The 236625-nt window shown below is 40.3% G+C and overlaps 3 protein-coding genes and 1 long non-coding RNA gene across 5 annotated transcripts in view; 1 reads left to right on the plus strand and 3 right to left on the minus strand.

Moving 5' to 3' along the window:
- LOC110168524 (cytochrome P450 1B1) overlaps positions 1 to 6531 on the plus strand; it is a 6669-nt gene extending 138 nt beyond the window's left edge. The window contains exons 1-2 of the mRNA XM_055162495.1: positions 1 to 1125; positions 4424 to 6531. The exon at positions 1 to 1125 is cut by the window's left edge and continues 138 nt beyond it. Coding sequence (XP_055018470.1) covers positions 65 to 1125; positions 4424 to 5048 — 1686 coding nt within the window. The 5' untranslated portion in view covers positions 1 to 64 and the 3' untranslated portion in view covers positions 5049 to 6531. The remainder of the gene's footprint in view (positions 1126 to 4423) is intronic.
- Positions 6532 to 41881: 35350 nt separating this feature from the next.
- Positions 41882 to 178935, minus strand: LOC110170133 (regulator of microtubule dynamics protein 2). The gene is made up of 11 exons (XM_055162587.1): positions 178761 to 178935; positions 174020 to 174474; positions 130275 to 130467; positions 129000 to 129102; positions 121266 to 121326; positions 63939 to 64014; positions 56526 to 56603; positions 49021 to 49119; positions 45822 to 45875; positions 43823 to 43903; positions 41882 to 42062 (listed from the first exon to the last, which is right to left on the minus strand). Exons 2-11 carry the CDS (start codon positions 174463 to 174465, stop codon positions 42009 to 42011), a joined length of 1245 nt encoding a protein of 414 aa, XP_055018562.1. The 5' UTR covers positions 174466 to 174474; positions 178761 to 178935; the 3' UTR covers positions 41882 to 42008.
- A 35382-nt stretch (positions 178936 to 214317) lies between these two features.
- LOC129411632 (uncharacterized) lies at positions 214318 to 224741 on the minus strand. Of its 2 annotated transcripts, XM_055163027.1 has the most exons (12): positions 224667 to 224741; positions 224042 to 224068; positions 223289 to 223588; positions 223157 to 223228; positions 222014 to 222124; positions 221687 to 221705; positions 220189 to 220208; positions 219430 to 219458; positions 217505 to 217559; positions 217339 to 217421; positions 215440 to 215520; positions 214318 to 215296 (listed from the first exon to the last, which is right to left on the minus strand). In XM_055163027.1, the coding sequence occupies exons 1-11, from the start codon at positions 224698 to 224700 to the stop codon at positions 215446 to 215448; spliced, it is 825 nt and encodes a 274-aa protein (XP_055019002.1). In that variant the 5' UTR covers positions 224701 to 224741; the 3' UTR covers positions 214318 to 215296; positions 215440 to 215445. The 2 variants fall into 2 exon arrangements, with proteins under 2 accessions (XP_055019002.1, XP_055019001.1); XM_055163026.1 differs by having other exon boundaries at positions 214318 to 215520.
- A 6018-nt stretch (positions 224742 to 230759) lies between these two features.
- Positions 230760 to 232816, minus strand: LOC129411633 (uncharacterized). The gene is made up of 4 exons (XR_008633396.1): positions 232693 to 232816; positions 232507 to 232561; positions 232351 to 232433; positions 230760 to 230904 (listed from the first exon to the last, which is right to left on the minus strand). It is a non-coding gene; the product is annotated as an uncharacterized LOC129411633 (long non-coding RNA).
- Positions 232817 to 236625: the final 3809 nt, after the last annotated feature.

The raw sequence follows: 236625 nt of genomic DNA on the forward strand, positions 1-236625 counted from the left end.
CATGAGACTCTGACGCACTGCACGCTCTCTTCAGCCTCTCCCGCGCCGCTCCTCTCATCTCCTCATGTGGTCTCTGCACATGCCCCGCGTGTCCATCATGGACCTGTCGGCCGAAAGCCTCCATCCCGCGACCCCCCGCGCGCTGCTGCTCTCGTGCGTCATGCTGCTGTTCACCGCGCACTTGTGGCGCTGGCTCCGGCTGCGCGCCTGGACCCCGAGGCTCTCGCTCCCGGGACCCACGCTCCCCTCGCTCCCGGGACCCTTCTCGTGGCCCATCATCGGGAACGCGGCTCAGATGGGCAGTGCGCCGCACGAGTACTTTGCGCGTCTGTCCCACAAATACGGAGACGTTTTCCAGATTAAACTGGGCTCCTGGCCCGTGGTGGTTCTGAACGGAAACTCCATCAGACAGGCGCTGGTCAAACAGGGGCAGGACTTTGCGGGGAGACCGAACTTTACCTCGTTCAGGTACGTCTCTGAGGGCAACGGGGTCGCGTTCAACACCGCCTCAGACTGGTGGAAGGTGCACCGTAAGATCTCCCACTCCACACTGCGCATGTTTTACCAGGGCAACCCCGAGACCAAGATAACGTTTGAGCGTCACGTTTTGTCTGAGTTCAGAGAACTTCTGCAGCTGTTCGTGGAAAAGACTCAGGAGAAGCGCTACTTTGTCCCTATGACGTATCTGGTGGTGTCCACGGCCAACATCATGAGCGCGCTGTGCTTCGGGAAGCGCTACTCCTACGAGGATGAGGAGTTCCAGCAGGTGGTGGGAAGAAACGACCAGTTCACTAAGACCGTGGGCGCGGGCAGCATCGTGGACGTGATGCCGTGGCTGCAGTACTTCCCAAACCCCATCAAGACCATCTTCGACGACTTCAAGAGCCTGAACCTGGAGTTCTGCACGTTCATCCGAGACAAAGTGATGGAGCACCGCAAGACCATGGAGCCCGGGACCATACGGGACATGACCGACGCGTACATCGTGGCGCTGGACAATCTGCGGGACCGCTCCGGCATCACGCTGGAGAAAGACTTTGTCACGCCGACTGTGGGAGACGTGTTCGGGGCGAGTCAGGACACGCTGTCCACGGCGCTGCAGTGGATCATCCTCATCCTCATCAGGTCAGTGTCTTAAAGAGCTCAAGTCACACGATTTATGATTTAAGCTCTGATGTTTCCTCATCACAAACAGAGCTGGAGTTGTGTTTTGTTTCATTCACTCATGTTTAACTCACAAACTCTGCAGATTTAGGCTGAGTTTTTCTCTCAAACACTCTGTTCCACCTTGTGATGTCATGTGGAAATGTGTTGTTTTTTTTTTGGGGGGTCATTTCAGCCCAAGAACTGCCCATTTCTGCTAAACAAAAGGTAAAAATAGGAGCTGTTAACTTGAAAACTAAAGCTTCAGAGCATTTATTTTGAGCTTTTTTGGGGGATGCAGACAGACTAAAAATAAATAAAATTACTCTAACATATAAGTATTTATGGCTTGAATATTCGTGAATGAAACAGAACACAACACGACATTCTAACACGACTCGAAGCTCACAAGATTATGCATAATTTTAAATGAACAAAAGTGCATTTTTAAGTGTTTTAATGGTGCATCTCACACACTTTGAGCACTTTTTTCTGTCTCACATCTCTCGTCTCATTTGGCATAAAAGTGTCCAAAATCAAACCACGATTTAAGCTCAAATAAAGCAACGTTCGCATCTGTTTCTTGACACTGACTGCAGATTGTGACACGCCTGCGTCCAGGGCCGTGCAGGTTTTTGTCAATGAATGGACTTTGAATCTGTTACGTCGCCGCATGAATGAGCGCGGTGAACACAGGAAAAATAAATAAACACAAGCTGCCAGAGTGTGACTGAAAACCGAAAGTGCACGACTCAAAATACACGTTTGGTGTGAGTTTTATTTCGAGAGGAAGTGTTGGGTTTTAAGAATGAAAAAAGAAAAGAAAATGAGACAGAGAATTAAAGAGTTAAAGAGTTAAAGAGTTAAAGAGTTAAAGAGGAGGGAGTGTGAGAGGATGAAGAGGTGAGGAGGAATATGCAGAGAGTTTAGACCTAAACCAGGACTAAACCAGGTCTAAACTAGGTCTAAAACCAGGACTAAACCAAGTCTAAACCAGGTCTAAAACCAGGTCTAAACTAGGTCTAAACCAGGACTAAACCAAGTCTAAACCAGGTCTAAAACCAGGTCTAAACTAGGTCTAAAACCAGGTCTAAACTAGGTCTAAAACCAGGACTAAACCAGGTCTAAACCAGGTTAAAACCAGGTCTCTAAACCAGGACTAAACCAGGACTAAACCAGGTCTAAACCAGGTCTAAACCAGGGTCTAAACCAGGACTAAACCAGGACTAAACCAGGTCTAAACCAGGTCTAAACCAGACTAAACCAGGTCTAAACCAAGTCTAAACCAGGTCTAAATCAGGGCTAAACCAGACTAAACAGGACTAAAACCAGGACTAAACCAGGACTAAACCAGGTAAACCAGGACTAAACCAGGTCTAAACCAGGACTAAACCAGGTCTAAACCAGGCTAAACCAGGACTAAACCAGGTCTAAACCAGGTCTAAACCAGGACTAAACCAGGAAAACCAGGTAAACAGGTCTAAACCAGGCAGGTAAACCACTAAACCAGGTCTAAACCAGGTCTAAACCAGGACTAAACCAGGGCTAAACCAGGACTAAACCAGGTCTAAACCAGGTCTAAACCAGGTCTAAACCAGGACTAAACCAGGTCTTAACCAGGACTAAACCAGGTCTAAACCAGGTCTAAACCAGGACTAAACCAGGACTAAACAGGTCTAAAACAGGTCTAAACCAGGACTAAACCAGGTCTAAACCAGGTCTAAACCAGGACTAAAACCAGGACCAGGTCTAAACCAGGTCTAAACCAGGACTAAACCAGGTCTAAACCAGGACTAAACCAGGTCTAAACCAGGACTAAACCAGGTCTAAACCAGGACTAAACCAGGTCTAAACCAGGTCTAAACAGGACTAAACAGGTCTTAAACCAGGACTAAACCAGGTCTAAACCAGGTTTAAACCAGGACTAAACCAGGTCTAAACCAGGTCTAAAACCAGGTCTAAACCAGGACTAATGCAGGACTAAACCAGGACTAAACCAGGACTAAACCAGGCCTAAACCAGGAGGGAGGGAGGTGTAGTTTTTGAGACAGGTGGAGCAGTCTGATCTGAGCCGAAGAGGAAGTGCTCTGTCAGCGTTTTCCCATAAACACTTCAGTCAGACTCAGGTGTGACGATCAGAGACACAGATACGCACGACAACGCACGACAACGCACGACAACGCACGGCAACGCACGACAACGCACGACAACGCACGACAACGCACGACAACGCACGACAACGCACGACAACGCACGACAACGCACGACAACGCAGAAACACAGAAACACGACTACAAACGGGTTTATGAATGAAACCAACGATCAACTATTCATTATATAAACCATGTCTAAACTGGGACTAAACTAGGACTAAACCAGGTCTAAACCAGGTCTAAACCAGGTCCAAACCAGGATTAAAACCCAGGTCTAAAACAGGATTTCAACAGGACTAAATCGTGCTGCATGGACCGTGTCTCCTCGTCTTCTATCAATAATATTTTTAATTTGGTTCAGTAAAGTCTGGTCTTTTTATTTTCTTTTATCAAACAAAACATCTTATGTGAAGATTTCCTCGTCTTTGTTTCTCTACAGCAAATCAAGTAATCCAAAGTATTCAGATTACGTTACTCACTTTAAGTAATTTAATGGATTATGTTACAAACTACATTTTGGGGTCTGTAATCTGTAATCTGTAGAGGAACACTGTTTGGTCAGCTCCCTTCAGGAAATGAAAATTACGGAGAGCAGTCGGAAGAAATTGAGTGTATAGAAGTTACACTATTGGTCAAAAGTTTTAAAACACCCTAATTTTTCCAGTTATTTATTGCGATTCAAGTCGAATGAAGAGTTTGAAATGGTTCAAAGGTCCAAAAAAGTCTTGTGTGAAGAATCCCTCAGTCGTCCTGGTAGAATCCACGGCGAGGAGAAAATTCAGTCTGTCAACTGGACGAAAGTTAGTTTGGTTGAAGACGTTTCGCCGCTCATCCAAACTGCTTCTTCAGTTCGAACTGAATTTATTACTTCTGTTTTATTCAGACCGAGGACCAGACCGAGACTGGTTTTGGAGACAGATAACAAAGATTAATTTTCTTATTTTTGGTTTTATATTGAAAAACAAATGAACGAATGATACACAGATTTTACTCTTCATCGCAGCACTTCCGGTCGTTGTGAAAAAGCTCTATTATTATGATTATGACTTAAAAAAGAAGTAGTAGAGACTGTTTTATCAGGGTTATCAGGGCAGGTGTTGATAACCACCTCTGTGTTTTACGAGCAGGTACCCAGAACATCAGCAGCGCCTTCAGCAGGAGGTGGACAAAGTCGTGGGCCGCGATCGCCTCCCTTCCCTCGAGGACCAGCCGCGCCTCCCTTACGTCATGGCGTTCATCTACGAGGTCATGCGCCTGGCCAGCTTCGTGCCGCTCACCATCCCCCACGCCACCACCGCGGACACCTCCATCAACGGATTCGCCGTGCCCAAGAACACCGTCGTCTTCATCAACCAATGGTCCATCAACCACGACCCGGAAACGTGGGACCAGCCCGAGACCTTCAAACCGGAGAGGTTCCTGACACCCGACGGCGCCCTGAACAAAGACCTGACCAGCAGCGTGCTCATCTTCTCTATGGGGAAGCGAAGGTGCATCGGCGAAGAGTTGTCCAAGCTGCAGCTGTTCCTCTTCACCACGCTCATAGCCCATCAGTGTGACATTACGTCCGACCCCTCCAGGCCGCCGTCCATGGACTACATATACGGGCTGACGCTGAAGCCCTACGCGTATCACATGGCGGTGACGCTAAGAGACGATGTGAAGCTGATGAAGGTGGAGGGAGGAAGAATGGGCGAGGGGACGGACTCATTTAAGAGCGCAGGACGTAAGGAGAACATGAAGGAGGGCTGAACGTCGACCTGTGGACACCAGCTCTGAGCGCAGTTTGGAGAGCAGCTGAAGTTGACAGGAAATTAGCTCCAAATTAGTTCCAAAAAAAGAGTCCAGAAACAAAAATTACAGTACACAAAGCAGTGCAATTGACTACATTTAATGGCGATCGCAAAAAACTTACCACAACTGAGTCCAAGCTGTTATTATTATTTGTACGACTGAACGAAATCAAATTGAAATTTTCCTGACAAACCTTGTGATTTGTTTTAGGATTTGGTTCAAAGAAAGTTGCACATAATCACAGTCCTTTTCGTCGGAGAGCAAATATTTGCAGACTCCACCAGACAAAAAGAAAATAAATTGAATAAAATGACAAAACTAAGAAAAAAAAATGGTATAAAATTATAATTAAAGGTGATAGCTGACTCCTAACACATTTTGAACTTAACTTAACTTGAAAAAATTCAATAAAATACACCGTTTACTAGGGATGTAACAATAACCGAAATATCGTGATATCGTATTGTCAAAGTTCTCACAATAACATCGTGGACCATCACAATATATCGAATTACAATCTTAAAAAACAGAGGGAACTACATAGACCATAATCCTTTGCTCCATTCCATTGCAGACTGCAAGAAGAATCAAAAACAAAACAACTAAGACCTAAAAGTTCTAAGCACTTTTAAGTCTTATTTCTTTGGATTCAGTCTTGCCAAGGCATTTTTAAGAGGAAAAAGTCACACATTAAGAGTTTTGTCCATAAAATATCGAAATAAATATCGTACCGTGAGATGTATATCGTGAAAATATCGATATTGTTACATCCCTGATCGTGAACTTTCCCACGATATCGCAATAAATATCGATTCGTGAGGTTCATACCGTGACGATATCGATTCGTGAGACTTGGATATCGTTACATCTCTACGTTTAGATTTAAATTATTTATGAAAAATGGTTTTAAATAGAAAAATAAAACCCAAATGATTTGCTTTGGATCAACATAAAACAATTAGTTGGGAAAAGAAAGGTCGACAAATCATCTTTTTAGACCAGACATCAACCTTTTAGTTACTGCTTTAACACTTCTGAAGAGTTTTATTGGAGCTAATTCTACGTTTCCTCGTCTTTTCCAGCTGTACCTCCAAACTCCGATCACTCATGAGATGTTTTATATAGATATATACATGTATTTATAAGCTCAAAACTCAGGCTAAATGTATTGAGGACTTTGTTTCGAGACTTTAAAGTATTACATGACCTATACTTACATGGCCTTTGTGACTTTTTGGGGGGAATCGAACCCACAACCCCGGTCTGTTATATCACTGGAGACAGGCTACTGGACGAATGCTGCTGCTGCTGCTTCACTAAACATGGACACACTTTTGCTGTGAAGTTATTGATTTGTGTTTTGCTGTGTTTATGTAAAATAACATATATTTTTATTATCCAGGGATCAAAAGCAGCGCTATTATAAAAACTTCTATATCGATTTCTACGTATTTAATACTATCTGTACTTCATGCTGTAACGTTAACAGTTAGAATAAGCTTTAGTTAATCTCTCGTCTGTTTGACCCATAGACTGTATTTATAAAAATGGGCATACCGTGATTCAAATAGGAAGTGAGCACGAGGACGCTTCCGGCTCCATTGGCTTTGGCTCCGATTGACGTTCCTTTAAAAAAAAAAAAAAGGTCACCCCTCTTTGAAACTACGGTGAGCCTTGTCATTTTAATCATAGGGCCTAAAAAAACTACAAAATCTTTGATCAGAAGTGCCTTTCGTTTAGACGGTGACGGCGTTTTTGGGGCTTTAAAACACAAAAATCTGAAACCGTGGAAAAGTTGAATACGCTCCGCCGTTGCGTTTTCTTCCACACTGCCCAAGACGCGCAAAACTCTAATCAGATCCGCTCATGTCGTGTACGCGTTTACGTCACATACATACAGAAACAAAACTTACAAAACTAAACTTACAGGAGGTTCCTAACAAATGTAAAGAATCTGCAGAGATACTTTTAGTGAACAGAGAAGGATCTGCAATCACCTCTGTCAAAGTTCGTCACAGTCGAGTCAGACGGATCTGGACGAGACCTTAAGAACCAGGTGATGGCGCGACAAATTTGTGAAAGCTGTAGTAGCTGATGAAAATGTTTGGCGTGAAAACTTCCCTATGTCCAAAGACGCCCTTGTTGCTTTAAGTACAAACAAACAAACCCCATCGAATTCCACACACTTTTGCGTCACCGTATGCGCACAGATTTACTCCCGAAAACGCTCGTCTAAACACGGAATAAAAAGCGAAGACGCGACGCCACTTTCGCGTCATCATATTAACACAGACTTAAATATTCGTATTAACCCAGTCTACGTGATCCTGGTGGTTTTCTTCAGTCATTTCGTCCATAAATAACAATAACAACAACAACAATCCTATTCCAAATTCACACCTATTATTGCTAAAATCGTGAGCTTAATTTGACTGGAGTTGATCGATCTGGGCGATGTCCATTTTTTTACACAGTCTATGGGTTTGCCTTTTAAAATATATGTCAAATAGCGGAGAGTTTGTGAACTGATAGAGGTTTGGAGCACTTGGATTCAGTATCTGATGCCGCATAAGGCCTTTATATACAGTAGTCACAGATTTATAATGTTGTATAGTCACCAAAAAGCAATTTCACGCTAACTTATTTCCTAGACTTTTATTAATTTAGCTTTATATTACAGAAAATAACAAGACTAAGATCAAATTATTTAAAAAAAGACAAAAAAAAAGCTAAGAGTATGCATATTATTGGGCTAAAGAGCTCATACTAGTTAGATAGATGAAGTTTCGGGGTGACACAGGACCCCCTTGTCGCTGCCCCCAGACATTATCGCATTGCCTGAAATGTTCCGCACTATGGCTTAAACACACTGTATCTATCTCCACGGAGACAATTAATCAAAATTACAGATCGGACAGCCCAGATCACACACGAGGCATGTTTTTTAAGAGATCGTTGAGGAATATAAAAGTCAAACGTGGAACATTCAAGGCAAACGAATAAGAAAAAACACCAGAAAAGTTACACATTGCTCTTTTAACGTTAGAAGCAGCTACAAAAATGAAATTAAAATGTCGTCGTTGTGTCTTTAGGGACAGAATAACGTGATTACTTACTAGAAATATTACTATAAATGTCAAGAATGGAGTGACAAAATTGCTGCAAAACCAATGTGCGGTTTGCGTCAAAACTTTTCCATCTAAAAAGCAAAAAAACAACTTTACGCCAATTATTTATTTGCAAATTGGACAATGTGAATTCATGCATTGGTGCTTGCTTACGTTATAAGTATAAAAGGGCTACGTACAGTCTATTTTCTAATATTTAAAATGTTCTTCTTACCTCTAAAGACTTTTGATTTTGCCTTAACATTCAGCATAGCATCTTTTACTGTGTAACACAATAGACAGTTCATCTCAGGAATATCATATTTTAGCCTCACGTAACCTTCTTATTGACACTGTTCGGACCAGATTACACAAACTCACTGTTGGACTTTCTCTGACTAACTTTAGGACAGTGTTGCTTACTGTAGCCGGAGTGTTTAAGTTTTATTTGTGATTTATTTTCACTGTTAGATGCTGCTTTCTTTTGATGCCAGTAACCAAAAAATCAGCAAAACACTTCACGGTTTTTAATGAATTCAGAATTTCTAGTAATTTTGACTAAATGTAGTTAGTTGGTCTTGATTTGTGTAATGTTTTATCATATTTTTGATTGGTTTATTTTAATATATATCCTTTTTTTTCTCTGCAAACAAAAAAAAAAAAATCTTACTTGATATAATTTAGCTCAAAGTAAAATGAAAAAAATGTTGAAATGCTTTGAAAATATCGTCATAGTTGAATCAAAAACCAAAAAAAAAAACAAAAACAAAAAAACACTTCTGAAACTAAAGCTATACCATGTCATTTTTTAACTACTTTGCCTGAAATGTCCCACAGCATGGCATTAATCATATTTATTTTACATGTGTTCAGTTACAGATGTTTTATCACCCAAAAAGTATCTCAAAAATGTACAATCCGGTTTGTAATCTGGCCTAGTCGCGTCAGTAGCTTGTCTCCATGGCGACGAACAAGTTTAATGTCATACTGTGGAATATGTCAAAGCAAAGGGTAGTTAAAGATCCTGTATTACGTAACGTTAAAATGTTGTTACCTCCTCAAAAACAGACATGGAGTTGAGTTTTGTTTCATTCGCAAAGCTCGAAACACTCATTTTGTGACATCATGAAGTGGTAGTTCTCAAGTTAACAGCTACTTTTAATATTTTGTTGAGTAGAAATTGGGAATTCCAGAGCTCTGTGAAGTTTAAAAACACTGTGGAGCACTTCCTGTAATACCACATTAATTCACAAGATGTTTTCTGTTTGAGAGAAGAACTCAGCTTCAAAATACCGTATTTTTTGGACTATAAAGTGCGTCAGATTATAAAGTGAAATATCAATAATGTTGAATTCTCTTGTCTATTTTTGTACATAAATTGCACCGGATTTTAAGTAGCATTAAGAGAAACAAAACAGTCAACTAAGTCAAAATTTATTCAACTCATTCACAATAACTCAGCCCAGGTTAGAGTGTGGATCGGGATGAATTTTTATGTCCGAGCCTGACAGAGCAGCGATCAAACCCGACCCGAGCTCGAACATAAGTCCTAAATATTTGTCCAAACCGGTTTCGTCAGACTTCGGTCGGGTTTCCACGCTCTAACCCAGGCAATCACGATCCATCGGCAAATCGTGGCGTAACTCGCCCGATGTCGCCTCTGTCTTGTTGAATGTGTGAATGTGACTACAGTCACCGTAATTCTCCGATAATCCATCAAACGGTGCGGCTTCGTAGTTTACCAAAGTCGTACTAAAACATTTTGACAGATTTTTGAGCGCCGTGCACCACATAAAATCGGTTCGAGGTCAGAAAGCGCAACCAGAATTAATACATAAGGGGCACCGTCGATTTTTAGAGAAAATGCAAGGATTTTAAGTGCGCCTTATAGTCCGAAAAATACGGTATGCAGTGAGTTAAACATTTGTGAACGAAACAAAACGCAACTCCAGGTCTGTTTGTGATGTGAAAACAAAAAGTAGTATAAGCCCTTTAATCCTTCACCGGAAAAGCTACACAGTGCATCTTTAAAGATAAATAAAGACAGATATTCAGTTTAGTTTCGTAACACTTTCTTACTTTCCTACAGACTGGGTTTCTTCTTCTCGCGTCGACATCCGCCGTGCGCCGACTGTAAACACAAATTTCAGGCATTTTTTGGCAACATATTTAGACTTAAATTCCTCCAGACTTTGGATAAATGTCAAAATAGATGATGTAATGTATTTGTGTGCCTTTGTAAATCCCTTTAATCCAAAAATGTAAAAGAAAACAAAACTGGATGAATCAGCTGCTTGTTCCAATAGCCCATTTTACACATGATGTCACCCAAAGACAAACCAGGAATTGTGTATTAAAAGAAAGTTAATATTTTTCAGAAGACGTACCGGCTTTGCTTCAGCGTTTGTGCGTCTGAGGGGGTATCCCATCATGCTTTGCGGTGTGATGTCACTGTTCGTTTTCAGCAGCCGTTGGAAAATTGTCAACAAATGCCCCAAATCGATGTTTCTTGCAGTTTCTTTTACCTCAAACTTTATGAAATCTTGTCTGAAAACTACTGTACACTGTAAAAAGTGCCTCCTCTCTGCTGCAGCTCTGAGTATTTTAACATGTCCAAAACCTGGAAAATGTCTTTTGTACAGTGTAGAGATATTATAAAACAAATAAACTAACATATTTTTACAGTTAAACCCTAACGCGTGTGTGGTGTCTTGGATTTCTTAGACTTATCGAGGTTTAATGATGATGAGTTTAATGTCATACAGTGTCAATACAGTTTTCCCTCGTTTATCACGGGGATTATGTTCTAAAAATAACTCGTAATAGATGAAATCAGTGAAGTAGTCAACTTTATATTTTACAATTATTATATCTGTTTTAAGTCTGTAAAACCTCTCAGCACAAACTTTATCAGTGCTGGGGAGTAACAGATTACATGTACCAGAGTTATGTAATCAGAGTACAAATTATGAGTAACTGTATCAGTTAATCAGGTAATTGGATTACAGTTACTTTGTTGAAATAAATGGATTACATGGCGGTATTTTCCTGTTTTCATTTCCGGACGCTAAATCAGATCTAAAACCAGGTCTAAACCAGGACTAAAACCAGAACTAAACCAGGACTAAACCAGGTCTAAAACCAGGACTGAACCAGGACTAAAACAGGACTAAACCAGGACTAAACCAGAAACCAGAACTAATCCAGAACTAAACCAGGTCTAAAACCAGAACTAGTCCAGAACTAAACCAGGTCTAAAACCAGGACTGAACCAGGACTAAAACCAGGACTAAAACAGGATTTAACAGGACTAAACCAGGACTAAACCAGATCTAAACCAGGACTAAACCAGATCTAAACCAGGTCTAAACCAGGTCTAAAACAGGATTTAACAGGACAGTACAAATGATGAGTAACTGTATTCAGTTACAGTTACTGTTTCAGTGAGTGGTAATTGGATTACAGTTACTTTGTTGAAATAAATTATAATGGATTACACAGCGGTATGTTCCTGCTTTCACATTTTGGGCTAAACCAGGACTAAAACCAGAACTAAACCAGGACTAAACTAAGACTAAAACCAGGACTAAACCAGGTCCTAAACCAGGTCTAAACCAGGCCTAAACCAGGACTAAACTAGGACTAAACCAGGCCTAAACCAGGACTAAACTAGGACTAAAACCAGGTCTAAACAATATGACACTAACAGTAGGTGGACATAATTTCAGGCAGCAGTGATCTCATATATAAATCATTTCTCTATCGATAATCTTTTTAATATGTTTAAGGAAAGTCTGGGCTTTTTATTGTCTTTCAGCAGATAAAACCTCTTATGTTCAGATTTCCTGCTCTTTGCTTCTCTACAGTTCATGGAGACTTGGGCTCAACAGACAATTTGAAGAAAACAAACAAGAATTTTCAGGATGTGGTTGGTTCATTCATGTCGTTTTAAAAAGCAAGACAATATCAAGTAATCCAAAGTATTCAGATTACGTTACTCATTTTAAGTAATTTAATGGATTACGTTACAAACTACATTTTGGGGTATGTAATCTGTAATCTGTAGGGGATTACATTTTAAAAGTCACCTTCCCAACACTGCATACCCATATACACATATTATAGTATATATGTTATATATACACATACACGTATATACACATTCACACACACACACAAAAAACACATCCAGGTTTATATTCCCTCCGTCAAAAGGCATCAGCAGAAATTGCGTTATACATACAGGACTTGTTATGTACCAGACATAGAAAGTTAACTGAAAGTATACATATTCTGTACATATACATATTCTGTACATATACATATTCTGTACATATACATATTCTGTACATTCTAAGAACATATATTATAATGAAAAATCTCCAGGTAACAACTGTACAATAGATTCAGATTTCAGTTTGATCAACAGGTTTGTCATCTTTGTCGGTGCAGAACGTTTCGTCGACATTGTGGGTTTTGTCGGGGAGAAAACTTTTTCAGAATCACACTGCTAGAGATCGAACATTTATGTAAATTTGTCAGCTGAACACATCTGTACTGGACACGAGACACGACAGAGAGGAGACTGATTGACAACGGTCTACAGCCAATCAGGACGCAGGGGGAGGAACATAATGCACGTTTATACACTGTAAAAAAAATCATGCAAAACTGCACAAAAAAATCTGCGGAACAGCGAGACCGCGAAAGATGAACCGTGATAAAGTGAGGGACGACTATTATAGGTAAAGCAATAACATCTATACATGACAGAAATATGACATAGTGCACCTTTAACTGAAAACAGTAGATTTGATTTAATCAGGTCTAAAAACATGATCACCAACTGAATATTAAAAAAAGCATCAGTAACATGATTTGCTGCAGTGCACTTCCATGTGTCGTGAGGACTCCGCTCTGAAACGTTCGGAAAATCCCATCATATTTCTATCAGATGCCATCAAGAACACGGTGTGCAGGACAGGGAAGTGAAAACACTTCCTGTGTCTGATTTGTTTTTGATACTGATGCAGATTAAACACAAAAATGTTGATCTCTTTGGACCTTTTTGTCAAAAGGAAGCAGAGCCGCTGATAATAAAGCAACATGTTCACTTACGGGACTCCACCAGGAGAGTCCTCGCTGTGTCTGGAATGTTCCTCAGGATGGAGCTAAAACGATCCACCTCCACGGAGAAAAGCCGGTCACCTCCCCGCAGGCCGATGCACGAAGCGGCTATTTCAGTCCCGATACCGATACTTTGACTTTAAATAGGCACAATTCATACATAAAGTAATTTAAAGTGTTTTACAAAATAAGAAATACATTAAAATCACAATAAAAACAAATCAAAACATAAATAATCATCATAAAATTAGAAGAGAGACAGAAATTAATGACATAAATTAGAGAGAATAAATATCTGCTGATACCCGATATTCACCGATACCAGAGACTGTAGAGACTGAAAATCTCACTTATTTCCTTAAAAACAATAAAGTTATAATAATTACACAAGAGCTGCAGTTGTGTTATGTAACTGTTCTTTACTCTTTACATAACTGCTGAACGGCTTCGTCCAAACATTATGAGACGTCCTCGGCCAAAATCAGACAGATATTTTTTCAGTATTTGCATCGATATTTGATACCAGTGTCAGTATCGGTGCATTTCTAAAACTTACAGGTCAGATCTGTGGAGTACATGTTTCTGTGATCAGGACTTGGAGTTTTAATAAGTAAGAGGTGAATATCTGACAGTGTGAAGTACTCAGCAGAACTTCATACTGCTGAGTACTTCATACTTCTTCATACTGTACTTGGTGTATACTTCTTCATACAGTACACGGTGTATACTTCATACTGTACATGGTGTGTACTTCTTCGTACTGTACTATGTCTATAGTTCTTCATAGAGTACTCTGTGTATACTTCGTCATACTGTATTTTGTGTATATTTCTTTGTACTGTACAGTGTGTATACTTCATCGTACTGTACTCTGACTATATTTTGTCTACTGTACTCTGGTGTATACTTCTTGGTAAAGTACATGGTGTATACTTTTTCGTACTGTACTTTGGTGTATACTTCTTCATACTGTACACAGTGTATTCTTCTATGTAGAATACACGGTGTATACTTCGTACAGTACAGTGTGTATACTTCGTCGTACTGTACACATTATATACTTCTTTGTAAAGTACACATTGTATACTTCTTCATAAAGTACACGGTGTATACTTCTTCGAACAGTACTCTGTGTATACTTCTTCGTACTGTACTCTGATGTATTCTTCTTTGCACAGTACTCACTGTATACTTCGTCGTACAGTACTCAGTGTGTATAATTTTTCGTACAGTACACTGTGTATACTTCGTACTGTGCAGTGTGTACTTCTTTATACAGTACTCAGTGTGTACTTCTTTGTACAGTACTCTGTGTATACTTCTTCGTACAGTACACAGTGTATACTTTGTACAGTACTCGGTGTGTACTTCTTTATACAGTACTTGGTGTGTACTTCTTTAGTACAGTACTCGGTGTGTACTTCTTTATACAGTACTCGGCGTGTACTTCTTTATACAGTACTCGGCGTGTACTTCTTTGTACAGTACTCGGTGTGTACTTCTTAGTACAGTACTTGGTGTGTACTTCTTTTATACAGTACTCTGTGTAGTACTTCTTCGTACAGTACACAGTGTATACTTTGTACAGTACTTTGGTGTGTACTTCTTTGTACAGTACTCGGTGTGTACTTCTTTATACAGTACTCGGTGTGTACTTCTTCGTACAGTACTCGGTGTGTACTTCTTTGTACAGTACTCCCGGTGTGTACTTCTTTCGTACAGTACTCGGTGTGTACTTTCTTCGTACAGTACTCGGCGTGTGTACTTCTTTGTACAGGTGTGTACTTCTTCGTACAGTACTCGGTGTGTACTTCTTCGTACAGTACAGTACTCGGTGTGTACTTCTTCGTACAGTACTCGGTGTGTACTTCTTTATACAGTACTCGGTGTGTACTTCTTCGTACAGTACTCGGTGTGTACTTCTTTGTACAGTACTCGTGTGTGTACTACAGTACTCGGCGTGTACTTCTTCGTACAGTACTCGGTGTGTACTTCTTCGTACAGTACTCGGCGTGTACTTCTTCGTACAGTACTCGGTGTGTACTTCTTTCGTACAGTACTCGGTGTGTACTTCTTTGTACAGTACTCGGTGTGTATCTTGTACAGTACGTGTTGTACTTCTTTCGTACAGTACTCGGTGTGTACTTCTTCGTACGTACAGTACTTCGTACAGTCGTGTACTTCTTCGTCAGTACTCGTACTTCTTGTACTTCTTCGTACAGTACTCGGCGTGTACTTCTTCGTACAGTACTCGGCGTGTACTTCTTCGTACAGTACTCGGTGTGTACTTCTTCGTACAGTACTCGGTGTGTACTTCTTTGTACAGTACAGTGTGTCTCTCCTGTTGCGCCCCCTGCTGTGAGGACGGGGACTCCAGCTCTGACCTTTGGGCCTGAGGCGGGGAACAGGAAGAGTCTGAGAGCTTCATGTTTTTATCTCACTCAACAGAACATCCTGCTCCAGAGGAACGGACGGAGAGACGGAGAGAAAGACAGAGAGAAAGACGGAGAGAAAGACGGAGAGACGGAGAGAAAGACGGAGAGAAAGACGGAGAGAGACGGAGAGAAAGGGAGAAAGTAGAAAAAGAGAAGGAGATGGGGGACAGAGAGAAGGAAGAGAGCGAGAGATCAGAGGGGGAAGAGAATTTGTGGAGGACAGAGAGGAAGACAGAAATGAGAGAGATAAATATAGGATACAGACAGAGAGAGAGAGAGAGAGAGAGAGAGTGCGTGGGAGGGTAGAAGGCAGAGAGTGGGAGAAAAAGAGATAGAGGACAGAGATAGAGAGAGAGAGAGAAAGAGTGTGTGGGGGCTAGAAGGAAGACTGCAGAGAAAGGGGAGGATAGAGACAGGGAGAGAGAGAGAGTAAGAAAAGAGACAGGGAGAGAGAGAGAGAGAGAGAGAGAGAGAGAGAGAGAGACAAGAGAGAGAGAGAGAGAGAGAGAGAGAGAGAGAGTAAGAAAGAGACAGGGAGAGAGAGAGAGAGTAAGAGAAAGAGACAGGGAGAGAGAGAGAGTAAGATAGAGAGAGAGAGAGAGAGAGAGAGAGAGAGAGTAAGGATAGAGACAGGGAGAGAGAGAGAGAGAGAGAGAGAGAGAAGAGACAGAGAGAGAGAGAGGGAGAGAAATAGACAGTGGGGATAGAAGGCAGACTGTAGAGTGGGAGAAAGAGAGAGAGAGAAAGAGTGGGGGTAAAAGGCAGAGACAGGGAGAAGAGAGAGAGAGAGAGTTAGGATAGAGACATGGAGGGAGTGAGAAAGAGACAGAGAGAGAGAGGGAGGGGTAAAAGAAAGACTGCAGAGAGTGAGAGAAAGGGATAGAGACAGGGAGGGAGGGAGAAAGAGACTGAAATAGAGAGATAGAGGATAGAGACGGAGAGAGAGAGAGAGAGAGAGTGAGTGGGGGTAGTAGGCAGACTGCAGAGAAGGAGAAAGAGAGAGAGAGGAAATATATATATATATAAAGTGAGAGAGAAAATGTTTGTGTGTGAGAGGAAGGGTAGACAGAAGAGAGTGGGAGAAAGAGAGAGAGAAAGACAGACAGAGAGAGAGTGGAGGTAGAGAGAGAGGGAAGTGGAGGTAGAGAGAGAGAGTGGAGTAGTGGAGGTAGAGAGAGAGGGAAGTGAGAGAGGAGGTGGAGGTAGAGAGAGGAAGTGGAGGTAAGTGGAGGTAGAGAGAGAGTGGAGGTAGAGAGAGGGAGAGGTGGAGGTAGAGAGAGAGGGAAGTGGAGTAGAGAGAGAGGGAAGTGGAGGTAGAGAGAGAGGGAAGTGGAGGTGAGAGAGAGAGAGTGGAGAGAGAGAGAGAGAAGTGGAGGTAGAGAGAGAGGGAAGTGGAGGTAGAGAGAGGAGGTAGAGAGAGAGGGAAGTGGAGGTAGAGAGAGGGAAGTGGAGTGGAGGTGGAGAGAGAGAGGGAAGTGGAGGTAGAGAGAGGGAGTGGAGGTGGAGAGTAGAGAGAGAGGGAAGTGGAGGTAGAGAGAGAGGGAGGAGAGAGAGAGAAGTGGAGGTAGAGAGAGAGGGAAGTGGAGGTAGAGAGAGGGAAGTGGAGGGAGAGAGAGGGAAGTGGAGGTAGAGAGAGAGAGAGGAGAGAGAGAGGGAAGTGGAGAAGTAGAGAGGGAAGTGGAGGAGAGAGAGAGGGAAGTGGAGGTAGAGAGAGGAGAAGTGGAGGTAGAGAGAGAGGAAGTGGAGTAGAGAGAGAGGGAAGTGGAGGAGAGAGAGGAGTGGAGTGGAGGTGGAGTGGAGGTAGAGAGAGAGGGAAGTGGAGGTGGAGAGAGAGAGAGGGAAGTGGAGGTAGAGAGAGAGGAAAGGTGGAGGTAGAGAGAGAGGGAAGTGGAGGTAGAGAGAGGGAAGTGGAGTAGAGAGAGGGAAGTGGAGGTAGAGAGAGAGAGTGGAGGTAGAGAGAGGGAAGTGGAGGTAGAGAGAGGGAAGTGGAGGTAGAGAGAGAGGGGAGTGGAGGTAGAGAGAGAGGGAAGTGGAGGTAGAGAGAGAGGGAAGTGGAGGTAGAGAGAGAGAGGAAGTGGAGTAGAGAGAGAGAAGTGGAGGTAGAGAGAGAGGGAAGTGGAGGTAGAGAGAGAGGGAAGTGGAGGTAGAGAGAGAGAGAGAGGGAGTGGAGGTAGAGGAGAGAGGGAAGTGGAGGTAGTGGAGAGAGAGAGGAAGTGGAGGTAGAGAGAGAGAGGGAAAGTGGAGGTAGAGAGAGAGGGAAGTGGAGGTAGAGAGAGAGGGAAGTGAGAGAGAGGTGGAGGAGAGAGAGAGAGGGAAGTGGAGGTAGAGAGAGAGGAGTGGAGTAGGAGGAGGTAGAGAGAGAGGGAAGTAGAGAGAGAGAGTGGAGTAGAGAGAGAGGGAGGAGGTGGAGTGGAGAGAGAGAGGGAAGTGGAGGTAGAGAGAGGGAGTGGAGGTGGAGGTAGAGAGAGAGAGAAGTGGAGGTAGAGAGAGAGAGAGGGAGAAGTGGAGGTAGAGAGAGAGAGGAGAGAGAGAGGAAGTGGAGGTAGAGAGAGAGGGAAGTGGAGGTAGAGAGAGAGGGAAGTGGAGAGTGGAAGTGGAGTAGGAAGTGGAGGTAGAGAGAGAGAGAGGGAAGTGGAGGAGAGAGAGGAAGTGGAGGTAAGAGAGAGGAGTGGAGGAGAGAGAGAGGGAAGTGGAGGTAGAGAGAGAGGGAAGTGGAGGTAGAGAGAGAGGGAAGTGGAGGTAGAGAGAGAGAGAGAGAGAGAGAGAGGGAGTGGAGGTAGAAGAGGTGAGGAAGTGGAGAGAGAGAGGGAAGTGGAGGTAGAGAGAGAGGGAAGTGGAGGTAGAGAGAGGGAAGTGGAGGTAGAGAGAGAGGGAAGTGGAGGTAGAGAGGAGGTAGGAGAGAGAGGGAAAGTAGAGAGGAGGTAGAGAGAGAGAGGGAAGTGGAGGTAGAGAGAGAGGGAAGTGGAGTGGAGGTAGAGAGAGAGGGAAGGTGGAGGTAGAGAGAGAGAGGGAGTGGAGGAGAGAGAGAGGGAGTGGAGTGGAGGTAGAGGAGGTAGAGAGGAGAGGGAAGTGGAGGTAGAGAGAGAGAGAGGAGAGAGAGAGGGAGGGAGTGGAGGTAGAGAGAGAGAGGGAAGTGGAGGTAGAGAGAGAGGGAAGTGGAGGTAGAGAGAGAGAGGGAAGTAGAGAGGGAGTGGAGGAGAGAGAGAGGGAAGTGGAGGTAGAGAGAGAGGGAAGTGGAGGTAGAGAGAGAGAGAGAGAGTGGAGGTAGAGGAGGTAGAGAGAGAGAGAGGAAGTGGAGGTAGAGAGAGAGAGAAGTGGAGGTAGAGAGAGAGAGAGAGAGAGGGAGTGGAGGTAGAGAGAGAGTGGAGAGAGAGAGGGAAGTGGAGGTAGAGAGAGAGGGAGTGGAGTGGAGGTGGAGAGAGAGAGAGAGGAGAGAGAGAGGGAAGGTGGAGGTAGAGAGAGAGGGAAGTGGAGGTAGAGAGAGAGAGAGAGAGAGAAGTGGAGGTAGAGAGAGAGAGAAGAGTAGAGAGAGAGGGAGTGAGAGGTGGAGGTGGAGGTAGAGAGAGAGGGAAGTGGAGGTAGAGAGAGAGGGAAGTGGAGGTAGAGAGAGAGAGGGAAGTGGAGGTAGAGAGAGAGGGAAGTGGAGGTAGAGAGAGAGAGAGGGAGAGTGGAGGTGGAGGAGAGAGAGAGGGAAGTGGAGGTGAAGTGGAGGAGAGAGGAGAAAGTGGAGGTAGAGAGAGAGGGAAGTGGAGGTAGAGAGAGAGGGAAGTGGAGGTGAGAGAGGGAGAGAGAGGGAAGTGGAGTAGAGAGAGAGGGGTAGAGAGAGAGGGAAGTGGAGGTAGAGAGAGAGGGAAGTGGAGGTAGAGAGAGGGAAGTGGAGGTAGAGAGAGAGAGGGAAGTGGAGGTAGAGAGAGAGGGAAGTGGAGGTAGAGAGAGAGGGAAGTGGAGGTAGAGAAGAGAGGGAAGTGGAGGTAGAGAGAGAGGGAAGTGGAGGTAGAGAGAGAGGGAAGTGGAGGTAGAGAGAGAGAGAGAAGTGGAGGTAGAGAGAGAGGGAAAGAGGTGCGTGACAAATTCTGAAAACAAGTGCAGATGATTCCTGATACTCGTTCTGTTCTAAGAATAACTCTCCACCTGCTCGTGCACTTCAACTCAGCTCAACCTAAAGGTGAATTATCTCTCTGTTTTTTTCACTCATCACTTTTTCCTCGGGGCGGAACGAGACACAGTTTTCACCAGACGAGACTGAGTCCACGAGAACGAGACAAGACCAGATTTTTGACATCATTTGTAATAAATAAATAAATAAATAGCGATCCAGTTCACAGTTCCCTAAGACTTTCTTTTGTCCAGGCCGAAGATGAATTCAGGAGGAAAAAAAATCACTTTTCTCACGTGTGCAGGATCTTGTGGCAATTTTGTCTCGTGAAATCGTTTCCCGTCCCGACTGTTTTCATGATTTGGTCTGGTTCACACTGTGTTGTGTTGAGGTCATGTCTGGGTCTTTTTCATTAGAGCAAATTTTTACTTTTTTGACAGAATCAGAATGTGGTAAAACGAAGATGCACCTGTCTACACCTGTCAGAAGTTTTGTTTATCATTCTTTATTTCCATGATTATGAATGTGTCAGCTTCTCCTGGAAGCAGCCTGAACAGAGGATGTTAAGAAAGACGCTTGGAGAGTTAGAACAGGTCTCACATGTCTCTTTATTAATTCAGGCAAAAACAGGTCTCAAGATTCAAGTTGATTCAGCATGATTTTGCCTACGCGGCGTCTCTCTGTGCGTCGGTCGTCCCTCGACAACGCGGTCGACGTTCCCCCACTGATGCACAGAAAAACTGGATGCCTTTTATACCAGCATAACTGTTGAGTTAACATCTTTATGGAAACATACACAGCACTTTGTCCCAACACGTGTCCCATAACAGACTGGCAGATGCTAAAGGTTGGAGATACACCCCTTATCTGTCCCATATACATTCACCATTGACACTCCAAAGTCCAAAAACATACACAACATGTCAAGGAACACAGATATTAATTACAGGGCGTATTAACATATGAATGAAACTTTAAAAACACAGGGTAGAAGCCCACAAATGAATGACACATATTTGCATTTGTGTTTACTTATTTATCGGTGGATCACAATGCATACTAAAAGACAAGATCATGCAAAAGGAAAAAAACAAAACAAAAAAAAACAAACATGTAAATTAGAGTTGTCTCGATCTGATCACATGATCGGAAATTGGCGCCGATCACATGACTGTGGGCTCGATCCGGACTCGGCCGTTAAGCTTTGATCAGGTATTGGATAAATAATATACGCATATATATACTATACACAGCACACAACATTTTTATTTTATTTTTAAACTGAGGTGCGAGATTTGCTCGGGGACGTCCAGTCAGTGCGACTGTCTGTCCCAGCGTCTGTTGTACTAGAGGTGCACTCGTGGTGGCACGTTTGGGCCGTGTCGTACTCGGGCGCTGTTACCTGAGGATCTGTGGACCGTGTTCACACCTGCGATGTCTCCGATGGCGATCGTCGCATGGTGCTGTTTGTTTGCATGTTGCGCAGCAGAGTTGGCGCTGTTGGCGGTGAGGGTCCGTTCAGCGGCATGAAGCGTCTGTTGAGCGGTGGGACTGATGTTGCGGTGGGACTGATGTTGCGGTGGGACTGATGTTGCGGTGGGACTGATGTTGCGGTGTTGCTCCTCTGTGGGTTTGTGGATGTGGTGTTGGTGCAGGGGACAGAGGCTGTGGAGCTTCTGTCATCTCGTTTTTATTTGGTGAGATTTTGTATTATTTAGATTTCATAGACGAGCCTAAATGTTTCAAATATAATGCACATGTTTTCATATAATATCAAAAATACAAACTGTACATTGTGCAGAGTCGAGTCTCAGGTCTGATCTGGTTCTGGTCTGGCCGTAGTTGATCCTAAAAAGGCCTTTACAGACCCAACTTTGACCCAAAAGTGCGATTTTTAACAAATATGCAGTAAAATGCCAAAATAAGGCCAGGGATAGAAATACACTTCCTATTTTAGACCCATTTACACAGATCATCAGTAGAAAAAAGTGATGATGGTGTTTAGTGGCCTTTTAAGTTCAGTTGTGTGGCCTGATCTGATCTGATTGTCCAATGTCCATGCAGTGTAGGCAGCTCACACAGGTTTGCAGATGACCGAAGATGAAGATAAAACCGTGGATTCTGCAAAGATTTCCATGGGCGACGGGAATCTAATCGTGTCTTCGGATGTCACTTACAGGCAGCTGGTTTGAACTGTTGATCTGCTGAACATAACTACACACTGCAATTACATCTTTTTTTTCTTTTTCTTGTTTCCATAGGCGTCTTGACACGACCTCGAATGGTCCAAAAGGTTCACCATATAAAAGGGAAAACCTACTGCGCTTGTGTAGCTCTGTATTTATAATCTGTGACACCTGTGGATCATTATGTCATCATTTGTACATTTTTAATTGTAACATAAAAGAAGTGTCCAATTATTTTTTCCACATGGCCACATGAAAAACATGCATGCATGAGGTAAAAATATAAAATGTTTATTCTGTAATTCCAACTGAGTTTAAACGGGACGGTCAAAGTCAACCAAAGGGCCGGGAGCTGCACAATGCTCAGGACTGATCTAAAATGTCTAAAGGTCACACATAATACAGAATCCTGCAGATCAAGCAAGTAGCAGAATTTTTTTCATTTGCACCAAAATGACTGCACAATGTAGAATCGTACGTGTATCACCGATTAAGAAAACAAAATTGGAGTAAAATGAAGAACCGTATTTTCTGCACTATTAGTGGCTCTGGATTATAAGACGCACTGTCATTAAATGGTCTATTTTCAAACTTTTTTCACAAATAAACCGCATGGGACTTTGTCAGAATAGTTTTATTATCCCATATTTGCTAAATACTTGTGTGATATTCTATGCCTATGAGTTAACCATTTATGTAACTACAATTCTTTGATTTATAATGTACCAATCACTTGTATGAAAATGAATAACCTCTGTGTGTTTGACAACTGTGTGCAGTGTCCTATCGCTCTAGTGAACCTCGAGATGATTCCTCACATGAAGCCAACTCCCACTGTCACACATGCAAGAGTTATGATGGTGTCTGTCCAAACCTAAGGCACCTCCTGATTGTTAATCATGTTTTATGTGTTTGTACTATGCATAGCTTCATCAGTTTCTTATTATGTCTTTGCTGTTTCCCCTTCCCCTTGAGAATTATCGTTCTGTAACTAGGGCCTCCTAATGAAATAAAAAGAGGAGAACGGCCTTGAGGCATCAGAACGTGTGGAGACTGTTGGTTTTGATGCCCACTCTCTGCCCGTTCTCCTCGCGAGTAAAAACTGAATTAATCTCTTGTCTTTCTTCTTGTTTACAATGTTTAGGCAGACCTAACAGACTTTAAAGGAAACCCAACAGTGTGATGGGTGAGTGGTTTTGTTTGTTTGTTCGTTCACGGTGACTCTGGGCTTTGTTCAGTTGTGGCGTGTAGGGAGGGTGTGTCTGGGACCAACGGATTGTCGGCGTGTTCGCAGTGACTCAGTTGTTCAGTCGTGTCTAGAAGCGGCACATTGCGCTCGCTATTTCGGTCCGTTCCTCCGTTCCGTTCCTCGTCGGCGTGGAGTGATGAGTGTGTCTGTGGGTGTTTGTCGCCGCGCGGTCGCTGTCTGCTCCGTGTGTGTTTGCGGCTTTGTAGTTTACTCAAGTCGTACTGTGACACCCGAGTGGATTCGTATGGGGCGCTCTGGATTGTGGGGCGCGCTGTCGTTTTTTGATGCAGTTGGAGGCTTAAGAACGAGTCTAATAGCCCGGAAAATACGGTACGTACAGAGCAGTGGGTGTGCACCTTTGGAGGTGATCGGCAAATTGACGTCTTGAAAACGGGCGATTTAAGACGACTGTACTCAAACATGCAGAAATCGCTCAAAAAATAAGTGCGAACGGTGACGGGAAACAGCCACAACACGGTTAAAGCTCTGGAAAGTCCATTTTACACAATCGGTCTGGTTTAAATCGGGCCACGGTTGCAATTTTCACTCTGAACCCATTGATCCAGTATTGTTTTGCAGCCGTGTTCGTCGTCTATCCCCCCGTCTGTCTCCGCCGTCTTCTCAGGTGCATACTTTCAGATCACCCGTGTTTGCTCAGCGGCTGCTCTTAATCCTCCTGCACATTTCTGAAGTATTGCATGAAGCTTGTGGTAAGACACGTCCCCTGTCGCAGCTTAGACCTGTCAGAGGCGCTTTAGCAGATTAGCATCACGCTCTAGCCCTAATCTGCGTCAGGCTAAATGAAGGCCCATAAAACAGGAGCAGATACGGCGGCGCGGATTGTGTAAGGAGCTCCGTGGAAGTGAGCGCAGGGGTCTGAGCGCACAGGAGAATGAATGCTGAACCTGATTGTACAGATTTACCGAGGCTGATAGGAACACGGATAATTTGTTTGTGCAGATTAGACTCAGCACTGGGTTTGACCTCGTTATCAAAAAGTGCCAACAAAACGAGGAATTCAGCTGTTTTGTAACGTCTTTGTGCCAGTCTCAAGTCAAACACAGAAGATTGAGTGAATCCGGATGAGTAATGGAGCCATAAATGTGAAGCAAAGACGTCATTTTATTAGAAAAATGCTCCTCAACTCAACTCTTCGACAGCACAAAAGATAAAATGTGTTTCTTAGTTTAAAAAAAGTTTTGTCCATGAAGGTATTTTTTTCTAACCTGGTCCAGGCCAGACTGATCCGTGTGTCAGTCTGAACTGAGTTCTAAACATTATTCATCTGGATCGGCGTTCACTGAAAGATCAGAAAACGCAGAATGTGATGACGACTCTTTGAATCTGATCGTTCGATGTGTCACAGCAGCGGAACAGTCAAACTTTGGTTAAATTCAGTTTAGAGAAAAGCACACACATCTTCACTGTTCAAAAATGCACAAAGCTCTTACCTTTTGCACATTTTTCACAAAAGAAACTTAGGCCCCGGTTACATGTATATGGGTATTTTTAAAAACAGAGATTTCCCTTTGTTTGTTCCATCTTTGACACACAAATGGCTAATTCCCCTCTGAAAACGAATCTTTCTAAAAATTCTGGCTAGAGTGGAAATTCTGGAAAAATACAGTTTGGTGTAAAGTGAGATACACAGAGTTTTAGGAGTTGATGCACAAAAAGTGCGACCGGTGTTTCCCTTTTGCTCTGATGATAATGAAGCATCAGAGCAGCAGTTACTTTTCTTCTGGTAAAACACTTTTCATGTGTTTCATTTGCACACAGCTGATGTTTCACATCCCTGACCAAAGACAAAGGAGGCTCAGAGTTCAGTCATTTTACCACTTCTTTAAAGTCGCATGCAAAATAACTCTTTTCACATTGTATCTTCTGCACATAAACAAGCACAATTTGGGTTCTGGAACATCCATTACACAATAGTTCTGAAATCTTACTGATTTCTTGGATCAGTCACAGACCAGGAACTATGAAAGACCGACTATTGCTCCTCCCCCTGCCCCTGTTTCGTCAAACGCGTCATAGGTGAATCTGCCGTGTCATCGTTGTAGCAGCTTTAGTTTGTTTTCACGTGGGAGGGTGGCAGAAATACGCTGCAATTTGTTAAAAAACGCCGAATCAATCTAAAAACCACTTCAGCGACAAATACCAGGCCCACACATCACTCTTAGAAGGTAGAAAGCTCTGAAAAGTTGATTTTGCATGAAATGGGCCCTATAACAGATCTGCGGAGAGGCGAGCCTGCACAGTAATGCATGTTTTTCAAGGTATTTTTGAGTAAATTTCTTACCTTGATAGTTGTGGATAAATTCTTACTGGACAGAATGTTTATCCTTTGTCGACCTTGTTGAATGAAGATGTGATGATGGGGCAGTTTTATGAGGGGTCAGACTTATCATCAGAAGAGCCTCTAGAAAATCCATGTTCAGGTCGTGTTACAAACTGTTACAAATGAAATTGTATTTCAAGTTTTAAATATTTAAAAGAGTGAATATTAAAAGTAATAAATATATTAAACCCTTAAAATACAGCAAAAATGTTTGAGGAAATAATGATTTTGGTGGAAATGTCTGTCTTAAGTGGAACAGAGTTAATAATTGTCAGATTTTCAGGCAACACCTTGTAAAATGTTCAGTAATTCGAGCTCTACAACCTTCATTCTCAATTTTATTTTAAATCTTTTTCTTTTAATATAGCATTGGTGGGTTTGTAAACCAACAAATTAAGTAATGTTGGCCTTAGCTAATGCTGTTGTGCATGATTATGATTATTTTCCTGTCAGTATCTCTAAAAAATTTTGATGTTGCAGCCATTTTTAATTGGTAAACATCCAAAAGTTTACTAATTCTTCCCTGATATCCAGGGATTATTCCCTGTTGCTTTCATCAAATATACATTCAGTTGTTCAAGAGAAATGTTGCTGACAAACCAATAGAAGAGGTCATGATTTTCTGACTAGTGGGCCTTCTGATGATAAGGGTGTAACCGTTTTATGAAGCTGGTGGGAAATACGACAGATATTTACACAGATATTTTACCACAGAAAAAAATTAATCAGGAGTTACGTTTACTCTACATCCCGACACTTCCAGCTGTTGTGGAAAACGTCTATTATTAGGAACTACGGACGGGACGAGACACAATTTCCACACGACGAGATACGAGATCGGGTCCACGAGAACGAGACAAGACGAGATTTTAACATCATTCCTAAAATATACAGTTCACGGTTCAGTTTCCAGTTTTGGTCTTGGCATATATTTGATTTGCTTTTTGGAAATGTAAGAAATGTAACTCACCGACACGTTAACGCTTTTGAGTCCAATCCAAATGTGAACACGTGGGAAAAAAATCTAACCATCATTTTTCTCATACGTGCACGAGATCTTGGCCGTCGTTTACAGTTTTTGAACACAAATGAATCGTCGTTACAGATCTGAACTTGGATTATAAGTAGGTCGTGTTTGTAAAATGTGAAACAAAAACAAATCTCACATACTGTTCCCTCCCTTTTTAAACGCGCGAGGTTAGATTTTTGGCCCAGTTTAATATTATTTTGACACAGACTGCAAACCGATACATTGATATCGAGAAGATAATTGGCCGCGCACAAAAGGCTGGGCTCACATGGCCTCAGACGCTTCCAGGGCATCAGGTGCAGACATCAACATCAGATAAACAAGAGTCTGCCTGCACCGCGAAGACGACACCAGGAGCTACAGTGACTCACAGTATTTATAGTATCTGCGGGAGTTTGGGCTTCTCCAAGGTCGTAAATTCAACTTTCAAACGCAATTTCAGTCCTAAAAACTAGACTCTTTATTTAGACTATTTTTATTTTCTATTGTTTAGATGTGAGCAGTGTTGGGAAGGTGACTTTTAAAATGTAATCCCCTACAGATTACAGATTACACACACCAAAATGTAGTTTGTAACGCAATCCATTAAATGACTTAAAGCGAGTAATGTAATCTGAGTACTTTGGATTACTCGATTTGCTGTAGAGAAACAAAGACGAGGAAATCGAAAACATCAGATGTTTTTTTTATTTATGATAAAATAAAATAAAAAGCCCAGACTTTACTGAACCAAATAAAAAAAATATTATTGATAGAAGACGAGGAGACACGTCCGCACAGCAGGATTTAGTCCTGGTTTAGACCTGGTTTAGTCCTGGTTTAGTCCTGGTTTAGACCTGGTTTAGTCCTGGTTTTAGACCTGGTTTAGACCTGGTTTAGTCCTGGTTTAGACCTGGTTTAGACCTGTTTAGACCTGGTTTAGACCTGGTTTAGTCCTGGTTTAGACCTGGTTTAGTTTAGACCTGGTTTAGTTTTAGTCCTGGTTTAGACCTGGTTTAGACCTGGTTTAGACCTGGTTTAGTCCTGGTTTTAGACCTGGTTTAGTCCTGGTTTAGACCTGGTTTAGTCCTGGTTTAGACCTGGTTTAGTCCTGGTTTTAGACCTATTTTAGACCTGGTTTAGTCCTGGTTTTAGACCTATTTTAGACCTGGTTTAGTCCTGGTTTTAGACCTATTTTAGACCTGGTTTAGTCCTGGTTTAGACCTGGTTTAGACCTGGTTTAGACCTGGTTTAGTCCTGGTTTAGACCTGGTTTAGTCCTGGTTTAGACCTGGTTTAGTCCTGGTTTTAGACCTATTTTAGACCTGGTTTAGTCCTGGTTTTAGACCTATTTTTAGACCTGGTTTAGCCTGGTTTAGACCTTTTTAGACCTGGTTTAGACCTGGTTTTAGACCTATTTTAGACCTGGTTTAGTCCTGGTTTAGACCTGGTTTAGACCTGGTTTAGATCTAGTTTAGACCTGTTTTAGACCTGGTTTAGATCTAGTTTAGACCTGGTTTAGATAAGTTTTAGACCTATTTTAGACCTGGTTTAGATCTAGTTTAGACCTGTTTTAGACCTGGTTTAGATCAGTTTTAGACCTGGTTTAGTCCTGGTTTAGACCTGGTTTAGACCTGGTTTAGTCCTGGTTTAGTCCTGGTTTAGACCTGGTTTAGACCTGGTTTAGACCTGGTTTAGTTTCCAGCAATGAGTGAAATTACCAAGAAAAAAAAAAAAAAAAAAGAGAGATATAGCCCAAAATGTAAAAACAGAAAAATCCCTCTGTGTAATCCATTTATTTCAACAAAGTAACTGTAATCCAATTACCACTCACTGAAACAGTAACTGTAACTGAATACAGTTACTCATAATTTGTACTCTGATTACATAACTCTGGTACATGTAATCTGTTACTCCCCAACACTGGATGTGAGTGTAGTAAAAATAATAGGGTAGAAAGTATTAAATATATGGAATTATAGTAAAGATTATAGTAAAAAAGTATCAGGCCCTGGGCACTTAAACAATAGAGGCACAGATTTACCACAACAGACAAGACCCACGGGTGTCAAACATACGGCCCGGGGGCCAGATCCGGCCCTCCAAGACCCGTAATCTGGCCCTCGGCTGATTTTCTACTAAAATATTTTGATGATATTTTCTATTAAAATCTTGCTAATTTTCTGTGGTGTTTATCACAGCAGCGTCTCCAGCGTCTCTGTACGTGGCCCCTCCCACCAGAGCAGCACAAATGAAGACTTGTCTCTTTCCAAACGCTCTTAAAGGACGATCGTTTTGACTGTTGACCGTGACACCCTCATCAGAAAAATGTCCAACATGAGAAAAGTGGAGCCGAGTGCAGGATTTTACAACAAAAATGGACTTATTCCTGTTTACATACAAGTTCATGTTAAAACATTGTGTTGAAATTACATTTTTCTTAAAGTTTCAGGTTGTTCATAATATTATAATATTTTGTAAAAGAAAGAGTTCATCAATTAAAAAAGATTTCTGTAATAGATTTGTGTTTCTCTGCACAAATATTTGAACTTATTGTTATTTTTGGGGTTTATATGACATGAGTTTTCTGATCCGGACACTTTGGGATCAAAGTCGGTTGGATTTGGCCCCCTGGAACAAAATGAGTTTGACACTCATTGTGCAAACTGTGCAAAGAGGCTCCTGACACAGTCCAGCACAGAACTGCAGGTGTAAGATGCTGCAGGGAAACAAACATGGAGCCACAGAACCAAGTGGAGTCATAATGTACAGAAACATGTGTGCAGAGTTCAGGCTGGAGACCCCAGGATCAAGGTGGGAAAACATCTCCAAAGGTCGTGGAGAACGACCGAGCCAAGATCCTGTGGGACTTCAGATACAGAAGGACAGGATGGAGATGGACCAACCAGACATAGTGACGGTGGAGAAGAAACAGAGCAGAGTCGTGGTGGTGGAACATCACAACACCAAGTGATGGTAAAATCAGGAAAAAGGAACATGAGAAACTAGAGAAACACCAGGAGCTCAAGGAGGAGCTGGAGAAGGTCTGGAAGTTGAAGACATCAGTGGAGCTTGTGGTGATCGAACACTCGGGGCTGTAACCCCCAAACTGGAAGAAACGACAACAGAAACCAGGAAAAACAACGGACATCTCAGTCCAGAAAAGTGCAAAAATACTGCACAGAACTCAGGCTCCCAGGCCACACACACACACACACACACACACACACACACACACACACACACACACACACACACACACACACACACACACACATATATGTGTACACACATAATGATAGTAAAAGGACAGTAAAAAGAGTATGAGGACTTTTATGTACATGTCAAAAGGCATGTTTTTGTTTTTTTTTTTTTGTTTTTTGCAGGTTCTCATTCTGGAAGAGCATCTGATGTTTTAACATCTTGTACAAGTTCTGACCAGTGAAGCTCTCATGTCCTTATCTGCCTGAATATTTTTTATATATTTTGATTTTTAAATTATTATTTATTACTATTATTCTCTTTGATATTATAATATATTGTGATGTCTACTGTGTCCAAATACTTTTCTCCAAACTTTTCATCACACACACACACTCACACACACACACACACACACACACACACACACACACACACACACACCACTTTCATACTAGGCAATGTGGGTGAAGTGTCTTGCCTAAGGACACAACAACAGTTTTTTTGTGACTGCTGCCTCCCGTGGCTCCTGATTTTCCCAGTGTCTCCATCCAAGTCCTGACCAGGCCCGGACCTGCTGAACGTCTGAGATGTGACAGGATCAGACTTTGGACAAGCCGGTGTTTCCACATATTCACACTAAGATTGTCAAAACCAAACGCTAAATATTAAATCTTGGCTTTATCAAGGTAGATTTTCAAAAAACTTGCAATAAAAAGTTAATTTTTCATTGATGCAAGGTCATGTGGACCAATTCTCCTGGAAGCCTGAGGCCAAGAAAAATGTGTCTGAGGGCCACATTTGGACATGTCTGGTCTAAGTCCAAGTTTAAGTCTATTTTTCCGTCATTTTGTTTTAAATTAAATTAAATTTCTGTTTATTTAAATTAACTACAAACCTCCACAGCCATTTTTTTAACCACAAAAGTTCTAAGAGAGCTGAGTCATGTTTGGTGCTCTTGTCTTGTTATATAAGTGTTAAATTAAAGCAGCAGGTCAGTCAAAACTAAATACTGGCCTGTGCTGGAGATTTAAGACCGATAATAATGCCAAAAGTGAAAAACCAAGGGTCAAAACAAAGAGCGGCTCTAAAAAAACAAATCATTTTGAGTCATTTTGAGTTTATTTTTTGTTTATTACATTCCACACGGGCCTTCGGCGAGAATCTACAACGTAAATAATAAAAAAAACAAATGGAAAAAGTGTGTCAGGCTTCTGGGCCGGCGCGCGCAAAAAGTCAACAACAGCTGATTCCGTGTTGGATTTACCTGCCGTCTTCCCCCGACACCGGGTCACGCCTCAGAATTCCCCCCCGTTCCCAACAGCTGGAGTGTGCAGCTGTTGCTCTCCCATAAACACGAGCGCACGAGGGAAAAGGTGAGCGCCGTGACTGTACAAACAAACAGCTGTGTATTTCCACCGCCGCGCTTTTCGCCCGGTGGGGGGAAAAAAAAAACAAAAAAAACGGAGCGAGACATGACCAGACCGGAGCTTTGAATCACGTCCATGTTTGAATTCTTGCTCGTCAGACGGCGACGCAAGAACGGACACTTACTCACCGATTGCACACACACAGACATGTACGTATTCAGATTCCTGAGAGTGGACTCAGCCTCCGAACGTTACATAAAGAGACTCTTAACTGTGCTGACCGCAGAGCAAACAGCCCAAAGAAAAGACAAGGCGGACGGTATTATGATTGCACAGGTTTAATGAGAGATTCCGCTCGTATTAATCATCGTTCACAAGCGATGGCGGCAGAGTCATGTGTTGTAGTAGCGCTCGTAATGCTTCACAAACATTTTTTTCCTTCTTTTTTACCTGGAACCCATTAATCTAGATTTGAGTGGATTTGATTACATAAAGGAACAGTGTGTAGTCTGTCCTCGGTTTGACTGGATCGGGGTTGCCAGTTCCTTAGCCTGCAGGTAAAGCACAAACAAGATTTAGTTTTTTTTTTTTTTTTTTTTTCAGTATATGGGAACGGGAAAAATCCGTGTGTCGTTCGTTCGTTTTTTAATATAAAACCAAAAATAAGAAAATGAAAAAAAATACAGTTTTCTTCATTATTTGTCTCCAAAACCAAAATTAAAAAACGGATAACGGATGTTTCCGTTTACGTGACTTCTGTGACTGCGATGCTGGACTTTTGCGCTGCATATGGACTGAACCAGGACTGATCCAGGTCCGGGACCAGACCGGGACTGAGACCCAGACCAAGACCAGGACCAGACTGAGACTGAGACCAGGACTGAGACCGAGACCAGGCCGGGACCAGACCGGCACTAGACCGGAGGCTCAGAGCCCACTGCAGGGCCGGAGCTCGAAGCTGAGGCTCGGACCCCGCGGAGGCTCGAAGTCAAAGCTCAGAGTCCACCCTGGTCCCGCCCTGGTCCCGGTCCTGGATCAGTCCTGGTTCAGTCCGTACGCGGTGCAAAAGTCCGGCATCGCAGTCATGAAAGTCACGTAAACGGGAAACGGTCGTTATCCGTTTTTACCATTTTTCATTTAAACACAAAATCGAAAACCGAAAAACCGAATCGTCTGTTTTTTTATTTTGGTTTTGGAGACAAATAATGAAGAAAACTGTTATTTTTTTGTTTTCTTATTTTTGGTTTTGGCTGTGAAATATAAGTTGCAGGAAACACCCAAACCATGAAAAAAAGTGCGACTTATAGTTTGAAAAATACGGTAAGTTTACATTTACTTAGTTCAAGCCCTGATGAAGCTGCTGGTCGTGAAACGTTGGCTTCAAAAAAACCAAGTACATCCAGTTGGTTTAGTTGAACTTGTTGATAATATCAGAGTCATTTGAGGTTTAAACAAACTGGATTTCAGCATCGAAACTGGCAACCCAAACGGGAGACTCATGTGAGGCTCATTCTGCTTTCTGATTGGAGAATTGTCTTGAGAAATAATTTTATTAATTTTTATAATTATAACATATTTTTGATTGATTAAGAATACATCAGCGTTACAGTTGTTAGCAGCAAAAGTTCTATTTGATTTGAACATGTTCATCTCGTATCTGGGCACAGACGGGTCGAGTTTCAAGTTCATGAAAATTAAAATCAAAATGTGACAAACAGTCGCTTTAAAGTAAATGTGACGACTCATTTAGATAGTAAAAAAAAAAAAAAAAAACAAGAAATAAAAAAACATTACACTTTAGTTTAGGGACCACATATTAATAGATGCATAATAAGTGTTTAATTACTTATTTGTTGGTATTTATAATCAGTGTTGGGGAGTAACAGATTACATGTACTGGAGTTATGTAATCAGAGTACAAATTATGAGTAACTGTATTCAGTTACAGTTACTGTTTCAGTGAGTGGTAATTGGATTACAGTTACTTTGTTGAAATAAATGGATTACACAGAGGGATTTTAACTGTTTTCACATTTTGGGCGAAACCAGGACTAAACCAGGTCTAAACCAGGTCTAAACCAGGACTAAACCAGGTCTAAACCAGGGTCTAAACCAGGACTAAACCAGGTCTAAACCAGGACTAAACCAGGTCTGAACCAGGACTAAACCAGGATTAAACCAGGTCTAAACCAGGTCTAAACCAGGACTAAACCAGGTCTAAACTAAACCAGGTCTAAACCAGGTAAACCAGGACTAAACCAGGTCTAAACCAGGTCTAAACCAGGTCTGAACCAGGACTAAAAACTAAACCAGGTCTAAACCAGGTAAACCAGGTCTAAACCAGGTCTAAACCAGGTAAACCAGGTAAACCAGGTCTAAACCAGGTCTGAACCAGGACTAAACCAGGTCTAAACCAGGACTAAACCAGGTCTAAACCAGGTCTAAACCAGGACTAAACCAGGTCTGAACCAGGACTAAACCAGGTCTAAACCAGGTCTAAACCAGGACTAAACCAGGTCTAAACCAGGTCTAAACCAGGACTAAAACCAGGACTAAACCAGGTCTAAAACCAGGACTAAACCAGGTCTAAACCAGGTCTAAACCAGGACTAAACCAGGTCTAAACCAGGACTAAACCAGGTCTAAACCAGGTCTAAACCAGGTCTAAACCAGGACTAAACCAGGACTAAACCAGGCTTTTCATTTTCTTTTATCAGAGAAAACATTTTAGGTGAAGATTTCCTCGTCTTTGTTTCTCTACAGCAAATCAAATAATCCAAAGTATTCAGATTACATTACTCACTTTAAGTAATTTAATGGATCACGTTACAGACTACATTTTGGTGTATGTAATCTGTAATCTGTAGGGGATTACATTTTAAAAGTCACCTTCCCAACACTGTTTATAAAATACTTTCAAGTGAGTTTTTGGCTGTATTTTGGAAATGTCTCCAAAAATTTGACATCATTTCGCAAGCCAGTAATTTGGAAATTCTTGTTGAAATAACCTCAAATTTTCACAGAATGTATAGAAACAGATCAAGTTTTTATATTTAGTGATTTTATTTTTGTTGTTTTCAGGTTGAGCCGTTCGCTTCCAGACAGAAGTCATTTTGCGTCTTGGAATCTGCTGCAGACACTCACCCAAGACTCTGCAACCTTCAATGCAACATTTGGAAAAAACTTCAGCAACTGGCAAAGAAATTTGGACTTGGTACCAAAAATTAGAAGGCTGCTTATGTTGGGCTAAAGGATCTGGTGGACAAACATCAACATCATCACTGAGCTAGACTTAGTAGTTTTCCAGATAACTGCTTATAAAATGATGTCAAATGTTTTGGGACACTGTGTTTTAAGACACGACGAACACTGGAAAAAAACAAAAACAAAACAATAACTAGGTAAATTAAAATGACTTAAATTAAGAACATTTGACTTTCTTTGAGTCGATTCAACTTGACAAGTCAAATTATCTGCCGATGGACAGTGTTGGGAAGGTGGTTTAAGACCTGGTTTAGTCCTGGTTTAGTCCTGGTTTAGTCCTGGTTTAGACCTGGTTTTTAGTCCTGGTTTAGTCCTGGTTTAGACCTGGTTTGGACCTGGTTTAGACCTGGTTTAGTCCTGGTTTTAGTCCTGGTTTTAGTCCTGGTTTTAGTCCTGGTTTAGTCCTGATTTAGACCTGGTTTTAGTCCTGGTTTAGTCCTGGTTTAGTCTTGGTTTGGACCTGGTTTGGACCTGGTTTAGACCTGGTTTTAGACCTGGTTTAGTCCTGGTTTAGTCCTGGTTTAGACCTGGTTTGGACCTGGTTTGGACCTGGTTTAGACCTGGTTTAGACCTGGTTTAGTCCTGGTTTTAGTCCTGGTTTTAGTCCTGGTTTTAGTCCTGGTTTAGTCCTGATTTAGACCTGGTTTTAGTCCTGGTTTAGTCCTGGTTTAGTCTTGGTTTACACCTGGTGTTAGACCTGGTTTTAGATCTGGTTTAGTCCTGGTTTAGACCTGATTTTAGTCCTGGTTTTGACCTAGTGTAGACCTGGTTTAGACCTGGTTTAGACCTGGTTTTGTGTCCAGCAATGAGTGGAATTACCGAAAAAAAAAAAAAAAAAAAAAAAAAAAAAAAAAAAAGGATATATCCCAAAATGTGAAAACAGAAAAATCCCTCTGTGTAATCCATTTATTTCAACAAAGTAACTGTAATCCAATTACCACTCACTGAAACAGTAACTGTAACTGAATACAGTTACTCATAATTTGTACTCTGATTACTTAACTCCAGTACATGTAATCTGTTACTCCCCAACACTGCCAATGGAATAAGAGTGTTTTTCTTTATTCAAGCAACATTCGATTTTGTTTCTTATTTTAAGTGCAAAAAGTTGTTGTTTTTTTATTTTTTTTATTTATTTTTAAATTTTATTTTTTATTTTCAGTGTGGCAAGATGTATTTTCATATTTTAAGTCAGGGGTCTCCACCTCCTTCCAAGTAACTCACCAGGGGATTTCTGAATTATACATATTGGGCTGAATAACTCAAATTTGATTGATTAAATTCCTATTTTCTTTGTAAATGTATAATATTAATGCCTAATTTTGTACACTGATAACTGGATAATGGATTATGTTTTATATCCGTCTAACTCTACCTCGTCTTCGGCGTATCATGGCTCTTATATTTAAAAAAAATTTGCAGAAAAATTAGCAGCTCTCTGGCATTTTCTACCTCACAGAAAAGAAAATTTTCGAAACTCCTGTTGTATGTAGAAAAACTCTTGTTCCACTAGCAGATCATTTTAATTGTCAAGTGAAATTGACTCAAATTATGATCAAATTTTCTTAATTCAAGTCAACTTAACTTGACTAGAATTTGTTTTTTGCAGTTTGTTTTCTTCCCATTACCTTTGTGGGGATTTTGTACAAACATTGAAATCTTAAAAAAGCATTAATAAGTGTTTGATAAATACCAACTAACAGCTAAATAACAGCTAATTATCACACAATTAGTCATCAAAATGTGGTCCCGAAACAAAAGTGTCACCAAAAAACATGTCTTTATTGCAATAAATTTTGGTTCACAACACGATCATGTTAAATAATTTGTATTTTTCAGCTTTAACTCTACCAGATCTTCATTCTTGTGTATAATTAATTAGCACAACATTCATCACACAAGTAGAAAAATATGCAAAGTGACAAGGTAATTCTTTTCTTCTGTTTTTCTTCGCATTAAATCTTCACGTCCTCATGCGTCGTGTCAAATAAAAACAAAATAATCAAGGAATGTTTACAGTTTTGTACCAGCGACATTAAAACAATAAAAATATATAGGCCCATCATGTTTAGTGTACCTCTTTTTTTTTTCTGTAAACTAAAAAACGATCAGGCAAGCAGCAGTTCACAGCATCTCAGTCCAATAAGGAAAAAGGCGTTTTCAAGAGGACGGATATAAAGCTCAAGCACCATGAAATTAAAGTTTGTATAAAAAATAAAACAAAAAAATGACAAAAATGTGACTCTAGAGCGTGTGAAGAAGGCATGCGGCGCAATAATCCGAGCATTGTTCCTGTTTGACATCTTAAAGGAGCACTACGGAACATTTACGGTGGTGCGTTTTTGTCCATAGATGTTTTCACTGACAAAATTTCAAAACTTTTCTGACTTTTTCACGACCTAAAGTGAATTTTCCATGACTTTACGGCACCTAAATGTGTAGAATTGATCAGATTTTTAGAGCTAAATCTGAAATGTGAACTCTTTCCACTCATTTTATGGTTTGGGATTATAGTTTTTAACATTCAAAATCGTCTCTTTTAAACAAAAAGCTCAGACGTTCGGAAATAATCAGAATAATCTAATGAGAACTTAACAGAACGCTGAAAGAGATACTAAATTTTCATGACTTTTCCAAAACTTTCCGTAACTTTTCCAGGATTTCCATGACCGTGGGAACCCTGGATGTTATAGTTTTGGCCTTGAATGTTTTTATGGCAGAGCATGAAACGCATCTGCTTATATTGATACTTTGTGTATCTCTGTCTAAAGATGTTACTCAAACTAGACGTCAATCTGAGCTTCATTTCACACAATCTGACCAGAAGAAAACTGACATACCGTATTTTTTGGACTATAAGGCGCAATATCAGTAATGTTGAATTCTCTCGTCTATTTTCATACATAAGTGGATTATAAGGAGCATTAAGCGAAACAAACGGACGACACTTGAGACTGATCCTTAGTCCAGGCGTCCAAGATCCATCGGCAAATCGTAGCGTAATTCGCCCGGCGTTTCCTCCCTGTCTTGGTGAATGTGGATTATGAATGTGAATGTGGGTGGATCATTTAAGTTTTTTTTTTTATTTCCTATGACGAGGACTCAAATATACATTGAGTAATAATGTGTTTAATTTGTTTATGCTTTACAGAAACAAAACTTAAAACCAGAAACTTTTTGAAACATTTGCAGAAACTACAAGCGCTGAAAAACGGCTCTTTCCTTGTGCGCTGATGCGGTTCAGCTTCTGTCGGACTAAAGGACGCGACTCAGTGGAATATGTTTGTTCTTTCTGTGACAGAGGACGTGCTGCTGATGGTGAGTCTGTTCTGTGCTTCTATCACGTTGGAGTCGACGCGGAACTATACTTTACTCTTTACTCCGTGAGGCTCCTGACTACAGTAGCCGTAATGCTCCGACAATCCATCAGTTTTCATAGTTTACCAAAGTCGTACTAAAACATTTTGACAGATTTTTGAGCTCCGTGTACCACATAAAATCAGTTCGAGGTCAGTAAACACAACCAGAATTAATACATAAAGCGCACTGTCGACTTCTAGATAAAATTAAATTATTTTAAGTGCGCCTTATAGTCCGAATAATACGGTAGTTGGAATTACAACAGGTGAGCTGATTTGTGCTTTTAAACAAGTCTTTCTGAATGCGTTACAGTCGCTCTTATCTAATGTCAAATGTCTAAAGATACACTATAATGTACTTAACTACTGAAACTCACGTAGATGAAATATTGTAAATTGTAGGGTAGAATTAAAATAAAATATGCTTCTTCGTACTCCTTTTTTGAACTCTGAATGTTTTTGAACAATTTTATTCTCTTTGTTTTGTTTTGTTGGTTCTTTCTTTGTTAAACGTACATGTTCTGAGAGCATGGAGACTATATGTTTTGTGTTTTTTTTTTAAGTTCAAATAAATTAACTCTTAACTTTTTTGTTGAAAGTTTTGAGTTTTCCGGCAATTTTAAAATGTTTTAGGCATTGTGTAAGCATCATAACTCCTGAAGATTCCACCATATACATAAACACTGCTCCCGCCCAGCTTTATGTCACTGCAAAGTATCCACAGACACAACAAGGCAAAGGTACGGGTCAGATCTGTGAAGAGGCAAGCCTGCGTCAGTAAGAACGCATGATATCAAACTGGACACCTATTAAAAAAAAGATAAACGCAATATTCGTATTGTGAAACGTACGGTGGAACATTCAGCTACAAAAAAAAAACATCAACGTGGGCAGAAGAAAATGACGAACCCTCCATCGGAAAAGTTACTTAGTGCTCCTTTAAAGGTTGTATAGAGGATTTTTTAAGGGAAAAGAAATACAGCGACAGTCCTTTTTCAAATGTCGTGCATGCGTGACACCACCTTCCTCCTCCACAGCTCCTCAGTAGAAACATCTCCTCCCGCCTCTTTACTCTAGAAATCACGTTTGTTTACAGTCAGTGCACGTTCAGAAATACTGTTGAAGTGACCTGTCTAGAAATAATTTAGCGACCGACGCATCAGTTTTTAGACCCTTCGTCTGCTTCGTTTGCGTAATCGCTGGAAGAGATCTCCGAGAATCACCTCAGTTTGTCTTTGCTCCTTTTCCCCTTCTCTTCTTCTTTCAGCGACCTCAAAAGCGGACTTTCTTTTGCGGCGAACTGGTCGTGGATTCTCATCCGCCATCGCTACAAACTTTGTGCGAACTGCGAGGAAGCGACAGTTTGAAAAACCCGCTAAGAACCGCCGCATAAACCACGAAATCCCTGCACGCCGACGAGTCAGTTACACTAGAAACATAAAAAGTTTGATTGATGATCTAACAGCCAATAGAAAATGAGGGAGCCTCGTTTTCTATTGGCTGATGTTTATCTGGCGTCACTACATCCACAGTTGATAGATTTTCATTCTTTTTTTTTTGGTCATCATAATTACAAAGCTGCTGCGTCTCTGTAATGGTGTTTTAAACTTTCACTGACAATTTGAAACAAAAAAATAATTCCTCCATACAACCTTTAAATGTCATATCAAAATGAAGCTTGTGTTTCGTATTAGAGTCTGGAATAGTTTTACACTGATACATATTGGATAATGGTCTCAAAAAGTAAATACACAGAAATATCGACAGAATTCATTAGAAATAGTCGATTTAAATTTTTCGTCAGTTCTTTTACTAATGCCTTTCAGGTGATGTGTTATTGCTTAGTATGAAATGTTCCACAGTACGGCATTAGACTTATCGAACTCCGTGGGAATAAGCAGGTGATGGCAGCAGACCAAGAGGCAGCTCAGTTTTGTTGAATAAAATGGAAAGTTTTTTTTTTTTTTAATACAATATACGCAAGATATACAGGTTTAATGCCACACTGTGAAACATTTCAGGCAAAACTATATTATCTCCACGGTAGAAGCTGAACGATTTTAAGAAAAAATTGAATTGCGATTTTTCTGGCAGCATTGCAATTTCGATTCGATCCGTGATTTTTTCTCAAATCAAGTTTCAGTGCACACGAACATTTACAAACATCACAAAAACTTACATCAGACCAGAGTCCTGCACCGACGATTTGACGCTGGACCTTAAAACCCGATTTACGCAGAAAATAAGAGCCGTGATTGGTCGTCTCTACCGCCGCATTTCCTGTAGTCCGCTTTCCTTTCTTTCGACATACACTGAGTACTAATGTGTTTAATGCAGCTTTGAGCACATTTGTTTACGTTTTACAGAAGCAAAAGTTAAAACCACATGACTCATTTGCATATCACTGTTTGGCAAGTGACTTTAAAACCGTAATGTGTTATTTATGACGTGTTACTGTCATTTCAAAGTCATTTGTTACATGACAATATTACTGAGTTTAAAATGTAAAATATTACACGATTATTGCAGCACTTTTAAGATACTCACCAGAAGAACTGCGAAGATGCTGAACTTTTGTGCCGACTAAAACCAAGACTAAACCAGGACTGAACCAGGACTGAACCAGGACTGAACCAGGACTGAACCAGGACTAAACCAGGTCTAAACGAGGACTGAACCAGGACTGAACCAGGACTGAACCAGGACTAAACTAGGTCTAAACCAGGACTGAACCGAGGACTAAACCAGGACTAAACTAGGTCTAAACCAGGACTAAACCAGGACTGAACTGAGGACTAAACCAGGACTAAACCAGGACTAAACCAGGTCTAAACCAGGACTAAACCAGGACTAAACCAGGTCTAAACCAGGTCTAAACCAGGACTAAACCAGGACTGAACCGAGGACTAAACTAGGACTAAACTAGGTCTAAATCAGGTCTAAACCAGGTCTAAACTAGGACTAAACCAGGACTAAATCAGGTCTAAACCAGGACTAAACCAGGACTGAACCGAGGACTAAACCAGGACTAAACTAGGACTAAACTAGGTCTAAACCAGGACTAAACTAGGTCTAAACCAGGACTAAACCAGGACTAAACTAGGTCTAAACCAGGACTAAACCAGGACTAAACCGAGGACTAAACCAGGACTGAACTGAGGACTAAACCAGGACTAAACTAGGTCTAAACTAGGACTAAACCAGGACCAAACCAGGACTAATAAGCGCTAAAAAAACAGCTCGCTCCTTGTGCGCTGATGCGGTTCAGCTTCTGTCGGACTAAAGGACACGACTCAGTGGAATATGTTTGTTCTTTCTGTGACAGAGGATGTGCTGCTGATGGTGAGTCTGTTCTGTGCTTTTATCTCCTTGGAAATGGTTCATGTTAAATTTTACACGAACAGCAGGTTTAAATCCTCGCCTCCTCGTGTTGTGGCGGTGAATTACTTCGCGGCGCATAGACCTCGACCATCGACCGTATATATGACTGGACATAGTTAATGTTCTAACCGTCGTGTGCCAAACGCGAAGTTCGTCAGGAGGCTCTTCCGGCTCCTTCTGACATTTTGGTCTTAAAATGTTCTTATTAACCCCTGACACATGCTCCTGAATTTTGTTTTCGCTATTTTGACGTCACACTAACTTAGTCCACTTCTTTTGTACCGTCTATGACCTCGACGCAGACCCATAAATCAAAAACGACGGCGACAGTGTGAGCCGAGTCGACGCGGAACTAAACTTTAGGAGCACTGCAAAAAAACGTGGCTTTGACGGTCCCAAAATCGTGTTGTCTGAGGTTGTGATTTTCGGTCCAAAACGATAGATCGATCAGCCCTGTTCCATGGAGACAAGAAGGTGGATCCACGGACAAGCTGCATAGTGCACTTACATTATTTCTGAGCAAATCCACACACAAAGGTCCACAACTGAGCACAACGAATACAAATAAAATCAAAATAAACACATTTGCAACAACCAGTTTGTGTGTCATTATTCAGGCCGGAAAAAACAAAAAAAAAACACAAAAAACAAAACTCAAGAGTCTCAGGACGGTTCAGAGCACTTTTACTTCTTCAAGTTAAACCCGCAGGCTCCTGAGTGGAACCGTTCCTTCAAACGACATTCACGTGGGTCCAGATACTCTAATGTAAGAACTGCACACCGCTCCGTCCTCTGTCAAACCCCCAGCGCCGGACACAGGACGTCCAGCTCCTTCTGCGCCTCGAGAGCCTGGAGGAAAACACAAAAACACACATCTGTCCATTTAATGTCATCTCCATTCAGTATTTGATCTAGAGATGTGGTTTATCCCAATTAAATGTGTCTGAAATGAGCTGATCGGCTCAAGCACGAGTCCTCGCAGGAGTTTTAATTACAGAAGATGTCATGGTGTTAATTTTCATTGAATTATTTTACTATTCTCGACTCGGTTTTATTTATTTTGTGTTTTGACTTCCTGTTGTATTGATTGTTTGCCCCGCCGTAATGTGTCTCATTTGTGTGCATATTTACCCTTTGCCCTTTGTTGGTTCATTTGTCATTATCAGTGTCACGTCTGTTTGGATTTTTGTGTTTAGTCATTCTTTGTTTCATTAAAACAAATTGCAGTCTTGCAATTTTGTCCCACTTCTGCTCTAAACGTGACAGAAGACGCGCTCAGGAAAACTTGCACAAATGCTTAGTCCAGGGGTGTCAAACTAATTTTGGTCCGGAGGCCGTATTCAACCTACTTTGATCCCAAAGGGGCCGGAAAAAAAAAAAAAAAGGCATATAAACCCCAAAAATAACAATAAGTTCAAATATTTGTGCAGAGAAACACAAATCTATTACAGAAATCTTTTTTAATTGATGAACTCTTTCTTTTACAAAATATTATAATATTATGAACAACCTGAAACTTTAAGGAAAATACAATTTCAACACAATGTTTTAACATGAACTTGTATGTAAATAGGAACAAGTCAATTGTTCTTGTAAAATCCTGCACTCGGCTCCACTTTTCTCATGTTGGACATTTTTCTGATGAGGGTGTCACGGTCAACAGTCAAAACGATCGTCCTTTAAGAGCGTTTGGAAAGAGACAAGTCTTCATTTGTGCTGCTCTGGTGGGAGGGGCCACGTACAGAGACGCTGGAGACGCTGCTGTGATAAACACCACAGAAAATTAACAATATTTTAATAGAAAATATAATTAAAATATTTTAGTAGAAAATCAGCTGAGGGCCAGATTAAAGGTCTTGGGGGGCCGGATCCAGCCCCCGGGCCGTATGTTTGACACCCCTGACTTAGTCTAATATTAAATGTAAATGTATGAGGTGTGAATATATTGCATCTGTCTTTCTTTTTAATTTATTCTTTATAGATTCTGCATGACCAGAGATGTGCAAACTGAATTACGCTTTGGGATAAATAAAGTTGTTGCCTGATTGATTGATTTATTCAATTATGAAATTAAATGATTACACCTGGATTCTTGTGTTCAGTATAAATTTGGTCCACCCCGATTCTTTCTGTCTCATTAAAACTTCTCTCTAAATCAAATCCCTTGTACAGATTTATTGTCTAAGCAGCTCTTGAGTGCACTGTGTACTGTCTGAATCTAATTATAAAGATTATTATTGTAACAGGAAGTGCACGGTTAGCATACTAGTGGTTTTTTGACTTTGACTCTACTCTGGCCTCCTGAGAGCTGTGAAAAGTGCTTCTAAACTCATCATGTTGAATAATTAGGACACTTTGAATGAATAAAGTGAGTGAGGAAGAACTTTGGGCGTCTGCGAACTGTTTCAAATGAACTCGTTCTGTTTTTCACATTTTGATGACAGTAAAAATCAGGTCGAGCGCCTTTAAACACGCCTCCCCTGTGCTGCCGTGTGACATGCGGTTCTCTCTGTTTGTAGTGATTACCTGTTAAAGATCAGGATTAATTACAGATTATTACATTAACCCGGGTCACGGCGGAAAAGCTGCTCTTGTGCCCGGAGCTGTACCTCTTTTAATTCGGCTTGTGCTGAGTTTGCAGCTTCACACATCCTCCGAGCCCGCTCGCTCTGCCCCAGGTCTCTGTAGCACTGCCAAGCACAACAGCAGCACGTGTCAGTGGGACATTACACAAAAGTCATTTTGTTAATTTTGTCAAAATGTTTGGATATGAATGTTTGGTTCTGACTTAGATTTGTTTTGTACTTCCGGGTCATCGTAACCCCAGAATGTTTTGTGTTGCAGTAAGAATGGCCTGATTAAGTTGTGTTTTGTTTCTTTCACACGTTTAACTTCACACAAGCCTGCATATTAAGAGTTCAGGAAGTGCTCCACTGTGTTTTTAAACTCCATACACCTTCACTTGAATCATTTGAATAATTTCAGCCCTGAAATCGACCATCTCTGAAGCAATAAGTGTGTTTACTTGCACATCAGTATCCCAGTTATTATCCATATCCCGGTTATGTCAGTGTTCGGAATAAGTGAGTAAATAAGTATATATATATATATATATATATATATATATATTATATATATATATATATATATATATATATATATATATATATATATATATATATATATATATATATATATATATATATATATATATAGCGAGGCTGCCATGCCAATCGACACCATTGGTCCCTCTGACCAACACCATCACTCACACACACCATTTTCAGACTAGGCAATGTGGGTGAAGTGTCTTGCCTAAGGACACAACAACAGTATTTTTTGTGACTGGCGCCTCCTGTGGCTCCTGATTTTCCCAGTGTCTCCCATCGAAGAACTAACCAGGCCCGACCCTGCTGAGCTTCTGAGATCGGACGGTATGGATACTGCGTTTACATGCACACTGAGAAACTGGGACACTCATATCCCTGTGCACATGATCAAATACAGTGTCCTGGTTTCTTGACATAATCTTACAAATGCACAAGCGCAAAAATTATATAATTAATAAAAAAGGAAGTTCGGGAGGCTCGGCAAGTTGCTCTGATCCACTACAGCAGATCAAACCGAACTTTCCAAACAAACTGCAACAGATTCTTAATTAAAATCTTAAATAAATAAACTCAACTTTACAACATATAAACATATCCACTGTAGAGCCACATCAGCCCGTTTCATCATATAATTCAGCTTTGCCACATTTGTTTACGTTTTACAGAAGCAAAACTTAAAACCACATGAATCATTTGCATAAACGTAAGAGCTAAAAAAACAACTTCCTCCTTGTGCGCTGATGTGGTTCAGCTTCTGTCGGACTAAAGGACATGACTCAGTGGAATATGAGTGTTCTTTTTGTGACAGAGGATGTGCTGCTGATGGTGAGTCTGTTCTGTGCGTATGTCGAGTTGGAGATGGTTCATGTTTAACTTTTCAGAGATTATACGAGCGCAGAATGTACGTGTGCAGGTTTAGAGCTGCTCTTTAGGTATTTCACTCATGTATGGTCACTTTATTTATGTCGGTCACTTTGTTTATGTTGGTCACTTTATTTATGTTGGTCACTTTATTTATTTTGGCTTCTGTTGTGATGAAAAGAATGAAAAGTGTTTCTCTTTTTGACATGCGCACTTAACTTTATGTTGCAGTAACCATGCACCATGACAAAACCGGGATACTCAAAAAAAAAAAAAAAAAAAGGTTCATAACCGGGATACTGATGTGCACGTAAACACACTCAATTACTGAAGAAAAGATTTAAAAAAAAAAAAAAAAAAAGATAGCAAACAACTTGAAAACTTCCGCTTTCTGACATCACAAGTTGGAACAGAGCAATTTGAGTTTTGGAGAAGTAGACAGACTAATACTAAATAATTACTCAGACATGTGTGAATGAAACAAAACACTAGTCCGGGTATGTCTTTGAGGAGGTAACAACATTAAAACACGGCTTAATGCGCAGAAGAATCCATTTTATGCAACCTTTTAAACGATCGGAATCCCTCAGGGCGGCGTACTTGCCCCTTTAAACTTCACCAATCATCTCCCACTGACCTTTGCGAGATACACGTAGTTGAGTTTGGAATATCCCGGCTGGATCTCTTCAACCTGAAAAACATTGCCAACAGGTTATTCGTAACAAGCGTTGGAGCCTCCGTGGAGTTTAAGACAGACAGCCGCTGCTTTGGGTCACGAGCGGCAAGTCTCAACACGGTCCACTTAAATCAACTGGGAAGACTATCCACACGAGACTAGAGCTGGGGAAATCTTGGCTGGAAGCAGTAGGGTTCACATTTGTGCTACATAAACAAATGAAATGTGGGAACGTGGAGATTAAGTTGTTTTAAATGCCGTGGGTTTGGCCTAAGAAAACTACTGCTTGGTACAGAAGCGACCCGAAGGCATGTTGCAATTGAAAAGCCCTAGACAAATATGACGCGAGTGAAGCGGAGCATGCCTCATAAACGAAAAATGTGTAACGATTAAAACAACACCTCCGTGAAGTTTCAAAAAAAAGGGGACGTAGTTTGGAAATTTCCCCCGAGTGTGGAGTACTTTTTAATCTCTCTCCCCTTTTATGTTATGTAAATGGTGACACTGCGCGGCTTTCATGTGGTTCTTTGAAACTGGCAAACGTGGGTTCAGATTTGCAGGTTGGTTTTCTGGATCGGAGCCACGGATCGTCAAAACTACACTTGGCAAATCGTTACCTTCAATCAGCGATAGCCACTAATGTGAGGTTATTATGCGTCAAATATTTGCTTCTTGCATAAACTGGAAAGATGACGCAGGAATGTAATGGTGATACTAAGCATTTTTATACACCCAGTACGCTTAAAAGTTTTAGAACACCAAACTTTATCGAGTTTTTGAAATGTATTTTAAACTTTTGATTCATGAAAGTGTCTGTCTTTGGCAGATATAACAGCTGAACACACTCGTGGCTCGTTCTTTTTACAATAGAAATCAAATATTCTTCAGAATGTTCTTCGCAAGTCTATTGCAGACGTATCCATAAATGTGTGGCACTTGTAGGTTGTTTGGTTTTCGTTCTTCTGTCCAGTTCATCCCAAACCAGCTCGACGGGGTTTAAATCTGGACACTGTGCTGCTGGACACTTCATGTTTTCAAGCTTTACCGTCTTGTTCTTTTTTCCTGAGGGAGTTTTGGCAGAGCTTGGACTTGTGTTTTGTTCTTTTATCTTTTTTTTTAACCTCTCTCTGTTCAGTTTTTGACCTCTGTACCATTTCAAGCTCTTCATTGGACCTTGAAATGCAATAAATAACTGGAAAACTTCTAAAACTTTTGACCGGTAGTGTATCAACTCCTATAATATTAGAATTTGCCTTTAATATTCTAGGGTTAGTAAGTAAATAAGTCACATGAACAGAAGAATTACATAGTCGACTAAAAGCTTGTCTAAAAAGCCGTGTTTTAAAAGAGTCTACAGAGTCTGCCTCACGGAGCGAGGGCCAGGGCAGGGCCTTTCATAATTTGGGGGCCACAGCCTGAAAACAAATATCCCAAATAGTTTTAAATCCGGTCTTTGGGATCATCAAGAAGCCCTGACCAGAGGATCAGAGGGTGCAGCCTGAGGTTTAGATGCACAGTAAGTCACTGATGTACTGGGGTGCCAGGGTAATAACTGGGTTAATTGTTGGTTTGTTAGGACAGCGTGGTAAAAAAGATTATTATTTGGTAATTGCTGCAAGTTTAATGGTATTTCTAATTATATTGCAATTAATATTTATGGACATTTGTGTTTGTGACAGTGTTTCCCAAACTTTTTTCTGAGGACACATATGTTAAAAGTCATGACCCAAGTTTGTAAATGACAAAATAGAGTTGGATGTGATCATCATTGAACATTAATGAGGATATTTTATTGTTGACTGAGAGATCGAGTTTCTGAACATTTAGTATTACTTAAGTTTTAAGCAATGAAAAATGGTAATTGAAGCAGTAATAAAAGGATCCAGAAGTGTCCTGAAGTGCACTGACCTTTGTATCACCTTCTTTTTGGACAACCAAGCAAGTATTTCTCAACTTTAGCTGCAGGAACTCTCGTTCAGGGCAGATAGGATTCACTGACTCACCCTCTTATGTGTCAGAACTGTAGACTGCAGACCTACATGCAGATCGTGACAAGGCGACCCCAGAAAAATCTCTTGTGACCCACCTGAGGGTCATGAGTCTTCGGGAAACAATGCTTTAAAGTAGCATGAAGCACAAAGGCGGAAGGAAAAGTAGTCGACATACACTGTATGTACTGATCTAACTACTGAAGCAGACCTATGGTCCTTGTCTCCACTTTATACATTAGATATAATCTATGACACCATTTCAAATTGGAAAATTGATCTAAAATGACGTGTTAAAAGAAACAAGTCTGCTGACTTCCAGGTTGGAAAATGACAGTGCCCAATGAGGAATTAGGGGCAGATTTCTGCCTGCTCCTTTACAGTACGTTGGTACAGTACGTAAACAATCACAGCAAAGTGCCACATGCTGCCGGCTCCTCATGTGGAGCCTCAGCCCTTATGTTCCTACAAGTCATTTTTATTTTTATACCACATTTAAAGGGACGACTCAGAGTCATTTCAACCTAGAATCCTTTGCACCGTGACCTCTACATGACATCTGTAGTCAACTGCTGCTGGAGAATAGTTGGGTGTGATGACAAAATTGGAAGAAATTGGGATAAAATCTGATGCAGACTGATGATAAAGGAAATGTGGGAACATAAAAAAAAGAACAAAAACTTAGCAATGAGGGAACATAGACATGCTCCCATGTGGAAAACTGCAGATCACAATAGTGAGCATTTTCATTTGTGCCAAAATGGGTGTGCGATGCTGCCAAATCCACCAAACTCATTCAATGTTTTTTTTTATATTTACTACTTTTGACATTTTATACACAAACAAAAATATATGAAGTAAGATATATGGAATTATGTAGCAAAGAAAATAATATATGCTTTATAATTCCATACATCTTCTTATATTTGATGTCTGAAATGTAGAAAGTCGTAAACAGAGAAAAAAAAAAAAAAAAACGCTGAATGAGAAGATGAATCCCAACTTTTGACTGGTGTATGTCTCCTTTAAAAAAAATGTATATGAGGAATGACAGCTAAAAAACTTGTCACTACAATCCAGTTTTCCAATAGGACCACCCTGTCCTTTCGGCTGTGCCTCCCTTTCATTCTACCGACTGACGCCGTAGAGTTTTAGGGTTAAACCTGATGTACCTTTAAGAAATTCCTGAGCGCGTCCTCCACCGTGGCGCTGGGGGGTTCTCCGAATAACGTGGCAGCGACTTTTCTCTCCAGCCACGACAACTGAGCCACCTGAACACAACACAACAAAACACAAAACAAATGTGTGAACAGTGTCAAGGCCGAGCTGCGGCGCGATCCGGTGTCAGACCAACAATCCTCCCTCCCTCACCGCAGCACTAGGTCATGTTTAGAAAAGAAATTACGCAGCAGAGTTTTCCCTTGAATCAATACACAGCCCAGCGCTCTGAAGGTATAGGTTACGGATCAGTTTTCCAGCGTGTCCCCAGTGGAAAATCACATCCAAGCTGCAAGGAGGGCTCTCTTTCTGTTCTCACATCATGGCAGAAATAGCTATTGGACATTTTATTTATTTTATTGAACCTAGTGTTGGATTGTATTATGTAGCTGGTGCTTTATTGTGATATTTTTGCCTGGGATCCCAAATACATCCCTGTCACGATAGTGACTATATCCACTTATCGGCGACAGGAGCTCAGTTGGTAAAAGCGTTTGTCGAATCCTGCTCTCGACGTAAACATCACTGGTTGAGCGCCCAGTCTGTGTCAGAGTCCTGCACGGGTCCATTTTTGGAGATCCGCACCTTATATCAAAGTTAAATCCGCGCCCACCTGGACCCGTTAACATTCCACCTGTTACCCGCCTGTGCCCGTGATAAATCGGGGTCAGCCCATTAGTCCGACAGCCCAATAGTCCACGACTAAACCAGGATTAAACCAGGACTAAACCAGGTCTGAAACTACACCGTGTCATTAATGGATTATAAATATATATACATATATACGCCGCAACTGCAGAGCTGATCACCAGGACTACACCAAAACTACGCCAGGACTGGACCAGGACTAAACCAGGTCTAAACCAGGACTGAGCCAGGACTGAGCCAGGACTGAGCCAGGACTAAACCAGGTCTAAACCAGGTCTAAACCAGGACTAAACCATGACTACACCTACGCCGTGTCATTAGCAGATTATAAATATATACATGCCGGAACGGCAGAGCTGATCGCCAGGACTACACCAGGACGGAACCAGGCCTAAACCAGGACTAAACCAGGACTAGACCAGGACTAAACCAGGACTGAACCAGGTCTAAACCAGGTCTAAACCAGGACTGAACCAGGACTGAACCAGGTCTAAACCAGGTCTAAACCAGGACTGAACCAGGACTGAACCAGGACTAGACCAGGACTAAACCAGGTCTAAACCAGGACTGAACCAGGACTAGACCAGGATTAGACCAGGACTAAACCAGGTCTAAACCAGGACTGAACCAGGTCTAAACCAGGACTAGACCAGGACTAGACCAGGACTGAACCAGGCCTAAACCAGGCCTAAACCAGGACTGAACCAGGACTGAACCAGGTCTAAACCAGGACTAAACCAAGAGTGCAGCTGTTGAGCCGATCTCCTCCGCTGATGATTTTTTGTAATAAAAACACTAAAGTCACTTTCTCAGCCTGGTCCATCGTTCCGGGGAAAGACCGGGAACTTGTTTCCAGGGCAACAGACGTCCTGGACATGCTCCAAGTATTTTTCTCCCGTTCGATGTTCATTTGATTCACCGGACCCTCCTGAGTGTAATCACTACATGCCCGTAAAATTCCAGAATGTTAAAACTCGCCCGTTTCAGCAGCTGTTTGCGGGTACCCGACCTGGTGCAGGACTCTGGTCTGCGTACACTGGTGTGAGTGAGTGGTCCCTCGATGTAAATCACTTTGAGTGCCTTGAACATGGAAAAGCGCTGTATAAAAATGACCAGGGAGGACTAGGAAGGAGGGAAGCAACAGAAAAAAAAATATGTATAAGGTTAACTAAAAACTGTAATTTATTCACTGACAAAAAAAAAAAAAAGTGGTACAGCAGTACGTCCTAGGGATGTAACGATATCCAAAACTCGCAATACGGTATTTCCACGATATTCTTCTCAGAGCATATGATATTTATTGCAGTATTTGTGAAGGTTAACAGAACTGTGATTATGCTACTTCTTTAAAAACACTGACACTGTTATAATGGTACTGAAAAGTTACATAATGTATCTTAAAAATATGGGATAAAGGCCAGGAGAAGCCCAGGTCAAGAACGTAAGGCACCACTCGGCCCCATTCATCAGACTGCTGCTTAATTGTAGGTGTAGCGTTGCTCTGGCGTCATCGCAGAGTCTTTCAAACAGAACCGCTGGCTCCTGCACAAAGTAGATCATTGTTAGCCACAGCGGGACAGCCCATAAAACCCAATACGTGAAAATATCAGGTGTTGAGACTAAACACAAAAATTGCACAGTCCCCTGATGCGTGTCCTATAAGTATTATATAATGTAATGAGAGTTTCCTTCCCTCTCAGGCTCTGACTGACAAACGGCACCAGGCGCACAGACAGACGACTACGAGAAAGTACAGGGTTCACTCTCCTCCTGTGCAGATTAACTTTCACAAAAACACCAGCGAGACGCTGCTCCAGACACAAGCAACAAGAAGTGACACAACCTGAAGTGGAGATCAAACTTTGGTACAGTTAAAGTCATAAATACTACTGCTACTAGTACTACCAATAATAATAATAATAATAATAAAAATAAAAATCTAGAGATCAGGTGCAAACGTAAGATATTATTATCTGCCATCTAACTTAAAGTTAAAATTTAGCAAACTTTTTTTTTTTTAAACTAAACAAAAGAGCCGTGGATCATCTCCTGCAGTTTGACCACAACATGTGATCAAACAGGGTCAAAATACAAGTTACTGAACATTAACTTCAAAAGTTTACATTTTAATAACCCCATGTTTTTTTCTGTTTATTAAACCAACTGTACAAGATAGAAAGCACAAGCACAACGTGGACCTCCATCCATCATTTTTTTTTCTGCTTATCCAGGATCTTCCTTCACCCTGGACACTTCCTCCAGCTCCTCCGGAGGGACCCCAAGACGCTCCCAGGCAAGCCCAGCATGTTCTCCTCTCCACGTGGAGGAGCAGCGGCTCTACTCCAAGCTCCTCCTGTGTGACTGAGCTCCTCACCCCTGTCTCTAAAGGAGCGCCCCTCCTTGAACTGCCACCTTAATGTGGTGGAGGGGTTTAGTGCCCGAATGATCCCAGGAGCTGTGTTGTCGGGGGCTTCATGCCACCCAAGGCAAACAGGTCCAGGGGGACGGATCAGACTAAGAGCGATTCAGAAGTTTTTGTGAAAATTATAAGAAACGAGGCCAGTTATGTCACAAAGCTGTGCCGTGCTTGCAAAGAAGACTGGTTTTAAATGAAGATGTTCTCATCCCAAAGTCTCACCAGTGGCCAGAACTACAAACAAAACTGAACACCAAGAGACGTGGTGAGCGGCACGCACACACAAAACGAGCTATTACAGCTGTGCAGAACTTTTTCTTACAAACAAAGGAGATTGCCAAAGAAGATAGAGTTTTGGCACAGATAAACATCCGTGTGTGTTTAAGTCAGCCTCAGGGCAGCTGTGGCTACAGATGTAATTTACCATCACAATCACGGGGGAGTGAATGAATGAGAGCCTTGTAGCATTTTGAGACGCTTGCCAAACCTAATAGAAATTTAATTATTATTTTTTTCATTCCTACAAAAATAACTCCTCTGACTCTACGTACTGACAAATTTCAAATAAGGTTTTGAGCTATAACCACTGAGCCTGTCATGAGAGAGATTACGATTTTGAAGTACAACACAACCCCCAAAAAACAACCTGAAAGTACAATTATCTTAGTAAAACCTTTTCTAAATGTCCAATATCAGTAAAAACAGGAAGTGCAAAAGATAAATAGAATGAAACACGTCAGTAATTAATTTATATTTATTCATCCCCCTAAGTTCAAAACTAATTGTAGGACAGGAAAATAACAAAAAGTAGCTGTTAGTGCAAAGTAGAGATGCACTGATCCAACTTTTTCAGTTACGGCCCTAAGCCTCCAGTTCTGGCTTGTTTTGTGTGTTTTAATTTCTTTTTCTGGCTCTGCTGATTCCTGCTGTGGGAGCCCTGGTCTGTGATTGGTGGGTTTTGTCTACGCCCACCTCACCTGCAGCCACCGCCCACTATTTAAGGAGACTGCCAGCACCTGTTTGGGGCTGCTTGTCTTCGTGCCCAGTGTCATTTAGTTCTGTGTCTCTTGTCTTCTGTCACTGTGTTTGTATTTCTGTCTGTTTGTATTTTTCGTCCCCTTCGTTAATGTGTCTCTGATTTTGTGTCACTTAGATTTTATGTGACTTTGTACGAGACACTCGGCATCATGCATGACTTTTGTATGTTGGTTCGTCTTGTGTTGCAGTCCTTTTGGTTCATTTCTGTACAGTTAGTTTGCTTTGATTTCATCCCTTTATGTACATATTTTAGCCTGTTTTGTTAAATTTACCTTTTACATCCCTGTTGATTAAACATTATTTAATTTATTCCATTCTCCATCTTGGTTCTTTTGTTACTTCCTCTGTCCCTAGCAGGGCTGGGTCGTAACAGATATTGATTCCGATAAAAATCTCTATGTATCTGCTGTTCCCAATATCAACAGATAACAGTGCTGAGACTGAAAACAGCATTTATTTGCTTTACAACCCAAATAAAATGAGGCAAAACTGATCCAAATGTGTTGCGTTGCAGTTTTATCTCTGAAGTTACTACAGGTCATCCATCCATCCATTTTCTTCCGCTTATCCAGGGCAGGGTCGCGGGGGCAGCGGTCTAAGCAGGGACTCCCAGACTTCCCTCACCCCAGACACGTCCTCCAGCTTCTCCGGGGGACCCTGAGGTGTTCACAGACCAGCCGAGAGACATAGTCCCTCCAGCGTGTCCTGAGTTTTCCCCGGGGCCTCCTCCCGGAACACCTCCTGAGGGAGGCATCCAGCAGACATCCGGAACAGATGCCCGAACCACCTCAACTGCTCCTCTCGACGTGGAGGAGCAGCGGCTCTACTCCGAGCTCCTCCCGTGTGACTGAGCTCCTCACTCTATCTCTAAGGGAGCACCCAGATGCCCTGCGGAGGGAACTCATTTCGAGCGCTTGTATCCACGATCTCGTCCTTTCGGTCACTACCCAGAGCTCATGACCAGAGGTGAGAGTAGGAACGAAGACTGACCGGTAAATCCAGAGCTTCGCCTTTCGACTCAGCTCCTCTTCACCACAATGGTCTGATACAGCGACCGCATCTCTGCCGACGTTGCACCGATCCACCTGTCAATCTCACGCTCCATCCTCCCCTCACTCGAGAACAAGACCCCGAGATACTTGAACTCCTCCACTTGAGACAGGGACTCTCCACCCACCCAGACAAGACAAGACACCTTTTTCCGGTCGAGAACCAAGGCCCCGAACTTGGAGGAGCTGATCCTCATCCCAGCTGCTTCACACTCGGCTGCAAACTGCCCCAGTGCACATTGCTACTACAGGTCAACTTTGAGTAAATAAAAGTTTAAAGATTATGAGACTTTCTGGGCCCACTAAGACCAGTAAATAGTCTTATTACCTCAGGATATCAAATGAAGCGATATTTGGAAATTGTTCAGTGTCAGAGCCAAGGAAAGGAAAGGAAAAGCACCTACGATAAATAAATATTGCCAGTAAAAAAGAATAGTTTCATAGGTCTGTATAGAAATGACTGTGACCGGTGTTCGTGATAGAGAAACATTGGGAACAAACTGTGCAGCCAAAATAGGAAGAACCCGTTTGATCCTTTGGTCCAATCTGATGTGGGTTTAACAATGGCCGCGCTCCCCTCCTATAGAGCGCCTGTGTGAAGAAAAACAAACCAGGGGCAAACTAAACACGGACAGAATGAGAGGAAGTATGGGTGGTGTTTGAAACAGCCATAAATTCACAGATAAGAGAAATGCACTGGACGTTTTACTGTGATGAATGAATTAGTTTGGGTTTTTGCTTCCAGACTCGCTGACATCGAGCTTGACAAATGTTTGCGATATAATACAGTGTTGTTGTTCAGTGCAGGTGTTACTCTACGTTAAAGCCACAATGTCCACGTTTAAATGATGTTTTTTTAAATTTAATGGACGCATCAAGAATCTTGGACTTCCTGTCATTGCGCAATTCATAGTGGGAAGGATTTTACGAAAAAGTGAGCATCAAACCGCATGTTTGATTTCCCAGTGGGATGCGTCTATTAACAAAGTCGATCTTTTCAAGTCTTTTGAACCATATCGCTTTTGTTTCTGGTTCTGATATAGGCGAGTTTCATTGTTGACAAAAGCGCGCGTTGCATGCTGGTAATTATTTTGGTCGGCGGCAAGAAACACTAATTCAACATGACGGACGGAGCGAGAAAACACGTAAAGGGTATTGATCCCGGTTATTTATCCACTCTAACGGCAGAGGACCCAAGACCATTTGACCAGAAATTGGTCATAAAGCATCGACGGACGACAAATCACCCTTTTCAACCCCGACAAAAGGTGGACCAAACCAAATTTCTGGTCAGAATCACCAACTACCTGGACAAATATTAACTTGGGCGATATCCACAATGACTTGGTGGAAACTCCTGGGCCATTCACAGCAGAAAAGATGAAAACCTCCAAGAGTCTCGATGTGTTGCTGAACTTGTTGGAGTCCACGGTTTGTTAGGATCTTCTACATTTGCTCTGCGAATGTCTGAAAGCCGCTTAATTCACCGTTAGCGGTTCTTTTCACTCGGAATACGAAAAAGACATTTTCCTTCTTCCGTGCTTCTATTTGTGCATCCGATAATGCAGCAGGAATTTACCATTATCGGGGAGAAATACGCAAGGTTACGCACTGTGTTTGACCACTATCGGGTTTCTTGCCTCCGACCAAAATATTTCCCAGCATGCAACGCGGGCTTTTAATAACAATGACGTCAGCTGAAACTCGCCTATTGTCATATTTTAGTTTTGGGATACGGACATCGTAATCGTGTGGTTGTTGGATCCTAACAGCGGAAAACGGCTCGAGAAATTTGTTTGCGAACACCATAAATGCAAAAGTGAATCAGATGTGTGTGACTGCAAACCTCCGTTCAAACTGTTTCCCTTCCCAACGGAATTGAAAAATAGTGAAAGGCGAAGGCGATGGGCAGGATTGATCCACAGGAAGGACCAAAAAGTAAACATTTGACTACTTAAATCATCCCGAGTTTGCAGCGAACATTTTGTATTTTTGTTTAAAGGATATAAAATCATATTCTCATTCTCGGCCATAGTATCGGTTGATATCGAGTAACGGCCGATACTTAAAGCCAAAGTATCGACATCGGTATTGGAATAGAAAAGCTGGACAGGTGCATCCCTAATAAACAGTATCGTGTGTAAACGACCAAATTAAAAACAACCTTGAGCCCCATGTCATGTACAGGAATAGATTGTCTTAATATTGCCTGAATAATAACAATAAATAAATAAGTTGAATTCATTAATATTGAGTTTCTCAGTTTAGTTCCTCTGAATGTGACTTTATATATTTGTGTGATACATACAGCGTAGCACCAGCGCCCCAGCAGGTAGTAGGACAGAGGGTCGTGTGGCTTCAGCTCAATGGCTTTATCCAGATGATCCTGAAAAACACACAGACAGTGAGTTGAGTATAACAGTATAAAACATTTCTTTTCACAATAAGGGTGAACAATTCAATCAATTTCAAAATAAAGTTAAGGTCGTGGTTCTCAGTCTTTTGTACCTAGTGTCACCTAACTTAATGTTTGGTTGCCCAAGTATCGCCAGATTGAAACTATCTGTCAGGTCTAAATTCTGAAATAAACTCTGCCGATATATTTGGCCCATTTGCAAAACAATAACCACAGATTTGAAATGACTACAGACTCATCCACAAACCTGTTTCACTACAAAGTCGATACAGGAGCTGTGGAAGTTATTTTAGCATTCAAGTTCAAATAAGGTCCTATGCATATTCTTCAGGCATCTGATTGGACAAGATATTGACTTCTGCAAGAGATTTAAAGCCAGTAGTTGATGCTAAAAAGTGCAAATATCAGCCTAATATAGTTTACGAGCTTAAAAATTAAACAATGTTAGTTTGAAAATAATGATTAAACCAAAGGAAGATAAACACACTGATAGATTTGTCTCTGAATAAAACAAATATTCAGTTCTGTATTTGTATTTGATCCATCCTTCAACTTGCACCTCCAGTTCGTGATCCAGTCTCGGTCAGAACTACGTGGATGAATCAATAAATCAATCAGTTCATCTTTATTCCGGACTCATGCTCGATTTTTAAAAGCAGACAAGGACAGTGACAAAACAAAACAATAAACATTTATGTTTTTTAAAAGACGGCCACACCAGTGTCTCCACATGTTGGACTGACATCGTATTGCATTGAAACCCACATTTCTGAGTGACATTATTATCTCATTGTCTGATTTGTTCAGTCTGCAGATAAAACTGTACAGTCGTCCCTCGCTATATCGTGGTTCACCTTTCGCGGTCTCGCTGTTTTGCAGATTTTTGATTTTTGATTTTTTACAGCGTATAAGCGTGTATTGTGTTCCTCTCCGTGTGTCCTGATTGGCTAAGAGATTGTAGACCGTTGTCAATCAATCTAGTCTGTGCCGTGTCTCCTGTTCAGTACAAAATGTGTTCAGCTGCCAAATTTATATAAATGTTCGATCGCTACAGTGTGATTCTGAAGTGCAGCGCGATCAGGCAACTGTCGCGCTTAACTCCGAGAGGTTCACAGCTCTCTGTCAGTCCTTTCTCCTGTGGTCACCTCCGAGCCCGTCCCGACAGTGAGTCCTGGTTCAGTTCTGGTTCAGTCCTGGTTTAGTCCTAGTTCAGTCCTCTTCACTCCTGAAATCAGCCCTAGTGTCATGGTTCATGTTTTGTAGTCGTTGTTTTTGCTTATTTTGATATCTTTTTCCTGTAGTGTAGTGTGCCTTTAGTGTTTCCACATTTGTCCTGTCAGCTTGTAGTTTTGAGTTTTACTTCCTGTCTTGATTGTTTGCCCCGCCCTAATGTGTTTCACCTGTGTCTGTGTGCATTTATACCCTGTGTTCTCGTCTGCCGTTTGTTGGTCCATTGTCTCTGTCAGAGTTTCTCCTTGTCTCGTGTCATGGCATTTTAGTCTTGAGTTTTGGATTTTTTTTTGTTTTGTCATTAAATACTTTGAAGCAGTCCTGCATTTTGGGTCCTCCCTCTGTTTCTTCGTGACACCTAGGTTAGTCCTGGTGTAGTCCTGGTTTAGTCCTGGTTTAGTCCTGGTTTAGTCCTGGTTTAGTCCTGGTTCAGTCCGTAGCGTAGGCAGCGCAAAAGTTTGATATAATCTCGGTTTAACGGGCGGGTGCGGGCCTGTCTTGTGTGAGTGCGGGTCTCCAAAAATGGACCCGTGCAGGACTCTGCGCTGTAGGACTCCATTACGGAATAAATGAATCTTCAGTTCGTTACATAAAGAAGGAGGAAAATAACAAAAGGACGACAGAAGCAATAAGTTTTAAGAAGGACGTAAAAAGTGTTGTAACTGTCCTGTGTGACAAAAGTGTATAAAGTTTGTGCTGAGGGGTTTTACAGCCTTAAAACAGACATAATAATTGTAAAATATAAAGTTGACGACTTCACAGATTTCACCTATCACGGGTTATTTTTGGAATGTAACCCCCGCGATAAACGAGGGACCACTGTACATTAAAGTTCGTAGCAGAGCTTGCAGAGAGTTACTAACAAACATCTGCGTCGCCTCCTCAGAAGAAACCCAAAAAGTGTTAATGTAGCCCACCTGTAGTCTTTGCAAACTGGATTTTTTGTAAATAGTCCAGACGTGGGCTGTGTAAAACGGTGTACAATATGATTTAATAACAACTTTATACTTACTTTATTTGTACAAGAGCCAAACTTAGGCATTTGCTTGAGCATAGAGCGTCTACACTGTCTATAAATATCAAAATATCATCATCATCTGGCTGAATGTAAATATTGTGCATGTTTTTGGATTGATGTCCGGAGGAAACCCACCAGACACGGAGAGAACGTAACAAAACCAGACCAGAAGTTAAACCCACAACCTTTTTGCGACTCAGCCACTATATGACACACGGACAAAGCAGATTTTACACAAAAAGAATCCAGAACATTCTTGTTGTGAGTCACGACCAGGTTGTTTTTTTGACGCTCTCTCTGCCCGGACCTGAGCTGTCCTGCTTCATCACCCCACAACAATCTCAAAACCTCAAACGCACCGGAGCTGAACGTCCCTCCCAAACTCACTTTCCTTTAACCCTCTCTCTCTCTCTCTCCTTTTCATCTCTTCTCTGCTCTCTCTCTTCTCTTTCTCTCTTCATCCCTCTCTCTTTTACACTTCCTGTCCGGTCTCTCTTCCCGCTCTCTCCCTCCTGATCTCCTATCGCTTTCAAACTCTCTCCTTTCCTCTAGACTCTCTCTCTCTCTCTCTCTCTCTACCCTCCTCTTTTGTCCCCCTCTCTCTCCCTCCATCTCCTCCCTCCCCTCTCTCTCTCTCTCTCTCCTTTCATCTCTTCTCTGCTCTCTCTCTTCTCTTTCTCTCTTCATCCCTCTCTCTTTTACACTTCCTGTCCGGTCTCTCTTCCCGCTCTCTCCCTCCTGATCTCCTATCGCTTTCAAACTTTCTCCTTTCCTCTAGACTCTCTCTCTCTCTCTCTCTCTCTCTACCCTCCTCTTTTGTCCCCCTCTCTCTCCCTCCATCATCTCCCTCCCCCTCCCTCCCTCTCTCCTCTCTCGCAGACCTTTTAACCTTTCTGTCTCTCTCCCCCTACCACCATCCTCTATCTCTCTCACACACTCCCTAGTCCTTCCTCCCTCCTCTCTCTCCTTCCTTGAATTCTCTCTCCATCTTTAAATTCTCTCTCTCTCTCCCCCTGCATTTTCTCTCTCTCTATCTCTCCTTCAATTTGTTCTCTCTCTAGTCCTTCAATCGCACTCTCTCACTCCGTCCTGAAACTCTGTCTCTTTCCCTGTCCTTCATTTCTCTCTCTATCTCTCCTTCAATTCATTCTCTCTCCTTCCTTCAGTTTTCTCTCTCTCAGTCCTTCAAATCTCTGTCTCTGTCCCTGCATTCTCTATCTCTATCTCTCCTTCAGTTCATTCTCTCTTTCCATCCTTCAATTCACGTTCACTCTCGCTCTCTCTCTCTGTCCTTCAATTCTGTCTCTTTCCCTGTCCTTCATTTCAGTCTTTCAAATTGCTCTCTCACTCTCTCTCTGTCCCTGCATTCTCTCTTTCTCCATCTCTCTTTCAATTCATTCTCTCTCTGTCCTTCAATTCACTCTCTCTTTCCTTCAGGTCTCTCTCTCAGACCTTCAAATCTCACTTTCTCTGTCCCTGCATTCTCTTTCTCTCTATCTCTTCTTCAGTTCTTTCTCTCTCTCTCCGTCCTTCTGTTCACATTTGCTCTGGCGCTCTCTCTGTCCTTCAGTTCTGTCTCTCTCCCTGTCCTTCAATTCTCTCTCTCTCTCCATCCTTCAATTCACGTTCACTCTCTCTCTCTCTGTGTCCTTCTCTCTCTCTCCTTCTCTGTCCCTGCATTCTTTCTCTCTCCTTCAATTCATTCTCTCTCTCTCCATCTTTCACTCCACGTTCGCTCTCCCTCCCCTCTCTGTCCTTCACTTCTGTCTCTTTCTCTGTCCTTCAAATCTCTCTCTCTCTCGCAGTCTTTCAACTCTCTCTCTCTGTCCCTGCATTCCCTCTCTCTATCTCTCCTTCAGTTCATTCTCTCTCTCCATCCTTCAATTTACTCTCTCTTTCACTCCTCCAGTTCTCTCTGTCTCTGTCTCTCTCCATCCTTCAATTCACATTCACTCTCTCTCAGTCCTTCAGATTGCTCTCTCTTTCTCTGTCCCTACATTCTTTCTTTCTCTCTCTCGCTATCTCTCCTTCAATTCGTTCTTTCTCTCTCTGTCCTTCAATTCTGTCTCTTTCCCTGTCCTTGAACTTCTCTCTCTCTCTCTCTCCATCCTTCAATTCACGTTCACTCTCTCTCTCTCAGTCCTTCAGATTGCTCTCTCTCTCTGTCCCTGCCTTCTTTCTCTCTCCTTCAGTTCATTCTCTCTCTCTCTCCATCTCTCACTTCACGTTCGCTCTCCCTCCCCTCTCTGTCCTTCACTTCTGTCTCTTTCCCTGTCCTTCAAATCTCTCTCTCTCTCTCGCAGTCTTTCAGATCTCTCTCTCTGTCCCTGCATTCCCTCTCTCTATCTCTCCTTCAGTTCATTCTCTCTCTCCATCCCTCAATTCACGTTCACTCTCTCTCTCTCTCAGTCCTTCAGATTGCTCTCTCTCTCTCTGTCAATACATTCTTTCTCTCTCCTTCAGTTCATTCTCTCTCTCTCTTTCCATCTCTCACTTCACGTTTGCTCTCTCTCTCTCTCCTCTCCTCCCCTCTCTGTCCTTCACTTCTGTCTCTTTCTCTGTCCTTCAAATCTCTCTCTCTCACAGTCTTTCAAATCTCTCTCTCTGTCCCTGCATTCCCTCTCTCTGTCTCTCCTTCAGTTCATTCTGTCTCTCTCCATCCTTCAATTTACTCTCTCCATCTCTCTTTCAGTTCTCTCTCTCTCTCTCTCCATCTTTCAATTCATGTTCACTCTCTCTCAGTCCTTCAGATTGGTCTCTCTTTCTCTCTCTCTGCCCCTGCATTCTTTCTTTCTCTCGCTATCTCTCCTTCAATTCGTTCTCTCTCTCTCTGTCCTTCAGTTCTGTCTCTTTCCCTGTCCTTCAGTTCTCTCTCTCTCTCTCTCAGACCTTCAAATCTCTCTCTCTGTCCCTGCATTCTCTCTGTCTCTGTCTCTTTTCAGTTCATTCTCTCTCTGTCCTTCTATTCACGTTTACTCTGGCTCTCTGTCCTTCAGTTCACACACTCTCTCTCTCTCTCTCTTCTTCAAATCTCTCTTTCTCTCTCTTTCTCTTTCCCCGTCTATCCCCCCCTCCCTCCGCTCCGTCTATCCTCTCTCTCATCGGGACACATACAGGTACGCTGCGTGTGGGAGAAGCCGTTGACAGGAGATAAGAAAGGTACGTGCCGCTGTCCCACGCTGTGATTATGCAACGAAAAGTGATTTCAAAAGCTTTAAGTGGGCATTTCATTCAGGGCTAAGAACATAGGACAGCTTTAAGTCCCGGGATTAAGGCAAATATTTAGAAATGGAGCTATAGTTTGTCTAGTAAAACCATCACCAATGCTTTTATTATCCCGATATGTCAGATTTACGTAAAGTGTGTTCAATGGTCTATATCCGATGTCTTCCCATGAATCTGAGCTCAGTGTGTCTTGCCCCAAAGCAGAGATATTGTAAAAGCAGCTCTTGGGGTCAAAATAAGTCAACCGGGTACTAAATAACATCTAAATATAAAGCGTTTTCTTGTCAGGAAGTGTGTCAGGAGTGGTTAGGATGCTAGTGGTTGTTATCGTGATGTTAAAGTTTTGAGAAGCGCCTGTAAACTCATCACCGTGAATAATTACGATGCTCAGAATGAATAAGGTAAGTGAAGATATAACTGTGGACCACTGCACGCCATTTAGAATTATCTAGCGCAGAGGTGCTCACACTTTTTCAGCATGTGAACTACTTACAAAATGACCAAGTCAAATGATCTACCTAATACAAAGCCAAGCAAACTGCACTGAAACACTCTGTGCCCCTTTTTTGGACCCTCACCCACAGTTTGAGAACCTCTTCTTTAAGAGAACTTCCTCTGGCACTTTACACAAAACTGTGAAAAAAGTGAAGGAAGTAGGTAAGATTTTTTAAACCAGTTTTTTAAAGTTCCAAACTGGAGTTTCATTCTTTTCTGGTTTTGCAGTGATATTTACCAGCCTCTGCACGTTTACCAAACCAAACGCACATCGTGACAAACACAGATGCATTTGTCACTTTTGTTAGACAAACTTCAGCCAAATGTGGCAGTAGGTCTGTTCTGTAGATCTGCTCTATGCTGTAGACCTGCTTTGTGCCAACACTGGAACACAAATTTAGACTGGTTTTTGCTTCACGTTTGGTCTTGCTCTTCTAATCAGCCGCACTGTGGGAGGGGCTTGTGTTGGCTGTACGCAGGAAGGAGCGAGAGCGTGAAAAGGCGAGGGGCGGCGTGCTGACGTGAGGCAGATGGACAGGTAGGATGTTTAGGAAGTTGAACTTGCCCTGTGATGCACGCTGGTACACGAGGGCACACGCTGTCGCAGACGAGCCGTGCATAGGGAGCGTGTGTGTTTGTGATGCGCCGTAGAGTCTCCGCGGGTTTCAAATGAGCGCACAGGCTGCACTGAGACGCCCCACACGCTCCTGCACCCGCTACAAGTTTATTACCAACAGCAGCGGCCGGAATGAAATATGATCACACTTGTTGAGTGTCAGACCTCGAGTGAGAGACAAGACAGAGTCCAAACGTGATCGAGTCCGAGATGAGACACGGCGATCTACCCACACGACCTTGGCGATCGACTGGTAGATCGGGATCGACGTATTGAGCAGCCCTGATCTAGCGTATTTTTGGGACTACAAAAGGGGGCGCTCTAGTCTTGTGTGTCAGTATCTGCTGCTCCTGTTCCTCCTGTACCACTGTCACTTGGCTCTACTGCACATGTCTCCTGCAGAAAGAGCCTCTGTCAAATCAGTCGGTCACACCATCACTTCTGTACCACTGAAAATTTTAAAATTATAAAGATGACTGAGAAGACTGAACACAAACGCCCCCAAAACGAAAATCTGATTTTCCACATTACAAGCTGCAAGTCGTGAAATCTGCAGCCGAAAATGGTAAACGAGCAGCAGAAAGAAAGTTTGGAGTGAGAGAGAAACTTGTGACACCGGGAGGATGCACCATGAAACTTTCCTGAAGTCACTACTCGATGCTTATTAAAATACATTTGATCACATTTCTCATACAGGGACAGTGGGTTCTATAAAACTCACCTTAAAGATGTAGCCGTTCTTGATTTTGTTCTGTATTGTGTCATGTTCAGCCATGATCCCACACAAAATGGCATACCTGCGGACAAAAACACAAGCACATTTAAACTCTGACTTTTCATCAAGTCATATAAAAAAAAAGTAAAAATACGACGAAACAATAATAGAAAATAGAACAGAAAGCCTTTATTGTCATTACACACAGTGTAATAAGAAACAGAGCAGCTCCTTCAAAGTGCACACAGCGCAGCATAATAAAATATAATAATATCCTAAAACTAACAACTACTATAATAGAGTGGCGGCAACAATTAATTGGAATAATTACATTAATCAGTGACTATTTTGATAATTGTTAATCGTTATCTGGATACACACAGATTCTATGGCAGAGTTTCAAATGATTTCACAACATTTGATAGACCAATAATACACTGCTCAAAAAAATTAAAGTTTAAACTTTGAAAGCTCATCAGATCTCAATGTGAAAAAAAAAAAAATGCTGGATATCTATACAAATATGGACAGAGCAATGTCTAATGTACAAAAAAATCCCACCTCTTAATGGAAATAAAATGTAGCCACACAGGGCTTAATTTTATAGACACCAGTAAAATCAAAGTGAATTAATGATGTCACAGGTCAGTCTGTTTTGCTAAAATTTAATTTCTGCATCTCAAAATACTTCTCATTCTCTTGTGTGGCCCCCACGTGCTTGTGTGCATGTTTGACAACATTGTGGCATTCTCCTAATAAGACGATTGATGGTGTCTTGTGGAATGTCCTCACAAATCTGTGTAAGGGCATCACTGAGCTCCTGTAGAGTGTGAGGAGCAACCAGGTGGCGTCTAATGGACCCAAACATAAAATTTGCCAGAGGTGTTCTATCAGGTTTAAATCAGGTGATCGTGAGGGCCATTCAGTTGTATCCTTCAGGTTCTGCCTGCAGACTCTTGCAGAACACAGGACCTACTGCACCAGCGTAGGGTCTGACAGTGTATTCAAGGAGTGTTGGGTGCAGGTCCCACAACAGGACGTAGCACCCTCAAGCCGCTCTCATGAAATCTGTTTCTGATCGTTTGGGCAGAGACATTCACACCAGTGTCCTACTGGATGTCATTCTGTAGGAAAGGGGCAGTGCTCAACTGGTTCCTCTTCGCACTCTCCTGGAGTAACTGTCTGTCTCCTGAAATCTCCATGTTCTGGAAATTGTGCTGGAGACACATTAAATCTTCTTGCAACAGCACGTCCAAATGTGCTATTCTGGAGAAGTTGGACAATGTCCTCAACTTCTGTAGGGTTAAAGAATAGCCTCATACTTGTAGTTGTAGTGATAATAAGTCTAATCAAAGCAGGACTAGTGGAAAACCATCCAAAAAGACCAAGAGAGAGAAACTTGAACTGGCCTCCTCGTGCAAAACCAGTCCTGTTTTAGGGTTTGTCTCATTGTTGCTGCTCTAGTGCATCTGTTGTTCATTTCCATTAACAGAGGTGCATCCTTTTGTTCCTAAGACACGTCCCTGTCCATATTTGTACAGATATTCAACATTCACATTGAGATCCGATGTGTTTTCAAAGTGTTCCTTTAATTTTGGTGAGCAGTTTAGAAATAATCAAGTCCAACATTTGTGAATTATTATATATATAAACAGAAAGTACAGAGTAATCAATAAGGAAAACTGCCTCTTGCCTCCCCCATCTGGGAGTACGACATAATTGCATTCAAGAATCTGGGTGTGTTCGCTCTAGTCTTGGTTTGGTCCTGGTCTGATCCCAAAGTAGTGATCTTGTTTTGTTGAAATCAGGAAGACATACAGCTCCAGATCCACGTCTTTGTACAGTTTTGTCAGAGCGTTTCATTCTGGCTGGCCAAAAGACGTTTCAGACCATCGTTTATTGAAATCTAAACGGTGAAAAACGATACACAACTTGATATTTTCCTGATTAATACACTTCAATCGCGAGGTTCTCCATCACGAAGCCTTCAGTCAGCATGTATATAACCGCGTCCTTCATTTACTAATAAAGTTGTCAATATGAAACGCGCAATTGACTTTTCTGATATGGCAGTTGTCAGTACAAGAAACAAACCAAAACAATAACCACCAACCGAAATGACACAGAAGCGTGTGGACTTCAAACACATTCAAGACACAGCCAGGAGCCATAAACCGATAAATCAATCAATGCGTGACTCATGGTTTAGACAGTTAGGATCAGGTAAATGCTGCAGGGCCACTGTGATCTTACTCCACCAAACTCACTGCACAACCTGAACCTTTGGCCCAGCAATAAACAGTCAACCATTTACATAACATTCATTAATTAACTGTTTGTTTACTGATACTTTGCAGCCGATGCCAACAACAGTCCCTGGGAGGTTCTGGTTCAATAATTGGCAAACTCCAAATGGATATCACTCAATCGAAGCGAAAGTGACTACGTGACGTGAAGGTTTTGCCAGATAATTTTTAATGAAGACCTGTTGTACTTGTGTCTGTTATTATATAATTAGAATCTACAACACCAAGGGATCATTATGTTATAATTTGGACCATTTAAAACAGGATATTAATCTAATCGAGTCTGCTGACGTCCGCGTTGGAAAACCGTGGTGCCCATCGGGAGCTGACGTCGCCGTGAACGTCATCGCAACGAAGAGTCCCGCCTAAGGACAGAAACAGCCTGACGAGTTTTCTTATTTTAATTTCTACCAAAAAGACTACGTGATGCTGCGAATCGTATGTGTATCGCCGAATAAGAAAGTAAAATTGGAGAAAAACAAAGTAAGTAGAAAGCAAGGGGTTAGGCAATATGGTGTCTTGAAAATAAAGATTTAAGTTACTCAAACACGCACAAATCACTCCAAATACAATTTCAAGAGGGTAAATGAGAAGAAAAACAACTATAACTATCAGGCAATTTCATACCAGGTTATATTAGGTTTTAAGGTTCGATACATGTATGGATTGTAAGAGAATTTAAGTAATTTATCTTCCAAGTGCATTTCAGTTTAACATTGACACAAAAGCTATATTTACACAATAATCTTCCCTTGGCAGACCATTGGCAGACCACTGTCTAAATTGTGGCTGTGGATGAATTTAACTAATTGTTTATAAAACAAGCCATTCTGCACTGGAGCTCTGTAACACTTTATTTTGTAATTGTGTTTTTATTCATGGTTCGTGGATGAATGAAATGTGAAATGTGGAACCTGCCTCTCAAATCTGCAAAGCAAATTTACCTACGGGTACGAATAAAGCGACCTAACCTAACTTAACCTAAGCGTACTGGCCTTTATAGTCTCACCACTCGCTTTATTAACCTCCTCCTCTGGAAGCAGAGTAAAGGGGCTTGAACACTCAAAAATCATACTATGTTGACTTTTCAAATCCCTCCGGGCCCGTATTATTGATGGTAAATAAACTTCTCCTGCGTAAGACGTCCAGTTGGTCTCCAGCCTTTTACTTCCATCCTTTCTTGGACAAGCTGAAAACTTCGACAACATGGATGATAAGACCTGATGTTGATGTTTTCGATGCTCCTCAAGAGTTTTCCATCGGATGTTGGAGCATAGATGTTACACTGCTTTTTCCTTAATGCCCGAAGATACAAAATGTGCTGCTCTTCTCTCCTTCTCTCTCTGCTTTTCAAGTTTACTCCTCTGAAGCGAACTAGAGGCACTGCTCTGTCTGAAGCTGTGTTACTAAAGTTCAGATACATCCAAGATTAAAGTCTAACGCAATCTGACCATAAAGAACTGACCTCGCTGGAACTACAACATGCGAGTTGATGTGTGCTGTTAAACAAGTCCCTTATTATGCTGTTTGCTAAAGTGTGCCTGATCCTGATGCGCAGATGCACGTCTAGACCTCTGCGCATCAGGATCAGCGAACACAGAAGGAACATCAGGTGTGGCGATGGAAGCAACCCCACGGCGGCACATTTCAAAAAGGCTGACCACAACCTCTGCTACTTTCAATACACTGGAATAGAAAAAGTAGACAAACCCCCCCAGAGGCGGTAATCGCAAATGTTTATTACTGCAGCGTGAAACTTACTACATACACACACTCAACACTATGGCTCCAGCAGGTTTAAACGAAGAGTTAGATATAAAACCATTTTTGTAGGTCAGTGTTTTTTGATATGGTCTTTCATACCAATGTCATGATTGTATATTGTTGTCATTGGACTCTCTTCAAGCTCATAATGTTTCCTTGTGATTTACAATCTTTACTGAACAAGTGTTTGATAGTTTTTCTGGTACATATTATATACTGTATACAATCGTCCCTCGCTATATCGTGGTTCACCTTCCACGGTCTCGCTGTTTCGCAGATTATTTGTGTGTGCAGTTTTGCATGCGTTTTTTACAGTGTTTGAATGCGTATTGTGTATTACAGGCGGGTAGTAATTACACACGGGTGGGTCAGGACTAAACCAAGTCTAAACCAGGGCTAATCTTGGACTTAAGAGAGAGAACCCTGAGCAGGGTGTCCGCAAAGCGCTCTTCATCGGTCCGTTCTCCTATGGTCATCTCCGAGCCCGTCCCGACAGTGAGTCCTGTTTCAGTTCTGGTTTAGTCCTAGTTCAGTCCTGGTTTAGTCCTCCTCTTCAGTCCTGGAATCAGTCCTAGGTTAGTCCTGGTTTAGTCTTGGTTCAGTCCGTGGCGTAGGCAGCACAAACGTTTGATATAATCTCGGGTTAATGGGCGGGTGTGGTCCTGTATTGCGCGGGTGCGGGTCTCCAAAAATGAACCTGTGTAGGACTCCATTTTGGAATAAATTAATCTTCGGTTTGTCACATAAAGAAGGCAGAAAATAACAAAAGGACGACAGCAGCAATAAGTTTTAAGAAGGATATAAAAAGTGTTGTAACTGTCCTGTGTGAGAAAAGTGTATAAAGTTTGTGCTGAGGGTTTTACAGACTTAAAACAGATAGAATAATTGAAAATATAAAGTTGACTACTTCGCGGATTTCACCTATCGTGAGTTATTTTTAGAACATAACCCCCGCGATAAACGAGGGAACACCATATACACTCTTGACGGAAAGTTTTTTTCTACTTCTGACTAATTTTTTGTAGATAATGTTGGGGTAAAGATGCCATCTTGTGCCCACTTGTATATATATCCCCCATTCATGTACCAACATTCCTCCACAGACGTACGTGTTGATTACTTGATTACACAATTTTTGTAACCGGTTACAGCAATAACCTTAAACTTCCGGTGCAATGTTACACTTTAGATCAGCAGATGAGTTTCGGACAAGAACCTCAGTAACTTAACTTAAGTTTCAAGCAACAAAATATTGAACGCAACTAGTATTCAACCAACTTTACTCCTGTAACAACCCATTCCTGAAAGTCTAAGGGGGTTTAACTTTTCCTCTCATGGTCCAATTCAAATGACTAGAAGCAGTGAAGCAGTGAAGCAGGTCAACACCAAACAAAACAAAACACATAAAATCAACCGGCTGATCCGAGTGTAGTCAAAATAGGCCTGCATGAGTGGTGAGGCAGAGTCTAAAGCCTTTCTTCTGTGAGGATGAGGTGTTCAGTGTCTGTGATATGCAGGTGATGACAGCAGATGCAGGTGTGAACGCCGAGACTATAAAACGCAGGCATTACCGACTCAACATGAAAAAGAAAGTGAGAATTTACGACTACGTGGGCAGCAACGGGCAGCCTGCGTTACTGTAAAATGCTTCGGCTAATTTTATCTCTTTGAACCTGTAGTAGTGTTGTCACGCTGCTAAAATTACAACTTGATTTCGGTACTAAGGAATAAACTTCATACTCAGTGATTCAGATACCACAGTGCTAATAAAAACACTGTTTATTTAGACAACAGAATGTCATTTTCAACATTAAATCCTAATACTTTGTTATATTTTACTATCTGACCGTATATCTGTGTGGTCCATGGGTGTAAACTAGTCTATGTGCTCTTATACTTGTTCTGACTTCTTTGATATTGATACTTGCTCAAATGAGTATCTAGTTTTGAGCCTCATCATTTTGGTCTTAAAATGTTCGTTTTAACTCTCTGCATCAAGTGTCTCCAACTTTTTTCCTCTGGTGAGCTACCTGTACAAAACAAAAATGCCAAAGAGCTACTTATTTAACAGTTGCAAGAAATGTAGCATGTATAAGAGCCACAGCCTTAGATTAGGGACAGTTAGATAGATAAAATCCATCCATTTTCTTTGGCCTTATCCGGGGCCGGGCCGTGGAGGCAGCAGTCCAAGCAGGGATTCCCAGACTTCCCTTTCCACGCACACGTCCTCCAGCTCCTCCGGAAGGACCCCAAGGCGTTCCCAGGCCAGCCCAGAGACATAGTCAATCCGGCGTGTCCTGAGTCTTCCTCGGGGCCTCCTTCCGGTGGGACGTGCCCGGAACACTTCTCCAGGGAGGCGTAAAGGAGGCATCTGAAGGAGATGCCCGAGCCACCTCAACTGGCTCCTCTCGACGTGAAGGAGCAGCGACTCTACTCCGAGCTACTCCCGTGTGACCAAGCCCTCACCCTATCTCTAAGAGAGCACCCAGCCACCCTGCAGAGGAAACTCATTTCGAGCGCTATCCGTGATCTCGTCCTTTCGGTCACTACCCAAAGCTCCTAACAATAGGTGAGGGGAGGAACGTAGATTGACCAATAAATCGAGAGCTTTGCCTTTCGCCTCAGCTCCCCCTCTTCATCACAACGGTCCAATACAGTGACCGCATCACTGCAGACGCTGCACCGATCCACCTGTCAATCTCACGCTCCGCCCTCCCCTCACTCATGAACAAGACCCAAAGATACTTGAACTCCTCCACTTGAGGCAAGGATAAGATAAGATGAAATATAAACCATTATTAATTTATTAGTGCACAAAACTGGGCATAGTAATTAATACAATTTTATGTATTCAGCATGTATAATTGAGAAATGCCTTGGCGAGCTACTTGGAATGGGGTGGAGAGCTGCTGGTAGCTCCCGAGCGACAGGTTGGAGACCCCAGCTCTACATGATCCTGTTTTTTTTTCCCCACTATCTTGCCCATTGCTGCGTTTCAGATGACGTCATGTCGATTCCACCAAAAGCAGATGGGGTCAAGAAGTAAAGACAGACGCCCAGAACCCTGTTTACCCCCTTTGACTCAGCGCCAAAATGCCTGCAACTGCTCTAATCAGAAGAAAGACAAATGTTTTTTTTTTTTTTTTTCGTGTACTGAAAATGGTGGGTCACAAGGGAGTTAGTTTTAAAAAAATGTGCAGAAAAAAAAGACGACAAAAGCGGATCGACAATCTCCGGCTAAAAACAGGAGGCACGAAAACAGACAATGCAGTGACCACTTTGGAACAAGTAAGGATTGTGTCATTTATGAATTTAAAATTTTCAGTGTTGTTTTTTTGGACAATCATAAGTGATCGTAAGGTAAACTGTTGCATTATAGCTCCTAACTTGTCATGCAAAAATCTTTATGTGGTGCTTATTTTATGATCTTACTGCTGTAATTTGGTGTTTTATACCTTTTTATATCATTAGTTTAGATGATCCTAGTGCAGCGGGTGATTTTGATTCCAAATAGTTGTACAGCTTTTCATTTGGCTCAGTGTTTACGAGTTCTGCAGCACTAGATAATTTATTATATTCATCGCCTCAACACCCAAAATCGTCCAAATTGTATGAAAAGTCCGACTTCTCCATATCGTACGGGTCATAATCTATATTTAGACTTATTTTTTCACGATAGCAGGTCTGCGCCGGCCCGTTCAAAGTTTGAGCGTACTCGCCGTCGCCCATTGTGCTGTTATGAAGCGGAGCAAAACTCTTCCTGTCCTCCGTATGAATTTCGTGCGTCATCAGGGTCACGTGAGCGAAACCCGGCAATTAAAAAAATCCTATTCATTACGCAGTGTCTGGCTTCATTCACCTCTGTAACCGTTCGCGTCTCAAGCTTCATTTGACGTCACACTCGCTCAGTCCACTTCTTTACACAGTCTATGGCCTCGGTAGCGTCTGATTTTTTGATTTTGACGACCTTTTGCCTCCAGTCGCTTTTGGCGTAGTGTATCAAAGGGTCTATAAACCATTTTAAAAGAAAAATAAAGACATGGTGCAGATCAGTGGTATGTTTCAGTGTGCCAGCCAACAAACAGAGCGTACAGTTCCAAGAATCTCTTTCCACTGAGGGTTGATGGTTTTTAGCTGCTGACACTCACAGAAAAAACGGGCGTGGACTCGATTCTCAGGTAGGGTGGGGTCTGTCAGAGTAGAGCTGTCAAAGGTATGGAAAATCTGATACTTATTGATGGTAAAACTAATATCAAAACTACGGTAGATATTCGTTTGAGCAAGAAATGATACTGGAAAATAAAAAAATTTAAAAAATCACATTGACAGTACAAAATTTGAGCTTTCCAGAACAGTTTTAGAAGAATTTGGAGCTTAATCAAAACAAATAGAGGACCTCATGCCAAGATAAAGGAAGTACTATTATTTGCGCATGAAAATGACTAATTCTAATACGTGGCGTCGTAATTCAAGTATTGAGTAAAATCCTGGATGCAGTTCTTCGAAGGTCTCAAAGAAAACACTCATGTCTGAAGAAATGTCACATTGTGGTGTCACTGAAATTAAAATTTAGGAGCTTTAAGGAACTGCAGTGTGGATCTCTTTCCTTTTTTTTTTTGTACTATTTTTGACTTTGGACCTAATACGCAGTCACAATTTTTGTTGGACGTGCATGTCAATATCTATAAATAAACTCCTTATCAGTATCAAAAAGTAAAAAAAACACTAGTCTGGATTTTGGATATCTTCCATGTGTCTGGGTATGTTTCTGATAGAAAAATGAATATAAATGAATATAAAAATACACCAAATCTTACTTTTAACATCTACTATAATGAAGAAACCTCACCATCTATGTTAATGATCCAATCCTGTTATACCAAGTTTAGTCGGTCAAATAACGGATTTTTCAGATTATAAGGTGCAATAATGTTGAATTCTCTCGTCTATTTTCATACATAAATTGCACCAGATTATAAGGCGCATTAAGTGAAACAAACGGACGACACTTGAGGCTGATCTCTTAGTCCAGGCGTCCACAATCCATCGACAGATCGTGGTGTAATTCACCCGGCGTTGCCTCCCAGTTTTGGTGAATGTGGATTATAAATGTGAATGTGGGTGGATCATTTAAGTTTGTTTTTTAAATTTCCTACAAGGATGACTCAAGTATACATTGAGTAATAATGTGTTTAATGCAACTTTGGCACATTTGTTTACGTTTTACAGAAACGAAACAAAACCAAATGGCTCATTTGCATAAACTATAAGCGCTGAAAAAAAACAGCTCGCTCCTTGTGCGCTGATGCGGTTCAGCTTCTGTCAGACTTTGCGAGGCTCCTGACTACGGTAGCCGTAATGCTCCGACAATCCATCAAGCGGCGCAGCTTCGTAGTTTACCAAAGTCATACTAAAACATTTTGACAGATTTTTAAGCGCCGTGTGCCACATAAAATCGGTTCGAGGTCAGTAAACACAACCAGAATTAATACATATGTCGCACTGGATTATAAGGCGCACTGTCGATTTTTGAGAAAATTAAAGAATTTTAAGTGCACCTTATAGTCCGAAAAATACGGTGCATGCTTAAGCCACCAAGGTCTTCAAGTTGTTTGAAATATAAAAAAAAAATTGAAAAGAAATTGCCAAAAGATAAAGGAAATGCAAGTGGCTTTTGGGAGAATGGGTAGTGTTCCGTTCAGTGAGAGTAAAACAGTGGATTAAGTGCTTTCCCAATGAACAAAGAGGTGTTTATTTTACCACATCGACCAGTCCACTTATCCATAGGTTTAAGAGTGATGATAAATTGGGACCGTTGCCATAACAAAAAACAATTAAAAACCAAATAATATCTTTACAATGGTTAAAAGTCCTCAAATAAAACAGGAAATCCATGAATAGTACTGGACTAGTCGCAACAGGAAGGTCATCTGGTATAAAAGCTCACCATCTCACCCCACATCGATCTTTTTATTGGATACTTAGACACTAAACTGTACAAAATATAATTTGAAAACAAGCCGCGGCAGGAAAGAAATCCACATTACATCAGTCCTTTTGGCAAGCTGTGTTTTTTGGCAGCACTTTTCAAACCAAGACAAAAACGCGTTGGCGGAAATTTAGTCACATCTCGCCACTCTATCTTCTGTCTCCTCCATCGGCGCTGATACTTGTTGAAAAGGAATTAGTGATAAGACATGTCTTAACCGCATGGTTCTCAAGATCCCTGAAAAGTTCTGCACAAAACCAACAAACGGGCTCCGAAAGGCGGCATGTGTTGTTTTAAGGTAGCGCAGGATGTAGCCCGAGGAGGTGAAGGGCTTTGTACCATCACCACAGCCTAAGATGATATCAGAGACAAGAGGAGATTCGAGGTGTGGTCCAACCAAAACAAACCAAGACAAACTCACCAGCGCTCGGAAGAAGTCGCTATGAGGAAACCATGGCCCAGAGGGAGGGAGGAGGGAGAACGAGCTACTGTTTTATATAATGTTTACAGGAGCGGCGGACTTCTGTATGACAAAATGTTACGAGTTACAGTTGTTGTTCCAATTCAATAAAGAAAAAACCCATGTCTAATCTACGTCACAAACCCGGTGTGGTATAGGATTTTGACCCCGCGGTGAGGTGACCCCGTATAATATTTTGACCCCAGAGTCAGAATCCTATAATCCCAATTTTTTACTTGTACTTGTCCATTGGAACGGCTAAATGTTGTTGTTTTGATGTATTTACTTTTTGGTAACACTTTATAATAACTAAACCTTACTTAGCCTTAATAAAGCATGAACAAAGACTTAATTAATAATGATTCACGCTTAGTAAATGCTTAATAAAATATAATTTGTCTTCACTTTGGAAAAGCTCTCAAAAAGACTTAACTAACAGATAACAGCTGCCTGAATTATCACTGCATTGCATTATTAAGTAAATCATTTTCTCATAGTTTACTAATGATTAATAAATGCTCAACTGTTAGTCCATGAGTAATTAAGTATGAAATATTATTATTATTTACAGCACAAGCAAATTCCAAAGTCCAATTGCGAATTAAGGTAGTAATTAAGTAGTTACTAAGCGTGAATCATTATTAATTAAGTCTTTGTTCATGCTTAATTAAGCCTTTGTTCATGCTTTATTAAGGCTAAATAAGGTGTAGTTATTATAAAGTGTTACCTACTTTTTTAATATTGCTTGTTTATTATTGTTTTCATCTCTTTCTGGATCACTGGGCCTCGGGGAGCACATTTCGTTTCTCTCGCTTGCTTGAATGACAAATAAAGAACCTTAGACCTTATTATGGTGTGTTGACCCCCCACAGAATATTGAGCCCCCTATGAAAATCTTTATTTTATTAATGAAGTAGTTGAAATATATATTCTATGTACCGTATTTTCCGGGTTATTAGGCTCGCTCTTAAGCCTCCAACCGCATCAAAAAATGACACAGCGATATGTTCACCCCGGGGTCAATATTGGAAACTTTCTTTGGGATCTTTCTTTTTCCTTTTCATAAATTGCCTATTAATTTGTGTTTTATTGTAGCGTTCTGTTATGTTCAGTCTGTGAGTGACATCGAAGCTGCGATTAGAGGCTCGTCCCTCGTGAAAAGCTTTGGCAGGTTGTGAAGAAGCTGCTGCTGCTGAATCCACGGTTTATCACAAGCCCAGAGTCGGGAAAACTGTTGGACAAGTGACTTTAAAACTGTAATGTGTTATTTATGACTTGTTACTGTCATTTCGAAGTAATTTGTAACATTACAACATTACTGCATTTAAAATGTAAGGCGTTACACGACTATTGCAGCACTTTTAAGTTACTCTCACCAAAATAACTGAGCGAAGATGCTGAACATTTGCACCGCATATGAACTAAACCAGGACTGAACCAGGACTGAATCAAGGACTGAATCAGGAGGACTGAACCAGGACTAAACCAGATCTAAACCAGGACTAAACTAAAACTGAATCAGAGCTGAACCCGGGACTGAACCAGGACTAAACTAGGACTAAACCAAAACTAAACCAGGTCTAAACCAGGACCAAACCAGGACTAATCTCGGACTAGAACTTGGAAGCACGGACAGGGTGTCTGCAAGGCGCGATCGGGCATCAGCTGTGATTCGCCCCGTGGAGAGCGGTGTTTTGTGCCGGTCCTTTCGCCGCAGTTACCACACAGTCCATGCGGGTGCGTCTCTGGCGTTTCATCGCTGCTGATATTCCGGTGATTTTAGCGAATTTGCATGAAGAAAAACGAAAACCCCACCACTTCAATCCAGGTTAAAAATGCATTGTGACGCACGTTACTCACATTTGTACTGAGTAAAATATTCTTATTATTTTCCCTGTAATGCCACATTACTGCAGTACAGCAAAAAGCAACACATTACAATAATTTATTACTTTTATAACATGTTACTCCCAACACTGGTCGGGAACTACACCGGATGTCGTTATCCGCATGTTTCCAATGTCTTCTGGTAAACGTGAATACAGCCAATAGACTTCTAAATCATGAATCACAAAGCATTCTTCATCTACAGGTAAATGTTTGACAGAAAATAATAATTAAAAGGTTTCCAACTTGCTGAACAAGCGGAAAGAAATTTAAATAAGTCTTAAAACTGCTTGCGTCTGTCTTTCAAGTTGCACTAGAATTCATCAACTAATAAAGTGTTTCAAATATTAAATGAGCATGATTTTTTTTCTTCATAATTTATTCCAATTATGCTGGTGGATTTACTTTACTTAGAAAAAAAGAGGTATAGCCTGTGTATAGAAACAACAGCACAGGAGGGTTAGCACTCACACTTTGCAGAAAGAAGGTCTTGGGTTCAACTCCCAGGCCTCCCTTTACAAAATGTGATCTTTGTGTTTGGGTGTTTTTCCTCTGCTCTGGTTCTTAGCTTGGTTTAGTTCTGGCAAAGTTTCATCCTTGCGGTGGCACGGTGGCTGATTGACAAGCACTCCCTGTGTTTGGATGAGTTTCCTCCAGGCGCTCTGGTTTCCCCGTCAACCCAAAACACGGTACAGGTCTCCAAGAAAAATCACTGATAGTTAAGGTCAAATACAATCAATTAATGAACCTGCCCAGGGACGACAGGTGGAAATGATCACTGGTGCTACAACCTGGAACAAACATCTCTCCTGTTAAGGTTAAAGTAGACTGTGCACTGTCCCTGTCTCATTAAATAAATAAACTAAACTTGTTGAGTCCTGGCTAAATCTTACATAAGCTTCCTTCACGTGGTGTGGGAAAGATGATCCTTTCCAAGTGGAAATTATGAATGTGTTGTGTTCAAGTGCTGTTGTTGTCGTAGCGAAGTGACACATGCTGGATCCTGAACTGTTACTCGGGCAGTTTTAATATTTTATTTTATTTTTTTAAATAATTATTTGGTAACACTATATAATAACTACACCTTATTTAACCTTAATAAAGCATGAACAAAGGCTTAATTAATAATGAACAAAGACTTAATTAATAATGATTCACACTTAGTAACTACTTAATTACTACCTGAATTAGCACTTGCACTTAATTTGCCTGTGCTGTAAATAGTTACTCATAATTATTTCATACTTAATTACTCATGAACTAACCATTTGAGCATTTATTAATGATTAGTAAACTATGAGAGAATGATTTACTAATAATACAATACAATTCGGGCAGCTGTTATTTGTTAGTTAAGTCTTTTTGAGAGCTTTTCTAAAGTGAAGATGAATTATGCTTTATTAAGCATTTACTAAGCATGAATCATTGTTAATTAAATCTTTGTTCATTATTAATTAAGTCTTTATTCATGCTTTATTAAGGCTAAATAAGGTGTAGTTATTATAAACTGTTACCAATTATTTTAAATATTTTTTCATTATTTTTGTTTATATTTTATTATACATTTTATTTACTTTAATAATAATTGTTCACCGTTGTACACAGCTCACCTCTGGACTAATTATAAAAAAGCCAGTTTGCAAAGACTGCAGGTGTTTACAATGACCACGATGGACGAGTGCGACTGAAATGTTTCTTACTGCACGAGTGAAATCTCTGCAAGCTGCACTAAGAATTTTAATGTACATTTTTATCTGCAGACTGAACAAATCAGACAATGAAATAATAATGTCACTCACAAATCTGAGATTCAGTGCAATAAGATCAGTCCAGTGTGTGGAGACACTGGTGTGGTCGTCTTTTAAAAACATAAATGTTTATTGTTTTGTATTGTCACTGTCCTTGTCTGTTTTTAAAATGGACCATGAGTCTGGAATAAAGATGATGATGAATAAGTGTAAATGTCGATGTTATTAAAATTCTATATGCTTTATCATTATGTAGGCCACAAATTAACCAACAGCAGCAGAGAACCTTTAACAGAGCGCAGTGCTTAGGGTTAGAGTTTAGAGTTTAGAGTTTAGGGCAGGGGTGTCAAACATTAGACCTTTAATGTGGCCCTCGGCAAATTTTCTACTAAAACATTTTAATTATATTTCCTATTAAAATATTGTGTATTGTCAATATGTGTCCTAACAACACATAAAAACAGATTTTATAATAAGGCAACTCGCGTACAGAAACAGTAAAGTTAGAGATTAAAAAACATAACGCGCTAAATATGACTGTAATTAATTAATCACAATTAGCGCGATAATTTGACACACCTAACTCTAACCCAGGGGTGTCAAACATACGGCCCGAGGGCTGGATCCGGTCCTCCAAGACCTTTAATCTGGCCCTCGGCTGATTTTCTACTGAAATATTTTAATTATATTTTCTATTAAAATCTTGTTAATTTTCTGTGGTGTTTATCACAGCAGCGTCTCCAGCGTCTCTGTACGTGGCCCCTCCCACCAGAGCAGCACAAATGAAGACTTGTCTCTTTCCAAACGCTCTTAAAGGACGATCGTTTTGACTGTTGACCGTGACACCCTCATCAGAAAAATGTCCAACATGAGAAAAGTGAACGAAAAATGCAGGATTTTACAACAAAAATTGATTTATTCCTGTTTGCAAACAAGTTCATGTTAAAACATTGTGTTGAAATTGCATTTTTCTTAAAGTTTCAGGTTGTTCATAATATTATAATATTTTGTAAAAGAAAGAGTTCATCAATAAAAAAGATTTCTGTAATAGATTTGCGTTTCTCTTCACAAATATTTGAACTTATTGTTATTTTTGGGGTTTATACGCCATGAGTTTTCTGATCCGGACCTTTTGGGATCAAAGTAGTTTGGATATGGCCCCTGGACCAAAATGAGTTTGACACTCCTGGTTTAGGGTTTAGGGTTAGTTGGTTTGTGTTTACTATTCACGACACTTTCGCTGCTCTGACGTGCTGAAAGATCAAAGTTTATCTCTTCTCAGCAGTTCGTGTATCTTAAAAATCTTCCAGCTTTCCAGTGGGAACAACAACGCGAGTGTGTGTTCACGTGCAGTTTTGATGTTGGTTTTTTGGTATTTACGATAATTACCACAGGACATGAAGGCACCGATTGGTTTAGTTCTGGTTCACCCTAAAACGTGATTAAGATTTATATACAACGTCGCTGCCAATATTTAGAACTGATCTGTCTATCCACAAATAACAGTGACGCGATCCGCTGGTTAAGAGCAATAAATCAACACTGCGGGCTGGATAACTTTCAGTCTTCACGTTGAAGTCTTGGCCGGGCTCAGGTCTGTGGCAGATTGCTCAACAGAAAGGGGTACCTCAGGACATATTTTGGCTGTCCTCGGATTGGGCAACACTAGTATTATTATTCGACTCGTAGCAGTTCTTCTTGGGCTGTTTGCGTAGAGGTATGTGCACCCAGGAGGCTTGCCGCTAGACTGCGATGTGATTGGACAAAACTTTGGACTTTCCCACTCCTTTGCAAACTGCACTCACAGGACAATAGAGCTGCCTCTTAAGGACAATTATGAGTCATTTGCTTAATTGGAGGAAAAGACGTTTAGATAGTTTCAAAATTTGAAACAGTTAACAGAACCAAGATATAATTTTATAACGATACACCCAACTTTATGTCCTCTTTCACCAGTTTGTTAAAGGCGCTGTACCTGATTTTTACTGTTTTAAGAACAAGAAAAAACAGAACGACTTCACTTTTGCATTTCTAGCATCCTAATTATTCACCGCAATAAGTTAAAAAGAACTTATCACAACTTTCAGAGGTCAGAGGAGGTGTTTTGTCATCACACTAATGCTCACAACAAGCCAACACGCTGGTTCGCGGGCGATAAAAATGCTTTATAATTAGTAATTTCGGCCTAAATCTTGCCGGTATGGGCCGATAGTCCACATGAGCATGTTATTCCACATTATAAAGCTTAGCCTCTCTATATTATGTCCATTTAATCCAATTTACAGACAGATAAATGTCCAAATATGTGATGCCACATCAGGATTTATCTGTGGAGTAATTTGTCTGTGTGTATGACGCCGTCCTGCCCCTAAATGCACCACCAGACTCACGTGATTCTCCTGCGCTTGTTTACACCCACAGCTGGATTATATTCTTTTTATGGAACATTTTTTTGAATCAGGATTGAAACGACACTCATTAGTGCAGACTTGTGATCTGAGAGGAGCCTGTGTGAGCGCTGAGTGTTGCAAAAGTGTCAGTTTTGAAGATGCTTTTGGTTCTTTGTTAAGCTGCTGTAGCTCCTACACATGAACAGCCTGTTTTCTCTTACATTGACCTGGTGTAAAGTGACTATATTGGCTGTATACATGTTTTCAGACCTGCACTGATATATAAATGGGCTGTGAATAGAGGTGTGAATGATCCGCATTTACACATATCATTAATTACTATTTTTCATTATTATTGTATATTATATCTTTAATAATAATATGTGTTTAAATGATTGAAATTATGTGTCGGAATTGTTCGGGGTTGAGTAGTTGTGACTAGAGGTGTGCAAAAATTTAAGAAATATCAATATATCGTATCGTTTAATGTGATCGTCAAATGTGTTTTTTGTTATATTTCACAAAATAATTTTGTTACAGCTACAGTTTTGTTGCTTGTTTAGAGGAAGGAAACTCATTTATGCAACACATTTGACATTTTCACTGTTTTGATGATTAAAATGGGCGTGTTGATGAACTTTGCACAAAAAGAGTCATGATTTATCCTATATTTCTTATCAAACTGCATCGAAATGAGTTGAAATATACCGTATCAAACTGCATCAAATCGAAAGCTCACTGAATCGAGATATGTATCGTATCGTGGCCTATGTATCGAGGTATGTATCGTATCGGCAACTTCTTAAAGATTCCCAGCTCTAGTTGTGACATATTTAGTTTTATTTTATGTTGTTAGGCCATTGAAAAGCTTTTCTGACTCTTTAACATCATGGAATGTAACTTTTTAGCCAAATAGGCACAAACCTGACTCATTTGGCCTGGAGGTTGAGCTCCTCCCGCTGATACTTTCCATGGAAATGTTGTTTCCCTGGCTATTCATGAGTGTCAAGCTGTGGCAACCGTCCTCTGTGGTAATAACAATTAAGCAACTCAAATCAAAATGTTGTATCTCTTAAATGGGGGAAAGGTCCACAAAGTCTGTCAAATCATCAAGGAATTGTTTGTCTGAAATCCATGAATAGCTTTTTAATATCCACATGCTTTATAAAGACGAGTGGATCTGGAGCTGTGTCCTGTCTCCCTGATTTCAGATGATTAGATTGATTAACAGATTGATTAATCAGAGAGACGCATAAGCAGCCTTCATCAGATGGTTTCACTTTGTGGAAACTGTCTGACCTCGCAGCATTAGGATTTGTTCGCTCGACAGTAGGCGGGTTCTTTTTTTTATTTAACAAATCGCTGCTATTTGGTCGTGACGTATGTAATGCGCCAAATCCCGTAGGAAGAAGGACAATAACGTCTTTCCCCTTGATAAAATTCACCAAACATTCTCTTTGTTCCAGCTTTAAATCCTCAATCTGGGGAATCGTTGACAACACAGAATGTCTGTCTTCGTCTACATCCATGTCGACCGCTTTCCTATTGTGCTGTTCCGCAAAAGGGACACAGACAGACGCGACGAGTTTGACGTCATGGCTTCACAACTCTTCGCTGATTGGTCGACAACTTCTTGGGTTTTTGCAAATCGTTTAGTGTATTCTGATTCCTGGCCTAGTCGCTGGAGAGAAATAAAACTGAGTGGAGGCACTAGGCGGTTTAAATGTAAGAGGAAAAAACAACATAAAGGACTGAAAAACATCACAGACTTTGACAGAATCAGTAATCAAAGCACCAAACGATTTATCTCAGGTACAAGAAGTTCTATATTTTGTTCTGAATCTTACAAGAATTTGGGAGGAGAAGTCTTCCACATTTGAGAAACATGTGATTAGACACAATTTGGCAGCTGTGGCTGGACCATCTCGAGTTTGGACAGAGGTTTTTCAAGCTCTTTGTTCTGGTTCTAGGTCCTTCTGGATTTGACCAGAATGTAGAAGGGTCAGGCAAAAATATACACACAAGCATATTTATAGAAACGAGACAAAGCCTGCACACTTAGACCCCGTCCACGCTAGTACGTATTCGAATAATTTTCATTGCGGATGCAGTGTTCCATCCATCCAGTTTCTTCAGCTTTGTCCGGGTCCTGGTCTCGGAGGCAGCAGTCTAAGCAGGGACTCCCAGACTTCCCTTTCCACTCACACTAACTCCAGCTCTTCCAGGGCCTGGGAACACCTCGGTGTCAGGCGACGAGTCAGAATAAGAGCAGTTCATAAACGTCTATGAATACAGTAATAACAACGACTGTGACGTCGCCCGGTATGGCTCAGCCGAGGTCCCCTGGTGCCAGGCCTGGGGTTGGGGCTTGAAAGTGAGCACCTGGTGATTCAGCCTGAAGGGACGACATGGGCTTGGCCTCCTGTGGGCTCAACATCCACAGAGGGTTTCATAGGGGTCGGGTGCGAAGTGAACTAGGCAGCAGGCCCTACACCTACCTACACTTCTTATAAATGAAGAAAGTTCTGAAGTACGGCTTTACATTTCTACTTCCATGGTATCTTGCAGGTGATGTGCCACCTTCAGAAAGTTACACTCTATCTAAATTTGTGGATTGTGCAAATAAAAATGAATATATGTGGACATTTTGGTAAACAAGGGATGCTTATTTTGACTTGTGTGAATTGGAAACCTCCTGATAGTGTCCAGGAGTTAAGGTTTGCGATGTGGAGGCGTTGTGTCTGCCTTGGGAACCTCTGCCGTTTATCTCCATGCGCTAAAAGTCTTTATCTGCAGCGCTGTCTACGCAGAACCAGGAAGCACACGGAGAGGGGGCGGGGTCTGACTGGGGTAAAATACAGTGTGAGGAGGAGAGCGTGTTATTGTGCAAGAAAAACACGTCTCACAGATTTGACATTTCCCCAAAAACAGGAGGATTGGGTGTCTGCGGCTGGAGGGGTAGAGTTACTATACTGTAAACAGACTGTTCATTCAGAGATTAGCACGATGACAAAGAGAAGGTATCACAAGTTATATACATATAGGTCAATGTCAAGTGTATGGAGTATTAAATTAAAATGCCATAACATGTCAAAGAAGAATGTCGTATATTTAACATGTGCCTGAATAAATATGAATAAGCAACTTTGACAGATTCACAGCTCATGTCTTGCTGCCAGTGGATAGTAAAATGTGAATATTATCCATAATTTTGTATTCAATAAGGGAAAATGCTCAACTAAGTAAGCAAATTTGTGTGCCCATGATTTAAAATGCTAATAAACACAACACAAAAAAGGCTCCACGTGGTTAGGGAATTGAACCACAGACCATCAGGTGCAAGTCCACTATGGCACATCTAAGGCTACGTTCAGACTGCAGGGCTTAACGCTCAATTTGGATTTTTTTTGTGTGAAATCCGATGTTTTTGCGAGGTCGTTCACAATAAACGGCCCAAAAGTGTCATGAACAACTTGTTTTAAGGAGAAGATTGAGAAGGAGAAGGACGAGGTTTTTGGTCGTGGTGTTTTGTTGGGCAGCAGCAGCGGCGTCCGTTGAAAGGAACGTGTGGATGTGGAGACGGAGCCAAGAGTGGTGAGTGGTGATGTGCTTCGCTTCAGTGACACGGAGTTCGTTAACAATTTTCGCCTACTTCAGTGCAGAATAGTGACGTTTGTCGCTTGTTGATAACGTGTAGGTGGATGAATGCGCTTTGGTCGTTCAGACTGAAGTCACATGTCAAAAGATCAGATATGTATCAGTTTCAGGAGCACATATCCAAGTGTCCTGGGTCACATTAGAAAAAATCGGATCTGTGTCGTTCAGACTGTCATTAAAAGATCAGACACAGGTCACACAGAAGCCAAAAAAATCTGATTTGGATCACTTCAGGCTGCAGTCTGAACGTAGCCTAATAGTGAGCTTTTGATTTTGACAGAATTGATTGTAAATAGTCACATTTATTTATTTAGCGCTTTGCTTTTCTACCTTCAAGATCTTCTCACCCATTCACGCACTCACACCAGCGTACACAAACACTGGAAGCATCGTGGGTTAAGTGTCTTGCACAAGGACACAATGGCAGTTTTCATCTGTGGGAGCTGAAATTCCAACGCCAACCTGTGGTACTGACTGCTCCGCCAATGATGTTTTATACTGAGAGCGGGATTCAAAACGCCAGCCTTTCTATAAAAGGATAAGCACGATATGGACTGAGCTACTGCTGCTGGTTTTAATCATGAGATAAATGCATTTGACCCATTCTTCAGTCAAGAGCAGTGGGCCCATCTCCTGACTTGAGCTTCACTCTGTCAGGAGTACAAACCTGAACTTTGCCCATTATGAATGTTTTAGGTTGATGGGGACCGCAGTGTTGCGTAGTATTTGTTCATATAGTATTATATATCGAGTGCTACACAGCACACCTGTTTCACACCTGTTTCACACCTGTTTCAGTGCAACATTTTGAGGACTAACGCTTGGAATGATGAAAGTTAAACATTGAATGTCTGTTCTATTATTAAGTCAGAAAAAACAATGACCAATATATTATAGTGAAGTAATAATACAACTAGAAAAGTGTTGTTTAAAAAAATTAGAACTTTTTACTTCAGCCTAAACCCTTTCGGTCCTGATCCATGGGGTTGTAGTCTATGTTTTCTTTTGTTTTGTAGTGCTGCAAAATGACCAAATAAAAACTACTACTACTACTACTACTACTGTTACTGCTACTACTACTACTACTACTACTACAGAAAAGTGCTCAAATCAGCCAAAATGAGAATCACATTAAGTTTATTTCATAACCTGAACATTATTTCTACATTAACCTTCAACAAAACAACATTTGAGAGTGAATTTGTGCTGACATTGGTGTCGTGTGCATGTATAACAGCACATTTATAACTGCAGAGGCTCAGAACAGGAGTGAGTAGACAGGAGCGAGCAACTAAAGGCAAAATAACACAAGTATAATCCATATTTTAAATGCCAAATAGGTTATGAAAAAGGTTATGAAATCAGAATTTCTACTGAAATTCACTGTGCCTTCCAGTTGTCATGTACAAGTCAGAACTCGGAAAATCCTTCCTCTGCAGATTGCTGGAACGCACTATTATTAATAACATTTAGTTTGAAATTGTTAAAGGAGCACTGGGTAATTCTGTGCACTTTTGTGGTTGGGGGTCCGTCACCTGCTTGTTTCTATGGAGATGTCATTGCTCTGCCTGGAACAATCCACAGTGTCATTAATTATTACATTACAGGTGGTTTTAGAGCTCAAAAATACCTAGAAAAACAGGCATTCTGACAGTGAGCGGGGCCGCCTCTCCACAGATCTGATCTATAACGTCTAGGGATGTAACAATAACCGAAATGTTGTGATATCATATCATTAAAAGTCTCACAATAATATCAAGAGCTGTCACAATATGTCAGATTATAAATTTCTTTGCTTAAATGCATGGTTCTTTAGTAGGAACAGCTAATAAACACGGGGAACTACGTGTCCCATGATTCATTTCAGTGCAGAAAACATTAAGAAATATGTTTTTTATGTGAATTTTTGGGATTCTGACAGTAATAATTCGCACCAAAATCTTGTCAAGGTATTTTAAAAGCAAAAAAGTGTCCTATCTGTCTATTATCATAATTTTTTTTTTAGGACAACAGAATATAATAAAAAAATACAACAATCAGCATTTAACAAATTACAATAATGAGCGTAAAACAAAACCCAAACACATAAAACAACACCCACAACACTCACAACAAATACAAAACAACAACAAAAAAGCCACCATTTCCCCGCGACCACACACCCCAAACACAAATTTGGCAAAATTAAACAAAATTAATGGTAGTGCAACATAAACACCTTACATTACATTGACAAATTACGGCCAATTTCTCTCTCTTTCTTCCTCATTTTTTGTTTTTCCTTCTCCCATTTTTAAATACATTTTTAGCCCCTGTACTTAAACTAATATTATTTTCACCATCATCATTTCCTTTCATAATTTTTTGTTATTTATTACAAACTCAAATCATAATTTTAAAGGTATTTATTTTTTTCTCTTCCCCATTTTTAAATACATTTTTAGTCCCTATACTTAAATTGATATTATTTTCCCCATCATCAAATTTCCCCATCCATCGCAATCTCAAAGCAGAACCCTAAAGGCATTTCTTTTTAATAATTATTCTAGAATTATATTTGCCACTCCAAAACATTAAAATAAATATCGCACTGAGAGATTTGGATAAAGTACTAACTTCTGATTTTGTTTCCATGAAGCCAGAAACTGCGAAACATTCCAGACAAAGCAACAACTCCACGAAGAAAAGCGTTTGACAGATCCTCTGACAGAAAGTTACACAATGCACCTTTAATCGCTATGGAAACACGACACCTTAAATCAGTCAAATCCAAAGCGTGAACTTGAACTCTTTTCTCCAAGGTCGCTGCGAGTCAACAACAGTCGAGCTCGCGAACAAAAAACTCCTGACAGGACGTAATTATCTTTGTGGGAGTCCATTGTTCCCGCGGCGACGACCCAAATCGGCCAGTCGAGTTTACATTTATACTGTCACCGCGGCGACCGGAGGCAGAACGCGGGCTGCCACGGAAACAGCCACCCAGCGAGCCAGAGCGACGGCGAGCGAAAGGTCAAATTAAAGTCAGGCTCGGCTCCTCTGGCTCCTGTTTAATCCCGGGCTCTTTGTGAAGCGAGGTGCGGAGATAAAGTTGGGGATTTGCAGTGACCGGGATTCACACGGAGGGATCATCCACAACACGGGGGGATTATGGGTAGTGCAGTCCCAAACAAAAGGTGGGGGGGGGCCCGCGTCGCCAGTGTGCAGCGGGACGGAGAGTCATGAAAACAACATGTGTGGCTGAATGTATGTGGGATTGAACACACGTGGACCGGAGTGGAACACAGGCGAGGGGCCGTGGCGAGGGATGGGCATTCGATTACATTTTTTTAATCAATCGTTGGGAGAATTAAGAATCGATTATTGCTTAATCATTAACGTTTTTATATTAAAATTAGGGATGGGCGTGATTAGTCGATTAATCGATAATTGATCATTAAGAATTTCATCGATTACGTTCATTTTAATTGACAAACCGAATGCAGGTTGCTGTGCGTAGCGTGACCAAACAGGGTCTGCACTTGTAGCTCTCTGCACTCAGAAGGAGCGAGACACAAACAGTGGGTCAGTCTGCAACGTACCGAAGCACAAATGTGGATTTAACGATGATTTGTACAAGAAATTCCACGCTTTCCGTTCCGGTCGGGACAAGTGTGAGTCCATGTGCACAGTGTATAAAGCAGCACATATGTTTCTGTGTCCAGTGGGAAAAAGTTTTTCCAGGTGAGAGTCGCTCAATGTGGATGACGAGGCCCCGCCCCCCTCCCCCCGTACGCTGTCCTGGTTTTGACAAACGCAAATCTGGTCACACTGACCTGTATTCACCTGAGTCATGTCTTTTAATCCGACAGAAATTGAACCACATCAGCGACACAAGAGCTGGAGTTTTATCTTCGCTGAGTTTATGCAAATTAGTGATGCGGTTTTAAGTTTCTTTTCTGTGAGAGTTGAACAAAACTGAATTAAACACATTATAATGTCAAACGGGCTGATGTGGCTCTAGAGTCGTTACGGTTTATATGTCGTAAAGTTGAATTTATTTATGCAGATTAGTGCAGATAGTAATAATAATGATGATCATTTTAATATAAAAACCTTAATGATTAATCGATAATCGATCGTTAATTCTTCCGACGATCGATGAAGAAAATTTTATCGAATGCCCGTCCCTAATTAAAATGATCATCATTATTATTACTATCTGCACTACTAATCTGCATAAATAAATTCAACTTCACGACATATAAACCGAGTTCAAGTATCTCGGGGTCTTGTTCTTGAGTGAGGGGAGGATGGAGCGTGAGATTGACAGGTGGATCGGTGCAGCGTTGGCAGTGATGCGGTCTGAGTCGAAAGGCGAAGCTCTCGATTTATCGTCAGTCTTCGTTCCTCCCCTCACCTCTGGTCATGAGCTCTGGGTAGTGACCGAAAGGACGAGATCGCGGATACAAGCGCTCGAAATGAGTTTCCTCCGCAGGGTGTCTCCCTTAGTGATCGGGTGAGGAGCTCAGTCACACGGGAGGAGCTCGGAGTAGAGCCGCTGCTCCTCCACGTCAAGAGAAAATGGATGGATGGATGGACATATAAACCGTAACCACTCTAGAGCCACATCAGCCCGTTTGACATTATAATGTGTTTAATTCAGCTTTGTGCAAGTCTCACAGAAATGAAACTTAAAACCGCATGGCTAATTTGCATAAATTAAGCAAAGGAAAAAAACCTGCTTGTGTTGCTGATGCGGTTCAACTTCTGTCGGACTAAAGAACATGACTCAGTGGAATACAGGTTAGTGTGAACATATTTGCGTTTGTCAAAACCAGGACACCGTACGGGGGGAGGGAGGTGGGGCCTCGTCATCGACATTGAGCGACTCTCACCTGGTAAAACTTTTTCATGTTTTTCGGGTCCCTGGCACCACTACTGGACACTGAAACATATGTGCTGCTTTATACACTGCGCACATGGCCTCCCACTTGTCCCGACCAGAACGGAAAGTGTGGAATTTCTTGTACAAGTCATCATTAAATACGCATTTGTGCTTCGGTACGTTGCAGACTGACCCACTGTTTGTGTCTCGCTCCTTCTGAGTGCAGAGAGCTACAAGTACAGACCCTGTTTGGTCACTCTACGCACAGCAACCTGCATTCGGTTTGTCAATCTAAATGAACGTAATCGTAATTCTTAATGATCAATTATCGGTTAATTGACTAATCATGCCCATCCCTAGTCGTGGCACTGGACTATCAACCCGAGAGAGCAAAAACTTTAGTCGGACCAAAGCTAAGGAACGCACCGATCCAGGTTTTTCAGTTCCCATATTAATACTATGGCTTTAAGGTTCTGCCGATGCCTGATATCAACTGATACCAGAGCAGAGACAAAAAACATAAAACAAAAATCAAATCAGAGGCGGCGCTACCATTAGGCAAAAGTAGGCGGCTGCTTAGGGCCCCCGAACCCGAAGGGGCCCCCCAACTGACTGCCCTCAATGCCACTAATGACCGAGGCCTCAGAGCAATTTGATTTTCTCTCAATATGACATTAAATAAGAGTAGAAACACCAACAAAATATTATCTATTTTAACTGTCAAAGCATTCACCCTTTTTCCGTTAGAATGGACTTATCAGCTTGACTCTGATTTGAAGAGAATCATAGTATAATCACAATGTAAAAAAAATGTAACTGTACTAGCAAAAAAAAAAGTTTTAAACTACTTTCAGCTCTGGTTATCTAGTAAGTGAACTAACTAATAAGGCAAGTTTCCAGTCCACCATAATTCAAAAAGATGTGCGTGTCTCAAGAACAATGGAAAAAAACAGACATAAATAAATAAATAAATAAAAAACATAAATATTTAAATAAATAAATACATAAATAAAACAAATAAATTAATAATAAATAATAATAATAATAATAATAATAATAATAAAAAAAGCATTATAGTGGGGAACTCCAATCTCAAGTTTGTTTTCTTAGGGCCCCCAAATTGCTAACTCCGCCCCTGAATAAAATAAAACAAAACTGATCCAAATATGTTATGGAGCTGTCATTTATCCTTCAACTACAACAACAACAATTCAAACACTACGAGACTTTCTGAACCTACTATGACCACTAAACGGCCTTATTACGTCATTTTTATATCGATCAATATTTGGACGCTGATGTCCGATTCAGAATTTTTTCAGTATTGGTGCCGATGGTGGTGCTTCCTTAATCACAAGAAACAGAAAACGCAAACCAAAACTTCCAGCAGAGGTGCAAATGCAAGGAGCAGCAAGACAAAAGTGAAAAAAATGCACAGCGCACTCAGATGGCCGACGTCCAAAACCTTCCCTATTCTTAAAATAACGTTTCGGTAAAAAAAAGCCTTCATCAGATATCTTTCTTTCCTTGCCCTGTGCTGTGGTCCAAGGCAACAAAGATATCTGATGAAGGCTTTTTTTGAAGCTTTTGGACGTCGGCCATCTGAGTGTGCTGTGCATTTTTTTCACTTTTTTCTCTAATCACAACCAATATTAGATTTAAAGTTGTGTAGCTTGTCTGGTGGGGAGTCTGCCACTTGCTTGTCTTCATGGATACGTTATCTCCAGCGCTCATTGGCTGCGTTCAGACTGCAGCCTGAAGTGACCCAAATCAGATTTTTTGGCCCCCATGTTCCTGTATTTGATCTTTTAATGACAGTCTGAACGACACAGATCCGATTTTTTCAAATGTGACCCAGGACACTTGGATATGTGCTCCTGAAACCGATACATATCTGATCTTTTGACATGTGACTTCAGTGTGAACGACCAAAGCGCATTCATCCACCTACACGTTATCAACAAGACACAAACGTCACTATTCTGCGCTGAAGTAGGTGAAAATTGTTAATGAACTCCATGTCACTGAAGTGAAGCACATCACCACTCACCACTCTTGGCTCCGTCTCCACATCCACACGTTCCTTTCAACGGACGTCGCTGCCGCTGTCCCACAAAACACCACGGCCAAAAACCTCGTCCTTCTCCTTCTCAATCTCCTCCTTAAAACAAGTAAGTTGTTCATATTCTGGCTCCGGTACGAGAGGAACTTTAAAATCTCTAGGTGCTCAATGCTCGTGTCCATGTTTCCATGTCGTCGCTGCGGTTGACGTCGTCGTGTCTCCAGTGTCACATGTGGGACACTTTCGGGCCGTTTAACGTTCACACTGGAGTCACATACAAGTCGCATTTAATTGGAAATGTGAACGACCTCGCAAAAACATTGGATTTCACAAAAAAATCGGAATTGAGCGTTAAGCCCTGCAGTCTGAACGTAGCCATTGTAGAGGAGCAGCGGATCTACCCTGAGCTTCTTCCATGTGACTGAGCTCTTCAGCACATTGCCAAAGCAGCGCCCAAACAGGTCTAAACTTGGGATCATGTTGTTGTGAGAGAAAAGTAAACAACTCAATATCTCTATAAATATTTTTTTACAAAGCAGAGGGCGTCTACTAGGGCTGGGTTATCATTCAGAAGTTGCCGATACAATAAATACCTCAATACACAGGCCACAATATGATACAGATAAGATAAGATTTGCCTGTATTAGTCCCACGGTGGGGAAATTCCAGTGTTGCAACGCACAATTCAAGAACAGCAGGAAAATGGTAACATGCAATAAAACAAGATAATAGATAATGGCTTAAAAATAATTTAAAAATAGACTTAAAAATTATTGTTATAATTACTATTACTATTTATTAATTTAATGTATATCAATATTATTTGTAATTAATCTTTTTATTTATGTATTAATTTATTATGTACGTATGTGTATCTATGTATATACATGTTTATATATTATTATTATTATGACTTCTACACATCCATATAATATCTTCTGAATAGTTTTGTTTGTTTGTTTGTTTGTTTCTTTCAGAACTGCCTGCTGTCTTGTTGTTGTTGTTTTTGTGTTATGTTTATGTATGTTTAAACATTTATAAAAGTCAATAAAAATCATTGAATAATAAAAATAGACTCTAATATCTCGATACGATATATTTCAATTCGATTCGATACAGTTCAGTAAAAACAAAGGCTAAATCATGACTCTGATACTAAAAGTCTTTGTTAAACCACTTCTTCTTGTGCAAAGTTCATATGAAACATAAACATTTGAATCATCAAAACTGTGAAAATGTCAAATGTGTTGCATAAATGAGTTTCCTTCCTCTGAAAAAGCAACAAAACTGCAGCTTTAACAAAATAATTTGGTGAAATAAACCAAAAAATATTATTGGCGATATATTGATACAGAAGTAATATCAATATCAATACAGTATCATCACATTAAACAATACGATATATCAACATTTCAATATTTTTGTACACCCCTAGTGGCTTCTTTGAGGATATGAAAGTTATAAGTGATTTAACTTTTTTTCTTGGCAACGTAATTCCATAAATCTTGCTTCATGGGTTAAGATTTTCTGACTAGTTGAGTCATGGAAGAAATATTTGTGACCATTTTTAACATTATACAACCAATAGGGATGTGACGATATCCAAATCTCTTGGTACGATATTTTCACGATATGCATCTCACGGTACGATATTTATTGCGATATTTTTGGAGAGGCTGATATAATTGTTGATAGGACACTTTTTACTTTGGGTTCAGTCAAGTGTAACGGAGGGAAACAGGGGCAGATTATTTACATTCAAATGTCTCTTATTCAGAAACTAGAGGAACTATTGAAATAAGTAAAGTATCAGAATGTAGGAAAGAGTTACACTCCAACAGGGTCAAGTTAAACCTGTGATATTCTTTCAAGTTGTTGACAAAAAATTTTAAAACTCATGTCGGTAACGGAGGGAATGAAATATGCAGCACTTTTTGGGTCAATAAATCCAAACAGTGATAACTCTTGGTTCTCACTTACATATCCTTAACAAACTGGTTTGAATATTTGCTTCATATAGTTTTCTACCATATGGTACAAGATTAGGTTGAAAAAACCTCTTACTTTTTGACTCATGAGATTTTTTATTAAGAAAGGTCATGGTAACGGAGGGAAAAGTAACGGAGGGAAAATTGTGCAAACAAGTAGAAGGTGCAGGATTTTACATAATTTGTCAACTTTTTTCTTCTGAATACTTTAATATTACTTCAAAAATGAAAGGAAACTTTTTCTATAAAATATGTCAGTCCTTCCAAGCACATTTTTATCATTTTAAATACTTTTTTTTTTTTAATCATTGATCGAATAACACAAGATATGATGACATACATCCATTTATTTACATCATGATTTGCAGGTCTTTGAAATTTGGGAAATAATTTTTTTGTTCATACATGGTCTGTTTAAAACATATGTAACTTTAGAACCAAAAATGGAACAGAAAAAAAGGTAAACAGTTTCATAAACTAGAGTACATATGTATCTGTTCAATACATTTTATATCAGATGCATTAACTTTTTGGCCTTGCTGTTTACTTCTGCTTGACTGGGCCCTACATGTGTCAAACATGTAGACAGTAGTAAACTCCTGTAGTGTGTGTACTTCCTTCTTTCATGGTTTTAAAATCCCTGTGTTCAGGGGCGTTTTTCCACTGTGGGCCGAGCACATGTCCAGAGGAAGACAGAGCAGTGGGTCTCGGGGGAAGTCATGGCTCCTAAAGACATGACTTATACTTTCATCACCTCTTCACTTCAAACACGAGGGTCAGAGCTGTGTGAGTTTAGTCTGAGTTCAGTTTGACTTTCCTCTGTCGTGTTGCAGCACATCAGCTCCGACTCTTTTAATATAATCCCACTGAGATAAGACTGGATCTGTCAGCAGCGGTGGAAGCATGAGGGCACGTTACATAAGGAAGAAGTCTTTTTTTTTGTCTGTGAGGCAAACTAAAACATACAGAAACATCTTTATTCTACAGTCTATGTGTGTCCATTGTACAACCTACATTTCATTGTAGGTTGACAAAAAATTTGAAGAAATTAAATGTCTAAAGTCTTGATGGGAGGTAAGACGGTGGCTCAGTAGTAAGGTTAGGCAATACAGGCTTTGCACCATCATGTGACCCCCATGGCAACGGTACCTACGCCGCCATGACACTGGGCAACACTATGTCATTGACTTCAGCAGCATCAGAGAAACATGGGCAGGTTTTGTTGTGTATTTGGTTGTTCTAGACGCTCTGAATGGGATAAAATGATTCATTTCTTCACTGTTCCTCTGGAAATGACTCATCAGGATCAAACAAGGGAATTATCGGGAAAAAAAACAGGAATTATGGCTAGAGAACATAAACCGTGAAGAGATTTCCAATGGTACCATCAAGACACACTCACGTCACTTTCATCACGGTATTTGCTATTTAAATTGTTTCATATCTTATTTAATGAGAGAAGCACATTTACTGAACTAAAATGTAAAAAGAAAACATTTGCAGTGTGAGTGGCAGTAGAAACTGTATCTTCCAGCGCACATATAAACATGTCACTCGTTGTAGGACCCATGTTTTCTTCATTGTCTTGTTTATCCACAACTGTCTTCTAGAATTAATCTCTTTTTGCGAGTGGATCTTTCTAACGTTCGCGAGGATCTTTTCATGGTCGATTCTTTCGAGGTTCGGCTCACAGACTCTTCGACTCGTGCGTCATGTTGATCACAGGAGCCCAGTGTGGGTTCGTTGAATCGTAAACTAGTGCGGGTTTTTCTGGATAAATTAATAAAATTTTAGTTCAGTAAATGTGCTTCTTTCATTAAATAAGCTATGAAACTATTTAAATAGCAAATACCTTGATGAAAGTGACGTGAGTGTGTCTTGATGGTGCCATTGGAAATCTCTTCGCGGTTTATGTTCTCTAGCCATAATCTGCATCTTTTTCCTGATAATTCCCTTGTTTGATCCTGATGAGTAATTTCCAGAGGAACAGTGAAGAAACGAATCAATTTATCCCTTTCAGAGCGTCTAGAACAACCAAATACACAACAAAACTTGCCCATGTTTCTCCGATGCTGCTGAAGTCAATGACATATCGTGCCCGGTGTCATGGCGGCGTAGGTACTGTTGCTATTGTGTCACGTGACGGTGCAAAGCCTCTATTGTGAGAAAAGAAAATCTCTATGTGTTTTGCATTAACAAAAAATATTCAGACAATACTAATCAAAAAAAAGACTAAAACTAAAGCATGTTTTTTCATTATGGACGTGTTTTGTGTGGATTGTACTGAAAAACATCTTGTCTCTCCACAACCATGACTCTTACTTATTTCCATATATAAATGATGTTCCTTTGAGTATAATATATCCTGAAGAATGCTCCAAAGTATGGTATTAACTTTACTGACTTTCCACCTCCAGAAAGTTACGTACTATGACTTTAACAGTGCATCTTGGTTGGGGTTAGAATGTTGCTCAAACTGTGAATGGACCATAAAAACCACAAAAGGGCACATTATAAACTTGTTTGGGAGATTACACTCGACGTTTCCGCTTGTTTTTAATTAGCGGTTTAATTACAGACTCAATATTCAAATCCTGTGTCATTGGGCAAGACACTTTTATGTAACCTCAGTATGAATGTGGCGTGTGTGAGTGACTGCTGCTGGCTGAAGGGACTTGCAGTTTACAAGTGTGGTGACTGAATTATGCACTTTCATACACAAACATTTGAACTGAACAATATTAATCCAAAACACTGAAAATAAATAATCAGATGCAGTAAGTGAGTAGTTGTAGAATTTAAAATGGAATGGGTAATATCTTATGTTAAACTCATTTATGTGCGCTTTTAGCTGTGTTAAAATGTTGTTACGTCATCAAAACATACCCAGAGTTGTGTTTTGTTTCATTCATGTTTGAGTAATCCTGGATTATTACACTGTCTGCATCACCTTCACCTTGTAATGTCCTTTAGTGGTACTTTAATGATTAACAACTATTTATTTATCTTCCATTGAACTGCTTTACTCTTCAATACTCTACAACAGGGGTCTCCAACCTGTAGCTCGAGAGTTACCAGTAGCTTTCCATCCTTTTCTAAGGCTACGTTCAGACTGCAGGGCATAACGCTTAATTCTGATTTTTTTGTGAAATCCGATGTTTTTGCGAGGTTGTTCACATTTCCAATTAAATGTGACTTGTATGTGAACAACAGTGTGGACATTAAACGGTCCTGAAAGTGTCCCACATGTGACACTGGAGACACGACGACGTCAACCTCAGCGAGCGTCTCTGTGTTTACAGAAGTTGTCCAAACATGGACGCAGCATCGAGCACCTGGAGATTTTAAAGTTCCTCTCGTACCGGAGCCACAACATGAACAACTTACTTCTTTTAAGGAGGAGATTGAGAAGGAGAAGGACGAGGTTTTTGGTCGTGGTGTTTTGTGGGGCAGCGGCAGCGACGTCCGTTGAAAGGAACGTGTGGATGTGGAGACGGAGCCAAGAGTGGTGAGTGGTGATGTGCTTCGCTTCAGTGACATGGAGTTCATTAACAATTTTCACCTACTTCAGCGCAGAATAGTGACGTTTGTGTCTTGTTGATAACGTGTAGGTGGATGAATGCACTTTGGCCGTTCAGACTGAAGTCACATGTCAAAAGATCAGATATGTATCGGTTTCAGGAGCACATATCCAAGTGTCCTGGGTCACATTTGAAAAAATCAGATCTGTGTCGTTCAGACTGTCATTAAAAGATCAGATACAGGAACATAGGGGCCAAAAAATATGATTTGGGTCACTTCAGGCTGCAGTCTGAACGCAGCCTAAGTTGCTCGCCAAAGGATTTCTGAATTATACATATTGTGCTGAATGGGTCAAATTTGATTAACTACCCTTGTAAATGTACAGCCAGACCGGCGCCACCTAGTGCCTCCGCTCAATTTAATTTCTCTCCAGCGACTAGGTCAGGAATCAAAATACAATAGACGGTTTGCAAGAACCCCAGAAGTGCGAGTTCAGGCACCAGCCAATCAGCAAAGAGCCATATATTCTGTGTTGTCAACGATTCCCGAGATCGAGGATTTAAAGCCGGAACAAAGAGAATGTTTGGTGAATTTTATCAAGGGGAAATACGTTATTGCCCTTCTTCCTACGAGATTTGGAAAAAGCTCACTGTATTTTCCGGGCTATTAGTCGCTCTGGATTATAAGATGCACTGTCATTAAATGGTCTATCTTCGAACTTTTTTCACAAATAAACCGCACCGGACTTTAAATGAAACCCAACAGTGTGATGGGTGAGTGGTTTTGTTTGTTTGTTCGTTCACGGTGACTCTGGGCTTTGTTCAGTTGTGGCGTGTAGGGAGGGTGCTGTCTGGAACCGCTGGATTGTCGGCGTGTTCGCAGTGACTCAGTTGTTCAGTCGTGTCTAGAAGCGGCACGTTGCACTCGCTTTTTCGGTTCGTTCCTCCGTTCCGTTCCTCGTCGGTGTGGAGTGATGAGTGTGTCTGTGGGTGTGTTTCGCTGTGCGGTCGCTGTCTGCTCCGTGTGTGTTTGTGGCTTTGTAGTTTACTGAAGTCGTGCTGGGACACCCGAGTGGATTCCTGTATAGGGCGCTCTGGATTGTGGGGCGCGCAATCATTTTCTGAAGGGGTTAGAGGCTTAAGAATGCGTCTAATAGCCTGGAAAATACAGTAATATACCAGTTTGCCTCGTTAACGTCACGACCAAATAGCAGCGATTGGTTAAATGATAAAAAGTACATGCCTATCGTCGAGCGAACGAAATCTAACACTGCAAGGTCAGACGGTTTGTACGAAGTGAACCGAAGTAAAACCGGCTGATGAATCAGGCTTGTAAATGTTTACTTTTGATGCCTAACTTTGTGCACTAATAAATTAAAAAAGTTTGTGTTATATAGGTATCTAAAAGTTCCTCATCTAAGGCTTTCCTATTCTTAATTTCTTGTGATCGCTTTGGCGCACTTTGGCATTTTCTTTTTGTAAAGGAAGTTCACCAGAAAAAAAAAAAAATGGTTGGAGACTTCTGCTCTATGATATAAAGTTGTTGCTTTTATTTTTGAATAGTTTTGTTTTACCTTTTGTTTAGTTGAGATGATTTGAAATTATCTAAATTATTCTCGTGTATTCTTAAATATGTGTGAATTAAACAAATAAAAAACAACAAAACATAGATCAGAAATTGTGCAATGAGTCCGTTTGAAATATATATGTAACAAAACTCATTCACAAAATGAGCTGGTGTGTAGGAAGTATATCACTGCAAAATCTTGAAGTGAAACTCAAAAGGCGTTTTACAAGTTTCCTCGAGAACACAAACCACCCAAACGAGGCCGCCCGGTCCCTCCCATGACTCCACGAACCGAGCTCCACACAAAGAATTATGCAACAAGGAACTGCTATTGTCCACGCTCCTCCCTTTGACAGTGTGATTACAAGGCACGAGGTTTTTACTGACTTCAGCAGTTTACACCATCAGCACTCAAGTACAGTTCATTGGCACCATCACAATGTTTTACTTATATTCAGAAAAACTCCAAAACAAAACAAACTAAAGACGTATTGATGCATCTTGTGGGTGGTTCTAGGACAAGTGGGAATGCAAATAACAGATCTGATATTCTACAAAGTCCAAACAAGTACAGGATAGATTTATTAACAATATTTATTTTAGCAAGAATTAGATGACTACATGCACGTTCTTCCTGCACCTGTAAGGGCCAAGTGTCTTGTCCTAAGACACAACCACAGTGGGATTATATATCGGTTCACTGGAATATCGGCCGGATATTTGCACTTTTGTTTTGGCTGTCCTAGAGCCTAAAGAATAATCATAAATCTTTATTTGAACAGTTTAATGTGGAGAGAGAGAAATGTACACAACATGACTACACGGCTCTCTTATAAGTTTGTGCAAATTTCTCTGATCTGGCCACGATTTAAAACTTATATCAGGTTATTCATTTTGTTTTCAGTTTTCTTACTAGTTCTGAATTAGTTGTATAATCTTAAAAAAATGTCACATATATTTCTTCCATGACTCAACTATTCAGAAAATCTTAAATTTAGGCAATAAATGTTTAAAAGGTGCTACAATCCATTTACCGAAGTTTTCCCCTGCAACAGTGAACTTGTTTTTAGATTCAGTGATACAGATTTGCTTGATACTCAAGTATGTTTATCTAAAACTGAACATCCATAAACTTATTTCCAGCCCATAAACAAATACATTTTCTTAATCGATCATTAGGAGAATTAATTAAATCTTCGATTCATCATGAATGTTTTTATAGTAAAATTATCATCATCATTATTACTACTATCACTAATTTGAATAAATAAACTCAACTTTACAACATATAAACCATAACCACTCTGGAGCCACATCAGCCTGTTTGACATTATAATGTGTTTAATGCAGCTTTGACACATTTGTTTATGTTTTACAGAAACTAAACTTCAAACCAAAAGACTCATTTGCATAAACTATAAGCGCTGAAAAAAGCTCTTTCCTTGTGGGCTGACGCGGTTCAGTTTCTGTCGGACTAAAGGACACGACACAGGATGTTGATGATGCTGATGGTGAGTCATTCTGTTTGTCGATTACAAATGAACGTGATCGACGAACTCCTTAATGATCAATTATCAATTAGTCGAGTAATCATGCCCGTCCCTACCGGAGGCTGCTTCATTCTAGTCCAGAGGTCGTTTATTTTAAGATAACTTGTCAAGTAAAATTATCTTGCAGCATGAACAGATAATTTCACTACTTTTAAGTCATTTCCTGATAGATTTGAGTGTTTATATCTTAAATTTTGCCCAAGCTTTTTTGCAGTGTGGTAAAAAAGACTGTGGATGAGTTTGTACTTCATTTTTATTACAAAATTGTCATAGATTTCCTCATCACAAACATTCCTGGAGTTATGTTTAGTTTCATTCACACATGTTTAACACGCAAACCCTGCATATTTAGCTTTCCCACAAACTGAATACACTTTGTTCCACCTTGTGATGTCATGTGGTGATACAGGAAGTGCCCCGCTGTGTTTTTAAAGTCCATACGCCTTCACGAGAATCACTTGGATGATTTCAGACTTGGAATTGCCGATCTCTACTGAACTAAAGGTAAAAAGTAGACGTTGACTTGAAAACTGAATGACATCACAAGGTGGAACAGAGCATTTTGAGCTTTGGAGACGTAGACAGACTAATAATAAATATAAAACGTAAATGTGATAAATGTTTTTGATGAGGTAACCATGTTCTAACACACCTTAAAGAGTCAATTTCATGTACTATAAGACTTCAACAATCGGAAAAAGCCATGAAAAAAACAAACAAAAAAAAAAAAAACATATCGGTCGATCTCCAGTTGCAAGCTTATAGAGGCTATGTGTCTTGCCCAAGGACACAACCACAGTGGGATAAAACCTCAAACTCAAAAGTAAGTGAAACCAGCGCCGCCACTGCAACCTCATGGTTATTCGATACATTTTACGATGGGACTTTTGCTCAAGGGAAAACAACACGACAATGACACGTTCAAAACTCACACTAAACTTCTATAGGGGCGGCTGCTTCTGTTTCAGCTCGACGCAGCTTCAGCGAATACTCAGCGTTTAGCCATGCAGGTAAAGATATACAAAAAGTTTCAGTTTCTGCAGCTCTTTCGAACATTTCTGCAGCTATTTCTCGCCTGCTTCTGTCATTTGTGAGTGACACGCAGAGACATCAATCACAGAGAAGTGTGACCTAGAAGAACTGCTGAAATGATTTAAAATGCAAAATAAAGATACTAGAATAGTGATATGAAATACTTGACTTGATCCAAATTAAAGCTTTTGTCATTTTGTCCAGGTATTGGCCGATTTTTCTTGGCCACTGTCAATTGTTGCCAGTTTGCGAAGACTGCAGGTGCTTACAATGAGGCTTTACGGGTGTTTTTGAGGAGGTCACGATAGACGAGAGCGACTGAAATGTTTGTTACTGCACGAGTGAACACTTTGCAAGCTGCACTAAGAATTTTAATGTACAGTTTTATCTGCAGACTGAACAAATCAGCCAATGAAATAATAATGTCACTCACAAATATGAGATTCAGTGCAATAAGATCAGTCCAGTGTGTGGAGACACTGGTGTGGTTGTCTTTTAAAAACATAAATGTTTATTATTTTGTATTGTCACTGTCTGTTTTTAAAATTGACCATGAGTCCGGAATAAAGATGATGATGAATTGTAATTAGCCTGATTCATCAGCCGGTTTCACTTTGTGGAAACTGTCTGACCTCGCAGCATTAGGATTCGTTTGCTTGATGGTAGGCGCGTACTTTTTTAAATTTAACCAATCGCTGCTATTTGGTCGTGACGTATTGTAATGTTGTAGCCAGGCTGGGGCCACCTAGTGCCTCTGCTCAATTTCATTTCTCTCCAGCGACTAGGTCAGGAATCAGAATACACTAGACGGTTCACAAAAACTCTGGAAGTGCGAGTTCGGGCACCAGCCAATCAGCGAAGAGACAGACATTCAGTGTTGGCAATGATTCCTGAGATCGAGGATTTAACGCCGGAACAAAGAGAATGTTTGGTGAATTTCATCAAGGGGAAATACGTTATTGTCCTTCTTCCTAAGAGATTTGGGAAAAGCTTAATATACCAATTAGCTCCGTTAGTGGCGCATTACATATGTCACGACCAAATAGCAGAGATTGGTTAAATGATTAAAAATACCTGCCTACCGTCGAGCGAACGAATCCTAATGTTGTGAGGTCAGACGGTTTCTACGAAGAGAAACAGGCTGATGAATCAGGCTAGTAATGCGCCAAATTCCGTAGGAAGAAGGACAATAACGTCTTTCCCCTTGATAAAATTCAACAAACATTCTCTTTGCTCCGGCGTTAAATCCTTGAGCTCGAGAATCGTTGCCAACACAGAATGTCTGACTCTGCGCTGACTGGCTGGTGCCCGAACTTGCACTTCCGGGGTTTTTGTGAACCATCTAGTGCATTTTGACCAGACAGACAGGCGCTTGAGTTTGACGTCATGGCTTCACATCTCTTCGCTGATCGGTCGGGGCACCGTCTCCAACTTCCGGGGTTCTTGCAAACGTCTAGTGAGTTCTGATTCCTGATCTAGTCGCTGGAGAGAAATGAAATTGAGCAGAGGCACTAGACACCAGCCTGGGTAGATTGTAATTGTATTGTAATCATAATTGTATAAATCACTCCTAAAAACACACAATTTTTCACTGGCATCAAAATAATTAAAACGTAAAATGAATGTTTTATATGTCATATGTGGACATATAAATATAAAAATATTATAAAATATATAATTCTTTGTTTTTGCACGCATCAGGTCCCAATCAGTCCAAATAACAAAGAACAATCAGTAAAGCCAGGCAAGAGTTCGAGACATAGGAGGTTAATCATTTAACACAAAATTAGCCACATTCTGTCTGCTCCAAACCAGAATCTTTTACTGATATTAAAGAGCTCATATTGTGCTGATTTCTGACATGTTATAATATTGTTTCCTCATCACAAACAGACCTGGAGTCGTGTTTTGTTTCATTCACACAAACCCTGCAGATTTAAGATGAGTTCTTCTGTCAAACTGAAAACACTCTGACAGTAAAAATAAAGATTTACTCAAACACGTGTGAATGAAACAAAACCAAACACTGTAACCTGGTTTAAAGTTCATAAAGGTTCAGTCTTATATATTAATTTAATTACACAGCTCTAGTGAGATTTGTACGATCGTGATTTCTCAATGAATGCACTGTACTGATTAGAGTTTTCGCCGCAGGGTAAAGTTACTATAGTTCACCTGTCGTCCCTGAGGCGGCAGGTGCAGGGAGCCGGTTAGTTGAGCTTGTGTCCTCAGCCATTGAGCCATTTCACGCGAATCATTCATAAAAACACCTCTAAGATCAGTCTGTAGAAACACAGAGGACGGGCTGAGCAAGAGCTGATATTTACACGTGTTTTTTTATACACAGCTTCTCTGAAAAAGGGATTTACATGTCAAATTTATTTCACTAACCCATAATCGTGATTAATTATTTTAGAAGAGATCGACAGCTATGGTTTTTTTTTTCGTGGCTGATGCTGAAACTGATATTTTAGAACCCAGAGCTGCTGATTACCCATAAGATCTGCCAAAACTTTAAGGCTGGTTTTGTAAATTTCTCCAAAATATACAATTTCAAATACCTCCCTATGCACTGCCCTGATTAATAAAAGTATAATAAGGAAAAATAATATCTAATAGTCTGATTTTACTGCTAAAGCATTGGGAGAATCACATTTGTAATCACATTTTAGGCCTTGTCCTATACCTTTTAACTTTAGTTCAGTTCAGAGATTGGCATTTCCAGAGCTGAAATTATCCAAATGATTCATGTGAAGGTGTAGTTCCTGTGTTACCACGTGATTCTCAACGAGGTTTGACAGAAGAAATTGGTCTAAATATGCAGGATTTGTGCGTTAAACGTGTGCGAATGAAATAAAACACAACTTCAGGCATGTTTGTGATGAGGAAACAATATAACATAGATCAGAAAACAGTGTAATACAAGTGTTAAAATGAAGCCTTTTTTTTCTTTCTTTTTGTCTTTCGGTCCAAACCAAACATCGTCTTACACTTGAGATTTCAGGCTAATACACAAACAGTTTTAAATATTTCTAAATGTTAGAGCTAAAAATAATAATCATAACAAACTTAAAAGCAGCAAAGGGACAGGAGGACACTGGACAAACTGCTCTCCATCATGAACACTCCTGCTCACACACTGCATCACACTATAGAGGGACAGATAATACTCCCTACGACTGTACAACAACTCACTCTTATGGAACAGATAACCCTGTATCCTGTCAATCATCATATCATATTTTTGCATTGTTTTCTATGTTTCCTATGTCCTCTTGTATAAAGCTGTGAAGTAAACACAAGGCCAAAAATTCAAGTTAATGCATCTGATATAAAAATGTATTGAACAGATACATATGTACTCTAGTTTATCAAACTGTTGACCTTTTTTCTGTACCATGTAAAAGACCTGCAAATCATGTAAATAAATGGATGTATTTCATCATATCTTGTGTTATTTGATCTTTGAACTGTTGATGAAGGTACACGATTCCCCCCCCCCAAAAAAGTATTTAAAATGATAAAAATTTGCTTGGAAGGACTGACATATTTTATAGAAATTGTTTCCTTTCATTTTGAAGTAATATTAAAGTATTCAGAAGAAAAAAGCGACAAATGATGTAAAATCCTGCACCTTCTACTTGTTTGTACAATTTTCCCTCCGTTACTTTTCCCTCCGTTACCATGACCTTTCTTAATAAAAAATCTCATTACTCATAAAGTAAGAGGTTTTTCAACCTAATCTTGTACCATATGGTGGAAAACTATATGAAGCAAATATTCAAACCAGTTTGTTAAGGATATGTAAGTGAGAACCAAGAGTTATCACTGTTTGGATTTATTGCCCAAAAAGTGCTGCATATTTCATTCCCTCCGTTACCGACATGAGTTTTTTAATTTTTTGTCAACAACTTGAAAGAATCTCACAGGTTTAACTTGACCCTGTTGGAGTGTAACTCTTTCCTACATTCTGATACTTTACTTATTTCAATAGTCCCTCTAGTTTCTGAATAAGAGACATTTGAATGTCAAAAATCTGCCCCTGTTTCCCTCCGTTACCACTTGACCGGACCCATGATTACTTATCTGTCTATTTTTATATTTTATTTTGACTTGTACATTTACATTTATGTAATTATGTCTTAATTGGCACCTGTCTCTTGCTCTTCTTATTTAGAATTTATTTTACCATTTATATATTTTTGTTCCTTTGTTTTTATATTATATTGTGACGTGTGAGCTACTGTGTCCCAATAATTTCCCTTGTGGATCAATAAAGTTTGTCTAAGTCTAAGTCTAAGTCTAAGTCAAAGTAATTTCATTTCAATCTAGAAGAAGACAATTATATTATTATATTATGATTAAAAGCCTTTTAAAGGCAATGTGGAAATCTCACTTTAAAGCCTTATTTGAAACATTGCATTCTTTGTTTAGTTTGCATCATTTATTAAGGGAGACTTTTTTTTATGCGTTTTTCCTTTATAATTGCCAGATTTTCAGATTTTTTCCATATATCTCTACCTTTTTCTCTCAGGATCTTCTTCTTGCTGTGAGGTAAATTCTAGATTTCCAATCACTGCGAACGAAAATTACCGCTTCATGACATCACAAGGTGGAACGGAGCATTTTGAGCTTTGGAGATGCAGACAGACAAGTATGAATGAAATAAAACACAACTCCGGGTCTGTTTTTTGTCGAGATAACAGGATTACAACGCAGCTCGAAGCTCACAAGAGTCAATTTTGCGTAACCTTTAACGCTGAGATCACAAATTTCAATTAAATCCAAGTGAGCAATAAATAATGTTACACAACCAAACGCAGCAGAGCAGCGCGCGGTAATCAGAGTTTAAATCCTTTTGTCGTTAAGCACAAAGAGGCCGGTCAAATGGCTCTTGTGGGTTTGAAGTGCACTTAAGTTTTCTTTCATTCGGATATTAATTAAAGCTCAAACAAACTCCGGAGCAGGACACATGTTTCCTGCTTTAGTTCACCGTGTTCTTTCTAACCCACATAACGAGTTCTGCTGTTCTAAACCGGACCTGGAATCACTTCTGCGGCTCTAAACTCGGTTCACTCTTCACTGGTCTGGTTTTAGTAGGTTTGATTTATTTATTTTTAAGTTTTGAGTTTTTCAAAGTTCACAGTGGATGAAGAGAATTAACTCGACATAATGTAAATTTAAAGGTGCATTGTGTAACTTTTCCTGCTTCCGTGACTGAAACTGCGACGCCGGACTTTTGCACCGCATACGGACTGAACCAGGACTTAACCAGGACTGAACCGGGACTAAAACTGTTTTCAGTCCTGATCTGGTCCCAGTCTCAGTCCCGGTCTCAGTCCCGGTCCTGTTCTCGGTCTCAGTCCCGGTCCTGTTCTCGGTCTCAGTCCGAGTCTTAGTCCCAGTCTCAGTCCCGGTCCCGGTCCTGTTCTCAGTCTCAGGTCCGGTCTCAGTTTTGGTCTCAGTTCCGGTCTCAGTCCTGGTCCTGTTCTCGGTCTCAGTCCCGGTCCTGTTCTCCGTCCTGTTCTCGGTCTCAGTCCCGGTCTCAATCCCGGTCCTGTTCTCAGTCTCAGGTCCGGTCTCAGTTTTGGTCTCAGTCCTGGTCCTGTTCTCGGTCTTAGTCCCGGTCTCAGTCCCGGTCCTGTTCTCGGTCCTGTTCTCGGTCTTAGTCCCGGTCTCAGTTCCGGTCTCAGTCCCGGTCCTGTTCTCGGTCTCGTTCTCGGTCCTGTTCTCGGTCCTGTTCTCGGTCTCAGTCCTGGTCTCAGTCCCGGTCCTGTTCTCGGTCTCGTTCTCGGTCCTGTTCTCGGTCTCAGTCCCGGTCTCAGTCCCGGTCTCAGTCCCGGGTCCTGTTCTCGATCCTGTTCTCGGTCCTGTTCTCGGTCCTGTTCTTGGTCTCAGTCCTGGTCTCAGTCCCGGTCTCAGTCCCGGTCCTGTTCTCAGTCCTGTTCTCGGTCTCAGTCCCGGTCCTGTTCTCAGTCCTGTTCTCGGTCTCAGTCCCGGTCTCAGTCCCGGTCCTGTTCTCGGTCCTGTTCTTGGTCTTAGTCCCGGTCTCAGTCCCGGTCCTGTTCTCGGTCCTGTTCTCGGTCTCAGTCCCGGTCTCAGTCCCGGACCTGGTTTAGTCCTGGTTCAGTCCGTATGCGGCGCAAAATTCCGGCATCAGAATTTCACTCAGTCCGTTTTTTTCCATTTTTCATTTAAACACAAAATCAAAAACTGAAAAAACGAATCATTATCTGTTTTTTTTCATTTTGGTTTTGGAGACAAATAATGAAGAAAATAGTTGTGTTTTCGTTTTCTTGTTTTTGGTTTTACTGTGGAAAACAAATGAACGAACGACACACGGATCCTCCTGGTTCAGCCGTGCGTCCGCGATCCGCATTCTCGTCCTCCAGAGTTTGCACGCAGACACCGGAGGTAAAGTAGGTTAAGTGTCTTGCCCGTGTGCACGACAACAGCCGACAACATTCTGAGCTGTAGTTCTGAATGAATCTCGGTCTGTAAAAATAGCTCGTTCGGTTTGTGGAGCGAAGACAGTTGAAGCGGCAGAACAGGAAGCGCTCGGCGGTCGTGTCAACCTGTGCCAGACCGAGACAGGCCGGGCCACATTCGGGAAAACAGGTGACAACTTTTCTCACGCCATCGTCGCTCTGAGTAAACAAACCCGACCAGAGCTGTGTAAACTACCCTCTGTACAGACAAACACACAAGCTGCTCCAAGAGAAAAAAGAAATAAGAAAAGAAAGTCCAGTTCTTAGAATATTTGATTCAACTACACGAGGGATCTTCAGTGTTGGGAAGGTTACTTTTAGTCCTGGTTTAGTCCTGGTTTAGACCTGGTTTAGACCTGGTTTAGACCTGGTTTAGTTCTGGTTTAGACCTGGTTTAGACCTGTTTTTTTAGTCCTGGTTTCCTGGTTTAGACCTGGTTTAGTCCTGGTTTTATTCCTGTTTTAGTCCTGGTTTTATTTCCCTGGTTTAGACCTGTTTTAGACCTGGTTTAGACCTGGTTTAGTTTCTGGTTTAGACCTGGTTTAGTCCTGTTTTATTCCTGGTTTTAGTCCTGGTTTATTCCCTGGTTTTAGACCTGTTTTAGACCTGGTTTAGACCTGGTTTTAGTTCCTGGTTTAGACCTGGTTTAGTTCTGGTTTAGACCTGTTTTAGACCTGTTTAGACCTGTTTTTAGTCCTGGTTTTAGTCCTGTTTTAGACCTGGTTTAGTCCTGGTTTTAGACCTTTTTTAGACCTGGTTTAGTCCTGTTTAGTCCTGGTTTATTCCCATGGTTTAGACCTGTTTTAGTCCTGTTTTAGTCCTGGTTTAGTTCTGGTTTAGTTCTGGTTTAGACCTGGTTTAGTCCTGGTTTAGATCTGGTTTAGTCCTGGTTTAGACCTGGTTTAGTCCTGTTTTAGACCTGGTTTTAGTCCTGTTTTTAGTCCTGGTTTAGTCCTGTTTTAGTCCTGGTCTGGTTTAGTCCTGGTTTAGTCCTGGTTTAGGCCTGGTTTAGATCTGGTTTAGTCCTGGTTTAGACCTGGTTTAGTCCTGTTTTAGTCCTGGTTTCCTGTTTAGTCCTGGTTTAGTCCTGGTTTAGTCCTGTTTTAGTCCTGTTTTAGTTTTCCTGTTTTTTTTAGTCCTGGTTTAGTCCTGGTTTAGTCCTGTTTAGTCCTGGTTTAGACCTGGTTTAGACCTGGTTTAGTTCTGGTTTAGACCTGGTTTAGTCCTGGTTTTAGACCTGGTTTAGCCTGGTTTTAGTCCTGTTTAGTCCTGTTTTAGTCCTGTTTTTTGTCCTGTTTTAGTTTTAGTCCTGGTTTAGTTTAGTCCTGGTTTAGACCCTGGTTTAGACCTCTTTTAGACCTGTTTTAGAATTGTTTTAGTCCTGGTTTAGTCCTAGTTTAGTCCTAGTTTAGTCCTGGTTTAGACCTGTTTTAGTGAGTATCTTGGTTCTGTCATGTTGTATTTAACTTTGTTTATTTTCAGTCTTCGAAAATCAGTTTTAGACCAACTTCTGTCAGAAAAAACAACATGAAAACCTGTCAAATCTGTTTTATTTTTTATATTTTACGTGTTTTTTTTTCTTACACTGACAGATTTAAACAGCGTCTACAGAGAAACTTAAACAAATTAAATAGGTCAAAGCATTTAGGTCAAAAACTCTAACGTCTCTCCCTCCTCGCTCTCTTTCTTTCACTCTCCCTCCCTCCTACGTCTCTCTCTCTCTCTCTCTCTCTCTCTCTCTCTCTCTCTCTCCTGGTCTTGCTCCCTCTCTCTTTTTCTTTTTTCTTTCTTCCTCCCTCCTGCATCTCTTTTATTCTTTCTCCCTCCATCATCTTCTCTCTGTCTACTTTCCTCCATTCTTTCTCTCTCTCTCTCTCTCTCTATTCTGTTTCCCTCTCCTCCTCACCCCGCTATCCCTCCTTCCTTCCCTCTTTTATTCCTTTTGTCTTTCTTTTCCTTCTCCTCTTTTCTGTCCTTTTATTCCCTCACCTCTCATGTCCCTCCTTCTTTTCTTTTATTCCCCCCTCTCTTCTGTCTCTTTCGCCCCTCTCTCCCTTCTTCTTTCTTTCATTCCCCTCCCTTATCTCTTTCTATCTCATCCCCATCTCCCTCTTTCTTTTCTTTCATTCTCCTCTCTTCTGTCTCTTTCTTTCTCCCTCCCTGCCGCATCTTTTTTAGTCTTTCTCCCCCCATCATCTTCTCTCCCTCTCCCTTTCTCCATTCTGTCTCCCTCTCTTCTATCCGTCCTTTTCCCTCTCCTCCTCATCCTGCTATCCCTCCTTTTTTCCCCTCTGTCTTTCCTTTCATTCCCCTCTTTTCTGTTCTTTTTTTCCCACCTCTCATCTCCCTCCGTCTCTCCCTCCTTTTCTTTCATTCCTCTCTCTTTTGTCTCACCCCTCATCTCCCTCCATCTCTCCTTCCTTCTTTTCCTTCATTGCCCTCTCTTCTCTCTTTCTTTCATTCTTTCTTTCTCACCCCTCATCTCCCTCTCTCTTTTCTTCCCTTCCTCTCTCTTCTGCCTCTTTCACTTCTCTCTCTCCCTCCCTCTTTCCCTTCATTCCCCTCTCCTCTGTTTCTTTCTTTCTCACCCCTCATCTCCCTCCCTCCCTCTCTCTCTCTCTGTCTATCTTTCTTGCCTCCTCCTGCCTATCTCTCTCTCTCTCCCTCCCTCCTTTTCTTTCCTTCCCCTCTCTTCTGCTTCTTTCCCTCTTTCGCCTCTCTCTCCCTCCTACTTTCCTTTCTCTTTCCGTCTCCCTCTCTCCTGTTTCTCACCCTCCCTCACTCCTTTCTTCTTTCCTTTCCTTCACCTCTCTTCTGCCTCTCTCTCCTTCTCTCCTTCCTTCCTTGTTTCCTTTCCTTCCCCTCTCTTCTGCTTCTCTCTCTCTCTCCCTCCTTCTTTCCTTTCCTTCCCCTCTCTTCTGCTTCTCTCTCTCTCCTTCTCTCCTTCCTTCTTTCCTTTCCTTCCCCTCTCTTCTGCCTCTCTCTCTCCTTCTCTTCCTTCCTTCTTTCCTTTCCTTCCCCTCTCTTCTGCCTCTCTCTCTCCTTCTCTCCTTTCCTTCCCCTCTCTTCTGCTCTTCTCTCTCTCTCCTTCCTTCTCTTCCTTCCCTTCTCTTAAGCCTCTCTCTCTGCTTCCCTTCTCTTCTGCCTCTATCTCTCCTTCTCTCCCTCCTTCCTTCCTTTCCTTCCCCTCTCTTCTGCCTCCATCTCTCCTTCTCTCCCTACTTCTTTCCTTTCCTTCCTCTCTCTTCTGCTTCTCTCCTTCTCTCCTTCCTTCCTTCCTTTCCTTCCCCTCTCTTCTGCCTCTCTCTCTCTCTCCTTCTTTCTATTCTTTCCTTCACCTCTCTTCTGGCTCTATCTCTCCTTCTCTCCTTGCTTCCTTCTTTCCTTTCCTTCCCCTCTCTTCTACCTCTCTCTTTCCCCCTCCCTCCTTCTTTCTCCGTTTCTCACCCTCCCACAGCTCAAAGTACATTTTTTTTTCCCCTCTACTTTTCCGCTGTCCGTTCAAATTACAGCCGGGGTTAAGAGTCTTACAAATTCCATTAGTGGATATGGGATTAAGCATTAAGCCTTTTTAAAACTGTTGCCAGTAATTAACTAAACAAACAGAGTCTTTTGTAACGCGGTGCGTGCGTGAGCCCGGCCTAATTATGTGGGAATACAGGGAAAAGGCTGCCGGCTACGACCAGGATTTCAGCTCTATGGAAATGTACACGGGAACGCTACAGTCCGCTTTAAAGAGAACGTGACTAATGCAAATGGAAACTAGAACGTTGTATATAAATGTAAAGTCTTCTAAACAAGTCTGATTGAGAACATGAGCTAATGGGAAATGGGTCATTTACTGTGGAGTTTTACGGCCGTACACACATGACATCGCAGGTTTCACTGCACCAGGCCCGTTTAGGAACATCTGACTTTTTGGCTACAGACTTCCAAACGTGATTTAACTTTATAATCAGACATTATTAGAAAGACCAGGGCACTGTTGTTATGCGAGATATTTCATTAATCGATATGTTGTGATTGTGTTACACTGGAGGAGCTGTTAGGCCTGTAACAATAATAGATTTTGCTGGACGATTAATTGACCAAGAATTTATTGTGATAAATGATAATACTGACAAAAAAGTATTTAAAATGATAAAAATTTGCTTGGAAGGACTGACATATTTTATATAAATAGTTTCCTTTCATTTTGAAGTAATATTAAAGTATTTGGAAGAAAAAAGCGACAAATGATGTAAAATCCTGCACCTTCTACTTGCTTGAACAATTTTCCCTCCGTTACTTTTCCCTCCGTTACCATGACCTTTCTTAATAAAAAATCTCATTATTCAAAAAGTAAGAGGTTTTTCAACCTAATCTTGTACCATATGGTAGAAAACTATATGAAGCAAATATTCAAACCAGTTTGTTAAGGATATGTAAGTGAGAACCAAGAGTTATCACTGTTTGGATTTATTGCCCAAAAAGTGCTGCATATTTCATTCCCTCCGTTACCGACATGAGTTTTTTAAATTTTTTGTCTTGAACTTGAAAGAATATCACAGGTTTAACTTGACCCTGTTGGAGTGTAACTCTTTCCTACATTCTGATACTTTACTTATTTCAATAGTCGAATAGAAGACTGGACAACATTTACGTGCTACGTATCGGGGTCTTACGAGGTCTGAGTCCAAGTGTTCTTTGGGGAATTCTGTTCTTGGAGAGAAACAGATTCCTAAATTCCTGTTCGCCTGGTGGTTTTAAAGGGGAGAGAGTTCAGCATCCTAACAGCCTGGTGGATGAAGCTGTTAGTGAGTCTGCTGATGTGGGAACAGAGACTCCTGTACGTCCTCACTGAGGGCAGGAGGCTGAACAGATTGTGTGCGGTGACTTGACGTGTGGTGTATATGTGCAGGCGGGTGGGTGGTGTATATGCGCGTGGGGGTGTGGTGTGGTGTATATGCGCGTGAGGCGGGTGGGTGGTGTATATGCGCGTGAGACGGGTGGGTGGTGTATATGCGCGTGAGGCGGGTGGGTGGTGTATATGCGTGTGAGCGGGTGGGTGGTGTATATGCGCGTGAGCGGGTGGGTGGTGTATATGCGTGTATATGCGTGAGGCGTGTGAGGCGGGTGTGGTGTATATGCGTGATGGCGTGTGGGTGGTGTATATGCGTGTGAGGCGGGTGGGTGGTGTATATGCGCGTGAGGCGGGTGGGTGGTGTATATGCGCGTGTGACGGGTGGTGTATATGCGTGTGACGGTGGGTGGTGTATATGCGTGTGAGACGGGTGGGTGGTGTATATGCGTGTGAGACGGGTGGGTGGTGTATATGCGTGTGAGATGCGTGGTGGTGTATATGCGTGTGAGGCGGGTGGGTGGTGTATATGCGCGTGAGGTATATGCGTGTGAGGCGGTGGGTGGTGTATATGCGGTGGGTGGTGTATATGCGTGTGGGTGGGTGGTGTATATGCGTGTGAGACGGGTGGGTGGTGTATATGCGTGTGAGGCGGGTGGGTGGTGTATATGCGTGTGCGTGTGACGGTGGGTGGTGTATATGCGTGTGCGGGTGGGTGGTGTATGTGCGTGTATATGCGTGTGAGGCGGGTGGGTGGTGTATATGCGTGTGATGCGTGTGGCGGGTGGGTGGTGTATATGTGCGTGTGATGACGGTGGGTGTGTGTATATGCGCGTGACGGGTGGTGTATATGCGTGGGTGGGTGGTGTATATGCGTGTGAGACGTGGTGTGGGTGGTGTATATGGTGTGAGTGGTGTATATGCGTGTGAGACGGGTGGTGTATATGTCTTGCAGTGAGGGGAGTGGTGCACCATTAGATTTAATTACCTGCAATCTGTAGTTAATGATGAATGTCATGATCATGGTCTTTCAATGTCCAAAAAGCTCCATAGAAACCAAACGCAAGACTGTAATCACACGATAGCCTTACATAGTCAATCAGGACTAAACCCTGGACGAAATGTAATCAGTCAAACATGTCACTTATAGCAGTGCTTTAAAGCTACAGTGTGTAACTTTCTAGACGTGGCACATCACCTGCGTAATTCCATAGAAATAGAAAATTAAAACCAGAGATTGACAAGATTTATGCCAGACTGTGGAAGGATTATTACCCATATCTAGTGCCTCTGCTCAATTTCATTTCTCTCCAGTGACTAGGTCAGGAATCAGAATACACTAGACGGTTTGAACCTTGGAAGTTATAGACCACACACCAACCAATCAGAGAAGAGCTGTGAAGCCATGACGTCAAACTTATCGCGTCTGTCTGGGTCCATTTTGTGGAACATCACAACAGTAAACAAAGCGTCGAGATGGATGTAGACGAAGACAGACATTCTGTGTTGGCAACGATTCTCGAGATCGAGGATTTAAAGCCGAAACAAAGAGAATGTTTGGTGAATTTCATCGAGGGGAAAGGCGTTATTGCCCTTCTTCCTACGAGATTTGGCGCTTTACATACGTCACGACCAAACAGCAGTGATTGGTTAAAAAAAAAAAAGTACCCACCTATCATCAAGCGAACAAACGAAATCTAATACTGCAAGGTCGGACGGTTTGTACGAAGTGAAACGAAGCAAAACAAAGTAAAACCGGCTGATGAATCAGGCTAGAAGAAGAAACATTTCCAAGGAAACAAGCAGAATAAAGCTCTGCTCCAGGCCAAGTAAGAGTCAGGTTTATGGAGATGAAGTTTTTCAGTGCCAAAAAAAATAAAATAATAAAAAATAAATAATAATAATAAATAAAAATAAATAAGTAAAAAATAAAAATAAATAAAAAAAAATAAAATAAAAAAATAAAAATAAAATGCTTTTATTTCAGTCTATTCATTGGCTAAAAAAAATAAGATAATATTGTGCATTATTATTACTGTAAGACTCAGAGTAAACAAACCAGTATTGTGCAGCATGTGAGAGGAAAGATACTGGCTCACTCGTCGTGTTTTGTGTTTTGTGTTTGAAATGCCTCTAGTGTTTCAGGCTGTAGTATGCAAATGTCCATTGAGTGTGTTGTGTTGTGTAGGGCGTGTCTGAGCTCCGGTTACACTGGATCATTCATTACAGCCTGAGTGTATGAATGAAGTGTACATGGTTTATACAAGACGCTGAGCCAACGGGAGAGAATGCATTTACAGGACATATCATTTCTATTACTAAAGCCAACAATCTGATGATACAGCACAGTTCACGATTCACATTACGATATGATCCAGATACAGATATGTTGGAGCCTGAACCCGGTTTCGTAATTTTTGTAATATTTTCATTACTGAGATAATTATTCCTATTTTGTTTGATTTAATAGTCACTTAAAATGTATGATTTTTGGTAATTTTGGTAATTCTTTACAGTTAACATGATTATTTGTTGATTATTTGCTAAAAGATAATTTGATCTATTTACATTTTTCCAATCCAATCCAACTTTATTTGTAAAGCACATTTTATAAACAAGACGGTTTCCAAAGTGCTTTACACAGCAATCTAAAACATTTTACATTGAAATTTTTTTTTATAAATAAAATAAATAAATAAATGAATAAAAAAATCTAAAAAAAAATCTGAAGAATTATGTTTCAACCATGAGGAAACTAATAGAATGAATGAATAAATAAAATAATAATAATAAAAATCAATACATAAAAGCAGTACTAAAAAAAAAAAAAAATATTAATTAATAAATTAATTAAATAGTTAAAAACAATAAATAAATAAACAAACAAACAAAATAAAACAAAATAAATAAATAAAAACAATTATTCAATTAATTATTGCTAATGTTAATCATACGTTTTTATTTTTTTTTATTTAATTTTTTTAATTATTTGTTGTATTATTTTGCAGTTTATGGCTCCTTATTTAAGACGAGTGCAGGTGCATCATGGGAGTGTGAAGTGGAGCCAGTTTTTTGACCTCATGTTGCCTTACCTAAATTCACCTTTTGTGTCCTCAACTCTATGTGAATACTCAGTAAAGAGTTTTTAACTGCACTTGGAGCGCTCTTCGTGGATTTATTTCACTTTTGAGACATTTTAAAAGATGGAATAAAGTGTGTAAAGTGTCAAACTACGACTTCACAAATGTTTGGACCTTACAATAATATTCAGCGTTAGTTTTGAGTATTTAGAAAAGGGTACGAGTCTCTGCAAAATCGACTTTCGAGAGCTTTTAATCGTGTTATAGTCGTTTCCTCTCATCATTTACTCACCTGAAGTTGTATTTGGAGTGACTTGTGTTTGAGTAATCTTTAAACGCTTAATTTCAAGTTGCCCTTTTGCCGATTAACTCTCGTTTTCACCTCCATCGGCAGACGCCCACTGTGACGTACGTACTTTGTTCTTCATGCTCTCCACTTTTATTTTCTTAGTCAGTGATACATGTAGGCAGAGCTGCACAGTCATAGTCATCTTAGTACCAATGAAAACAAACTCGAGTCTCGTCACGTGATGTGCACATCTCCATCACGACTAATTTATCAACATAATCCTGAGAGTAAGACTCTCATGAACAAACACTGGGTCTAAGGACTAAAGCAGGACTAAACCAGGACTAAAACAGTTCTAAATCAGGACTAAAACAGGTCAAAAGCAGGACTAAAGCAGGACTAAATCAGGACTAAACCAGGACCAAAGCATGACGAAACCTGTTTTAAGCAAGGACTAAACAAGGACTAAACCAAGACTATATCAGGACTAAACCAGGACTAAACCAGGACTAAACCAGGACTAAACCAGGACTAAACCTGGTCTAACCAAGGACTAAGCCAGAAGTAAACGAAGGCTGAAACAGGACTAAACCAGGACTACATTAAGACTACACCAGGACTAAAACAGTTCTAAACCTAAGTAGACAGTAGACGAAGTAAACAAGGACTAAACCAGGACTAAACCAGGACTGAATCAGGCCTAAACCTGATCTAACCAAGGACTAAACCAGGAATAAACCAGGACTACACCAGGACTAAAACAGTTCTAAAGCAGGATTAAAACAGGACAAAACCTGGTCTAACCAAGGACTAAGCCAGAACCAAAATAGGACTAAAACAGAACTAAACTTAATCTAACCAAGGACTAAACCAGGATTAAACCAGGACTGAATCGAGACTAAACCAGGACTAAACCAGCACTAAACCTGGTCTAACCAAGGACTAAACCAGAATTAAAACAGGACTAAAACAGAACTAAACCAGAACTAAACCAGGATTAAAACAGGGCTAAACCAGGACTAAACCAGGACTACATCAGGACTAAACCAGGACTAAAACAGTTCTAAACCAGGACTAAAGCAACACTAAAGCAGGACTAAAGCAGGACTAAACCAGGACTAAACCAGGACTAAAATAGGTCAACACCAGGACTAAACCCGGACTAACCCAGGAGCAACCCAGGACTACATCAGGACTAAAACAGTTCTAAACCAGGACTAAAGCAGGACTAAAACAGGACAAAACCTAGTCTAACCAAGGACTAAACCAGAACTAGGCCAAAACTAAGCCAGGACTTAACCAGGAGGACTAAACCAGGTCTAACCCAAATGAGCATCTCTAACAGACAGAACAGCCCTGTAACCCACTTTTTGAGGATCACACTGTATGTTTAGCCAGGCACGCACAAGTCCACCCACAAACCGATCTCCACGACGATGATTCATTAATAAAAACTGTTACTACATCACTATTTTGTACCGGACTCGAATTTCAGCATTGGTGGCGTGATGCGGAGTCAGGTTTGGACACGAGAGCGGTTCCATTATTAGAGGAATGTTCAAATACAAATGTCAAACCCACTCGGCAGAATAATTATCTGAAAAGAGGGATTTTCCTCTGACTCACCTGGCAACCACCAACCACCTGCCAGCAACCAGGGAGGTACAGGGGAGTTAAGCCCAGGTCAAGGTTAAGTCAGAGTGATGTGGTGAAAAAAATATGTAAGTAGAACCACAAATTGTATTATATTCCTCAAATTAAGTGCTAAACGAAACAATAATCTGCTGGAGTGCCAAAAAAATAACTCGACGTGTATTATCAGGATACTACAAAAACATTTCTGTCAGTTTTGGTAGTGATTATTAGTGATTCTTTTTTTTTTTTTTTTTCTTGTGCCGTTCTATAAAAATACAGCCATGGCAATTTTCCCTATTATTGTAATTATTGTAAAAATAATTATTGTTACCCAACCTAAGACTGGGCACGGTTAGACTGGCACCACTGTGAAATTTTAAAGAAACATCAACTTTTTAACTTTGAAAATTTTACCAATTTTAATAATCTTAATTTATTTATTAAGTGTCTTAACTGCGATACACGACTGTATTCAGAACTTGCCAGGACCTTAAAATGTTCAGATGACATGGCAGAGCGAACACAAGAGGAGCTATTAGTGGTAATTGCGTTGTTTCTATGTCCAGGACAAACTTTAAGGGCCGTTCACACCAAAGCGTCAAAGTGTCCAGTTTCTATGTAAAGTCGATGTGGACGCGCGACTAGAGCGTCCTGCGTTTTTGTGGTGCAAATCTGGTGTTGACGTGGCGCGTCTTGAGCGTTTTCGCGTTGACGCTCTAGGCCCGCGTCCAAGGCGTCAGCATCAAGAAGTTGAAAATGCTGAACTTTTCGCATCAGACGAGCCGCGTCGACCAATCAGGGACGAGTATCCAGTGACGCAGCGACGTTATTATCAGGAAGAAAAACCCGAGAACCAGAGCGAGAACCACAAACATGAGCGGAGAATAAATATATACGCCACAATCACCGACCCGATCACGAGGACTACACCAGAACTGGACCAGGACTAAACCAGGACTAGAACGAGACTAAACAAGGACTAGACCGAGACTAGACCGAGACTAAACCAGGACTAGACCGGGACTAAACAAGGACTAGACCGCGACAAGACCGAGATTAGATTAGTGAATTGGCTCAAATTACCTTGCATCAATTAAAAATTAACATTTTACTCCAAGTTTTTTTTTGAAAATCTACCTTGATAAAGCGAATATTTAATATTTAGTGTGTGGTTTTAAGGATCTTAGCATGTATAAAGTCTAATGGCTCATTCTAACGTGTTAAACATGCACATATTTCAATGATTCTGTGTAAGGAGCCCCAGTCTAAGGCCCTCGATCCTCCCTCTGCTTCATCTGTGTTTAGATATGTGGCCTTTGATGAAAAAAGTTTGGACACTGCTGCTTTACGCTGACACACACTGGATATCACCATTTTTTGGGAATTACGCTTTTACCAGGACCAGGAGTTTGGTTCATATTATCAGTTTGGCTTCAACTTCATCAACACCCATTTATTTATTATCTGCTTTATTATCCACACTGATTTATTTATTATCCGCTGATACACATCAGTGCGGTGGATGTATTGGCTCACTGACGCGCATTTAATGCCAGGGAACTGAAAGTTGGCACCAGAAGTTAGTTTTCAGTCGGTTTCTACTTGGAACCGAGTTTCCAATCCCAAAGTGGGTACAAGAACACATCATAAATTTTACAGTATTTGAATTTAAGCCAGTGGTTGTAAATTTGAAATCCTTAGAAAAGTTTTGGAGGATTTTGTACATCAGTGTTAAAACTGTAGTATCTGACATTATACTACTTAAAGTCACAATGTGTAACTTTTTACCCAAAAATATACAAGAAAAAAAGAATGAGAACTTCGCACATCAATGACTTGAGACGGGTGCGTTGGAGGAGATGGAGCAGCCCAAGAACATGGAGAAAAATCCCGCACACCGTCTTACTTGCAAATTGTGAGATTTATTTGGACAAACCGTGCAACGTTTCGGCACTAGGCCTTCGTCAGACAAACAGAACGAGAGCTCAGGTGGTCATCTTAAATAGGGCGTGGCAAGCACCCAAGGGTGACAGGTCATAAAGAAACAGTGTACCAAAACAATTCACAGAACAACAACAATCAACATATAGTGTAATAATAATGATACTAATAATAATAATAATGAAATATTAATCATAGTACAAAAATCATAGAATAATAAATCGGGTATAGTGGCCACCTGAGCTCTCATTCTGTTTGCCTGACGAAGGCCTAGTGCCGAAACGTTGCACTGTTTGTCCTAATAAATCTCACAATTTGCAAGTACGACGTTATACGGGATTTTTCTCCATACCCAAAAATATACAAAAATGAAAAAAAAAAAAAGGTTGTTTTTCAATTTGAGTTGCTTTTATCCATCTGTCCATCCATTTTCTTCTGCTTATCTGGGGCCAGGTCGCGGGGGCAACAGTCGAAGCAGGGACTTCCAGACTTCCTTTCACCCCGGACACTTCCTCCAGCTCCTCCAGGGGGACCACAAGGTGTTCCCAGGCCAGTCCAGAGACATAGTCCCTCCAGCGTGTCCTTGATCTCCCCGGGACCTCCTTTTGGTGAGACATGCCCGGAACATCTGTCCAGGGAGGTGTCCAGGAGGAGGCATCCGGAACAGCCACCTCAACTGCTCCTCTTGAAATGGAGGAGCAGCGTCTCTACTCCGAACTCCTCCTATGCGACTGAGTACCTCACTCTATCTCTAAGGGAGCGCCCAGCCTCATTTCGACCGCTTGTATCAGCGATCTCGTCCTTTCGGTCATTACCCAAAGCTCATGATCACAAATGAGGGCAGGAACATAGATTGAGAAGTAAATTGAGAGCTTCACCTTTCGACTCAGCTCCATCTTCACCACAACAGTTGCTTTTTTGGAGCGTGACATTGACAGTTGCTTTTATTCCACTGAAAGTTATAATAAAAAGCATTCGCCCTTACTTGGAGCAGGGCTTGCATCTCCGCAAACCTGACTCTTTGGCCTTATTTGACCTGAATGAGGGCCAATAACACACTGTACCGTATTTTCCGGGCTATTAGGCGCTCTGGATTATAAGACGCACTGTCATTAAATGGTCTATTTTTGAACTTTTTCACAAATAAACCACGTGGGACTTTAAAGGAAACCCAACAGTGTGATGGGTGAGTGGTTTTGTTTGTTTGTCGTTCACGGTGAGGGTTCAGTTGTGGCGTGTAGGGAGGGTGTGTCTGGGACCCGCTGGATTGTCGGCGTGTTCGCAGTGACTCAGTTGTTCAGTCGTGTCTAGAAGTGGCACATTGCGCTCGCTTTTTCGGTTCGTTCCTCCGTTCCGTTCCTCGTCGGCGTGGAGTGATGAGTGTGTCTGTGGGTGTTTTTCGCTGTGCGGTCGCTGTCTGCTCCGTGTGTGTTTGCGTGTTCTGCGGGTGGTGCGGCTTTGTAGTTTACTGAAGTCGTCCTGGGACACCCGAGGGGATTGATGTATAGGACGCTCTGGATTGTGGGGTGCGCGGTCGTTTTTTGATGGGGTTGGAGGCTTAAGAGCGCGTCTAATAGCTCGGAAAATATGGTACCTTTAAAGAAGTACCTGCTATTCTGCTTAAGTCTGCTCATAAAGTTATAATTTAAAGTTTGTTTGGCTGATTTATTTGTTTAGTACCAAGTTTAGAGGGTGCTATAATTAGAAAATACTCAAGAAACATTGGAAACTACTGGTTTGATCATAAACATTAGTCAGTCAAGAATATTTTTTACAGTCTGCAACACCTCTAACGTGCACACCTTTAGATTTCCTTGTGTAATATAACAACGTGACTGTTCTCTCAGACAGGAAACAGCCAGTGTGAGATACAGATATGAGGTTATATGATTTGTGGTCGAGCCAAAGACACTGACTCAACCTCTGTTTACATTCCTGCACTCCGCCGCGATGCTATCTGCCGAGATGGGAAAGACAACGCGTTTGGGTCGTACAGGAGCAAGAGGCGACCTCATAGAGCGACTTCCAAGCTGCAACTTTTCAAGGAATTTCCAGCAGATAACACGCACTTGAAGTCTGCAGGGATGAGGGCTTTGAGACTTGTCATTTTTGATTTGTTCGTTTTTACCTCCAGTGAACCAAACCACACACAGACGCAGAGAGGCCCGGAGGCAAAAAACCGTCACTCAAGAGCGTTTTAGGCCCCAAAAGGAAAGTACCTGTGTCCATATGTGTAGGAAGCAAGGAGGGGGAAGGATTTAAACGTGACACGCACCATTGATGACTATCTGCGCAGGTCGGGTTGAGCCGCACGGCCTCCTCGCCCACTCTCTTCCCTGAGACGACACACAAAAGGGAAAAAATAAGGATCATTAGAGGGAGGGAAAAGCAGGTTCAAAGTCTAATTGAATTTGGAGTCAGGGGGTTTTAAGCTCATCACTTTTTAACCGAACAGAGTCAAAGATTGTTAAAAGTGTCCTGCACCAATAGAGTTTAAATTAAGTTCTGGAAAATGTCTGTTAAAAATTGACTTAAACCTCATTTAATATTAAGAAAGGTTAAAAGTCACCCTTCCACATCCTTACTGCAGTAGAATAGTGCCCCAAGCCTTGTATTGTTTGTAATTGTTGGTTTATTTTTTACTACACAAAACTTGAAAACCTAAAAAAATAAAAAGTATTAAGAATGGTCAAAGGTGCTGTTCCTAATCTATTTTTTACAATCTTAAAAATGTTAAAGACAGACTTAGTTCATTTGGAAATGTTTACAATGGTCATCACTTCTTCACCTTCCAAAAACATTCCTACGTCCCAATTTTTCACAGCAAAATATTAATAAGTGTTTTTAATAACTTCTAGAGGTCAGAGCGGCAGTCACACTAACACTAACAGCAAATATTAGCATCCTAACATTACACTTCCTGATGCTTGGCCAAAAAAAAAAGCTTTACAATTACATTTATCAATTTTATTTTTCCCACAATTTTAAATTAAATTCCCACACTTAAACATATATGTAAATATGTACATGCAGTAGACATACAGTATCATATGTGTGCCAATATGTGATAACTGAAAAAAACAAAACAAAAACATGGACACCTACAGAAGCTGGGCAAGTTTTAATCATATGGGGTCCATCACCACAGCATAACGTCTTGACAGATTCAGTTTTAGGTTAAAGTACAACAGACAAGATAATAAATTAATAATTATATGCACAGAGGACATCTAATTATTAATTTCTAGCACACTGATTAATAATTAGATGCAGACAGCAGACAGCAGTCACATTTTCACTCTAAGTTGACTTAAGTCACTGCTGAACCTTACACCTTTACCTGTACTTTTCCTGTTTAACTGTATATTGTTGTTGCGTTGTATGTACTTGTCAGGGTTCCCACTTTTTATCACTGACAAAATTTAAAAACTTTTCCATGACCTAAAGTGAATTTTCCATGACTTTACAGCACCTACATGTGTAGAATTGATCAGACTTTTAGGGCTAAATATGAAATGTGAACTCTTTACTCTCATCTTATGGTTTGGGATTATAGTTTTTGAACATTTAGAATCCTGTCAGTGCATTTATTGTCGTCTCTTTTAAACAAAAATGCGCAGACGTTTGGAAATAATAATAGTCTAAAGAGAACTTAACACAACACTGTAGATGCATGAAAAGAGATACTAAAATTCCATTACTTTTTCAGGCCTGGAAAATGGCATTTTCACTTTCCATGGCTTTTCCAGGATTTCCATGACCTTGTGTGATGTTCTTATATGAATGTTTTTAAGCTGCTGGCTGCACCAGAATTACCCCTCGGCAAACACATGAAGAAACCTAAATCTAAATCTAAGAGCTTTTACAATATACTGCATATACTGTGTAATTTTCACTATGCAAACTGACTGCTTATGTCCATGGTGCTTGTGTGTATTTCTTTGCTTCGCTTGCTCAGTGTGACACAAAAAAAGCACTGTGTAACTTTTCTGGTGGAAACACTGTTCTCTATGGAGTGTCATTGCTCTGCCTACTATGACGTTAAACAGCTCTGCCTTACATTTATTAAACTGGTGGTTTTATAGGTCATAAACACCAAAAATATATTTTTCAGACTATAAGGTGCACCGGATTATAAGAAGCATTAAGCGAAACAAAAGGACGACACTTGAGACTGATCCTTAGTCCATCGTCCACGATCCATTGGCAGATCGTGGTGTAATTCGCTCGCCGTTGCCTCTCTGTCTTGGTGAATGTGGATTATGAATGTGAATGTGGGTGGATCATTTAAGTTTGTTTTTTAAATTTCCTACAAGGACGACTCAAATATACATTGAGTAATAATGTCTTTAATGCAGCTTTGCGCACATTTGTTTACGTTTTACAGAAATGAAAATTAACACCACATGACTCATTTGCATAAACTATAAGTTCTGAAAAAACAGCTCACTCCTTGTGCGCTGATTCGGTTCAGCTTCTGTGGAACTAAAGAACATGACTCAGTGGAATATGTTTGTTCTTTCTGTGACAGAGAATATGCTGCTGATGGTGAGTCTCTTCCATGCTTCTATCGCGTTGGAGATGGTTCATGTGAAACTTTTCAGAGACTCCTGACTACGGTTGCCGTAATGCTCCGACAATCCATCAAGCGGTGCGGCTTCATAGTTTACCAAAGTCGTACTAAAACATTTTTAACAGATTTTTGAGCCCGTGTACCACATAAAATCGGTTCGAGGTCAGTAAACACAACCAGAATTAATACACAGGGTGCACCAGATTATAAGGCACACTGTTGATTTTTGAGAAAATGAAAGAATTTTAAGTGCGCCCTATAGTCCGAAAAATACGGTACCTAGTAAAACAGGCATTCTGACTTTGAGCGGGGTCGCCTTTCCACAGATCTGACCTGTAACTTGGTCTGGTTTGGTCTCCATGAAGATGGAAATGAGCCAAGCGTTTGATGGGCCCTCCACAAGAAAAGTTACTTGTATTTAAATAACTACATGTTCTAATTTACTGGAAAAATAAATTAAAAACAGAAGAACATTCCTACCCTGACAAAAAAAAATTCCATTCACCAAGCAGAGAAGTGTATATAGGGTTTGAAAATATTTACTACAAAAACGTCTTATGAAACCATTTGAAGAAACAGGTCATGCATGTCTTCATTCACAAAATACTGTTGTGCATTAGCTGAGACAATACTGGGCGACTGAAAAAACAAAACAGGACGCAGATAAAACAACGACTACTCTTAACAACAGGATTAAAACATAAGTGATAGCTGCACAACCGGGAAGTCTCAAATCATTCATGTCTATTTGTCAAATGGTATGTTTTATATGCTGAAAGGTGGAATGCCTTGTATCAATATTTATTTTAAATCCGAACGTGGAGGATTGTGAGAAACCGGTGGATCCAGTTTGCGTTTTGTCGAATCACGGAAGGAAAAAGCATTAGTTTGGCTGCGGGTTTGGTGTAGTCAGTGTAAGGTGAGAGCGCATGAAGAGTCATTGTCCTGTCACCCGCGGGACCGACCTCTGCACACTGTGTTCATGGCGACGCAGGAGCTCAGCGAGATCGTGTTACTGTATGTGGGAATTTACACGTGGGCAGATTTGACTGGAAAGAGAAAAATAATACGGGGCCATAGTTTGTTGTGGGAAAAACATACGCAGACGTGTATTTTGCTTTAATCACACTTGTTTCATTACTGTATTTTCCGGGCTATTAGTCGCTCTGGATTATAAGGTCGCACTGTCATTAAATGGTCTATTTTCAAACTTTTTTCACAAATAAACCGCACCGGACAGTGTGACAGGTGAGTGGTTTTGTTTGTTTGTGGCGTTGACGGTGACTCTGGGCTTTGTTCAGTTGTGGCGTGTAGGGAGGGTGCTGTCTGGGACCAACTGGATTGTCGGCGTGTTCGCAGTGACTCAGTTGTTCAGTCGTGTCTAGAAGTGGCACATTGCTTTTTCGGTTCGTTCCTCGTCGGCGTGGAGTGATGAGTGTGTCTGTGAGTGTTTTTCACTGTGCGGTCGCTGTCTGCTCCGTGTGTGTTTGTGTGTTCTGCGGGTGTTGCGGCTTTGTAGTTTACTGAAGTCGTACTGGGACACCTGAGTGGATTCGTGTATGGGGCGCTCTGGATTGTGGCACGCGGTCGTTTTTTTGATGCGGTTAGAGGCTTAAGAGCGCGTCTAATAGCTTGGAAAATACGGTAATTTATAAATCAAGTCGTCTTCTCTGAGCACTCAAAAATGCTGTTTGTATTTTTGCTGGATTGTTGTGTCAAAGTGCGCTCAGACCAGGGCGTCAAAAAAACGCGTTGGACAAAAATGGGCGTCCATTCAAGTCACTGGGCCGAGCTCAATGACGCATGATTCCAGATTCACCTTTCGCCCAGTGAGGTACTTCCGGTGGCTGAGGGCCGACTGAGCATGTGCAGAAGTGCTCTTTTCTTCCGCGGGCACACGCCAATGTACGCAAACGCACGCACGGAGCGCAGTGATCGCTTTGACCAATCACAACGAGAGGAGTCAGAGCTGAGCCGGAGCGAACGATGATAATGCGCTTTTTAAGACAACTTAAGGATTTTGAGCTGACAAAAAGTTTATGATCTAAAAATTGGTAAAAATCACCACAAAATCCGACATTTTTGAAAGTTGTAGGTGCCCTGTCAGCCGAACACGAGCAGTTTGTGATTACATTGGCTCTATGAGAAAAATCTTGTCTCAGCCCAGGGGATTTTCCAGTGAGTGTCACTACGTCAACTGGAATGCCCCTGATTGTCCATTGCCCTGGAAACAAGTGCCACTTTCCCAGTCTTTTCCCAGAATGATAGCAGACCATGTTGAGAAAGTGGCTTTAGTTTTTTTAATAAATAAAACCCATCAGTGGAGGTGATCGGCTCAGAGGCTGCAGCATGTTTATATTTATACTCTGCTAATGACACGGCATAGATTTCTTTTTCTGATGTTTCCCGAGTCTCTTTATTTTTCTTCTTCCAGATAATAACATCGCTTCATCTCTGATTCCATCCCTGATTGACTGATACGGCGCATCCAACGTCAAAAGTTCAGCATTTTCAACTTCTGACGCCGATGACCTAGAAGCATGTCTAGAGCTTTGATGCCTGAATGCTCAAGACATGCCACGTCAACAACAGATTGACACCGCGCTGACGCCTGAAGATGTGCCTCAAAAACGCAGGATGCCCGAGACACGCGTCCACATAGACCTATAAACTGGACGCCTTGACGCTCCGGTCTGAATGCACCATCACAAGTAAAAGTCCAGACTTTGCCGAGCAGTTTTTCATTACCATAAACCATCATCAGACTCATTCTGTTCCTCCGCTGAGATTAATAATTGTAATGTCATACTGCGGAACATTCCAGGCAACATCTCCATGAATAGCAGAAGGTGACTAGCCAGGCTGCCCCCTCTGCTCAGTTTCATTTCTCTCCAGCGACTAGGTCAGGAATCGGAATACACAAGACGGTTTGCAAGAAACCCGGAAGTTGTAGACTCTTTGTTTCACAGTGAAGAGCTGTGAAGCCATGACGTTAAACCATGGATCTATTAAAATAACTGGATACAGTATTGCTGCTTGTAGCTGCCTCCAGTTGACGTAGTGTCACTCACTGGAACTTCAGCAGAAAAAGTCTCATGGGCCGGGACAAGATTTTTCTCATAGAGGCAATGTAATCACAAACTGCTCGTGTTCGTCTGACAGGGACCTACAGCTTTCAAAAATATCGGATTTGTTGGCGATTTTTACCTATTTTTAGATCATAAACTTTTTCTCGCTCAAAATCCATTCAGTTGTCTTAAAAAAACGCTTTATATTCGTTAGCTCCTGCTCCGCTCTGCTCTGCTCTAGCTCCTCTTGCTCTGATTGGTCAAAGCGATCACGTGATACACGAGCCCGCGCTCCATGTGTGTGGTCGCGTGCATTGGCGTGTGTCCGCGGGAGAAAAGAGCACTTCTGCGCATGCTCGGACGGCCCACAGCCACCGGAAGTACCTAGCCATGCTAGGCTAATCTGGGATCATGCACCATTGAGCTCGGCCCATTGACTTGAATGGGCGGCCATTTTGGAACCTGGGGGCTTGTGGAATAAAGAGAATGTTTGGTGAATTTTATCAAGGGGAAAGACGTTATTGTCCTTCTTCCTACGGGATTTGGCGCGTTACATACATCATGACAAAATAGCAGCGATTGGTTAAATAAAAAACTACCCGCCTACTGTCGAGCGAACAAATCCAGATGCTGCGAGGTCAGACGGTTTCCACGAAATGAAACCGGCTGATGAATCAGTCTAGCAGGTGATGACCCCTCCAGAAAAGTTACTCAATGCACTTTTAACTACAAACTCAATTAAAATTCGATTAAATAAATAAACCGTAATTCAAGCTGCTCTGAAAGCTGCTGTAATATGTGTATCACTTTAACCGTGCTGTGATCTTCCTCGAGCCCGTTAACCACACGTTTGTAACGCCATTTAACCGTGAAGTGTAATAACTATAACTGTAAGATAATACACATCTACTGACGTCACAGACACACGCTAAATGACCTGGCGTGATTTGTAGTAGTAGTTGTAATTTAGTAAAAACTATGCAATATTAGTAATAACTTTATTCAGATGCCCATCCCTGTTTACCCTGTAATATCTGCTCAGGGCCGACGCCGAGGCTGCTCATTTCCAACATTACTGTCATTAACCGCCTGTGTGTGATGTTGTAATGTAATCAAGCTTGTATTATAACCAACTCTAGCCAGGTCTGATGAGAGCTTTCACGATGACTCAATTTAAAGTAGTGTATTATTTCAATCAGGAGGCTGCGTTTAGATGAGGTCATATTTTGATTCTTTATAGTTTAACAATTTGGATTGAGGACAGGTTACATGGATGTCTACGGTTGAATTTGCTCTTAAAAAGGCGTGTACCGACTTTATAACCATGGGTGGGGAATAGGATCGTTTAGTTCAATAATAAAACTGCACCCGCCCACTTGAGATGTTTCCAAAGACGGTGTAAATGGACACAGCTCACCTGCTCTGTCTGCAACTGCTGCTGTTCGTGTTAAATCGCTGTAAGAGAATTTAATTAATTTACTCTCCACGTGCATCTCTCAGTTTAATATTGACTCACACAGTGTTGGGGAGTAACAGATTACATGTACCGGAGTTACGTAATCAGAGTACAAATTATGAGTAACTGTATTCAGTTACAGTTACTGTTTCAGTGAGTGGTAATTGGATTACAGTTACTTTGTTGAAATAAATGGATTACACGGCGGTATTTTGTGTTTTCACATTTCAGGCTATATCCCTTTTTATTTTTTTTTTGGTAATTCCACTCATTGCCGGACACTAAACCAGGTCCAAACCAGGTCTAAACCAGGTCTAAACCAGGTCTAAAACCAGGTCTAAAACCAGGTCTAAAACCAGGTCTAAACCGGGTCTAAAACTGGGTCTAAACCAGGTCTAAACCTAAACCAGGTCTAAACCAGGTCTAAAACCAGGTCTAAAAACCCTAAACCAGGTCTAAAACCAGGTCTCAAAAACCAGGTCTAAAACCAGGTCTAAAAACCAGGTCTAAAACCAGGTCTAAAACCAGGTCTAAACCGGGTCTAAACCAGGTCTAAAACCAGGTCTTAAAACCAGGTCTAAAACCAGGTCTAAACGAGGCCTAAACCAGGTCTAAAACCAGGTCTAAACTAGGTCTAAAACCAGGTCTAAACTAGGTCTAAAACCAGGTCTAAAACTAGGTCTAAACCAAGACTAAAACCAGGACTAAAACCAGATCTAACCCAGGAATAAACCAGGTCTAAACCAGGAAACCAGGTCTAAACCAGGTCTAAAACCAGGTCTAAACCAGGTCTAAACCAGGTCTAAACCAGGTCTAAACCGGGTCTAAACCCAGGTGTGCAAAAAGGCGTGTGCAGGTGTGAACGCGCCTTTGTAACGGCAGTAAACTATCGTCCTGATATAAAGTAGTGACCTTCTTCTGCGTGCTGTTTCTTCTCCTCCACAGTGCTGCAGAAGTCATGCACGTCGCTGTAGGCTCGAGTCAGACGCCACAAAAAGTTGGAGTTCTGTCCCAACTGGAAAAAGACACAAGGAAATTATGATACTTTTTTTTTTTTAAATAAACATATTACTTACATTATTCCATCTTTATAACAAACCAAGCCAGTAGAAAGATAAAAAAGGTGAGATAGTGGGTCTAGTTTTTACATTTTAACACAAAAAATGAAACATATCTGACCTTTGCTGTTTATTTTATCTATTTTATTTTCTGACATATGAACTTAAATCATGTCCAACAATCCATGTGTCATTCGTTCATTTGTTTTTCAATATAAAAACAAAAATAATAATAAAAAAAAAAAACTGTTTTCTTCATTATTTGTCTCCAAACCAGACCGGGACCAGACCAGACCGAGACCAGAGCGGGACTGAGACTGAGGGACTGAGACCGGGACCAGACCGAGACTGAGAGACAGACCGGGACCAGAGCGGGACTGAGACCGGGACCAGAGCGGGACTGAGACCGGGACCAGAGTGGGACTGAGACCGGGACCAGACCGGGACCAGGACTGTGACCAGGACCAGAGCAGGACCAGACCGGGACTGAGACCAGGACCAGAGCAGGACTGAGACCGGGACCAGAGCGGGACTGAGACAAAGACCAGGCCAAGACCAGGCCGGGACCAGGCCGGGACCAGACCGGGACCAGACCGGGACCAGACCGGGACCAGACCGGGACTGAGACCGGGACTGAGACCGAGACCAGACCAGGACCACACCGGGACTAAGACCGAGACCAGACCGGGACCAGACCGGGACCAGGCCGGAGGCTCAGAGCCCAGGGCAGGGCCAGAGCTTGAAGCTGAGGCTCGGACCCTGCAGAGGCTCAGAGTCAAAGCTTGGACTCCGCTCTGGTCCCGGTCTCAGCCCCGCTCAGGTCCCGGACCTGGATCAGTCCTGGTTCAGTCTGTATGCAGCGCAAAAGTCCGGCATCGCAGTCACGGAAGTCACGGAAACGGCCGTTATCCGTTTTTTCCATTCTTCATTTAAACACAAAATCGAAAATTGGAAAAAAACAAATCATTATCCGTTTTTTCATTTTGGATTTGGAGACAAATAATAAAGAAAACTGTTTTTTTTTTTTTTCGTTTTCTTATTTTTGGTTTTATATTGAAAAACAAATGAACAAATAATACACAGATTTCTAACCTTATCTTGATGATGTAAGGCCTTTTTTTTAACCCACTTGTTGTCTGTGTTGCAGGAGCAGGCCGAGACTCTCCCTCTTGTCAGACTCCGGTCCCTGGTGCAGTCGGTCGATTTTCGCAAACAGAGCCGCGTTTGGATCCAGAGGGGGGCGCTCTTCCTCCCCCCTCCTCCTCCTCTCTGCGACGGCCTCCTCCTCGTCCTCGTCCGAGTCGGTCAAAGCAGTGATGTATCTGAAAACAAAAAAAAAACACATGTCACGAAAACGAACCAGACTTTCTATTAATACTTGTTCAACTTCCAGGAAATCTTAAAATCTGGCATTCTGAAAACACAAGCTGTAGCAAAAGTGGTCTTAGTCCGTTTACAATAGCACTAATGAACCTGAGCGAGTACAGGATGCAACTGCAACACACGCACAAAGAAAGGCCCCATTCATGACAATACTGACATAATTTACAATAGAGCAGAGCAGGGCCGCGAGATGAATTAAATCACAATTTGAATGAATGTAATCAGCAAATTGCAAAGGCTGCAATTTTTGGAATGCCATAATTTCCTCCAAAAACAACAGAATATTTGGTGTAACTGTGCATAAAACCTGCTAACCCTGTCGTTTAGATCTGTACAAACACGTTGTGAAATGTGATTCTTGTATTAGTTTGTCAGTTCATTTATCTTCTGGACACATTTGAGAAGTGAACTTTGAACAGAATCCTATTGTTCAAACATAAATCGCAGTCCTTGTCAGAAAAAAAATCACATTTAGATATTTTCCCAAATTGTCACGCCCTGGAGCACGAATAGTACAAATGGAAAATATATTGATATAATTTAAAAAGATAAAAGAAACTAGTTTAATCAAGTGATATTTCTGAACTTTTACATTTTACAGTCAATTACATTTGCGTGTGATACCCAAATGCAATCAAAACATTTACAGACACATTCTAACACATTTTGATCGACTGCAAAAATATGACTGAGCTATTGTTCTTGGGACAATCCCAAAAAACTCATTCAGATATTTGAGAATGTCACTCACCCTCAGCGCTGTCACTACAGGTCTGATCTGGAACGGTCTCGTCTTACTTTTAGTTTGTTTGTTTTGCTGTACTGAAAATGCTCATCATAGTTTTTAGTTACACGTATCATAGGTTTTACGATACAAGAATTTCAAACGCGATTTCAGCACGAAGGAATAGATTTGATACGTAATACTACGGAAGCCGAGAGGGGTCACAACAAAAGCAAACGTCGCAACTAGGGATGGGCAGTCAATGAAATTTTCTTAATCGATCGTCGAGAGAATTAACGATCGATTATCGATTAATCATTAACGTTTTTATATTAAAATGATCATCATTATTAATACTATCTGCACTAATCTGCATAAATAAATTCAACTTTACGACAAATAAACCGTAACGACTCTAGAGCCACATCAGCCTGTTTGACATTATAATGTGTTTAATTCAGTTTTGTTCAACTCTCACAGAAACAAAACTTAAAACCACATCACTAATTTGCATAAAGTAAGCGAAGATAAAACTCCAGCTCTTGTGTCGCTGATGTGGTTCAATTTCTGTCGGATTAAAAGACATGACTCAGGTGAATACAGGTTAGTGTGACCAGATTTGCGTTTGTCAAAACCAGGACAGCGTACGGGGGGAGGGGGGCGGGGCCTCGTCATCCACATTGAGCGACTCTCACCTGGAAAAACTTTTTCCCACTGGACACAGACACATATGTGCTGCTTTATACACTGTGCACATGGACTCACACTTGTCTCAAACGCAATGGAAAGTGTGGAATTTCTTGTACAAATCATCGTTAAATACGCATATGCACTTCGGTACGTTGCAGGCGGACTGACTGTTTGTGTTTGCTCGCTCCTTCTGATGCAGAGACACATGTACAGACCCTGTTTGGTCACTACACACAGCAACCTGCATTTGGTTTGTCGATTAAAATTTACGTAATTGATGAAATTCTTAATGATCAATTATCGATTAATCGACTAATCATGCCCATCCCTAGTCGCAACAAATACAAATGCGACAACACAACAAAAAGCCACAAAACATTAAAAAGCCACAGCACATCAAAAAGCCACAACACATTAAAAAGCCACAACGGAAGTGATCGCGGGACTCTATTTTCCGACGGACCGATCAAGCGGCAAGTGAAGAAGAAGAACTACAACCTGAAACGAATAATGATAAAACAATAAATTACTTTTACTTACGTTTCCTACTTCTCCGTTCCTTTACTTTTTACTGTTTCTTTTTAATGTGTTGTGGCGTTTGTATTTGTTGCGGCATTTGCATTAAAATAGAGTCCCGCGGTCATTTCCGTTGTGGCTTTTTTATTTTTTTGTTTTGGACCGAAAATCGCTATCTCAAACACAATTTTGGGAGCATCAAAGCCATGTTTTTTTGCAGTGCTCCTAAAGCCCAATTTAAGGGTGAAGTTTAGTTCTGCATTGACTCAACACACACTGCCGCCGTCGCCTTTGTTTTCGCTTTGTGGATCTGCGTCGAGGTCTATGCGCCGCAAAGTCATTCACCACCACAACGCAAGGAGGCGAGGATTTAAAGCTGGCGTTCGCGTAAAGTTTAACGTGAACCATCTCCGACGCGATAGAAGCACAGAACAGACTCACCATCAGCAGCACATCTTCTGTCACAGAAAGAACACTCATATTCCACTGAGTCGTGTCCTTTAGTTCCGACAAAAGCTGAACCGCATCAGTGCACAAGTAGAGAGCTGTTTTTTTTCCCCAGCGTTTATAGTTTATGCAAATGAGCCATGTGGTTTTAAGTTTAGTTTATGTAAAACGTAAACAATTGTGTGCAAAGCTGCATTAAACACTTTATTACTCAGTGTATATTGAAAAAAAGGAAAGCGGAGTACAGGAAATGTCTGGAGAGATGACCAATCACAGCCCTTATCGTCTGCGTAAATTTGGACTTTACGGTCCAGCGTCAAATCGTCGGTGCAGGATTCTGGTATGATGTAAGTTTCTGTGATGTTTGTAAATGTTCATGTGCACTGAAACTTGATAAAAAAATAAAAAATTTAAAAAAATCATGGATGAAATCAAAATATCTCACAGAAAAATCCCAATTAAATTTTTTCTTAAAATCGTTCAGCCCTACGTGTGAATTTGAGTTTTTCAGTATCGATACCTGCTCAAAATTAGTACCTTCTGTAGTTTCGATACCAGCTTTAGCATCGATTAGTATCCGATTTTCGATACTTTTGACAACCCTAGTTAAAACGCAAACTAAGCAAAACCAAGACATGTTAAAAGAACACTGCGTCAGCAATGAGATCCAAGAAAGGTTTGCGTAAACATCTGGTTCATTGCACTGTCTTTTGTCTATTCATTCTTTTTTACACGGCATTTAATTGTAGCTTACAAAACGTTTCTAATGCCAATATCGGAGGGTGTAATAAAAACACAGAACAAAATGACTTAACCTGGGTGGGCACTTTTGAAATAAACAACGTCAACACGAAGACACCGCAATAAAACTGAACATTTGATAAACAATTTTGGTGTCTCTCCGCGAAGATGTACCTGCCTGTGTGGTGCGTTCAAAACCGCCTTCAACGAGAAGAATTTTTAAGATCAATTTGAATCCTGATTTAACAAGGACTTTTTCGAGTGCTGTGCCAGGCGCTGCTGATTAGAGGGATCAGTGTAGTGCGCCTGCTTTCTTACCACGTTTGTTTATATAAGCGGGTCGCCTAATTGTTTATAATACCAGCTGTTAAGAAACGTTTGACGTCTTCTGCGGATCCCCTTAGGCTTTTCCTCTAAACTGAGACTTGTTTGTGAGAAGGAGGCACGCAACATCACACTTATACGTTTTATGGCGCTTTTTCAAACACGGGGGAGGTCAAAGAGGTCCAAGTATCAATATGCGAATACGTATGTGTGCACTCAAAATCCAAAAGGGGTTTCCTGGATAATAAAGGTTAATAAATGTTAATAGGTTAATAAAAAAAATGGTGATTAAACGGTGATTAAACCAGGATTTCACTTTTGATACATAAAACATATCAAAATAGTGAATCAAATACAATTACAAATTACAAATACAAGTTTTTTGTGTTATTTTCATAGTATTTATCAATAAACATAACATTTAATTCAATAACACAATCTCTGTAAAAAGCAGAGTTAGGCCTCACTCAGACTGCACCGGTTCAGCTCTGAATGCCGTCTTGGAGCGGTGTGGTTGTGGTAGTGTTGTGGTGTCGGAACAGTATTATTGTGGTGCTGGAGCGGTGTTGTTGTGGTATTAGAGCAGTGTAGTTGTGGTGTTGGAATGGTGTTGTTGTGGTATTGCAGCAATGTTGTTGTGGTATTGGAGCGGCGTTGTTGTGGTATTGGAGCGGCGTTGTTGTGGTATTGGAGCGGCGTTGTTGTGGTATTGGAGCGGCGTTGTTGTGGTATTGGAGCGGCGTTGTTGTGGTATTGCAGTGATGTTGTTGTGGTATTGGAGCGATGTTGTTGTGGTATTGCAGTGATGTTGTTGTGGTGTTGTTGTGGTATTGGAGCGATGTTGTTGTGGTATTGCAGTGTTTTTGTTGTGGTGTTGTTGTTGTGGTATTGCAGCTGCGTTGTTGTGGTATTGCAGCAATGTTGTTGTGGTGTTGGAGTGCTGGTGTTGTTGTGGTGTTGTTGTATTGCAGCGGTGTTGTGGTATTGGAGCAGCGTTGTTGTTGTGTGTTGTTGCGGTATTGCAGCGGCGTTGTTGTGATGTTGCAGCGGTGTTGTTGTGGTATTGCAGCGGTGCTGTTGTCGTGTTGTTGTGGCGTGACACTTGGGTGCTCTGCTCTGCTGTTTTGTCAGTTTTGCGTGAGACTGTGTGTGACCACATGTTCAAACCATAACTAACATTTATTAAGAGAAAAGGCTGCGGTGGGCTCCAGTCCGACAAAATGAACTCCCAAAGGAAAGAATGTGGAGCCCCACAGCAGCCCCTCTGTGCTCCCAGGACAGTCTGAGCTCCTCTTGTTACTTTGAATTATTCTGAATACTTGTGGCTACTGCACCGGAGCTCCACCGTGTGCTGTCTGAGCCAGTGGTTAGGCCTCTACAAAGCTTTTTTCTTCCTGTATTTGTGAAAGTATGACATGATAATCCTGCCAGAGTATTAAGATTGACTCACTGTTTATTGAATTGCAAGAGTTGTATTGAAATTTGTACTACGCAAGAACAAAACTAGGTTTGAACAAGGGGGGAGGCAAACAAGGGCTTTGTATGAAATAAACATGGTTACAGTAATTCTAAATCATGAAACATGAAAAATACTAAGCTGAAAGGTACAAGTACAAGTATATCGTGTGACAAAAAAAATCCTGGAGAACGTATCTGAGCCAAAGTGAGTAATGACTAACCACTTGTTTCTTTTAACACCCTGAGCTACACAAAGCTCCAGCTATAAAAGATATAGCCGTGAAACATGCACAGGTAGAAATGAAAGGCAGGAGCCCAGGTGAAAAAAGAGAAGAGGGCCTATTAGAGCTGGCAGAGGCTACATGTGCGTCACGGTGGTTAAGGGAATGTTTTGGGCACAGAGCCACAGATGGAGGGATGTGTCGAAGCACGGCCACAGACAACAACATGGCCGACTTCAACAGGTGCCCAGAGCCCGAGGGCAGGCCCGCCCCAGCCTCGCCCACACGCCTCTACAGGGACTGTGTTCTTCTGGCTTTTTTAACTACTTTGGACAACTTTACCCTGGGTGTTTCTAGAAATGAAGTTGGTTTACACAAAACCTCAATTGCTGGCACAGGACTGCACCTACAAGAATTTGTGTTAAGTCACGTCCACATTCATTCCTCGTACATGCTGTTTGTGTCTTCTGTGATACAGGCGTAAACTGTAGAAAGGAGTGGACCAAATGAGTGTGACGTCATCCATTCAGCTCCAGTCAAATGAAGCTCACTGAGGATAGCAGTTATTAGGGGTGGGAATCTATGACCATCTCACGGTTCACTTTGATTACGAGTCCTGAGGGCTCACGACCAGTTATTAATTATTATTATTTTTTATGTTTTACTGTACATTTTACAGTAGCTCCGTTTTAAATGTGCAGAGCTGCAGGATGAAGCAAAGACTTTTACCGAACACAATTGTTTTTTTCTGTTACGGGGAGTAGTTTAGCAGGTGGGAGATATTGGTGAAATAATAACACGTCTACAACAGAGTGGCTGTCAGTTTGTCAGTGTGGAGTCATCTGCATGTTTTGCTCTAAAGCTGCTTTTTGGAGTGCGTAACCGGAAGCCGTCTTGGACTCAGAAAAAAGTTTATGCTACAAGCTGATGGAGTGCTGTGGCTCGCGGTCTCGCATGTGAGCGTCTTTTCCTGAAACCTCAAACGTGAACAAAATAAAGCCTCAGATAAATCCTGAACAGAGACAGATCCTCGTGGGCGACTGTGAACAGTGCACAGCTCTGAGGCAGAGGCCTGTACAGTTCTCCGCTCACACGGTCTCTGGCTTCACTGCTGCTCTGAGGGAGACACAGGGAAAATAAACAGGCAGAGCTGTGGCTTCAATTAAATATATAATTTTGCTTAATGGTGCGTCTGAATCGCATTGGAATCATTTTATTACAATCAACGATGCATCTTACATTTTCACACCCCGTGTGACTATTAGGGACAAATTTGGAGCCACCTTCCATATTAGGAATAGAAACTGAATAGGAATTGATTTACTGTGTCTAAATCTCCAAAGCTCACCTTGTGATGTCATGAAGTGATTGTTTTCAAGTTAACAGCTTCCTTTTTCTTGAGTTCAGTCAAAATCGGTAATTCCAGGGCTGTGGTCAACCAAATTATTCTAATGAAGATGTATCCAGTTTAAAAAGTGAAGCACTTCCTGTGTCACCAGTGTTGGGGAGTAACAGATTACATGTACCAGAGTTATGTAATCAGAGTACAAATTATGAGTAACTGTATTCAGTTACAGTTACTGTTTCAGTGAGTGGTAATTGGATTACAGTTACTTTGTTGAAATAAATGGATTACACGGCGATATTTTCCTGTTTTCACATTTCGGGCTATACCTCCCCAGGTCTAACCAGGTCTAAAACCAGGTCTAAAGCAGGACTAAAACCAGGTCTAAACTGGTACTAAACTAGGACTAAACCAGGACTATAACCAGAACTAAACCAGGACTAAACCAGGTCTAAACTGGGACTAAAACCAGGTCTAAACTGGGACTAAAACCAGGTCTAAACCAGGTCTAAAACAGGATTTAACAGGACTAAATCATGCTGCATGGACCGTGTCTCCTTGTCTTCTATCAATAATATTTTTAATTTGGTTCAGTAAAGTCTGGGCTTTTTTATTTTCTTTTAACAGACAAAACTTTTTATGTGAAGATTTCCTCGTCTTTGCTTCTCTACAGAAAATCAAGTAATCCAAAGTATTCAGATTACATTACTCACTTTAAGTAATTTAATGGATTACGTTACAAGGTATATTTTGGGGTATGTAATCTGTAATCTGTAGGGGAATACATTTTAAAAGTCACTTTCACAACACTGTGTGTCACCACATGACATCACAAGTTGGAACAGTGTTTTATGCAGGGTTTGTGTGTTAAACGTGTGTGAATGTTACAAGTTTGTGATGAGAAAACAACATCATACAGCAGTATAGATGAGAAAGTAGCGTAATAGGGGCACAATAAAATACAGTGTATGTTTTTGTGCACTTTTCTGAACGTGTAAATTCATATCATATTCATTCACGGGACTTTCATTCATGATTTTTGACCGTCATTGATCGTGCGTATCTGCCGCTGATATTTGCTTTATATTGAGAGTTCAGAGCCTCCTGTCACGGCCCATGAATCACCTTTGCTCAAAAGCAGCAGACACGAGCACACATCTCACTGACTGTGCGCACCACTCCTCTGTTTGAAAACCAGCCGCCCATTCAGGAGAAATTAAACAGATACAACAGGCTGTCAGGATGAAGTAACTTTTAGAATTAATCATAATTTATGGTCGGCAAAACTTGGCGACCGACTGCGGTTCTATCACTGAGCCGTGGGATAACGTCATGCAAAATGTCATTCAGTGAATCCTGAAATGGAAAGTCACTTCACAGTACGGCTGCGCAGTTGTTGAGTTTTAATCAGGACGGAGTTTCAGGCGTAATGATGATCAGCTTTGGGTGTTTTTAATGGAGACGTCTACAGCCAATCTGTGAGGGAAAGCATGTGGTTTGGAGCAGACTTCAGAGATTATTTGTTTTAAATAACATTAATTAATTAGTTATTAAAAGTCTGTTTACGTTCAGGAAAATTAATATCCAGCCATTTTAAATTATATTAATATGAAAAAATAAACTCCAAGTGCAAACTGTCATCAATCACTGTAAAGAAAAAAAAAAACTGTAATGTTGGAAGAGTGGCAAATGCTTCACTAAGACTGCACCCAGTCCAGCTGTGCAGAGTCGGACCGGTTTACACACTCCCACGAGGACCTGAGCTCTGCCGCACTGCTGCAGTCACCGCCTTTGAACGCTGCACGTGAAAGTGTTCAAGCCATAACTATTTATTTATCATCCAGCAAAAGAAAGACTCCCGATGGAATGAACCCGGACGCAGTGGCACCTCCGCACGACATGCACTTTTACTTATTACAGTGGTCCCTTGTTTATCACGGGGGTTACGTTCTAAAAATAACCAGCGAAAGGTGAAATCCGTGAAGTCGTCAACTTTATATTTTACAATTATTATATCTGTTTTAAGTCTGTAAAACCCCTCAACACACACTTTAGACACTTTTCTCAGACAGGACAGTTACAACCCTTTTTATATCCTTCTTAAAACTTATTGCTGCTGTCGTCCTTTTATTATTTTCCTCCTTCTTTATGTAACAAACCGAAGATTAATTTATTCCGTAATGGAGCCTAACAGCGCAGAGTCCTGCATGGGTCCATTTTTGGAGACCTGCACCCATGCACTACAGCACCCTCCTGCACCTGCCCGTTAAGCAGAGATTATATCAAACTTTTGAGCTGCCTACGCCACGGACTAAACCAGGACTAAACCAGGACTAACCCAGGACTAACCTAGGACTGATTCCAGGACTGAAGAGGAGGACTACACCAGGACTGGACCAAGACTCACTGTCGGGATGCGGCTCGGGGGTGACAGCAGGAGAAAGGACTGGCTCAGCTCCGCGTCTCACGGAGGTAATCGCAGGCGTCCCCCGATCGCACTTTACAGACACCCTGCTGCGCAGGCTCAGGGCTTTCTCTCTTAACTCCTGGGTTCAGCAACTATTTGCGAGTACCCGACCCGGTGCAGGACTCTGCTGCAGTGCGTAACTTCTCCCTTCCTTCAGCGTGTCCAGAAGTCCAACTTTTTGTGCAATGGTTTTGTGCAATGCAGAACGTTTGTCGACATTGTGGGTTTTGTCGGGGAGAAAACTTGCAAACATACAGCACTTCAGAATCACACTGCTAGAGATCCAACATTTATGTAAATTTGGCAGCTGAACACATTCTGTACTGTACAGGAGACAGGAGTCCCTCAGCCAATCAGGACGCAGCGGGAGGAACACAAAACACGGTCATACACTGTAAAAAAGGCATGCAAAATTGTGCAAGCGCGATATAGCGAGGGACAACTGTATACAGAAAACTTGAGACCCCCAGACCTGAGCTGCCCCAATGTGCACTCTGAGCCTGCGTACGACAGTCAGGTAGTTGCCTTATAATCAAAAGGTTGTTCAATTCTGCTGGTGTGTCCTTGGGCAAGACACTATACCAACCTCCTCTGTGAATGTCATGCCGTATTTTCACTAGTTTGCTCAAGGGCCGCTGTTTCAAGTACGGAGAGGAAATAACGTCTTATAAATCACATTACAAATCCATTAATATTTGTAATTTCTTCATTTGAATCAAGATCGAGGTTGAGTCACGTCTAATGGTCAATGATGATCTTGATCTAAAGCCAATCCTCTGTCAGTAAAAGCGTGCGGTTTGGAGCAGACGCAAGATTTTCGAGGAAGAAATCCGACTACTTTTTGTGTGAAATGTCACCGATCAAAAGTTCGTCTGATTCATTTTTTCGCCCCGTCGTCATTACTCCTAATCCAAATGAGTCTCGTATTATTAAACATTGGCTCACAGGCAGAGTAAAAACAATGCCTGTGGTCTTGGAGAGGCTTTTACGGTGTTGTGCGTCTCAACCGTAATTTGTGGATGTTGACAGGGCTCAGGTGCAAATTGCTTAAGTCTGAATGAAGAGCAGAGATGTTGCAACGCTCGCCGCACAGACGCACGAGCCCCGCTTCTGCAGATATAATAACATGCACTTTAGTTAATAAGGTCACATGTTCGGAGCGGCAGAGAGCTTAGGGAAACGCCCTGTCAGCACTTTCATTCACAAATGTTGCTATTATCCCAAACAATACGGTAAGTTAGGGTTACAAGATTAATCACATCTGGATCAAAATTACAAATTGAATGGTCAAAATGAATAGATGCAATTATTTAAAGACATGTTCTGTGCAAACAACTAAATATCCCAGTGTCTTCATGGCTTCTTAAACCTTGACTTCGTTTGCGAGTGTATGTCATAGGCTGAAAGATTAACACTCAACTGAATGAAAAGTGCTTCTTGAATGGACGCAATTAGTAAATCACAAAGGCTGCGATCTTTTTAAACACCATAATTTCTTCCACAAACACAATATTCTGCCTTATTCTGCATCTGACTGTCTAACTATCTAAGTGTTGGGGAGTAATAGATTACATGTACCGGAGTTATGTAATCAGAGTACAAATTATGAGTAACTGTATTCGGTTACAGTTACTGTTTCAGTGAGTGGTAATTGGATTACAGTTACTTTGTTGGAATAAATGGATTACACGGTGGGATTTTCCTGTTTTCACATTTCGGGCTCTATCCCTTTTTTTTTCTTTTCTTTTTTTTTCGGTAATTCCACTGATTGCCAGACACTAAACCAGGACTAAAACCAGGTCTAAAACCAGGTCTAAACTAGGACTAAACCAGGACTAAACTAGAACTAAAACCAGGACTAAACCCTGTTCTAAACCAGGTCCAAACCAGGTCTAAAACCAGGTCTAAAACCAGGACTAAACCAGGTCTAAACCAGGTCCAAAACCAGGACTAAAACCAGGACTAAAACCAGGTCTTAAACCAGGTCTAAAACCAGGTCTAAAACCAGGACTAAAACCCAGGACTAAACCAGGTCTAAAAGCAGGACTAAACAGGTCTAAAAGAAGGACTAAACCAGGACTAAACTAGAACTAAAACCAGGACTAAAACCAGGTCTAAAACCAGGTCCAAACCAGGTCTAAAACCAGGACTAAATCCAGGACTAAACCAGGACTAAAACCAGGACTAAACTAAGACTAAAACCAGGACTAAACCAGGATTAAACCAGGACTAAACTAGAACTAAAACCAGGACTAAAACCAGGACTAAACCAGGTCTAAATCAGGATTTAACAGGACTAAATCATGTTGCGTGGACGTGTCTCCTCGTTTTCTATCAATAATATTTTTAATTTGCTTCAGTAAAGTCAGGACTTTTTTATTTTCTTTTAACAGACAAAACATCTTACATGAAGATTTCCTCGTCTTTGCTTCTCTACAGCAAATCAAGTAATCCAAAGTATTGAGATTACATTACTCCCCTTAAGTAATTTAATGGATTACATTACAAACTACATTTTGGGGTATATAATCTGTAATCTGTAGGGGAATACATTTTTAAAGTCACCTTCCCCACGCTGCTTATAGTTTCGATCTGTACAAACTTGCTCTGAAAGGTGATTCTCACGTTCGTTTTTCACTTCGGTCTTTTTGTCAATTCTTTTGGCCATGAATAATTTGTGAACTCCCATTATTAAAACATAAATCGCAAATGTAATCGCAATCACAATGCTTGTCAGAGAAATTTGTAAATGAATCATGGCATTTATGTAACGCTTTTCAAGACGCCCAAAGCACATTCATTACAGAGCCTTATTCATTCACTCCATAAAAAAATACAACTACAGCCACAGCTACACAAAACGACACACAAATCACAAGTATAGATTTTTTTTTTTTCCCCAAATAGTTGATACTGATTGATTTTACAAAGCCAGGTCACCTCGTTTCTAGACCTCTACAAACTGAAAAAATATCTTGATTTTAGATACACGAACAATACACTTTTTATGTCATTTTTTTCTGTCTATTTGCGTGAAGTTGGTCCCTCATCAAACGCAAACCAAAACACAAACTATGTCAATCGTTTGTGCGGTTTTGTGCTGCAGAAAGTTTAGTTAATGTTGTTTTAGTTTTGGAGATATTAATGATTATTTTATAGGTCAAATTAGGGTCAGATAGCCCCCAAGAAGATTCAAAATGCTCTAAAATAGCCCAAAATGGTGTCAATTGTTTGTGTTGTTTTGTGCTGCAGAAAGTTTAGTTGATGCTGTTTTAGTTTTGGAGATATTAACAATATTTTTAAAAGGTCAAATTGGTGTCAACCAGTCTCCAAAAAGCTTCAAAATGCTCCAAAACGATCCAAAATGGTGTCAATAATTTGTGTTGTTTTGTGCTGCAGAAAGTTTAGTTTGTGCTGCTTTAATTTTAGAGATATTAACGATTCTTTTATAGGTCAAATTAGGGTCAGATAGCCCTCAAGAAGCTTAAAAAAATGCTCTAAAACGGCCCAAAATCGTGTCAATCGTTTGTGCTGTTTTGTGCTGCAAAAATGATTGTTTGTGCTATTAAAGTTTTTAGGCTGATGACGTCACCCTGCCCCCCATGCAAAAAATTGCAGACCTCATGTTAATTCCAGCCGGGAATAACGTAACATAATCAGAGAAATAAGTAAATAATAACTTTAAAAATATTAACGCATAAAGTAAAATATTAACACCCCAAAGCACAAACAAAACAGAAAGAATTTATGTAATAGTTTGCCATGTTTGAGCACGTTTTAACGCCAATACGATACAGTGCACTTTCGATTCGATACAATATATTTCAAATTGATTCAGTTCAGTTCAATAAAAACTGGCTGTGATACTAAAGTCTTTGTTAAACCACTTCTTGTGCAAAGTTCATATGAAACACAAATATTTTAATCATCAAAACTGTGAAAATGACAAATGTTTCCTTCCTCCGAACAAGCAACAAAACTGTAGCTGTAGCAAAACAACTGGGTAAAATATACCAAAAAATTATCTTGGCGATATATCGATACAGCAGCCCACGATATCGATACAGTATCATCACATTAACGGTTGTATGGAGGATTTTTTTTGTTTCAAGTTGTCAATGATAGCATTATAGAGGTGCAGTAGCCTTGTAATTATGATGACCAAAAAAAAGACTCTGGACGTGGTGGGGCTAAACATTTGCCAATAGATAACGACATTGCCTCGTTATCTGTGAGCTGACAGGCTGTCAATCAATCTCCCTACGTTTCTAGCGTAACTGACTTGCCTGCGCGCTGCCGTTACGTGGTTTACGTACGTCTGTCACGCAGTCCACAGACGCAAGACGCACAGACGCTGTTTACTCCACACGCAACAGTTCTTAGCGGCTTTTTTGACCTATATTCCTCACAGTTCGCACAAAGTTTGTTGCAATGGCAGAGAAGAATCAGGAGCAGTTCGCCGCAAAAGAAAGTCCGTTTTTGAGGTCGCTGAAAGAAGAAGACAAGGGGAAAAGCAGCGAAGCCAAACTAAGGTGATTCTTGGAGATTCATTCCAGCGATGGCGCGACTGAAGCAGACGAAGGGTCTAAAACTGACGCACTGGTCCAAATTACTCCTGGACAGGAAACTTCTGCTTATTATGAAAACGTACTTTATTTCCAAGAGTTAGACAAACGTTTTTCAGGACATGAAAGCGATATCCTATGTCTGAAAACGTAATTTTCAACAAAGAAAAGTCCGCTTTGCTGCTGCGTGTTGTAGTTAGTTCATTCGCACTGAATCTCTGCGCAACCCCTTTCCTGCTCCTGTCCCCGCTGCCCGTATCCCCATCACTTTCCGGGCACGGAATTCCGCGCTCCTCTCTCTCTCCTCTCTGCTTATCCGCGAACGAAATGTCGCATACACTTGCGTAGCTGTTACAAGTCATCGATAAACAAAGCGTATGAGGAGCGGGAGGAGGCGTACGATATCGATACAGTCATTCTTGGAAAATCCTCTATACAATTAAACGATACGATATATCGGTATTTCAATATTTTTGCACACCCCTAGTCATTGGCCGAAAATAACTAATATCTTACGAACCATAATAGCACAAACAAAAGTTTTTGTAGCACAAACGAAGCACAGATGATTGACATAGATTTTGTGTAGGTTTGTGTTTCATGGGGGGCCAACTTCACACAGGTTTTTTTGTCTTTATTTGCATGACTATTTCCATAGAAGATTCTCACAGAAGAGATCAAAATAGATTTAAACTGTAGCAAACAAAAGGCTGTGAAATATGTTTTATATTTTAGATTCTTCACATACCAACCCTTTCCTTTGAACCCTGCTTGGTACTTTGGGGAGTGAAAAGTGAAAACTATTTCAGGTGACTTCATCATGAAACTTATTGAAACGTTTTTTTGTTTTGTTTTTTGCTTTGCTACATAATCCCATATATCTTCATTACAGTATTTGATGGCTTTAATATCTACTACTACTTGTCAAAAGTATTGAAAATCAAATACTGATCAATACTAAAGTTATCAAAATCCATTTGAGCAGGTATCAGTGTTTTAAAAAAATACACTGAACCTTTCCAGAAAAGCTTTAAATGAATTTGAGCTGTATCAGAACAAGTCTAAGAGTGTTCCATTTTATATTTTCTGTGAGTTTTTAGTAGACAGGCTGGCGCCACCTAGAGCCTCCGCTCAATTTCATTTCTCTCCAGTGACTAGGTCAGAAATCAGAATACACTAGGCCAGGGGTGTCAAAGATATGGACCGGGGGCTGGATCTGGCCCTCCAAGACCTTTACTCTGGCCCTCGGCTGATTTTCTACTAAAATATTTTAATGATATTTTCTATTAAAATATTGTTAATTTTCTGTGCTGTTTATCACAGCAGCGTCTCCAGCGTCTGTGTACGTGGCCCCTCCCACCAGAGCAGCACAAATGAAGACTTGTCTCTTTCCAAACGCTCTTAAAGGACGATCGTTTTGACTGTTGACCGTGACACCCTCATCAGAAAACATTGAAAACAAGATAATGTTAAAATATTGTGTTGAAATTGTATTTTTTCAGTTTCAGGTTGTTCATAATATTATAATATTTTGTTCATCAATTAAAAAAGATTTCTGTAATAGATTTGTGTTTCTCTGCACAAATATTTGAACTTATTGTTTGGGGTTATATGACATGAATTTTCTGATCCAGCCCCTTTGGGATCAAAGTAGGTTGGATACGGCCCCCGGACCAACATGAGTTTGACACCCCTGTAATAGACGGTTCGCAAAAACCCCAGAAGTGCGAGTTCGGGCACCAGCCAATCAGCGAAGAGACAGACATTCAGTGTTGACAACAATTCCCGAGATCGAGGATTTAAAGCTGGAACAAATAAATGTTTGTTGAATTTTATCAAGGGGAAAGACGTTATTGTTCTTCTTCCTACAGGATTTGGGAAAAGCTTAATATACCAGTTAGTCCCATTAGCGGCACATTACATACGTCATGACCAAATAGCAGCGATTGGTTAAATAAAAAAAAGTACCTGCCTACCGTCGAGCGAACGAATCCTAACGCTGCGAGGTCAGACGGTTTCTACGAAGTGAAAGGAAGTGAAACCGGCTGATGAATCAGACTATATTTTCAGGCTATTTTAAAACTTTTTTGTCTTTGCTTGCTTATGTGTGCATTTTGTGCTGAACATTCCACCATACACATACACGCAGAACACCCCCAGTGTGATGTCTCTGCAAAGTGTGAATTTTATTAAATATCGAGTCTATTCCGTTCTGTATAATATCAAAATCGTGACTACACTAGTAAAAAAAAGCCGTGAACATAAAGAACAAAACACTGTGAATGAGAAGGTGTGTCCAAACTAGTGTATATTACAAGTTCTACTCAATGTTTCTAAAATCATTCAACCCTAAATTGTGGCTTATCTAATGAGGCTGTCAGCACATTCATTCACAAATTGCTCTTAGTTCTTCGCTATTGGCCCGGACAAGTAGAAAACTCTGGTGAGTACAACCAAATAAAACACATGACTTCATCCCCAGCGCTCAAGCCAACAGTTGCAGCTCGTTGTTTTCAATAGAAGACGCGCTGTATTGAGAGGAAAGGCTCTCGGGTACAGACCTCAATGGGGCTGATGGAGCTAGGACCGGTCTCCGCAGTTACACAACGCAAAACAAACCCGAGTTACCGTGCCAACCGCAGCGAGGCCGGGAGCACGCCGCCTCTGACAGAGCGGAGAGAGAGAGAGAGGGGGAGAGGGGCTGACGATTACAGGGTTTAAAGCAATAATTATTATGCAAAATACACTTTTAAATGTGTTATAGTTGTTTCCCTTTTCATTTACTGTCTCGAAGTTGTATTTGGGGTGATTCAAAATTTCATACTGCTTAAAATTACTTTATCAGTGCATCAATTGTTTTAGCTTTTCTGTCAGGAAAAAGATGATCTTACAACTAATTCTTCCCATTTTAGACGACTGTGATATCATTTATCAAAATAAAAGTGAAAAAATGCATAGCACACTCAGATGGCCGATAGGGATGGGCATGATTCGTCGATTAATCGATAATTGATCATTAGGAATTTCGTCGATTATGTTCATTTTTAATCGACAAACCGACTATAGGTTGCTGTGCGTAGCGTAGGGTGACCAAACATCCGTTTTTCCCCGGACATGTCCTGGCCGTCCGGGCTTTTTTTAATAAAGTGATGCAAATGTCCGGGTTTTTATTTCCTTTCATTGGGCCATTAAACTGAGTGGCTCTCGTAGCGTCTGTGCATCAAAAGGAGCAAACAGACACGAACAGTCGGTCGGTCTGCAACATGTCGAAGCACAAATGTGCAAATGTGTACAAGAAATTCCCAAAATAGGAAAACACTAATTTAAATATAAAGCTCCTTCTGACTGGAACAATTTTCCCTCATCCCTGATCTCATAACTTCTGTCCCTTCATTAAAGGGCCCATCTCATGCAAAATAACTATTTTCACGTTGTATCTTCTGCACATAAACAAGCACAGTTTGGGTTTTGGAACATCCATTACACAATAGTTCTGAAATAGACAGACCAGGAACTATGAAAGACCGACTATTGCTCATCCCCCCGCCCGTCCAGAGAAAGCACAGGCTCCGCCCTCCAAACGTGACGTAGGCTCTGAGTGAGCCGCCCTTCCTCCGCCATCTCAGGGAGGGAGGGGGAGACAGACGTGCACTCTGATAGAGGCAGGAATAAACTATTATTCATCATGGAGATACAGCGTGTTCAGCCGCATGTGTTGGACCCGGAATCGGACGAGGACTTTGAGGAGCACGAAACTCAAGCACCGCGTCCACATCAGCTGAACATTACTGATTGGTAAAGTATTAATAAACACTAGTAGGTAAACTTATTATATCATGTTCACTGCAGTCGGGGTGGAGGCGGGGCAGAGGTGGGGGGGTGAAACGCTTTCTGTTACGTCAAAAGTGTCATAGGTGTATCTTCCGCGTCATCATTGTAGCAGCTTTAGTTCATTGTCACGTGAGAGGGTGACAGAAATACGCTGCAATTTGTTTAAAAAACGCCAAATCAATCTAAAAACCACTTCGGCGACAAATACAAGGCCCACACATCACTCTTAGAAGGTAGAAAGCACTGAAAAGTTGATTTTGCAAGAGATGGGCCCTTTAAAAATGCTCTGGTTCAATATTTACAGAACCCGTGTCATTGTTTCTGATCATTTTGTTGAATTATGTTGTTCATTATCTTTGAACTCTGTTTTAGTTTTTAGCTCAAATTTGTTTTATTATGTGTCAAACAGTCAAGTGTGAGTGTGTTTGTGGTTGTGTTGATTTTGTTGTTTTGATGCTTATTTGAATTTATTTATCCTATTGTCTGCCCTACTGTATCTGTATTTTGTTATTGTAACTATGAGGACGCCTCGAAAATGAGACAAAACAAATACATTTTAATTCAAATTCAAATTCACGCATGTTTAATCACTTATTTTCCAGACGCGATGCTGATCAAACCCTATTTTCACCGCCACTGCATAAACTCGCTTTTCTTAATCGGTGAAACACATAGATTCTGCAGCGTTGTGTAGTAATTTTGGTGCAAATAAAAAAAAAAAATTAAAAAAAAATCCTCTCCTTCCTCGCGTGATCTGCAGCGATCCATCTCTATGTTGTGTTGAAGTTTACTGTGACGTTCTGTGATGTTTACTCCCATTAGGCACCGCAATTTTCTAACACGGAAGTCAGCGGACGTGTTTCTTTTATTAAGTTGGATTAGATGATTATTGTAATTTAAAATGTGCAAATTACAACATAATGAATGATACACAGATGTCAGACACAAACACAGGATGTGGAAGAGGAGATCTGGCTGCGAACAAGCGATAAACCATTTCAATATCTTAGTTAAAACTACGATCCGTATGTTTTGGAGTTTGTTTTTTACCAGTAGGTGGCAGATCCAGAGCTGGCACATTATCAGACAGCAGTAACAGCGACAGAAACTGATGGTGATTAGGAAGTGCAAAAATATTGAAATATCAATATATCACGTCGTTTAATGTGATGATACAGTTTCAGTATCGTAGGTTGCTGTATCGATATATCGCCAAGAATATTTTTTGGTGTATTTTACTAAATTATTTTGTTCCAGCTACAGTTTTGTTGCTTGTTTAGTGGAAGGAAACTCGTTTATGCGACACATTTGACATTTTCACTGTTTTGATGATTAAAATGTTTGTGTTTCATATGAACTTTGCACAAGAAGTGGTTTAACAAAGACTCAAAACGGTTCTGTTTCACTGTGCATATGACTGAAAGGTTTTCATTCTGCACTTTTCTCTCTAATTTATGTAATTAATGTTTCTCTCTTTTTAATTTAATCTTTAATTTTATGATGATTATTTATGTTTTGATTAGTTTTTATTGTGATTTTAATGTATTTCTTATACTGTAAAGCACTTTGAATTACTTTGTGTACTTTGTGTACCTTCCCGGTAAGGTCTATGCCAGAGTACTGGAGAGGAGAATCCGGCCGATAGTCGAACCTCGGATTCAGTGTGGATACAGTGTGGTTTTCGTCCTGGCCGTGGAACACTGGACCAGCTCTACACTCTCCATCGGGTGCTCGAGGGTTCATGGGAGTTTGCCCAACCAGTCCACATGTGCTTTGTGGACTTGGAGAAGGCATTCGACCGTGTTAAAACATTGTGTTGAAATTGAATTTTTCTTAAAGTTTCAGGTTGTTCATAATATTATAATATTTTGTAAAAGAAAGAGTTCATCAATTAAAAAAAGATTTCTGTAATAGATTCGTGTTTCTCTGCACAAATATTTGAACTTATTGTTATTTTTGGGGTTTATATGACATGAGTTTTCTGATCCGGCCCCTTTGGGATGCAAGTCGGTTGGACACGGCCCCCGGACCAAAATGAGTTTGACACCCCTGGTCTAGTGTATTCTGATTCCTGACCTAGTCGCTGGAGAGAAATGAAACACATACATATAAAAAATAATCATAAGACATAACAAACTATAAGACTAATGCGCATACAAAAAAACTAAAAGCAACAACCAACAAACAAAAGAACGATAAATAAATGAAAAAAAAGGTGTGGGGATCAAATTTGCATTGACATATTTTCTGTTCCCTTATATTTTTATTTTCTGTTTATTAATCTTTTTTTAACTTTAAGATTGAGCTGATGATTTAAAGCATAGTTGGAGCAATGTTGACAAAAGCTTCCCAACCTTTATTTATTTTATTACTCTCTGATTTGATAGGAATGTAATAACGATAATAGCATCGGCGTGTTTATTATCATTATCGAATACTTATCAAACTACAAAAACATTGCAGCATTTCTAGAAGTTCTCAGCACAAAGGACAGATGTGGAACTGACGTCAGAGAGTTTGAACTGAGCCTCTTTTGTTTTTAGTGACTGATACCCGCAGGAAACATTCAGCTGTCACAACCCAGAGCCATAATTCACCATGAGATCATCCTCCTCTGTGCTCCACGCTGCGCTGCCACCAGAAATAGAAAAGAGGAAGGAACTATTTTAGAACAACTTGTAAACAATAGAATACTAATCTAATCCAACTTTACTCATAGCGGAGACCAGTTTAGGGTGAAGAATGGGCTGTTCATAGGCGAAAAAGTCCCTTGCATATGCGTGGGTGGAAAACTTGAGTATTTTTAACCCGAGTTGTGAACAATTGAACGCTGTTTTGATCAGACACACGTGGATTTTTTCATCAAAACCAAAAATACAGATTGCATTTTCTTCCTTCCCATGGCACTAGAGTAAAAGAGGACATTAGGTTAGAGGACTTGCCATCTAATTCTCTCTGTGAAAATGTTACTGCTGTGCCTGGAATGTTTCTCTGTAAGGTATTAAGCCTTTCTATCTTTGTGGGCGAGTTTCAGCTGACGTCATTGTTATTAAAAGCCCGCGTTGCATGCTGGGAAATATTTTGGTTGGAGGCAAGAAACACGATAGTGGTCAAACACAGTGCGTAACCTCGCGTATTTCTCCCCGATAATGGTAAATCCCTGCTGCATTATCGGATGCACAAATAGAAGCACGGAAGAAGGAAAATGTCTTTTTCGTATTCTGAGTGAAAAGAACCGCTAACGGTGAATTAAATGACTTTCAAACATTCGCAGAGCAAACGTAGAAGATCCTAACAAACCGTGGACTCCAACAAGTTCAACGACACATCGAGACTCTTGGAGGTTTTCATCTTTTCTGCTGTGAATGGCCCAGGAGTTTCCACCAAGTCATTGTGGATATCGCCCAAGTCAATATTTGTCCAGGTAGTTGGCGATTCCGACCAGAAATTTGGTTTGGTCCACCTTTTGTCGGGGTTGAAAAGGGTGATTTGGCGGTGGATAAATAACCGGGGTCAATACCCTTTACGTGCTTTCTCGCTCCGTCCGTCATGTTGAATTAGTGTTTCTTGCCGCCGACCAAAATAATTCCCAGCATGCAACGCGTGCTTTTGTCAACAATGAAACTCGCCTATAGGTCACATCTGTGGATAGTAGGGGTGTAACAGTACATGTGTTCGTGCCGATCCATTTCGGGACAGGATTTCTGCAATTTGTGTGTGTTTACATTCCTCCACTACATGTGCAGCTACACGGAGGCTCGGCTCTTTAATATTCACGAGGGAACTCATCCGTGATTGGGGAAGTGTTTCCCGCAGCGCATTATACTTAGGGCGCCGCCTTGAAAAGAATTACCCCCCGCCTTGACTACGTCCCACCAAACCACGTGAATCCTCACAAAACTACGCCCCAGTCCTCACTTTCGCCTTTCACCAGCACAAAATGGACAATGTGGACAAGTTGGTTTTTCTGACCAAAAATATGAAGACTGAGTAAAACTTCATGCTGGAACTTTTTAGTGCTGCACTTTACTTTTCAAAAAGTTTTGTTTACTGTTTACAAGGAATTTATTTTTGTAATCTTTCATAAATTTGTTGCTTATTTGAGAATATTTTATTTAACTTATTAGTTTTACCAAGCAGCACTTTGTATTTATTTTATTTTCCCATTTGTATAATGTTAAAACAAATTGATAAAAAACACAAATAAACAACAAGCACATGTTTTTGCATTTTGTTCCCATATTGTACTGAAAATGAACCGAACAGTGACCTCAAAACTGAGGTATGTACTGAACCGTGATTTTTGTACCGTTACACCCCTAGTGGAGAGGCAACTCCTCTCACAGTCAGAATTCCTGTTTTTTCTAGGTATTTTGGAGCTATAAAACCACCTGTAATTTAATAAATGTAACATAGAGCTGTTTAATGTCATTCTGTGGAACATTCCAGTAATGCCATATCTATAGAAACAAGCAGGTGGTGGACTCTCAACCAAAAAGTTACCTTTAAGTAAATTACAGGTATTTGTATTGCTCAAAAACACCATAAAAACATGGTTTCTCATCATCAGAGTAGTCGCCTCTCCACAGATTTGACCTGTAATTGGGCTTGTAGTGTCATTTGCTTGTTTCTTTGTAAACAGACAACATGTTTAATACCGTGCTGTAGAAAATTCCAGGCAAAGCAAAGACATCTCCATGGAAAGAAGTATTTGGCAGACCCTCCACCAGAAAAGTTACACAGTGCACCTTTAACGCTCAACCCCATTTTTCACAAAAATAAAACATGAATGGTGCGTTCATCTTCCAGTTAGAGAAGATGAATGAACATGACAGAAAAGGAGAGGGTCAGATGGAGAAGAGGAGAAGGGCTGGGTATCATTAAGAAGTTACAGATACGATACTTTGATATATAGGCCACGATACGATACATATCTCGATACAGTGCACTTTCGGTTCAATACGATATATTTCAAACTGATTCGATACAGTTCAATAAAAAATAAAGGCTAAATCATGGCTGTGACACTAGGGCTGTGCAAAAATACTGAAATATCGATATATCGTATCGTTTAATGTGATGATACAGTATCGATATCATGGACTGCTGTATCGATATTATCGCCAAAAGTATTTTACTCAATTATTTTTTTTACAGTGCTACAGTTTTATTGCTCGGTTAGTGGAAGAAAACTCGATTATGTGACACATTTGACATTTTCATAGTTTTGAGGATTAAAATGTTTGTGTTTCATATTGACTTTGCTAAAGAAGTGGTTTAACAAAGACTTTTAGTATCACAGCCATGATTTAGCCTTCATTTTTTATTGAGCTGTATCGAATCAATTTGAAATATAATCACATCGAATCTAAAGCTCACTGTATTGAGATATGTATCGTATCGTGGCCTATGAATCAAGATATGTATTGTATCGGCAGCTTCTTAATGATACCCAGCCCTATGTGACACTAAAAGTCTTTGTTAAACCACTTCTTGTACAAAGTTCATCTGAAACACGAACGTTTTAATCATCAAAACAGTGAAAATGTCAAATGTGTCGCATAAACGAGTTTCCTTCCACTGAACAAGCAACAAAACTGTAGCCAGTGTTGGGAAGGTGACTTTTAAAATGTAATCCCCTACAGATTACAGATTACACACCTCAGAATGTAGTTTGTAACGTAATCCATGAAATTACTTAAAGTGAGTAACGTAATCTGAATACTTTGGATTACTTGATTTGCTGTAGAGAAGCGAAGATCAGGAAATCTTCACATAAGATATTTTGTCTGCTAAAAGAAAATAAAAAGCCCAGACTTTACTGAACCGTATTAAAAATATTATTGATAGAAGAAGAGACACGGTTCATGCAGCATGATTTAGTCCTGTTAAATCTTGTTTTAGTTCTTGTTTAGTCCTGTTTTAGTCCAGGTTTAGTTCTGGTTTAGTTCTGGTTTAGTCCTGGTTTAGTTCTGGTTTAGTCCTGGTTTAGTTCTGGTTTAGTCCTGGTTTAGTCCTGGTTTAGTTCTGGTTTAGTTCTGGTTTAGTTCTGGTTTAGTCCTGGTTTAGTTCTGGCTTAGTCCTGGTTTAGTCCTGGTTTAGTTCTGGTTTTGTCCTGGTTTAGTCCTGCTTAAGTCCTAGTTTTAGTCCTGCTTAAGTCCCAGTTTAGTCCTAGTTTTAGTCCTGCTTAAGTCCTGGTTTAGTCCTGGATTAGACCTAGTTTAGACCTGGGTTTAGACCTGGTTTTGTATTGGCAATGAGTCGAATTATAGAGAAAAAAAATAAAATAATGAAAAAAAAAAAAAGTGAAAACAGGAAAATACTGCTGTGTAATCCATTTACTTCAACAAAGTAACTGTAATCCAATTACCACTCACTGAAACAGTAACTGAATACAGTTACTCATAATTTGTACTCTGATTACGTAACTCCGGTACATGTAATCTGTTACTCCCCAACACTGACTGTAGCTCTGTAACAAAATAATTTAGCAAAATATACCAAAAAATACTCTTGCTGATATATCAATACAGCAGTCAATGATATCGATACTGTATCATTAACATTAACGATACGATATATAGATATTTTGATATTTTTGCACACTCCTACAGAGCAGATGAGAAGTATTAAGGAAAAGAGCAAATTGTCTTCCCAAAAATACATTTAAAGGTTTAATTATTCATCCAGCAAAGCATCAATTATTTTAGTAATTGATGTAGTTATTATTAATAGTCGTTCGTTTACATAAGATCTAATTTAGTAACCTGAGACTTTGCGTTGTAAGGTGTGAGGAGCCCCGCCCACAGCTTCGTCTTCACCGGGACTTTTGCACCTGCTCTGGCAAACACTCAACTTATTTCATCACTCGTGCTTTATTGTTTATGAGTTTGGCCAATTTAGTTTCCTTGTCTATTTGTGGAACAAAGAGAGTTACGACATGTGCTTGTGGCCTTTAAGTGGTGCATTAAAATGTTCTGGGCGTTATCAATATCTAAGGTTCAAACTAGGGCTGTGAGCGACTGAGCGTGGCAATGAAAACATGAGCTCACTGAGCAGGAGACGAGCCAGACGTAAGACCGAAGTGTAATGACTGTAAAACAAGACAAACATTATACACATCTGAGACAATATTACGACAGTTAAATCCTATTATGAAATATATATTTATTTTAAAACGTATTTCATTGTATTGGTACATGATGATTACTTGTATCACATGATTATATTTTATTAGACTTTTTTTTTTGGGATGGGCCCGATCAAACAGAAGTAAGCAAGGCCAAAAATTCAAGTTAATGCATCTGATATAAAAATGTATTGAACAGATACATATGTACTCTAGTTTATGAAACTGTTTACCTTTTTTCTGTACCATTTTCATTCTAAAGTTACATAAGTTTTTAAACAGACCATGTATGAAACATGGAACAAAAATTATTTCCCAAATTTCAAAGACCTGCAAATCATGTCAATAAATGGATGTATTTCATCATATCTTGTGTTATTCCATCTTTGAACTGTTGATGAAGGGACATGTATTGTACATGTACAAGTATTTAAAATGATAAAAATTTGACTGACTGACATATTTTATAGAAATAGTTTCCTTTCATTTTGAAGTAATATTAAAGTATTTGGAAGAAAAAAGCTGACAAAAATCCTGCGCCTTCTACTTGCTTTAACAATTTTCCCTCCGTTACTTTTCCCTCCGTTACCATGACCTTTCTTAATAAAAAATCCCATTACTCAAAAAGTAAGAAGTTTTTCAACCTAATCTTGTACCATATGGTAGAAAACTATATGAAGCAAATATTCAAACCAGTTTGTTAAGGATATTAAGTGAGAACCAAGAGTTATCACTGTTTGGATTTATTGCCCAAAAAGTGCTGCATATTTCATTCCCTCCGTTACCGACATGAGTTTTTTAATTTTTTGTCAACAACTTGAAAGAATATCACAGGTTTAACTTGACCCTGTTGGAGTGTAACTCTTTCCTACATTCTGATACTTTACTTATTTCAATAGTCCCTCTAGTTTCTGAATAAGAGACATTTGAATGTAAAAAATCTGCCCCTTTTTCCCTCCGTTACCACTTGACCGGAACCAGATGTAAGAATAACTGAAATATCATATCGTATCGTTAAAAGTCTCACAATAATATCGTGGACTGTCACAATATATTGAATTACACGTTCCTTTGCTTAAATAGAACTACATATCCCATGATTCATTTCAGTGCAGACAACATGGCGCCATCTAGTGCCTTCGTTCAATTTCATTTCTCTCCAACGAGAAGGTCAGGAATCAGAATACACTAGATCAGAGGTGTCAAACTCAAATTCACAGAGAAGAAAATCAAAAACTGTGACTAAGTCGTGGGCCAAACTAAATATTTATTGAAAAATTTCAACAACATCTGCATGTTTTCTCTTCTTTCGAGATATGTAATGTTAAACTTTTTGTTACTAAAATAAATGTTTAATAATAGTTTTGATTAAACACTGAATCCAGAACAAGCAGAATATAAAATGATAACAAAATTTAAAATAAATAATGTCTCTATAGCCTATCTGTATCCAACGGGCAACTCTAATACGTATTTGATATAATCACACGGGCCAAATATAATTATACTGCAGGCCAAATTTGGTCCCTGGGCCTGAGTTTGACATGTCTGCAATAGATGGTTCGCAAAAACCCCGGAAGTGCGAGTTTGGGCACCAGCCAATCAGAGAAGAGCCATATATTCAGTGTTGTCAAGGATTCCCGAGATTGAGGATTTAAAGCTGGAACAAAGAAAATGTTTGGTGAATTTAATCAAGGGCAAAGATGTTATTGTTCTTCTTCCTGCGGATTTTAGGAAAAGCTTAATATACCAGTTAGTCCTGTTAGTGGCGCATTACAAACGTCACGACCAAATAGCAGTGATTGGTTAAATGATAAAGGTCAGATGGTTTCTACGAAGTGAAACCGGCTGATGAATCAGGATATGAAGAGATATGTTTTTTACTTGAATTCTTCAAAAAAGTGTCCCATCTACAATTATATTAACCTCTTCAAAATATCGCAATAAATATCGTACCGTGAGATGCATATCGTGATAATGTCAAACCGTGAGATTTGCATATTTTCGTATCCCTACTATTTTCTGGTACTGTGGAAAGATTTTGGTTGGATGAAGCATTTGGTCCGGTGAACAGCAGGGGGAGCTCTGGTTCGGTCTCGGCTCATTCACGCTCTCCTCAGGGTCATATTGACCCGAAGAATTTTTTTTTTCCTTCCCGCTCTCTTGGGGCGGGTCAGTCAGACCCAAAAATTTATTTTCTCGCCTGGCGGGAATTTATTTGAAAATAAATTTTTGGGTCTGATTGACCCGCCCCAAGAGAGCAGGAAGGAAAAAAATAATTTCTTTGGGTCTATGTGACCCTGAGGAGAGCGTGAGGGTTAAAACCACTGACTTGAACGGCCGCTTTTTCATTTACTCAAGTTTTATCCCCGTTTTTCAGGTTACAGTGTGCTTTTGGCGTACCAATTTTGTACTAAAGTTATATTATAATTAATATTTGTCATTAAAACCACTGACTTGAGACCTGAACGACCGCTGTTTTATTTACACAAGTTTTATCCCCGTTTTTCAGAGGCTATGGTTATAACAAAAGCGGTTCAATTAGGGCAAAATTTTTAGTGTAATTTTCAGTCAGTTTTATACAAGAAATGTCCCAGGTGTTCCTATTTTTGACCAATTTGATCCCTGCCAACAGTAAAGAGAGGCATAAATTGTCATTTGTTTAGGTAAAATACAAAAGATCATCTTAAAAACGATGTGACTATACTGACTCACATGTTTGTCATGAATGGTCTCTGCAGAACAATTTTCCTTAGGTACACACTCGTTACACAATTTTATTATTACCAACCATCAAAAAAAAAAAAAAACGGGGATGTCCCAGTTTTTATTTTGAAATTATGGCTTACCCTGCCCATAGAGGTCATAAAATTCAACATAAAATTCAGTGAAAAGCAGCCAGCGTCATGCCATGTAAGCAAGTAACCTAATGTGGGTGGCCAAAGTGAGCGCAGACTCCTCGGGTCAGCTCACGTCTCATCCTTCCACCGCACGGTAACACCAAACAAAGCGGCCCGTCTCTGTCTCACGAAGAAAATAATGAAAATAAAGCGCCCGTGTCTTTAGTTCAAACACATCGCCGTCTCTGAGCTCTTTGACTGAGCCTGAATCGTCTGCACGTAGCACATCTGCACACGCCACGTACAATGACGTCATGAACAACTCCGACTAAAGCTTTTAATCAGACCAGACAATGTGGCCCTTTTTCCCCTTTATAAACATCCCAGCGCGTGGTGATCGGACTTGCCCTTTTCTAAACAAAACCTAATTCTGCTTAAATCAACAACTATCTAATGTCATAAATGCGTTTTTTTTTTTTTTTTTTTTTCTGGAAAGAGAAAAAGGAGCAGTAATGATGTCCTCCAGCTACGAAAATTTGAATAAAGAGAGTGGGAACGAAGATGCACGTGTCGGGACAAGAGCCGATCAGCGCCGCGAAGGTAGCTGTGAGGAAGTCGTTTTGGCGTCTGAACTAATTGAGGGAAAAAAAAAAAAAAAAAAAAAAACGATTGGAAATGTTGAACTTTGGGAGACCCTGTATGTTTTTCTTTTTTCATTATATAAGATGTGTTCATGTCGTTCTCCAAATTGGTGTAATCGTTTCAGGTGGAGGACTGGAGATTATATAAGGTTAACGGTGCACTGCGCAACTTTTCTGGCGGAAGATCTGCTACCTGCTCGTTTTGTTCCATGGTACGACATTAAACATTTCCTTTTCACATTTAGGCCACATCCACGCTAGTATGTATTCCAGTCGTTTTCATTGCGGATGCAGTGTTTGTTCACGCTAATCCGATCTGAAAACGGCTCCAGAGAACGATTTGGTGCCGCCAGCTCCCATGAATTAATCTGAGTACGGACCTGATCCAGCACCGTGTGGATACCTGAAAACGCTGATACGCTGATGTAGTTCTATGCAAAGTAGGTTAATTCAATGCCAAAACGCTAAGAGGCTAGAATATTCATCCATTCATATTAGGGATGTTCATAATTAGTCGATTAATCGATAATTGATCATTAAGAATTTCATTGATTACGTTAATTTTAATCGACAAACCGAATGTAGGTTGCTGTGTGTAGCGTAGTTTGACCAAACGAGGGTCCGGACATGTAGCTCTCTGCAACAGAAGGAGCAAGACACAAACAGTGGGTCAGTCTGCAACGATACCGAAGCACAAATGTGGATTTAACGATGATTTGTACAAGAAATTCCAGGCTTTCCGTTGCGTTCAGGACAAGTGTGAGTCCATGTGCACAGTGTATAAAGCAGCACATATGTTTCTGTGTCCAGTGGGAAAAAGTTTTGCCAGATGAGAGTCGCGCAATGTCGATGATGAGTCCCCACCTCCCTCCCCCCGTACGGTGTCCTGGTTTTGACAAATGCAAATCTGGTCACACTAACCTGTATTCCACCTGAGTCATGTCTTTTAATCCGACAGAAATTGACCGCATCAGCGCACAAGAGCTGTATTTTTATTTTCGCTTAGTTTATGCAAATTAGCGATGCTGGTTTTAAGTTTCGTTTCTGTGAGAGTTGCGCAAAACTGAATTAAACACATTATAATGTCAAACGGGCTGATGTGGCTCTAGAGTCGTTACGGTTTATATGTTGTAAAGTTGAATTTATTTATGCAGATTAGTAGTGCAGATAGTAATAATAATGATGATCATTTTAATATAAAAACGTTAATGATTAATCGATAATCGATCGTTAATTCTTCCGACAATCGATTAAGAAAATTTCATCGAATGCCCATCCCTAATTCATATAATGGACGTTTAATCTCTGAAAAGTTTAACATGAATCATCTCAAACGCAGTAGAAACACAGAACAGACTCACCATCAGCAGAACACCCCTCTGTCACAGAAAGAACACTCATATTACACCGAGTCGTGTCCTTTAGTGCGACAGAAGGTGAACCGCCGAATAGTGAGCGTTTTTTGAGCGCTTAATTTATGCAACTTAGCCGTGCGGTTTTAAGTTTTGTTTCTGTAAAACGTAAACAAATATGCTCAAAGCTGTGTGGAAAGGGAAGGTTTGCGGACACAGAAAGGAGTCGGTCTTCACTCTGAGCCGCCGTGCTCGTCTTAAAACACAGTGTTGCGCTAAGTAACAACTGAACCTCGTCGTCGGTCCACGAAAAGACTGTTTTTACACTTGTCATCTGCTGCTGCAACTTCAGACTCCTTGTTTTTACCGCTCACGTGACGTCGGGACATCGTGAAGACATGACACCAGACTATCACGTGACAAAGCGTTTCAGGCGGTTTTGCATTTCTGTGTGGACAGGGAACGCTTTGATTGTGGACACAGAAACGACGTGTGTGGACGCAGATCGTTGATAAGTTGATACATGGATCCGTTTTAGTGTAAACGGGGTCTTACAAATTGTAGGTGTTTCTATTGCTCAAAAATACAATAATTCCTTCTGTAAATAGGGGCGACTCTTCGCAGATCTGAACTGTAATGTAGCGTCGTGCTGTCTCCCTCGTGAGAATGGTGCGTTTTATTATCCATCTGTCTTGGAAGTCTGAGGCTGTTCCCAAGTAATCCACACTGACACGCCCCTTTTTCTCGGAAGGCGAACTTGCCTGCTTGGAAAAACTCAGAAGAGACAGAGCAAGGATTCCGGGAGAGGATTAAAGATGCTGCGCCCAGTGTCACTTGTAGTATGAACTGTTTAATACTGCAATACTTTGTCCGTATCACTTTATTATTTTATTTTGGAGTGCCTGGTACTCAGCCAATACTCAGAGTATCCCCAGGTTTGACTACCCCAAATTTAAGACTTTTTTTAAGACCACTTAAATGAATGGCATCAATTATGTGGGTGAAAAACAACAGATCCAATTCTAATAATGACCAACCAACTACCGGTACTATATCTAGAATCTGAGGCTACGTTCAGACTGCAGGGCTTAACGCTCAATTCGGATTTTTTTGTGAAATCCGATGTTTTTGTGAGGTCGTTCACATTTCCAATTAAATGCGACTCCAGTGTGAACATTAAATGGCCCAAAAGTGTCCCACATGTGCACCGGAGACACGACGACGTCAACCGCAGCGAGCGTCTCTGTGTTTACGGAAGTTGTCCAAACATGGACACGAGCACTGAGCATCTGGAGATTTTAAAGTTCCTCTCGTACCGGAGCCAGAACATGAACAAATTACTTGTTTCAAGGAGACTGAGAAGGAGAAGGACGAGGTTTTTGGCCGTGGTGTTGTGGGTCAGTGGCAGCGTCGTTTGTTGAAAGGAACATGTGGATAAAACAAAACAGCCATAACAAGTTGCTTTACAGCGTGAAACATGACAGTGAAACAATAAAATATATAAAATATTACATGAAAGAGGCTTAATACACAAAAGATAAAAGTCTAAAGTTGACAGCTTCAGAGTAAAGCTCATAGGCTGTTGAACTCCATCTTGAAAAAATCTGTTTTTAGGAGGAGCATGATCTCAGACGAACGTAAATTGTAGCTGTTAACTTGAAAACTACTAATAACTTCATGTCATCACGAGGTGGAGCAGAGCGTTTTGAGCTTTGGAGATGCAGACAGACTAATAACGCTGGATTACTCGAACATGTGTTGTATATTTTTGAGGAAGTAACAACATCCTAACATGACTAAAAGCTCACAGGAGTCAATTTTGCGTAATATAGGACGTGTAAACAAATTAGCTGTATTGTTGTTGTGTAAAGGTTAACTGCACCGCTCTTCTGGTGGGGCTCATCCACCTGGACTCTTTTGGCACGGAGATAGTCGTTGTTCATTGTTGTGCCTGGAAAATCCCACGATATGGAAATAAACAACACCAAAATCATGTAAAGCCAGTTAAAACAAACATTTTAAGGTCTGGATGAGAAAGTGCAGCAGTTACAGACAATGATCTTTCGTTATGAGATGTTTTTTCTTCAATTGAACGTGAATTGGAACCAGACTCAGATGGAACCGTTTCGCGGCCTCATGTTCACTTCCTATTTGAAACGTCGCGGTTTGCAGGCTTTCTATGTTCATCTAGTCAATTATTTTCTTTCACGTGTCCCCTAGGAAGAAGAAACCACTACTGAACGTGGACAAATCGCACCATCGCCTTCAGTCGCCGACATACAAGAGCAATGTTTAAGTCGCGTCTCCAAAGCGACTCCCGGGAAACTCGAAGCACATGTCCGTCTGTATTTCACACTGCGCTCACCTTCGTCATGAAGAGGTCCGCCGATGTTTTCGCTGAAAGAAACTCAAGCGGTTCATCAGCGTGACAGGGGTACAAGGTCTTTAAACGACGCCGTAATTTATTTGGCTTCATGCTGTCCGCTGCCAACATTTTTAAACACAGTAAACACAGTGGGGTCATTCCGCGCCAAATCTCCGAATGGCCCCGCTCGACCATCTCGGGTTTGACTGAAAAAAATCTAGGAGGTTCACACACTTACCCACAGGAAAAGTCTCAAATTTTAACTCCCAATTCCTTATAGTTTTGTCATTAAAAATATTTTGTCAATTCTCCCCTGACCTGTTTTGAGCAGAGTTTCCAAGGAGCCACTTTCAGATTTCTGTATCTAAAAACTATTTAAGGTCGGTTCTTCAGATTTTCAAGGGTTAAAATTTGTCAGATGTACTTGTAGAATTCTGGACTTTTACACATGTGCTTTTGGTTTATCACAGATTTCTGGGGGCTTGAATTTGCTCGAAAATTCTCCTCTTTAAATTTGAGGGCATTTCTGAAGGACTGAGGAAAGTGTAATTTCAAAGACAAAGGTTTGATATTGAACATAAACCCTGACACACACACACCACTGTGTACTTTGTATTTTAAAACTGACCCTCTGTGATGAACGCTCTAGAAGACATTAAGTGTTAAAAATGGAAGAAATAAATTTGGTGCCATCTTTACCACGCTATACCAAAAAAATGACAGCACCCACCAACATAAATGGACTGTTTTAGAAAGACTAGACGTCTGTTTTAACATATCCAACATTTGTGATGATGTTCTGCCTTATTTTTGCAAAATTTATTTTTAAAAATGTTGTGTCCGCATACATGCAGAGCATTCATGGATTACACTTTCAGAAGCTCAGAAAACACCATGATTTCAAATCAGGGTGTTTTCAAATTTTAACCCTTGAAAATTTGAAGGACCGACCTTAAATCGTTTTTTTTAGTTACAGCAATCTGAAAATGGCTCCTTGGAAAACTCTACTCAAAACAGGCCAGGGGGAGTTGACTAAATATATTTTTAATGACAAAACTATAAGGAGTTGGGAGCTAAAATTTGGGACTTTTCCTATTGGAAAGTGTGTGAACTAGGGATGGGCACGATTAGTCGATTAATCGATAATTGATCATTAAGAGTTTCATCGATTACGTTAATTTTAATTGACAAACCGAATGTAGGTTGCTGTGCATAGCGTGACCAAACAGGTGTGTACATGTGTCTCTGCACTCAGAAGGAGCGAGACACAAACAGTCGGTCAGTCTGCAACGTACCGAAGCACAAATGTGTATTTAATGATGACTTGTAAAAGAAATTCCACACTTTCCGTTGCGTCGGGACAAGTGTGAGTCCATGTGCACAGTGTATAAAGCAGCACATATGTTTCTGTGTCCAGTGGGAAAAAGTTTTTACCAGGTGAGAGTCGCTCAATGTGGATGACGAGTCCCCGCCTCCCTCCCCCGTACGCTGTCCTGGTTTTGACAAACACAAATATGGTCACACTAACCTGTATTCACCTGAGTCATGTCTTTTAATCCGACAGAAATTGAACCGCATCAGTGACACAAGAGCTGTAGTTTTATCTTCGCTTACTTTATGCAAATTAGCGATGTGGTTTTAAGTTTGGTTTCTGTGAGAGTTGAACAAAACTGAATTAAACACATTATAATGTCAAACGGCTGATGTCTCTAGAGTCGTTACGGTTTATATGTCGTAAAGTTGAATTTATTTATGCAGATTAGTAGTGCAGATAGTAATAATAATGATGATCATTTTAATATAAAAACGTTAATGATTAATCGATAATCGATCGTTAATTCTTCCGACGATCGATTAAGAAAATTTCATCGAAAGCCCATCCCTACTATACACCCTGTGCACACTCAGTGAGAGCGTCACTGCCAACTACTGTAGTGGATGGGCACTTACACTTTATTTTAGTACGGCAAAAAAAAGCATCACACCAAACCGTACGAGGCCCCACTATTTGAGAAGGACTGATCTAGTGTGTGGTTATTACAGAGACTCTGACCATAAACACGGTCAAGGTTTTTTACTCTTTATTATCATTATATTATGATGTGTGAGCGTCTGTGTCCAAATTATTGATCTACAAGGGCAATTAAGTTTGTCTAAGTAAAAATCTAAATCAACATCTGCATTTTGAGAGTTAAAAAGGCAAATTGTATGGAAGAACTCTGACCTTTCCTCCAACCCGGCTCATGACACAACATCACAGTAACCATTCTGTTATTGAGGAACATTTCAGAACATGAAGAGAAAGAAAATGACGCGGCTCACACAGATGCTGCCAGACACGGATCAAAGATTCTGGCTCTGACGAGAGATAATTTCGGTTTTATTAATTTTCCATGTAACAGACACAAAATGATTAGGCTCTGTGTAATCAGTCACCCTCAGATTGGCGTCCAGAATACGAGACGTTACAAGTGTTTGAGTAAAAACAGATGTTAATGTAGGGCTGAAGAAATTTAATCAGGATTTTTTTTTTTCTTGGATGTTCGCGTTTTTAATTAAAGTCAAAGCAGGAGCCTGATCATATTTCAAACCGCAGAAACTCTTCACGTTCTCATATATCTCATTATATGCTATTATTTAAAGGTGCATTGCGGAACTGTTCTGTTGGAGGATCCATCAAACGATTTTCTCCATGGGCATGTTATTGCTTTGTCTGGAATGTTTCAATTAAACCTTTTTTTTTTTCCATTAGTGTTTTATTAAACCATCAATTAAATCATTTTTATCATCACAGAAACCAAGTTACAGGTCAGATCTGTGGAGAGGAAACTCCCCTCAGTATGCAACATGTTTTTATAGCTTTAAAACCATGTGTAATTGAATAAATGTAAACTGGGCTGTTTAATTAATTTTATTTTTATTTATTTTATTGGTTTTGTTTTTTATTTATTGCTGTTCTTTGGTTTTTGCTCTTTTATTTTACTTATTTTTTACATTTATTTAACCTTTTTTTTTTTTTATTTTACTTACTTTTTTATTTTACTTACATTTTAAAAATTTACTTACATCTTACTTTTTAAATTGACTTACTTTTAAAAACTGATTTACTTTTTAAAATTTACTTACTTTTAAAAAATGTATTTACTTTCTTATTTTAATTACTTTTAAAATTTTTACTTTTTAAAATTTTACTTACTTTTTTATTTTACTCATTTACTCTTATTTTATATTTATTGTTTTCAGACTTGTTGTTGTTGTGGATTGGATAATGTCATTAATGTCATACTGTGGAACATTCCGGGCAGAGCAGTGGCATCTCCATAGAAACAAGCAGGTGACGGACCCTAAACCAGAAAAAGTTACATAGTGCATCTTTCAGAAATTGTAAACTACGTTAAATTAAATTTGTACTGATATTTAATTGTAATTGCACAATAACCCTCATTGCAAGTATGAAAGTCAGGAGTAAACTTGTTTCATAATCATTTTCATGTGTCACTTATATCTGATTTCTTTTTTTTGTTTGTTTTTTTTGCAACCTTGCCCAAACTGCAATACCATACTAGACATGACATGCTGACAAACGTCCTTTGGAATTAGGAACATGTTTTGATTATATAAAAAGAAACATTTTAAATATTGTTTTGCAAAACGCTAAGTCCAGATTAACAACAATTATGATTATTAAATTATGAATATGCGCAGTTCTTACACTCGATTAATCAGGATAATTGTAATAATTGCAGCTCTACTGTACAAACCAGCCCTACACACAGAATTATATTGTTGCTTTATTTCAAAAATTATCTTTAAAAATTGTACAAACCAAGGCAAACTGGCGCCACCTAGTGCCTCCGCTCAATTTAATTTCTCTCCAGTGACTAAATCAGAAATCAGAATACACTTGACGGTTTGTAAGAACCCCGGAAGTGTGAGTTCGGGCACCAGCAAATCAACGAAAAGAGCCATGCATTCTGTGTTGGCAACGATTCCTGAGATCAAGGATTTAAAGCCGAAACAAAGAGAATGTTTGGTGAATTTTATCAAGGGGAAAGATGTTATTGCTGTTCTTCCTGCCTACCGTCGAGCAAAAGAATCCTAATGCTGCGAGATCAGAATCAGGCTTGTACAAAGTACAAACCAGCCCTATATGTTCAGGGTTCCCACTTTTTTTTACTGACAAAATTTCTAAACTTTTCCATGACTTTTTCATGACCTAAAGCAGGCATATCCAAACTATGGCCCGTGAGCCAAATGCGGCCCTCAGACAAATTTTTCTTAGCCTCCAGGCTTCCAGGTGAATTGCCCCAAAGAAGGACAATAACATCTTTTCTCTTGATAAAATTCACCAAACATTCTCTTTGTTCCGGCTTTAAATCCTCAATCTCGGGAATCGTTGACAACACTGAATATTTGGCTCTTCTCTGATTGGCTGGTGCCCAAACTCACACTTCCGGGGTTTTTGCAAACCGTCTATTGCAGACATGTCAAACTCAGGCCCAGGGACCAAATTTGGCCCGCAGTATAATTATATTTGGCCCGTTAGATCATATCAAATATATATTAGAGCTGCCCGTCGGCTACAGATCGACTATACAGACATTACTTATTTTAAATTTTGTTATCATTTTATATTCTGCTTCTGGATTCAATGTTTAAGCAAAACTATTATTAAACATTTATTTTAATAAGAAAAGGTTTAACATTACATATCTCAAAAGAAGAGAAAACATCCAGATGTTTGAATTTTTCAATAAATATTTAGTTTGGCCCACGATGAGTTGCGTGAAAGAGATACTAAAATTCCATGACTTTTCCAGCATTTCCATGACCGTGGGAACCCTGACTGTTGCTTAACCTGAAGATGACAAAATTATCTTTAAAATCGTAAGAAAAAGCAATTGTCTAATAATAATTTCTATGCAAACCACGTCCCACAGCAAACACAGTGAAGCACAAAGAGACTCTCAAACAGAACTCACACTGAGAAGATCTGTCCTATTCTTACATGTACACTGCCCTCTGCTGGCCACCTGGTAGTACTGCACAACACATACAGCACCACGAGCATCAAAACAATCTGTCAGAAGAAGAAATTGTACAATAATTCAACATAATCCCAAACGCTCATGGATATAGTGTTAGATTACAAACTGTACTGTACGGAAACTCGTAAAAAGGAGCGGGGGTATAGGTAGATCTTAAAGGGGATGTACACCTGACCCGGGGCTCTGGTTTGCGCAGATGACAGAGCGGTGCAGAAATGCCTTTAATTATGGGAGGAGAGCGAGGAGAGATCTGAGCGAAGCGTAATGGGCCCGGCTGTAGGTGACGCCTTTGAAGAAGCCGCTCGCTGTCAATCAAAACGATGACTTATATCACACAAGGGCTCAACATGTCTGGAAGAAAAGATTTAAATGTACAGAATCTGAGCTAAAATGTTGAGATTTAGCCTGGCTCTCAGTGTAACTCATTTAGAAGTGTGATAAACTGACGAAAAAATAGAAAAGAACAGAATGCCTTTTATTGTCACTATGCATATGTATAATCCACACTACAAACACGCACAATGAGATTAAAAACAACTCACCCTCCACTGCAGACACTTACGACACACAACAAAAAAATAAATAAATAAAAGATAAATAAATAAATAAATAGGTACGTAAGCACTAGTGCAAGACATAAAAAAGGCTGGGACCCCCATGACTACAAAACTCACTGCACTGTACTAAATATTACACTGTAGAGCTGCTTGATTATGGAAAAAAATCATAATCACGATTATTTTGGTCAATACTGAAATCACGATTATTCAAACGATTATTTTTTACTTACACGATGCATTCATTCAGCATTTCTCTCACTTAAAGCACTTAATTTATGCAAAATGTCCAAATTGAAAATAAATATAGGCTACAAATATGAACCTTAGAGCAGTTCTGAGATGTATAAAACATTAAATTAATAAAATATACTTATAAATAAGGCACACAAAAAAACAAAAAAAAACATAAATGTATCCAAATTAAACTACTGTATTTTCTGGGCTATTAGGCGCGTTCTTAAGCCTCTAACCGCATCAAAAAACGACTGTGTGTCCCACAATCCAGAGCACGAATCCACTCGGGTGTCCCAGTACGACTTCAGTAAACTACAAAACCGCACCACCAACAGAACACGCACACGGAGCAGACAGCGGCCGCACAGCGAAAAACACCCACAGACACACTAATCACTCCACGCCGACGAGGAACGGAACGGAGGAACAAACCGAAAAAGCGAGCGCAATGTGCCGCTTCTAGACACGACTGAACAACTGAGTCACTGCGAACACGCCGACAATCCGTTGGTCCCAGACACACCCTCCCTACACGCCACAACTGAACAAAGCCCAGAGTCACCGTGAACGAACAAACAAACAAAACCACTCACCCATCACACTGTTGTGTTTCCTTTAAAGTCCCACGCGGTTTATTTGTGAAAAAAGTTCGAAAATAGACCATTTAATGACAGTGCGACTTATAATCCAGAGCGCCTAATAGCCCGGAAAATACGGTATAAATCCAGCTGTTCTACAATCCCTATATTTTAAAAAAGTAAAATAAATATACTTGTTTATACAAAAAATATCCAAAAATACACTTTGTTGAGCTTAATAGTTTCAACTCGATTATATGAGTTTGAAGATCGTTTGACACACAAATCGAAATCGTGATCAAATTTCAATTGATTGCACAGCCTTATTGCACTGTATTAAATATTGCACTGGAAATGAAACAAAAACACAAAACTATAATATTACAATAATATACAAAAAAATAAACATAAGAAACACAAGATAGTTTGAAGGTTCTTGACTCTTGTGAGCCCAAATCCACGGCATAATGTTGTTACTTCCTCAAAAACAGACCTGGTGTTGTGTTTTGTTTCATTTACACATTTGAGTAACTTTATTATTAGTCTGTCTACATCTCTAAAGCTCAAAACGCTCTGTTCCACCTTGTGATGTCATGAAGCGAAGCGATAGTTTTCCTCCTCCTTTTAAACTTTTGTTCAATAGAGATTGGCAATTCCAGACTTGAAATTATCAGTTTAATGTAAGGTGTATGAAATTTAAAAACACAGTGGAGCACTTCCTGTACTACCACATGACATCACAAGGTGGAACAGAGTGTTTTCAGTTTGAGAGAAGAGCCTAAACATGCAGGTTTGTGTGTTAAACATGTGTGAATGAAACAAAACAAAACTCCAAGTCTGTTTGTGATGAGGAAACAACTTTATAACTTAATCTAAAATCTCTTTGCCTGGAAAGATAAAGATTTGCAAAGAAAGATTTATTTATCCCACAATGGGGAATTTACAGTGTTGCAACGCAAAATTCAGGATCAGCAGGAGAACAAGAACGTGCAATTAAGATAAATAAATAACGATTAAAGGACTTAACAATAGACATAAAATCCAACACAACACTGTGCCAGCAGAGTAAACAGTACAGCATTAAACTGATTTTGGACGATCATAAACGATAAACTTTTGTGCTTTTGTTAACATTATTATTAGTTTGTACGACCCTAAATGAAAAATAAAAGGCATCTCTAAAAAAATTAAGATCGAGCAGTTAGTTTATGGAACAACCCGAGTGATTATTTAAAAAAAAAAAAAAAAAGTCTAACACTGTAGAAGAGAAATATAATCACTTTTTTTCTTAGTTCTCATCTTAATTTTTTTAAAGATGCCTTTTTTTAAAATTTTATTTAGGGTCTTACAAACTAATAATAATGTTAACAAAAGCACAAAAGTTTATCGTTTATGATCGTACAAAATCAGTTTAATGCCAGCAGAGTAAACAGTACGGCATTAAACTGATTTTGTACGATCATAAACGATTAACTTTTGTGCTTTTGTTAACATTATTATTAGTTTGTACGACCCTAAAATTTATAAAAAGGCATCTTTAAAAAAATTAAGAAGAGAACTAATAAAAAAAAAGGGGTTAGTTTATGGAACAACCGGAGTGATTATTAAAAAAAAAACACACTCTAACACTGTAGAAGCCTTAAAAAAAAAAAAGAGTATAAAGCGTTATGTTTTGAAAGATACAGAGCTCTGGAATGAATGAATTATGCTTCAGCCTTACATCATTTATCTCTGGGTCTGTGTGATTTGTACACCAGAGCTTTGAAAGAGCGCCATCTGCTGTTTACACTGTGTGAGGCCGGAGCTGGTTCATTATAGGTGAGTTTCATTGTTGACAAAAGCGTGCGCTGCATGCTGGGAATTATTTTGGTCGGCTGCAATAAACACTAATTCAACATGACGGACGGAGCGAGAAAGCACGTAAAGGGTATTGATCCCGGTTATTTATCCACTCTAACGGCAGAGGACCCAAGAGTATTTGACCAGAAATTGGTCATAACATCAACAGACGCCAAATCACCCTTTTCAACCCCGACAAAAGGTGGACCAAACCAAATTTCTGGTCAGAATCGCCAACTACCTGGACAAATATTCACTTGGGTGATATCCACAATGACTTGGTGGAAACTCCTGGGCCATTCACAGCAGAAAAGATGAAAACCTCCAAGAGTCTCGATGTGTTGTTGAACTTGTTGGAGTCCACGGTTTGTTAGGATCTTCTACGTTTGCTCTGCGGAATGTTTGAAACCCGTTTAATTCACCGTTAGCGGTTCTTTTCACTCAGAATACGAAAAAGACATTTTCCTTCTTCCGTGCTTCTATTTGTGCATCCGATAATGCAGCAGGAATTTTACCATTATCGGGGATAAATACGCGAGGTTACGCACTGTGTTTGACGCTACCGTGTTTCTTGCCTCCGACCAAAATATTTCCCAGCATGCAACGCGGGCTTTTAATAACAATGATGTCAGCTGAAACTCGCCTATTGGAAACAGTCTTAACATATCATGGAAACTTTTTCACCTTAGGCCTCAGTTTGACAGGAGGTCTGGTGGTCATGTGACAAGCAGCTGCCTCTACAGACCAACATCTTAACACAGGGGTGTCAAACTCATTTTGGTTCGGGGGCCGTATCCAACCTACTTTGATCCCAAAGGGGCCAGATCAGAAAACTCATGTTATATAAACCCCAAAAATAACAATAAGTTCAAATATTTGTGCAGAGAAACACAAATCTATTACAGATGAACTCTTTCTTTTACAAAATATTATAATATTATGAACAACCTGAAACTTTAAGAAAAATGTAATTTCAACATGAAGTTTTAACATGAACTTGTATGTAAACAGGAATAAGTCAATTTTTCTTGTAAAATCCTGCACTCGGCTCCACTTTTCTCATTTTGGAAATTTTTCTGATGAGGGTGTCACGGTCAACAGTCAAAACAATCGTCCTTTAAGAGCGTTTGGAAAGAGACACCACAGAAAATTAACAAGATTTTAATAGAAAATATAATTAAAATATTTTAGTAGAAAATCAGCCGAGGGCCAGATTAAAGGTCTTGGAGGGCCGGATCCAGCCCCCGGGCCTTATGTTTGACACCCCTGTTTTAACACTTACACTGGTTTATTGAACTAAACCACCATTAAACTGGCCGTGTGTTTCTGTGTCATGCAGGGATCACAGTCAGGTCAGGTGACACAACGACACAGCTCATTCTGAATGTCAAAGATGACTTCGGGTTTGTCATTTCACAGATATTCACAATAATCAGCATTTATTTTGCCAGAGCAGAAATGGCATTGTGGTTTGGTGATCCCATGACTCTGGCTGAGACATAGGCACATGTTGTTCAAGTAAAATCACATGGAAGAATGTTAAACTAGTTGGACATTCATTTGTGAGGTTTGTAGAAGTTGGATTATCACGGTTATAGAGCTGCAACACTTCAGCACTTTTCTGAAAGAGGGATGATAATAAAACTCAGGGATGAACTGTTTGTGAATTTGCCTTTTTACTATTGGCTAAATTGTTTGATTAAAATTTGATGGGACCTGCAGCCGAAGTATTTGAGTAAAACACATGATGGAAGCACAGATGTATCGTATAAGCAACTCTTGAGGTCAAAATAAGTCTGCTGTGTACAGTTAAGATTTAATTACGTTATTTTGTTTGTCAGAGAATCCGAAGTGAGTATTCGAGCATGTTTTTAGCGTTCGTTATTGTGACGGCAAGACTCCGCTCTGACCTTGAGTGCTTCCAAACTCATCGCAGTGAATAATTAGGACGCTCGGAATTAGAGGTGCTTCAGATAAAACAAAATAACGTGATTGTGATCGACAAAACGGACCGATTATCTTTCAGCAAAATTCCATTGATGCAAAAACTAGTTCAATTTTGGTCAAACTTCGTATCATCAAAAGCCTATATGAACTGTTCAAATGATAAAATAATTTGCATCACTATATCAAAGTCCACTCGATTTGTATTGGCCATGATCAGTATCGGTTAGTCAAAAATTCATAGGGTCGGTATCGGTGCTTGGCCAAAAAAAATTCAGATTGAAAAGCAAAAGCTGCACTGGTTCCTGTGGCTCAGAGACTTAAAAGTGGCTCTGCTTGTGCACAAGTTTCTCCATGGCTGAGGATAAGTCTGTGCAATTAATCAAATTTAGATCGCGATTTCAATTTGTGTGTCAAACGATCTCTAAACTCATATAATCGAGTTGAAATGATCAAGCCTAAAGTTTATTTTGAGATATTTTTCATATAAATAAGTATGTTTATTTTATTTTTTTAAATATAGAGATTGTTGAACAGCTGGATATTTAGTTTATTTTGAACACATTTATGTTTTTCTATGCCTTATTTCATGTTCAAAGTATATTTTATTCATTTTAAGTTTTGCACATTGCTCAAAGTTCATACGGTATTTGTAGCCTATATTTATTTTCAGTTTGAAAGTTTTGCGTAAATTATCAATAACAAAATGTTTCGTTTAGTTTTTTTGAGAGAGAGAGAAATGCTGAATAAATGCATTGTGTAACTATAACTAATCATAATAATGATTTTTTTCGTAATCGAACAGCAACAGCCGAGCACCAAAGTACATCTGTGACATGTTATTTATTTATTTATTTTAATGAAACAGAGACCGTGCACAATTTTTACATTAACCTTAACAGGAGAGATGCTTTGTACCAGGATGTAGCACCAGTGCGAATTTCCACCTGTCGTCCCTGAGCAGGTTCATTGATTGATTGTTTTTAACTGACCTTGAATATCAACTGTTCTTCCTGGAGACCTGTGTGTACGTTTTGTTAGTGCCACATGAAACATCTCACACTCTGAGGAGCTCAGGAACCGACCTCCTGCTGGTGCCCAGAGTCACAACTAAACACGAGGAGTCAGAGTTTCAGATTCACGTAGCTAAAACCTGGAACAGTCTGAACATGTAACACAGATTCTACTCTGTTTAAATACAGGCTCAAAATGGTTCTGTTTAGCTGCATACGACTGAAAGTTTTTCATTTTTCAATCTGCTCTCTTCTCTCTCATTTAATGTCTCTCTCTTTTTAATTTTATGATGATTATTTATGTTTTGATTTGTTTTTATTGTGATTTTAATGTATTTCTTATTCTGTAAAGCACTTTGAATTACTTTGTGTACAAATTGTACCTTGCCATGCGATAAATGAGGAACAACTTTGGACTGCAGCAACCTGTATAAACAGAATTAGTTCTGTTTTTTAACATACAAAAATCAATGACAGTGCCTTTAAATTCTGTATTTTTAAACTGTTTTCTTCACCAAATCGTGTCTACTAGTATTTAAAAAAGAAAAGAGAGTAAGGATTGTTGTTGTTGTTATCAGGTGAATTGAAACATAGATGTGTGTAGAAGAGTGTCACTTACCCTCCTTCGCTCTCTGCCTCCTCTGAGCTCCTGTCCGCCCTCGCAGCTGCAGCAGGGGCCCGTCTCCTCCTCCCGGCGGCGGTCCTGTGCATCGGGCTCACCCTCCGCGCCTCCGGGCCCCTCAGCTCGTCCCTCACGGCCTCCTGTATCGTCGGAATGGCCGTCTTCAAAGCCTTCATCTCCTCCTTCAGCTCCGACACGCACTGGATCAGAGCCTCCAGCCTGTTCAGAACCTCCACCTGGCCCGTGGGGAGAGCGCCGGGGCCGTCCGTTACTGTGAGCCCATAGACGAGGTCGCTGCAGGGGGTGCGGAGGGCGGGCGTGGGCATGGAGTGGCGTCTTCTGCGGTGGAGGGTGTAGCCCTGGTAGCACGCCACGGCCAAACCGAGGCCTGCCACTCCGGCCAGAGCTCCCAGGATCAGGACTTTGTTATCGGACTGGGCCATTTTACGAGACTGTGGAGAAATAACAGCAAAAAACATTAAGATAATAACCTCTGTTTTTTATAAGTCAGGAAAGCCAGTCTGGTTTAAGCTGTTCTTCAGTTTTCCAGTACAAAAAAAAAACTTATTTTAATGTGAAAATATTATGGCATGGTTGTGTATTGAGAAGGATAATGGACCCTGTTAAAGGATCAGGTTAAACACACACAGATTTTCCTTTTAGACCAGAATACAATAACGCAGACCTGAGCATTGTCCAGCTCCCGGGCCACATACGGGACCCGGTGGTTGACTTTGACCGGCCTGTCTAAGCTTATTTGGGTCAGTCCGTACGAAATCAGCCATTTTCAAGGAATCTCCCTTATGAGCCATCTCAGATTTGGCTGAAAAAAATTCTAAAAAATTTTTAGCTCAATCCCTTGAGTCGTTCCTGAGTTATGGCTCGTTGAAATTTTGGGGCCATGCTCACTTTTTCAGAAGCCTTAATTTATAATCATGTTTGAGAGACCAGAACTTCATAAAAATAGAGCTAGGAAGCTGAAAATTTGTATTATTGTACATTCTTGGTCAGATTTTAAATCTGCTGTCAAATATTGTGTATCTTTATTAAGAGGGGCACTGTGGGCCTCCATAATCTCACATTTGGTTGCCGCTCAATTTATTTAATTTTTTTTCAGTTTTTGAGGTCCAAGACCTATTTACTCCAAGCAGCTTCCTAGCTCTATTTTTTGATGAAGTTATGGTCTCTCAAAAGATTATAAATTAAGGCTTCTTAAAAAATGAGCATGGCCCCAAAATTTTAATGGGCCATAACTCAGAAACAACTCAAGGGATTGAGCTAAAATGTGAGATTCTTTCATTTGGTGATTTTAGAAATTTTTAGAATTTTTTTCAGCCAAATCTGAGATGCTCATAGGAGAGGGAGGCTGATTTCATATGGACTGACCCAATTGGAATTTGAATTACAAAATAAACTTATTTTATAATTTTACTTCATTCCTGGACTAAAGCTGCATTGCTTTTATTTTAAAGCTGTTTTTTTTAATGACATTTCTTGTAACCTCACTTCTTCATTGCTTAGTCATAACAAACTCTTACCGGTCTGACGAGCTCGTCAAAACAATCTTATTTGCTACAATTAATATTATGCAAAACTGAGTTAAGCATTTTGGCCTGGCCGCAATATTTTCTGTTTCTCATGTGGCCCCATGGGAAAAAATGATTGTCCACTTCTGCAGTAACGGCTTCATAAATACTGTATAATATAGTCTGGGCTTCTAAAATAAAAATCTGCAAAAATCTACAAATCAATACTGAAACTAGAATCAAAAACGAGATACTCATTTGTATTTTATCTGATTTGATTTGATTGTGATCAATTTATCTATATATTTAAATAGATAAATCCATCATTTTAGTATTTCCAATAACCTGCCCAGAGACTACAGGTGTAAATAAACATTCATTCTATAATCTTGAACCAGGATCTTTCCCATGACTTTTGTCTTGTTTGATGAATTGTTGCGCACTGCCACTGTACAAACACCCCATACCATTTAAAGTATCAATACTGAAAAATATCGATAAAATGTATTTTGTTACTTTCCAGTCGGACCCAGTACCACATGATGAAAGAAAATATTATCATTTTGTGCTGAAAAATAACTCCTTGTGATATCAAAGTCATATTAATTTGGCTTCTGAGTTTTCTTAATATCAAAAGAACTGCCAACCTTTTTCCTCCAGTGAGCTACGTTTACAAAAAGAAAATGCCAAAGAGCTACTCATTTTAGTGGTACAATGACCAGATTTTAAAACTTCAAAACTGGGACGCACCTGGGTTGGAATGGTTGATATACATAAAATTATGAAAAGAGTGTGCAACATAATCTGAGGGACTTCTGACTCTGCATTTTTTGCTTTATTGTGATTTTTTGTATTTTGGCTAAACAAATGATAATTTATGCTCCTTTTTACTGTTGGCTAGGATCTGATTAGTCAAAAATTTTGACAGTCCTGTCTTAGTCCTGGTTTAGACCTGATGTAATCCTGGTTTAGTCTTAGTTTAGTCCTGATTTAGATCAAATTGGTCAAAAATAGGGACACGTGGGACATGTCTTGTTTCTCGGCTACATATACTTATAAAACATAAACCTTTATCTATTTATTAGTGCACAAAGATAGGCAGTAATTAGTTAGTTTAATTAGTTAATCCAGAAACCCCTTGGCGAGCTACTTGGAAGGTGGTGGAGAGCTCCTGGTAGCTCCCGAGCTACAGGTTGGAGATTCCTGTTGTAGACTGTAGCTTGAGGGTTTAGGCACAATGAAAAGGCCAGTGAGTTGGTGACTGCCACATACAAACAGACAAGCATTGGCACACAAATTAAATTAAACATTTAGAGTGACCAAATAGTCTAACATGCATTTCTGTGGAAAGAGCTGTAGCACTACAGTGAAAGCCAAAAAAAAAACAAAAAAAAAAACATCAAGCACATGTTTACTTGGTCTTGTTATTATGTAAATTTAAGGACAGTTTCAAGGTTTCCACATCTCAAAACGACTCGTCCCTCACCCGTTCAGGGACTGTTGTTACTGCTGATACCAAGACTAATCACTAAAGCGCACTGGTTAAAAGTAAAACAACATTAAGACAAACACAAAATCTATCAAATACAGCGAATATTGCGAGTCACAGATGACAAATATAGTAAATTAATCACGCAGAGCCTAAAACTATCACCTAATGAATATATCGACTTCTTAGGGCCGTTACGATATCCAAATCTCTCAGTACGATACTTTCACGATATGCATCTCACGATACAATATTTATTGCGATATTTTGTGGAGGATAAACAAAACTGTTACTATGCCACTTTTTTACTTTTAAAATGCCAAGACTTTGGTTCTGTTATAATCCAAAGAATTAAGATTAAAAAGTGCGTATAACAGTTATTTCTTCTTGTAGTCTGCACTGACACTGAGCAAAGGATCATGGTCTATGTAGTTCCCTCTTGAGTCGTCCGCAGTGCAGACTTCTTGACACAGCTCCTCCAGGGGACGAGGCTCCCAGGCCAGCCGAGAGACATAGTCCAGCGTGTCTGGGTCTTTCTGCGGGACTGACACCTGAGCATCCGGAACAAGAGCCACCTCAACTGCTCCTCTCGACGTGGAGGAGCAGCGGCTCTACTAGCTCCTCCCGTGTGACTGAGCTTCACCCTATCTTGTTCATTTGAGCTTTAATTGTTGCACTATATCTTTTAATTTTAGATATAATTTTAAATTTTCAGTTTAATTTTTAATTTAGGCAAAGAGACTTGTAATTCGATATATTGTTCTGGCCCACAGTATTATTGTGAGACTTTTGACAATATGATATCACGATATTTCAGTTATTTTTCACTATATGAAAACTGGAACAATATATTTTGGGGCTCAGCATTTATCGTGTGTACAATTTCTTTGCAATAATGGGAAAATTTTTGCCAATTAAATATAATAATAAAGTATTTGAGCTGTATAGGGTAGAATAAATATCTTCTGTGGCAAATTATTGGTTCATTCTGTTATTTATTTGCCTTTTATTGATACTGTTTATTTAAAAATGATTAACTGGGATTATCCTGCTTTGTCAAAGTGGCATGAAGTTGTTCCAGTATTATTATTTAACTTTATATTTCTCTAAAGCCCGTTTTAAATGCGCTAAATAAATAAACTTAAATTGAACATATCGCGCTTCAAACTTTGTTATCGTGACAGTCTTACCTAAAACCACTTCTAATGTCACACATGGTTTTGCCATTCCTCAAATATGACACATGTAAATATTACAAAATAGCCAGTGTTAAATATTTTTAGAAGATATTTTAATCATTGACTGAATTTGGTGAATTTTATAAGGGTTGACAAAGTTTAAACAAACCAAACACTAGTGGCAGATTAACTTGGATAAGAAACATTAAACCTTTAGATCTTGCTTCTTTATTTCTTCATTCAGCTTATATTTAACGATTTATAAAGACTAATCAGCTAGATAATTAGGGTAAACATTGAAAAAGCAGATTATTCTCGTGTCTGGCGTTCACGATGAGCTCAATTTTTATCAAGAGCTAATTTATTTCATGAGGTGGTGTCATGGCTGCAAGAAGAATCAATATTAAGCATAAAAAAAGTAAAATATTTAACAAAATAAACGTCTCCGAACGTTAATGCGACAATCCAGCCCCGTTCGAACAAATTCCGTAGAGATTTAGTGGAAAAATCAGATTCCTCAGTGAGAATGATGCAAACAAACTTACCTCTCAAGGTTATTCGGGTAAACAGCGATCGATTCTTAATTTCCTTAAAAACGCATGTTAATAAAACCGTAATCGTGGGCTGTCGTCGATTAAAAGTTCCAAAAGTGTTTGTTAAAACGCGATAAGGAGGAAGAGCAGCGCAGACACACGTTTGTTTACACTTTTCCACTTGACAGCTACGCGGTGCTGCAATTTAAAGGTCCGGGTGGGAACTGTTGTCGTAAGAATAGTTCCGCCCTAAACGTATGCGAGAGCGCGCGGATTAATTAAATAAAAAAAATATATATAATAATAATAATAATAATAATAATAATAATAATAATAATAATAATAATAATAATAATAATATAATAATAAGCGAAATTATACTTCATAGCACATAACAAAAATTGCATTGTGTCTGCTTATCATATCCTAGTATTGGATTCTAAATTACTTTTTTTTTTTTTTTCTAATAGTGGCATTTCACTGGGTCACACCAGATTGATAAGTATATCAAGCTGAATTGAGCTGTACATATTATGTCATTGTTATTTGGAACGTCTCTCCCTGAAAGCGTTGAGAAAAAGAAAAAGGAGGGCCTTGCTAGTGAATGACTCCAGCTAATTGAGCAAACTGTGTTCACCTGTATGAAGTTTGTGTAATTTCAATGCGTAGCTATAAAACTGTTCATAACATGTCTGCTCCGTGCACACAGGACACCATGCATCTTTTTCTCATCTCTCACTGTTTTCATTTGCCAATAACTGCATAAAGTTGTCCTCTTAGTGCAGGTAACAAATGCAAATGGTCAAATTTTTCTATAGCTTTTCCACCTTCAAGGCACTCAAAGCGCTTTACAACAAGGAACCACTCACCCATTCACACACATTCACACAACAGTGTGCCAAGACACTGTTTGCAAGGTGGGTTAAGTGTCTTGCCCAAGGACACAATGACAGCATTCATCTGTGGGAGCTGGAATCACACCAGCCAACCTGTGGGTCAGTGGATCTGACCACTCAACCTGTGATGTTTATGTCGAGAGCTGGATTCAAACCGCCAACCTTCAGATCAGTGGGCAAATGCTCTACCAACTGAGCTACTGCCGCCCAAATACAGAAGTTTCACAGTTAACCTGCTTAACCACGGGTTTGGTGAACAGTTTGATCAATAATCACTGCCGCACTCCTCATGCCTAACCTGGGACATCCATTTAGATTCAGTGGAGACATTGAAAGTACCACAGTGAGTACAGGCGCCCCCTGCAGGCGACTCTGTGGGGGGTTATGTGGGTGTACGGACTTTATGTGTTACTCAAGGATCCTAATAAATATATTCTTGTAATTCATCTGTAAAACTACATTTCACTCCATGTACATGCACGTGTCTGTCACTTAGACTTGGCTGTGGTTTTATAAAGATATTTTTTTATATTTTTTCAAATTCATCCCCAATGTAAATGTATTATTATGGGCCTCTGTGCTGTACTGCACATATCGTACACCACGGTGCAGAGGGACATAAACTTACATCAAGAGAAATTCTTAAACCATGACAGCCCTACACAGAAACCCTGTGTTTGGGCCGATCACTGCTCAGGTTGAATTTAAACCGTACATCTGGAGCACCTCAAGATTCTTCAGTTTGAAGAAACAGCATGGATGAGCTGCGAAACGTTTTCGAGCAAAACACTTTTGTCCAGTTGATAGAATAAAATTTCTCCTTTGCCATGAATCCTACCTAGACGAGTGAGGAATTACAGGAACATTGTGTGTTTTTATTGTTTGAAAAAAATGTCTATGTGGCATTTAAAGCTAAAACTAGTGATGGATTGGATTACTTTGATCTAATTCCACCTAACAAGGTCACCTATTTTCTTATTTACAGCAGCTATTTATGTTGCTCTTTCCATATTATTTTATCTCATCATTATTATTGTTGTTGTTAGGTACGGTGTCGCTCTGCACACGAGTATTGTCTTACACTAACAATACTTCATCGATGCTGAGACACCTGCGTGACAATGGTTAAATTTGTCCACTAGAGGTCAGTGTTTCTCCGAGAATCCGTGTATCATTCGTTCATTCGTTTTTCAATATAAAACCAAAAATAAGAAAATGAAAAAAGAACAGTTTTCTTCGTTTTTTCAGTTTTCGATTTTGTGTTTAAATGAAGAATGGAAAAAACGGATAACGGCCGTTTCCCATTTACGTGACTTGCGTGACTGCGATGCCGGACTTTTGCATCGCGTGCGGACTGAACCAGGACTGATCCAGGTCCGAGACCAGACCAGGACCAGAGCGGGACTGAGACCGGGTGCGGTGCAAAAGTCCGGCATCGCAGTCACGGAAGTCACGTAAATGGGAAACGGCCGTTATCCGTTTTTTCCATTCTTCATTTAAACATAAAATCGAAAACTGAAAAAACGAATCGTTATCCGTTTTTTCATTTTGCTTTTGGAGACAAATAGTGAAGAAAACTGCTGTTTTTTCGTTTTCTTATTTTTGGTTTTATATTGAAAAACGAATGAACGAATGATACACGGATTTCCGAGGCCTCAGACACGTCGAACCATTTGAGACAATATTGCGACTGAGATGTCAATGCTTCACGAGGCTCCATTCACCCATCACCAGCTAAAAGTATGACTTTGCATTTTCTTTAATAATAGCAAGTAAACGCAGAGCAGTGGGCGGGGACATGGGGTAAACGGGAGCTCAGTCAAGCCTCGAATGAAGGACAGAACTCTAAGATGATGTAACCATTATCACTGTTCAACTTTGAATAATGATGAAGAAACACACCATAACAGTTCAAAATGTTTAAAATTCTTTTTTTTTTTTTTTTTACAATATTTGCAACTAATTTCAAGTAACTACATTGGCTATGTCCACTGAAAAAAATAAAACTAGGCCCCTTTATGTTAAAGGTGTACAGTACTGTGTAATTTTCCACCATTTTCTTATCTCAATTAAGTTTTTTTTTTTTTTTTTTTATTATTATTTCTCAAAACTACTGTAAAAACAACCATTATTACCATTATAAAAACAAGTACACGTCCCATTATCAAACCAACCCTGAACTTTCCAGACCTCTGTGTCCTTCAGTTTGTTGTAGATCTGTCACGTTAAGAAGGACGCGCCTCCACCAGAAAAGTTACACAATGCACCTTTAAATATACATTCTTCAAGTAGTAAAAATCAGAACCTATTGTTTAATTTGTTCGCACGTGTTTATTTTTGGGCTGTGTAGCGTTCAGAGGTCACTGGAGTTCTTTTACATAACTCACACTGCTACGTGCGTTTTCTTTCCTGCTCCTTGAACGCACCATTGTTCTGAGCCTCCATTCTGCCCTCACAAAAAAAAAAAAAACATGAACATGAGTCAGGGAGAAATAATAATAATAAAAATAATAATGCACGTGAAGTGGAAATTAGAAAGATGTTTTGATTTGCTGTGTGTTTGCATCCAGCCGTGGCCTCGCAGCTCCCACTGGGTCAAAAGCAGCAGATAAGAACGATCAGCCGACTTCAAAAACAGTCCAGGGCCAACGGGAGGGCGGGTGAAGTCTGTCACACTTTACAGCAATGTTACAGCAGGACGCAGGAGTGAAATAAAGCATCACTATCAGAGGCAAACGCCAGAAAGAACTCGTTTTCCCATGAGAATGATGGGGCGCAACAGTCCCATCCACATCAATGCCAAGTCCCAGAAGTCACTGTCCCATTCATTTTTCCCATAGACTTAAAGGTGCACTGTGTACCGTATTATATATATATATGGGTCCGGTCAAGTGGTAACGGAGGGAAACAGGGGCAGATTTTTGACATTCAAATGTCTCTTATTCAGAAACTAGAGGGACTATTGAAATAAGTAAAGTATCAGAATGTAGGAAAGAGTTACACTCCAACAGGGTCAAGTTAAACCTGTGAGATTCTTTCAAGTTGTTGACAAAAAATTTTAAAAACTCATGTTCGGTAACGGAGGGAATGAAATATGCAGCACTTTTTGGCCAATAAATCCAAACAGTGATAACTCTTGGTTCTCACTTACATATCCTTAACAAACTGGTTTGAATATTTGCTTCATATAGTTTTCTACCATATGGTACAAGATTAGGTTGAAAAACCTCTGACTTTTTGAGTAATGAGATTTTTTATTAAGAAAGGTCATGGTAACGGAGGGAAAAGTAACGGAGGGAAAATTGTGCAAACAAGTAGAAGGTGCAGGATTTTACATCATTTGTCACTTTTTTTCTTCTGAAAACTTTAATATTACTTCAAAATGAAAGGAAACTATTTCTATAAAATATGTCAGTCCTTCCAAGCAAATTTTTATCATTTTAAGTACTTTTTTTTTTTTTAAATCATGTACCTTCATCAACAGTTCAAAGATGGAATAACACAAGATATGATGAAATACATCCATTTATTTACATGATTTTTGGGGTCTTTGAAATTTGGGAAATAATTTTTGTTCCATGTTTCATACATGGTCTGTTTAAAACGTATGTAACTTTAGAACCAAAAATGGTACAGAAAAAAGGTAAACAGTTTCATAAACTAGAGTACATATGTATCTGTTCAATACATTTTTATATCAGATGCATTAACTTGAATTTTTGGTCTTGCTGTTTACTTCTGCTTGACCAGGCCCTTATATAAGTCGCACTGGATTATAAGTTGCACTTTTTTGGGGTAATTTATTTTATAAAATCAAAGACCAGGAACCAAGATTATATTTTGAAAGGAAAGTTCTAGTAATAACAATAGAAGAGAGAACAACAGACTGTTAATGTCACATATGAACAGTTCTTTAGATAAACTATAACATAAACAACAGAACAGAACAAGTTTAACAAACTCTCCATCTCACTCCAAATCACTAAATCCATTCAATTCTTCATCCTCGGTGTCACTTCTGAGCAACTCCACAACCTCCGGAGGTAAAAGGAGCATCGCTTCCTCTTCTGCGTCGCTGTCGTCAGACTCAGCATCAGTTCCAGTTAGAATTATTCTGGTCTTTCTGAATCCCGACAGGATGGTTTCGGTGTAAAATGTTTGAGTAACTTATTGGGTTATAAAGTTTCTGAAATAGAAATAGATTTTAAATAAAGGGAGAAAGGGAGGTATTTTATTTTGTTTATTTTTTATTCAATTGAATTTTTTATCTCATTATTTTTAAATTTAATTACATTTTTTATTAAATTTATTTTTTGTAATTTAATTTAATTTAATTTTCCTGAGTAAAATAAACTTTACGAAATGTATTAATCTACAAAAAAATGTTGTTACCCCTCTTTTTATGTTACACTATTCATTTATTGTTTTAAAAAGTACTGCCCAATTTTTTATTTATCACCAAAATAAAAACATTAACTCGTCATTCTCCTGTATTACACACTGTACTAATGTAGAACAGAGCAAAGGACACTCAGCTTTTGTAACTCACAAATCCAGCAATAACATGTTTCATCCTGTTCGTATGAATCAAAGCTCTTTTTTTTTTTTAAGTTCCTTTCTTCACAGAGCGGCGCAGTATCTCTGATTGTGTTTTGTTTTTGCTTTTGAGGAAAGCCCGGCGCCCTCTGCTCCACGACCCGGATGTGGTGAGGTTTGTGTGAAGAGGGGGAAGTCCCGACATGAAAACAGCGACTCGTCTGTGGTTCTGTGGTTTTACCCACATCTCCGGTGTGAAAGTCTGCTCAGACTCTACCTCACACATCCAGCAGGGGGCGATAAAAGCCAACACTTCTTCAACAACTATTCAGTGACTGTTTGACCTTTGAGGCTTTTAAAAACATCCGAATAAAAGAGGTTCCAACTAAGCATGTAGGGTGAATTAATAAAACTGAATGAACTTAGAGCCTAATTCTGAATGGTTACATAGAAAATTACAGCTTTTTATTTATTTATTATTATTTTTTTTTAATACTTTTTATTTATTCAGTTTTTCAAGTTTAGAGAAACAAACAAATAAATACAAAAACATAAAAACAAAAACCTGGGACACTGTTCTGTTGTTATAAGGATACAGTCTCAAGTCTCTTTTTGTTTATATCTCAACCATTTTGTCCAGTTTGTTTAATGAAGAAATGTACTTTGAGACGTAGAAAAAAGGTCAGTCGTTCCATGGAGAATATTTCTTCTATAATGTCGAGCCACTGGTTCACTGTCGGTGGATCCTTTTTAAGACAGTTTCTTGTTATTGCTTTTTTGATGCTAAAGTCAGAATCTTAAAAAGGTATCTGTCCGCTTTTTCGATCACCTCTCCAGCAAAAAAAATATCTTTGGGTCCTTGGGGACGATATAAGTCAAGATCGTATCTGTTTTTTCAAAAACATTATCCCAGGATGATTTTAATTTTGTACATGTCCAAAAAATATGAGAGTGATCGGCGTTTGACTGGCCACACTGTCTCCAACATTGAGAATCCAACCCTTGTGCTCTGGCAGTAATTTGAGGCGTAATAAAAAATCGTATAAGACACTTCCACCTGAATTCCCTCCACCTTTTGGAGCTAGTTGTTGTTTGTTGTGTGCTGCACATCAAAAGCCAATCACCCTCTGATAAAACAATATGCTGCTCTTCCTCCCATTTAGATTTAACATAAAATGTATTTTACTGTATGTACTTTTGTATTTGCAATCCTTTATAAAGTTTAGAGATAGATTTGTTGGGCAAACATTTATAAGCATCTGTAAATACTTTTAGAAAAGCAATATTACTGTTATAAAGCTTTGTATTTATTTATTGAACATCAGTGATGAGCATCAGAGCAGTAATTTACAGAGCATCTCCTGGGGAACACAGGTACAACTGTTTTGTTTCTTCCAGCATTTTTTGAGCCCTCAGTGTGAGGGTCTTGGTTGAGTTGGAAAAACTGAGCTGTATTATTTTATTGTTATGCATGTTAAGATGTGTTTTGAACTGAAGCCAAACAAAAGTTTTGCTGTGATTTTTTCAAAGACCTGATGCAGATTTAAATGACATTATTGTACAATAGATCATGTTTTTACTTTTTTGTGGTTTACCTAAACATAAACGAATCATTAACGACTAACAGCTAACGACATTTGTTGCCATTAAATAGTTCGGACAGAGGTTACTGCCGATACACTGCAGTTTTTCCGTGTCACTGAAGTGAAGCACATCTCCACTCACCACTCTTGGCTACGTCTTCACATCCACACGTTCCTTTCAATGGACAAAACACCACGGCCAAAAACCTCGTCCTTCTCCTTCTCAATCTCCTCCTTAAAACAAAGTAAGGCTACGTTCAGACTGCAGGGCTTAACGCTCAATTCAGATTTTTTTGTGAAATCCGATGTTTTTACGAGGTCGTTCACATTTCCAATTAAATGTGACTTGTATGTGACTCCAGTGTGAACATTAAACGGCCCAAAAGTGTCCCACATGTGACACTGGAGACACGACGACGTCAACCGCAGCGAGCGTCTCTGTGTTTACAGAAGTTGTCCAAACATGGACGCAGCATCGAGCACCTGGAGATTTTAAAGTTCCTCTCGTACCGGAGCCAGACCATGAACAACTTACTTGTTTTAAGGAGGAGATTGAGAAGAAGGAAGGTTTTTGGCCATTGCGTTTTGTGGGGCCGCGGCAGCGACGTCCGTTGAAAGGAACGTGTGGATGTGGAGACGGAGCCAAGAGTGGTGAGTGGAGATGTGCTTCGCTTCCAGTGACATGGAGTTCATTAACAATTTTCTCCTACTTCAGCGCAGAATAGTGACGTTTGTTCTTGTTGATAAGTGTAGGTGGATGAATGCACTTTGGTCGTTCACACTGAAGTCGCATGTCAAAAGATCAGATATGTATCAGTTTCAGGAGCACATATTCAAGTGTCCTGGGTCACATTTGAAAAAATCTGATCTGTGTCGTTCAGACTGTCATTAAAAGATCAGATACAGGAACATAGGGGCCAAAAAAATCAGATTTGGGTCACTTCAGGCTGCAGTCTGAACACAGCTTAAGTTGTTCATGTTCTGGCTCCGGTACGAGAGGAATTTTAAAATCTCCAGGTGCTCGATGCTGCGTCCATGTTTGGACAACTTCCGTAAACACAGAGACGCTCGCTGCGGTTGACATCGTCGTGTCTCCAGTGTCACATGTGGGACACTTTTGGGCCGTTTACTGTTCACACTGGAGTCACATACACGTCACATTTAATTGGAAATGTAAACGACCTCGCAAAAACATCGGATTTCGCTAAAAAATCCGACTTGAGCATTAAGCCCTGCAGTCTGAACGTAGCCTTAGTCTCACCGGAGTATAAGTTGCAGGACCACCTAAACCATGAAAAAAAGTGTGATTTATAATCCGAAAAATACAGTATTCTTCCACTGCGTGCACAGACTTCTTAAAGATTTTTTTTGACGACCATTCATGATAGAAACCTAAGAGTTGGCTCGAGTAGGATCTGAACCGACTACCTCCCAGTTACAGGGCAACGCCTCCTCTTGCACCTGAGTCCACCACTTCTGCTTTTGAATGACACACAGATGTTGCATTTTGGTTCAAAGCAGCTCTGAGCCTGGCAACCCTCATGTTTAATTTCACCAGGGCTCATAAAACCTAAAACATACTCCAACCAGAAATATCCAACTTCTATTCTCAGGCCACAGCTGCACTTCAGAGTGGGCATGAACCTTTGTTTAAAACCACAGCTACATGTGAGAACTTTGAGAAATCGTTGGTAAAAATATATATATATATATTATTCTGTACTAACACAATGCGATAAAAATGTACCTTTATGAAACAGATTATAGTAAATATGAGTATTATGTGAAACTGAGCATATAATCATGTTGTTATGACAGTGTTCCCTCCTCGTCATCAGCTTAGGTTCATACACAACTGTAATTCGATTGATTCATGCTTGTTGAACAACACTGGGGCTCCACAGGGGGCTGAACTGTCACCAGTCCTGTTTACCCCGTACACTTTGGAGTTTAGATACAACTTAGAGCTCAGTGTCACATGTGGAAGTCTCTGATGACACAGCCATTCTGGGGTGGATCAGGAACGGTGACAAAGGCGAGTAAAGGAGTTCATTTAGGACGTTGTGGTGTGGTTGAGCTGAACACTGCAAAGACCAAAAAGATGGTGGTGAACTTTAGGAGAAGCAGGCCACAGCTGAAACCTGTGACCACTGAGAGGGACACTGTGGAGGTTATAAAGAGTTATAAGTATTTGGGCTTAATCTCGACCACAGACTGGGCTGGTCAGAGAATACAGAGCTGCTCTAATGCAGGGGTCACCAAACTTTTTTCTCTGGGGGCCACATTATGGCTCCTGACTGTGATGGGGGTTGGGGTTGGGTCGGCCGTATAACAGAATCGTATGACCCTGAAGACGTAGATTATATTCTTTGAAAACTGCCAAACTTTCTTTACATATCAGACAAACTGCACGGTCCTTACACTGAACAAAAAAATAATTGATCGTCCACTGTTCTTTGAAACCTGGGCACTCTGTCAAGATTTTGTACTTCAACACGAGTCATTTTTCTGTCCTTAACTGCACTACAGAAGTCTGCACATGCATGACTGTCACTGTTTGATCTCGAGTTTGTCAGGTGACGAAAATTCGGCGGCAAATTTGGTGGCAATTGTAAATACATCATATGATAATCCATCCATTTTCTTCCACTTAGTCGGGGCCGGGTCAGGGGGGCAGCAGTCTAAGCAGAGACTCCCAGACTTATTTCATATAATAATTTTAATATAAATATAAATACTTCATATAAATATCATTTTTTAACTGAAAAAAACAACAACAACAAAATACAAGACGCAGACGTGTTATTATTTGCCAAAAAGTAATTTAATAAAATTAGTTGGCCCGTGGGCCTTAGCTTGATGACCCCTGCTATACAAAAAGGGACAGAACAGGCTGTATTTTCTCAGAAGGCTGAAGTCTTTTAACATCTGCCAGAAGTTCGTGCTGACGTTCTACCACACAGTTGTCTCCAGTGTCTTCTTCAACTCTGTGGTCTGCTGGGGCTGAACGTTCAAGAAGAAGGACGCCGTTTGCTTTGTGAGGAAGGCAGGATCTGTAGTGGGAGCAGAGCTTGACTCACTCACATCTGTGGCTGAGAAGACGGCCCCAAACAAGCTCCTGTCCCTCCTGGAGAACCCCCAGCACCCCCTGCACGGCACCATCACCGTACAGAGGAGGACCTTTAGGGACAAGCCACTGTCCTCGACTTGCTCCACAGATGCACTCGGAAACGATTTTCCTTCAGGGTAATAAAGTATCTGTCTGTCTATTTATCTTATCAGTGAAAAATGTGTTCTCTATCAGAGGAGGCGACACCTGCATGAACGGCTCTTTGTTGTTATGTTTACATGACAATTTTCCAAAGCGCTAGTCAATGCACCTTCATTGAGTGTGTATACATGCACATCAGTATCCCGGTTATGTCAGTATTCAGGATACTGTTCAAATGGATGATCAAATGGAGTATCCCGGTTTCGTGACATAATCTTACAAATGCACAAGTGCAAAAATTAACTTAATCTAAATTAATAAACCAGGAAAAATACAAACCATGAGCTCCTTTAGCGTCGGAAGCTCAGGAGGTTTAACCAGCGGCGAGGAGCTGTGAGATCTCCCACAATCCACTGCACACATCAAACCCAACAGATTCTTCATTAAAATCTTCTGCATAAATAAACTCAACTTTACAACATATAAACCATAAACACTGTAGAGCCACATCAGCCCGTTTGATCAGATAATTAAGCTTTGATCACATTTGTTTATGTTTTACAGAAATGAAACTTAAGACATGCTCATTTGCATAAACTGTTAGTGCTGATAAAAACACTCGCTCCTTGTGCCGCTGATGCGTTCAGCTTCTGTCGGACTAAATGACACGACTCAGTGGATTATGTGTGTTCTTTTTGTGACAGAAGAGGTGCTGATGATGGTGAGTCTGTTCTGTGCGTGTATCATGTTGGAGATAGTTCATGTTTTAACTTTTCAGTGATCAAACATGTGTAGACTGTACATGTGCAGATTTAGCACAGCTCTTCATTTTAGAGTAATTTCACTCATGTATTGTCACTTTATTTATGTTGGTCCCTTTATTTATGTCGCTACTGTTTCGGTGGAAAGACTGGAAAGCGTTTGTCTTTTGGACGCATGTGCACTCAGCTTTATGTTGCAATAACCGGGATACTGCGTTTACATGCCACAGTATCCCGGTTACTATCAGAATATACCAGCTACAATATCCCGATTTCTCTGCCATAATCGGGACACTGAAACCGGGATACTGCGTTTACATGCACCATGAAGAAACCGGGATACTCAAAAAACCTGATTAAAACCGGGATACTGATGCATGTAAACACACTCATTTAAGTCATTTTAGAATAATTTCGTGATTTAAAATGTGCAAATTCTAATATAAAGATCCACAGGTGTCATAGATTATAACTATACAACAGACACAAGCACAATAAGCCTTCTCTAAATCAACAGAGTGCACAAACCAGGAGAGTAAACAATGATCCCAGGCCACACTTCCCTGGCATCTTCACGTTCCCATGTATTTGAGTTTAGTTTGGGAGAGTGCGAGTCACCACACGGGCTCAGAATATCTGCAGGAGGAGCCGTGTTTTACATGTGGTCCATCTCTGCTTCCTGCTACATTCCAGTGGTCAGAGTAACAGATACACACCCTCCGCTATTTCTGTACAGAGCTGCAGCCGAGCTCAACGTGCAGATGACAGCTTTTCATGTTTTTGTAATTACTTGTTTTGGTGAGATAGTAGATCATAGTTGTAATCATAACTACTGTGCAATCTTAATACGTTTTGGCGCATGTAACTTTATGGATACTTGTTAACAGTTACGTCTATAATCAGTGTTGGGAAGGTGACTTTTAAAATGTAATCCCCTACAGATTACAGATTACATACCCCAAAATGTAGTTTGTAACGTAATCCATTAAATTACTTAAAGTGAGTAATGTAATCTGAATACTTTGGATTATTTGGATTTGCTGTAGAGAAGCAAAGACGAGGAAATCTTCACATAAGAAGTTTTGTCTGCTGAAAGAAAATAAAAAGTCCAGACTTTATTGAACCGTATTAAAAATATTATTGATAGAAGACGAGGAGACACGGTCCGCGCAACATAGTTTAGTCCTGTTAAATTCTGTTTTAGTCTTGGTTCAGACCTGGTTTTAGTCCTGGTTTAGTCCTGGTTTAGTCCTGGTTTACCTGGTTTAGACCTGGTTTAGACCTGGACCTGGTTTAGACCTGGTTTTAGACCTGGTTTAGACCTGGTTTAGACCTGGTTTAGACCTGGTTTGGACCTGGTTTAGTGTCCGGCAATGAGTGGAATTACCGAAAAAGAAAAAAAAAGAAAGGGATATAACCTGAAATGAGAAAGCAGGAAAATACCGCCGTGTAATCCATTTATTTCTGCAAAGTAACTGTAATCCAATTACCACTCATTCAGACAGTAACTGTAACCGAATACAGTTACTGTTACAATTTGTATTCTGATTATGTAACTCCGGTACATGTAATCTGTTACTCCTCAACACTGTCAATAATCATGTCTGCTGCCAAATCCAAGTGGGAGGTAAAATTAAATAAACTTCACCAGAATAAAACAAATAGACAAAAGTAGGAAAATTTTGTAGTAAAAAGTTTGAATTGAAAAAGGTGTTGTGTCCTTTCTGGGTGGGTGGAGAGTCCCTGCGTCAAGTGGAGGAGTTCAAGTATCTCGGGGTCTTGTTCACGAGTGAGGGGAGGATGGAGAGTGAGGTTGACAGGTGGACTGTTGCAGCGTTGGCAGTGATGCTGTCGCTGTATCGGACCGTTGTGGTGAAGAGGAGCTGAGTCGAAAGGCGAAGCTCTCGATTTACCGTCAATCTACGTTCCTCCCCTCACCTACTGGTCATGAGCTCTGGGTAACAACCAAAAGGACGAGATCGCGGATATAAGCGCTCGAAATGAGTTTCCTCCACAGGGTGGCTGGGAGCTCAGTCACACAGGAAGAGCTTGGAGTAGAGCCGCTGCTCCATCACGACAAGAGGTGGCTCGGGCATCTGTTCCGGATGCCTCCTGGGCGCCTCCTTCAAGAGCTGTTCCAGGCATGTCCCACAAGGAGGAAGCACCAGGGAAGACCCAAGACATGCTGGAGGGACTATGTCTCTGGGCTGGCCTGGGAACACCTCGGGATCCCCCCGGAGGAGATGGAGGAAGTGTCTGAGGTGGAGGAAATCTGGGAGTCCCTGCTTAGACTGCTGCCCCCGCGACCCAGCCCCGAATAAGTGGAAGAAAATGGATGGATGGAAGTTTGAATTGTGTTAACTAACCTCTCATAAACATGTTTAAGTGGGACTAAACATCTAAACTCTGCCAACAATCACATTTCGGGCAGGTTTTGGAAGACTAAAGGGGAGAGTGAGAGGAGACTGAGGGGGTACAAGGGGCGGGGGCTCGATTTTTAACCACAAATGATTTACAGATTTGGAGGGGGTAAATGTATTTATTTATTATTCGTCTATTTTTCTCCTGGAGAGGGCTGGAGTGGGCTGAGTAATGGGAGGGAGGAGGTTTATGGGTGCGGGAAAAAAAGAAAACAAAGTCAAAGTCACATTGTATTTACGTGCTGCTTATACAAAAAAGGAATAAAAATATGTATACAGAAAGGATATATACGTCTGGGAGGATGGGAGCACGTGCGAGCTGCAAAAGAAAACATACATAAACTACAGAGGCAGACGAAGGGCGCAGGGTCACGTCTGAATCTGAATCATGTTAAATCTTCTGTGACTGAAGCAGGTTGGACAAAGCTTTGGATAAACTGGTCAAACCGCAGACTGTGCTGATGTATTCTGGATCATCAAAACAGAAAGTCAAATATGGAAATGCAATGACTTTTCTAGAAACAAGTCTGACTATGGAGAATCTTTTTAATATTCTTTTTAACGACAAGTTGATCTTAAACCAAAACCACACCTCACCTGTTTGTTAAGGCCCTGTCCACTCTGACCTGGGGACATAAGCAGAGCTGGGCCTGGTTAGTACTTGGAGCAGCAGTGACTACACATTTTAAAGTTTTAAAATGTGTATTGATTGAAAATTGTGGTGAAGTGACCTGTAAAAGAAAAGAAAATAATAAAGTAAAAGCATTTAATTTAAGTGATCGTGGTTAAAATGAGCACAGATTTTTAATTTTTCTACTTAGCATTTTAAATGAATCATTAAACACTGCTAATTTAAATAAAGATATATATTTTTGTATTTAGATTTGACTGAATATTTGTTGCACTGTTTTTTTTTTTTTTATACCTAACTTTTAAATATTAAATGTAAACTTGTTGAACTTACCTGTACGTTAAGTTGGACTCACCTAATTAGAGGAGGAGGCCTATAAAAGGAGCCAGCCTCACCTTTGTCAGAGGAAGGTGCTGTGTGAGCACAGGGTTCTGCCATGCCTGTGTTTAACATTAATACTTTGTTTTTTTTTGGTATTATTATCATTATTATTATTATTATTTACTTATTTATTTATTTTATTAATTAATTAATTAATTTTTATTTATTTATTTTTTACTTTTGCTTTTGTATGCGTGTTTAGTTAAGTCTGTCTTATTGTGGATGTGCTGGGCATCCAATCCCTTAAATTTGACAAATTATAAAAAAAAAAACAAAAAACATTAGTACTTCGTCAATACTTTTCTATTTTTTTGTCTGGGCTTTGGAATAAGTGCACTTTGGATCTGCGGTACAAATCAGCTCAGCTCTACTCTGTTTCTACCGCTAAGGTTGCTATCCAGCCTATTACAGACTCTAAGTGCATATTGCCATTGTGTCCTTAGGCAAGACACTTCACCTTGCCTAGAATGAATGTTTGTGTGTGTGATTGATAGGTGGTATCCCAGGGCAGCTGTGACTATAGTAATAGTACTATGAGTATGAGTACTATTGTGTAATGTGGCTTTGAGTGACTGAAAAGCTTTATATAAATCAAATGCATTATGTTTATTATTATTATTATTATTAAAACATTAAGTATTGTTACATTATTCATATTATACTAACTGAAATGTTCTTAAAACCTAGACTTAATGCTATCAATCAAACATAATGTCACTACAAAATCTGAGAGCCAACCACAGAGGGCAGTATTTCACCTCAGACCACAGCTTTGGTCACTAAACTAAATCAGATAAAAACCATCCCTGGTGCTCTGGCTCCAATTCTTACATATGAAAATTGACAATACACTTTTTGAACTGAACGGACTAATCTAACCCTTACTTGTGTCCTTCAAACTGCACATGCTGCACTTCTTAGTTGGTTAAAATCCCATGATATGATGTTAAAAACTGAGCTAAAAGAACAGAAAAGAGCATTATGAGCCGGGAGATGTAGACGAAACAATAATAAAGAGTTACTCAAAAATGTGTGAATGAAACGAAATGCCAGGTTTGTTTTTGAGGAGGTAAAGTTCTAACATGTTTTAAAGTAGAGATCTGCGTGGGACAGAATTTTCAGTCCCGCTCCCGCACAGTACAGTCGCGCTCCCGCCCGCTCCCGCTCGCTCGCCCGCTCCCGCCCGCTCCCGCCCGCCCGCTCCGCACAGTACAGGCCCGCTCCCGCCCGCTCCCGCCAGTACAGCCCGCTCCCGCCCGCTCCCGCCCGCTCCCGCCCGCTCCCGCCCGCTCCCGCCCGCTCCCGCCCGCTCCCGCTAAGAATTGTCATTTTCAGTCCCGCCCGCATCTGCGATATTTTGACCCACGCCTGCCCGCCAGTCCCGCAGGATGGGAACCTTTGCTCTCTTAAGCTCTATCAAACACCGAGAAGTGAGAGGAATTGGGCTGCGTATGGAAAGAAGCGTGGTGGGTGGTCCTGTCCTGGCGAAATCCTGTTTTATTGCTGTTTTAGACTAGGTTTTAGACCTGTTTTTAGACTGTCTATGCGGCGTACAGGATGTGAGGGGACTGTTTATGCGGCGTACGGGACGGGGGGGGGCTGTCTCCGCGGCGTACATGACGGGGGGACTGTTTGCACGTGGCGTACGGACAGGGGGACTGTTTACGCAGCGTACGGGACATGGGGGGACTGTCTACGCGGCGTACGGGACGGGGGACTGTCGCTGTGGCGTACAAGACAGGGGGACTGTTTACGCGGCGTACGGGACATGGGGGGACTACGCGGCGTACGACGGGGGACTGTCCGCGTGGCGTACAAGACAGGGGGGACTGTTTACGCGGCGTACGGGACATGGGGGGACTGTATACGCGGCGTACGGGACGGAGGGACTGTCCGCGTGGCGTACAAGACAGGGGGACTGTTTACGCGGCGTACGGGACGGGGGACGGTCTGCTGCTTAAAATGTTTTTTTTATTAATGCCAAATAAAATCCAGGACAAATTATGCACGATATACTTACATTCATCATTTGTATATTTTACTTTACACTCATATTTAGTTTGACTGCAGTTTATCATCCTACCTGCCCACTCCTGCGTTGTGCAGTCTCGCTCCCGCCTGCGCCCGCAATGAGCTTCCAAAATGTGTCCCGCGCTGCACTGTTTTGCAGATTCCAGGGCTCCTAATTTAAAGCTCACATTAAACACACATTTTGAATAATACAGGACCTTTAATATTATGTCTTTTAGCTGTTATCGTAGTAAATGCTGACATACATACAGTAAATTCATGAAATATATTATTCTCGTCTGCACTTGGAGCTGGGGTCAAGCTCAGGTCAGAGTAATCACCCTATAAATCATTACGGGAGGAATGTTTTTACAATAACATGTCATTGTTGTTGCATTACTGGCCATAATCGCACAATTACAAATCTCTGATGAGACCTACCAGCCGTAAATATTTAGTCTACGTGAAGCTGCTGCCGTTTTATCAGCTCTACAATAATTTTTATGTTTTTCCAAATCGCTCCGTAGAGATTTGTCCAGCCCAAACAATTTTATGGAGTTATTTTTCACTCCTGTGCTATTGTTTTGCCGGAGATTTGACTTTGTTATTCTTAGTCGACTTCAAGGTGCAGCATCCTCCAATAAAAGTTACATAGAGCACCTTTAAATCTTCACTTCTGGTCCACACAGAAGCTCGCTGGAGAGAGTTATGGTTTGTTTTTGCACCTGTAGAAGAAGACGCATGGCTGAGGAGACTTGCTGTGAAGGAATGTGCATTAAAAGCTATTTAAAAACACCACTGAGCCAGGCTAGTCCCATTTCTTTGGTTTGGAGAGGAGCCAGCTGCTGTTAAGAGAGACGGGCTACAGAGTCTGACTTACTGACCTAATTTCAGTGTTAAATGTTCACAGAAACAGATTTTGTGACATGTTTAAAGGGGCACTGTGTTAGTTTTCAGGTGGAGGTTCTGCCACTTGCTTGTCTCCAAGGAGCTGCTACTGTTTTGCCTGGAATGTTCCACAGTGAGGCATTTAGGGTTGTTAAAAGTATTGGGAAAAAATAGATACTAACCCACAATTTATACAAAAGCGTAACAGCAGAATACGCGCAGGTGTGGCTTTCCATTTTAAATAGTCGGATGATTTACAGTGTCATCATGTGGTCGGATTTTGTAGGATTCTTTTCTAATTTCACAACATAAACTTAACATAATTTTTATTAAAGTAAAGACCGTCAGTGGGAACTAGGGCCACAGCGCGGGGGAACTGTGAGGTCCCACACAAACGCACCACAGTTGGACAATTTGTGTCTCAGTCAGAAGCACAACATTTTGGAACAGTCTGCCACTGTCAATAAGGCTACGTTCAGACTGCAGGGCTTAACACTCAGTTCAGATTTTTTTGTGAAATCCGATGTTTTTGCGAGGTCGTTCACATTTCCAATTAAATGTGACTTGTATGTGACTCCAGTGTGAACATTAAACGGCCCGAAAGTGTCCCACATGTGACACTGGAGACACGACGACGTCAACCGCAGCGAGCGTCTCTGTGTTTACAGAAGTTGTCCAAACATGGACGCAGCATCGAGCACCTGGAGATTTTAAAGTTCCTCTCGTACCGGAGCCAGAACATGAACAACTTACTTGTTTTAAGGAGGAGATTGAGAAGGAGAAGGACGAGGTTTTTGGTCGTGGTGTTTTGTGGTTCAGTCCGTTGAAAGGAACGTGTGGATGTGGAGACGGAGCCAAGAGTGGTGAGTGGAGATGTGCTTCACTTCAGTGACACAGAGTTCATTAACAATTTTCGCCTACTTCAGCGCAGAATAGTGACGTTTGTGTCTTGTTGATAACGTGTAGGTGGATGAATGCACTTTGGCCGTTCAGACTGAAGTCACATGTCAAAAGATCAGATATGTATCGGTTTCAGGAGCACATATCCAAGTGGCCTGGGTCACATTTGAAAAAATCGGATCTGTGTCATTCAGACTGTCATTAAAAGATCAGATACAGGAACATAGGGGCCAAAAAATTGGATTTGGGTCACTTCAGGCTGCAGTCTGAACGCAGCCTAAGAGAAACTCCAACACTTGCCACTTTCAAGTCCTACTTGAAACAGCAGCTAAAGGAAAACCAGACTTGTGGACACTTTTAGTTTATATCTGTCACTTGTTTTTGTTTTTTCTGTTAAGTTTGTGGTGTTACCTGCCGAGGGACTACAGATGGAAATGAGAAGTCCACGCAACTTTGAGCGCAGTGACAGACAAAGTATTTCCTAACACGTCTAGTCAAAACAAGATTATGTTCTGGGTTGAAATGATCCTTTAAATGAGTGTTATAGACGTGCAGTCATTATGAGGCTGGGGAGAATTACAACTTCTCGTGTTTCTGGAGAGGAGTGGTCTGTTTGAACTATTTTAGGAATGTTGCCAAATGTTTGCACTAATTTGAGGGAAATTTGAGGTTACGCCTAAAAAATGTCCAAGACAAGTCAAGAAGGAATTCAAACCTCAACCACGGCAACTTAGATTTTTTTTTGCTTTTGAAATGAGATACTTGATGGTCCAATATTACACAAAATTGACTCTGTGAGGTGTAAGCCGTGTTAGAATGTGGTTAGCTCTTCAAAAACAGACCTGGAGCTGTGTTTTGTTTCATTCACACATGTTTGATTAACTCTTTATTATTAATCTGTCTAAATCTTCAAAGGTCAAAATTCTCTGTTACACCTTGTGATGTCATGTCAGGGCGGAAATGATCCAAATGATTCTAGTGAAGGTGTATGGAGTTTAAAAACACAGTGGAGCACTTCCTGTATTACCACATGACAGAGTGTTTTCCATCTGAGAGTCGAAGTCAACCTGAATCGTCAGGGTTTATGTGTTTAACAAAACTTCAGGTATGTTTGTTTATGAGGAAACAACATTACACTATGGGTCTGCAAAAATATCAAAATATCAGTATATTGTATCGTTTAATGTACTGATACAATATCGATATCATGGGCTGCTGTATCAATACATCGTCAAGAGTATTTGTAGGTATATTTTTACTGAATTAATTTGTGTAAGAGCTACAGTTCTGTTGACATTTTCACTGTTTTGAGTGAAATGAGTGTTTTTCACATTCACTTTTCACAAACTTAGTGGATTTTTAGTATTAGAGCCATTGGCCTTTTTTACACTGAACCATATCGGATTGATGTGAAATATATTGTATTGAATCCCACTGAATTGAAAGATCACTAATATAATATAATATAATATAATATAATATAATATATATAATATAATAAATATAATATAATATAATATAAATAGAGAGAGAATATAGAATAATATATATAAATATATATAAATATAATATAATAATATTATATTATTTATATAATATAATAATTTTATATTTATTTGAGTTAAATAGCCTTATAGAGACCCTGCATGTGACGTCACGGCCTTACCCTGATCCACTTCCAAAAGCCCCCCATTGTAAAGTTTAGGGGTGTGCAAAAATATCAAAATATCAGTATATCGTATCTTTTAATGTGATGATACAGTATCAATATCGTAGGCTGCTGTATCGATATATCGCCAAGAGTATTTTTTGGTGTAATTTGTTAAATTATTTTGTTACAGCTACAGTTTTGTTGTTTGTTTAGTGGAAGGAAACTTGTTTTTGACACATTTGACATTTTCACAGTTTTGATTATTAAAATGTTTGTGTTTTAAATGAACTTTGCACAAAAAGTGGTTTAACAAAGACTTTTAATATCACAGACATGATTTAGACATTTTTTTTTTTTTATTGAACTGTATCGAATTGGTTTGAAATAAATCGTGTTGAACCGTAAGATCACTGTATCGAGATATGTATCGTATCGGCAACTTCTTAAAGATACCCAGCCCTAGTAAAGTTTGCACATTTCCGAGTCGTTCCTTTAATTTTCACATTAAATCACATGGTGTAAAAGTGTTGTGCACAGAGCTGTAATCAGCAGAGGGATAAACACACAGGGCTTCAGTTGTATCGGGTCCCGGTTGAAACTGACAGACGAGACGAGTGGAGCTGACATCAGTGTGGGAAAGACTCGACAATATTCAGGGTCCCCATCTCCAAACTGTTGAGCGATACAGACTCAAATGTGAAAAAAGAAAAAGACACAGACAACCTAAACTGAATAAGCCCTATTCAATTGATTCAACTTACAAAATGAACTGCATTTAGCCTCGTGTGAGAAATGCTACAGTCGGACTAGATCCAAACTTGCTGCTGTTTCCTGAACTCAGATCTTCTGCTCCGGCTGATCTGCGGTGAGTTTGTACAAAGTTCTACATGCTGCTGTTCTATGAGTTCATGGTGATAACTTGAGATGAGGATGGACCGCGGTTTTAACGAGGAAACCTTTCGCAATTGGAGGAACATCAGGAACATCGGGCTGACCCTGTGAAAGTCCGTATGGGATGGCGTCTCGACTCGATTTTAAATTTTTTTTTTTTTTTTTGAGGCTTCTTGTTCATCATTTAATGGTTTTCACTGTCATACAGTTTTATGACGAATTCAAAATTTCACTGAGATCAAAGCGTTCATGTTTTTATTGGAGTCAAATCTCAAATAAACACATACAGCTTTAATACAAGAACATGAACTAAAATGCAGAAATTGAGGCTATGTAAATAAACTTTCACTCACATTTGGTTTAGCTTTTCATAATTCATAGCCTTAAAATAAGACAAAAAATACATATGTAACTTTTCGGTTGGGGGTCCATCGCTCTGCTTCGAATGTTCTGCAATACAACTTTAAACAAATCTGCCGTACATTTGGTTTTATTGCTTCAAGAATATCTAGAAATACAGATATTCTGACTGTGAGTGGGGTCGCCTCTCCACAGACTTGACCTGTAACTTGGCCTCACTGAAACATTTGTGACAAAGCAAAAGCATCTCCATGGAGAAAAGCAGGACGTGAACCCTCCACCAGAAAAGTTACACAATGCACTTTAAGTTGAGGTGAGAGAACATTTTTTAATTTGAAGTAAAAAAGCGAAACACAAACAAATAAAAATGCTAAAATGCTCAAAAGGTTTCCCGAAGAATGAAATGTGTGACCTTTAAACCATCGGCTTTCACACATGTTTGATGTTCTCCGTTGGAGTTGGCTGGTTATGGAGGCGGGTGTAGGCATCACGTGTTTTCAGCTAAAACAGAAAAAAAACAAAAACAACACAACACAGGTATATTAATCATTTGCTTACTTTGTCCTTGTTTAGGCGAAGATAAAACTGCAAGACTCAATTTTCAAACTGCAAAAGGAGGCAGTAGATATTTAAATCTAACTAGTTCTTAGCTCTCACAAACTACAGAAGCCGGGAGGGCTCAAAACAAACACAACAACACAAGAAAAAGCCACAACAAACCAAAAACCACAACGGAAGTGACTGCGGGACTCTATTTTCTGATGGACTAAGTGAAACATTAAAGGATCAAGAGGGAAGTGAATGGGAAAAGTTGAAGAAGAACAAGAATGTGAAAATTCTTCCACAGGGGTGATGATTAAAATTGACTAATTACTCATTTATAAATATAAAGCCTGATCCATCAAAGTGTAGTTTGATCAGTTCTGTAAATGTTCAGTCTGAGCTTTGGAGCTCTCACTTAGACAATCAATGATGATCAATGAAGTCTTTGCCTGGCAAACTCAGTCTGGTCACCACTCACCTCAAGTCAGATTCAGATTTGTCTATTTCAGTGACACATGTAACAGAAAAGCAAATTCATGAATCACTCTCTGGAATAAAATGAAACTTCTCTCACAGATTAATGTAGATTAATGTGTTTAGTGCTTCGCTCACTGATGTTTTTGTGTGTAATGTTGTTTTTTTTTTTTTTCCATCTTGGCAGTAGAGATGACGGTTACAGCCGCAGACTCTGCGGCTAAACCGCGGGTCGGGCGGATAATGTGACGAAAAATTATATTTTAATTAAATTCGGGTGGGTGGTGGTTTCACTACTCAAATAAAAAAAGTCTGAACTTGGAGCAACTGGGAGGAGACCGAGCGGATGGCGAGTGAGTGCGGTTTTGAAAACTGGTCAAAAACTGTGGTTGCAAATGGATAGCGGGCGGATGATGAGTTTTGTGATGCAGTAGCCCATCCGCCCATCCGCGCACCTCTACTAGGCAGCCAGATTTATTGTGATACAGACAAACCATGTGTGTCGTCGATTGACTAATGAACTTGTCATTCACTCCCATCTGAACTTCCAGATTCAGCAGTGACCAGACTCACTCACTCATCTTCATGAAGTATTGAAAAAGAGTGTATTCTGGATTCCAGGTAAACTGTGTCTTATTTTAGTAGCTTTTATTTCTTGTCACACGTTTGTTTTTATCTGTTTTTGTTACCAGCAACTCTATTTTAGCAGATTTGAACTTGGTTAAAGAACAAAAGGAGCAGTTTTGAAGCAAATGACACACATGAACAGAGTACGTGTCCTAAATATGACTGAGTATGAACTTTTATCAGTCAGCTTTAAGCTTAATACATACCAAAGTCATGTACGTCACACGAGACCCCGGCTCCTCCTTCTCATCTTCAGCGTCTTTCATCTGCTTCTTGTCCACAGCCTCAGAACCTGTTAAAAAAACAGACTCTAATCAGTAATCAATCAATCAATCAATGTTATTCTTGTGTCAGCGTTTGCCCTGTTTTCAATGACGCCGTTTGAAGACATGTCGGAATACATGCATCGCGAATTTTGGATTTCCGGTCATTGCGCAATTCATACTGGGAAGGATTTTCTGAAAAAGTGAGCATCAAACCTTCATGTTTGTTTTCCCAGTGGGATGTGTCTATTGACAAAGTCGATCTTTTCAAGTCTTTTGAACCATATCACTTTTGTTTCTGGTTCTGATATTGTCATATTTTAGTTTTGGGATTCAGACATCGTAATTGTGTGATTGTTGGATCCTAACAGCGGAAAACAGCTCGAGAAACGGGCTTCGAAAATTTGCAAACTCCATAAATGCAAAAAGGAATCAGATGTGTGTGACTGCAAACCTCCGTTCAAACTGTTTCTCTTCCCGACGGAATTGAAAAATAGTGAAAGGCGAAGGCGATGGATGATGCACGTATAGGAGAATGATGAAGACCTGGACTTATTAAACATGCCCCTTAACCAAAAAAAGAAAAAGTCACACCCGATAATAATTTGCCAACTATCTGTCTGAGCTCTTACCAGTAAATAACTTAATAAACTCCACAAAACAACAATGCGAGGTGCGATAAACGGGGGATATTTTCAGATTTTGCCTACAGGTTGAGTAAAACTTTTGGGGTGGGGGGCATTCAGAGGCCCTTTAAGACATTGTTTCAAAAAGACTGGTGGGTTACAAGCATTTTATTTCGCCTTGTCACGATCTGCATGTAAACAGCACTGATACAAGACATTTTCTGTGCTCGCAAAAATGAAAACAAGGCACAGAAACAGACTGAACACTGCGTCTGATCTGTTGTTGCGTCTCCTCCTGCAGCCAGACTACAAAAATACAGACAGGCCCACCTATCTCAAGAGAAATGTTGAAATGTTAAGACTTGTTTTGTATAATTTCGAAACTTTTTGTAATTATTTTATTGACTATTTTGTTCCAATTTTGCTGGTTCAATTGAATGTTGAAAAGAAAAAGAAATGGGCTATATTTAACGTCCAAATAGGCGACTTATGGATCCTTTTATTGCTGCTTCAATGACTAATTGTTCAGAAAATCAACAATAAAATATCCTCATTAATGTTCAAAAATGGTCAAATCCACCTTTATTTTGTGATTTACGAATAACGTCTATTGACTTCTAAGTTCTGTGACTTTTAAAATATGGGAAAAAAAGGAAAAAAGTTTGGGAAACACTGCGTTAAAAGCTGCACAAAATCAGAATCCTTAAAAGCTGCAGAGGCGTTGGTGAAGTTGAAGAGGACATGGAAGGGGAAGCTGTAACGTTGAGGACCTTCCCCAGAGGAAACTCGATCTCACGGCGGAGATTTGACTCACGATTCACTGAGCTGCCCATTTGTTCTGTGTACTGATTTGTGTGGTTTTGTTCCCAAAAACAAACAGCAACGAACAGCTGAATGGGAAGTTTTTGGTCCATTGTCTGAACAGTTCCACAGTTTCACTCGACTGTGACAATAAGGCCGCTTTTGTTTTAAGGATGTACGAGCAAAAGGTGCACCAAAAGATCCTGTTCTCTGGCTGCAGCTTTCATAAATGTCATTAATAAATACATTTTGGTCCAATTATTGAACCTTGTGGGATTCTGCTTGTTCCAGTTTCGTGGTTGGACTTATGTTTATTAATTTGTACATACTGGTGTCTTTTGTAACTTAAAGGTTGTATGGAGGATTTTTTTTTCAGTTTCAAATTGTCAGTGAAAGTTTAAAATACCATTACAGAGATGCAGCAGCCTTGGAATTATGATGACCAAAAAAAAATAAATAATGAAAATCTATCAACTGTGGACGTGTTGAGGCCAGACAAACATCAGCCAATAGAAAACAAGGCTCCCTCATTTTCTATTGGCTGTTAGGTTGTCAATCAAACTCCCTACATTTTTTGTGTAATGTTAGGTTCTTAGAGGCTTTTTCAAACTGTAGCTTCCTCGCATTTCGCACAAACTTTGTTGCGATTGCGGACGAGAATCCACAACCATTTCGGCGCAAAAGAAAGTACGTTTTTGAGGTCGCTGAAAGAAGAAGAAAAGGGGAAAAGGAGCAAAACCAAACTGACGTGATTCTTGGAGATCTCTTCCAGCGACTGCGCGACTGAAGCAGATGAAGGGTCTAAAAACTGACGGGTCGGTCGCTAAATTATTTCTAGACAGGTCACTTCAACAGTAATTCTGAACGTGCACTGGCTGTAAACAAGTGTGATTTCTAGAGTAAAGAGGCGGGAGGAGATGTTTCTACTGAGGAGCTGTGGAGGAGGAAGGTGGTGTCACACATGCACAACATTTGAAAAAGGACTGTCGCTGTTTTTCTCTTCCCTTAAAAAATCCTCTATACAACCTTTAAGTGACTACCTGTCTTCTTATACCTTAGTTATTACATTTTGCCAACAAAAGATTGTGATTCACCGTGTCAAATGCTTTCTGTAGGTCAAAAAAAAAAAGTGAAAAGTCGATCTGTTACTATAATACTATAATAATTACAGGGAAATGGAGTGAATCAGCAAAAAGAATTTAAAAACCCCAACAAGGCCTTACCACTTGAACGGTAGACGGCTGATCCTGGTGCAGACGTCACCAAACTGTTCAACTAGAGAAATAAAAAGTTACATTCAAAAGGTTGGTTAAAGACAAAGAAAAAACTAATCTGACAAATAAGTAGCTCTATATGTTAGTCTTGGCCATAATGGGGGTCACATTGTCCTGAAGATTTTTTTTTTCTTTCCTGCTCACTTTGGGCAGGTCAGTCAAACCCAAAAATGTATTTTCTCGCCTGGTGAGAATTTATTTGAAAATACATTTTTGGGTCTGATTGACCCGCCCCAAGAGAGTGGGAAGGAAAAAATAATAATTCTTCGGGTCAATGTGACCCCGAGGACAGCGTGAGGGTTAAGTTTAAGGTTACATTTGCTATTGTCTAAGATCAGATCAGATACAAGAGGCTAAAATGAGTTTTCCTCGGGCGCTCCCTTACAGACAGGGTGATAGTGTGAGTTCTGTGCTGCCATTCCAACATACCACCACTCCAACATTGACGTCTAATTGTGAGTGCTGGCATTTCCAGTTTTTAACGTCCGTGCACTATGACATTTTGTTTTCCTTGGTCGGAGTGGCGGTACTTTAGCTTTTTTTTCAGATGTGCTCTTTTCAGGACAAAGATGGGAGGAGATGTGGCCTGGACAGCATGGTTTAAACCTGGTTTAGACCTGGTTTAGACCTGGTTGTAGTCCTGATTTTAGTCCTGGTTTAGACCTGGTTTTAGTCCTGACTTTAGTATTGGTTTAGACTTGGTTTAGACCTGGTTTAGACCCGTTGTTAGTCGTGATTTTAGTCCTGGTTGAGTCCTGGTTTAGACCTGGTTTTAGTCTTGATTTTTGTTCTGGTTTAGTCCTAGTTTTAGTCCTGGATTAGATGTGGTTTTAGTCCAGACTCTAGTCCTGATTTACTCCTGGTTTAGTCCTGGTTTAGACCTGGTGTTAGTTCAGAATAAGGGTTGTAACCCCCGGAGGGACACGCTGGAGGGACTATGTCTGTCAGCTGGCCTGGGAACATCTTCGGGGCCCACCGGGAAAAATGGAGGAAGTGTCTGGAGTGAGGGAAGTCTGGGAGTCCCTGCTTAGTCTGCTACCTCCCCTGGATGAGCGGAAGAAAATGGACGGATGGTTTTGATTTACCTGTCCGGCGCGGCGCACACCCCGTTTGTTCTTCTGACCTACAACAGAGAAACGTCACACTGCTGAAACTTTACGGTCAAATGTTCCAAACTAATGTGCTCTGTTTTTTACTCTTTCACAATAAGACTCTCTCTACTGTGGGAATATACAAAGACTTTTATTGCGTAAGAACCATTAAGGAAGCTACGTTACACTAGCAGAGCCTGGACAGAGAAACTTCTAGAAGTTATCTTACTTTTGGAAGGTTGTTTTGGATATTTACAGTGACACAGGAGGCACAGGTGACACAGAATGTTAATTTTTGTATAAACTTCTCACCCGTCTCCTCAAATTCAGCTACAGTTGAGAGCCAAAATTAACTTGTGATTAGTTTGCGTTAAAAAAAAAAAAAATCGCCGTTAACATGCACTTTGCATTAAGTCAATAACAGCACGCTTAAATTCACACTCCTGTAATAAATCAATAAGTGTTGTGATTTTAGCCTCCATATTTTCCCCACTGCAGCGCTCTGGAGCTTTTTATACAGATAATTACACAAATACTACTTCTATGTTCTCAAATCAAACCAGATATTTGTTACCTTGCATCATGTTTGAGCAGAAAAAGCCAAAAATCACCACCACAATCCCCATCACGAGACCACAGACAGAAGACACTGGCACCATAACCCACAAGTCACAGGCCACTGGGAAAACACAAGGATTAGATCAGAAGGAGGATCATGATGAGTTTGTGTTTATTTATTTATTTATTTGAAGGTTTGTTAGAGTGAAGATGTAACTCTGAGTTGACAGAACTGAACTTTTCTTTCCTACCAGGACGACGAATCTCAGACACTTTATTTTATTTATTATTTATTATTTTATCAAGTGGATTTCTGATACGATAGACTTTGAAAAGCTAAGCTGGAAAACACACATCAGATCCACACAATCTATGGTCTTGAAAAGTATTCCAGTCATCAACGAAGTGTAATACATTCTTAATCAAAAGGCTCTTTACATATTTTATTGCTCATTTTTCTTCTATACTTGATGTATCGTATTGAGATTTGGGGGCAACAATGACCGAACTTTACTTCTTCCCCTTTTCAAATGACAAAAACATGCTGTGAGAATAAAGCGTAGGTTTGTTTACCTGGATCATTGCAAAAATATACTTCCACTACTCAAAAAACGGTTCAGTACACGAGAAGTAAACTATGAATTAAGGGGAAGGGATAAAATTCAAGCAAACACGGTGAGAACCACAAGAAAAAGCGTGTGTGTGTGTGTACGTGTGTGTGTACGTGTGTCTGTGTGTGTACGTGTGTGTGACAGCACTGGGTGATGTAAAAAAAAATGAAGAAGAAGAAAAAAAAAAAAATAATAATAAAAAATAAAGAATAATAAAATAATAATAGTAGTATACAGATAAAATAATAACTAAAACATAATACTGTACAATACAAAAAAAAAGAAATTGTGTTAAACTTATATTTAAAAGGCAAAGTACATCATTTATTTGCTTTGTATATGTAAATATTGTGTACATAAGAAACCACATCACTTTTGAAACTATGTAACGAACAGGGGTGAGTTAATATTAGTTTTTCTTCTTCCTGTTCCTTTCTCAAGAAATGTGCTTTTCTGTTGTTTACAATGTTCATGTAGGATGTAAGAAAGTAAGTCTTTATTTATACAGCGTTTTCACAGACATATGGCACAAAGACGCTTCACAGAGCAGAGATGTGCACGATTATTGTGTCTCTCTTGGCACATATTCAAAATAAAAACAAATCAATCAATCAATATTATAAAAACTTGAATCCTCCAACAATTCCAGTGTTTGAAAAGTGGCTTAAGTAATTGATTTCTGTCATACACTTGGAAAAACAAAAAAAGAAGTTTAGTTTAGACTCAATAGATCTTAGAAAAAACCAAAAAAAAGGACTTTCAAGGTCTATTATTAGTAGTACAGGTCTATTAATACGATTTTCTCTATAAAAATGTATATATATTTAATTAAAAAAAAGGATAATTGTGACATTCTTGGTCTCAGATCAGACTCAGACTGGTTTTGACAGACCTGCATGACCTGTTTTAATTTCCTTTCACTGCTGCCTGTGTGTTTTAGAATAGATTTTAAGAATTAAGAACTTTTAACCCCCGTTTCGAGCCTCCTGCAGCCTTACGGAGCGTGACGGAGCTTTTTCAGTTCGGGCGCCTCGGCTTTGGAACGACTCGCACCATGACTACCCGTAAAAGTTTCTGTGTGTCTGTATGTGGTGTAAAACTCAAGCAATGCCAAAATATCCATAAATACAAGTTGTTATATAAACATATGGTCTGGTCACAGTATATGGAGAGTGGGTCATAATATTAGAACAATACTTCCTTCTGTAGCGCTGGTTTATGTTTGTTGTTTTCTTACCATATCTGTACTGTCCTTTACATGACTTGTATTTGTTGATTCTTACCTTTGTCTGTATCCTTAATTTTACCATTGTTGGTGTGATTATGTTACACTACCAAACTATAACAGTGACTCTTTGTCTGCACTTGTAAATAATTCATATAGTTTAATTCAAAATGTCTGAAAAACGCAAAAGAAGCTCATTGTGTTTATGAAGAGTAGGGGTGGGATTAAATAAGTTTTCTTGTTCCCACTCCTTTTTGGGCAAAATAATAATAATAATAATAATAATAATAGTCATTTTTTTGTTGTTATTTTTCATTTCTATTATGATTTCACTTATGTTATATGTTCCATTGTATATAAATGTAAATCTTTATTTGCCCAAAACTCATCTTTTAAACCACTTCTTAAAACTCACTTTTATTGGCTGTCCTTCCTTTAACTGGTTTATTTCTTATTTATTTTTATTTATAAAATTTTTATTCATGTATTTATTATAATGAATTGAATGGTTTGATCCTATTTTTGATGATTGTGTTCACTGATCTCTCACTGTCTGCGTCATTGTCTGTTTTTGTATGTCTTCTATTATTATTATTATTATTATTATTATTATTATTATTATTATTATTATAAGCACCTTCAGACTTCAGAGAATTATGAGCTTGCTTACCTTGTCCTTTGGTCAAGGAGAACAAACCTGCAGATAAAAACAAACGCATTTGAGATCAACTCGTAAGGAAATGTGAATGAGTAATATCACCACTTTTTGACACGGGCAAATAAAGAACAATATAAGAACAATAATTAACTAAAGAATCCAATCCACTTAATTTCTGTCGCACATTTCACAAACAGTTTCCAAAGTGCTGCACAAATCCATAATACTAACAACAATAATTAAAGCTGCGTGCGGCGATGGTGGCCCTCGCCCCGGCACGCAGTCCCCTCCCACGCGACCGCCGGGGACTCGTGACCGCTCCGGCACGTCACCCTCTCTTCCCGACATCCGCCCAGGCCAACAGCTCGTCTATTAGACACATTACATAATGCACCTTTAAATATTTTTAGGAGTCATTGCGCCCCTGCTGGCCAACAGTGGAAAATGCACCATGTCCGTCATATATTTTTTTGCTCGTAATCATGCATAGAACTTATTCCCTGAATTTGGTACAAATCCAATAATGTTGACATGTCATGTCTATGGTAGGGGGCGCTATAGTGTTCACTTCTCATATGGTTTATAGTGTATTATATTCAGGCTGGGATCAGGCATTAGTGATTCAAATTTCAGTACGATCGGACTAAGCTTGTGTCTGTAATCATTTTTAAAATATTTTTTGGGGGAGTCTTTGCGCCCCTGCTGGCCAACAGTGAAAAATGCCCCATGTCCATAATGGACTTTTTTGCTTGTATTCATGTGTAGAATTTAATCCCTGAATTTGGTCCAAATCCAATAATGTTGACGTTTCATGTCTATGGTAGGGGGCGCTATAGAGTTCACTTTTCATATGTTTTATAGTTTATTATATTCAGGCCGTGATCACACATTAGTGATTCAAATTTCAGCACGATCGGACTAAGCCTGTGGGTGTAATAATTTTTTAACAATTTTTTGGGGGAGTCTTTGCGCCCCTGCTGGCCAGTGGTCGAAAATTTATCATGTCCGTAATAACCACCATAACCGAGGATGGTGGCCCTCGCCCCGGCACGCACACACTCCCCCCCACGCGACCGCCGGGGACTCGTGACTGCCCCGACTGCCTTTTTCTCTTCCCGACATCCGCCCAGGCCTGACAGCTCGTCCATTAGACACATTACATAATGCACCTTTAAATATTTTTAGGAGTCATTGCGCCCCTGTTGGCCAACTGTGAAAATTACCCCATGTCCGTAATAGACTTTTTTGCTTGTAATCATGCATAGAATTTTATTCCCAAATTTGGTACTAATCCGATAATGTTGACATTTCATGTCTATGGTAGGGGGCGCTATAGTGTTCACTTCTCATATGGTTTATAGTTTATTATATTCAGGCTGGGATCAGGCATTAGTGATTCAAATTTCAGCACAATCATATTAAACATGGAAATGTAATAATTTTTAAACTATATTTTGAGGGATTCTTTGCGCCCCTGCTGGCCAAATATGAAAAATGCACCATGTCCGTAATAGACTTTTTGACTTGCAATCATGCATAGAATTTAATTCCCAAATTTGATAACAATCCGATAATGTTAATCATGTTGTTCATGTCATAAAAGAGCGGAAGAAACCGAGCGAGAACAATAGTCCTAGTTACTTCGTTACTGGCTCGGGCCAAATGATAAAATAAACGCTTAGATTTAATCATACTAGTCTTAAAATAATAAAACCAGTCAAATAAAATAAGAGCACAATCACAGAATAGCAATAAACACATAAATAAAGCCAATAAAATCTATTAAATAAATAAAAGAAACAGAGGAGCACACAACTCACGCTGGTGTTAAAAGCCAGAAAATAAAAGTGGGGCTTAAAACGAGACCAAAAACCACAGAGAAGGTCCCTGGTTTTAAGTCTCGTCTTAGGCCCCAAGAGCTGGAGCCGGACCTCGGACCTCAGAGCGAGCGAGCGAGCGAGCGCGGGGGCAGTGTTGGGAAGGTTATTTTTAAAATGTATTCCCCTACAGATTACAGATTACACACACCAAAAAGTTGTTTGTAACGTAATTCATTAAATTACCTAAAGTGAGTAATGTAATCTGAATACTCTGGATTACTTGATTTGCTGTAGAGAAGCAAAGACATAGTAACATAAGATGTTTTGTCTGTTAAAAGAAAATCAAAAGCCCAGACTTTACTGAACCAAATTAAAAATATTATTGATAGAGAAGACACGTCCACACAGCATGATTTAGTCCTGGTTTAGACCTGGTTTTAGTCTTGGTTTAGACCTGTTTTAGACCTGGTTTAGGTCTAGTTTATATCTAGTTTAGACCTGGTTTTGGTCTTGGTTTAGACCTGGTTTAGTCCTGGTTTAGGTCTAGTTTAGATCTAGTTTAGACCTGGTTTTGGTCTTGGTTTAGACCTGGTTTAGTCCTGGTTTAGGTCTAGTTTAGATCTAGTTTAGACCTGGTTTTGGTCTTGGTTTAGACCTGGTTTAGTCCTGGTTTAGGTCTAGTTTAGATCTAGTTTAGACCTGGTTTTGGTCTTGGTTTAGACCTGTTTTAGACCTGGTTTAGGTCTAGTTTAGATCTAGTTTAGACCTGGTTTAGTCCTGGTTTAGACCTGGTTTAGTTTCCGGCAATGAGTGTAATTACCGGAAAAAAAAACAACAAAAAAAGGGTGGGGTGGGGGTGGGGGGGATTATAGCCCAAAATGTGAAAACAGGAAAATACCGCTGTGTAATCCATTTATTTCAACAAAGTAACTGTAATCCAATTACCACTCCCTGAAAAAGTAACTGTAACTGAATACAGTTACTCATAATTTGTACTCTGATTACATATCTCCGGTACATGTAATCTGTTACTCCCCAACACTGCGCGGGGGGATAAATTTGGACGAGGTTTAAGACCGTTCAAAGCTTTAAAAACAAACACTAAAATCTTAAAATCAGTTCTAAAATCAACAGGAAACCAGTGCGACGACGCGAGGATTGAGGTAATGTGCTCTCTTAGATTAGAAAGCATCTAACTTCAACTAAAAACCTCTCTCCAGTGGACAGATTTGAATTGTTCTTTTGCTTTTTTTTTTTGTCATACCCGGACGAGTGAGGGATTACACCGACCAGCAAAGTAACTGGATATTAAAGTATTACTTATTAAGACTCAGCGTGGACAGGTCTAGAGCTCTGGACTCTCTGGATAAATCTTTTAGACGAGGCTTCAATAATCCTCGATAAGAAAATTTACAGCACTATTTTTGTTAAATTTTTCACTATGACCCTCAAAAAGTCAAATACTGAAATGGATTAATGCTCTTGCTAAGATATTCTTCTGATAATTTTACATTTAAATCTATAATAAAATAAAAATATGGTATAAAAACACATGCGAGAAGTACATTAACTGGACAGTTTATAATTAAATAAGTACTCACTGCTGAAGAAGATGAGTGGCAGGTACATGGCCATGATGATGGCAAACAGACTGAACTAACACCAGGAAGTTCTGCTTTTATTATAAAGTGATGTCAGGAAAACCACAGAAACACCATGTGCTTTAGTACACACAGAAAGCGTGGTCAGGTATGAAAGCAGACATTTTCCACTGCATTTTATATATATATGTAGAAGTTTTATATGATTTACTTGTCCATCGATGATCTAGTGTGTTGTTTTTACAGTTACTACGCTCTTTTTTCATGTGTTGTCGTCGTGCGTGAGGATTACTGAATGTATTTTACCAGCCAGAGATAACCGAAGAAAAGTTTTGCAGCTTATTCTGGTCTGCAAGAGTGAAAACAAAATGTCTGACTGCAAAAAAATAAATAGTCCTGATTAGATGTGCTTAAAACATTGATTTATTGATAATATTGTCGATGCAAAATGTGGTCTGGTGTATCGAAACAGTCTAAGCTGAAACCTCCACTAGTTCAGATCTGAAATAAAATACAATTATTTAGTATAAAACAACCAAGTATCCAATAAAGAAATGGTGAGAAGAGATATCACACCTAAAGCACTGGTTCACACATACATGGTTCACACATACATTCATCACGCTGTCATCTCAAAATGCAGAAGATATTTATACTACAAGTGATCTTAGTGTTGAATGAAGTAATTCACAAGTCCAAGATAGATTTATACATTAGATATCATTGACCTTACCCCGCCCACTTTGACTTCTAAATGCCACTAAAGAGTTTCCTGAGATCCAGAATACACACTTAACACACACACTTCTATAACACTTTATGAAGATGTTTTGAAAGGGCCGTGACTGACAGGTGGATTGGCCAGTGTGGAACATGCACGGTCCATATGGGGATGTTGTCAGACGGTGGAAGGAATACTTTGAGGATCTCCTCAATCCCACCGTCACGTCTTCCGAGGAGGAGGCCGAGGCTGGGGACTCGGAGGCGGACTCATCCATCACACTGGCTGAAGTCACTGAGGTGGTTGGAAAGCTCCTTGGTGGCAAGGCTCCGGCGGTGGATGAGATCCGTCCTGAGTACCTTAAGTCTCTGGATGTTGTGGGGCTGTCTTGGCTGACACGCCTCTTCAACATCGCGTGGCGGTCGGGGACAGTACCTCTGGACTGGCAAACCGGGGTGGTGGTCCCTCTGTATAAGAAGGGGGACCGGAGGGTGTGTTCCAACTATAGGGGAATCACACTCCTCAGCCTTCCTGGTAAGGTCTATGCCAGGGTACTGGAGAGGAGAATCCGTCCGATAGTCGAACCTCGAATCCAGGAAGAGCAGTGTGGTTTTCGTCCTGGCCGTGGAACACTGGACCAGCTCTACACTCTCCATCGGTGCTCGAGGGTTCATGGGAGTTTGCCCAACCAGTCCACATGTGTTTTGTGGACTTGGAGAAGGCATTCGACCGTGTCCCTCGTGGTGTCCTGTGGGGGGTGCTCCAGGAGTATGGGGTCCGGGGCCCTTTGCTAAGAGCTGTTTGGTCCCTGTATGACCGGAGCAGGAGCTGTGTTCGTTGCCGGCAGTAAGTCAGACCTGTTCCCGGTGCATGATGGACTTTGCAAGGGCTGCCCTTTGTCACCGGTTCTGTTCATTGTTTTTATGGACAGAATTTCTAGGCGCAGTCAGGGGCCGGAGGGGGTCCGGTTTGGGGACCACAGGATCTCATCTCTGCTGTTCGCAGATGATGTTGTCCTGTTGGCTCCATCGAACCAGGACCTGCAACGTGCACTGGGGCGGTTTGCAGCCGAGTGTGAAGCGGCTGGGATGAAGATCAGCTCTGGAAAGGCACTGAGATAAACGGGAACCTCGTTAGGTCTTCCAGACTGAACTTACACCAGCTCCGTCTCTGGAGTTGTGTTTTGTTACATTCACACATTTGAGACACAAACCCTGCACATTTAGGCTGTGTTCTGCTCACAACACTTTGTTCCACCTTGGAATGTCATGTGGTAAAACAGCGAGTGCTAAATAAGAGATGAATGCAATGACAATAATAAATATGAATAGTTCATGTAATATTATTAATAAAATCTACAAAAATATGCAGAACATAAGTGCAATAAAATGAAGCAACAGCAGTAAAGTGTGAACATTGATCAGGCATTTCCTAACACAGGAAACGAAAGCAGACAAACATTAAACAAACAAATGTTTCTATTCTATGATAAAACAACCAGACAGTGATACGACTGATTTTGTATTTACAGCGATAACAATATGTTGTTTCGGTAAATTACAGATGTCACCTTATGCAAATATTTAAATCACTGAAAAAGATGTAGAGATGTGATCAACAGACTTACAGTTTACGGAGGAAATATTAAACCTACAAGTAAAATACAATATTAAAAATTTGTAAAGTGCAAATAAATCCATCCCCAATATCTTATAACATGCAAAATCCAGAGAAATCAGTAGAGACTAAAAGGTGTAAATGGTACATGATTATGTGAGACAATTTCTTGAAACTGTGACTCACAGTGTTATAAGCGACTAGCAGAGGGTTTCTGAGTCATTTTTCTATAGCACTTTTGCACCTTCACTCACACATTCACACACCAGTGTATGCAGACACTGTGGGCAAGGTGGGTTAAGTGTCTTGCCCAAGGACACAACAACAGCATTCATCTGTGGGAACTAGAATCACACCAGCCAATCTAATCTAAGATGTTGTATTGTCGAATTATAAATGTTATCTTTAGCTGAGAATCTTCCAGAGCTTCTGCAGTTTGTGTCATAAAACAGAGCAGCAGGAATCATTCAAAGTTACTGAGCAGAACATTTTACACTTTGGTTGTAGCAAGCTGTAAGTATGAAATGAATATAATGTGATTATTGTTCACAACAACCAACAAGTGATACGGCTGATATTGTATTTATATCAGTAAAAATATGATGTTTCGGTAAATTACAGATGTGAATTTATGCAAATGTTTTAATCACTGAGTGAGATGTAGAGATGTGATCAACAGACTTACAGTTTGCAGTGGAAATATTAAACATACAAGTAAAATACAATATTAAAAAGTTAGTAATCCATCCCCAATATCTTATCACATGCAAAAAACAGAGAAAACAATAAACCCTAAATACAAGGCAATGGCAAGTTACTGTGCATAGAGACAACTTCCTGTGTCTCTTTTTAAGCTGTGACCCACAGTTTCAAATGCGTATGATGTAACCACAAAACAGCCAACACAGAAGACCCAGCACTGTAAAATAGAACACCAGGTATGTTTTCAATGAGAGAATGACATGTTTAATCCTTTATAAAAAAAGAAAAACAAAGAAACAAAAGTACAAATGCAAAAATGCTCATGACAAAAAGTCTGAACAAATAAATATACATTACAACCATTTTTCACACAAGGTTGATGTTCCTTGGGGTTGCAGTTTGCTGGTTATGGATAGTGGCATAGACATCACTTGTTTTAATCTAAAAACAAAAGAAAAAACACAACACAAGTATATTACTCACATTTTCTTACTTTCTTACTTAAAACTTCATTTAAAACTGCATTACTCAATTTTCAAACTGCAAAAGGAGCAGGTAGGTCTTAGCTCTCACAAACCCTCTGGCACTTCATTACTGTTCACATGAATGTTCAGGCATGTACAGGGCTCTGCTTTTCAGACAGCAAAGTGAAGCAGTGTAGACGCTCTGTCAGTCTGTACTGAGGCTTATGGCTCCTTCTCCAGAGTTGGTGATTGATGAAACGCTTTATAATTATATGCAGACAGTGCTCAGTGATCAGATTTTGTCACAAAGTGCTACTTTTACAATATTCCACATTGGTGAAAATAAAACTACTCACTGAACATAAAGCCTGGTCCATCAGTGTTAAGTGTAGCTTGGTCATTTGTTCAGTTCTGCAACTGTTCAGTCTGAGCTTTTGGAGCTTTCACTTTAGACAATCAGTGATAAATCAATAAGTATTTGGGCACTGGCTTGCCTGGCAAACTCAGAATGACATCAGTCTGATCACCACTCCCTTTGTCACACCTCAAGTTAGATTCATAGCTTCATCCAATCAGATTTGTCTGTTTCAGTGGCTTATGTGGTTTAATGCTTTGCTCACTGATTCTGCAGAAATCTGCAAAGTTTTCTTTTCCCCCATAAGCAGCCATGTTTGTTTTAATACACAAAAACAAAACCATGTATGTCCTCGATTGACTAATCCACTTGTCAGTCACTCCCATCTGAACTTGGGCAGATTCAGCGGTGACCAGACTCACATCTTCATAAAGTATTGAAAAGATGATGAGATTCATGTTCGATGCTCATACCAAAGCAAATAAGAGAGATTATCAACCATCATGCAAAAGCACATTTAACAAGAAAAGCAGTCAGAGAGCGCAGACCTCCGCCAAGGACTACCCCCATTTTTTATATAAATTGCGATAAAATCAGTCTTCTGGCTCAGATTCGGATCAGCCTTTGGAATATGAAAGAGGATCCGATTGTCCATCCCTGAGTCAAATTTCATGGGGTTTGGTCAATAATTAACTGAGATATTGAGAAACAAAATTTTTGGCCCCATTTACCACAATGTTTACTAAAATTTCAAAGTGATTCCTTTTCACATTTCCAACAAATCTTGAAAATTTCATCAAAATCGGTCCATAACTTTTTGAGTTATGTTGCTAACAGACAAACAAACAAACAAACACACAGACAAACGCCGGCAAAAACATAACCTCCTTGGCGGAGGTAAAAATGCCTGAGTGCTTCACAATTAACCATTCAAGTACAAAAAAAATAAAAATTTAGTGGAGATTTGAACTCAGCTGAAGAACAAAAGGAGCAGCTTTGAAGTAAATAGTGCAGAACACATGAACAACAGAATATGTGTCATAAACATGAGTATGAACTGTCAGCTTTAAAGGTGCACTGTGCAGCTTTTCTGGAGGATGGTCGGCCACATGCATGTCACCATGGAGATGTTATTGCTTTGTTTAAAATGTTCCATGGTGGAGATTAAGCTCCCTGAGGGGAGACAACTATAGGCTACATTATAGGTCAGATCTGTGGAGAGGCCACCCTATTCACAGAGATCATTAGTGTATTTTTAAGCAATAGAAACATCTGTAATGAATAAATATGCAATATAGATGTGTCTAATGTCATACCATGGAACATTCCAAGCAAAGCAATAACATCTCCATGGAGACAAGCAGGTGAAAAGTTGCACAATGCACCTTTAAGCCTGTGTTTTACTTGTTGATTAGCTCTGTTTAGAATGAGTCGTCATACCAAAGACATGTAGATTCGACTGGGCCGCACGTCATCGTACTCATCTTCATTGTGAATCGGCCTATTGTCTACAGCCTCAGAACCTGTAAAACATAGACTTCAATCAATAATCACCAAAAATAAAAAAAATTAAAAAAATTAAAAAACAACAACAGCAGGGCCTTACCAGTTGAACTGTAGATGGTTGACACTGGTGCAGAGTTGTTTATGTCAACAGGAAACTAGAAACATCAAATATTACACTCAACAGGTTGGTTAAAAAAAAAAAAAAAAAAAAATATATATATATATATATATATATATATATATATATATATATATATATATATATATATATATATATATATATATATATATATATATATATATTATATATGGCATATACCAAGGAGACTCACTGTCCCCACTACTGTTCTGCATAGGCCTGAACCCCCTCAGCCAAATAATCGACCGCACTGGCTATGGATACCGACTCAGAAACGGGGCCACCATCAGTCACCTCCTCCACATGGATGACATCAAGCTGTACGCTAAGAGTGAGCGAGACATCGACTCACTGATCCACACCACAAGGATCTACAGTACAGACATTGGGATGTCATTCGGGCTTGAGAAATGTAGCAGGATGGTGACAAAGAGAGGGAAGGTAGTCCACACAGAGGGGGTGTCACTCCCAGAGGGAACAATAGCAGACGTTGAGGACAGTTACAAGTACCTTGGTATCCCACAAGCAAGTGGCAACCTCGAAGAGGCAACAAGGAAAGCGGCTACGGCCAAATACCTGCAAAGAGTGAGGCAAGTCCTTAGAAGCCAGCTCAATGGCAAGAACAAGGTGCAGGCAATCAACAGCTACGCCCTGCCAGTGATCAGATACCCTGCAGGGATTGTAAGCTGGCCAAAGGAGGAGATACAGACCACAGATGTTAAGACACGAAAGCTCCTGACCATGCATGGAGGGTTCCATCCCAAATCCAGCACCCTGAGACTGTACGCAGGCCGGAAGGAAGGAGGCCGAGGACTAGTGAGTGTGGGAACCACTGTCCAGGATGAAACATCCAAGCTCCTTGAGTACATCAAGGACAAGGCCTCAACAGACGAGGTGCTCAGAGAATGTCTCAGACAGTGGGGTCCAGAGGAAGAGGTGCTGGAGGGACCATCATGGCAGGACAAACCCCTACATGGGGCGTACCACCGGAACATAACTGAAGTGGCTGATATCAAGAAATCCTACCAATGGCTTGAGAGGGCTGGTGTGAAGGACAGCACAGAGGCACTGATCCTGGCTGCTCAGGAGCAGGCCCTGGGCACTCGAGCAATAGAGGCCCAGATCTACCACACCAGACAAGACCCACGGTGTAGACTGTGCAAAGAGGCTCCTGAGACAGTCCAGCACATAACTGCGGGGTGTAAGATGCTGGCAGGGAAAGCATACATGGAGCGACATAACCAAGTTGCGGGCATAGTGTACAGAAACATCTGTGCAGAGTACGGGCTGGAAACCCCAGGATCAAGGTGGGAAACACCTCCAAAGGTTGTGGAGAACGTCCGAGCCAAGATCCTGTGGGACTTCCAGATACAGACTGACAGAATGGTGATGGTGAACCAACCAGACATAGTGGTGGTGGAAAAGAAACAGAGCAGAGCCGTGGTGGTGGACATCGCAATACCAAGCGATGGTAATATCAGGAAAAAGGAACACGAGAAGCTAGAGAAATACCAGGGGCTCAAGGAAGAGCTGGAGAGAGCCTGGAAAGTAAAGGCATCAGTGGTGCCTGTGGTGATCGGACACTCGGGGCTGTAACCCCCAAACTGGAAGAGTGGCTTCAACAGATACCGGGAAAAACAACGGACATCTCAGTCCAGAAAAGTGCAGTACTGGGAACAGCAAAGATACTGCGCAGAACTCTCAAGCTCCCAGGCCTCTGGTAGAGGACCCGAGCTCAATGAGGGTGAGAGACCTACCACCGTGGAAGGTGAGAAACACATATATATATATATATATATATATATATATATATAAAGTTACTATATCATCTTCAACACAGCAGAAAGTACTGAGAAAACATTATAGTGTTATAGTGTTTCATTTACCTGCCCCCCACCCTGTGTGTTCTTGTGACCTACAACAGAGAAATGTACATTATGCTGTGTAATTTCATGAGGTTAAAGGGACAGTTTGGAATTTTGAACACAGGACCTCATTTCCTCGTGAGCCAGAGTGTTGGAGACGTGTGGAGACACTTTTTTAAATATTCCATCCAGTCTTTCCTGGTGTTAGACTAGTGCATGTCAATGGTCATATTTATCCTGCCACTAAAAACAGTCTTACCCACTCCACAAAACACCCGAAGAAAATCTATTATTACACCAGACTGTCCATGTAAATGTCTGTGTTGACAGAATAATGTTTGAAATAAAACTAACCTTGCATCACATGAATCGTCGCATGTTGAGGGACTATTTTCTCATATATCAGTACACCACTGTTGAGATTTCTATCAGGAAGAACAACTCGCTGCTGCTCAGACATAAATCCTTCAAATGCAAGGTTGGTGTTACTTCAAACATTATTCTATCAACACAGACATTCACATGGACAGTCTGGCATAATAATAGATTTTCTTCGGGTGTTTTGTGGAGTGGGTAAGACTGTTTTTAGCGGCAGGATAACTATGACCGTTGACATGCACTAGTCTAGCACCAGCACCTCTGCAAATACAAGGACTGGATGGAATATTTTAAAAAGTGTCTCCACACATCTCCAACACTCTGGATCACTAGGAAATGAGGTCCTCTGTCCAAAATTCCGAACTGTCCCTTTAATGTTACATGTGCAAAGCTGCTCTTTACCTGGGTTACTGCCTTGAGAGCTTTAAAAAAAAGACAAGGTTGACAGAACAATGTTATTGGTAATTCATTCATTTGGCGTTTAGAGTTTGGTTCCTTTCAATCAAAGAATGGTGGGAGCTGGTGTAGAAATGGAAAGATCTACTAGTATACTATACTACTATATATACTACTATGAACATAAAGTACATCTTTAATGAATACATACATCACGAATTTTGGACTTCCGGTCATTGCGCAATCCATACTGGGAAGGATTTTCCGAAAAAGTGAGCATCAAACCAGTGGGATGCATCTATTGACAAAGCCGATCTTGTCTAGTCTTTTGAACCATATCACTTTTGTTTCTGGTTCTGATATTGTCATATTTTAGTTTTGAGACTAGGACATTGTTTTGCTAATTCCATAAATGCAAAAGGGAATCAGATGTGTGTGACTGCAAACCTCCATTCAAACTGTTTCTCTTCCCAACGGGATTGAAAAATAGTGAAAGGTCAAGGTGATGGGCAGGATTGATTCAGAGGAAGGACCAAAAAGGAAACCTTTGACTGCCTAAATCATGCATCGAACATTTTGTATGTGGAGCAACAACAAAGCAGGATCCCGTTTGTTAAGTGAGAGGAGCAGAACAAACAGACTGAGCTGCACTTTCTTGTTAGACTTTACAGCACCATCACATCTTGGTCTCTTTGCAGTGGAAGGTGTTTCTTGGCGAACAGTTGGTGCCTTTCGCTTTGGCATTGACTTTTTAAATTCGTAACCGAGGTTGAGTGAGGGATCGGGATCCTGCTTTGATGTTGCTCCACATACAAAATGTTTGCTGCAAACTCGGGATGATTTAGGCAGCCAAATGTTTCCTTTTTGGTTCTTCCTGTGGATCAATCCTGCCCATCACCTTCACCTTTCACTATTTTTCAATTCCGTTGGGAAGCGAAACAGTTTGAACAGAGGTTTGCAGTCACACACATCTGATTCACTTTTGCAGTTATGGAGTTCGCAAACAATGTCCTAGTCTCAAAACTAAAATATGACAATATCAGAATCAGAAACAAAAGGTTCAAAAGACTTGAAAAGATCAGCTTTGACAACAGACGCATCCCACTGAGAAATCAAACATGTTTGATGTGCACTTTTTTTGGAAAATCCTTCCCAGTATGAATTGTGCGATGAGCGGAAGTCCGAAATTCATGATGCATCTATTACAACACCACATTTGTAGTTTACTGTTTGGTTTGTACCTGTAGTACTGTGCATGAGTTTGTATGTGTGTGATCTTTCTATACATTTGATTCTCTTGAGAAATTCAGTGCTTTTTATACATATTATTATTTTGTATTGAAATCTGAACTGTTTAAAAGCCCTTTTGGGGACTGGTGTTGTAAATTAGTCTCAGTTATAAACACTGTATCAGATGACTTAATTGTTTGTCCCTTTTCAAAAATGAACAATAAATAAATAAAAGTTGACACACATAAGTCCATCGAGCATTATTCACACTTACCCTCTCCAGAGATGTTTGCCTGAGGAAAGAAATCAGTTTGTGAGATCAGCAGGGCAAATGTCACTTAGGCCAGATTGACACTAAACACGGATCGGTGCAGCTCACAACACACTTATTAAATCAATGTTACTCTAGTCTCTGAGAACTGTGTGGCAGTGGAAGAACCCACCAGTCTATTTTTCCCACTGCAGCAGTCTGGATCTTTTTATAGAAATTAGACAAGTACTGTTTGATGTGAAAGTGAGCTCCTGTTGTCAGGTACTGTGCACCGTGTTGAGCGTGAACCCAGTGTGAAGATGTTTACATCAGTGACAGAATATTTGTTACCTTCTATCTTGATTGAGCAGAAAAAGCCAAAAATCACCACCACAATCCCGATCACGACACCACAGGCACAAGACATTGGCACCATAAGCCACAATTGTCTTTCACACATGACTAGAAAAACACATCAGGATTAGATCAGGAGTCTGTTTTATATATGGATCAATAGGTTAACTTGAGTAAGATGAAGAGTTATGTTTCAAAACCAAACAGATCAGTGGAAGCCTAACTAGATGATTCAGTTTTCAAATTATGCAACCATAAGCTTACAGTTTAGTTTAGTATTGTTGACTTACCTTGTAAGTAAACTATTCTTGGAAGAGAATATATTATGGAGCTATGTAGCAAGAAGAAGGTCTGCTGAAACCATGTGGTGCAAGCAGAAAACAACACTGCAGGCTCATACAGCTGTGTGGACCTTTTTGTTGTGACATAGTTTTTCTTTGGAGTCTGACAGATGTGCATGTCTTCTCCTAAATCTTATGGAGTGACTCAGACTCAGCGACTCAGTGTCTCAGAGAGTTGTTTATCCACCAAGCTAAAGGGTGACAGCCCCACTTGGACCTGTGGACACTAATGTGCCCTTGGGCAGGACACTTCATCCACTTTGCCTTTGGTGTTGAAGTACTCTGGTGTCTCAGAGTTTTTTATTAGAGCAAATGGAATTTAACCCATGGCTACAATCCTGGGTGTTTTCATGCATTTATGATTAGTTTGTTTAAAATGTCAGTTTGCCCCGGGGCAGCTGTGGCTACAATAGTAGCTTACCAGAGTGTGGAGTGAATGATTAATGCTCTGTAAAGCATCTTTGACTGTCTAGAAAAACTGATTATTATTATTATTATTATTATTATTATTATTATTATTATTATTATTATTAAAAGGGACAGAACAGAGAGCATGTTAAAATATAAAATATCAACCAATGTGATGTCTATAGAACATGTAACAAGAGCTCGATCTAATGTGCCTCGTCTATAAAGTCTGCTTAAGCATTACACAAAACTGCCACTACAGGGCAGGGTTCAGCTCGGACCCTGGTGGACCTTCCACCTGAAAATTTGTGCACCTTAAACAAATGCATTTCCATTTATTTATTATTTACCATTAATACAAATTCATTAGAATTCAAATTATTATTCTTACCTGAAGAGTAACCTTTATTATTCAATGAAGCTGTGGTCACATGGGGCTGGTATGGATACTTGCTCATAAAATCTACATAGAAACATTTGTTTACGGAAAATTAAACTTTTAAATGTGTGCTTTGAGACTTACCTCTCAAGTCAAATCCATCACTGCGAGGAGAGAGAGAGCTTGATCCATTTCCTAAAGCGTAATCACAGCTGACCACTTTACTCTGAACTTTACTGAGATTTTCCTGAAACTTCATCATGGAAACAGAAAAATGGCACAGTCCTTGATCCTTTGACACTGTCCACGAGTTGATTGTAGAATGTGGCTGTTTGGCTTCTCCAAAATACAGGTTACACTTTGAACCAGTTGCAGAAGGAGGAAGTGCGCAGCCAATGAGAACCTCACTGTCATGATGCTGAAGACTTATATCTGGCTTCTGATCTAAAACACAGAACCACAAAGTTGACCCTATGCCATTTGCAAATATTATAATTCATTATGCTATTCTGTGGTTGAAAATAATCTTTTTTCCATGATGCATCACTTGCAAACATTTCAGTCATTCAGTAATCACACTTCTCTTTTTGGTTTGAGTGATCCCTCTCTGAACAGTAACACAGGTTTTCATACTGTATTGAGATTTCTGTCCCTCACCAACATCACAGAACTGGATCTAAGATGGAGGACTTCAAATACTGCAGATCAGATCATCTCAGAGACAGGAGACCTGCAGAGCCCTCCCACTTACACCATTTCACAAGAGGAAATGACCACAAGACACTGCATGTCATTGTGTAACCAAGTTTAGACGCCTTCAAGGTCAAATGTTACACTCTTGGTCTCTGATCAGTAGATCTATAAGCACCATCAGACTTCAGACAATCATGGGTTTACCTTGTCCTCTGGTCAAGCAGAACAAACCTGCAGATAAAAACAAACATACACATTTGAGACAAATGTTTATGGCAAAAGTTGTATTTTAGTAAACTCATGAGGAGAGGCTGTACCACTGAGAACTATTGTCTACAACACTCAAACATAACTGCACCTGTGTGAGTGAGTAATACAACCACTGTTTGAGTTGAGGAAAAAATAAACATCTTAATCTATAAGTACAGAAATTATCAAAAAGAAATGTTTGATTCTGTCAACAGATTTGAATTGTTCTTTTGTTATGGGTCATACCTGGACGACTGAGGGATTACACAGACCAGCACAGTAACTGGATATTAAAGTATTACCCAGACTCAGAGTGGACAGGTCTAGAGCTCTGGACTCTCTGGGCTGAAAAAGCCTCATCTAAAAGATCCTTGATATGAAAACTTACAGCACCATTTTTGTTTTGTTTTTCACTATGACCCTCAAAATCTTATGAAATATTAATATGGATTAATGCTCTTGCTTAGTGTCTCAAAGAAATTCTTCTGAGAATTTTACATATAAATCTATAATAAAGTACAGTCTTCATACACACGATAGGTACATTAAGTGGACAGTTTACAATAAGATAAGTACTCACTACTGAAGAAGAAGAGCAGCAGGTACATGGCCATGATGACAGAAAACAGACTGAACTAACACCAATGAATTTCTGCTTTTATTAAAAATGAAAATCAGGAAACCCACAGAAATACTGTGCGCTTGCCCAAGCAGCTATTGTGCAAACATTTCCTGATGTTCACACATCTCTCTCATCGTTGAATGTTTGACCTTATTCCACCCACTATGGCCTCTACATGTTACAAAAATCTTCTTCAATACAAATATCGCCTCTGGAACGTGCACAGTTTATATTTTACACTGCAGCCAATAATATATTCCATTAAATATATCTAAGGTGGAGGCTGTCGTATGCCAACCCGCCTTCCAATCCGCCCTGACCACACCTTCTGAGCCCTTATACGGACCATTCAAATGACGTAATACATATTAATTGGTATTTAAATGAGCCCACCTGGCACGTCTTCCTTTGAATATCACTGATCATGGCTACGCAGAAAAGGAACTTTTCAGAAGCAGAAGCTGAGATTCTAGTGCACGCATGCAAATCAATATTGTACTTGTGGCATCACAAAAAAAAAAAAAAACAAGTGAGTGGGAGCAGGTAGTGACTGCATGCAATGCGGTGAGTGGGATGGTTTGCACTGTCACAGAAATAAAAAGGAAATGGTCGTATCTGAAAGTCACAGTGAAAAAGCACCGTCAAAGTTTGTGTTGCACCAGAGGAGGCCCGAGTACCCCGCCACTAACTCCCCAAGAGCAGCGAATGGCCTCCATTCTAGGTGAAGAATGTGTGGTGGGAGTGGTCACAGGAGAGGAGGGGGACACCAACATGCAGGAGGCAGGTAAGTGAATTTGATCAGTTAATCTCATTTCAGCTTACCATTATTAAACAATAACATGCAAGGACATGGCTATTGGTTATTGTTGCTGTAGAAAATTTTGGGCCTTTTTTTTTTTTTAACCTCTTTTTATTTTTTGTTAAATCCTGTAGGCCTAGCCTATGAATAATTAGTAGTAACTTCTGGTATCAAGAACACAGACACTTGAATGTAACACTACTTTAATTAATCATTTGTTTGCTGTTTATGAAACTCAAGCATTGGGGGAGGAGGTCGGTGCAGAGGGACATCCCCTCGGTAGCGCAGCAGCAGCAGCCGCCCTTCCTTCAGCTACCCCACGCGGAGGCCGGGTTCTCACAGACGCGGTGCTGCAGCTTCAGCGGGAGACTGTTGACGCCATCAACAATGTGGCAGGGGAACTGAGGGACATAAAGAAGATGTTGGGGGAAATCTCTGAGTCACTAAAAGAATTGGCCAAAAAATAAAGTTTTTTTTTTTTTTTTTTGGAATTACTGTGATTTTGCCTTTTTATTAATATACTGTGGCACTATACATTATGAACATACCTTGCTTTATTCATAAACGCATCATGACGTGTCGTCGCAAATGTTGAAGGTGAACTTCGTTTGGCTGCTGGGACGCAGGATCCGGGGGATCGGCCTGTGGCATCTCCAAGTCAGGAGGGAGGGGTATGCGCAGGCTTATGGCCACATTGTGCAGCACCCCACAGGCCAAGATGATTTGGGACACCTTTGTGGGATTATACATTAGTTTCTCCCCTGAGCTATCCAGGCAGTGCCAGCGGCACTTCAGTACGCCGATCTTTCAACTACAGAGCGCGCCTGAGCGTGTGCCTGGTTGTAGCGGACCTCTGCTGCGTCCTGTGGATTCGGGACGGGGGTTAGCAGGCACTGTGTCAATGGATAACCACTGTCACCTACAATGACACCGAAATGGTGAGTAAATGGCTTATAGTTATAGGTGCATGTGGCTTTGAACTCACCGAGAAGCCAGCCATCTTTGACTGCCCCAGTGCGTAATCTTTGCCCCACACTACTGTTCCTCAGTATAAAGGAATCCAAACCCTATTTTCAGTGGGCTTTGCCAACTTCATCAAAGTGGAGAGAGTGAGGTGGAACAGAGGACACAGATGAGAGGGTGAGATGGAGCAGAGTAGAAGGTCAGATGGAGCAGAGGATGCAGAGTAGAGGATTAGATGGAGGTAACACTTTAAAAGAGACAAGATTTTCTAGTTACGTCTTGCTTTAAATTGTAATTTTAACTACAGTAATGCCTGCTACAATAAAATGCATACTTTCCAAAGTGTTTTATTATTTTTTTAAGAAACAAAAACTAAAGATAGAAAACTTTAATGCCTTACTGTGGAATGTCTAAGTCAAATCAATATATTTCAGCAGCAGGTAGGTGACTGACCCTCAATCAGAAAAAAATTACAATGGTTTATTAGTTCAGTTTGCTATGACTGACTCACATTTTCACACACAGATTCATCATATCAATATAATTCACTGGGAACGTGTTTGGATAAATAAACTATGTTTTTGTTCATACTGTTACATGGAAATTTCAATGCAATATACAGAAGCTTGTAACATCCTTTCATTTATTCTTGGCTCGGTTCTCTATTGGGGTTTCCTGGTCATGGATACTCTCATATTCATCACTCATCTCATTCTAAAATAAAAATAAAAAGTCAGACATTATAAGCAAGTTAAAGGAAAACACCTGGACTTACTAGCTCATAATATTCCTCGATGTCTCAATATTATTATATTATTATAATGTTATTGCATTGTCACAGAGTGTTCCACAATTAAGCATTAAATGTAATTACCTGTAATTTAGCCTGGTGGCGTTGTCCATGTTTTCCTTCATACTGTGGAACATTCTAGGTAAAGCAATAACATCTTCAAGGACTGAAACAGGTGATGGACAGTCTGATTCCTCAGCCGGTTTCCACACCTCGCAGCATTAGGATTCGTTCACTCGACAGTAGGTGGGTACTTTTTTTTAATTTAACCAATCGCTGCTTTTTGGTCATGACTTATGTAATGCACCAAATCCCGTAGGAAGAAGGACAATAACACCTTTCCCTTGACAAATTTCTTCAAACATTCTCTTTGTTCCAACTTTAAATCCTCGACCTTGGGAATCGTCAGCACAAAATGTCTGTCTTCGTCTACATCCATCTCGACGCTTTGTTACTGTTGTGCTGCACCACAAAGTGACACAGACAGATACGATGAGTTTGATGTCATGGTTTCACAGCTCTTCACTGATTGGTCAGTGTGCGGTCTACAACTTCTGGGTTCTTGCAAACCGTCTAGTGCAGGGGTCGGCAACCCAAAATGTTCAAAGAGCCATATTGGCCCAAAAAAACAAAAACCAGACCTGCCTGGAAAAAAATGAAAAGCCTTATATAAGCCTAATATGAAGGCGACATAGGCTGTCAGTATATTAACTATATAAGCCGACTATTAAAATGACTAAGTCGACTACAAATACAAAATGAGCATCATGATACACAAACCCCTTTTGTGACCCTCTCATACTCGGTGCGCCGTCTGTAGCCACTGAAATCAGGTGGTTAGTGTTTATTCCTTTGTCATTGAGGCCCCGTTTACATGTACACGGGTATTTTTAAAAACTGAGACATTTCCCTTCGTTTGTTCACATCGTTTACACACAAACGGTGAATTCGCCTCTGAAAACGAATCTTTCTAAAAACTCCGGCTAGAGTGGAGATTTTGGAAAACTCCTGCTTCACGTTTGCGTGTAAATTGAGATAAACGAAGTTTTAGGAGCTGACACACTGAAAGTGCGACCGACGTTTACCTGTTGCTTTGACGACGATGATGGAAGCATTCAGAGCAGCAGTCGCATTTCTTCTGATCGTGCATAGAAGCACTCATAAAACAGCAGCATGTACAACTTTGTACGCAACTCACCGCACATGCGTGGAGCCTGGAGCAGAAGCTCTGAGCTCGGGCAGCAGCGCCAAAGCCCCTCAAGACGGGGCTGGGGGTCCAGTGTTGGTCAGATTGTCCGGAGGCTTCGTCTTCCATGTCCTGGTTCCAGACGGGGGGCGAGTAAGACCAGCGCGCAAAGGACTGGATCCGAGTGCTTCAGTGCCGTCATCTGTGCGCTGGTTCCGTGCAGGAAAAGCGAGAATGCGCTGTGGACCACAGGTCCAGGCTGCTGCGGTCCTCCGGGCTCGACCGCGGCTGGTTCCGAGGTGGTGCAGCATCCGGACAGAAGCGTGAATCCCGTTTGGATCGTTATATGTTGTTCTGAGCGTCCGTCTGCGCATGTGTTTTTTTGTTTGTTTGTTTTTTTTCGGGGAAAGTGCTTCTCAGGTGGAGGCACCGGACACCACCCCCGCTTCAGCTCATCTATTTGTTCTGCTGAAACATTTTGCATTTGCACACAGCTGATAGATCAGATCCATGACCAGAGATGAACGAGGGTTTTACCCCTTAAGAAACAATATTACAACAACAACAACAACAACAACAACAAAATCATTACTTTTCCATTTTCACTCGTTTTTGAAAAAGCTCCACCGAGCCACTAGGGGAGTGCTAAAGAGCCGCATGCGGCTCTGGAGCTGCGGGTTGCCGACCCCTGGTCTAGTGTATTCTCATTCCTGACCTAGTTGCTGGAGAGAAATGAAACTGAGCAGAGGCACTAGGTGGCTTCAGACAAAGGTGGCTAGGTGATCGTAGTCAGGCTGGTGCCATCTAGTGCCTGCGCTCAATTTCATTTCTCTCCAGCAACTAGGTCAGGAATCAAAATACACTAGATGGTTCACAAAAACCCAGGAAGTGCAAGTTCGGGCACCAGCCAATCAGTGAAGTACACAGTATACCTTCTGTGTTGGCAACGATTCCGGAAAAATTTGCATTTCTACAACTCTTATACACATACTCATATATAAATATACCATGACTTTTTAAGTACAGTCATGCAAAAATCTAAGCTGTATTTGGTATTTTGGTTTAAAGACTTGAAGTGACTTTAAGCTCAAAGCAAAGGAGACGTCAAAAAGTGTCAAACTTCAAAAGAGACGTCAGGAAAACCACAGAAACACCGTGCTGTTCCCCATACACTAAAAGCACTACAGTTCACTACTGTGATTTTGCTTTGCATTATAATACTACAGCAGTACAATAACTTTCTAAACAAATAATATTTCTGTTCTATGACAAAACAACGTTGATTTCTGTTGTATCTTGCAAAAAGAAAAACCAGGCGCAGAAGCACGGAGATCGTTCAGCAGTACCTTTAATGATGTTAGAGTGTGGATTCAAAGCATCAGGTTGATACACAGGCAAAAAACAGAGTGTACAAGTGTCTAGCAGAGGGTTTCTGAGTGTATAAGCGTCTACCAGAGAGTTTTTGAGTCTATAAGCCTCTAGCAGAGAGTTTTTGAGAGTCTATAAGCGTCTAGCATTTTTTCTGAGAGTATAAGTGTCTAGCAGAGGGTTTTTGAGAGTTTATAAGCGTATAGCAGAAGGTTTCTGGGTTTTTGAATCTATAAGCACCTCGCAGAGAGTTTCGGAGAGTCTATAAACGTCCAGCAGAGGGTTTCAGAGACTATAAGCCTCTAGCAGAAGGTTTTTAAGAGTCTGAGGGTCTGAGAATCTAATCAAAGATGTTGTATTGTCGAATTATAAATGTTATCTTTAGCTGAGAATCTTCCAGAGCTTCTGCAGTTTGTGTCATAAAACAGAGCAGCAAGCATCATTCAAAGTTACTGAGCAGAACATTTTACACTTTAGTTGTAGCAAGCTGTAAGTATGAAATGAATACAATGTGATTATTGTTCACAACAACCAATACGGCTGATATTGTATTTACATCAGTAAAAATATGATGTTTCGGTAAATTACAGATGTGATCTTATGCAAATGTTTTAATCACTGAGTGAGATGTAGAGATGTGATCAACAGACTTACAGTTTACAGTGGAAATATTAAACATACAATATTAAAAAGTTAGTAATCCATCCCCAATATCTTATCACATGCAAAAACCAGAGAAAACAATAAACCCTAAATACAAGGCAATGGCAAGTTACTGTGCATAGAGACAACTTCCTGTGTCTCTTTTTAACCTGTGACCCACAATTTCAAATGCGTATGATGTAACCACAAAACAGCAAACACAGAAGACCCAGCACTGTAAAATAGAACACCAGGTATGTTTTCAATGAGAGAATGACATGTTTAATCCTTTATAAAAAAAAAAAGAAAAACAAAGAAACAAATGCAAAAATGCTCATGACAAAAAGTCTGAACAAATAAATACAAATTACAACCATTTTTGGTTGATGTTCCTTGGGGTTGCAGTTTGCTGGTTATGGATAGTGGCATAGACATCACTTGTTTTCCTCTAAAAACAAAAGAAAAAACACAACACAAGTATATTACTCACATTTTCTTACTTTCTTACTTAAAACTTCATTTAAAACTGCATTACTCAATTTTCAAACTGCAAAAGGAGCAGGTAGGTCTTAGCTCTCACAAACCCTCTGGCACTTCATTACTGTTCACATGAATGTTCAGGCATGTACAGGGCTCTGCTTTTCAGACAGCAAAGTGAAGCAGTGTAGACGCTCTGTCAGTCTGTACTGAGGCTTATGGCTCCTTCTCCAGAGTTGGTGATTGATGAAACGCTTTATAATTATATGCAGACAGTGCTCAGTGATCAGATTTTGTCACAAAGTGCTACTTTTACAATATTCCACATTGGTGAAAATAAAAATACTCACTGAACATAAAGCCTGGTCCATCAGTGTTAAGTGTAGCTTTATCATTTGTTCAGTTCTGCAACTGTTCAGTCTGAGCTTTTGGAGCTTTCACTTTAGACAATCAGTGATAAATCAATAAGTATTTGGGCACTGGCTTGCCTGGCAAACTCAGAATGACATCAGTCTGATCACCACTCCCTTTGTCACACCTCAAGTTAGATTCATAGCTTCATCCAATCAGATTTGTCTGTTTCAGTGGCTTATGTGGTTTAGTGCTTTGCTCACTGATTCTGCAGAAATCTGCAAAGTTTTTTCTTTTCCCCCATAAGCAGCCATGTTTGTTTTAATACACAAAAACAAAACCATGTATGTCCTCGATTGACTAATCCACTTGTCAATCACTCCCATCTGAACTTGGGCAGATTCAGCGGTGACCAGACTCACATCTTCATAAAGTATTGAAAAGATGATGAGATTCATGTTCGATGCTCATACCAAAGCAAATAAGAGAGATTATCAACCATCATGCAAAAGCACATTTAAAAATGCCTGAGTGCTTCACAATGAACCATTCAAGTAAAAAAAAATTAAAAATAAAAATTTAGTGGAGATTTGAACTCAGCTGAAGAACAAAAGGAGCAGCTTTGAAGTAAATAGTGCAGAACACATGAACAACAGAATATGTGTCATAAACATGAGTATGAACTGTCAGCTTTAAAGGTGCACTGTGCAGCTTTTCTGGAGGATGGTCGGCCACATGCTTGTCACCATGGAGATGTTATTGCTTTGTTTAAAATGTTCCATGGTGGAGATTAAGCTCCCTGAGGGGAGACAACTATAGGCTACATTATAGGTCAGATCTGTGGAGAGGCCACCCTATTCACAGAGATCATTAGTGTATTTTTAAGCAATAGAAACATCTGTAATGAATAAATATGCAATATAGATGTGTCTAATGTCATACCATGGAACATTCCAAGCAAAGCAATAACATCTCCATGGAGACAAGCAGGTGAAAAGTTGCACAATGCACCTTTAAGCCTGTGTTTTACTTGTTGATTAGCTCTGTTTAGAATGAGTCGTCATACCAAAGGCATGTAGATTCGACTGGGCCCCGCATCATCGTACTCATCTTCATTGTGAATCGGCCTATTGTCCACAGCCCCAGAACCTGTAAAACATAGACTTCAATCAATAATCACCAAAAAAAAAAAATAAAAAAAACAACAACAGCAGGGCCTTACCAGTTGAACTGTAGATGGTTGACGCTGGTGCAGAGTTGTTTATGTCAACAGGAAACTAGAAACATCAAATATTACACTCAACAGGTTGGTTAAAAATAAATAAATAAAATAAATAAGTTACTATATCATCTTCAACACAGCAGAAAGTACTGAGAAAACATTATAGTGTTATAGTGTTTCATTTACCTGCCCCCCACCCTGTGTGTTCTTGTGACCTACAACAGAGAAATGTACATTATGCTGTGTAATTTCATGAGGTTAAAGGGACAGTTTGGAATTTTGAACACAGGACCTCATTTCCTCGTGAGCCAGAGTGTTGGAGACGTGTGGAGACACTTTTTTAAATATTCCATCCAGTCTTTCCTGGTGCTAGACTAGTGCATGTCAATGGTCATATTTATCCTGCCACTAAAAACAGTCTTACCCACTCCACAAAACACCCGAAGAAAATCTATTATTACACCAGACTGTCCATGTAAATGTCTGTGTTGACAGAATAATGTTTGAAATAAAACTAACCTTGCATCACATGAATCGTCGCATGTTGAGGGACTATTTTCTCATATATCAGTACACCACTGTTGAGCTTTTTATCAGGAAGAACAACTCGCTGCTGCTCAGACATAAATCCTTCAAATGCAAGGTTGGTGTTACTTCAAACATTATTCTATCAACACATACATTTACATGGACAGTCTGGCATAATAATAGATTTTCTTCGGGTGTTTTGTGGAGTGGGTAAGACTGTTTTTAGCGGCAGGATAACTATGACCGTTGACATGCACTAGTCTAGCACCAGTGACCTCTGCAAATACAAGGACTGGATGGAAATATTTTCAAAAAGTGTCTCCACACATCTCCAACACTCTGGATCACTAGGAAATGAGGTCCTCTGTCCAAAATTCCGAACTGTCCCTTTAATGTTACATGTGCAAAGCTGCTCTTTACCTGGGTTACTGCCTTGAGAGCTTTAAAAAAAACAGACAAGGTGGACAGAACAATGTTATTGGTAATTCATTCATTTGGCAAAAGTAGTTTGACTCCTCTTAACCAAAGGATGGTTGGGGCTGGTGTAGCAATGGAAAGATCTACTAGTATAGATCTATAAACATACTATACATCTTTCATTAATACATACATCACGAATTTCAGACTTCCGGTCATTGCACAATTCATACTGGGAAGGATTTTCCGAAAAAGTGAGCCATGTTTGTTTTCCTAGTGGGATGCATCTATTGTCAGAGTCGATCTTTTCAAGTCTTTTGAACCATATCACTTTTGTTTTTGGTTGTGATATTGATATTTTTAGTTTATAGGATTTGGACATCATAATTGTGTGGTTGTTGGATCCTAACAGCAGAAAATGGCTCAAGAAAGAAAAGAAAGAAGTTTGTGAACTTCATAACTGCAAAAGGGAATCAGATGTGTGTGACTGCAAACCTCTGTTCAAACTGTTTCTCTTCCCAGTGAAATTGAAAAATAGTGAAAGGCGAAGGCGATGGGCAGGATTGATCCACAGGAAGGACCAAAAAGGAAACATTTGGCTGCCTAAGAAATCATCCCAAGTTTGCAGTGAACATTTTGTATGTGGATCCTGTTTGTTAATGGAGAGGAGCAGAAGACAAACAGACTGAGCTGCACTTTCTTGCTCTTGTGGTTTTACAGCAACATCACGTCTTGGTCTCTTTGCAGTGGAAGGTGTTTCTTGGTGAACAGCTGGTGCCTTTCCCTTTGGCGTTGACCTTTTAAATTCGTAACCGAGGTTGAGTGAGGGATCGGGATCCCTCTTTGATGGCCCTCCACATACAAAATGTTCACTGCAAACTCGGGATGATTTCTTAGGCAGTCAAAGGTGTGTGGTTTACAGTCACACACATCTGATTCCCTTTTGTTTTTATGGAGTTCGCAAACTTCCGAAGCCCGTTTTCCAGTGTTAACACATCCAACAACCACACAAGCACGATGTCTGAATCCCAAAACTAAAATGTGACAATATCAGAACCAGAAACAAAGTGATATGGTTCAAAAGACTTGAAAAGATCGACTTTGACACATCGACACTTAGACGCATTCCACTGTGAAATCAAACATGTTTGATGCTCACTTTTTTGGAAAATCCTTCCCAGTATGCATTGCGCGATGAGCGAAAGTCCGAAATTCATGATGCATGTATTATAACACCACATTTGTAGTTTACTGTTTGGTTTGTACCTGTAGTACTGTGCATGAGTTTGTATGTGTGTAATCTTTCTATACTATTTGAATCTCTTGACAAATTCACTGCTTTTTCTACATATTGTTTTATTGTGAAATCTGAACTGTTGAAAAGCCCTTTTGGGGACTGGTGTTGTATATTAGTCTCAGTTATAAACACTGTATCAGAAGACTTAAATTGTTAATCTGTGTTTGATGTCGCTGTCCTTTTTCAAATTAACAATAAATAAATAAAAGTTGACACACATAAATCCATCGAGCATTATTCACACATACCCTCTCAGGAGATGTTTGCCTGAGAAAAGAAATCAGTTTGTGAGATCAGCAGGGCAAATGTCACTTAGGCCAGATTGACACTAAACACGGATCGGTGCAGCTCACAACACACTTAATAAATCAATGTTACTCTAGTCTCTGAGAACTGTGTGGCAGTGGAAGAACCCACCAGCAGTCTGGATCTTTTTATAGAAATTAGACAAGTACTGTTTGATGTGAAAGTGAGCTCCTGTTGTCAGGTACTGTGCACCGTGTTGAGCGTGAACCCAGTGTGAAGATGTTTACATCAGTGACAGAATATTTGTTACCTTCTATCTTGATTGAGCAGAAAAAGCCAAAAATCACCACCACAATCCCGATCACGACACCACAGGCACAAGACATTGCCGTCATAATCCACAATTCTCTTTCACACATGACTAGAAAAACACATCAGGATTAGATCAGGAGTCTGTTTTATGTATGGATCAACAGGTTAACTTGAGTAAGATGAAGAGTTATGTTTCAAAACCAAACAGATCAGTGGAAGCCTAACTAGATGATTCAATAATGCCTCAGGTTTTTCTCATCGGTTACAAACATTTCAATCATTCACACTTCTCTTTTTGGTTTGAGTCATCCCTCTCTGAACATTAACACAGGTTTTCACACTGTATAGAGATTTCTGTCCCTCACCAACATCACAGAACTGGACCTAAGATGGAGGACTTCAAATACTGCAGATCAGATCATCTCAGAGACAGGAGACCTGCAGAGCCCTCCCACTTACACCATTTCACAAGAGGAAATGACCACAAGACACTGCATGTCATTGTGTAACCAAGTTTAGACGCCTTCAAGGTCAAATGTTACACTCTTGGTCTCTGATCAGTAGATCTATAAGCACCATCAGACTTCAGACAATCATGGGTTTACCTTGTCCTCTGGTCAAGCAGAACAAACCTGCAGATAAAAACAAACATACACATTTGAGACAAATGTTTATGGCAAAAGTTGTATTTTAGTAAACTCATGAGGAGAGGCTGTACCACTGAGAACTATTGTCTACAACACCTGTGTGAGTGAGTAATACAACCACTGTTTGAGTTGAGGAAAAAATAAACATCTTAATCTATAAGTACAGAAATTATCAAAAAGAAATGTTTGATTCTGTCAACAGATTTGAATTGTTCTTTTGTTATGGGTCATACCTGGACGACTGAGGGATTACACAGACCAGCACAGTAACTGGATATTAAAGTATTACCCAGACTCAGAGTGGACAGGTCTAGAGCTCTGGACTCTCTGGGCTGAAAAAGCCTCATCTAAAAGATCCTTGATATGAAAACTTACAGCACCATTTTTGTTTTGTTTGTTTTTCACTATAACAGTCAAAATCTTATGAAATATTAATATGGATTAATGCTCTTGCTTAGTGTCTCAAAGATATTCTTCTGATATTTTTACAGATAAATCTATAATAAAATACATTTTCATACACATAATAGGTACATTAAGTGGACAGTTTACAATAAGATAAGTACTCACTACTGAAGATGAAGAGCAGCAGGTACATGGCCATGATGACGGAAAACAGACTGAACTAACACCAGCAAGTTCTGCTTTTCATAAAAATGGACGTCAGGAAAC

The sequence above is a fragment of the Boleophthalmus pectinirostris genome, unplaced genomic scaffold (genome assembly GCF_026225935.1).
Source record: "Boleophthalmus pectinirostris isolate CB_2022bp ecotype Guang Dong unplaced genomic scaffold, ASM2622593v1 HiC_scaffold_5, whole genome shotgun sequence".
In the NCBI taxonomy this organism is placed as follows: domain Eukaryota; kingdom Metazoa; phylum Chordata; class Actinopteri; order Gobiiformes; family Gobiidae; genus Boleophthalmus; species Boleophthalmus pectinirostris.

Excerpts from the sequence above, each read along its gene's own strand:
- LOC110170133 (XM_055162587.1), bottom strand. The coding sequence starts at position 174,465 with ATGGCCCAGTCCGATAACAAAGTCCTGATCCTGGGAGCTCTGGCCGGA. Across the intron at positions 129,103-130,274 it reads TCCTGCAACACAGACAACAA|TTGGGACAGAACTCCAACTT; the intron begins GTGGGTTAAAAA and ends GTCTTTTTCCAG. Across the intron at positions 43,904-45,821 it reads ACTACGTGTATCTCGCAAAG|TGCTACAGAGACCTGGGGCA; the intron begins GTCAGTGGGAGA and ends TGTGCTTGGCAG.
- LOC129411632 (XM_055163027.1), bottom strand. The coding sequence starts at position 224,700 with ATGGCCATGTACCTGCTGCTCTTCTTCTTCAGTA. Across the intron at positions 223,589-224,041 it reads CTGCTTGACCAGAGGACAAG|ATCAGAAGCCAGATATAAGT; the intron begins GTAAACCCATGA and ends TCTGTGTTTTAG. Across the intron at positions 223,229-223,288 it reads TGATGGATTTGACTTGAGAG|ATTTTATGAGCAAGTATCCA; the intron begins GTAAGTCTCAAA and ends GTTTCTATGTAG.